General features: G+C 52.8%; 10 protein-coding genes across 26 annotated transcripts in view; 3 read left to right on the forward strand and 7 right to left on the reverse strand.

Moving 5' to 3' along the window:
• Positions 1-10,154: 10,154 nt before the first annotated feature.
• On the reverse strand, positions 10,155-69,667 carry CAPN15 (calpain 15). Of its 8 annotated transcripts, XM_032704254.1 has the most exons (18): positions 69,621-69,667; positions 63,759-64,169; positions 63,501-63,667; positions 60,735-60,775; positions 60,129-60,181; positions 58,966-59,111; positions 52,998-53,316; positions 23,221-24,709; positions 19,598-19,806; positions 19,189-19,372; positions 16,149-16,372; positions 15,153-15,278; positions 14,441-14,593; positions 14,080-14,241; positions 13,210-13,436; positions 12,867-13,027; positions 12,397-12,575; positions 10,155-12,068 (listed from the first exon to the last, which is right to left on the reverse strand). In XM_032704254.1, the coding sequence occupies exons 7-18, from the start codon at positions 53,171-53,173 to the stop codon at positions 11,891-11,893; spliced, it is 3,468 nt and encodes a 1,155-aa protein (XP_032560145.1). In that variant the 5' UTR covers positions 53,174-53,316; positions 58,966-59,111; positions 60,129-60,181; positions 60,735-60,775; positions 63,501-63,667; positions 63,759-64,169; positions 69,621-69,667; the 3' UTR covers positions 10,155-11,890. The 8 variants fall into 8 exon arrangements, with proteins under 8 accessions (XP_032560145.1, XP_032560146.1, XP_032560149.1 ...); XM_032704255.1 differs by lacking the exon at positions 58,966-59,111; XM_032704258.1 differs by lacking the exons at positions 58,966-59,111; positions 60,129-60,181.
• Positions 69,668-76,062: 6,395 nt separating this feature from the next.
• On the reverse strand, positions 76,063-78,788 carry NDUFB6 (NADH:ubiquinone oxidoreductase subunit B6). Of its 3 annotated transcripts, none has more exons than XM_032704462.1 (4): positions 78,524-78,788; positions 78,371-78,450; positions 77,372-77,416; positions 76,063-76,221 (listed from the first exon to the last, which is right to left on the reverse strand). In XM_032704462.1, the coding sequence occupies exons 1-4, from the start codon at positions 78,701-78,703 to the stop codon at positions 76,206-76,208; spliced, it is 321 nt and encodes a 106-aa protein (XP_032560353.1). In that variant the 5' UTR covers positions 78,704-78,788; the 3' UTR covers positions 76,063-76,205. The 3 variants fall into 3 exon arrangements, with proteins under 3 accessions (XP_032560353.1, XP_032560352.1, XP_032560354.1); XM_032704461.1 differs by having other exon boundaries at positions 76,067-76,221; positions 78,358-78,450; positions 78,524-78,770; XM_032704463.1 differs by lacking the exon at positions 78,371-78,450 and having other exon boundaries at positions 76,067-76,221; positions 78,524-78,762.
• Positions 78,789-79,789: 1,001 nt separating this feature from the next.
• Positions 79,790-91,505, forward strand: EEF2KMT (eukaryotic elongation factor 2 lysine methyltransferase). Of its 2 annotated transcripts, XR_004359932.1 has the most exons (9): positions 79,790-79,913; positions 79,998-80,060; positions 80,670-80,750; positions 80,925-81,026; positions 81,213-81,346; positions 82,564-82,859; positions 83,904-84,053; positions 84,704-84,988; positions 89,251-91,505. XR_004359932.1 is itself a non-coding variant. In XM_032704264.1 (8 exons), the coding sequence occupies exons 1-8, from the start codon at positions 79,830-79,832 to the stop codon at positions 84,802-84,804; spliced, it is 1,011 nt and encodes a 336-aa protein (XP_032560155.1). In that variant the 5' UTR covers positions 79,790-79,829; the 3' UTR covers positions 84,805-85,219. The 2 variants fall into 2 exon arrangements, 1 of the variants encoding a protein (XP_032560155.1); XM_032704264.1 differs by lacking the exon at positions 89,251-91,505 and having other exon boundaries at positions 84,704-85,219.
• ALG1 (ALG1 chitobiosyldiphosphodolichol beta-mannosyltransferase) lies at positions 87,208-97,152 on the reverse strand. Its single transcript, XM_032704263.1, has 14 exons — positions 97,089-97,152; positions 96,907-97,058; positions 96,714-96,791; positions 95,333-95,436; positions 94,717-94,865; positions 94,038-94,127; positions 93,301-93,411; positions 91,673-91,794; positions 90,747-90,785; positions 90,123-90,182; positions 89,557-89,667; positions 88,508-88,622; positions 87,727-87,802; positions 87,208-87,426 (listed from the first exon to the last, which is right to left on the reverse strand). Exons 1-14 carry the CDS (start codon positions 97,145-97,147, stop codon positions 87,292-87,294), a joined length of 1,401 nt encoding a protein of 466 aa, XP_032560154.1. The 5' UTR covers positions 97,148-97,152; the 3' UTR covers positions 87,208-87,291.
• Positions 97,153-104,679: 7,527 nt separating this feature from the next.
• NAGPA (N-acetylglucosamine-1-phosphodiester alpha-N-acetylglucosaminidase) lies at positions 104,680-114,532 on the forward strand. The gene is made up of 11 exons (XM_032704287.1): positions 104,680-104,795; positions 105,015-105,500; positions 108,154-108,293; positions 108,834-108,942; positions 109,181-109,309; positions 110,101-110,309; positions 111,062-111,109; positions 111,284-111,412; positions 112,322-112,453; positions 112,612-112,672; positions 113,202-114,532. The coding sequence occupies exons 1-11, from the start codon at positions 104,680-104,682 to the stop codon at positions 113,422-113,424; spliced, it is 1,782 nt and encodes a 593-aa protein (XP_032560178.1). The 3' UTR covers positions 113,425-114,532.
• A 312-nt stretch (positions 114,533-114,844) lies between these two features.
• On the reverse strand, positions 114,845-154,281 carry SEC14L5 (SEC14 like lipid binding 5). 3 transcript variants are annotated; one of them, XM_032703848.1, is made up of 17 exons: positions 154,214-154,281; positions 150,478-150,583; positions 148,570-148,645; positions 134,420-134,569; positions 134,165-134,296; positions 131,900-132,028; positions 131,087-131,282; positions 129,324-129,436; positions 124,786-124,975; positions 124,364-124,452; positions 123,883-123,953; positions 123,054-123,225; positions 122,253-122,387; positions 121,717-121,854; positions 120,800-121,042; positions 119,920-120,098; positions 114,845-118,871 (listed from the first exon to the last, which is right to left on the reverse strand). In XM_032703848.1, the coding sequence occupies exons 3-17, from the start codon at positions 148,630-148,632 to the stop codon at positions 118,766-118,768; spliced, it is 2,106 nt and encodes a 701-aa protein (XP_032559739.1). In that variant the 5' UTR covers positions 148,633-148,645; positions 150,478-150,583; positions 154,214-154,281; the 3' UTR covers positions 114,845-118,765. The 3 variants fall into 3 exon arrangements, with proteins under 3 accessions (XP_032559739.1, XP_032559740.1, XP_032559741.1); XM_032703849.1 differs by lacking the exon at positions 154,214-154,281 and adding an exon at positions 153,406-153,436; XM_032703850.1 differs by lacking the exons at positions 150,478-150,583; positions 154,214-154,281 and adding an exon at positions 149,768-150,007.
• A 5,704-nt stretch (positions 154,282-159,985) lies between these two features.
• Positions 159,986-198,820, reverse strand: LOC116794787 (syntaxin-binding protein 4-like). The gene is given in 23 exon segments (XM_032703847.1): positions 159,986-161,292; positions 162,054-162,111; positions 163,363-163,493; positions 164,343-164,392; positions 165,609-165,725; positions 166,175-166,363; positions 166,460-166,525; positions 167,057-167,149; positions 167,630-167,757; positions 169,731-169,827; positions 171,546-171,643; positions 174,614-174,686; positions 176,213-176,366; positions 177,142-177,248; positions 177,439-177,580; positions 180,221-180,341; positions 181,082-181,167; positions 189,380-189,454; positions 190,521-190,590; positions 191,426-191,521; positions 196,937-197,010; positions 198,620-198,760; positions 198,762-198,820. Coding segments are annotated over 23 exon segments (2,328 nt in total). The 3' UTR covers positions 159,986-161,189.
• Positions 198,821-215,286: 16,466 nt separating this feature from the next.
• On the forward strand, positions 215,287-243,888 carry PPL (periplakin). The gene is made up of 22 exons (XM_032704141.1): positions 215,287-215,386; positions 225,442-225,541; positions 226,199-226,353; positions 226,816-226,936; positions 227,438-227,563; positions 227,953-227,994; positions 228,123-228,284; positions 228,728-228,835; positions 229,316-229,411; positions 230,407-230,529; positions 231,441-231,587; positions 232,348-232,499; positions 232,958-233,055; positions 233,318-233,475; positions 234,343-234,521; positions 235,003-235,141; positions 236,459-236,652; positions 236,990-237,140; positions 237,432-237,515; positions 238,457-238,573; positions 239,193-239,285; positions 240,304-243,888. The coding sequence occupies exons 1-22, from the start codon at positions 215,325-215,327 to the stop codon at positions 242,986-242,988; spliced, it is 5,292 nt and encodes a 1,763-aa protein (XP_032560032.1). The 5' UTR covers positions 215,287-215,324; the 3' UTR covers positions 242,989-243,888.
• Positions 243,889-244,556: 668 nt separating this feature from the next.
• On the reverse strand, positions 244,557-271,656 carry UBN1 (ubinuclein 1). Of its 5 annotated transcripts, XM_032704152.1 has the most exons (18): positions 271,619-271,656; positions 270,810-271,232; positions 269,098-269,184; positions 268,127-268,222; positions 267,455-267,589; positions 266,900-267,003; positions 265,365-265,803; positions 261,905-261,975; positions 259,789-259,918; positions 259,444-259,562; positions 258,856-258,984; positions 257,862-258,005; positions 254,976-255,026; positions 253,868-253,910; positions 252,344-253,558; positions 250,284-250,536; positions 249,886-249,975; positions 244,557-246,916 (listed from the first exon to the last, which is right to left on the reverse strand). In XM_032704152.1, the coding sequence occupies exons 2-18, from the start codon at positions 271,047-271,049 to the stop codon at positions 246,864-246,866; spliced, it is 3,399 nt and encodes a 1,132-aa protein (XP_032560043.1). In that variant the 5' UTR covers positions 271,050-271,232; positions 271,619-271,656; the 3' UTR covers positions 244,557-246,863. The 5 variants fall into 5 exon arrangements, with proteins under 5 accessions (XP_032560043.1, XP_032560046.1, XP_032560045.1 ...); XM_032704155.1 differs by lacking the exon at positions 257,862-258,005; XM_032704154.1 differs by lacking the exon at positions 249,886-249,975.
• Positions 271,657-275,998: 4,342 nt separating this feature from the next.
• NME3 (NME/NM23 nucleoside diphosphate kinase 3) overlaps positions 275,999-278,771 on the reverse strand; it is a 2,853-nt gene continuing 80 nt past the window's right edge. The window contains exons 1-5 of the mRNA XM_032704219.1: positions 278,724-278,771; positions 278,084-278,214; positions 277,597-277,698; positions 277,018-277,130; positions 275,999-276,277 (exon numbers count right to left, since the gene is read on the reverse strand). The exon at positions 278,724-278,771 is cut by the window's right edge and continues 80 nt beyond it. Of these exons, the coding sequence (XP_032560110.1) occupies positions 276,160-276,277; positions 277,018-277,130; positions 277,597-277,698; positions 278,084-278,214; positions 278,724-278,769 (510 nt within the window). The 5' untranslated portion in view covers positions 278,770-278,771 and the 3' untranslated portion in view covers positions 275,999-276,159. The remainder of the gene's footprint in view (positions 276,278-277,017; positions 277,131-277,596; positions 277,699-278,083; positions 278,215-278,723) is intronic.

Consider the following 278,771-nt stretch of genomic DNA (forward strand, 5'->3'; position numbering starts at 1 on the left):
TTGGGTGATGGCGAAGGATTCCCCAGCCCCCCTCGGCCCCGAGCCCCCCAGCCCTGCCCGGGCGGGTGCCCCCCACGCCGGTGCTGCCCGAAGCCCCGGCCCCGCGCTCGGCGCTGTCCGTGGCCCGGGGGCCGCGCTCGGGAGGTGTGCGGGGGCTGTCACACCGCATCAGCTCCCAGCCCCGGCGCGGTGACTCGATTAAGGTCCTTCGCCGCAGAACCGGTTAAAGAGTCAGTGATTCATTCAACCGGCTGGGCAGAGCCAGGGGTGGCCGGGCACCGCCGGGCACGGGGACCTCCCAGGGACGGGGCGGAGGGAGGGAGGGAGACGGAGTTTGGGGTTTTTTCCATTTCAAAAGCGGAAGGGAAGCGAGATCCCTGCTCGGTGTGTGGGAAAGTTCGTCTTCCGTGTAACCTGTCGAGGTGGTGCAGAGCCTGCGGCGCCTCAGATCTCCTAAATTTTGCTTTACCGCGTGTATTCCCTGCAAAGCCGAGCCCTCGGGGCACTGGGAAAGGACGGCTCAGCCAGGGGCCAGATCCAGTCCACTCTCCATCACAGCCTCCGAGGGAATCCCCGGGAAGTTGCCAGAGTCTGGATTGTTTTTTTCAGCTGTTGCATCCCCCAGTGTTTCTCAGAATCACAGAATATGCTGAGTTGGAAGGGACCCACGAGGATCATCGAGTCCAACCCTTAGCTCTGCACAGGACCATCCCAAAGAGTCACAGCATGTGCCCCAGAGGATCATCCAAATGCTTCTTGAACTCTGTCAGCCTCGTGCAGCTGCAGTTGTCCTGCTCCTGTGGGATATTACGTCAGCCAGGGAAAGGGATCTGATGTGATGGGGAAACTGAGGCAGGGACCAAATGCCTGAGCACATGTGCTGTCCAAAGTCATGATGGGTGGGGTTTGGGACTGCTGTGATACTCTTTGCACCAGAGGAGCCACAGAAGAAGATGCTGCAGCAACGGGAAGCACAACCTGTGGCTGGGCACGTGCCGCTGTGACAGTCTGGAAGGACCACACCAGTTTGTGGCTCCATGGTCCATGGTGAGGAGCACGTCATGGAAGATGTGGAGAGTGTGACAAGGTCCTTCTCCCACCTTCTCTCACGAACAAGTCTCCCACCTGCAAGGCTTGGCTAGTGAAGACTGGGGAAAGAAGGGCTGATCTGGTGACAAACCCACATCTTCACCACCTACAGCCATCTGTACTGGGCTCGTGGCCCAGCTCTGCTATAAAGAGTCACTGAGGCAACATGGCCATTGGGATCATCCTTCCTTCTCTAAATGAAGGGACTGAAGCAGACTGTGTTCATGCCAGGTATAACCTGGGAAATGAAGATCCACTTGAACCCATGCCCAGGGAGGGCCCCAGTGGGACATCTCTAAAGGTAACAAGAACCTGTCATGCGTCAAGATTTCTGGACTGCACAGTCCTGGAGAACACTGCCATGGATGCTTGTAGAGGGGTATCACTTGTGTGGCACCAGGAGGCTTGAAGACACATTGGTGTGTTTTGGAGGGGACTGTAGGGTTGGATGGAGCAGAGCTCCATCCCATTTTGTTTGGATCTTTTGGTCCTGGGGCTGTCCAAGTACAGAGCTACCCCCCTGCCTGACCCCAGCCTGCTCCTGCCTCAGAGAAGTGTGTCCTGGAGAAGGGTGGGCACCCTGCAGAAGAATGGTGCCTCAGAGAAGGGTGCCCCGACTTGTGCCTGCATATGCCAGGGTGACTACATTATTTTCAGAGTATGATGCTCCCTCCTGCACAGCACCAGCCACATTCCTACAGAGCCCCAGCACACTTGGGACTGGAAGTACCTCTGGAGATGTTCTGGTCCAACCTCCTGCTCAGAGCCTGCTCAGGGAGGGGCTCTTCCCTGACCTCTGGGGTGCCCTGCAGAGCTTGTCTCCTCCTGTGCCCAAGCAGTAGCTGGCCCCAAAGATCTCCCGGCAGCCGGGAGTGGGATCGAGCACGGGATGCCCTGGTAGCATCCTGTGAAGAGGGACAGAGATGTTCACACCTGGCTACAAGAAGCTGGGGGTGATTGGTGAAGTGGCACTAACATCAAAGTCAACAGCGAGGTGACATGTGCCTCCCAGGAGACACTACCGAGAGAAGAGGGGCTGCATCTCGCTTCCCACCTCTGCTGCCTTCAGGCTGGTGCCCCCGGCGCCGGGAAGGACCCAGCCTGGGGACCAGGACCCCAAATGCCTCTGTCCCCACACGTGTGGCCGGGGCAGCCGTGCCGTGGCCCCGGCGCCGTGCCGAGCCCTCCCCGCGGAGTGCGGCAGGCTGTGTGACAAGCCAGACCAGCATGGTGGATGGCAGTAATTATCGTGCGCCCACAGCTGAAGGGGAGCATATGGTAAGGAAAGGGAAACTAACTTGTATTTTTCCGCACCCCCGGGCTCAGCCTTTCTGGGGCTGTCACAGTCGATTTGTGCTGCCTGAGCTGTTTCGCCCCGGCCGCCTCTGCATCCGGCAGCTCCCTCGCAGGCAGCGGCGGGGCTGGTGCTCGGCTCTCGCTGCTCCCGCAGCCCCTCGTGCCGGGGAAGCCGCTCGGCAGCTCCGCGGGCTGTGACCAGACACGGCCCCGCTCCCTGTCCCGGCCAGCGCGGGGCTGGGGCGCTGCGAGGGAGCTGGACCAGCGTGTGACGGGTGTGTTTGAAGGCGTGGGGGGTGACAGGACACCTTGGGATGCAGAGTCCTGAGGACCCTGGACAGAGCCGGACACCCACCCTGGCAGAGGGCTGGGTTTGGGGACCCCTCAGTGTCCATCAGCTCTGAGCTGTCTCCGCTTTCCAGCCACACCAGGCCCTCCTGCAGGTGGGTTATTCCCCACTGGAGCTTCCAGCCAGCCCCTAAAAGCCACCACAAGTCCTACAGAGCCACTTCCTGAACCACTGCCTGTGCCATGGGCAGCCATTCATAGATTCACAGAATGGTTTGGGTGGGAGGGGTTCTCAAAAATCATCTCATTCCACCCCCTGCGACAGGCAGGGACACCTTCCACTAGCCCAGAATGCTGCAAGCCCCATCCAACCTGGCCTTGGACACTTCCAAGGATGACACAACCACAGCTTCTCTGGGCAACCTGTGCCAGGGCCTCACCACCCTCACAGGGAAGAATTTGTCCCTAACATCCAATCTAACCCTGCCCTCAGGGTGTCTCCATGGCACTGACACCCTGTCATGATGTGGCACCTCAGGTGACCCCAAAGAGGCCGGGATGTGGCCAAGAGGGAAAGCTGCCACCTCAATCCAGAGCTCTCTCCCAGTCCTCTGTCCATATCCTCTTGCCGAAAGCAAGCTAGGAAATGGTAGATGCAACAGGCAGTTGGGAGCACAGTGGTTTTATGCCAGCTCATGGCCATTGGGGACTTCTCAGGTATGGGAAAAGTGGGATATCTCCCTGAAGCTGCCAACAGGCCTTGGGGTGGGTGGGATCCTGCTGACATTGGCCATGTCATGACAAGCAGGGTCTGATCCTGGAGCTGAGCTCCTTCAAGGGTGGTGATTCCCTCCGTGTCGTGGTGTGGGGTTGAGTGGGCACCACCTGGGCATCACCACAGAATGGTTGCATCTGCCAGCTGGGCACAGATTCATCTCCAGAAAGCAAACTTCCATTTTTCTTTGAGAAAGGGGAAGTGGGAATTCCTAGTTCCTTCCCAGACTCACTGCTGCTGTCAAGGAAGAGGCTGGTGCAAGCCACTGTTTCTGTGCAGTGGGATATAAAACTGGTTTTCTCACTATTGCTGGTGTCTCACTGGTACAGGGCAACATCTCAGGAGTCCAGTTCGGGAACAGAATGTTTGAACATGGAGCTGAACCTCAGGGGAAAGTCAGTCCGGCTGGTTAGAAACATCTCAGCTCAAAATTCTTCAGGGTGCTGCCTTGATGTGAAATACGAGATCTGGCCCCCGGGCACCCTGCCTGACCCATAAAGGGAGGATTTTCCAGGGGTCTGGTACACCCACGTGGCTGCTGGTCACAGGATGCAACCCCAACACCCAGAGGGAGGTTACTTCTGTAGGAGTAAAGTCGATGACCAGGACAGTTCAAATTCCCACAAAGCCCTCAGCAAACATCAGTAGAAAGGGGACATGAGGAAAACAGGGGACTGCAACGGTGTGCCCTGGAGTTGCCCTTCCCTCGGGGGTAGGGATCACCTTCCTGGGCTCATTTGCAGCCCCACACACAGCCAGGGCAGCAGGGCTGGGGAGAGCAGCCACCGACGGAGCTCCTTCCCCTATCCCTGGAGGTGCCTGGCTTCATCCAGCTCCATCCTGGGCCAACTCCCTGGATGCCAGAGGAGGGTGGCACAGGCAGAGGCTGGTGGTTTTAAGCACACAGTCATTCCTACTCGGCCCAAAGAGCCGCTGACCTCCCGGGCACGGCGCGAGGTCCATCTGTCGCGGGAGCCTCTAGCCCGGGGACAGCTTGCACGTCATGGTCCTGAGCATTGCTCAACGCCGGGGCCGTGTCCCACGGGCACAGCCAGCTCTGGATTCTCCCCTCCGTGACCATGATGCCCAGTCGGTGCCTGCAGCCCCCCGGCAGCGGTGTGCCCCCCTCCCCATCTGATTAACATCCCAGTTACACAGATGGAGAAATAAAATGGGGCTCTGCAGCCCCTTGGCTCATCGATAACCCGAGGTGGAGCGACGATGTGCACAGAGAACGGGAGCATCAGTTAGTTTCTCTCTAGTGGCAGGAGGAGGATGGGGGCTGTTGAGGGGGTGGGGGGCATCCTGAAATGCAGAGCTGAATTCCCAGGCTGGAGGAGGTGAAGAACGTCGCTGTGGTGTGGAGAACCACATCCATGTCTCCTCTTCATGCTGGATCCCTTGGATTTGCCTGCAGGACCCGAAAAGCGTAACCTCCCACCCTGGGCTCCCTACTCAGCACGGGAACCCTTTTGTGGGGAGAATTTTATCTGAGGAGAAAAAGCACCAAACCCAAGCTCAACTTCTTCAGCCAGGGCTGAGCGAATGGGAGCCGTGGGGTGGGCTGGGAAGGAGAAGACCCCCGGGAAGCCGCGGCTTGGTGCCTCCTCCCCCTGCGGGTCCCTGACCTCCCGTTTGCCTGTCAAGAGCGAGCTCCGCCACCGAAACACCCCCTGTCAAATTAGTGAGTCAGAAGACGTAAGAGAGACCACCGCTGCTAATTTGTACATTAACTGGTTCTGACAGAAATATTTCACAAGTGAAAAAACAGAAAATGTGCCTCAAGACAATGTGCAACTTCCGTACCAGCAAACTTCTGCTTAACTGTGCGGTGCCCGAGGAGGGGGGACCCTCTGCCCCGCCGCGCCCCCTGGGAGCACCGGGGTGGGTTTGGCCCCCGGAGATGCTCCTGGACTGCTGGATCAGGCCCTGAGCCGAGGGAGAGGGGCTGGTGGCCGCGGACTCCCCAAAATGGGAAGGGGGCGGGGGGGGGGGCGGTGGATCCTGGCACTGTTCCCCATCGGGAAAAGGGAAAGGGATTGTTGGGGTGGAAGGGCCTTGGTGACCGCCCCCTCCTCGCCCCAGGATAGAGGGGTGCTGTCCCTTTGCAGCACCCCTCTATCACCCACCCTGCTTCCAGCAGCTTCCTAGATCGGGGTCTGCTCCTTCTTGTCCCCACCCCAGGATACGACCTCAGGGGCTGTTCCCGTTTTCACCATGTCGTGGGCTATGGCCACCCTGCCAGGAAAATGCACCGGTGCAGCAGCTCCCTCTGTGCCCCGCGGGAGATCACCGGGCTGCGAACCCCCCCGAGCCACCCCAGCACTGCCACCTCCTTGTCACCACAAGCGGCGGTGGCCGAAGCTGGTGGCCGAGCCCCCCGGCCGAGCCCCCGGGCGGCAGGACCCCCCCGTCGGAGGAGCAGCAGGAGCCCCTCAGCGCGGCCTCCCGCCCTGCCCTGCCCCGGCCTCCCCCGGCCGCGCCGGTGCGTGTCGGGGCGCGGGTGGGAGCAGGTCCTCGGGCCAGCAGCGCCGAGCACATGATCTGTTGTGGCAGGTTCCCTGCAGCCTGGAGCCAGCCCCGAGCGAGCGCTGGTGATGGCTTTAATTGCTTTCAGATTCGATAGCCCAGCCCGTGACAGCGCGGCCGCCGCGGCTCCAGCTGGGCCGGCCCGGAGCCCGCGCAGCCCCTCGGATGGAGAGCCCGGGAGGACGAGGAGGAGGAGGAGGAGGAGGAGGAGAGGAGCCACCCTGGGATGGGACTTCCCTCTTCATCCCAGCAAAGTCTTCTCCACGCTTATGGTCCCACGAGGGTGAGTGTTTGCATCATCCCCTGAGCCTCGTCCCTGGGGAGACCCAGATGGGGGACAGCGTGACCCCCCCGGGATGCCCTTGCAGCCCTGCTGTGAAGCCACCCAGGCATGTGACACCCAGGTGTCACCGTGACACTCAGGTGAGGACCCCACAGGACCTCTCCCCTTAGGGTGCAGCTCTGCTATATCCCCATTTGGAGCGGGTGGGAATGTTGGAGGACTCCACTCCCCCATCAGAGCTGGGGATGTGTCTTTGATGCCACTGGGACACAGTCTGGCCCTCTCTCGTGGCTGCCCGTGTCCCCCCAGCCTGCATGGCCGTGTTTGGGGGCTGGGAATGGCTTCCCAGACAAATCTGGCCCAGACCTTGGGGGGTTTCTCCCCCATCTGAAGTGCCAACTGCCCCCCAAGCATCAGGTCCTCACCCTGCTGGGGTGATGGCTCTGGGGGAAACTGGGGGTCTCCTGGTGGGGGGGGAAAGGGCTGCTCAGCAACCACAGTGGCACCCGTGGGCTGGTCCTGACCCACTGGTGCCTGTACCTGCCTCCTCCTCCTCCTCCCCCTCTTCCCTGCTGCTTCGAGGGTCTGAAGAGCCTCCCCCAGCTCCAGCCAGCCCAGGTGGGTGCAGGCAGCTACTGGCACAATCCATAATGTTTCCCTGCCTGCCTGGCACTGGAACGTGCTCGAGGGGAGCGGGATGGGCACCACAGCACCCAGAGTTCACCCATGGACACTACCCTGCAGCAGGGCTGGGGGTCCCAGCCCGAGCCACCCTCCTGGCACACGGTGACAGTGATGGCCATTCCACGTGTCCTTCCTGAGGGGGCCCAGCCAGGAGCCCGGGTCGCAGCAGCAACCCCTCCCTGCGGGGTTACCGGGATGGGGATGGGGCTTCCTTACAGGCGACCCCCAACCCCCCCTCCTGGTGCCTGCAGTTTGGGCAGCAGCAGCGGCTGCTGTCTGTGGAGGTGAAGGCTCCTCGATCTCTCTCCAGCTCGTGGCAGAGCGCGGGACACAGCGCAGGATGAGGAGGGGCCCGCTCGCATCACGATCCATTATTGCGGGCAGCGCCGGCGGGCGCCCGGGGCAGGGGCTGCATTATTGACGAAGGGGAAGGCAGGCCGGGGCGCAGGCAGGGACCCTCCTGCAGGGCTCAGCCCCGGGCAAAGCACTTCGCCAGCGCCGCAGAGCCGCAGAGCTGCCGGGCCTGGCCCGGGGCAGCGGCCACAGCCGCCGCAGCCGCCGCCGCAGCCCGGTCGTGCGATCCAGAGCATCCCCCGCGCCCGGGATGGTGCCGGGCTCGGGGTTCCCCTCGGCGCACCCCGGGGAGGGTGGCACGGACGGGCAGCAATGCCCTCGTGAACCCCGCGCTGGCACCGGTGCTGCAGCTCTGCCCCCCTCCAGCCCGGCGCAGCGCTGGTGCTGCGCTTTTTTAAGCTTCCCTCTGTCTCTCGGCGGAGATTTGTGGCGTAAAATGCACAATATGTTCTATCTGCCCTGTGGGAGCCATAAAATATTCACCAGCAGCTCCCATTATAGTCACAGTGAATCACAGGGAGCGCTCGAGCCCTCGCTCCCCGACGTGCCCCCTCCCCCTGCAGCCCCGGTGCAGCCTCGGGGCCCCGACCGTGCCAGTGCCAGGGCCTGAGGAGCAGCCAGAGCCCGCCCAAATCCCGCAGCAAGGACCCACATTCCCACCTCCATTCCCAAGAGACATCCCCGGGATCGGCGGGTCGAGGGCTGGTGACTGCACTGATGGAATGGCAACTTACAGAATGGTTCGAGTTGGAAGGGACCATCTTGTTCCACCCCCTGCCATGGGCAGGGACACCTCACACTAACCAGGTTGCTCCAAGCCCCATCCAACCCGGCCTTGGACACTTCCAGGGATGGAGCATGGGCAGCATTTCTGGCTGCCTGTGCCAGGGCCTCACCACCCTTCACCTTCAGCTGCCCGAACACCCTCCTGGGTGCCCAGCGAGGAGCAGCACCAGCCCTGTGCATGAAGGGGACCAGGATGGTGGCTCACGTGCCCACAGCAGCCTGTCCTGGCTGCCCTGTTCCACCACACATGGGCTGGTATGTGAACATCCCCAGGGTGACGTGTGCTGTCACTTGGCTTTTTGCAGCCACAACCCCCTGAGGGAGGTGTCACAGCCCTACCAGGGTGGTGGGACAGCCCCTGCCTGCTCCTTGACTCTGCTGTCACACCTGTGTCTCACTGCTCTTCATATGGCTCAGTACCACAGCACTCCCCTGCTTCCACCTCCCCCCATGTCCTGCTGTCCAGCATTCCCTTCCATTCATCCTTCCCTTGACCCACTGCCCATCCCCACTGGTTCCCACTGCCCATCCCCACCTCCCCCTTCCGACCTCAGACTCAAGACTGACAGAGCCAAGGGATGACAAATTTCCTAATAAAATGACACCCTGCTCTGGAGCTGATATGCCAAACACAATTTTCTCTTTTGCCACACAATCATATGTAATTATAAAGCAGTTAATGCTGCCTCTGCCCTTGGGAATCAGGCCCAATTAGGGTTGGATTTCACCTCCACCCCTTCCATGGCCACACTGCAGCTCTCAGCCCAGTCCATGATATCTCCTCAGAGCTCCCTACAGTGTCCCATTGTCCCAGTGTCCCAGGCAGCATCATTGCCATCCACTGCCATCCCCGCACCTGCTCCTGGGACGTGTCCCCTCCCAGCACCAGCCCACACGAGTGTCCCTGGCTGCACCGGGCAGTGCCATGCCAAGCTCCTGGCACAGCAGGATTTGCCCCCGGTGTGTTGGGTGGCACAGGGCTCACCGGGACATGGCTCCAGAGAGCCGTGGGCAAGGCAGGACACAGTCACCCACCTGGGCTGGTCATCATGACAAGGGCCACCACCACCAGGTCACCGGGCCGAGATGTCCCAGCACGTCCTTGGCTCTGAGCAGGCTCAGTGTGGGATGGGGGGACCGCGGTCACACATGGGGTCACCCCGTGGTGGCCACACAACCCACCGGGATAGCCGGGAGGGAGCAGGGCCCAGGCAGCAGCTTCCCAGGGCGGCCGCGAGGGTTAAACCCGGCTCCTCTCCCTGAACAGACTGAGGGAGAGGAGGGAGCGTGGCAGTGCCCTCCCCGCCAAAATTAACTCTCCATCTGTTTCTCCCCGGCTGAGGCTGATGGCTTGTGACAGGGCCTCCTGAATGTAAAGATGTTTCGCCCGGAAAAATCTATTACAAGTTGCTGTAAGAAAGACTGAAATCCTCTCCTTCTGTCTCTCCCTACTGGTCTCAAGGTGCCCACCCGGGGCGAGCACGGGCTGGCACACAGCCGGCCGCCTCCGCTCAGCCGGAAAGCTCTGCCCGCGCCAGCCGGGTTCGCCGCCGGACAAACGGCACGGGAGGGAGCCGGGTGCTGCCCTGGTGCTGGGGAGGAGGGAGAGCTGCTCCTTCAGCCCCAGCCCGGCCCCGGTGCCGCCGAGGCAGCGGCCACGGCCACGGCACCATCGCAGCCCTCGGCCAGGCCGTGCTGCGGGTGGGGAAACTGAGGCAGGAGGCCGGGGAAGGGGAGCCCGGCCGGGCGGGCGGTGGGTGCCCTCTCCCGGTCGCAGCACAGCCCTGCTCGGCCCTGCGACAGGAAACCTGTCATTTGGTTTACCGAGAATTTCTGGAGTTTGCTTTATTTTCGTCTCTTTCCGTGTCTCCACACAGCCTTTCTCGGCCCCCCCGCCCCGAAGTGCAGCTAAAAAACCCAAAAATTCAAATTCCCACTTCTTTTTGGAGCTCAGCTCTCTCTCCAGCACACTGCCAGATGCTTCATGGAAATGCCTTCAAGACCTTTTGCTTTGACCCTAAAACCTCCCCCCTCATCCCCATTGTCTGTTCCACAACAGAATCAGGCAGCTTCAGTAAAAAACAAAACTTTATTTGGTCCATCAGAACCTGAGTTTGAAAACCACCCATGGATAATTTGTATCATACAGGGATTACTGATCTGATTTACAATTGATAAAATATCCTATGATTCTGAAGAGCTGGACAGTATTTACAGGGTTAAAAATATTCACAGCTCAGAAAGACAGAAAGAGAGAGGAGAAAAAAAAGTGAAGGACAAATCATCCCGAGGAGGAAGGAGTTGGAAAGAGAGAAAACAGATCGACAAACAAAAATACAGACAGAGCTTGGCTCAGCAGTCCCAGCTGGGGGGGCCAGGAGGGTGCCAGGGCAGCCCACCCCCCTGCCCACCCCCTGGGGGACACAGAGGGACAGGCTGGGCAGGGCCCCACACACACCCCTGCCCAGTCCAGCTGCTGGTGCAGGGTTTGGGGTGCAGGGTGCCCCCCAGCACAGTCCCTGCCAGAAGAGGGTCCAGCATTGCCCACCACCCCCCTCAGCTGCAGGTCCACACAGCTTGGGAAGGAGAGGGTACACAGGGGGACCCCCAAAACACACACACATGTACACACACACACACACACACACACACACACACACACACACACACACACACACACACACACGTGCCAAGTCAGAGAGCCACGATGCCCTGAAAGCATGGGAACAGCTCCCACCAGGATCAGCCCCTGCCCCGGAGCACCCATGGGACCAGCAGCACCCCGAGGCCCTCACAGCCTTCACCTTGTGCTCACTCGGCCTCTGAAGGAGGGGACTCTCCACTTCCCCCCCAAAATCAACCCCCTCCCCAGCACACGGCAACACCAGGGGCCTGCTCCCCACCCCCAGGTCTGTCCTGCTGCCCCTGCAGGGCAGTGCCCAGGGGGCTGAGCCCAGCTCGGGCCATGGCTTCTCTCCAGGCACTGCTTCCACCGGCTGCCTTTGCATAGTAACACTTGTGTGACAGTTGAGGGGGGTTCCCGCTGCCACAGCCCCCACGAGCATCACCCCATGGGCTGGTTTCCCATCCACAGTCACAGCAGAGGGGGCACCTCTGAGTTTCACCCCAATTACAGTGAAACCCCTCAGAGCAGCTTTCCAGAACAACCCCGTGCCCTTTCCTCCCCAGCCTGGCACCTGGGACAGGTGGGGTGGACGGGGAGTCTGGGCACCACAGTGGGTCCCTGGCATGGGCAGCACCATGGTAGGGTGACCCCGGCACCCCCCGGCCCATCCTTGGTGCCACGTTGGTCCTGGGAGTGGACATGAGGGAACAAGACAGCGGGAGGGCCCAGGGACACACAGAGGGTCACACAGACGGACAGACATCAGAGGTATATTCTTCTTTTTGCAGCACCAGCGTCCTGGTGCCACAGGAAGGGGCAGAGTCCTGAGCGTGGTGCCTGGGAAGGGCTTTGACAGCAACCTCCAGCCCCCCCTCTCCCACCGCCCCCCGGGGCAGGCAGAGGGCACCGGGCCCAGGTACGGGGCAGGGGGGATCCTGAGATGGCCCCGTGCCCCCAGCGCTCCTCGTGAAGTGCATGGGGGCCGGCGGGGCCGGGCGGGGGCAGCGGGCGGGGCTGGTCCTGGTGCTGAGAGCTCACCCGGCCCCGCGGGGGGGCCAAAGCGCTGGGAGCGACCTCCCGGCTCTGCCCCTGGCTCAGCGCTGCCGGCTCGGGGGAGCACCCGGGCCAGGGGCTCGGGGACAGTGACGGGGGAGCGGGGCAGGGAGGGGGAGGCGCTTCGTCATAGGGGCCGGGGGCCGTGCAGCCCTGCGACCTCGGGCGTGAGCAGCGGGTTGTGGGTGCCCTTGGTCAGCATCCAGTCATTGAGGAAGGCCTGGGTGGCTTTGCGGTGTGCCAGGCGGTGCGTGATGGAGAACCCGGCGTTACCCTCCAGCTGGGACAGAATCACCAGCACCTGCCTGTGGAGAGAGCAAAGGGTTCAGGGCAGTGGCCTCTGACCTGACAATTGTACCCTCTGCCCCAGGAATCCCACTCCTGCCCTGGGAATCCCACCTCTGCCCTGGCAATTCCACCCCTGCCCCAGCAATCCCATCCCTGCCCCAGCAATCCCATCCCTGCCCCAGTAATCCGATCCCTGCCCCAGCAATCCCACCTCTGCCCCGGGAATCCTACCCCTGCCCTGGCAGTTCCACCTCTGCCCACACCTCCCTCCCAGGCTCTGCCTCACTGCCAGCCCCCTGCCAGCCCCCGGGGCAGCCCCCTGACCCGCCCCTGCCTACCCCGGACCTGTGCAGGGGGGGGACGCTGTCCTGTGTCTTGAGGCTGCCGCGCGTGGACACCACGTTGAAGCTGTCGGTGCAGTCGCACTGGACGTGCAGGTAGGACTTGGGGTGCCGGTTCTCCACCACCACGATGAGCCCTGCCCAGCCATGTGTCAGGTAGTAGCAAGTCATCCCTTCACGGCCCTGGGGAGGACAGCAGGGGAAAGGGATGAAGCCTCCAGGCACCCCTGCCCCCGAATCGAAACCCCTGGATTGGCATCTTCCAGTCCAGCCAAGGGCTGCCCATCTGCTGGGCTGCCCCACGTTGCCCCAGGGGGCAAAGGGGGTGGGCACCCCTGGGGTGGCAACCAGAACTGGCACAATCGTGCCAGACTGAGGACACTGCAGAGCAGGGTCCAGGCTCCCACTGGTAGCATCACCCCACTCCCCACTGCAGCCACAGGGGCCCAGACCCCGCCCGTGCCCCCCACCCACCTCGTGGCGCTCGCCCTTGTTCTCAGTCAGCAGGATGATGGCATCTGCCAGCGTGGTGGGCTGTGCCTCCACCTGCTCCACCATCACCAGGCGGGAGCTGTAGATGGCCAGGATGTAGCTGGAATAATCAGTGGCTGGTCGGCTGCTGGTGGGACTGGAAGCTGTGGAGACACCCGGAGGAAGGGGCCATCAGGGAGATTGTCACCAAGCCCACAGTCCCTGGGAGCAGGGTGCTGCTGGGCTGCTGCACGTGCAGGCAACCTCCACCTCTAGCAAGGTCCCCACAGTGAGGATCAAGGGCTTTGCCACCTCTGCCTCCCCCAGCTGTCCTCCAGCCCCTCACCCTGGGTGGCAGGGCCGGCCAGGGCAGTGCTCCAGTGGTTGAAGGCACAGCACACCACGGCGTACTCGCCCGGCTCCAGCATCACGTCGCAGTTGACGAACTTCTTGACAGCTCGTTTGCTGTGGGCCATGAGCCGGCCCAGGCTCAGCTTGTTCCCGCTGGTGAAGGTGGCCCGGAAAACCATGATGCACAGATCCAGCAGGTGACTGTCCACCGTGTCTGACCGCCTGCACCGGAGGGAAGGGTCACATGTCACCCAGGACACAGTAGGTTGGCATGTCCAAGGGAAGAGCCATCCTCCCACTGCCCCAAAAATCCAGCCCCAGCAACCAGCTCATGTTCAGGGCTTGGGTTCCAGCTAAAACACGAGCAGTTCCAAAGAGCTGGATGAAGTGCACGGTGATGGAAGCCCATCTCTGGGCTCTGAGACCCTGCAGGATGCCATGTGGCAAGAGGGTGATGTGTTTGGGATTACCCAAGGGCCCAGAGAATCATGGAATCATTAAGGTTGGAAAAGCCCTTTGAGACCATTGAGTCCAACCACTCCCTTGGCGCTGCTAAGGCCACCACTAACCCATGTCCCCAAGTGCCACATCCACACGGCTTTTAAACCCCTCCAGGGGTGGGGACTCCACCATTGCCCTGGGCCACCTGTGTCAATGCCTGACCACCATTTCTGTGAAGAAATTTTCCCAATATCCATCTAAACCTCCCCCGGCACAACTCGAGGCTGTTTCCTCTTGTCCTGTCCCTTGTTCCCTGGGAGCAGAGCCCGACCCCCCCTGGTTCCTCCCTCCTGTCAGGGAATTGCAGAAAATGAAAAGGTCCCCCCAAGCCTCCTTTTCTCTGGGCTGAGCACCCCCAGCTCACCTGCTGCCCTCCTGGAAGAGGGCAAACTCCAGGGCTGCACGTTCCAACACTGTCAGCGATGTCACCGTCACTGGCCCGTTGGCCTTGTTGGGGAACATGCCCTGCACACGCACCTCGTGCCAGTCTGAATGGAGCTTGCAGATATCCACGGAGTCAAAATACCTGTGGGAAGCTGAGCTCAGCCCCAGGGGATACGTGGCTCTGTCCCCACATCCCTGGGGGTACACTGCTCTGTCCCCACACCCCAGTATGCTGCAGGTCCCCCGCATCCCTTGGGAATTCCCGTTCCTGCCTGACCCAGTTGGCCCTGTGTCCCATTTTCTGTCCCTGCCCAGCTGCCCGCCCCACAGCCTGTGCCTACTTGATGAAGTCGCTGTACTCCATCCAGAACACGCCCTCGCTGCTGCCATGGGGCATCAGGTCGTGGCGCAGGGGCGCCGGCCAGTGCGGCCACTCGTCCGACCAGCTGCCGTTCCAGGAGAAGCGGCCCCAGGGATTCCGGAGCCGCAGTAACCTGGGAAAAGGGGGAAAACGGTGTTAGACACCCAGGAGGAATGGGAGACCCAGTCAGCCCAACGCAGAGGGCAGCCCACCACGTCTGCCCCTGCCTCCCAAAGCCCTCACAGCAACCCAGACCTAACTTGTCACCCACACTGTTGCCCTAGATGTCCCTGTCCTGCTGTTCTCTCTGTCCTTCCCTGCCCAAAGGGGTCAGCCAGGTTCCGTGGGGATGGGGTTCTGCAGGGAAGTAGCTGCTGAAAATGGGGCTTCCTACAGCACCCCAGCTGTGGGGGCAGCTTCTGTTCCTATCCCTGTTCCCTCCAAAGGCGAGCAGGATGCTCTGACCACCTCGCTGAGCTGAGCACTCCACTCAACCCTCTGTGTCTTGTGAGACCAGGTGAACCATTCTACACCTGGATGTGGAGCCAGCACCAGACAAGGACAGCTCATATGACAACAGAATCTTGTGACACCCTGGAATGGGACACTGAAGAGCCCCCAAGGTCTTGTCCAGCATGCCCTGAGTGCCCAGGGTTTGTGCTGGGGCTGTGGGCAGGGGCAGCTGTGCTCACCTGAAGCCCTGGACGTCCCTCACGTCCAGGATGGAGTAGGCGTGCCGGGGCCGCAGCCCCATGCTCTCGTAGGCCACGTCATCCACCTTCATGTTGCCTCCGCCACAGGACGCGCCCATGAGGAACCTGCACGGGCACAGCAAACCCTCAGTGTCCTGCCAGGCCTGGCATGGGGGGAAGCTCGTCCTCACCGCTCCAGGCATGGGACAGTTTCCCCCCAGGAAGCTCTTGGATGCTCCCTCTTTGCAACAACACTGTAAACTCCCCAGGCAGTGCCCAGCCCCACTGGCCAGAGCTCCCTCCAGCTGCCCTGTGCACAATGAGCCTGGGCTGTGCTGAGCTGCTCTGCACAGCAGAGCTTTGCCCAAACCTCACCATGTTTCTGCCAGGCCCCAGGGTCGTGCCTGTCTCTGCTGCCTGACAGAAAGCCACAGAGGAAGGCAGGTGGTCTATCTGGTCAGGGGTGAGGACAGACTGTTTGGGGCAGGAGGTCTGCACCAGTCAGGTTTTGGGGGGACACCACATGCTGGGTGTTACCCACCTCCCATTTAGCCCCATACCTCGGCCTTGAACCAACCCAACTGCCCTCCTGCCAGAGTGATGAGCAGGAGCTCTCTGCTTTGGCTCTGTTCCCTCTAGACTGGCTCTGGCCATGCCCAGGTGTGTCCAGCAAAGATGGGTAGGAAACACATGCAGGGTCACGCACTTCACAACACATAAACACTCAAAGCAAAGCAAGCAGGTTCGGTGCCATTTCCAGACTCCTGCAGGAGAGGAGTGCATGGGGAAGTTCCCCAGGATCTTCATTTCATATGAGAATTACTCACAGGAGAGCTTAAAGGAGGAGCTCCACCAATGCTCCAGACGAGTGGTGGGCTCCACCCCAGGTAATGCAGTAGCCCCTCTCCTCTGAGCCCCTACAGACAAGAGCAGCCCCCCTCGCCCCCTCTCCGAGTGTCCGTGCTCCTGCCACAGCGCCCTCCTGCCTCTCCTTACCCAGCCTCCTTAGAACTCAGCATTTTGGCCCAGATGAGGTCAGTGTCAATGGGCTCCTCACGAGGGTTAGTGGAGCTGACCTGCAGCATCAGGCTCTCGCAGGGGGCCCCCGTGAGCGTGGCCAGGCCCTCGATGGCACGCCCAGCCTGGAGGGCGAAGTACGAACCGTGCAGCTTGGCCAGCGCCTTCTCAATGAGGGCGACCCACAGCTGCTTCCTCTGGGCCTGTGAGACAGGGAGGGACACATCACACACAAGGCAGGACCTAGGAAAGCCCCTCTCACCCATCTCTGCCCTGCCAGCCCTCCCACTGCCACAGAAGACAGAGAGGCAGGAGCAGCAAGGCCAAGCCACCAGGAGCTTGTCACCTTGGCCAACAGCGAGTCCGTTCACTCTCTGCTCGGTGTTTTGTTTGCACAGCTTAACTCCCCTTGGGAAAAAGTCCTGGAGTGCAGATCCAAGAGGCCTGGATGCTGACAGAGCTGCAGCCAGGGGTGGCCAGCAGTCAGGCTGGCAGGGTGGGTGCCCACGGTGCAGGCCCTCCCATCTGCCTCAACCTGGACTTAAAACAGTTTAATAATGGAAGAGGACACCAAGGCTGCCAGAGCTCCAGGAGTGTTTGGACAATGCTCTCAGGCACATGGTGGGACTGCTGGGGTGTCCTGTGCAGGGCCAGGAGTTGGACTCATAACATTTGTGGGTCCCTTCCAACTCAGGAGATTCTATGATTGGAGCACACCTGGAACAGCTGCAACTCTGCTGCAAACCAAAACCAACACCCCTTTGTCAAGGGAGATGGCCCAGAGCACACATGGCTGTGGGACTGATTAGATTTCACCCATGGAACAGGCACTGCTTCAAGGACAAGTTCCAAAAACTTGGAGTGGCAAAGTCCTCTTCTCCAGCACAGGGAGTAATTATAAGCCCTAATTACAAGATGCAAGTTTTTTCCCAGCAAATGGGGATTGGTATCTGGTGCTTGGGGGGCAGCAGGGAAAATCACTGGGACATTGTGACTGTGTGTGACTCACAGGTGGCAGCCAAGAGCTGGCAGAGGAAAGGAGGGCAGTGAAGATTTCTTTCCGATGGATAAAGAGAGCTTATAAGTGCTGGTTTTTGGGTCCCTCACTCAACAAAATCCATTTTGTTTATTTCTGCCTGAGCCGCAGCCAGGGAGCTCAGATAAGAGCCTGATTTTTGTTTTATTTTTAAAACTCTTGTTTTTCCTTTTTTAGCCCCCATGTCCAGCTCACACAGCTGAACACTCAGCAGAAAAATCTTGACACGATTCAGATGCCCCTGGAAACAGAGGTAAGGCAAGCCCAGCCCATGTGAAAACCTTCAATCTTTAAAAAAACCCCAAAGCAAACTTGAAATTCATAAGAGAGGAAAGATGGATGGAAAACAAAAGAACCCAAGACAGGTAAATCTTATGGTCAAATAAAGAAATGCATCTGGATCCTCTCTGTCTGGGAGAGGCAGAACGTAGACACAGATTCCTTCTTCCCCTCTCCAAAGTTTCAGGGTCCTCTCCTGACACAATCTACACATGACACAGTTTGGGGCTGCGTGTCAAAAACCAGAGGACTGGGATTTGCAGAACGAAATCCAACCCAACAGTCCCTGGTTCCTCCTGACAGTGGCACTTTGTTTTCTTTGGCAGATTTTGCCGCCTGAGTTTCAATAAAGACGTTCTCAGTCTCCTTCATGGACATGATCCCAGCAAGAGCCTCTGGGCCTGGCAGGCAGGGTGGGCACAGCGCGTGCTGACATCCTGAAGGGGCTGAGGGAGCTCCGTTCACCCGAGCAGATCCCACCCCGGTGTGCCCAGAGCAACCGGGCACTGGGTCGGAACAGGCTGCTCCATGTGCCATCCCCTCCCTCTCCACGGTCCCTCCCTGGCAAAGCCAAGCTGCCAGACGTCCCCGCAGAGGAAAGAAACAGCTTTCCCTCAGCCCCTCGCAGTGCAAAACACAGGGTAAAATGTTTTCCTTTCCTGTGAAGAATAAGGACAGATTTCCCTGCAAGTGGAAGTGGCTGTGGTGGAGAGAGGAGTGAGGGAAAAGCAACTGTGAATGAAACTTCTCCACTGCAGCCTGGAAAATGGCAGAACGGGTTTAAATAGATGTGTGTTATGGCCTCAAATAGTTCAGCTGTCTTGAGAGCACAGCAAAGAGCAGGGTCCTGAGCTGCAAATAGGGTGCAACCAGGCTCAGTACTGGGTCCTGCACTTAAGTCACACCAATCCCAGACAGCTCCAGGCTTGGGGCACAGTGGCTGGAAACTGCCCAGCAGGAAAGAACCTGGGGGTGCTGGTCAGCAGTGGCTGAACATGAGCTCAAGTGTGCCCAAGAGGACAAGAAGGCCAATGGCCCCTGGGCTGTACCAGCCATGGTGTGGGCACAGGACCAGGGCAGTGACCATCCCTGTGCTGGCACTGCTGAGGCACCTCCAGCCCTGGGGGCAGTTCTGGGCCCCTCAGACAAGGGACATTGAGGGTCTGGAGCGTGTCCAGGGAAGAGAACGGAGCTGGGGAAGGGGCTGGAGCAGCAGGAGCAGCTGAGGGAGCTGGGGGGGCTCAGCCTGGAGAAAAGGAGGCTCAGGGGGGACCTTCTGGCTCTGCAACCCCCTGACAGGAGGGGGGAGCCAGGTGGGGGTTGGTGCCTTCTCCCAGAAAACCGGCCATAGGACAAGGAGAAATGGCCTCAGGTTGTGCCAGGGGAAGTTTAGGTTGGATATTGGCAAAATCTCTTCACAGAAAGAGTGGTCAGGCCCTGGCACAGCTGCCCAGGGCAGTGGTGGAGTCCCCATCCCTGGAAGTGCTCAAAAAATGAGTCGTAGTGGTACTTTGTGATATGGCTTAGTGGGCATGGGAGGATTTGATCGAAGGTTGGACCTGACCATCTTGGATGGTCCCACACAGTGCAGAGCAGGGGCCTCACACGAACCACGGCAGTACTTCCATCCGTCCTCTCCTGGGAGAGCCTGGGATGAGCCTCCCACCCCCTCCCAGCACCCTGCTCCCCGTCGGTGCCACTGACCTGCGAGAAGAGCAGGTACCCGCACTCGTCGCAGGGCAGCATGTCATCCACCAGCACCGTGGTCCAGGTGCCGTCCTTGCACAGCCGCACCTGGTAGGCACCCTCGGAGCACAGAGTCCTGGTGATCATCACCCTCTCCACCAGCTCGGGCCGCTCGGCCAGCACGGCCAGGGCGCTCAGGAACCTGCCGGCGGGACGGGACGCGGGGTGGCCTCAGTGGGGCAGGGGCGGGCAGCGGGCACAGCCGCCCGGCCATGCAGCGCGCGGGAAGGGGTGAGGCAGAGCATGGGCTACGCGCCTGGGGGCATAAATGGGTTTGAGTAGGGCTGGGGGGGCCGAGCTGGAGCTGGAGGAAGGGGGGGAAAGGAGGAAGGGACGGGGGGTGTCAGCCCGGCTCGCTCCCCCTTACCAGCAGTTTCCCAGCAGGCCCTGCAGGATGTCCGAGGGCCTGGGTGTCCGGAACACCGACCACTTCACCGACCGGTCCTTGAAGATGCTGCAGTTGATTTCGTGGGGCCGCAGCCACTGCTTGACCCGCTGCTGCACACTGTCACCTTCCGGGAACCCCACGGACTTGGGCCCAGGGGGGAAACTGTCATCTACAAAATTCACTTTGTTCTGTGGGAGCAAAAGGCAAGGAGAGCATCAGCTGGGGCCTTTTGGGACTGGCTGGGCACAGGGAGCTCCCCAGTGCCCCCTCAAGAGTGAGAGCAGAACTCCCAGCCCTCCCACCCGGCCTGGACAGACCCTTCCCAGCACTGCAGGGCAGCAGGGCTGGGAGAGGTGTCTGCTGGCAGCAGCAGGGATGGTTTTTGTGCTTCAGGTCCAGTGTTCAGCCCTGCCAGGGCCAGCTGACCTCTCCAGCCCCAAGCTCCAGAATAGGACTCCAATGTGCCTTTTCCTGTTTCGCAGGAGCCTCCCTGGGCAGGGATTGTCTCACACCTTGTGCTGGTGCTAAAAGCTGGGCCGTGGGGGGCCTTGGCTGCCTCTAGAAGTGGCAAAGCCTGCAAACAGCAACCCTGCGAGGAGCCACCTGGCAAAGCAAACACTCCTCAAGCAGAGCCCTGTCCCTACTCTGGAGGGGACACGCTGGGCTTGGCAGTCCCGTGCCAACCCCCAGGTACATCCATGGGGGACGTGAGGGGCAGCTTTCGCAACTGGATTCAGCCAGACAAGCAATTCCAGAGGGAGGGTATCCCAGGTCGGAGCCCTCCTGCAATAGCTGTTGTGCAATAAATAAATAGGATGGATGGAAGGGCAGGTGATCCCCGAGGCATCACCCACATGGATGGTAACACAGAACACCAACTGGAGAAGGGCAGCTTTTTCAGACAGTCTAACAAGGGGTGAAATAAGAACAGGTGTTTCTTTGTTATTGTTAATTAAATTAAATTAAATTCTTTCAGCAAAAGCTGGCTCTCATTTAAATTAGCTTTATGCACACCAAACTAGTAGTTGTCCTCCTCTTTTGTGGCAATGCTATGTGAATGCTTCCTTTGTGGGGCCTCAATTAGCACCTCCAGCTTCTCTTTTGCAGAGGGGTGTTTTTCAACTCATAGCTGTCGTGTCCCAGGGTGTGCTGCTCTCTCAGGGGAACATCTGCTCCCTGCAGCTGAGGAGAAGCCACCTCTGCCAGCAGCCTCATCTCGTCACATCCTGGCCTCACACACGGCCCTCTGGGCTCCTACACAGCCCTCTGGGCTGCTCAGGAACCTGCTGTGCAGGGCCACATGGACACAAGGGAGGGGATTCTCCCCTCTACTCTGCCCTCCTGAGAACCCACCTAATACTGTGTCCAGCTCTCCAGAACTCAGCACAAGAAAGATGTGGAGCTTTTAGAGCAGGTCCAGAGGAGGCTACAAAGATGCTCCAAGGGCTGGAGCCCCTCTGCTCTGGAGACAGGCTGGCAGAGCTGGGGGTGCTCACCTGGAAAAGAGAAGGCTCCAGGGAGACCTCAGAGTCCCTTCCAGTACTTGAAGGGCGCTTATAAATAAGAGGGCAAGTAGTGATAAGACAAGGGAGAACAGTTTTAAACTAAGAGGAGAGATTTAGGTTAGCTATTAGGAGAAGATTCTTCCCTGTGAGGGTGGGGAGGCCCTGGCACAGGTTGCCCAGAGAAGCTGTGGCTGCCCCTGGATCCCTGGAAGTGTCCAAGGCCAGGTTGGACAGGGCTTGGAGCAACTTGGGCTAGTGGAAGGTGTCCCTGCCCATGGCAGGGGGTGGAACGAGATGGGCTTTAAGGTCACTTCAAACCCAAACCATTCTGTGATTCTGGTGGAAGAAGTCAGCTCTGCTCTCTCCCAAGACTGAAGAGAAAGGGTAAAGCTAATAAGGGGACCACACATTGAGAAGAGCTGGAACAGGCACCCCTGGAATAAAGGAGGAGGGAAAGCCCACTGCAGGAGCTCGACCAGAAATCCTGACAGGGAGCAGCATGGGCTGCTCCACGTGACATGGGGCAGGGGGACAACAGGTAAAGGAGAACTTGGACAGCCTGACACTCCTCCAGGGAAAGGATGAACAGCCTGGGAACTACTGGGACAGAAGGAAGCTTGGAAGCCGCCTCACACACTGGCCTCAACAGAAGCATTGGTGGGAGTCTGCAGGGACACTGGGAGCAGAGCAGGCACGAGGGTGGGAGCAGCACTGTCCCCCCACTGCTGCCAGGCCTCCCTTGGACTGCAGAGACTCCTCTAAACAGTGTCAGAGTACAGCAGAGATTCAGTTTCAGGGGGATTTTTGGGGGATAGCCCACGCTGATCTAACAGCACAAGGGGCTCAGCCAAGGCTCTGACCGAGCAGGATGGGGTAAGGCAGGCTCCCCTTCCTGGCAGTGCCAAGCTGCTAATTCAGCCTAGCCATCATCATGATTCATCCTTCAGGCCTGATTCCTGAAGTAACAGATGTTCCCTGCCTACAAAAGAGGTTATTCACTTGCTTAAAAGAAGGGGATAAGCAGAATCTGGGTCTCTCTGCTATAAAGACACCCACGCCTGTTAGCATGGACATGTAGCAATTTTAAAAGCCCAGAACCCCAAAACAGGGTCATTGTCAGACTTCCCCCCAAGCCAAATATCTCTTCTCCCTGGCCTGTGCAGTGGAGACACAGTCATGGACACGCTTCTCAGACCAGGCAGACAAATCCTTGTCTGCACGTCAAAATGGGACTGCAACTCCCTTTCCATCTGGTCCAGAAGAGCTGGAGGCTTCCCCCAGAAGGAGGCCAGAGAAAGCAGCATTCACAGGAGCATCTAATGCCACTCAGGGAAAAAATGGGGCCATCAGAGCTGTGTTTGAGGCTGAAACCCAACTGATTGAGCCAGACACTTCACAGTGGGAGGGGAGGTGCTGGCACATGCTCCCGAGACCCTCGACTGGAGCCAGGCTGCAGCCAAACCTCAGCCGGCCTGCCCAGAACAGGGGGGAGCCACTTGTGCTGCACCTGTGCATTCACAACACCCAAACCGAGAGCACCAAGGCCCAGCTTGTGGCTCTTAAACACCTGCAGTTGCTGGCAGTGGTACCAGTTCCTCTGCCTGCACCCCTGCCTGTGCCCTGAGTTCCTGCCTGCTGCACCCCAGACTTCTTGCATCCACAGGTCACAGCTGCTGCCCACAGACAGTGGTGCCACCAGCAAACCTGGGGACACTCTTCCCCAGCCTTCCCCACCCTTGGAACCGTATGACCACATCAAGGTGTCCCCTTCATCCCAGATGTTCTCTCTCATTGATTTAAAATATCATGAGGTTTCAGAGTTAACAGGTTAAGCACTAGGTTTTAGACTTCCTCACCCTTGGACCAGGAATGGACTGTATGGGTTGTCTTCACCCCAGAAATTATTCTGCACCAACATAAAATACGACATTTCAGTGTTAACAACCAGCACCCAGCTGTTGCAGGTGAATATCTCCTCTGGAACCCCAGACACAGAGGGTCCCTGTGCCAGGCAATGCTTCAGACCCACGGGGGAGGTACAAAGGGGTCCCCCCACCAAGTGAAAGCAGGAGCAAGGCTTGCTCAGCCAAGACTCACCTCCCGGCAGAAGGTCACGATGTTTTCCCACAGGGCTTTGGCCTCCCCCTCATCCGTCTGCCGCCTCTTCTCCACGTGCATGCTCTCCCTCCTCTTGAGGGGCTTGAGGCCCTTGCGCTGGGTGATGTACTGCTGGGGGGTGTGGCAGGCCCCGCAGTGCTTGGCCTTGCCCTCGTTGAGCAGGGTGCAGGCGGGACAGGCCCACTGGCCCGGCCTGTCCTGCCCGCCGGGCAGCGGGGACGGGAAGAGCCGGGCGACCTTGCGGGCGGACGGGGCCTTGGAGCCGCAGGAACAGCCGCCCCTGTCGCCGCAGTCGGGGCAGCGCGGGGCCGGCTCTCCCGGCGGGCCGTGCTCCTGGAAGCCGTGCAGCTTGGAGGAGCCACATACCTTGCACTTCTGCGCCTGGGTGGGGTTCTTGAGGGTGCACTTGGAGCAGGACCAGGTGGTGAAGTCGGGGCTGGAGGGGCTGCACGGGGTGAACCTCACTGAGTCGCCCACCACGTTGATGGTGTCGCTGCCCTTCTGGGTGCTGCAAACCTCGCACTTGCTGGCCCCGGTGGAGTTGAGCAAGGAGCAGGAGCTGCACTTCCAGTGGGACGGGCTGACCTCCATCTCCTCCTCCAGCACGCTCAGCCGCTTGTTGGACAGCAGCTCTGGGAAGCGGGCGGCGGGGGCGGCCCTGGCCTGGCTCTGGGGAGAGCCCTTCTGCCCCGCAGCGCTCGGGGCCGCAGGCTGGGGGGCTTCGGGGCCCGGCATCTGCAGCTGGGGGGGCACCTCCCGCCGGCTTCGGGGCACAGGGTTGTTCTGCAGCCCCGGGGAGAAAGGGCTGAAGGGTGGTATCTTCTGAGCCTCTTGTTCCATAGCCACGGGGCCCTGGGTGGCCACGGCATCACCATCGGAGATCTCTGCAGAGACTGAAGGCTGCGGGGTGGAGGGGACCATGTGGAACCCGGCCGGGGTGATGACTTCAGGGACGACCAGCGCCTCTGGGGGGATCTTGGGCAGGGAGAGCTTGCGTGGGCCCCCACAGGCGGAGCAGGAGTTGGCCATGGGCGTGTTGTGCAGGGTGCAGCGCTGGCAGGCCCAGCCGCTCTCCAGCTCCGCTTCATCGGGGCTCTTCCCCTCCGAGTCCTCACTGCTGCTTTCCGCCTTGGCAGCCTCCTCCTTGGACGTGCCCTTGGGCTCCACGAGCACAGTGGGCTTGGGCAAGATGCCGTTGATGACAGGCAAGGGGGAGCCACTGGGCCCTGGCTCGGGGGTGAAGCCACACACCTCACAGGTCTCCTTGCCCAGAAAGTTCCTGAAGGTGCAGCGGGCACAGGCCCATTTCTGTTCCTCCACGCTGAGCCGCAGGATGTGGTTGAGGTCGGGTTTCTGACGAGGGGCTTCGCAGATGGAGCACTGCCGCTGGCCCACGGGGTTCAGGAAGGTGCAGCGGGTGCAGGACCACTCACGGACGGCAGCCATGGAGCCGGGAGAGTGGGAGTGGCTGCAAGGAAGAAGATGACAGTGTGAGGCCAAGGCCATGGGCATGGTCAGGACCTTGCTTCCAGGAAGAGAACAACCAGCAGTACAGTCACTGTTCTCCAGGTACCTGTTCCTCTGGCATTGACAAATTCTCCAAGTGCCTGGCAATGCACCGGCTTTCACCCAAAACACTTGAGGGAGGGCACTCAAGCAGCCCACTGACCCTGCTCTCATGGTGGGGGTGTGCCCCAGTGAGCACACACACCATCTCTGTACTCAGCCTCAGCAACTTTGTGTGTCTGCAGATCATCTGTAACTCTCTGGAGTTAGAGTGACATCCTGCTTTGCCTTTTTGCTGTTCCCCACATCAATTCTTTCCTCCATCTCTACTCCAGCCCAACTCTGTCTCATTTTCTGTTCCTATCTCCCTCCTGTCCTTTCAGCTCCCCACCACAGGCATATCACTCATCCACACTGGAATAACCATGTTATCCCACACCAGACACCACCAAGCCAAGAAAGGCAGGTTGTGGTGTACAGAGGTGCTTCTACCTGGCTACAGGTTTCAGGGCCAGAAGCCTGGCCCAGCCAGCCCAGGAGCATCAGCTGAAGCTGGTCATGGTGCACCAGTGCCAGGACAGCTCATCAGCAGCTTCCCAGCTCAGCAAGGAGGGGCACCATGTCCCAGCTCCAGCTGCCTCCCCACTTACCTGGGAAGCACAGAGGCCACAGAGCCCTGCAGTCAACACCAGCCCTCAGTTTAAACCTCCAATGCTGCCTGGGAACGCCAGAAACCCTGACGGGAGAACAGGTCCAACATGCACCCGAGCCACCTCTTCCCAGGGCAGGAAGTCACAATTTCGTTTTCTGGGCAGCTTCAATTTTCAGAAAGTGAAGCACAGCAGCAGCACCAGCTCCAGGGGCCACAGCAACCTCTGGGTTGCAGGGAGCAGCCCTCCCAGTGCTGCCACATGTGCACACACTCAGAGAACCACAGAAGGAATCCCAGCCCTGCCTGGTGCCCTTTGTCCCTTGCTCGGGGTCATTTCCTGGAGCTTGGAGCAAAGGTGGGGCTGAAGCAGACCTTTCTGCTTCCTCCTCCTCCACACAAGGAACAGCTCTCCCTCAGGTAAACGTGCAGCACGAGCCCAGAGCCCTTCCTCTGTGCACTCCTGCTCCCAGACAATGTGGTTTAACCCAACCTCGAACCCAATCTTCAGGCCAGCTGTGCTTCTCTCCAGCAGAGCAGGTCCCTCTCCAACCCCTTCCACCCCGCTCTGCTTGCCTGAGGTCATGGACAGGGCCAAGTCTGCAGGAGAAGCCACCAAGTCCACCCCATGCCCTCAGCTCTTCCTGGGAACAGCAAATTCAGGCCTTCACAGACCAAGGAAAGAGCAGCCTAAACCATGGGAGCTGCACCTCATGGGCTCACCATGGGCTTCCTCTCCAGCATCCCTTCAACAACCCAGTTCAATCACCATGCTGGCTGGAACAAAGAAGGGAGGGAGAACATTAATGCCACAGAGGGCAGGTGCAGAAAGCTCCAAGATGCCTGTGGAAGGACCTGGATCCTGGCTGGTCTCCAGAATCCCCAGTAGCAGCACCTGCACATCCAGCTTCCCAAGGCACTGAGCAGACTGCAATGCAGCAGCAGGGTCTGGAGGGGACAGAGGATGCAGCCAGAACCCCCATGGGGAAGAGGATGGTGACTCTCCCTTTGGCTGCTAGATGAGAAACTCTCCTGGGAACACTCCAGCAGCAGCAGCAGCAATCCAACCACATTTTCAGACCACACTCTACAGCCACTGGAAGAGCAGCTCTGCCTCAGAGATGAGATATAACCTTCAACTCCCTTCTTAAATCAAACACTTCTCTAAATAAAACCTGGAATCAAGAAATCCATTTCATTGCAAGAGAGAGCTTGAAAATTCATTCTGGTTCATATACCGTGCCTGCATCGTTTGAACTTTGCAAGGTATTTATTTACTGGAGTTATTCCCAGCTAAGAGAAATACAAACATTGATTTTTCTGCCTCAAGTCCTACAGCTGAGAGCCACTGCACATCGCTCTCCTGTGTGGCAGCACCGTGCCCACAAGGACTGAAACGGAGATCATTCCTCAAGCAGAGAAGGAGAAGGAGCTCCGTGCCCGGCTCCAGCAGCAAACGGGGCCGTGAAGGGCACTGTGATCCTGTCACATCCATTTGTCTTACTGGGTGAGGTCCATCAAACCACAGGCATCAGCAAAAGGCAGGTGAAGCCTGTCAGAAATCTGCGCCATCCATGGCCATCCTCCTGCAGCATTCCATGCTGTTCCCCACTGTACACTGTGCTGCCTCCAAAAAACCCACCTCTAAATGCAGATGCCACAGTGCTTCCAGAGGGTCTGGACATCCAGCCACCAACCCTCCGGCTGCACACATCCCTTTCACACACTGGTCCTACCCAGCAGGCAAAGGCTCCTGGCAATGCCACCACAGGACCCTGGAAAGAATCACTTTATCCCTTCCCATAGAGAAGGGAAAACCCAGGATAACCTAAAAGGCAGAAGTACCACACGAGGGGACAGTGGGATGAGCTGCATCACCAGACTTGTTTGATGTGGTGTCAGGGATGAGCTGCAGGCTCAGGAAAGGCAGCATCGTTTCACTTGGCCAGGCAGGAGACTCAGGCTCAGCAGCAGGAAGGGAGGCAGGAGCCAGGACACTGCAGTGCTCTCCTCTAAGCTGTGACACTCCTGGGCTACACTGTCCCCCTCCTGGTCCCTCATCTCCCCCCATGCCACAGGAGTCAGCTCCTAACACTGCCCAACTGCTGCTGGCATTTCCACCTACTTGACTTTCTCAGGAAAACAAGCCTTCCAGAAAGGCCATCAACTCTTCCCTCCAAGGTCCTGCAGTGGCCAGGCCACCAGTGTGACAAGCTTTGGCAGGAGACTTCCCTGCCTGCTGTTGCACCATGTCGTGTTGCCCAGCAGCCACAGTTTTCCCTGAAAACTAGCAGGAAATGCATGGAATTGGGAGAGGACATGGGACATGAGTCTTCAGCTGTCCCCCACAAGACACCAGTCCCCCGGACTTGGTGACCAGCCCACAGCCTGCTGTCCCCAGACTCCTGCTAGGGCTCATGGACAGTTCCAGTCCCTGCCTGGAACACCAGGCTTAAAGGTCCAAAGATCCCAGAGGGACCTGTCTTTCCACGGTCCAACTCATATCACCACGTGGTGGATCATGGCAGCAGCCTCTGCCCCACAGCAACACCTTCCCCACAAACTCAACCAGCAGGAGAAACCCAACCACAGCCTGTCCACGCTCCATACTTCTCCCTAAAAAGCCTGGTTGGCTCCTTTCCCGGCAGGCAAGTGAGGAAACAGGGTTGTGTGCAGCACCTATTCCCCAGGCCCATCTGCTGTGTGCTAACACACACTTGCTCTCCAGCCCCAGCAAACACAACTGAGATAAACAGCGCCTGCCACCTTCCCGGTGCCTGTGGGAGAGGAGCTCCTCCAAAACCAGCCCTGCAGTCACCCACCCACGGGAGGGCTTTTCTGGGGGACATTTCACTGGGAGCACGATGACACGAGGTCTCCACAGCCTGGGAGCAGGGAGCTGCTGGAGGCTCTTCTGGGGTGCACACAGCAAGGAAAGGGCAACAGTGGTACAACCCCACACCTCCAGCAGCATGGATGGGGCTGGATCCACACCTCCAGCAGCATGGATGGGGCTGGATCCACACCTCCAGCAGCATGGATGGGGCTGGATTCGTGTGGCTGTGCTGCTCACCGCAGCAGCTCTCCCCAGCCAAGGCAGGAGACATCAGCTGGCAGGAGGCAGCACCGTGTTGGCAGGAGTGCCCCTACCCTGGCAATCACAGCAGTGTAATTATCATGCTTAAAAAATAATATAGAAGGTACTCAACCCAGCAGGCAGCTTTCAGCACGCTGAGCAGGTCCCAGGGAACCTCATTGCTCCAGGGATTAAGAGGGTTCCAGCTGGTCACCTTCCAAACCCACCTCAGGGCAGTGATATCCCCCTCCCAGGGCTCTGCTGAGAGATGAGTCTGCTGAGCTTGAGTGTCCTGTTGCTACAGAGCCCTGGCTCCTATGCAGCCATCAAACTGGCCAGGGGTGTCCACCACCTCTGGGTGCTACCTGAGACCAAAGATTTTTCTGAAGCAGGACAGAACAGGAAGGAACAGGGTAGGAAAGGAAACCAAGAAGTGCCCAAAAAGCTGCAGTTTGCGTTTTTCCTGCTGGCAAGGAGCTGGGGGTGTGCCAAGGCTGTGATGTGCAGCCGAGCTCCAGGGCAGGAGGTGGCTATCAGCCCTGGGCAGAAGCACCTTGGAACTGCCAGAGAACGGCTCGAGGTGACCTGGGCACCAGAGCGAGAGATCCCAAGGCTCTGCTGCAGAGCCCACATGGCAACAGGATTATAGGAGCCTGTGTCAATCACACAGCAACAGAATCAGGCTGTTTCTCTAAATAAAACTCCCTACCAGAGCAGCTAAAGCCTTAAAACTTACTGCTTCGGTTCTCCCCCGCAATAAATAAACAAATAAATAAAAAATCAATTGTTCCAGTCAGCAATCCCAACCCTGAGCTCTCTGACACAGAACACATCCCAGCAAAATCCTCATCTGACAAATGCAGGAAAAAGCACTACAGCTTTGTGAAGGACAAGAAAAATCACCAAAAAAATCTAAACAAAACCCTGCCCCAATTGAATCCCTTCCCCTCCTCCCCATCCAGCTGATCATTAATATCTCCAATTTAATTTTCTTTCAACAGCACTGCAAACCCTGACCTAAGAGAGGACTGCTGAGCCTTCTCCCGCACGGACCTACCACATCTCCAGAGCAGCAGACCCCCGTGCCCGTGCAGGGAGGGGTGCAGGAGGTCAGGAAGCACACGGCATCGCTCTGCCAGTTGGACTGTTAGGAGGACACGTGGGTTGGGCTCATGAAGCCGGGCAAGGAGATGCTGTTGGCTGAGCTGACTCACTCTTGCAGAGCCAGGCAAGGGCTGGGAGGCTGGACCAGGAAGGTTGCAGCAGATATACTGGCAGAGCAACACAGAAACACCAGGAACTGGGACTTTCCACTCGGTACAAGTTTCTGTAGGAGCATCAGCGGAGAAAAACAGTCTCTGATTCACACTTCAGAACCCCCAGGGCTATAAAGTAAGTGTGGCCAGCTTCATGCTGGCACCATCCAGACAGGGCAGGTTGCATAAGGACTTCCAAATCCTGCCTCCAAAGTGAAGCAAGAAAATAAAACAGCCTTTAACACCAGTGACCTTCACCCCATTCTTTCAGGACACTTCTGGGTTCCTTCCAACTCAGGATATTCTATACTGGAGAGACACAGACAAACATAAAGCACCAGAAGGGTCCTGTCCCTCTGCCCTCTTTTCCCTGAGCAAGGGGAGAGCCAGCAAAGAGAACCCCCCCTACACTCACCCATGCTCTCCTAGAGCTCCATCCCAAAGTGATCAAGTCAGGCAGTGCCAGATGGACCCACTGCAACAGCACAAATGTCCCAAAAAACAGGGGCTGCACCTCTCCACCTGTGGGCAAAGGCAGCATCCCACTTCCACTAGAGCAAGAGTGGAGGATCCCAGGACAACTCAGGTCAGAAGAAACCCCAGGGGGGTCTCCAGCCCAAACTCCTGCTCCAAGCTGCATCTCTTAAAGAGATCACAACAGGTTGTTCAGGTTTAGACAGTGTGGTCTTGGAGACCTCCAAGCACAGAGATTACACAACCCCTCTAGGCAGTGACCTCAACTGACTGACTGACTGTCCTTGGGCAAAAATGCTTCTCCTTATAGCCAGTCTGATCCCCTCCTGGTCCATCCTATGTTTGTTGTTTCCTGTCCTCCCATCCCACGCTGCTGTGAAGAGCCTGGCTCTGTCTTCCGGATGATGTCCCTGTAGGTATTGGTGGAACTTTTCCAAAACCTTCTCTGCTCCAGCCTGAATGAATCACAGACTGGTTTGGGTTGGAAGGTACCTTAAAGACCATCTCCTTCCACCCCCTGCCATGAGCAGGGACAGCTTCCGCTAGCCCAGGTTGCTCCAAGCCCTGTCCAGCCTGGCCTTGGACACTTCCAGGGATCCAGGGGCAGCCACAGCTTCTCTGGGCAACCTGTGCCAGGGCCTCCCCACCCTCACAGCCAACAATTCCTTCCCAATATCCCATCTAACCCTGGCAGTGGGAAGCCATTCCCCCTCAGCCTGTCCCTCCATCCCTTGTCCCCAGTCCCTCTCCAGCTCTCCTGGAGCCCCTTTAGGCCCTGCAAGGGGCTCTCAGCTCTCCCTGGAGCCTTCTCTTCTCCAGGTGAACACCCTCAGCTCTCCCAGCCTGGCTCCAGAGCACAGGGACTCCAGCCCTAAGTGATCAACTTAGTGGCCTCCTCTGGACTCGCTCCAGCAGGTCAGTGTCCTTCTTGTGCTGAGTTCTTGAATGATCTCAGCTCCCTCATCCTCTCCTCCAGCTCTTGACCATCCTAGAGCCCCTCCACTACTACTGGGAGCAGTGTCACACTACAACTCTCTGAATGACACTCCTACTCCCCTCACAGGGGACTGGGGAAGTCTTTGGTACCTTATGGGACCGAGCAGCCCCCCAGAATGGGGCTGGGGGCTCACACCTTCCCCAGGACACCTGCCAAAGCGCTGAGGGAGCCCCAGATGTAAAGCTGCTACAAAGCACAGCTTCATCCAAGCAGAACCCTGCCAACTCCAAAAGCACCACCAGATCAGCCTTCTGGTGACTATAGAGACAAAGCTGTTCTAAGAAACTCTTGCTAGAACAGCTTGGCTTTATCACCACGTCTGACACCTCACGTTGTTCCAGGCACCACCACCACAACCACAACCAGCGGCACTGCCCAGGACAGGGACCAGCATTGGCCCCTCAGCAGTTCTGTAACACCCAGGACATGCAGCCCCCTGTGTGAAGCAGCATTAGGATCTGATCATCACACTGAGGTCAGGGGAGGAATGAAAAAAACAACTCCAAAGAGGCCATCACCTTCTTCATGCAGCCTCTGACACCAGGCAGCTCCTTCAGCCAGGACTGGAGCTGGGACCTCGTCTGAGCTCCTTTTGTTCCTTCATCTGGTGGAAGGGAACCACAACAACTACAACTACACAAACTCCTCCTGTTGTTGAAGCACTTGCGGAAATAAAGACTTCTTGATTCTGAAATATTAATATTCGAGTGCTCTGGAGCTTTATCATATATTTATATCTGCTCTCACTCTTTAGCGTCGATTCAGGACAAATTGTCAGCAAGTTCCCAACAAACAGCTTAGATCAGGGAAGGTAAAACAGTTGAGGGACCAGCCCATTCTCCTTCCATGCCAAACTCTCCTCCGGCCAGGACACCTCTTCTTTCTGGAGGTTACCTCCTCCCGGCCCAATATCAGAGCTCCTGACCATTCACTGGGACAGGACAATCACATTTACGCAGAAAATGGCATTTTCCACTGGTAAGAAGCTGCAATGATTTGAAGCAAGACAACAGGCTTCGTTCTGTTTAATAAAGCACACAGACAAAAATCCTTCATCAAAGCAGAAGGGAGGGGAAAAAAGGTCTAATTCTGCAGCAGGAGACCATGCAAGGGTGAGCACTTGATGGTGAAGGGGGCATTTAAGACCCATCAACACTACACAACTCTCCCCAAAGGGTGCCAAGAGCCTCAGACAGACACTAAGAGTTTCCCAAGCTTATGACGCACTCCAGTTCCTGGGAATTTCTTGGTCCCCTTTCACCAAACCTCAGAGGGTTCCTGCACAGTTTCTATTTAGCTGCTTCTTTTCCTACAGTGGACACAGCTCAGGCAGCTCAGATGTGCTCCAGCAGCCAGGGAGAGAATAGGCTGGGAGCTTTAATGAGAAGTTCCCAGGGGAAAACTGAACTCTGTTAATGAGAGTTCTGAGAGAAAGAACACTGGCCCTGTCTGTATGAAGTGCACTCAGCAGTAGAGTTTTCTGGCAGCCAACAAAACCACAGAACATGCTCTCAAACTGCAGCTTTCCCTGCAATTTGTCATCACCTCCCCAAAAACAGGGCTTGCCTGTCTGAGGACAGATGTTAGGGGTGAGAGAGGACATCTTGCTGTGGGATAGGCAGGAAAGGATTTCATAGCATCACAGAATACCCTGAGTTTAAAGGGACACACAAAGATCATGGGGTTCAACTCATGGCCCTGCACAGGACACCCCAACAATCCCACCATGTGCCTGAGAGTGTTGGGCAATTCCAAGGTAATGCTCAATAAATGTAAGTGCTTGGAAAGGATGCAAGTGGGACAGAGAACACACTCCTCTATCCTTGCCAGCCAGGAAGAGACCCTCAAGGAATGTGTCAGAGTGTGGTGGGAAACAGGAGGAGAGCAGAGGCACAGAAAGCTCCTGTAACACACACCAAAGTCTGGTTTTGATGGTGGAAGGAAGTTGAGGAGACAGTCATTGCTTGGAGAGTCCTCTTCATGGCCAAAATCCCTGGGTTTGGCTCTGGAAAAAGGAGGGAAGGAGCAGAGTCTTTGAAGGGTCTGCCCATCTGGACTTCATAGAATCATAGAATCAACTGGGTTGGAAAAGATCTCTGAGATCATCAAGTCCAATCCTTGATCCAACCCCGCCGTGGTTCCCAGACCATGGCACTGATGCCACATCCAGTCTCATCTTAAACACCTCCAGGGATGGTGAAGTCACTGGAGTTGCAGAGCCAATGCTGCTGCAGGAATGCCAAGGGACACACCCCTGGAAGGAACACGGCTAACACTGCCTTCCCTCCGAGGCCACGGACACACGGGGAGCGTTATCCCAAACTGAGGCACAGGAGACATTGTTCTTCATATGGAATCAGCAAAGCAGAATCAGAATCTGGAAGGCTTGTCTTGTGAGAAAAACAGGCTGTGCATCATTAGCCTTTAATACACCTTAATTGCTCCCATGTTGTAAGAAAGGAGCTCTCAGAAGCAAACCAGTTTGGCTGGCAGAGCACAGGCACGCTGGGACAAGAGCATTCCCAAAGGCTCCTCAGCTAATGAGCAGGTTTCCCAAATCTCTGCCAGGACAACAAGAACCATCCCTGGGGATATGAATGGCAGAGGCAGACTGAGTATTTCAGAGGTCAGCAAAGTCAAAAGTTTTGCAAGCTCTGGATTCATGAACTTCTGATGAGGGACTGGGTGTCTCACCTCCTGCACCTGCCCAAGGTTCTTGGGATGCAGGGCCCAGACAAAAGCAACGTGGCCTCTTCAAAGCCCAGGATGGAGGCTCTCAGCAGCACGGGATCACCATGGGACAGGCTCTGCAGCCCTACAGCTGGCAGGGAACAGGCCCGGGAAGGTCCCCATGGAGCCCCAGCCTTGGGGACAGCCACCAGCACAGCCTCAGCTCCTCTCATGCTGCACTGTTTCTCATTAAGATCAATTCCAGCCTGTTGTTATAATTAATAACCTTGTCTTGCCTCCCTGCATGCAAGCAGGGGAAATTTCTGCAGCTGCAATCACACTTCACGTCAAAGAAACCAATTTAGCACAGCACTACTGCTGCCATCATTCCTGTGCTCAATGACTTTATTTACCTTCTCTGTACCTAATTTTCCCAGTCCTGAGTACCTGGGGAAATGAAAAGCAAAAAATATCAAGCTCCAATTGCACCCAAATATTACAGTAGGTGAGGGAAATTTGTGTCCTTAACTCAGGCCTGTATTTACTATGGATATGTTTAAACAGGTTCAATTTGACTCAAGGAGGTGATGAATTGAATGGCCTCCATCCATATCGTGCCTTGCTTTGACTACACAACACTGACTAAAATCCACATATAATGGCTATTTTAACCCACTTAAGAGCAAATACACAAAGGAAGTACAACAGTTTTATAGGGTCTTGTCACAGTGGCATGACATTGTTGTAACCTGAGTGTAGAAAGCACAAAGGATCTCTAGTTCTGCTAAAATATTTTGGAGTGCTTGGGTGCCAGCAGCTCCCACAAAAGCTGCTCTTTCATGGGGCAAAAGGTCCACAGTTCTCCAGCAAATGCAACATAAGAATTCAAGAATTTAATCTTTTTTGGTTAATAAAACAACAGACTAGACCTGGAAGACTGATGTTTCATTGGATACTTCAGCTTCTCGCACACTTGTAGCAAGAAAACCCTTTGAGAACAGTGGTTTTGTTCTTCAGAAAGCCTGGTATAAATTGGTTCAGCTACTTTGTGTGGTTTTTATAATTACATTCCATCTTTGGTCTGAGCAGAATGGTTCCCACGTAAAATAAAGTTGTCCAGTAAAATTCGTGAGCACCTGAAGTGGAGAAAGAGTCAGACTCCATGGAAATAATCCCATAGACCAGGAGGATACATCTTACAGAACTGCTGCTGAATAAAACAATTAAAATAAAATAAAAAGACGGCTTGGATAGAAAGGCTCAACCTCTCCCAGACTTCAGTCCCTGCCATCAAAGCAAGGCCTCCACAAAGAAAAACTGAAAGCCCTCGTGATCCACGACCCAAACAGGGTCTTGCCAATGTGTTGTGCACACACAAGGATTGTGGGAGCTGCTGTAACAGCTTTTGGACCTTCAGACTCATCTTTGAAGTGAAGCCAGGGAAAGTTTCTCTGGATGTAGCAGAAGGGAATTTGGGAATTTAATTGTCTCAAGACTGAAGTCGCACAGGGATCTCCAGCATCCAGTGCATGGCAGAGTCACAGACACCAAACCAACCTCCTGGATGCTTGATTCTCCATGCTGAGATGACAGGACAAAAATCTCTCCATGAGCCACCACGGAAGAGGGCTGATGCCACACCCTGGCAGTGGGAACACGACTCAAACACCAGCACCAGGGTGCTCCTTGCTGTGCACACACGTCAGCAGGTGCCCCAGAGCCCCACTCGGCCCCTCACTGATGTTGGGAACAGGTTCAGTACAAATGTGCACTGTGGTTTCACTTCAGCAGCCTCAGCAGGGAGGGAGCTTGAAATTATTCACACATGGAGAAGCCTGAACACTTCTGAGGAAAAGAATGAAAAATTTCAAACCCTGAAGAGATCCCCCTGGGTAGGAAGGAAGGCTTTGAAGGAAGGGCAGGGGCTCCAAAAAGCTATTTAATCATTCCCTGACTAGCCCATAAATACTTCCCTGCCTTGAGGCAGCTTGGGAAACTCCTCAAGAGTCTCTGAAGGGTCAATCCTGGAAGGACCTTCCCTGGTTGGTAACACAGATGGACTGAAACGGTGGCTCAGGGTGAGGGGGGGATCAGCTGCAGGGACCCAGACAGGCCACGGGCAAAGGCCAAACAAGTGAGATGTGGCAGAGAGGAGCGATGCTGCTCATCTGGGCCAGTGTTCAGCCTCAGCTCTCAGCCCACAAAACTCTGGCCCTCTGAATATATTTACAGAGCAAAGGCAGCCCTGACATCAGGACATCAGGGACTGATGGAATACCATGGAACCGACCACGCTCCCAGCAGGGACCAGCAAGACACCTCTGGGATGAGCTGTAACACAACCCCCCATGGAGCAATGCCCTTTAAACCTCAAGGTGTGCCAGAAGAGGGTGGGAGTTACCAGGAGCCCCAGAACAAACACACCTAGAGCAACATGAAGCCAAACCAGAGCCTGGATGCAGCTTCTCCTCTCACACTCACGAGGGCTCCCAGGTGGACTGGACAAACTGGGAGCAGTTTAGGAGTGAGCATGTGGGCAGGACATGTCACACAGGTGCCACTCCCAATTGCCAAGCCTCCTCTGAAGTTAGGCTTTCACAGGATGTATAGAAATCAGGGAACATCAAGAAAAACAGGGAGAGGATTTACAACCAATATACCAGCTCTAGGACTAGGGAGATGCTGGGCAGGAACAGCTGGGAGGATGATGTTCTTCAATACCACTGTTGCACTAATTCATTTCAAATCATGGCAGGTTTAATTTAAAAACCCAACAGAATCTATCATGCTTGGGTCAGGAAAAGTGGCAGGGATGGCCAGAAGAGCTCAGAGTGAGAGGATTTCAGGTGAAATTCAGGAGGGAATGGACTAGAGGACATCTGTTAGGACATCTCACATCTGGAGAGCAAGGCATGGGACAGGTTTGAGGAGCTGCAGGTGATGCGCTGCAAGACATCCCCACCTGACACTCACTGCCAGCACCACCAGCTCAGCTCCAAAACACCACCCTGCACTTTCAGAGAGTAAATTAAATCCCTTCTTCCCAGCATGAGATGGAAATTCAAAGCTATTTGCTGCCTTTGAGGCCTGAAAGGCAAAATATTGCTGTTGGGGGATGCCATGCAAGTGTGGAGAGGGTTGTCTGCCCCCTCACGTGGCCCTGCAGGGGCTGTGGGGTGGTGGGAGCTATTGCAGCACAGGCACAGGAAAGGAGGCGGGAGGATGCTGCTGAGCCCCTCTCTCCTTTTGTCCCCCCAGTTCCCAGCCCTGCCCATTACCAGCTGCATGGGGCAGGCTCCTATTTGCTTGAGAAACAACCATCTTTTTCCCTTAATTCCCCCAATAAAATAAATCAAGGCACGGCTCCAAGGTGCAATTAAGAGAAAAACAACAGGAATCAAGAGCTTGGTACCTTTTGGGATGGAGGGAGACAGAAAGACTCATGTTTCTGAGACTAAGGAGAGGGGGCTGCAGCCTGGCAGGAAGGAAGCAGAGCCCCCAGCCTCCTCCTCCTCTTCTCCTGGGGCTTTAATTTGGCCACATTCCCAGTTCCTGGCAGAGCTGCTGCTGGGAGCTCTTCCAGCACAGGAGGACAGTTCTCAGGCCAAGCTCTGCCCCAGTACTGTCCCACAGCAGAGCAGGCAGGGCCCTTCCCACAGCTGCCAGCCATGCTCAGGGCACCCTGGGCAGGACCTCCTGCATCCTGGGGAGCTGGAAGGCAGCAGGGCACTGTGGTCCATCGCCAGGGGCTGTCAAGCTCTCCTCAGGATGATTAACAGGCCTTAATGAGGAGCTAAGCCAGCCCTGTGCCTCAGGAAAGCAGCTCAAGCTTAATATCTCAGCCAACAAGCTTTGCACTGATCTGCAGAAAGAAAGAAAGATTGCCAAGGGACAGAGGAAGAGAGAGGAACTCTGGCAACTCCCGGCATCCCCAGAGTTCAGTCTGTGGTCAGATCAGGGCACGGCAATCGAGCCACCACAGCTACACTACAAACGTCACTGGGAGCGAGGGGAAAGGAGAGGATGGAGGCTCCTCCCGGAGCCTGCACCACCAACCAGCAAGCCCTGCCATCTCCTGGGTGACAGGAGGTCAGAAGGCAAAGGGAAAACCTGAACGCCCCCTCTTCTACACGAGGAACCACATCTGCACCCCTTCCAAAGAACACCGATCCCACAGGAGGATCCTGACGCAGAGCAGAGCCCAGGGCAACGTCCCAGATGAACTGGGTCCTGCAGTCTGCACACACATGCACACACTCACTGCCCACCAAGTCCCTGGCTCCACACACAACTTCCAAGTGCACTCACGCTCCCTGCCAGGTGCTGGAACACACACACAGGCCCGGGGCAGCTGCTGTGCTGTGCTGTACTGACCTGGGTGAAGCGGGGCCGAGGGCCTGGCCAGTGTGGATTGCTGAGCTTGGAACAGAGTAAACCCCACCAGCCTCACAGATGGCTCCAGCCCTTCCTGCTCCCAGATCATCCGCAGCTCCTCCAGCTCTGTTCCCCTTCCCAGGTTACGTCAGGTCAAGCAGATGAATGCAAGAGAACACACAATTTGTTGCTGCATCAGGCGTGCTTTGGGGAGCCTGTTGCCAACTGCAGCAGGCTCTGCTCTCCTCGCAGGCTTGGGAGGAGGAACAACAAGAAGGGGGGAGAAGCCGCCTCAGGTGCTGTTCAGACTCAGGGCAGACGAACCAGCATCTTCCCCATGCAGCGGGAGGAAGAAGCAATTTATTGTGACAACTGGAGAGAGCCTGCAGCGGGGTTGGCCCTCCCTGTCAGAGCTGGTGAACCACACTGAGGCTGCAGCCCAGAGGGGAGGGTCTGCCAGTCAAGTGGTGTATGCATCACTCCCAGGGGGAAAACCATCAGCAACTCAGAGAACCAGGCTGCAAGAGATCCCTGCTGCTCGTCCCTCACACCCAGGGCTGCCAGGGAGCAGCAGGGCCTCAACACGGCCCCTCTCAGCATCCCCCTCTCCACAGGGGTCGTGTCTTGACCCTTCAGCCTGAAAAGAGGTTGAATTTTTGGGTACAAGTATCTCTGGGATGACACGTAGGGTTAGGGAGCATCCACCAGTGTGGCACAGGTGGGATGTTCATATTTGCATCTTGAGCTCATAATTAAAGTTCATGTTGGCTGTGGAGAGTTCACCATCCAGGAAACAGAAGTTCTTAACTTTTAAAGGTCCTGTAACAAGAAGGATCTGGGATGCCAGGTGTCTGCATTAGTCAGGAGAGAACAGGCAGCAGCACAGAAGACCCCTTCTGAAGGAACATAATTCCAGTGTACATTTGGTCTCCAGTGAATACACAGACAAGGCTGTGTCCTCCTTAGCTTGCAACACCTGCCTGGCTGCCACATTCCCTTTTTCCACACAGTATCTGGTGAGGTTCCAGACAGAACTGGGACTGATTTTCCCACTACAACCTATGAATCACCATCAACACCTGAAAAAAATAAGGCTTCACACCTGCACACACTTGTACATATGTATCCGTGCAGCCCTGTGCCTGCAGGAGATGGTGGTGTTTTGGAGAACCTTGGATCCTCCTTCCATGGGGCCCAGACAGCACCCAAGGCACTGACAGACCACTGAGTCTACAAGTCCAGAAACTAAATGTGAATTCTCAAGTCCTGGCAACGCTCCTTCACCATCCTCTAAATTTCTCTTACTCAGTAACAGAACGATTTCCAAACCTTTGGGTCAATCCAGAGCTGCTCTTTCCAAGCTGCAGGAGCCACATGTGGGAGCACACACTTCCCTGCATCCCAAAAAAGAAAGCAGCTGGAGTCACATCCGAGCACTGCAACGGGAAGATGAAAGACTTTCAGACACTCCTCTTTTTCCGCTGACACTGCCTTTATGGGCCCTTCTCCTGCTCTCCACTACACACACAGCTCCTTGAGCTGCTGATTTGCCACAGGTGCTGAAGTTCCAGATGCTTTTCCATCTTTATTTATTCTATTTAAATAACAGGGGCATATGGTTTATTACAGCTATTAAATGGTTTGTGTAAGTATGTGGGGGAAACCTTAAGAGAACAAAATATGCATCTGATCCTGGGATTCAGAAGGTTCCTGGGACCTCTGAGCACCCAGACACTGGTGCCTGGCCACAGAGGAGCAGGGCCACCTCTGCCTGCTAACACCTCACCAAGGGCTGGAAATGAGTTTCTAGTTCATCTGCATCACCCCAGGTCCTTCAGTGCTAGCGAGGAGGTTTATACCAGCCCAGGAGAGTGTTAGGAATGCTGTTCCCTTTCTAGGACAGCTGCCACCCCTGAACAGGTCAAAGGTCCGAGCTCCAGGACAAGCCCAGTGCCAGGATCCAACCAGGAGCTTACGGAGAGGATCTCCATTATCCCAATTCACTAACACAGGCTCTGTGCATAAGTTGGGTTAGTGCAGCTGAAAAAAGATATCCCACAACACAAGAGCTCAGCTTCTCTTGGGAGAGGAAAGGATCCCGACAAGGAAAGCTGTCCCAGAAACCTGCTACCATGTCCCTCACCCCAGCTGCAGCCATGGTACCACTGGAGGAGCTCAGAGACCTGGGCATGGAGATCCTTCAAGAAGTTTCTATCAACTCTCTCCAGGTCCTCTTTGAAACAGCGTCTGGAGAAGAAGAGCACAGGCTTCTCTTCGAAGGAGGATCTAAGCATGGAGGCACAGAGATCCAGGACGCAGGATCTAAGCATGGAGGGCCTTCAGCTGAGAAAGTGGGAAGGAAATAAAGTACCAATGGGGCTGATTTCAACAGCTGTGTTCTACAGTACAGGCTTTACCTGCTCTCAGCAGGGAAGGGAGAGACAAGGAAAGGAGCAGGAAGCTGAACTCATTAAGCTGCTCTCTCATCTGAGGAGCTGGGACAGCTTCAGCAAGGAGGGTGGACTCGTGGGACCAAAGGACACTTGTTTCCATCCATTTAGCTACCCACACCTGAGGTATGTTTGAACAATCACTTCAAAAGCAACCCCTGAGGAAAGCGAGCTGGATGAAGAGGAACCTCTACTTGTTGTTTTCATTTCTCTGTCTTTATGCCAATTAAAGAATTTCTTTTTAGGTGAGGGTCTGTGTTCTGCCTCAAAGAGCCCGTGCTCCCTGGAGAACAGAGCGGGGTGAGGTGGTCATGTGGAGCCAGCACTGCAGGGACTGCTGGCCCTGTGCTTCTCTGCAAAAATCCCCCTGCTCCAAACCCCCAGAATCTCTCTGTTTTCTATCACTTCTGCAGCAGGTGCCTTTCCTCTTGGCACCTTGCTTTTCTCACCGGTACATTACACAAAAAGCAAGTTGTGTTGACATCAGGCAGAGTTATCCTTCTTTCTTTCAACACTTGCCCAGTGTTTGAAGAACCTAACATGGAAAACACCTTTGAAGCATCGCAGCCAGTCAACAAGCTGCCAAGACAAAGACATGGTCTGTACTTTAATTCTGGTCTCATAGGCACAGAATCCCAGAATGGTTTGGTTTGGAAGGGACCCCAAAGCTCATCTCCTTCCACCCCCTGCCATGGGCAGGGACACCTTCCACTAGCCCAGGTTGCTCCAAGCCCCGTCCAACCTGGCCTTGGACACTTCCAGGGATGGGGCAGCCACAGCTTCTGTGGGCAACCTGTGCCAGGGCCTCCCCACCCTCACAGGGTGGTCAAGCTCAAGCACAGTGGAAGGGGGCAACAACACAGGCAGAGCACTCACCAAAGGAGACAGGACTGGCAGCTGGGAAACGTGTTTGCTGGGAGATACAGCTCCTGGTGTGGGACTGTGCAGACAGACCCCTTGTATGGACTAAACGGCAAAAGTTTTGCCTTTCACACACCATCCAGGGCTATTTTCCACCATTCCCCCCAGCACAGCCCGTAGAAGATACACACACTGTGCATCAGCAAACAAAAGCACCTGCATGTGCAGGGTAGTTTGGAAGCACAGGTCCATTTGCCCAGATGAAAAGCACCTTCTGCCTTTAAGAACAGGGAACAACCTCAGATGTCACACACGTGAAAAACAGGACCTAGAACTTATGCTGCCATCCCTCCTATCCCTTGTTTGAGGCTGTTTCACACTACTTTCCAATGCACCAGGTGTGGGGTGGGAGAAGAATTTTCCTGTTTCCCGGGACGAGAGAGATGTGGGACTAAGGCTAAACTTGCTATGGGCCCATAGCTGGCAAGAGCCAGGAAAACCTGATGGGTCCATAAACTCAGGACCCACCCATATCCCCTTACTCCCACTGCAACTTCCCTCTCGTGGGGAGGCTAGAAGAGATTTACTGGTGACTGCTGACCTGAATTGCTGCTCAGCTAAAGATCTGTGCTGCAATTTGTAGTGCTGTTAAAATAGAATTGGAAGAGTGGTGGGGGAAGAGAAAGAGGGAACGAAAGAGAAGGGAGGGGAAATGGATCAGGAGTAACACCACTGCTCCAAAGCTGTCTGCTCCCATCTCTCACAGCCCCATTGAATCAATCACCCTGCACTTCCAGCTGTTGTGCTCCAGCCCTCAGATCCTGCAGTGCCAGTACCCTGGCTCACTTCACAGGGGGGCACACATAGGGTACAGGTAATAGAGATCAGTCCATCTCTGCAGCAGCTGAAGTGTCAGGCTCAAGAAGTAGAGCTGGCAGAGAAGGGCACAAAGGGCCAGGGCATCCACAGGCTGGTGGCTGCTCACAGGACTTCCACACTGCAGCCACCAAGGACAGGAGAAGGGACACCCCCATCCCAAATGTCACCCACTGCCTTCTCATTCTGGCACTGGTTAAACACCATTCCTACCTGCTGAGGTCATAGGTGAGCTAAATTATCCCCTGTACCTCCAAGTTTGCCAGCTCTGCACACTACAGCTGCAGGAATGTGGCTGCCAAGTCCTGGATCGATATCCCTGCACGTGCAAAGAGCCAGAGGATTCCCCCTCGAGCCTCCCCTGACCCCTCCTCTGAGGAGAAGCCAAGGCAGGGGCAGAGCGCCCTGCAGCTCTCGGGGAATCCTGGCTCTGCTCTGCAGGACTGGTGCTGACACACGGCTTTCAGAAAAAAGCAAAACCTCTTCAGTGAACGTCAACAGAACAGCTTCCTCCTGACGTCAGGAAACTCTCCCGCCCTGAGCCAGCCCTCTGTCCTCACTGCCCAAAACATGGAAATTCAGAACTACAGCCAAGGAGACTTTGGCCTTTCAGCACCTCAGCATCCCTGCTCTTTACTTCTGTAAATGAGGAGCTAAGGCAGTGTAGGCTCGAGGATTCATTCCTCATGACAGAAAACACCACAGGGCTGGCGGTTCCAGTTTAATGAGGCCAAACCCTCGATCCAACACTGAACCACCCAGGCACTGGGGAGCTCTCAAACCCTGCCACTGAAGGTGGCTCCTGAGGCAGGCTCCTTGTGGTGCTCCAGCCACAACCATTAAGGTTAGAAAAGACCTCCAAGATCATCAAGTCCAATCTTTAATCAAATATCCCCATGCCCACTAAACCATATCACAAAGTGCCACATCTACTCATTTTCTGAACACTACCATGGGTGGTGACCCCACCACTGCCCTGGACTGGCTGTTCCAATGCTAAATCACTCTTTTTATGAAGAAAGTTTTCTTAATATCCAACCTGAACAACTTGAGGTTGTTCCCCTTGTCCTATTGCTTGTTACCTGGGAGAAGAGGCTGACCCACTCCTCGCCACAACCTCCTTTCAGGTAGTTCCAGAAAGCATCTCCCACTTCTTTGTGCAAGGGAAATGGGAGAAGATGGGATCCTGAGCACAGGCTGAGTCCCACCAACAGCAATGGATCTGACTGTGTGTGTGCTCCTGATCCATAAAGGTCACTTCTCTCCCTCATGGGCCTGAACTTTAGAGGGGACAATGAACAACAGTTCCCAAGAAGGGATAAAACACACAGATCTTCCTGTGGTTTGGCCGGGAATGCTTCATCGTGCACAGCCCACGTGGCAGTTTTATTTCCTGATGACTTCTAAGACAGTCCTGGGCCCACCTTCAGGGCTAGTGTGCACAATAAGACACCCTTGCTGGGCAGAGTGGAGCCTGACCTGTGCACTCTGCAGCATGTGGGCTCCCTCAGCATGTTGTGACCCCCACCAGCCTAAAACCCTTCCCTGCACCTCCTGCCCCACCGGCACCAAGTCAGGTGTGGTGGCCAACAGTGCCCCAAGGCCACCCAGGCTGCTGCCATGTCACCCTGCAGGATGCCATGGGCAAACCACTGAGCTCCAGGAGGACACAAGAACATGTCACCACTCCAGAAGCCCACTGTGATCCCACCACCCCATCAAAGAAAGGTTCCACACAGGAACCCACACTTGGCCTCACATTCAGTTTGGCATCACTGTGCACTTTGAAAATGGGGTCTGTTTGGTTTCTCCAGCTTCTCAGAGACAGGGAGAAGGGCTGGGTGAGTTATGTGGAGCTGGAAGGGCCAGGAGCAGAGCAGAACAATGCTGTGCTGAGGCAGGCTGAACCACACAACCAGCCAGCACCCCAACCTGCTCCTTTTGCTCGTGCCCCAAGCTCTAGAGCTACTGCCACCTTAATACACATCTGGCTGACTCCTGGAGCAGTCAGGGAGGCTGGAATTACCAGGGAAGCCCCTACAAGTTATACTGTACCCTGGAGGCCCCAGACTGGGTAATTCAGACTGTAGCACTGTTTAGTGCCTCGTAAAGATGACACATGCTTAAGTTAGTGCTTTGACAGCTGGACTCTGGAGGATGCTCCTGATTTGAGCACATGCAATTAACTCTCACAAGTCCATGTGCCAGAGGGAACCACCCTGACATCACAGCAACCCTGCAGAAGCCATGCTGGGGCTGCTCTAACAGCTCGGCATCCCTTCCCTGCAGCAGGACACAGAGCTTCTTACCAGGGAGGGCAGCTCCTGCTCTTGGTTAAAGCTCCTGAACCTCTTCAAGTCACACACACCTCACAGACAGCTCCCGGGTAAGCTCAGCAAGGACGACGTGAAGGACGTCACTGTCAACCTCTGGACATGGGACAGAGAGGAGGGAGGAGAGCACATGCCCTGGGCACTGAAACACTCACAGCAGCTCAAACGCTGCACAAGACAGATGGGCCCTGTCAGCTGCTGTGCCCTCCCCACCAGCACTCCCTGAGCAAGCCAGGGCTGCAGGGCCCACACCGGTGTGCCCAGAAGACACAGAGCATCTAAACATTTGCTGTAGGAAAACATAACCCAAGGAAAACAGGTCATTAGGTCAAGCTTTGCTGGAGATTCTCTAGGGTGTGTGTAAAGTGATGATGTGCCCAGTGCATGTCACTGCTGGACAAGGCAGCAGCAGCATCACTGATCAGTCCACCCTGTGCCAAGGCATGCAGCCCTGCAGCTCCTGCAAAAAAACAAGTCTTATCACATTTCAGAAGCACCAAGTGTCTCCACATTTGTGTCTCCCCACAGACAGACACAGCAGCTCTGGGTAAGGCAGCAGGAGAAGCCTCAGCTCCTGGGCAGAGAAGGTACAGTTGGTGGCACAGGTGAGATGGGATGTCCCAGTGCTGCATGAGGCACGTGCCAGTCAACACCAGGGCACTGATGTTCTCTTTGGTGTCCCAAGAAATCAGTGGAAAAACACCCAGGTACATATATACACACACACATCTATCTACCTACCTACCTACTGCTTCACTTTTCCAAGGTACATAGCTTAAAATCAAGTTTTCAGGAAGACAAAGGATCCTGCCTGTGTCCACATTCTCCCCACTCCACAGCTGGGGAATGTTACTGAATGCCAAGGAGTATGGACAGCCTGTCCTCTCCCCACGAAAGTTGGCAAGATCCAGCCTCCCAACATCCCCTTTTGCTGTTGTGAATCTGCCACGCTCCGAATGCTGGGGCCCAGCTCTGTGCAACTCCAAGCCCCAGCGCTGGGAGCACTGGGAGCAGCAGGCCTGGAACCTGTGTCTGGAGACCAAGTCGAGCTCTGGGCAAGGGCACACAAGGCCCCTCCAGCTCCCAGCAAGCTGCTGACTTGGCAGCCTTTAAGCACCTGCAGCCCAAACTCTCCTCCTCACCCCCCTCACCCCCTTGGCCCTCCTGCTGCCGGTGCTGCCGCCGTCCAGAAGGGCTCCAGGCTGCCTTCACACTCCACTTCCAGCTTCCTTCTGGTCTGGATGTCCTGCTGCAGCCTCAGAAATGCCATCTGTAATGCAGGAGCAGCTCAGTTCTTCACACCTCCTCACAGTGACCTTCAGCACCTGTCCCTCGCAGGGGCTCGGCGGTGCCCGTGGGCACGGGGAGCGGCACCGGCTGGCACGGGCTGCCAGCTCTGCTCCTGGTGCCTCGCCAGGCACAGCGGGAGGGCTGGCAGGGTGACAGGCACGGGAAGGGGCCCAAGCCAAATAAAAGCCCAGGGCAGTTTGTGTAGGAGAGCAGCTGATAAGGCACAGCTACCTGGGTGGGTTGTGGATCCCCAGGCAGGAACAGAGAGCTGCAGCCCAGCCTGGCAAATGCAAACAGCACCCAACCAGCCCTCACCCTTCCTCTCTGTGTCTCTGAACAACTGCCCTTCTGTTGGGGTGTTTCATCCCAGGCAACAAAGGCCTGCAGAGGGTTCATTCAGCACAGCACCAGGCTCCAGCCGTGCTGGGATCAAGGCAGCCTTTCAGGGACATGGTCAGCTCGGGACCAGGCACTCGTGGAGGGGGAGGAGGGTGGAGGGAGATGGATGCAGCTCCGTGTGTCTTCCCCTCACCATTTCTGAGTCACACTGGTCAGAGACCCGGGCCCAGAGCCACCAGTGTCAAACTGGATTAAGCTACTCGTCAGAGAAATCCAGCTCATGCCTTTCACAGCAACCAGTACCTGGTGATTTTGGAGGAAAGCAGTGAGCTCTGGAATGAACCCAGGGAACACTGGGCACTCAGCAGCACTGAACAGCTCACAGAGAAGGAAGAGAAATCCCTGCCCAACCAGAGAGCAGGAGGATGTTCTTGCCTTTACCCCTCCTCTCACAAGCCCACAGTGCCAGGTTAATGCAGGCCCATCTCCCTCCAGGACAGGTGCTGCACACTGATGTGTTTGTGGTTCCCATCCTGGCCCTGGGAGAAGAAATAACCCCCCCAAACACACATTCTCCTGCATTTACTCCTTCCCTGCAGCAGCTCAGCCAGGCTCCTGAGTTTCCTGCTGTCATCACATCCGTCCATCAGCTCCTTCTGGAGGACTGAGACCATTCCATAGCTCCAGGCTACACGTGTGACACCTCTCAGGGGGACAAGTGATTTGCCATGAAACACAAGACCACACTCCTGCCTCTGCAGCCAAATACAGCCAAGGGAGCAATGCAGAAGGGTTACTCTGGAAGAACACCCCTGCTCTGGCTCCTCTTATTATTCCCTGCTCTTATAAAATAAAAACATCAGAAAATTCATCACCTACCAATTCCTCTCCCAGCCACCTACCAATTCCTCTCCCAGCCTACCCCAACATACCAGCACCTGGAAACACTTCTGCTCCAAACCAAGCTCAAAGGGCTCTACCAGGCCCTCTGACCACACATTCCTGCAGCGCAGAGTACAAGAGACCAGCTTCCCTCGCAGCAAAATTCCAGGATCTCTTCCCAAAAAGCAGGAAGAGGATGGGCCCACAGATCTATGCACAGCCAAAGCTGGATGCCAACCTTCTTCATGCAGTGCAGCACCCAAAGGAAAATTCCCCAACACCTGCACTTGGAGAAGGACCTGAACTTACTTCCCCGGAGCAAGAATGCTCAGCTACTGCAGGCAGGAGCATCCAAAAAACAGATAAAAGTGCTGGGTTTTCCCTCCTTCAGGCTGGTGCTGTCACAGGGACAGCTCTGCTGTGCCCTCCAACATCCAGGCAGGGGGTTCAGATGTTTCTGGTCAGATTTTAGCCAAACCCACTGCCAAAGACAAGGACATTCTCCAGCTGACTCGGCCCTGGCTTCTGCCCTCCCTTTGAAGAGGATGATCAGACAGGATGGCTTGTGTGGGTAATGGAGATGGGGAAGGCTGGGGGGCACACAGGGAGCAAAGGGAGAGTTTCTTTAGGTATCTATTGAGAACTTTGGTCTCTGCTGCTCTGCACCCTCCAAGTTATTCCTGGTTCCAGAGCTATAAATAGCCCCAATTTAAACAACTAATAGGCTTTGTGAGTGAATGGACTGCTGGAGCAGCCAGCATGGAAAGTGGATGGGCAGGGCTGGAAGCCTCAGGCAGATGAAACAGCATTCCATGCTGCCAACTCCTTGGCACTGCAACACCTTCTGGAGAAAGACAATTCCAGTGGGCTTTGGTGAGAACTGGAGAGCAAACAGTTACAAGCCCAATATTCCCAGCAAGCAGGTATCCACGACAACCTGAACACCACTACTCTAGCAAATCCCAGCTGAACTTGGATGCCACAACTTCCAGAGGGAGCACAAGCCACAGGGATGCATCCACTTCATGGCAGCACCTGGGGAACACAAGCTCCACTCCAGTGTGATGAGCAGCACGTCCTGAATATGTGAGCTGATATAAGTACCCTTGTGGTTTGGAAGAGTGATCCCCTTTTCCCCCCTCATCCCTTCTCTGTGCATATATAGTCAGAGCACATTTTGGTTATCCCTCTGTTCCACAGCCACACACATCTCTGTTCTTGGCAGAGCTTGGGAAGGGAGTTGGACCAGCTGGACCCCAGAGGTCCCTTCCAAGCTCTACCGGTCTGTGATTCCTGCAAGGTGCAAAATCAACTCACTGAACACACACAAATCCATGCACATTGCTGATAAAAAATGGAACTGTGCCTGTGCCATCCCAGCTCTGCCAGGTACCCGTACCCCAAAGAGCACAGACACTGCCCACTGAGGCTGCCAGACCTCCTGGGGCTGAGACTGAGATCCAATGACAGAAAACAGAAGCAGGGAAACCCTGCAGAGTCACCTGATCCTTTACCAGGAGCTTTTCTTCCCACTTCTCCTCTGGGCATTGGTTTCCCCAACAAGAAACACACAGAATCATAGAAGGATAGATTCATTAAGGTTGGGAAAGCCCTCTAAGATCACTGAGTCCAACCATTCCCCCAGCACTGCCAAGGCCACCAATGACCCATGTCCCCAGGTACCACAGCTACACCTTTTTTCAACACTTCCAGGGATGGGGACTCCACCCCTGCCCTGGGCAGCTGTGCCAAGGCCTGACCACCCTTTCCATGAAGAAATTTCCCCGTGTGCTGTTTCCCCTTATCCTGTCCCTTGTTCCCTGGGAGTAGAGCCCAAACCCCCCAGCTCCCCTCTCCTGTCAGGGAGTTGCAGAGCCAGAAGGTCCCCTCTGAGCCTCCTTTTCTCCAGATTAAACCCTCCTGCAGACACCAGTTCTGCTTGTGCTGCACTTGGAGCTCAAGTGCCACAACAGAGGAGGGTGGGAAGGAGCTGCACAGAGTCACATTCCCCCTCCACATGGCCCTGCCACCCCTCCATTTGCCAGAGTCCCGTTATTAACCAGCCTCAAGACAACTCAGAGCTCCGAAACAGGACTCTTGTGATGCTGCCCAGCAGTTCTGACTTGCTGCTGTTCATGCATTTAAACCACAGGGCTCACAAACACAGAGGATAAGGATGGTTTGCCTCGAGTTTCCCTCCAGAAATAAGTGGTGCTCCTGGGGAGCAGGGGGGTGGCACAGCAAGTGCCCTCCCAGCAGCTGCCAACAACAAAAGCAGGACGATTTATATATTTTTAGCATTTAAAAAGTAATACTAAAAGAGTGTGTTCCTCCTTCCACGGTCATTGTGACCCAGAGGTATTTCAATCTGCTAAGGCTTTTACAGAAAAATACAAAACCTTTGCAGAATGCCATGGGAAACCCCAGAAAACGAATATTCTCTGGAAGAGGGGGAGGCCAGAGAGCTTCAGCCAAACCAAGCAGGGGGCAGAGACACTTAGATTCAGCTGCACAGATCTTGCAGTACTTTCCCCAAAAAGCCTCTCCTGAATGGAGCAAAATTCAGCAGTTCCTAGTACCCAACAGGACCCTCTTTATGAATCCTGGGGAATGATGACTTGGTGAACAGAAATATTCCCTTAAATCTCATCAGGAGACAGTTCATTGCCCAAATTCCCTCCTAACCCCTCACAGATGTGGAAGGATGCACACTGGAGAGGTGCCACCACCACTTCCAGTGGCAGCAGGAGAAGCCACCCCAATCCCACAGCTCCCAAACCGTCCCACTGCGGCAGCCACAGCACCGGAGCAGTGTCCTGCTGCCAGCACTGACCTGGGCACTCACCTTCCTGCTCTCAGCCCCAGGAAGGGTTTGGCACATTGGGAAGCTTGGCCTTGATGAATCCACTGGCTCAGCTGAGCACTCCCACCCAACAAGAGCCCAGGCCAGTATCTTCAAGCATATGAGCAAGCCCAAGGGGACTTGTAACTGAGCCAGAATTTGTCTGGCTTCACACACCTACCAGGGATGTATTTAAAACCAGTATCTTTGCCCTAAGCAGAGATTTTTGCAATGAGATCCCTCTAACTAACATGCATGTAACACCTGGTACCTCTAGTCTTTAAGCAGCTGTGTCCTCCTGGCACACTGGGGAAGGCAGGGACAAGTTCCCCTCTAGAAGGTGCGACACAGAGACTGTCCAGCCCGGTCCAGAAGACACCAGGGGCTCAGATGTGGATGTCACAAGTCTACTGCCTTTACCACTAAGGCCCTTTTTCTACTCCCTCCTGTCTCCCTGTCTTCAGCAGCCAGGAAACTCCACACCACCAGCCTCACCCAGGCAATAGGAGACACCACAGCCTCCTCCCAGCTTCTAAAATCCTGAAAGCCAAATAGCACTGATTTCTCCCCCTGTTCCCACCCCACCACGAGGGAAGCCTCCCCTGATTCCCCCATCACATACAGACCAAAGTCACCCGTTAAGTACTTGTGTCCCTGTTTTCCTGCCAAGGAAGGCTTGTGTTCATCCCTGAGACAGCCCAGAGCAGCTTGGCTTTGTGCTGCTCCACAGCAGCCAAAGCATTATCAGCTCCAAAGGCGGCCACAGGCAGGGACAAAAAAGCAGCAGGAAAAGCAGAGTCTATCCCAGAACTCCTGCCCGGCCTCAGATTGACTCCCCAGTACTCCACTTCCTTCCTACACTCCACGACTCCGGGGACGAGGACACGCAGAGGCGGGTGACCTACCCTGCCTTGTTCTATTGACTTACTTAATTCTTTAAAGGAATATATTTATCTGTTCCTCCCTGGAAACCAACCATCCGTCGCTCCTCCGCCCCACTGTCCCCCGTCCCTCCCTGGGAACGGCACTGCTTTGATGCCCGGCGGATCCCAGCACGTCTTTTGAACCCACTTCCATAATCACTGCCTGAAGCGAGTTCTTCCCACGCAATTCGCTGCTCACTGAATCATGGCCAGCGATTTTCCTGTCTCCAGGAACCACGCAGCACTGCACTGGGATGGGTTCTATTCTCCCTTCAGCAGGGGAAACACATAATTATCAGAAAAGCCACTCCTGTCCTAACAGGACACCGGCGTTATCTGCGCCCAGACCGGCAGTTCCTGTTCTTGCCCCAACATCCCCTCCACCAACCAAGGCTGGCTGTTCAGGAAATTTATTTCCACATGTCAAGATTTCATTTAGTTTCTCAACCTCCTCCAAGCTACAGACTTCGAGCCATGAACTGGCACACACGAGGCTGCAGAGACATCACCTTTTTAGTGCCCAGGGCCAGCTGTGCATTGGAAGTTCCTAAATTCCAGTGCTGGCTGTGCATGGGCATACTGGGGTGCTCATCTGTGAGCCAAGACACCTTCCCCGACTCCTCAAGTCAAGAGAGGGAAAACCACCAGTCCAGAAGGGATAATTCTGCAGGAAGGACCAGCTCTGTTGACAGGATCCCTCTAAACTAGAGGGGACAAGCCCCAACAGCACAGATCACCGACCAGAACCATGGGCCAGACACACAGGTTGGCACACACAGCAACAGATTTTAGGAACTGCACAAAATACCCTTTTTAAAGGTTTCTTGGGCTTTGCCAGGAACTCAAGGCCGTGTTTGAGAGCAAAGACAACAGCTAATTGGTTCCACACTGTCCCAGCTCAACAAGAAGACCCAAGACAGGGCTAGAAAGGAGCAGAGGTGACGTTGCTGCCTCAGAGGCTCTTGGAGTTGTGCATCAGACCCTGTGCAGCACATTCCAGGAAGGCCAGCAAACAAGGACCCCACCACAGATACTACATGATCATCGCAGCAAACGTCTACAGTGGAAAGCCAGGACGCTTGGAAGCAAGCAGCTACTCCTAAATGACCAGCAGCTCCAAACAGACAGACTCAAGCAGGTACAAACACCCCATCAGGCTGGAATCTACACCAAGCAGGCATTAGGCAAAGGCTCAAAGGTTATTAGCACAAAACACGACAGCCTCTGTAGCCAAGCCTGCGGGTAGAGGGGTTTTAGATGTTTTGACACACCTGTCAGAGACTGAATGCAGGACACATGCCCCAGCATGAAGAGAAACTCCTCACTCTGAGTGGCTGGTGGGGAAGGGGCAGAGGCAATGGCTCGGAGACACATTTGAGGTGCAGATTTCATCAAGGAGGAATTGGAATTGAGGGTTGGAAACACTGAGCTCTTTTTCAAAGTAATTCTGGTCTGGTGTGTTTCATTCCCCTGGATCTGGTATTCAAAAGCATTTCACTGCTTTTGCACAAAAACAGCTTCTCCAGCTCTTCTGAGATCAGAAACTCTTGAGGCTTATCACCTCCCAACCTGGAGTCACAACCCTGTGATACTACAGTGTCGTTGGGAGCTCAGAAAGAAGAGGAGCCACGAGAACATGGCAAACAAGGAACTGAGATCCCATTCCCTGGCAGCCACCTTCACAACTTAAGTGAGTGAGGAAGAGCTGGGCTGAGTCCTGCAGTCCATTCTGCAGGAGCCTTCAGCCACCCTGTGTAAAGGACAGGGCTCGGCATCACTCAAATCGGTGGAAATTTGGCTGTAGCTTCCTGAGGAACTGAACTGAGCCTCTGAGTGAAGGGACACGACAACAAATAGGATGCAAAGCAACTTGTCTGCCAAAGGCAGCGGCGGGACTCAGGCTGAGAGGTGAGCAGTGAGCGGGTGAGCAGCGAGCAGGTCCTTCCCCTCCTCCTTACCTTCGCACCCGGTGCTGGAGGTGCTGCTGCTGCCGCGTTATAAGGGCACTTTCCCACACGGGGCCGCCGGGGCTGCTCCTATACCAGCCCACGGCCGGGTGCCCCGGGTAGGGCGCGCTACCGAAGCCATGGTCCGACTCCGTCTCTGCGGCCAGCGATGAGGCAGAGCTCCCCATGGTGCCCCCTGCCCAGCCCACGCTGAGACTGAGCCTAGGTTAGGTCCAGGCCAGCGGCATGAGCAGCTCGGGTGGGATGGGCGAGGCGCTGCGGCATGGGCTGCTGTAAAGATCCCAACACACCGGAGGAAGGGAGGTCGGTTCTGATCCGAGTGGGGAAAAGAAAAACAACAAACAAACAAAGAGAAAGGGGGGAAAAAAAAGGAAAGAAAAAGAGAGAAAGATAAGGTATGATTTCAGCAACAACCCTCCAGTTTTAAAGCCTATTAATGCATGCTCTGAGCAGGATCCCCATGCCAGTGCTCACTGGGATGGGAAGGGCTGTTTCATTGAATCCAGCTTTTGCTGCTGGAGATGAGGAGCACAGGGGCTCTAGAAGAACCTCCCCCAAGTTAAGCACCAGGAGTTTTCAGGCACAGGGAAGGAGCTCGACTAGGGGAGGGAAGCACAGAAGAGCCCAACACAAAGCCTTTCACACCAGGGGAAAGAAGCAGAAAATGGGACAAGCCAGTCCCACCTGGAGCCCAAACCAGCAACCCTTGGGGAGCACAAACCCCAGGTCAGTCTGAAAGCGCTGGGTTCCAACTGGCACATCAGGTGTTGAGTTACCTTCAGCTACAAGGACTGGATGGTTTGTTTGCTTGTATGTAAAATAAAACATTCCTCTTTTCCTGTTCCCCACTAACACCACAGCAAGGCTGAAACTGGACAGACTGGAAATCTGAAAAAGTATTTCTATGGCTATTTACTTTCAGCTCAAGCCAATTTTTAGCTGACACCGAGCATGCTCCTACCTACAAAAGCAGGTCTGGGGCTTTGACAGCTCCTCCTTTTCTCCCTCTCTCTTTGCTACTTCTTGGAATTTATTCTTGGAGCATCATCACAGTTAAACTACAGAAACGTTTCGTGTGCTCTGGTATTCGAAGAAGTTTAAACACACGCACGTGTCTCCTTAAAGGGAAAAGGCACAGCAATCTGGATGTGTATCAGGAGCAAAGGATCAAGGTAACATTTAACAGAGCAAAAAAGAAGAAACGAGGAAGACAAAAAAATTAGCACAGCTGAGCTTATTCAATTACCCACCAGGATTTAGGGAGATGAATGAACTGTAGAAAGACCTTTGCGAAGAAACTGCTTTGTGCCATAAAAAGGCTGAAATTAAGAGTCCTAAAATACAGGTTTTCAATTCCAGGATTGATCTAAGGGATCAAGAAAGGCCTTGATAGATAGCAGACTCTGCTAAGCAGCAACTCAAGGAGCAGGTGCGATTTTGCTACAAGCTTAATACCAGAATGTGCCTGCATTAGGTCATTAGCTGGAGAATGTTAACTGCTCTGTCACAGTCTCTCCTCTGTATTCTATAAAGCCTGAACTAACCAAATAAATGTGAAAAAAAGAAGCCCAAGAACACGATTTTCCCTACCACCTCCTTTTTTTTCAATTGATCTGCTTCACTGCTGTGCATCAGCCCCACGTCCCCATGCTTTGGCTCCCACCACCCAACAGCAAGGTTTCACTAATTTAGCAGATCCAGCCCAAGTGGATCCCTGGCACTTCCCCTCTCATTTCCTGCTATTCAAGCAGTTAATTTGTAACAAATCTGATTTTCTGGCTAAATGAAAGCCACACGATGTGAGAGGAAGAGCATTTCCAAGCATCATCAACTCAAGCCTAACTGGAGGCATCAGTCATCCCACACCTGCGGTGTCTCTGGCTCTTCCGCCCCATCCCGCGGGCTGCACGTGCTCCGGCAGCAAAGGCACAGGGGATGCAACTCTGGGACCTGCCAGAAGAACAAACTCTGTCTTTTACCTCAAGACTCGAGTTCTATCATGATAAAGTAAATAAATAAAGGCAAGATGGGTAGAAACAGCCCTGCCCAGCTCAGCAGGCTGAACGAAACAGGAGGATGCCCAGGCAGCCTTTTCCCACCTCGAGTAGGGTTAAACTGCCAAATAAAGCAATTCCACAGGCTGGTTCAAGACCACTTCCTCAGCTGACTCTCAAGCTGGAAAAGCAGAACTCTGCTTCCTCCTCCCCATGGAAACACCAGTTTTAGCTCACCACAAGAGGCCAGAGACATGTCTGCTGCCCACATCACACTGGCTCCAGTGTCCTGCTCTGTCCTCCTCCGCCAGGGAGTCGGAGCAGGCAGCTCAACTCCACAGGGAGAGGAGAGGCTGGGAGTCCTGCTTTAAAACCTGTGGTAAAACCCCATGGTGGGTGGAGCTGGGAGAGGAAGGGAGCTATAAATAGATGGAGGATAACCTGGCTAAGTCAGAGTGATCTCCGAGACTGTCTGGTCTAACTGGGCTGCTTGGCCACGAGCGCTGTGTGAAATCGGATTTCTCCAGGCAAAGCAGTAAATCCTTCTCTTCGGGGTCACCCTCATGCCAGGTGAGAGCAGCCAATGAACAACATCTAAGGGTTGACCCAAGGTGGGGAGAGGGTGAACCAGTTTGAGAACAGGAGTGGCAGCAGCATTACAACTCAATGCAAAGCACACATGTCACTCCCCAAGCTGTGACCCAAAACGCCTTTGGCCAACACCAGGCAAATGAGGAGCCTCCAAGAAGGAGAGGTGAGAATGGAAACTGCACTCCAGCAAGGGAAGGGGACAATTAAAGAAGAAGAAAGCCTCTCTGAAAGCACTCAGCCTTGTTTTTGAGGAACTTCTCCCACTGGGTACGGAGATGCCCCAGGATGACCTGCAGGCATGTGACCCGTGCTCAACAGGGGAGGCTTCAGCCACAGAGAGGGAACAAACTGCCAACAGTTCCTCTGCCTTGGCAGGAGAGAGCAGGATTTTTCTTGTAATTAATAAAGCACTACTTCCACCTATCTAATCTGGAGAGGAAGTAACAATGTGAGCAGATTGAAGTGTCTTGAGAGGGGTGGATCTCACTCATGGAAATTAACAGTTAAGCACCTTAGTAAGATGCTGAGTTTGGATTTTGGTTTTCTGCCCCTTGCAGCTGCAATAATTACCAGGTTTCAACAGATGCTGTTTAGCTGCTCCCAAAATACTGCTTCCAAAATAAAACCTCTCCCGAGCCACTCACACCAGCTTACCCTGATCGTGATGCAGACCCTTCCTTAAATTCCCCACCAGCACCGTGAGCAGCAGGCACATACAGCAAGTTCAGGACAGTAAAGCTTTCCCATGAAGGTTCTTCCTGCTGCTGGGATAGCAGAGCAGTCACCTGGACGCTTCCAGATAACCCTATTCCTCCACAGCAGCGAGCAGTGCTGACCCTTCGGGCCCCAGCTCTCCTGTCACAGTGGAGCAGGCAGGAAGGGTGGGGATCTGGGTCTGCCCAACCCCCTTTCCTTCCCTCCAGCTTCAAAGTAGGCTTTGGCTCTGAAAAGAGCAAAAAAGGAAGCAAAGGGAACTAGCCCATGTGTTTCAACGCATCTAGGAAGTTGCAGGATCAACTTTTCCTAGGATCAGCCCTGAGCTCTTCCCTTTGGCACACAGCAGGAAGGAGACAGGTCCCTGGAGCTGCTGCAGCCACTAAGGAAACCAGTGAGGAAGACTCACCCCAGCTGGTCCCACGTGCAGAAACTCCTCCCTGTGATGGGATACCCCACACACTTCTTTTCTTGGTAATTTACGAACCACGTGGCAGCTCAAGTACTGCCTGAGTTTTCCAGCCTCACTTGGTTCTCAACCTCCTAGACTCAGGGACAAGACTTTGTCACTTCATTCATTTTTCCACTCCCTCAACCTATAAATAAAGTCAACTCTGAGCTACTCCCTTGCTGCAGGGAAGATCCAGGAATGAAAGAAAACACAGCCATCCTCAACTCCAGACAGCTCTGAGGTGGTGGGCGAGCAGCTGGCCCAGGAGAAGCACACCATGTACCTGGGGCAAAGACGTCCCTCAAAGCTGTGCCAAGAGGAAGGACACTTTCTTCTAGAATTGAAGCTGCAAGAACCAGCCCTTCTCCTCTCTCTGCTGTGTAAGCTCCCCTGCCTGGGGGCTGACTAAGATCATAGATCCATAGAATGGCCTGAGCTGGGAGGGACTCACAGAGCCCAACTCCTGGCCCTGCACAGGACACCCCAACAATCCACCCTGGGCCTCAGAGCTTTGTCCAAAAGTTCCTTGAGCTCTGTCAGCATTGGGGTCGTGATCACTGCCCTGGGGAGCCAGATGTGCTGGGACCTGGTACCACCCTCAGCAGCAAAGGAGGAGCTCTGTGCCCTCATTCACATGCAACCTGCTGCTGGCAGGGAGAAACCAGGGCTCCTGGAGAGCTCTAAACGTCCAGTGCCCACACACAGCCCTGGCAGGAGCAGCCTCTTCTGCAGGGACTGCGGGATGCAACGCACCCTGAAACACAAATTAGCTCAGGGGCCAGTGGGTGCAGCTGGAGGAGCTGGGGCTGACTGGGGCATGGAGCTGGAGGAGGCCACTTCAGACATCATGAAGGCATGGCCAGCCCTTGGCCAGTCCTGCCTCCATGCACAGCAGATCTCCCTGCTTCTCACGGAAGGAGGCACATGCTCACAGGGTCCGGGGGAAGCAGAGAACGGTGTGCAGGGCTGGAAAGCTGCATAGCACCAGACAGGGCAGTGTCAGAAGGGTATAAAGTCACAGAGCACGGCAGGCATGGGATAACTAAGGATGCAGAGAGCAGTGTCTGATGACGTGCCATGCCAGCCAAGCAAAGGAAAGAAGCTCAAGCATTTGTGTGCCCAGCAAGTGACAGATCCAGCTCCCAGCCCCAGGCAGGGCGGCAGGACATGCAAAACCAGGTCCCAGCACCAAGCAGAGCATGGCTGGCACTCACCAGGCTGAGATGACTCTGCTAAAAGAAGTAACCCCAAGAGAGGAAGGGCAAACAACCCCTCTCCTTCCACAGGGCAGTGGGGGAAGAGCAGACAAGCAACAAGACACCCACCTCAGAGAGATGCAGCACAGGCTGAAATCCAAGATGCAAACACCGACCCACGAGAGCTCTATGGCTCAAGTGCAGCAAGAGCAAGTGAACTGAACACTCTGTGCTGAGCAGGTGTTGTGCACACAGCTGGGGACAAGAAATAAAGTTTTGCTGCTCATTCTCCCTGCCCTCACCTGCCAAGGCAGCCCAAGTGCTGCAGTCTTGGCAGGAAATTGAGGTGTCAGCAAGTTCCAATTCCTTGCAAAGGTTCTGGCAGGGAGGGGCAGGAAGGTACCTCCAAGGACAGACTGAGGCATAGGTATAACAGGAAGGATGGACCAGTGGTTGGCACATTCAGCTGGGGGGTGGAAGGCTTTTGCAGCCCTCGTGCTCTACCCTGTGTGACCTGGGCCATGGTCCTGTGACTCAGGAAGCTCTGTCAGACCTGCAAGGGCCAAGAAGTCTTCAGGTGCACAAGGCACAAGGATGACAGGCAGTGTGTGAGCAGCACAAATGGGAGGACATGGAAAAGGGAGTGAAGGGTGATAGTCACCCACCCAAATGTTTGTTATGGTGCAGAGGGCTGGAAAAGGAGAGGAGATCAGAGATTCTGGCCTTTGAGGAAATTGAGGGGACCGGAAGCTGCAAGTGAGCTGTTTTCCAGATCTCTGTGAGAAAAAAGACTGGTACACTACTTGCAGAGGTATCATTAGCTGAAGTGAGCTGTCTGGAAGCACATTTCCAGATGGGCTATTAATGAGGTAACAAGATAATTTAACCTGGAGTCCCAGACCAACACAGAACAGGACCTCACGTTTCATGCGACGCTTTAGCAAAGGCCAGAACAGCAGCACATGTCTCTGGCCGTGGAATTAACATGCAAGGGCAAGCTCCAGGGTCTTTACCTTCTTTCAGCTGCCTTGAAACTGGTTCTGGCCCAACTTTAACACAGAAGAAACTCATATACAGCAGCTGAGTTGGGCTGAGCTGCATTTAAAGCCCAGCACTGACTCTTCATAAGTATGCAGGCAGAGGAAGAGGTGTTCAAAGCCTGAAGTGAAAGATTGATAGGAAAAGTACATTTATTGCAGAGCCAGCTTAGCCACAGAGCAACGAGCAGCAAACTCTGAGCAAAGTTTCCTCTTCTCCCTTGCACTGGACACTGTAAACCAGTGACAGATAATCCAGGGAGCTACTGAAAATCTACCACGGTCACTTTGAGAGAGGGGATTATACAGATTTGAAAGGGCAATCAACATCTTAATCACAAGATGGAGGGAGGAAAAGAGGGAGAAGCAGGACAATTTTTTCAAAATAAGGGTTAACTTCAAACCCCATCTCCATTGACAACTGAAGAGCAGTTTCTGAACAAGCATGAAAATGGCAACAATGGCACTGCTGAAGAAGGGTCTGAATGTTTAAAAAAAGCCCACACAAGCCAATCCCTACAACCCCAGTGCTCTATTAAGTCAATTAACATTGCTCTAGTGAAGTGCAGCGAGCCACGTGTATCCTGCAGTTTCCCAGCCAATTGTGGGTGACTTTGGAGCTCAGTATTAACTCAGCCTGCGTGGGCTGGCACGGGCCCTCTCATTAGCAGCAGAGAGGTGATACCACAGAGAGACACACATGGGCAAGAAACAAAACAACACAAGCCCCAGCATCCAATCTTGGGAAGCTTTAAGCAGCAGATCTCATTTCCAGATCTCCTCCTCCCTGTATTTATAATCCTTGTAGCAGAGTTCTGTCATCCTACTCAGCTAACAGGCTGCCCCAGCTCCAAGAGATGTCAGGCTGAAAAATCACCCCGACAGATTGCCTGCTGAGACCAGTTGCATTATAAAAACAGGAAGCTCTTACTCTCCTGCTCCCAATATGCTATGGATTGAATGGGAAGGAGCAGACGCAGGGATGCTTTGCAGGAAGCTCACACACATGGGCCTCTTGCCAGGAAAAACGCATCTTGAGTAACACATGTGCTCTTAGTTTCCTCCTTTCTCAGAAAGGTTTAACTACACTCTGGGTTACCCAGCAGCAATAAACCATTTTTCCCCCCCTTCTCACTTACAGCAGAGTGTTGCTTGGTAAACAGCAGATCTTCCTGTCTGAGGCTGTGCCAGCCTGTGCAGAACAGAATTGTTGTTATTGCACATTCATAGCTAGAGATAAACATGAATAAGAGCCACAAGTAAGAGCCAGGCACTGGCTCTTCAATGCACTGCTTTATCAGGTTCACCTTGATTCAACTGTTTCTGACAACATCTCTCCCTCCTGAAGGGGCAAGATGGCACAAGTAGCAAGGACAAACACTAAAACACAAGACAGAAGTGACAGCAGCACAAAAAGTGCTCTTCTGTACTTGCTAACACTCACAAACTGTGCAGCTCACAGCTCCACCTGCACTTGAAACACTCAAAAGCACAACACAGAAACAAATGAGCCCAGCCAACCCAACCTTCCCAAATGGAAAAACAAAGCAGCCTTCAACATTTTCTCAGGACAAATCTCCATCGAGAGCCACAACTGCTGTAGGACATAAAGGTTACAGAGAGCCAGGGAAGGAACAAAAAGTGCAAGTCATCTCTCATCTGCAAGCTGACACTCTGCAATGGCACAGGTACAATCAACCAGCCCGGGAAAGCTGGACACTGGGAGTCAGAGGAGGGTTTCTGACCTTTCAAAGAGCAGATCTATTGACCAGCTGCTCCAGAAGCACTGGGGAAAGAAGCACAGAGTTAGTCCCGATGATTGTTCCTGGACAAGTTCATGACCTGCTCAAGAAGACTGTCTTCAGCAGCAGGGAACTGGGCTTGATGACCCATGGAGTTCCTTCCTCCCAGTCACTCAGCAACCTGAATTCATGGTGGGCCATAGGTGCCCAAACACAGCACAAACATGAGGTCATTCCCAAAAGGACAGCAGGGATTGTATCTCCAGATCATGCTAAGCTGACAGATAAGCAGATGAAGAGCTGGCCACTGCAGAAGGGAGGGGAAGAGAGTTGCAGCAAAAAACCGAAGTCTCATATCCAGTGAAAATCCAGGGCACAGACTTGGAAAGCAAAGTCTCAGAGACAGGAGGTGGAGGAGATGTCCCCTGAGCACACTGTCCCCAGACACCCCAACCACAGCTTTAATTCTAACACAGGTTAGACAGACAGTAAATATGTAATTTGCCCAAGCCTCATCCAGCTGCATCCCTTGCTAGACACAGCTCCCAGTCCTCACTGCCCTGCCCTGCCCAGAGCCAACAGGCAGCAGCACCTGGGTGTCTCTTTCTGCCATTTTTATGCAAGTTGGCCTTCCCTGGCCTTAATCTGGCACCACGTTCCAATTTCCAACCAACTGGCCTAGATTTAAACCACTGCATCTCTGGCTGTGCCTCAGGCAAGTGCAGAGGTAGGATAAGCCTGAGAGACAACTGTGGCATTTGGCATTTCCATCACAAACAATGGGAAGAGAAAAGCATAGGAATCACTGAGAACTGCACATGAGGCTCCTGCCTTCCCCAAGAACACAGGGAACCAGGAGAAACCAGGGAGGTGGGACAGACTTGGGGGCTGGAGAGAAAAATACTTCCTCTTCTAGAATCATAGAATCACACAATGGTTTGGGTGGGAAGGGACCTTAAAGCCCATCCCCCCCCCCCCGCCATGGGCAGGGACACCTTCCACTAGACCAGGTTGCTCCAAGCCCCATCCAACCTGGCCTTGGACACTTCCAGGGATGGGGCAGCCACAGCTTCTCTGAGCAACAGGGAAGCACAGCTCAGAGTGATAATTTAATGGAGAAGCACCACATTACTGCTCCCTCCCCTCCAGCTCCACATTGCACCTGTACTCTGTGCTGGGCCATCTTGAAAACCATGTGGACCCTTCTGCACACTGATGTGGCAGCCATGCCATGGCTTCTGTTAGGAGATTATACTGTAATTGAAATTATAGGTGTGGAATAACACCTGGGACAATGAAGTGCTACAGATAAACAGAGCCTGACACCACCACAATCCTCCCCTCTCCTCACGAGAGTAGCTTTACTGGCTCACTGTCTCCATCACAAGTGGCTCCTCTTCAGCTACACCAGTAGAGCTGGAAGTGCAGGACGTGTTCAATTACACAACACCTTAAACCATATTTTCCCAGGAGAACAGTCATTAGAACAAATACAATGGTCACACTGAGGAATGAGGATACAACGAGGAAAAGGCTGAGAGGGCTGAAACATAATGCAGACAGTTTGAGGAACCAGCTGCCTTTGTTAGAGCAAAGCCAGCCCCAGCAGGCCATCGGAGGTACCTCCAGCACAGGGAGGGAGTTCTTCACCAAGGGCAGTGGCTGCATCCTGAACCCACAATGCCCAAACAGCCAGATGGAGAGGAGGTCACATTACTGGAGTCACTCTCAAATGCCTTGCAAGACAAATCCAGCTGCCTGAGCCTGTGGTGCTACAGACCCCCAACCTTCCCTCCACCAGCCTCTGCTTCCTAAAACATGCAAGGTCAGGCAACAGGAACAATGGCAGTAGCATTTGTAAGACATTTCAAGGCTGAATCAAAACTGACCCAAGAGCAGGAATGTCACTTCATCCCTCCCACCACTGAGAACTAGCCATGGTACAGATCTGACCAACACCTCCCTGGGGACAGTCACTACTCAAAGGTAAGAGTGTTCACAGTCTGGCTTCCCTGACCCCCAGCTGTAAGAGATTCCTGCAGACCTTCTGCTGTGGCTGGACACCAAAGCCACATGGAGACTCCAGCTAGTCCATAGGCACCCAGGCAGACCAGACGGGCCAACACACAGCACACTGGTGTCCATTTGATCAATCCAAAACCCCAACATGGATCATTAGAACTCAAGGACAACACTATCACACATTGCAAGAGTACCCACCCTGAAGGTCCAAGCTCAGACTGGTTTCCCACCACCTCATCCTGCCTCCACAGCCCAGGCTCTCAATCCCCAGGCTGAAAGCAGCCCAGCCATTTAAGGCACAAGATAGCCACCTCTTTGTCCCAGTCCTGGCCTGGGAACTGCCACAGTGGTTACTGCAGGCAAAGCAATGCAGAGTTTTTAAGACCAGCTTATTCCCCTGCCCTGGCACTGCCTCAAACACACCTTGGGACAATCGTGCAGTTTCCATTGCTTAAGATTGTGAGGTCCTGGAAGACCCACAATTTCTCTTTCACTATTACAGTTTCCTCTTCACCATAAGAAAACCAGGGGACACCAGTATTCCTACCCACATGAATATGTGGCCTTCACACAGACAGCATGGAGAGGGAAACACTCAAAGGAGGAACCAAAACAAGGAAGAACAACAAGAATGAGATGCGTGGGAGACACAAAGCGGGGTAACTGTGCTTACACACCAGAGCAGAGAAGGTCTTCCTTTCAGCCCCTCCCAGCCCAGCCCAGAGCTGAGTCAGAAAAGCCTCTCACCCCACACGGTTCCTGCTCGGTGGGTCCGGTGCCAGGGGTGTGGGGTCAGCCTGGAGTCCCTGGAGCCGGGCGGGCACTGCTGGCACCCGCAGAGCAGCCTGGCAGGGGGACCATGCTAGGAGATGTCTGCAGGAACACTGGGAGCACACCAAGCCTGGCAGGAGCAGCTGGAGGACAGAGAGGGGAGAAAGGCATGTAAGAATAAATGGCTGCTGAGACTCCGGGCTGATCAGCATCACCCCAGCAAACACAACCAACCTCACATCACTCCGTCAGCATCCACTTGAACTCCAGCTGGCAGAAGGCTCTGTGCCTCCCAGGCAGAGCCTGGGAGCTTGGTCCTGTCTGGAGACACGACGGGACCCACTGCTTTTGGGTCAGCTCAGATTCTTCACTTGTGGTTTCAGAGCCTTTGGCTGTGACTTTATAGTTCTGTGCCCAGCATTGGCCTCACTCTCTCTGACAGTGGCTGCTGCTCAGCATTGTGCTGTGAGCTGGCATCAGAGCAGGAACAGCACCCCGGGAGCACGGCAGGATGGAGCAGGGCAGGAGGGAGCACGGCAGGATCGCATGGACAAGGACTCTGGACAGCTCTCGACAATTAGCAACAGGGTAGGAGCTCCCGAGGGGCCGGATGTGAGCGCAGCGGTGTCTGGCGGGGCACGCTGCCTGAATGTTCAAATACAGAAACAGATGTTAATTACTCTGCATAGCCAGGACATCATTAGCAGTTACATCTACTGGAAATTCTACAGTACTAATTCCTCCGATTATGCCAAATGTGCCCATCCCACCCCCAGAAGCCATGACGTTCAAGTAGTTGCCTCGGCAAACCTCCCTCCTCCGAGATATTTCCCCTTCCTCCTTCATATTCTCTGCTCTCAAAACAACCTGTTTTAGTGAAATCCATGCTTTAGGAAAGAGCTGTCTCCTTTGGGATGGGCTTTTAGCAGACGGAGGCAAAAAGAACCCATGTCCATAAGTGTCTGGCTCACCAGCACACTCTCACTTCCTCTGTTTGAGGTTGGGGAGGGAGCACAAAAATAAGGATTCAGCCAGAACAATGTGATCACTGAGTCTCTTTGGGAGCATGGCAGAAGCACCAAGAGCAACAGATCCTGTTCTGCTCCCTCACCTTGCCCACCGTCCCCACAGCCACACCATCAGTGCAGCACGATGGCCCTGGAGTAGGTCACAGTGAACTCACAAAGAGCGTTTCTCTTCCAGCACTCTCCACCACTGAGAATTCCAGGCAGTGGGGAAAAGACGTCTTGTGGTGAACACCTGGACATGGGCTGGTAATGGAACCAGACCAGGACAGGGAGGATGATACAGAGCGGGCAGCAGATGCCACTCAGGGACCAGTAAAAAGTAAATAAGGGACTGATTCAGGTTCAAAAGGACCTTTTAGCCCAAGGGTCTGTGCAGCACTGGCTACAAAGAGAATTCCAGCCCACAGCATCTCCAAGGCACTCAGTGGAAAGGCTGAAGGCTTAAAGCTAATGAGGGAGTGAGACCAACACCAGAGGACAGAGCACCCCACAAGTGCCACATCAGTGTGTGTGACACCACGTCATTTTCCTTGTAGGACACACGTTCACATAAGTATGGAGTAGGAAGGGAAAGCTCTGAGCACCCAGCAGCTTAACACAAAGCCTCTGGGCTGTGCTGGAATCCCAAGGACTGCCCCAGCTCTGCCTGCTGCCTGAGTCTGCAGGCAGGAGACCGAGAGAGGCAAGTTGGAGAGCAAGACCTTGACCACATCAGTGCTGCAGGCTCTGTGGAGAGCAGGGCTGCCACAGGGGAGGACACAGCCCGGCACAGGAGGACCCTCATGCCGTGCTTCCATTTCCAAGGACCAGCACAAACACAGGGGAGTTCCCTTGCTACCCCAACAAAGCTGTCCAGAGTTACCTTCTCTGCAAACCTTTTTGTTACAGGAGCAGGAGAACACAACCCAAGCTGGGAAGCTGCCCACGATATCCCCAGTAAACCAAAATCACCTGGGCCGGGACTGGGAACAAGATGCTGAAGAGGAAACATTGGTGCCATAGGAAGCACCACGTCAGAAATGCAGCTGGATGGCATCACAGAGAGGACAACAGCTTTTGTAAGGTCTCAGTCTCTATTTTACCAAAGTGGGTGTGCATTGATAACCCTTCAGCTTTGGCAAGGGCTGCCAATGCCAGGGCTGGGGCAGGACACCAGCGTCGTGCCCTGACATGGTGCCATTGTCACCCTCCCCTGACGCTGAGCCTGCTCAGGCCCACAGCACCCTCCTTGCTATAAAAGGGGCTGCACTGCAGGAACAGAGGAGTTCTTTCTTTTTTTATGAACACACATTAGAGTTTACACTGTTGGCAGAGCACGGAGGCACGACTTTGTGGGGGAACAGAGATATGGTTCCAACACTAGCTTTAATGTGCAAGCCTAAAGACTCGGCTTCAGTTTTTAGAAATCAAACTTGATCATCTCAAGCTGGCAAAAATAGCCCCATGTTCCCTCGAGTTATTTTCTTTTCAAACAGGCAGGGTACAGCACAATAGGAAATATCAGCAGTTATGTATTCAACCTCCAGAAACCCAACGGGCCAATTCCAGCAACCCACGGCAGCTTTCCAACCCTCCCTGATCTATTTGCTGGAGTTAGAGTGAAAAGCAGGCTGCCCCCGAGCCATTCAGCAAACTCCACATCCCGCTAATTACATCAATATAAATGTATTATCTTGGCTGTCAAACATGGGCTGCCTGAACAGGACAACGCTCTGCCATGGAAATGCAGGAAAACAATTGCTCTTTCTGCTGGTGACACATTTCTCTGGATCTTATTTCCTTGCCAGGGCTCCCCCTTCCCCCTTCTGTCCGGGCACCAGGGCAGCAGTATTTTTTTTTCCAGAGCAAGAGGAAATGGTACACAAAAATCATCCTCATCTTTTAAGTGACTGAAGACGAGCAGATTTTGGGAACAACACTGGCACTTCCCATCAGCCGTCCTGACACGGGGAAGCGAGCTGTGAGGGCAAGAGTTAAATGTTTCTCCTGAGCAAGCAGCAGCCCTTCTGCCTCTCTTGGCTTCCTCAGCTGCCATAGCTAAATGTGTCAACACTCCAAATAGCAAATGTGACAGAAATTCAGAGTAGCCTGTTCCTCCCTGCCCGGCTCTGGGACAGTGGCCTGGAGAGGGCTGTGCACTCAGGAAGGGTCCAACAGCTACCACCAAGGTTGAGGCAAACGCAGGCAGATCCAGGAGGCTCCCAGGGAGCAGGCAGGCAGCTCACCTCGCTCCCAAGAGTGGGATTATGACGGAAAATGACTCACCTGTCCCTCCCGCGTAAGCAGCTTTCCCAAGGAAGGCTGCACTGTGCCTGACCTTGCTTAGAGCCCCACGTTCCAAATGGGCTGCTCACAAGATTCCTCCCAATTCTGGGCACTTGGAGAGAACCACTGCAGCAGGACACAGGACTGACACACACTTTACAAATCCATCTCCTCTCCCCCTGCCCACGGCTCTGACCACAGGCAGTCACTGCCCCTCACTCCAGCCTCCCCCTGCTTCATGAAGACCCTCACTCAGAGAAATGCCACAGGGTCTGGTCCTTCCCAGACCCCTCTGCTCACAGGTAGGGTCAGAACGAAGCCAGAAACAAACAAGCCTGGATTCAGATGAGGCAGGAAGAGGAAAAAAGCATTTCTCCCACTTGCATCTCACCTGGGAGCAGATGATGTTCCCACCAGAGCAGATCAGCACAACCATAGCTGCACACGGGGAGGGGAGAAGTTGGGTCTCTCTCTAGATCTCATGTGCAACCACTGCAAATTTGGAAAGCTCCCACAAAACCTCTGGGACAGAGGAGATCACGTTTTCCATGAGATAAAGCCAATAGCACTCAGCTGGCTGAGGGAACACCAACAGCACTCAGCTTTGGCCACTTCCCTCTGCAAAGCCAGCGGTATTCCGAGCAAAGATAAGGGTGTCCCGTGGACAGCCCAGGAGAGCAGAGGGCAATCAGCCTCATGAGGGCATCCAGGCTCCTCCACGGGGTCACCCAGCCCTTCCGTTCCTCTGAGGCAGCTCCGAGTCTGAGCGTGACACCCAACCTTTTTAATGTGCAACTTTAGCAGTTTTGGTTTGTTTTTCAGGATATATTCCAATTCAGGAGACACTGTGCCTGGCCCACGCCTTGGGTTCCCTCATGCACCAAGTCACCAGGCTCCAGGAGGCTGCTCTCCCTCCTGCCAAAGCAATGGGGCTTAGTAAAGTCACATCCAACCTTCAAAGGCCTCTGCAGCCCTCCAGCCCCTCCCGAGGAAGGGAGCACTGTTGGGTCTTGCCTTCTGCCTTCAACTGTTAAAGCCTTGGACACAAACAGAAGCTGATGCAACTCAGAACGAGTTAATATCCCCACGTACATAAAATCGGGCTAATTTGAATCCTGCCTCTGACACGTTCCTCAGGCAGAGCTCAGTCCTGCTCTGGCTCAGTCAGGGGCACAAGCCAGACTGTTCGGCAGTGAGTCTCAAAAAATGGCCACACAAAAGCCACCAGGAGGCTCATAGTGTCACAGGAGGCTGAGATATCACCGTGGGTCTGCTCCAGTTAAGGGAGGAGCACAGCCCTGAAGCACAAGTCCCTGCGAGTCCCAGGTGAACACGTGCAAAGTGTGGCAAGATCTCTGCGTTCAGAGCCACAGGGGCCACAGTCTGGGATGTGCACCCCCTCCTCTGCATCTCAGCGCCTTCCAAACGCATTCCTAGTCTCCATCAGCTCCTGACCCACCCACAGCAGTGCAGTACATCCCACACCAGTGCCCCAGGCCACGGGTAGCGAGCACTTCCCAGATAACCTTCTGTCCGACCCTGAGAACCCACCCAGCCGTATCCCGGGCCTAGGGAGCACCGAGCACTGAGATTCCCATCTGAAGAAACACTTGGAGGAAACAGGATGACATTTCAAACACAACACTCACATTATTTTATCCCCCCTCACCAGATGACCACCTCAGCTGTTTCCTGATGCCTGGGGGAGATGTATCCCAGATGCAGGAGCAAGGAGGGAAGAGAGAAGCTCAGCAAACGGAGAGGTGGGCCAGCACAGAGCCTTTTCCATTCTCTGTGAGACTTCTACACCCAGGACCTGGAGGCTGACATGCTTCTCCTGCAGCTGAGCTTATGTGCATCAAAATCCAGGAGTCTTGATGAGGCACCAGGACCCCAACAGCCTCAGGATGTTCAAGACCCAAGTATAAGAGCAGCCAACTGATTCTAAAGGGCAAACTCGCAAAAGAAACTGCACAAAACCCTGCTCAGCCCCCAGCAGGGGGGTCAGACCGGGAGGTGAGAATGCAGACCTGAAGGACAGGCAGCCCTGAGTACTGGGGGCTCTGCTGTGGTCCTGCCCGGAGCGGGAACCCAGCAGTGCCCTAAACCGGCTCCCCTGCCCAGCAGAGCCCCAGGCCGGGCTCCCCTGCCCAGCAGAGCCCCAGGCCGGGCTCCCCTGCCCAGCAGAGCCCCAGGCCGGGCTCCCCTGCCCAGCAGAGCCCCAGGCCGGGCTCCCCTGCCCAGCAGAGCCCCAGGCCGGGCTCCCCTGCCCAGCAGAGCCCCAGGCCGGGCTCCCCTGCCCAGCAGAGCCCCAGGCCGGGCTCCCCTGCCCAGCAGAGCCCCAGGCCGGGCTCCCCTGCCCGAGGGTAGAACCGGGAGCTCAGCTCTCCCTGCCCCGAGTGCAGGGCGAGGGCAAGTCGGGCATCGCAGCCTAAACGCGAGGAATCACGAAGCCTCCCCCGTCCCCCCGCGGCCGCTGCGGGACCCTCGAACCCTGAGATGCCCCTCCGGGTGTGCGGCCGCGCTGGGGCGCGGGGGGGGCCCCGCAGCCCCCAGGTCACCCCAAACCCCCGTGGAAGGGGGTTCCTTCACCCCGACCCCGCCTGCCCCCCGCGGGCCGCCCCGACCTCCAGCCCCGGCTCGGGCCCACCGGCAACAGGTGTGGCAGGGCGGCCGGGCCCGGCCGACCCCCGCCGGGCGAGCCCCGGGGGACCCCGGCGCGGGCAGAGCCGCGGCCCGCGGGGCTGCGCCGGGAGGCCCCGGGCGGGCGGCCCGGCCCCGCTCCCCCCGCACCGCCGCTCACCTGGGGATGGAGGGGCCGCTCCGCGCCCCGGCCCGGCGCGTTCCCCGGGCGGAGCAGCCGCACGGCCCGGCCCGGCCCCCGCCCGCTCGCCCGCCCTACGCCGCCGCCGTGGCGCAGCGCCCCGGCCCGGCCGCGGGCGAGCGGCGCGGACACAGCGCAGAGACCGTCGTGAATAGCGCGGCGGGACTACGAGCCCCGAGGGGCGCCGCGCGCAGGAAGCGGAAGGCGGAGGCCGAGTGGGGCCCCCGGAGCGGCGGGTCGGGGCCGGGGGGGGCCCGGAGGGGGGTCCCGGGCGGGCGGGGGCGGCGGAAGGAGGGGGCGGGGGGGGGCGGCGGGAGCCGAGGAGCGGGCGAGGACTACAACTCCCAGAGTGCTCCGCGGCCGCGGGAGGGGAGAGCGCCGCCCCCCGGCCCGGAGGTCGCAGCGCAGGCGGCGCTGCCCTGAGGGGCGGCGGGACCGGCCGAGGGGCCCGGGGGCTGCGGGGGGACCGGGGGGTCCCGCAGCGTCCCGCGGCTCGGGTCGGGAAGGCAGCTACGCGGCCCCGAGCCCGCACACGGAGGGTCCGAACGTCCCGTAGGGTCCTCAAGTGCTGCCCCAGGAGGCGCCGCCGTGAGGGGAGGGAGGATCCCGGGATGCGGAGAGCGGAGCCCGGGGCTGAGTGAACCCGGGAGGAGCCGCCGCGCCCGGTAATTACAGCGCTTAATGACCTGGCGGCACATCAAGCGAGCCGGGAGCTGGCAGGAGCTGTCGGCGCTGCCGGCGATGGGCGGACGGGGCTCGGCGAGGAACAGCGGGGAGCCGGGAGCGGCGCTGGGAGGGCGGCTCGGAGCATCCCGTCCCTCCCAGGATCTTCCCCCCCGTGAGCCGCAACTCTCTGGCTACATCCATCCACAGACATCCCAACGCTGAGCTACATCCCCTCATAGACATCCCAACCCAGAGCTACATCCCCTCACAGACATCCCAACCCAGAGCTACACCCATCCCCCATGGACATCCCAACCCAGAGCTACATTCCCCCACGGAATGTAGCTGGCCCAAGGCCAGACTCGCTGTTTTAAGAAGTGCCTTCAAACCATCCTGCCCCACGGAGATGGGAACTGGGAGCAGCTCCTGCAGCACCTGCCAAGCTCAGGGTGCTCCTGTCCCAGAGTCACAGGTGGAAATTGGGAGGGGGTCCCAGATGTGACTCAGCCCAGCTGGCCCCAGCACACCCTGATGTGAAATAATTGGTCGTTGCTCCAGCAAAAGCAGCACCATTTATGCCACCAACCTTGGAGAGGGGATTAAAGGCTGCTAAGTAAAACAGGACAGCTCCTAAACAGGAGAAGTGTTCTCTTTAGGCTGTTGGAGCCTGTGTGGGCAGTTGAGGGGTGCTGAGATAGCCAATGTTCAGGAGACCTGTAGAGATGATGCAGGGACCAAAAGCCGAGTGGAGACCTTTGGCTTCCCTTCATCTCTCTGTAAAATGGAATTGCCAGTCATATCAACACGTTTATTTGCAGGCAGATCTTTTCCAGAGGCTGCAGAAGCATCTCTGCCTTTGTTCTCCGGGGTGGGCCAGGGCAGGGGCAGCCCCACACTGCCCTTGCTCACTGGAGGGATTCCTGGACTGGGGCAGCTGAGGGGCTTGATGCTCCTCCAGTGCCCAGCCTGTGCCTGAGGGAAGCACAGGACAGGTATCCCAGCCCTGCATGGACAGGTCAGCACCCCAAAACCATGGAATATCCCGAGCTGGAAGGGACTCACAAGGACCACAAGTCCAACTCCTGCACAGGACACCCCAACCATCCCACCATGGCTGGTGGGGCTCCTCTGCCTATTATGGTGTAAAACACGTTGGGATCCCCTGGGAAAAGGGGGAAGTTGGGCTTAACAGGATCCACTGGCTCCACCACAGTGGGTGTTTGAGTAAGACCTGTCACCAGCCACACCATGGAGTGTTATTGTGGGCACACGGTGACACCTCTGGACACCACGGTGTCCCTGCACTCTGGTGCCAGTGAGGTACCCCAGGGTGGCCACACAGCTCAGCCACAGAGACCTGCTGGGTGACTTCATCCCTGAGCTCTTCAGCCTCACTGAGCAGCAGTTGGATCCTCAGAGCACTCGAAATGCCTCTGTACACCTGTGTGTGGGCAGCTGAGTTCAGCCCTGTCCATCATGCACAGGATTATTGATGAGTGTGAGCAGTGGGACTGCACAGCCCTGAGGGGAAGGAGAAGGAGGAGGAGGAGGAGGAGGGGAGTCACTGCAGTTTGTGTGGGCTTTGACATCACATCTACAGGGCATGACACAAACAGCTTTGACATCACATCTACAGGGCATGACACAAACAGCTGCTGACACCCAGCTCTGCTGGCAGGATGGGGGAGATCCTGGCTGGAATTATATCACCAGCATGGCCTTGGGTATCTGGAGAATAAATGTAAAAGGTTAACTTTGCCCAGTTGGGAAGTGATTTGACGTAGTGGATGATGTCAGTGTGTCCTGTTAGGAATCACAGTCATGGAATGGTTTGGGTTATAAGGGATCTTAAAGCCTGTCATGCCAAGGGCAGGGACACCTTCCACTAGCCCAGGTTGCTCCAAGCCGAGTCCAACCTGGCCTTGGACACTTCCAGGGATGGGGCAGCCACAGCTTCTCTGGGCAACCTGTGCCAGGGCCTCACCACCCTCACAGACAACAATTCCTTCCCAATATCCCATCTAACTCTGCCCTCTGGCAGTGGGAAGCCATTCCCCCTTGTCCTGTCCCTCCATCCCTTGTCCCCAGTCCCTCTCCAGCTCTTCTGGAGCCCCTTTAGGCCCTGGAAGGGGCTCTCAGCTCTCCCTGGAGCCTTCTCTTCTCCAGGTGAACCCCCCCAGCTCTTCCAGCCAGTCAGAAAGTCATTCCTGGGAATGACTGAGTGCTGTAGAACTGAGAGCCTGGCTGAAGGTGAGGGGAATGTCACCCCCTGCTCTGCCCTGAGCAAACTTCATCACAGAAAACAATCATTTTCAGGCACTGTAACTCCACACTGAGTGTTTCCCTGCTCCTCCTCCCCCTGCCATGCCTCCTAAAAGGACTCATTCCGTGTTTTTTCCCGGAGCTGGCTGGTCTGTGGCTGCCTGGGCCATCCTGAGCCTTTTTTGATAATACAAACCTTGCTTTCCTCCAGCTGCAAAGATTCTCCACCCACCACGACTTTCCACCATAGAGAGGAGCATCAGCCACTTCTCCAGTGCCTCAGACTTGCAAAGCCAGGACCCAACAAGTAAGGCCATGTGGATCCTCATGGATTATGGATGTGAATCCTCATAGATTGTGGATGTGAATCCTCATGGACTGCACTATATGTCAGTGTAGACAGCTCTGTATCTCTGCAGTAAGTGAGCTTGCCTGGCCCTGACTGTGAGCTCTGTGCCATGGGACACCCTGTGGGGTGGGGGAGGCTGGGGGGAGGCTGGGAGGTGACCTGGAGCAGACCCAGCTGGCCAAGCACAGGGACACACACCCAAGGTCTGCAGGGACTGGAGGATGCACAAGGACACTTCCCATTGTGCTCTGGCAGCCAGTGCTGGAGCCAGCAGCTCCTGCCTGAGGCACCTCAGGTGAGAGGGAGGAGAGGTTGGTGTGTTCCACATCCCAAAGGTCTTCCAGTCCTCATTTCCCAAGACATGAAGCTTGAATGAATGCTTCCCTTCATCCTCATCTCTGCTCCAACTCCACCTTGCCATAGGACTGGCAAGTGGCTCCTTCCTGGTGCCTGCCCTCAACCCTCCTATTTTCAGCCTGAGGAACGAGGAGGTCCTGATGGCTCTCAAAGGGCAGGACAGAAAGTCATATGATCCATCACCTACTTGGGAGGAAGTCTTCCTCCATGAGTCCTTGAGCTGTTGCAATGGAAGGCTTTTTGCAGCAAGGCAGGTGCAAAGAAAGGTAACTCTTGACTAAATATATAATATATATGTATTACATAAGAGTGGTGAGGCCCTGGCACAGGTTGCCCAGAGAAGCCGTGGCTGCCCCTGGATCTTTGGAAGTGTCCAAGGCCAGGTTGGACAGGGCTTGGGGCAACCTGGGCTAGTGGAAGGTGTCCCTGGAGACGATCTTTAAGGTCTCTTCCAACCCAAACCAGTCTGTGACTCTGGGATTATCTATGTGTGTATCTAGAACTGAGCAGTGATATTTTTTTAGCCAGAAGGGACCTCAAAAGGAAGTTAAGTGGAAGATGTACTGCATATACCTGTGTGCAACAGAGGACATTTGAGGGAACAGTATCTACAAACCCAGAAGAGTTTTGCTTTCATTGTCAATATAGTGCATCGCCCACATTTAGCACAAGGGAAGTAAGACACAGAATTTGAGAGGAATAGTTTTGCATTGCAGGGGTCCAGCAGCTGTCACCAGCATGGGGTCTCACAACTCACTGACTGACACGTGCTGCCACCTTCAGTGGGACAGGTGAGGTGATGGACATGAATGATCCTGCTGTAACTGTGCCAAGACATGTTCCCTGTCCTCTATTTCCTTTATGGGGGGGTTGGGACACTCAAACCCCTCCCTGTTGGAGGGAGAGGTATCGATCCCCTCTCCTCAGGGAGGATTATCTGATCCAAAACACCAAAGTGATCCTTGGGACTGAGTCTGTGGCCTAGAATGATCACTTGGGCTCCACACTGCAGGGAAGTGGGGGATTGGAGTGGCTCTGGGGTGCTGGAGCTGTGGGGATGTCCATGGGCCTCTGGGGGTATTAGGAATTCCCTGGAGTCCTGGGGGAATTCTCACTAGAGCAGGAGAGTTGTCAGGGCTCCCTGAGAGGAATTTGGGAGCCCTGGGAGTAACAGGGTGTCCTTGGGGGAATTTGAGAGCCCTGGGGGGATCAGGCATCCCTGTGGGTGTGGTGTGTCCCCAGGAGGTGTCACAGCCCCCAGTTCCTCCTAAGCACTGCACAGGTGTGCAGGGGCACCTTGGAGCTCTGAGGCAGCCCAGCCAGTCTGTCATCAGTGTCAGGGGACCCCAGGGAGGGGAGGCACCCCCAGGGTCACTCACCGGGGGAGTGGGCTCGCTGATATCCTTGGGCACAGGATGCGTCACTAGGGGCCAGGGGCCACCTCCCTGTCCACGGTGCCACCAGGGTCAGCCAGGCTGAGCAGCAGCAGTTGGTGCAGAAGGGTCACTTCAGCCTGTGGCACTTTGGGGCAGGAGCACTTCTGGGTGGGGGGTGACAGGGACCCCCCAGTCACAGGGCCAGGACCCCCAAGGCCATGGGAAGGAAGGACAGGTCTCAGCCCCCTCCACCAACTCCACTGCCCCCCTATGGCCACTGATAACCCTCAAGGGCCCCCATCAACCCCAGTCCCTTCACTCTTTACCTTCCCAGTGACTCCCCAAGCCCTGCTGACTCTCCAGCTCCCCCAGTGACCCCCAACCTGCCCCAGTGACCCCTCCAGGGCCTCCCAGTGACGACCCACAGGATCCCACTGGTTCCTCACAGCCCATGACTGCCCTACCACTTTATTCCTCACTTGCTGTCCCACCCCAAGCTGATGCTGACCCAAGGAAAGAGATGGATGTGGGTTTGGCCAGGGCCTGGGGGCTGAGCCAGGTGCCTGACACAGGGTCTGTGCCTCCCTCCCTGATCTCTTCTGACTGCAGGACAGTTTTCCTCTGTGTTTGCCATGGCCCTGTTGGTCAAGTCCCTTCCAGAGCACTTATGAGGGGTCTGGCTGTCCCCAAACACAGCAGGGGGGCTCTGGCCTGTCCCTCCACAAACATGGGCTGTATGGGTCTCACATGGCTCAGGAGGGGTTTCTGTCCCAGACCCTCCCCTTACCTACCTGAGGGCTGGTTCAACCATTTCTATCCCCAAAGCAGCTACTAAAATACTTTGAATCATAGAATATCTTAGGTTGGAAGGGATCCATAGGGATCACTGACTAGCTCCCTGCTCCCAGTGGGCCACTCTTCCCAGTATGAAGTGCCCCAGGTACGTGGGGCCAGTGGGGGCTGGAAGAATCCCCCTCAGAAGGGGCTGAAGGCAGAGAAATGAGGGGTAAAAAGGAATTTTGGCAGCAGTGTCTCTTCTGCCACCCTTCCTAGTCAGAGAAGTGGGATGACATAGATGAAAACTTAATTTTCACTGGAAATCTGTCAGAACTGGTTGGTAGAAAAGAGTCTGGTAGAGTGGGAGAGGAGAGCTGTGTGTGTGAGAGGAGGTCAGTGTGACACCCCTCCTCGGGGCAGCCTGCTCCAAAATCCCTGGGACCCACAGGATGTCTCCTGTCCCTCCAAGGCCACATTGTCCTGCTGCCAGGTCTGTCAGGTCAGATTAAAGGTGAGGAAGGGGCTTGGAGATCATCAGGACCCAGCAATAACACTCACCAAAGGCCAAAGGAACTCCCACAGGAGGAGCACCTGACGTGGACTGAGGAGTAATCAGTAAATGAGAAAAGCTGAGGCAATGCAGAATAAAGACTCTTTTATAGAACAGAGAAAGCAGGTGCAGCTCCTGCCGTGTTTGCTGAAGGAGGAAATCAGCTCCCAGCCATCAGTGGTGCTTGTGGTGATCTTCTTTCAGGGGTGGCATGATTTCTCCAGTCTCTAAAATCCTGTCCCCCTGAGGGATGAGAGCATGGTGAGCATTCCCTCCTGCACCCAGCCCCTCCCTGCACAGCCCAGCCCTTCAGGGAACCTGCAACTTCCCCACTCCCAGACAAAAATCTCACTGCAACTCACTCGGAACACTCTCACTCACCCAACATTCCCAGGATACGGGAATAACATCACAGCCAAACTACCTGAACCTACACCTGCTTCACCACAGAACAGCAGCCAAACACTTTGAGACTGTCTTGTTTTAAAAATGTATATTGGACTCATAGCACTGCATAACCCCCTTCAGCACAGCACAGGGTTCAGTGAGTTCAAACCCAGGGCCTGGTGACTATGGAGAGACACATAATCCCTCAAAAATCAACCTGCTGCCCAAGTGCTGCCTGTTCCAGCTCCAGGCACTGTCCTGGCCCACTGGGCTGACCTAAATTGACTGAAAATCTAGGCTGAAGACAGAGGACAACAGCCTGACCTTCAGTATGTTGCTACGTGGTTGTTAGGGATGGAACTCGTTAGAACTGCCAAAAATGTGCAGCTGTCAGAAAGGGCAGAGTTGATTTTCTAGCAGAGTGTTTGCCCTCTGACTTGTTACACCAATCAGTAACAGCTCAGAGCAGCCTGAAAAGAGACCAAGCAATCTGACCCTCTCTGCTTCAAAAAACACTCCAAACTGAGGTGACACAACTCTTTGGGGACTCCTGAGCATGGGGGACCTGCAGGGACACCTGGGACCAAGCCAGAACCAACATTCCCAGTGCTGACAATGAGGACAAGCAGAACCACTCTGTCATTCCACGTGTTAATAACCACAGAGGCTTTAAACACCCATTTCCCAAAGGAAATGTTTGTGTTTTCCTCCCCATGGGCCATGTCAGCCAGGTACTGTCAGCCAGGTACTCCAAAGTCTGCAGCTAGAGAGGAGGTCACACTGAAACAGGGACTGTCTGCTCCGAGGACAAGATGAGAACTGCCCAAAACCACTGTTCCTGTGCTACTCCAGGACAGGACAGGCTGCCCACAAAAAAACCCCACATCCCTCCAGAGTCTCTACGAGGAATTTCTCAGCTGCTGCACAAACTTGCACTTCTCCCCATGGAACCCCTTCCCATCTGCCTGACAAAGCTGGAAGACAAAACAAGTGTTAACAGACTTACTGGGAATATCCGTGGATTTGCCATGACGATTCCATGAGGCTTTTTCTGGAAGTGGGGGGGAGAGAGGGGAAGGGGAAAGAAAAGAGAGTTACTTGGAGGGAGCACAAGTCTTTCCCATTCCCCACACCAGCAGCTGCCTTGGTTATTCCCATGGTCACCACTCCTCCAGGAAAGCAATAACTCAGGCACAGCTTTCCAGCTCACAGAAGGCAGCACAGGCAAAGCTGGGCACTGCCATAAATCACAGAATCATGGCATGATTTGGGTTGGAGGGGACCTTAAAGCCCATCTCCTTCCATCCCCTGCCATGGGCAAGGACACCTTCCACCAGCCCAGGTTGCTCCAAGCCCCGTTCAACCTGGCCTTGGACACTTCCAGGGATGGGGCAGCCACAGCTTCTCTGGGCAACCTGTGCCAGGGCCTCCCCACCCTCACAGCCAACAATTCCTTCCCAATATCCCATCTAACCCTGCCCTGTGTCAGTGGGAAGCCATTCTCCCCTGTCTGTCCCTCCAGTCCTTGTCCCCAGTCCCTCTCCAGCTCTCCTGGATCCTCTTTAGGCCCTGCAAGGGGCTCTCAGGTCTCCCTGGAGCCTTCTCTTCTCCAGGTGAACCCCCCCCAGCTCTCCCAGCCTGGCTCCAGAGCAGAGGGGCTCCAGCCCTTGGAGCATCTCCGTGGCCTCCTCTGGACTTGCTCCAACAGCTCCATGTCCTTTGTGCACTGGGAACCCCAAAGCTGGAGGCAGCACTGCAGGTGAGGTCTCACCAGAGCGATTTTTTATCATAAAATAGCACCAGAAATACATATTTGTGCCACCTAAGCAAGGAAACACGAGAGGTGGACAGGCCACGGGAGGTCACCTCAGCCTGCAGCCCAACGTAGGCAGCACGTTCACACCCCCCGTGTGGGATCAGCCCTCACCCCCCCCCACGGGCTTTACTGCGGGGCTCAACCCGCCCTCCCCCGCGCCCCCCGCGCCCCCGCACCATGACGTGGTACTTCACGTAGTAGGTGACGAGCCAGGCGGGGATCAGCACCCGCACCAGGAGGAACCCGCCGGTCTGGTAGGCCTTGTACACCTGCGGGGACAGCGGCGGGTCAGGCGGGGCCAGCGGGCCCTGGCCGGGACAGGCGGCCCCCCGTCCCCCTCACCTGCTGCCGCCAGAGCCCCCCGGGCCGCAGGAAGCGCTCCCAGAACGCGGCCACCGGGCCGAGCTTGCGCGGGGGCAGGACGGGCTCCCGCTCGCTCAGCTCCTGGTCCCGCAGCCACCGGCGCCGCAGGGCCCGGAGCTGCTGCAGCCGCAGCTTCTCATCCTCCGTGTAGCCGCTCATGGCCCGGCCCGGCCCGGCCCCGCTCGGCTCGGTGCAGCCCCGGCCCCGCTCGGTGCCCGCCCGGCCGCGGGCGCCCCGTCCTTGTCCGCGGCGCTCGCAGTGAGAGCGGCGGGCGCAGAGCGATGACGAGCGCGGAGGAGGCACCGAGCGGAGCGGCGGGAGGGACTGGGGAGGCTCCTGGGGGAAGGGCTGGGGGAGCTGCGGTTGTGCAGCCTGGGAAAGAGAAGCTTTGGGGTGACCTACGGGCCGCCTCCCTGCTGAGGGGAACTTACAGGAAAGATGGGGCAGGACTATGCACAAGAGCACGTAGTGCAGGACAAGGGGGAATGGGTCCAAAATGAAAGAGAATAGGTTTAGGTTAGATATTAGGAAGAAATTCTTCCCTGTGAGGGTGGGGAGGCCCTGGCACAGGTTTTCCAGAGAAGCTGTGGCTGCCCCACCCCTGGAAGTGTCCAAGGCCAGGTTGGACGGGGCTTGGAGCAACTTGGGCTAGTGGAAGGTGTCCCTGCCCATGGCAGGGGGTGGAACGAGATGGGCTTTATGGTCCTTCCAATCCAACCCATCCCCCGATCCCATTGATCCTACTGATTAATCTCACTGATCAATCCCATCGATCCCACTGATCAATCCCACCGATCCCATCGATCCCACTGATCAATCCCACTGATCGATCCCACTGATCCCATCGATCCCACTGATCGATCCCATCGATCCCACAAATCAATCCCATCGATCCCACTGATCAATCCCACTGATCAATCCCACTGATCTATTCCATCGATCCCACTGATCGATCCCACTGATCGATCCCAATGATCGATCCCATGATCCCACTGATCGATCCCATGATCCCACTGATCGATCCCGTCGATCCCAATGACCTCCCACAATGTCCCCGTGCCCGGGTCGGTCCCGGCGCGGGCGCGGCGGGGCCGTGGCGCCCCCTGCTGGCCGAGGCCGCTCAGCCGGGCAGTCCCGGGCAGTGACCGGAGGGTCGCGGGTTCGAGGCCCCGCTCGGGCCGTTCCGCTCCTCCCTCCGGCGGCTCCTCCCTCGGGCCCTCCCGCCACGCGAGCCCGGGGATGCGCGGCCCTGCCCGGCCCTGCCCGGCTCTGCGCCGCCGGGGCCATGGCCGGGCCCGAGCCGGGACTGCGGCTCCGCTTCCAGCGGCGGTTCCTGGCGGCGCGGCCGCTCCGCTCGCTGCCCTGGCCGGTACCGGGGAAGGACCGGGCGGGGGGCGGTGGGGACGAGGCAGCGCTGTTTTGTTGGTTTGTTTATTTATTTATCCCGGTTTAGGAGCTGGAACAAAACCTGCGGGCTGCGCCGGACTCGCCCCTGCTCCGGGATATCCTGCACCAGGTGGGGACACCCCCGGCAGCCACCGCGTGTGCCCCCAGAGCCGCCGGGGTCGCTCGTGAATGCAGCGGTCCGGGCCCGCAGCGCTTCGCTGGGCCCTGCAGAACTGCAGGTTTCCTTCCCTGCCGCTTATTTGGCTGTTCTTGGATCGAAATTGAGACCCGCGTGCCCGAGCGCTGATGTGGTGGATGGCACAGGCGAGTCTGCCCAGCTGGTCCTGGATGCTCCGGGATACAGGGAATGCTGGTGCCTAAACTGTCCCTGGGGATGGGAAAAAAGCAAATCAGGCAGCAAGCCGAAAAGGAAAGAGGGAAGAGAAAAGCAAAAGAAGGAGGGGAGCAAACTGGACTATTCCCATTCAGTTTTGCTCTTTACTCTGAAAAGGGAGATTTTTGCTGCCACAAAAGGTAAAAAATCTGCTGCCCCAGATCTTTAAACTCACAAACCAATCAGAAATCATCAAATTTCAATTTCTGGCTCAGCATCACTTGTACAGACTAAATCCCAATGCATTTCATGGCACCAAGAGCCAATTAATGGTCCTTCTCTGGCCCTCAGTGCCTTTCCTAACCCCTCCCTGGTAACTGGTTTCCGTGGCTGTTCCTGTTTCAGACCATCCTCCACCCTCTGTGTGTGAAATATCCCCCCTCAACCAAGTACAGGAGATGCTTTCTGACTGAGCTCATAAAAAAGGTACTGCTTGCTTTTCACCCTTCTTTTTTCCCTTGAAAATATCCCATGTAATAACAAACCACAACAGTCAGTGTAAATATTAGGGCCAACAATGTATTAAATGGGACTTAACATGCAAATGTTTTTTGTTTTCATGACAATGTGACCCCCAGAGGTGCCCTGTTCTTCCCACAGCACGAATCCACAGCAGCTGAACCCCTGGATGAACTGTATAATACACTGGCAGATGTTTTAAAAGAAGAAGAATCTACTCAGTGTTACAAAAACTACTTACTGGTAAGCATTGATGCTGCACTGTTCTGAATCACATTTAGTAATCTGAACTAAGCAATAATTGGCTTTAAAAATAACCCTTCAGAAGCCTGGAGTGCTTCCTGCCTTTTCCCAGGTGCCAATATTGATTGCGAAGTGTAAACCTGTTGTCTGTGCTGATCCATCTTTGCTTCCTTGTGTGTCCTCCAGCCCACAGGAGACTGTGTGACCCTTTGTGAGAGCACAGCCATGATCTCTGGGGGCACCACAGGGCTCGTCACGTGGGAGGCTGCTCTGCACCTCGCCGGGTGGGCAGGGGGCAACCCCGAGGTGTTCAGGGCCAGGTAATGGCACAGCTTGGGTGGAAAGGGGGAAAAATCCATACAGAATCATGGATGGTTTGGGGGGGAAAGGACCTTAAAGATGGTCTCGTTCTGTTCTTCTGCCTTGGGCAGGGACACCTTCCACTAGCCCAGGTTGCTCCAAACCCTGTCCAACCTGGCCTTGGACACTTCCAGGGATGGGGCAGCCACAGCTTCTCTGGGCAACCTGTGCCAGGGCCTCCCCACCCTCACAGCCAAGAATTCCTTCCCAATATCCCATCTATCCCTGCCCTCTGGCAGTGGGAAGCCATTCCCCCTTGTCCTGTCCCTCCATCCCTTGTCCCCAGTCCCTCTCCAGCTCTCCTGGAGCCCCTTCAGGCCCTGGAAGGGGCTCTCAGCTCTCCCTGGAGCCTTCTCTTCTCCAGGTGAACCCCCCCAGCTCTCCCAGCCTGGCTCCAGAGCAGAGGGGCTCCAGCCCTGTTACTGTGAGCTACAAAACTGTAGTTTTATAATAGACAGTATTTATAATAGTAATATTTAATAATAGGCAATATATACACCCAAAATAAGTGAAATCACACCCTTTTGCTGCTGGGTAACTGCTGCTCTTGTCTGTTCTGCAAGTCAAGCTGTAACTCCGGACCTTGTAATTCTGTCAGGATGGGGGTTAAGATCAAAACCCTGGCACTGTGCAGCCTGACTTGCTTTGAAGTTCAGCTGTTCAGTTTTCAGTAATTTAACTGATGCACTTCACCCCTTGCTGGGATCCATCTCACCAGCATTAGAGGATCCATGTGCAGGTCTGATCACATCATCTGGGCTTTATTTATAAACAGGCAAGGGGAACAAGCACTTTTGAGGAAAGATAATTTAAAATACTGACTCCCAGAGGAGCTGTGCTGCTCAGTGTCTCTTTCTCTGCCCTGACTATGAAAAGAGCCACTTCAGGGGGAGGCAGATGCAGATGGCTAAAGCCAGGTGGGAATGTCTCTCATCCCCATACTGGGAATGCTTTGTACCATATGCAAAAGAAGCATTTCAGGTAATTAATTTCTGCTGACCCTCAGCATTTCCCAGCTCTCCAGTTGTTTGAGATAAAGGTTAAGTTGTGAATAGTTTACTCAAAAATTACTGAAATTATCTGCAGCTCATTTTACCTTTAATTTTACTTGCAGTATTTTGATTTCCAACTTAATGTAGAGCCCTAATAGTACTTCTTTTACTCTGTTTTCCTTCAGGACAGTCTTGGAATTAGGAAGTGGGATTGGCTTCACTGGAATTGCCATCTGTAAGACCTGCCAACCCAAGACATACATATTTAGTGACTGCCACCCCTGTGTTCTCAGACAGCTGGGAGAGAACATCCGTCTCAATGGCTTCCAAGTGACCTGGTGTATCCAAACAGAGCCCCAAGGGCAGGAGGTGGAAGCAAAGAACTGCCAAACCCCAAAACTGATGGTTGCAGAACTTGACTGGGGCTCAGTGACAGAGGAACAGCTGGTGGGTCTCCAACCTGACGTGGTCATCGCAGCAGGTTCGTCACCCCCGCGCCGGGGGCGGGACCCTGCAGGAGGGAGCAGGGTGGAGGGACAGGGGTGCAGAACTCGGAGTCCTGGCAGGCTCTTGAGGGATGACATCATAAAAAAACCCCAAAAAAACAACTACAGCCCTTTTTGGACTTGCCCATATATAAATCTGGAGGGAGTTTATAGAAAATCTAATCTTGGAAAATCGAGTGATAGTAAATTGTCTCAGCTGTAGCTACAGGGTTCTAATCCCCGATTTGGAGCTTTGCAAAGCAAAAATTACCTGAGAATCCAGATGAGCAAATGACTCTGTCATCCAAGGTATCACAAGGTGTGAATGTGAATTCTGTAAGATGAAGCCACTGCATGTTACCCAATGCCAACCACACTGTTCAGTGCCCAAACCAGCCCAAGCTGGACTCTGAAGACAAGAACTAAAGGAGATTTAGATCTGTCTGTCTTTGCTGTTACTCATTACTGCAGGACGTGCCCTGATTATGTTGATCACAAGTAAGTGCTGGGTCTGTCAGAGGTACAGACACCTCAACACTTCCACACAGTAACCAGCCACCTCTGAGGATCAGCATTTTGTACCCCTTGGTGCTCACCCTCACCTCCCTTCACTATTTCTGCTCTCCAGGAAATGACTCTGGATTCAAATTGCTGCAAGTCCTCTGCCATCAGCCTCTAAAACACCCATTTTTAATAAGGCAGGTTTGTTTTGCCAAGGGCAGTGGCAACAGCACCAACACTCGGTGTTCCTGCTGTCTCCCTTAGGATGGGCCTAAATAAAATATCTGACAATCCATTTACAAAAAGGAGCATGGATTTTTAGTGATTTTGGAGTGATAGTAGAGATGAGGGCATAGCACATAAACCAGAGGCATTTCTGAAGATCTCTCCTTGGGAATTTTTAACCCATGAATAAAAAAAAAACATATTCTCCTGCACTGTGAATATTTTATATTTTTGTTTTGCAGTTCTCATTCTGCTTTTTGCTCAATCCTCAATAAATATTGTATGTTTCCCTCTTTTTTGTTTTTTTTTTTCAGATGTGGTGTATGATCCAGAGATAATTTTAGTCCTCATTGGGATGCTACAGAAACTCTCCACCTGCAGAGCAGACAGAAAAGCTCCCGAGGTCTTCATTGCCTTCACACTCCGTAACCCAGACACGTATCACCTGTTCCAGGCTGAACTGGGTAGGGGCCTCTTTCATCAAGTGTTCAATAGTTTTGCCTCTTTCCCCATCACTTATTCTGTGGTAGAGACGAACAGGAGCATTTTTTGGTGAGGAGCATTGTCCAATAGTGAGACTGTTATCCTAGAGGTGGATTGAAGAGCAGTAGCTTTTCCTCATGGATTTGATCAGGAGATTGGAACTTACCTTTAGGTACATCCTGGCTATCACAGCTCACATCTGTAAGGGATGAATTGCAAGTGGGGTGGGCTCAAAAGGGAGGAAACTAAACAGGGTTAAGCTTAAAGGAGGGAAACCATCTGTGCTGCTCTGTCACAGTGATAAATAACAGAGATGCAGCCTAAACCCTTCATCTTATCTTACCAGTTCTTTGAGGGTTAAAAACCAACTAGAGATTAAATAAAATGGGATTTTTCTTCACGTACTCTTCTAAAGCCTATCTTTTGCAGTCTGTCATCTGCTCAGCAACTGGTTAATTCACAAAATGATGCTGAGAGAGGCATTACTGGTATCTTTTAAAAACACTCAAAGCATTTGCCTGTAGCTTTCTTTCACAGCATGGTAAAGATCTTTTCCTACAGAACTTGTCATGCAACTTGTGCTCTTCATTTTAGTAAGCCTAAATATGATTCCCAGTGTTTCTCTTCACAGATAAAGTCGAGATCAGGTGGCAGATTATTCCAGCCCACGGCAACAGTAATTTTCTCTATGATGTGCAGCCAAATGTAACTATTCTCCAGCTATTTATATAGGCTTGGCAAATAAAATTAGAATTTTGAGACCAACAGGAGCTATGTCATCCTTGCAACAAGATTATCCTGAGTTCTGGAAGCACATACCAGAGGTGCTGGACTGTACACATGGGCTGTTGTCAATGTGAGTTGTTTCTTCCTGTAATTTCCAGCATTTCTGCAAAGAAGCTGCTGCTCCTGAAAAGTGAGTGAACCTCAAACAATACAAAAAAAATTAAGCCCTAATCATACTGCACTTTAATTCTGTAGAAGACAACAGAATTCAAGTGTATTTTTTTAACTGTGTTTTGATTTGTTAATGCTGGAGGCAAACCTGCAGGATCACAGGATGAGGATCTCCCACGGACAAGGGAGCAAGACAATGGTTCAGAGTAAAAAGTATTTTTAAATATTAAAATCAGCTGTAATTGTCTACTCTGGTTTTTTTATACTTGTTTGTATATACTGGCAGTCTGGTCAGTCTTAAAAATGAACCAGTAAATGAGCAGTGACTAATACCTCCAGAGCTGTGGGATGTCTCAGGCTCACACTGCTGTAAGAGCAGGGGACAGGCTCTGCTGGAAATCAGGGGCATCTTTACCCTGCAGTGATGACAAAAATCACAGCTGAGGTACATTCCTCTCACTTAAGAGCTGCCACTTTCACCACTGGCTGCTGGGACCTTCCTGTCAGGCTGGCCAGGAAATAAAAAAGGAATCATACTCCACAGCAATGCTCCAGGGATCCTGCAAGGAGGAAACACTGAGCTCACCTGCTCAGAAACTTTCCAGTGTCCATTCATCATTCTCCTCCTGGTCCTGAAGCACAAGATCAAATGCTGCTCATTCTCCTCTTTAGACTTTCTTTTTCTCTATCTTGTTTTAAAAGCTACTTACAGGAAAATGAACAAATACTTCAGCCTCCCCCTTCCGTAGCAATGGAGAGAAAATGGGTGGTAGGTAATTTGAAACCTGAAGAATCATCTTATTCTTCAAGCTGAAAGAGGCCACAACTGCTGGGATTAGGCAGAAGTTACCCCAGCCCAGGTTTTAGCTCCCTGTCCCCAAAAAGGAAGAACTCAAAGGTATTATTTCTAGAGGAAGTGCAAACTGGCAGCCCAAACAGGAGCTCCCTTACACAAAATTCAAGTCACTCAAAGGTTCTGTACAGATGGCTCATTTTACATCTAAAATTCTTATTATAGGAAGATGAAACCTCTCTAAAGCTTTTGGCATTACTGTTTAATTAGAGAAGTGCCTAATTTATCTCCACGTGCACAGGATTGGCTAAAGGGGAACGGCAAAACCCCCAGACGGGATTTTGACTGAAAACAGTAGGAAAGATACACTAAAATATTGGCAAATAAATCTTTATGAACCATTCTTCAGTCAAGAAGCTGGAGGTTTTGCCAAACTCCTGCAGTAAAGCAACTTGACTCTTTTTATTTTCACCTTTTTCCTTCTGAAAAAAGCAGATTTTCGATGATTACTCAGTCAGAGGGTTTAAAAATGCTGGTGCAGAACCCACTGTCACCACCTCCCACCCCTGAACTGGGAGCTTTGAGGAGCAGTAACCACATGATAAAACCAAGCACTTCTGTTCCTTAAATGACTGACATCTATTTTATAACCAAAAAGGTGATGAAAAAAACTTGGAAGCATCAGTCTGCATATACTGATCTTAACCATAAAAAGCTGAAGGGTGCACCTGAGTGAGCACTCACAAAGTGAAGTGCCTTTGATTACATTACACGTATATTTGGGGTTTATTTTTCACTGTTCTATTCATCTGTTCAAAAAGAGATAAATTTGATGTTCTTTCTCAAGGTGAATGGGCACATTCACTTCAGACTACAAGGGGAGCACTCACTGCAAGGTCTGTTTTCCTCTAAGTACCCAGTAAAGCTGTCACACCCCAGCAGCTGCACTTCCACATTCCTGCACACACTGTGAAAAGGAAAACAACTTTGAAACAAAACGGTTCTGTCTCAATAAAATCATACAAGAGGATATTCAGTGTGTGTCTAGGGAAGACTAGGCAATTTACTGGTTGAGTAAACAACCCCCCCCCATGTATCCTCAGTTAAATTTCAGAATAATTTTGATTGGAAAAGACCACGATCATTAAGTCCAAACTTTGACCAGTTGAAATTAAACAATTCAAATAAAAGGCATTTCCCACTTGCAAAAAACCCATACCCAAATCACCTACTAAGGTGCTGAGTGTACAGCAGGTGAAAGTGGTAATAGTTTCTATCTGTATTCAAGTATCTTCACCAAAAAGTGACCTTTGAGCAGCACAGGTGGACACGCAGCAAACAGCTCCAGCTGCACCTTCAGCTCTGCTCTTACACAGGAAGCTTGCACTGGAAAGGAAGAGGAGTGAGTGTGCAAACACATTGAAGTAGTTAAAAACTGCAACTGCAGACAATACAAAGTGTTTATTCACTGTTTATCAAATCTCTGCAGTCCAGGAATGTATCAGCTTTGCCACCCTCCTTCCCCACAGTCATTCCCTGTGCCCCAGCAAGGGCAGCACAGTCTGGTCCCAGCTCTCGTCCCAGCGCAGCTCCTTGGACGCCCTGAGGTTCTGTCTGAAGCTGTGGAGTTTGCCTTCCAGGGTCGGAAATTCCAAGAAAAGCATCTGTAATATAAAGGGCAAACCCACAAAAATATCATCATGTTCCATTTCAGGCTCACTGCAGCCTCCCCAGCATTAACCCTCAACTACAAAGCTGCAGTGAGACTGTTCTTGGGTCTGGCCCCAGAAACAGAACAATGACAACATTTTCAATGCTTTTGCCAGCTTCAGATTCACATTTAAACACAAGAGAGCCAAATAATGTTCACCAGGCCAAGCAGTGCCTTCTGAGAAAGCAAAATACACAGTTAGCTGTGAAAGGGCTGCCCTGGCTGGGGGGCAGAAATGAGTCAAAGCCTTTACCTTCAGTTGTTCTGCGAGTTCACTCGAGTCCCTGAATATCAGACCATTTTCATTGTGTTTCACGAGTTCATGTAAACTGTGAAAAGAAGTCACAGAAGGAAATAATGAGACAAAAAGCAGCAAGTGGGACATTTAAAATGTTGTACAGTGACAGCCAAAGGGGCCACCCCAGGATATCTGTAACACTATCACTGATATGAGCCCCACACCTGACATAATGGGATGGAGAAGGCAGTTTAAAATCTTCTAATTTAAACACTGTTTCTCCTTCCTATGTCAGACTAAATCTACCACAACTGTACCAAAGGGCCCTCACTCTGTGCCACTCAACTGGACATAACATGAAAAATCAGGGCAATAATCTACTTTAAAACTAATCCACAAGGAAAATTTTTCCATGATCCACCATGAAATCTTCACAGAGAAGTTATCTTCCTTTATAAAGCTACTGTTTTCCCACAGGACCATGAATTCCAAGAGTGCCTATGCATACACTCACCCCTTCACTGAATGGAAGGAAGCTTTTTTTAAAATTAAATATTTGGAAACAAAGGATAACAGGGATTTTTTAAGGCAAGTGGTTGCATGACATGCTCCGACCTTTGGAGAAACTAGTGTCATTCTTAAAAATTTATAACAACCTTGATTTCTAACTTATTGAATTTAAAAAAATGGCATAATACAGCAATCTCATTTGGCTCCTGCAGTAGCTGCTGAACTCTTGCTTTGTAAGAGTATTTTTTATGTGAATCACTTGATCTGTAACAGAACAAGGTCTTACCATTCAAAATATATTGCACACACAGGTAAACAGCAGCCAAACATATCCACCACCTTCATGGGTAAATCCAAACCACTGGATGATTTATGGAGACACACCCCCAGGTCTGCTGAGCCTGAAAAGCAAACAAAACTCTGAATTCTCTGAGAGCAGCTCTTCTGTCCTGCTGCAAACCTTCATTTCTGTGCTGCTTTGGGTGGTGCAGGGTAAACCTGAGCCCCCTCCAACCACCCAGACTGACTCTGTCTCAAGCACTCGGGGAAAAAAAAAAGAGCAATATATTTTGTGGTTAAAATTAGTCAAGTTTTAGAAACATAAGTGAGTGCATATTAAATTAGAGGGGATTTTAAAGTTAACAGCCTTTCTACCTCTTGATCTGCTAAGAATGGATAAGTGAAGGAAAACTCCAGCACAAACCAGACAGGATATGCTGCTTGGCTCACTGGTGACCTCTCCCAGTTCAAGTCATCTCAAAACAGAGAAATTACAGTGTGATTTTATAGCCATTATGTTCATTATTTGAAAAGGACCAAATAAACAGAGTGTTTTAAAGCCATATAAATTGTCAGGCTCTAATCCTGCAGAATGGAGATCAAGTTAAACACGTATTTTACTACTTTATTACTCCCACGTTATGCTGTTACAATGAACATGCTGAGGGAATAACATTCCAGGGACAAGTTAATTAAAAATTTCAGCTACTTTTGGTTGCTTAGTGAAAAGCTTTTTGATTTCATTTACAGGAGTGACCCTGAAAATAAGCTGGAACGTGCACAGGCAGCTGTATTTCAGCACAGAAGAGACAAAGAGTGCAAAGAACAGGCTAAAACAGCAACAGGTACTAAGCCAACTTTTTGGGATAACAGTGAATAGCCAGAGAAATTCAACATTTTTGCTGGAATGAGTCAAAGCCACGAGTCTCCTGTCACTAACCAAGCACTCATTGCTATATTCTACCAGGTTCTGTGCACAGTCTGTATCAGTTCTCTGCCCCTGTGCCAAGTTGTTTTTCACATGTTCTCCAGCCTGTTTCATCACCCACTATTTACCAAGCAAAAGAGGGTAATCCTCAGCTTCCAGCCACGGTGTACAGATCTGGATATGTTTAAAGTGCAGTTTCTGTATCAGTCCATTGTAGTAGTCTTTTAGAGGTCCTTTACCTGTTTAAAACAGAAAAGAAAAATATTTAGTAGTTTTTCATCAAGATGATTGAAAATAGTGTGGTCTGTGAATTTTACTGTACAGCTGCTGAGCTCCTGTTGTATCAGGTACGTCCAAAAGGACACCACACATGATCCTCCAAAAGACACATAAATATCCAAGTCCCTTCCACAGTGATGTGTACCTAGAGTTTAAACTGTTCTGAACATGGAGTAGTGCAGAACTGTAGTAGGGACAGTGAGCAGAGAGGGAGGCCAAGAGCTTCTCCTCTGAAAATGTGCCATGATTACATCGTGTGAGTTCAACTATAAATTCAACTATAAATTACCATTCTTATAACCAGACATAAAGACAATAGTCTCTTCTCACCATCAGAAGAGCCAGCACAGAACAAAAGTGAAAATGAATGTTCTGTATCAGCACTGAAAGAATTGCAACACAAACAGACCCTTACCTGTTATCACACACACCAGAGCTGGAAGCTTGGCTCCCTCATCAATAAACCTCTCATAGTCTGGAGGAGATAAAACACTGCTTGGAGGCCACAAATACACAGATGGTTGGTTTAACAGTGGTCACAGTGTATTAATTATTTAGCTTCCTACTACAAGTAATTTCTTTACAGGCATGTACTTAGTAAAACAGTAGTAAATTCAGCAATGTTAAAATTTACAAACTTGTACAGAAATAAATCATGCTCTGTTTATGCAGCAAGCATTTGTTCAACTGCCCCACAATCAGCTGCTTCAATAGATCAATTTACAATTGCCAGCTGCAAAGCCTACAAAATAAGACAAAGTATTCCCTTCCTTCCTATTAGCAGATGCCTATGGAGAGTATCTGTAATAGCTTAAGAAATAAAACTGCAATTTAGAAGCTAGTTAGAGATTTAATTCTCCCTGACAACTCCTCTAATTGAATCCAGATGTTGCCCTTCTGTATTTCAATTACTACTCTTAAACCAGTGCTACTTAATCAAATACAGCTGCATTTTCACCTGAATAGGGTTTAGCAAAACCCTTTTTAAGTGTCCAGAAAACAACCCTTGGAAAAATGAGATTAATTCCTTCATACCCACCTTCTAAAGCTTTTAAAAGGACAGAGAAGTCTTCATCCTCTGAAAGAGAAGGCTTTATTAGTGACATCCATATTTGTATCATTTATGATGAATTACTGTCTTTAAATAACAACAGTCAGACTCACCTCACCTCACCAACATTGATTTAGTACAGACCATGCTTTTCCTATTAAAATCTGCTGATTTGCTTTCATAAATAAAAGTCTATAACCACAGACACTGTTTATTTGCTTCCCTTGCTGGCAATATGGCAGACAAACCACTCACAACTGCTGCACATCTTCAAAGCTATCAAGTTACAATTTTCTAGTTTCTAAAACTAAAGAATTGAGTGCAAAAACTGCCCTGACAATTCAAAGATAAAGACAATTCTGCCAATTCTGCCCCTGGTTACTAGCAATGGAATTTTTTTGCCTCTGTGTGAAGAAGGGAACAGAAAATGGAAACAAGTGACATAATTATGTAACACACATTATCAGAAATCATGGAATCACAGACTGGTTTGGGTTGGAAGGGACCTTAAAACTCATCTTGTCCCAAGCCCTACCATGGGCAGGGACACCTTCCATTAGACCAGGGTGCTCAATAAGGAGTAAATATTTTAATTTCTTAAACTATTCTATGCCACCCTGCAAGATAGTATGTCTAGAATGAAAGCAAAAAAAGAAGTAGGAAATCTCTTCAACCATCCTTAAAGCTGAGCCTCTAGACTGTAGCTCTATAATTAAAACATAACTTTAAAAAATCATTGATTTTCAGCATTCTATATGTTACACCACATTTAGTTGTGTATGATACAACACTTAGTTGTATCATATACACCTTGTCTTCCATTTTTTCCTGGCAAATGAAGGAAAAACATAACTTCAGATGTGAGGAAGTATAAACAGCCTTAGTTTTAGATGAAAAATGCAGTGTTTCCCCACCTGTCCAGCTGGTGCTGCTGATGAGAAGAGCTGGCCGGCCCCTGGTCTCCACCACACGTCCATCGCTGCCATCCCTCTCTGTGAAGGCAGATCTCTCAGCTCTGGGATCCACAGGCTCTGCACTATGGACACACAGCTTCCTGAGGATGGGCTACACACACAGCCAACAGCAGCAGCAAACACTGCTGAAGTGGCAGGAATTTCCAAACATTTTGTTTTAGATTTGCTGCTCTGCGATGGATGAAAAGACAGAATGGGAGAGATATGTGGCCTGGAGAAGCATGAATGGAATCTGAATGGACTTTTTACTCACTAGATAATCCACCCAGCAGACTGGCAGTTTTTCCCCAGTTTACTGTTGTGTGTTTATGAATCCTTGTGCACCCCGGTTTACTGTCAAAATTTATGAATCCTGCTGTACCTCCATATTGTCCCTATTTCTCCCTCAGGCTCCCCCTTTGAAAGTTATCTGTCTCTTCTTCTCCCCTGTTTTCCCGTGCCTCTGTTACTGATTAGCTGTAGCTATCACAGTGCAGAGAGAGCTACCATTAGCCAGCTCCCTCAGATACCCGGGAGTCCCACCCATCTTTCCCCTGTCCCCCTACCACATCTTTCCCTGAGCTGTCAATCTCTTGCACTTCCCCGGTTTGGAATCCGCCCCTCAAACCGCGGGTTTTTAAACCCTTGTTTCCCTTGAATAAACGGGCATTGCAGCACGAGACCTCAGCTGCGTGCGAACCCTAACTGCAGTGCCCGGTTCCATTCCCCCTATCCCTGCGGACCGTGGCACTGCTCAACCTCTCTAGAAACACAGGCATCCTACAGAGCTACGGAGAAATACCAGACCAGGAGAGGCCATTTTTCCGGCTTCCTACTGCTACAGACACAATTCCATCTTCCAGCAGAGTGTTTTCCTTAACAAGCTGAGCAAACAGCCACCCTCCCTTTCCAGCTCTGTCTCCCAGTGTAGAGCATGGAGGCCAACAGCACATTTATTCCATTCAACTCAGACCCTACACATTCTGAGGTGGGCATTTCAAAAATACCCTCTACACACTATGGATTTCACTTCTTTTTCAAGCATTAGTTTGGTAAAGTAACTCCCTGGTCAATCTGCTACAGGTGACACCCTGCACACAGGCAGAGGGGAACATGCAACACTCAAACCAAGATCCTGAAGGCTCTCACGGTAAGTAAGGAAGAGGTGCTATTAAGGAAGCATCCAACCACTGTCATTCCACCCTAGAGATACTCTGTCACAGACTGCCTCAGTGCTTGTGCCAACTTCTTTAAAAACAAAACACTTCTACTTCACACACCAAGTCTTGTGTCAGCACAGTTCAGTGATTTCATGTCTGGCCTCTCCCTGTGATCCTGAGCCAACCTGCACAGCCCCAGCTGCTCCGAGCACTGGGCCCACTGTGCCTCTGGGGCTCAGAGCCTGGGCCCCCACACAAGTGCCTGTGGTCACCAAGTGCCCCAGCTCCCTGGCACTGCGGGAGGGACTGGCAGCACAGCTGCACTCACAGCTCACAGCTGCACTCACAGCTCACAGCTGCACTCACAGCTCACAGCTGCACTCACAGCTCACAGCTGCACTCACAGCTCACAGCTGCACTCACACCCACCGTGCTCGGAAGGGCTCGTAGTCCTGGGCAAGTTTCATGTACAGACGGTGCCGGAGGTCCAACGGTGTTTCCTTAAAGTAAGAAGCTGGTTTGTCATAGAGAGTTACTGCCCTGTGGGGAAACACGGGAACAGCTCAAATAGGACACAGACGTAGCAACATGTACCTGGCTCAGTGACAGGCTGAACATGGAATGCAGAAAGTAATTGAGTAAATCAATACTGCAAAGTAATTCTGGTTTTGACTCTTACATCTGTCTGTATGCCTGAAGTTTGCTGGAATACACCAGGGTGGACACAATAATCCTGTAACAAAGAGCCCCTTTCATGGTGCCTACTCTAGGGGTGAAATGCACCTGTACAAACTGCAGACATCACTGTCTTGATTTTTCAAACTTACTCTGTAACTGCCCCTGAGCAACCCTGATCTTAAAGCCCCCTGACTGCAAAAGAAAAGCTGTCAGGGCAGACTAATTGTTAAAAATCCCAGTGATTATTCCCACTCTATTGGCAGCCTGGCAGCAAACCTCCCTGACACCTGGACTGTCACCTCCCAGTCAACTGGGTGTTAATTAAGAAGGGTAATGAAGACTCCTGAATGCCCACACTCCACTGGCTCATTACAAAACAGAGCTAATAAGTTTCAGTGGAGTTGCTTTTGTAGGATGCCCCTGAATCCTGAATCCTCAGGGATCTGTTTTCATTTCACTTTGCGCACACAGAGTAATTTGTGACTTACTTTATGTTGCAATTCATCCAGAGATCTTCTTTCATTGCATCAGTGACACACAAGTTATAGTCAGACAAGCGCCCAAAAAGCTTCTCATACCTGACAAAAGTTAAAAGTCAGTTACAAACCACAGGCAGGCAATTGCTTTAAATGCCCCCAGTGCCCATGACAAGTGAAAACCAAACAAACCCAAAAGAAACTCAACTGCCCCCAAAACTGAAATTGAATTACCAATTATTCCCAGTTATTGATGGACTCCTGGTGCTGAAGCAGTATCAGTTTATGAGAAGGGCTACAGCAGGACTCCAACACCTACACTAGAAAGCCTTTAAAGCTTTTAACTGCACACAACCAACTAGATTCAGCAAGAAGCAGCTTTTTAAGGGAGAGCTGGAGTGTAAAGCAGCATTAGAGAATAAAAAACTCAGTACCTATAGAGAAATTCTAATAACAAGATCAAAGTTTGCATATGCACATAAAAGCAACCCGCCTACTTCAAACCACCCCCTACGTGTCCAACAAAGGCAATTTCAAAACATGTTTTCTGAAATAGAAACCAGTTCAGCACAGCAAACCCCAGAAATCCCTCTCACAAACAGCCCTTTGCCAATTATATTCTCCCCACTGGTTTCCATTCTGAATCCCACCCAGGTATGTAATTTGAAGGAGGAGAAGTGACTGTACAAACCACTTTGCAATCTGCACTAGCGGGTGGTTCCTCCCGTGACTCAGGCTCATTATGGTGTATCCATAGTTGTGCCAATCAATTATCAGTTTGCTTCTCCAGAACAGACCTGCCACCCAGGCAACAGCTATACTGGGTAAGCCCGGGGGATTCTGCTCAAAAATAAACCAGAAACAGCACAAGAGCGTGGTCAAGTGACAAACACAAAGCAACTACCAGAAAAAAATCCAATTATTGAAATTACATCGCTTTATAGGAGCTTAATGACCAGAGACTATTTGTATTCACCTATTAAGATTGGTAGGCACTTCAAATTTCACCCTGGATCAGGATCAAAACCCCCCTCCAATAAACACAGCAGCATTTCTAGTGAGATTTATTCTTTACTACTGCCCATGCCAATGAAGTTTAAAAGCCAACAATTAACGGGAAGAGCAAACCTGAGTTGCTAACAGGAAAATCAAGGTTTAGAGGCAAAAAAATTCTTTGATATAGGTTTACACCATTGATGAGGCCAGTTCAGCTCGCAAATAACTAGAACAATGTCTGAGACTTCTAAAAATGCCTTGTGAAGTAGCACTATTTGTTTTTATTAAAATTAGTCCCCCACAAAACATACCTGAAGAAGAATATAGGAGGGCTGATCTATCCTCAGCAGTGTATACAGTAACTGCAGTGACTGCACAAGGACCTTTATGACATACTGGAAAAGCTTTGGACCCACTGCAAAATGACAGGAAAACTGGTAAGAATATTACAGCTCTCCCCACAGAAATGTGTACATCATAACAGCCAGCCAGCTCTGCAGAGACAGGGTTAAAATAAAGGTATCCTGTAAAAATGGAAATATGTTTTAATATCTTTATCCATGAACTGCATAAGTGATTGAGCACCCCCTCAGCAAGTTTGGAGATGGCATAAAGTTGAGCGAGTGTATTGATCTGCTTGATGGTTGGAAAGCTCTGCTGAGGGATCTGGGCAGGATGGACTATGTGTGGGGGCCCAGTCTCAGAGCCTGGGCCCCCACACAACTGCCTGTGGTCACCAAGTGCCATGAGAGGAAAGACTTTGAGGGGCTGGAGCGTGTCCAGGGAAGGGAACGGAGCTGGGGAAGGGGCTGGAGCAGCAGGAGCAGCTGAGGGAGCTGGGGGGGCTCAGCCTGGAGAAAAGGAGGCTCAGGGGGGACCTTCTGGCTCTGCAACCCCCTGACAGGAGGGGGGAGCTGGGGGGGGTCGGGCTCTGCTCCCAGGGAACAAGGGACAGGATGAGAGGAAACGGCCTCCAGCTGCGCCAGGAGAGGTTTATATTAGATATTAGAGAAATTTCTTCACGGAAAGGGTGGTCAGGCACAGCTGCCCAGGGCAGTGGTGGAGTCATTGGCCCTGGAAAGATTTAAAAGCCGTGTAGATGTGGCACTTGGGGACATGAGTTAGTGGTGGCTTTGGGAGTGCTGGGGGAACAGTTGGACTCAATGATCTTAGAGGGTTTTTCCAACCTAAAGGGTTTTTTGATTCTGTTCTACGATTGTTACAAAGCTAAGTAAATACCTCATGGTCCCTATAAATTCCCATTTGTATTTTGTATAGAAAGAAGTCATAGAATCCCAGAATGGGATCTTAAAGCCCATCCACTGCTACCCTCTGCCACGGGCAGGGACACCTTCCACTAGCCCAGGTGAATCCAAGCCCTGTCCAACCTGGCCTTGGACACTTCCAGGGATGGGGCAACCACAGCTTCTCTGGGCAACAGTGATAAATACACAAGCTGGGAGGGGAAAAGGGAAAACAAAAAGCATTTCCACATTTAGCTCTGCATCCGAACGGCACCAAGTGCCCCGCTACCGCTGTTTAATTCTAGGAGGGAGATCAGGGTGTGCAGCTCTGAGGGCGGCGGGGCTGGACCCGCACACGCTCCGGCCGCTCCGGGGGCTTTATTGTTCCACCCAAAGCTCGTTCCCCGCTCGCTCCGCTCCCCCCGCACACCCTCGGCCCCTCACGCACCTCGCAGCCCGCGCAGCTCGGCCACGGGCACCAGGCGGATGTGGGCGCTCCGCAGCACGTCCCGGTGCGGCCGGCTCTCTGCGGGGGGACAGCGCGGTCAGCAGCGCGGCCCCCGGCCGGCTCTCTGCGGGGGGACAGCGCGGACAGCGGCGCGGCCCCCCCGGCCCGCCCGGCCCCGCCGCCCCCCACTCACGGAGATAGCCCAGCAGAGAGACCTCGCGCCCGTGCCGGGCCAGCGCCAGCGCGTGGTACTGCATCCGCGGGCTGCGGCCCACGTCTCCCAGCACCGCCACGCACACCCGGCCCGCGCCGCCCGCCCGCCGCCGCCACAGCAGCGGCAGCAGCGGCAGCAGCAGCAGCAGCAGCAGCAGCAGCAGCAGAGCCGCCGCCGTGCCCGTCACCCCCGGCCACAGCCACGGGCCCAGCGCCGCCATCTTGGGCACCGGCACCCGCGGGGAGGGCGGGAATGGCGCGGGGAGGGCGCCCCCTGGCGGCGCGGAGGCGCCGCGCTCTGAGGGGTCCGCGCTAGGGCGGCGGGAGCCACGGGCGGGTTAATTACAGAGTTACAGGCAGAGGGTTAACTCATTACAGCGAGGTCTAATTAATTACAGCCAGGTCTAATTAATTACAGCCATACCGCACAGTCCTCCACAGCGTGGGGTTTCCCAGCAAATTTCAGATCATCCCGCAGCCAGGTGTGATTTCAGCACAGCCCCATCACTATTCAAAGTGTGTGTTTTCTGTAGCTCAAATGCAGCTAAATCCTAGAGAGATCTTCACTGGATCTGAGTTACTTCCCTCAATTTGTTGTCTCAAGCCCTGATCCTACCAGTAAAGTAGTGCCAGTACCTACCAGGTACTAAATCCCTGCATCCCACTGGGTTTTCATACGTGTAGGTAATAAGCATTTTCCAGCTGTTTTCAGTTTGCTGATCCCTGTCTTCTGGTGGAAATACAGATCCCAAGAGAGAACAGAAGCCTCCTGACAGAAACATTTGCTCCATTATCTTGCCAAGGCCCCGTGGAAGTGACTGAACCCCACGGTGAAAAATCATTAAGTTGTGCATGAGTTTATTTTCAAGGCCTCATAGAAACCTTTGTGATCACCTGTATCTGCGCATAATTGAGTTTTTTCAGCTAGATCGATCCACCAATTGTTCTGGATGTCACGGAGTTTCTGCTGAAGCCTGCTGCATGCGCGACGAAAGGCTGTTTTTCTTGCGTGACAGGATGGCAGTGCAAGGTGTGCTTGGTGGGCAGTTCTCTTCATCCTCAACAGGTCTTGGATTTCTTGGTTGTTTTCGTCAAACCAGTCCTTGTTCTTCTTGAGGGAGAACCCTAAGGATTCTTCAGAGGATTGCAGGATGCTGTTTTTAATATGGTGCCAGATTGTTTCAGGAGAGGAATCTGCAGAAGCTGTGGGAATGTTTTCGAGCCTGGTTTGAAGGTTTGCCTGGAAACTGTCTCTTACTGTGGCTGATTGGAGATTGTTAACTTGGAGTCTTCTCCTTGGGATGCTGCCCCTTTTTGGTTTGAATTTGAGCTTGACATTGAGTTTACAGCGCACAAGCCGATGGTCTGTTTGGCATTCTGCGCTGGGCATCACGCGGGTATGGAGGACATCGCGGGCATCTCTCTGTCGCATCAAGACATAATCAATGAGGTGCCAATGCTTAGAACGGGGGTGCATCCAGGTTGTCTTCAGACTATCTTTCTGCTGAAAGATAGTATACGGGCCTACATACCAGGTCCAAAGCCCTCTACTCAGCGCTGATGGTCAAACCCTTCTAACAGATAAAACCTCCATTCTGAATCGATGGTCTGAACACTTTCAGACTCTTTTCAGTACCAACCGTGTAGTCCAAGATTCAGCAATTCAGTCCATCACACAACAACCAGTAAAGTATGAATTGGATACTGCCCCCACTTTAGGAGAAACCCTCAAGGCCATACAGCAGGTAAAAATTGGCAAGGCAGCTGGGGTTGATGGAATTCCACCTGAAGTCTGGAAACACGGGGGCCTTGCACTCCACACCAAATTTCACGAGTTTGTGGTGCGCTGTTGGGAGCTCGGTGAACTACCTTCAGACCTTCGTGATGCTGTCATCATCACCCTGTATAAGAAGAAAGGTATTAAATCTGACTGCTCAAACTACCGTGGTATTACTCTGCTCTCCATCGCTGGCAAAATCCTGGCAAGAATACTCTTGAACAGACTAATACCCACTATAGCAGAAGGAATTCTACCTGAAAGTCAGTGTGGTTTCAGAGCCAACAGGAGCACCACAGACATGGTATTTGTCCTCAGACAACTGCAAGAGAAGTGTAGGGAACAGAACAAAGGTCTCTATGTAACCTTTGTTGACCTCACCAAGGCTTTTGATACCGTGAGCAGAAAAGGTCTGTGGCAGATTTTGGAACGTTTAGGTTGCCCCCCCAAGTTCCTTAAAATGATCATCTCACTCCATGAGGATCAGCACGGCCAAGTCAGATATGGCAACACACTTTCTGAGCCCTTTTTAATTAAGAATGGTGTGAAACAAGGTTGTGTTCTCGCTCCTACCCTATTCACCGTCTTCTTTAGCATGATGCTCCAAAGGGCCACAGCAGACCTCGATGATCAGGACGGCATCTACATTCGATACCGTACTGATGGAAGCCTGTTCAATCTAAGGCGACTGAAGGCTCACATCAAGACCTTAAACCATCTTGTCCGGGAGCTGCTTTATGCTGATGACGCCGCCCTTGTTGCCCACACAGAAGCAGCTCTGCAGCGTTTAACATCCTGCTTTGCAGATGCTGCTGAGCTCTTTGGGCTGGAAGTCAGCTTAAAGAAGACAGAGGTCCTCCATCAACCTGCACCTCAGGAAGTCCCCCATCATCCCCACATCACCATTGGCCAATCAGAGCTCAAATCAGTCCAGCAGTTTAACTACCTTGGTAGCCTCATCTCCTCAGATGGTAAGATCGACGGAGATAGACAACAGGTTAGCTAAGGCATATAGTGCCTTTGGAAAACTCCACAAAAGAGTATGGCGTACTAAACACTTGAAGAAAAGCACCAAGATCGGTGTTTACAAAGCCATAGTGTTGTCTACTCTCCTATATGGTTCCGAATCATGGGTCATCTACCGGCACCACCTGCGTCTCCTAGAACGCTTCCATCAGCGCTGCCTCCGTACAATCCTTAACATCCGCTGGTCAGATTATGTGACCAATACATCTGTACTAGAGCAAGCAGCTGTCACTAGTATTGAGGCCATGTTACTGAGAACGCAGCTGCGATGGGCAGGGCACGTCTCAAGGATGAAGGACCAACCACCGCCTCCCTAAGATCCTGCTCTATGGTGAACTTGCCACTGGCTGCCACATGAGAGGAGCCCCGAAGAAAAGATACAAGGACTCCCTGAAACAACATCTCAGCCTTGGCCATATTGATCACCATAACTGGTCTACTCTGGCCTCAAATCGGGAGGCCTGGAGACACACCATCTACAATGCAGCTGTCTCCTTCGAGAACACACGCAGGATCACTCTCGAGGAAAAAAGGCAACGCAGAAAGAACCGTATCTTGCAAAATACACCATCTAAGGAGTCTTTCTGCTGCGCCTTTTGCAATCGGATATGTCTGTCACGTATTGGCCTCATAAGCCACCAGCGTGCCTGTAGCAAAAGTGGATAGTGCCTTCCCAAATCTTCGTTCGCGAAGCCCAGCCATGATGACAGCATGAGTTTAAAACGAAGTTACTTGTAGTAGCCAGGGATCCAACACAATGTGTCACACAAGGCAGAGAACAAGTGGTATTTGTTGATTACAAATAAAGACACAAATGAAGGATGCTGGTGACCAGTGACAGGACCCAGGGAACAGCTGGAGCTGTGCCAGGGCAGGGTCAGGCTGGATCTCAGGAAAAGGTTCTTCCCCCAGAGGGTGGTTGGGCACTGACCAGGCTCCCCAGGGCAGTGGGCACAGCCCCAAGGCTGCCAGAGCTCCAGGAGGGTTTGGACAATGCTTTCAGGCACATGGTGGGATTGTTGGGGTGTCCTGTGCAGGGTCAGGAGTTGGACTGGATGATCCCTGTGGGTCCCTTCAAGCTCAGCATCTTCTATGATTCTGTGACTCTCGCTGCCTTCCCTCATGGCCACCCATCTGAATGGCATCCTGCTATTCCAGTTATGCTTCTTTGACCCCATGACAAAACCAGCTGTTCGATGTTACATTTCCACTGTAACTCCCCCTAAACGTCAACCAGCAAGTACATGGTAACAATGAAACCTCTGTTCCCTCTTAAAGCAAGAACTAATCACAAGTGTGGGCAGACTGGTTCCACAAGATAGTAAAGACTGGAATATTTGCTCGAGGATCCTGTTCAGAATGCATCTTTTTCTAACTGAGAAAGCATAGGATCGTAGACTCTCCTGAGCTGGAAGGGACCCACAAGGATCATCCAGTCCAACTCCTGGCCCTGGTCAGACACCCCAACAATCCCACCCCATCCCTGAGAGCGTTGACCAAACACTCCTTGAGCTCTGGCAGGTTTGGGGCTGTGAAAAAGCCTCACTGTCCCATGCTGTCTCACATTTTAATACCATTTTAATGCAAAATGCAAATTGCTTTTCTCTTTACTTCCTTGAATAAAGTACAAATATCCTGTCCTGCGATGGAATGAGGGACTGGATTCCTGCAGGCTCTCAGGCACAACAGCCCCAATTCCACACAGCCCTATTTCCTGGCAGGTTATCAAACTACTTAAAATCACAAATGTATGAGCTTTCATACAGTGACTTGAGGTTACGAAGGTAGAGTACAATAAAAGTCCCTTTGACCTATCTAATCTTCAGAGCACTTAGCTGGAGAAAGATAAATATTTTGAGTGCAGTCATCTCTTCTGGCTGAGGCTCTGAAAACAAGAATGCACTTATGAGAAAGACATTTTGAGAGAGAACTGATTTCTGCCTGTTAAATTTTTCCTATTTGTTGAATAACAGTTGTGTTTTTCAAAAGAATTTCCTGTCTTTTCTTCCTGTAACATTTCAGAAGGTTTTGCAGTCTACCTTAGAAATAGTCTATTTAACCTCCATTCCCAGTCCTCCACTTGATGGATTGCTGTGAGCGCAATAAACACAGACAAAGCAGCCAAAATCCCTCTGACTGGTGGAACTTCACTCATTCCAGGAGTCTCCAACTCAAATGTCTTAAAGCAAACCTCACAAAAACCTGCTGCTCCTTTGCTACTTCTATTGACACGTAATATACGTGGTACGAACCCTTTTAAAAATTGCGTTTTCTGAATTTGCACTGAAAAGATTAACACGGAATATCTCAGTAACAAATATTTGCACCAATCACACCTGCACTGTGAGAGCATGGACTAGCTGTGCTCACAAAGACAACCAGGGTTCAGAGCACAGAAGCTGTGCTATATCATCATGAGATAAATTATTGCCATTTTTAACAGCAAGGTAATTTACTTCTTGTGTTTGTTCTCCTGTTTTCTCAATTTCTAAAGTGCAACTCCTGCTACAACAGAGATGAAAGGAGCTTGTTGCAGAATAACCTCGATTTGGAAGCAGTTGTAGGTGGCCTGAAATGCCACTGCAGGTCGCCCAGTGCTGAGCCCACAGCCTGTTTTGGTGCTGCCGAGACTCTCCTGGGCCTTGTTCACTGCCCTGAAGATGAAAAGCCTGTGGTGTTTCACAGGTAGGACTGGCCCTGATGTTCCTCTAACGACCACCATGCTCCAAAATATGAAATTCATTTTATTCTCTTCAGTACCTGCTGGTATTAGTATCAGGTGATGGCTTTAGAGCCTGACTTAGACTAAGACCTACATTAGATTTAGGGCTGTGTTTTCATACCAAAGCTCAGGACAGCTCAGCTGCTGAGATTCTTTCAGCCCAGTGTGGTCACAAGGTGTTTGTGCAGCACCTGCACATACTTGTACTTTAGACCCTGTATTTTGGGGAGGTGAATGTGTTTGTGCTCTGCTTGAAATGGAGACTTGTTATTTTTAACGACAGGTAGTTATTTCCATCAGTGACGAAATCATGTGTCACCTCAAACAAACTCTGAAATTCTGGCAATGCCACCCCTCCCTCTTCAAAAAGCTCTGCAAAAACAAGTCACTTATACTCCACTTACACTTAATATTAGTGAGGTGGAAGGGGCTGCTTTAGAGAGGAAATTAACTGCAAAGTAAATTCACTCTATGGAGAGGAAAGACTATTGAGTTTTCAAATACTGCTTTGTTTTCATTCTACTTTGCAAGAAGTTTCTGTTCCCTGTGGATTCCAAAGGCAGCTTTTGGCCTGTGGGTTCTACACCCCATGTTGTTATCCCGGCCTCTCCTGAAAGCTGTAGAAAAGACAGGGTGAGTTTGGGAATGGGGTGAAGCCTCCTGCTGGAACCCTTAGTTCCCTGAGAAAAGTTGAAGACCAAGCATGATCCTGAGTGAACTCCTGCAGTAATCTACTCATGCTTTACACAGAGCTGAGTTTAGACCATGGAAACCACATGTAGTCCACGCTGGAGTTCCATGGGACAGCTCATTTGCAGCTGGAAACACGAGCAGGACACCTGCAGCTCTCCACAGCTGAATGAAAGTGGAGGTGTAGTAACCCATTTGCTAAGATATCAATTCAGTGGCTTGTGCTATGGGAGTTTTGTGATTAATTTGTGAAATAAAAGTATATTTTTCCACCTGCAAGGTACCTGAGACAGCAGCAAGCTTACCTGGTACAGTTACCCTGGGAGAGCTGAGGCATTATCCCCCTTTTGGCACTGGCCATGGAAACATTAGCTTCTCCACCTGGAATACAGCCTTGGGCTTGTGGCTCCACTGCCCTGCTCCCCCAGACACAGGGGTGATACCTGCCTTTGGAGCACAACATTTACAGAATCAAGTGCCTGAAGAAAGTTGGAGAGGGAATTTTGATGAGGTAACAGGCCAAGGGGGAATGGCTTCCCACTGCCAGAGGGCAGAGATAGATGGGATATCGTGAAGAAATGCTTGGCTGTGAGGGTGGTGAGGCCCTGGCACAGGTTGCCCAGAGAAGCTGTGGCTGCCCCATCCCTGGCAGTGTCCAAGGCCAGGCTGGACGGGGCTTGGATTCACCTGGGCTAGTGGAAGATGTCCCCGCCCATGGCAGGGGGTGGAACGAGGTAGGCTTTAAGGTTCCTTCCAACCCAAACCATTCCATGATTCTAAGATTTGCTTTTTTTAATCACGTATTTGACTCAGATATTGAAAGAGAAAAATCCCAGGTTTGTAAACTACCGCTCATTTTCATCCTAACTCTGCCAATGTCTATCACAGGACCCAGCCACTGAAGTTACAGTAGGAAAACCCATATCTACCCAAATCATCCCCTTGGTGTAGTTGTTTTTCCCCTCTGGAAAATAGACAGTATCCTAATCCTCTGAACGAGGACAATGGAACTGCAGTGGCTGTAAGGGCTGTGTGTGCTGTGTTGTGTGTGAGACACGGGAGTGTCAGAGGTGGTGGGGACAAAGAGCCGGATCCTTGGAGTGCTGTCGCGGTCCGTGTCCCTCGGGGGTCTCTGTCCCGGTCCATGTCCCTCAGGGATCTCTGTCCCGATCCATGTCCCTCAGGGATCTCTGTCCCGGTCCATGTCCCTCAGGGATCTCTGTCCCGGTCCGTCTCTCTCAGGGGTCTCTGTCCCGGTCCGTCTCTCTCAGGGGTCTCTGTCCCGGTCCGTGCCCCTCAGAGATCTCTGTCCCGGTCCGTGCCCCTCAGAGATCTCTGTCCCGGTCCGTGTCCCTCAGAGATCTCTGTCCCGGTCCGTGTCCCTCAGAGATCTCTGTCCCGGTCTATGTCCCTCAGGGGTCTCTCTGTTCCGGACCATCTCCCTCAGGGATCAATGGCCCGACCCCGCACCGACCTCCGCCCGTTCCCGCCGCCCGCCAGGGGGCGCTGCCGGCGCCGCCCGCCGAGCGCCCGCCAAGATGGCGGCGTGTGGGGCGATGGGGCCCGCGGGCGGGGGGTCCGGGCGGGCGGCGGGGGTCGGTGCGGTCCTGGCGCTGGCGGTGCTCGGCTGGCTGCAGGTGGCCCGCGGCGCCGGGTGAGTGTCCGGGCGCCGCCTGCCCCGGGGCGGGGCCTTCCCCGGCTCCCGAGGCCGGGCTGGTGGTGCGGTGCTGAGCGGGACAGACCCCCCGAACCGCGGCGATCACCCCGGCGACACGGGGGAAGCACGGCCGGGGTGTCAGCGGGGCCGTGCCCCCTCGGAGCCGCTCCCGTCCCTCCCGCTCGCAGCCTTGGCAGCCGCGTGTTCTCGTTGCAGGAGCCCCCCTGGTGACCCCGCGCTCCAGCCCTACTCCCCGGGCCGGCACGGCCCCCGGCACGGCCACCGGCACGTCCGGGACTGCCAGCCCCGCAGGTACGGCAATGTCACACACGAGGCGTGGCCCGGCGACAACAGCACGGCCGGCCCGGTGGCCGCCACCAGGACGTTCGTCTCGTACCTCCCCCCCGAGGGCAGCGGCCGCAAGGTGCTCTACGGGCACTTCACGTTCGTGAGGAACCCCCTGCGCACCCTCTCGGTGCTGGAGCCGGGCGGCGCCGGCGGCTGCCGGGAGCAGCGCAGAGCCACCGTGCAGGAGACAGCCCAGCTCGGGAACTGTCTGGTGGCCCAGAACGGCGGGTACTTCAACATGGAAACCGGAGAGTGCCTGGGGAACGTTGTGAGCGATGGGAAGCTGGTGAGGAATTCTGGAGGGCTACAGAACGCTCAGTTTGGCATCCGGAAGGATGGCACCATGGTGTTCGGGTAAGAGCTGGGGCTGTGTGGAGAGCACTTTCCACGCTGAAGGCTTTTGGGCATCACTGGGGCAGGAAGCTCATCCCAGGCACTGCCTCCTTGGCCTCTCCCAGCTGCAGTAGAAGGACATTTTGAATGCTGAAGATAGGGATGTTCTACTTGTACCCCATGCAGCTATCTCTCCTAGGATGAAAGGAAGCTGGATAAGTTACTGTGATGATCTCTAGCTGGTTAGGTTCCAGTGTCTCCTCTCCCAACATACAGCAAGGACACTTGATAGTGGTTGAAGTGGGGGAGAGATCTGTCCTCCCCAAGAGAAGAGACAGAGTGGACTCTGAGTCTGCTCTGACTGCAGCACAGAAAGGCTGGGCTTGGAAAGAACCTCAGGAGGAGCCTCATCCAGCACAGGTTGGCTGGAGGAGGCTGCTCAGGCCATGTCCAGTTGAACATCTCCAAGAATGGAGACTCCACATCCTCTCTGGGCAAACCTGTTTTCTGAACACTTCAGGGATGGTGACTCCACCACTGCCCTGGGCAGCTGTGCCAGGGCCTGACCACCCTTTTCATGAAGTTTTCCCAGTATCCATCTAAACCTCCTCTGGCACAACTTGAGGCCGTTTCCTCTCATCCTGTCCCTTGTTCCCTGGGAGCAGAGTCTGCCCCCCCCCCCCCCGGCTCCCCCCTCCTGTCAGGGGGTTGCAGAGCCAGAAGGTCCCCCCTGAGCCTCCTTTGCTCCAGGCTGAGCCCCCCCAGCTCCCTCAGCTGCTCCTGCTGCTCCAGCCCCTTCCCAGCTCCATTCCCTTCCCTGGACACGCCCCAGCCCCTCAGTGTCTCTTGTCTGAGGGGCCCAGAACTGCCCCCAGGGCTGGAGGTGCCCCAGCAGTGCCAGCACAGGGATGGGCACTGCCCTGGGCTTGCTGGTCCAGCCACACTGTGGCTGGTACAAAGTAGGTGCCAGTGGCTTTATTGCCCACCTTGGTGTGTGACACTCCCCAAGCATCTGGAGACAGAACCCTCAGATGAGGAATAGCTGGCAAAGGAACTGTAGTGCTCCCTGGAATGAAAGGCCCCAGGAGCTGCAGCAAGCCTGAAGGGCCCAGAAGGGCTCCCAGGGTCCTTCTGATGGTCTCAGAAGATGGAGCAGCAGCCTGGAAGCTGCTGCAGCTGCTGGCTGCATTCCCCACCCTTCTGGTAGCTCCCACCCAGGCCTTAGCGAGGGTCCCTGCAAAGCCAAACTGATTGTGCCAAGCCAGGGCTTTATCCTGCAGCTGTTCTCTGAGAGCCCTGAGCACCAAGGCCTTCACTTCTGTGGCACAGGGGCTGCCTGAGGTGGTGACATGTCTTTAGTGAGGGGGCCTCTGCTGAGGGGACCAACAGCAACTGCAAGGTCGCTGTTGGTCCTTAACCTCAGCTCTGCCCTGCTCTCTCCTGCTCTGGCAGAGTGTCCCTGTTGGTGGTGCTCAGTGGCTTTGTGGCTCCCAAACCATGACCCTAGAAATAGTTTGAGTGTAAATAATTTGGGCTGTCAGGGCAGTGGGGAAAGTAATTCACCCTTCAGTCTTTCACTGCACCATGACCAGCAGGGCGGAGCACAGGGCACACTGTTACCCCCACCCTGCAGAGCTGCTGCCCCTTTCTGGGCTGATAATGGGGGGTTTCAGGCTTTAAAATGCCCAAGCTGTTGTGTGGTTTGATCCATTTTCAGCCGTGTTGTCTTTGTGTTCCCTTCCCATGGGGAGAGGGAGTTCTTTTTGCATGTTTTTCATTCAGGTATTTGCAGTTACACTTTTTTACAAAGCAAAAAGCTTTGTTTTCCCACAGTCATGGATACTAAACAATTAAAAGTTGAGCATCCAGTTCCCACAGGACATCAAAAGAGTCAGTTTTAAACCCAAAAGCACAGGCAGAGCTTACAGCCAGAGCTCAGCTGTCCAGCCACAGCCCCTTCTCCTGTCTCTCCTGTTACAAACATCACCCAGCACCAGGCTCTGGTGAGGCAGGTGTTACTCATCACCCTGATCCTTGAGAGAGGAATATCCCTTGGGAAGCACCCCATGGTGACACACAACACCCGAGCGTGGAAGTGGCAGCTGGACAGTGCTTTTACTGCCTGGCTGGTCGGTGACAGGGTTTGCTGTCTGGAGGAGCAGAGGGAGCTCTTCCCAGATGGAGGGGAGCAGGTAGCACCCAGCTGAGTCTTCTCCTCCGTGCAGCTGCAGGAGGCTGGATGCTGTAGCTCCAAATCCTCTCCAAAGCTGTTTGGTGTCGCAGTTGTGGAGGATGGAAGCTGACAGGCAGCAAGATGTTACAGCTGCTTCCACAGATCCCTGAGTCTTTGGCAGTGGCTCTGGCCTTGTGTTCTGCCAGATGCTTTCTGCCCTTGTTATCCTGGCTCAGGTCCATTGGCCACATTGCTGGCGGGAGTTGTTTCAGGCACAGTGGCCTGGGACCGTCATGAACTGTGGGTTTGTGCAGAAGAGCAGAGAACAGAGGCCACTCTGGATGCTAAAGTGATGTTTCACACTTCTTGGCCTCTGGTTTTGGATGTAACTACCCTTCATTCCAACACCTTCTCCCCCTCTCCCTGCTGCTGGCAGCAGGAGAGGCTTTTACATGACACTGCTGTGACCGTGGGTAACCCTTCCTGCTCTCTCTTTCCTAGTTACCTGTCTGAGGAGGATGTCTTGGATCAAACAAACCCTTTTGTGCAGCTTGTGAGTGGGGTGGTTTGGCTCCTCAGAGATGGAGAAGTTTACATCAATGAGAGCCGGGACGCCGAGTGCGGGAACACTCAAACCACAGGTAAACCCTGGGGAGCCTGGCCATGGACTGTCCTTCCCACGGGGCTCTTGGAAGGAGGGGCACTTTCATGGAAACATGGAATGGTTTGGGTTGGAAGAGACCTTAGAGACCATCTTGTTCCAACCTCCCTTCCAATATCCCGGGATTCTCCAAGCCCCGTCCAACATGGCCTTGGACACTTCCAGGGATCCAGGGGCAGCCACAGCTTCTCTGGGCAACCTGTGCCAGGGCCTCCCCACCCTCACAGGGAAGAATTTCTTCCTAATATCCAATCTAACCTGTGAAGAGAAACTCAGAGAAGTTGCCTCTTACAGGAGTTTAAAACTGAGGGCTGGTGAATCCCTTGCTTTGTCTCTGTGCCGGACAAAAACTTAATCAAGAGCACTTTTCTGGGGCTTGGATGAACAGGAGGAGCCCAGGCTGTGCTCTCACTGGTTCGGTTCAGATGAGCCCCTTGCTGGGAGCTGTTTTGCAGACAGAGGTGTGTGACCAGCCCGTTCTGGCCCAGCTGGGGTGTGAATTGTTCCATCTCCTGCACAGGCACCTTCGACAAGTTCATCAACGTGATCTCGGCCAGGACTGCGGTGGGACACGACCGCCAGGGCCGGCTGGTCCTGGTCCACGTGGATGGACAGACAGAATCCAGGGGGTAAGGGCTTGGGGAAGGTCTGAAATGCCTGAACTGGAGCGACTCTGCAGCTGCCAGGGATATGTTTTAGGGTAGAGACTCACAGAGCTCAAGGGAGCCAGGGAGGGCTCACACAGCCCCCAGACAGCGAGTCAGGGTGGCCGGGATGGGAGAGCTGCTCCTTCCACCAAGGAGAGGGACAGACTTCTACCACAGCAGCTTCACTGAAGTCAATCAATGAATCACCTTTGCTTTGCAGGGTCAACCTGTGGGAAATGGCAGAATTCCTGAAGCAGCAGGGAGTCATCAATGCCATCAACCTGGATGGTGGAGGCTCTGCCACGCTGGTCTTGAACGGAACCCTTGCCAACTACCCCTCTGAGCACTGGTAGGTGCTGGTGGCTCGTGCCAGGGCTGCACAGGTGGCCCTGCAGCTCCTGTTGGGATGCAGAGCCCAGTCCTGCCCCCAGCTCAACCAGGAGGGCACAGCAAAAGCAGGTGACAGGATCTGGGGGAGAGAGTGGCTCTGAAGTTTTAAGCAATTGAATGACTCCATATTTTTTCCACTCAGTCATCCAGGATTAAAGCTGAGCTGGTTTCAGACAGGCAGCAAAGCTGTGACTGAGTGGCCTGATGTGGGAATCGGATAAGGCAGCAGCTCTTAGACTGGGAGATCCAGAGCTGCACTTTCATGGGAGATCTGTCAGCAGCTTGTGGAAGAGAACCACTACCTTGGAGACCCTGCCCTGCCTCAGGGCAGAACCTAAAGAACATTTTACTTTAAATTCAGCTTTTTAGTCATCTCTGACTGTAAACTTGGAGGGATTTAACACTCAGTTACCATAACTGCAAGGATACAATTTATATCAAAGCAAATAACGTTCAGGGAAAGGCATGTTGGATGCCAAAACCGGGGAAGCTGAGACTGCTTAAAGGGAGATTTTGTTTGTTGCTTCTGTAATTCCATGTTTGAAATTACTCCTATCCAATGGGGTTTTAATGGTTAGTTAAAACACCGGCTCAAATCTAGTTTTGTGTTTGTATTTTCCTGTTATTAACATCCTTGTTGGCCAGTGTGAACGGGGGGGACAGTCTGTGGGTTATATCCGCTGGCTCCGGGTGGGGCTGGGGCAGCGCAGTGTCTGCACAGCTCACGTGTCCCCTCCCGTGTCCCCTCAGCTCCTTCGACAGCACGTGGCGCTGCCCCCGGCGCGTCTCCACCGTGGTGTGTGTGCACGAGCCACGCTGCCACCCCCCCGACTGCAGCGGGCACGGGCTGTGCCAGGCCGGGCGCTGCCGCTGCTCCGGGGCCTTCTGGACAGGCCCTGCCTGCGACAGCCTGGACTGTGGCCCTGCCAACTGCAGCCTGCACGGCCTCTGCACCCCCTGTGAGTCGGGGACAGGGTGGGTGCTGCATCCCTGGGAACGTCCTGGGCCTGGCTGGGGGTTGGGGCTGCCCTCCCCCTGCCCTGCAGCGGCTGCAGCAGCAGTGGGGATAAGCAGAACATGTTGCCTTCAGGAGCCAGCAGGGCTGGGCTGGGCTCGGGCCTGGGAACTGGGCCTGAAATAAGCCTTGATGTCAAGCTCTGGGCCTCAGTTTCCCTTCCTGCCCCGGGGTTGCTTCAGGTTTAAGGCAGGGCAGTGTATTATGGTGTGTGGCAGCAGCTGGTTCTGCCCTGTCCCTTTACTGTTCCTCCTTTACTTGTCTCTCCCACTTCATGATTTTTATCGCTGTGCCATTGCCACTTCCTCATAAATTCATTTCAAAGCCAGGGACTGCTGGAATGTCCACCCCCAGCTTCTGCCCCTCTGTGCTGCTCAGTCCCGTTCTCCTCTTCCTGTGCTCTGGTTCAGCTCTCATTCAGGTGTGCACCAGTGCAGTGCAGAGCTTGGTGGGTGCAGGGGTGCAGCAGCTGACCTAGAGTTGATCCCAGGGAATCCCCTCAGCAGGGATTCTGCTGCCTTTGGCAGCTGCAGTGGGTGAACCCACCATGGGTGTGAGTGCAGGGTTCCTCTTCTGGGTGTTTCCTGGCAGGGGTAAGGGGGCATCTCAAGAGGCAGAGGCTCCTAATTTTGGGTCCCTGCTGTTTCCAAGTGGTTTTTTTGTTGTCATTAATGGCTGTTCCATGTGTTTGCACAGCTGGATGCCTGTGTGATGCCGGCTGGACTGGCAGCAACTGCACGGAAGGTAAACACTCACTGCTACTGCACTCTGCTTCTCCCAGCCAGGGAGAGGGGACTGGGACCACTTCCCAAGAGGGAGCAGGGAAGGGAGAGGCCAAACACATCCCAGGCTGTGGCTGTGCTGGGGTGTGTCACTGTGTAGTGAGGGCCCTGATGACGTCCCTGCTTGTCTCTGCAGCCTGTGCTCCTGGTTTCTATGGGGAATCCTGCAGCCAGAAGTGCCAGTGCCAGCACGGTGGCTCCTGTGACCCTGTACATGGAGCCTGTTCCTGCCCCCCTGGGTTCTATGGCACCAGCTGTGAGCACGGTAAGGGCTGCTCTGAAGGGCCACCTGGGCTGGGAGAGGGTTTTGTGTCACCTCTGAGCCACCTCTTGCACGCAAAGCAAGAGGGAGATGCCAGGGGGGCTCAGGCCTGAATGTCACAGCTGGAGTGTCACCAGCTGGCTCCCAGCTCTTCCTGTCCTACCCAAGTGGGCTAAAAAGGAAAGTAAGGAGCAGAGAGGAAGGAGGAGTTTCCTTCATCAACAGAAAATTGTGGATTTCTGTTTAGTCTCAGCCCCAAAGCTCCCGAGTGTAGAACAGGATCATCCACTGCTCCAGGGTGTTGCAGCAGACCCTGCCTGTAGCCCAGGCTTCAGGTGATCCAGGTCAGTACCTGTGGAGTGCTCCAGAGGCCATCCCACCTTCCCAGTGTGGCTGTCCCTGTGCCAGTGCTGACGAGGCTGGTGCTGTTCTCCCTTGTGTCACCACTCGCTTCTCTGAGGCACTTGGGGCCCTGTGGATCCCAGCAAACAAGTTAATTACAGCAGGGTGTAAACTCCACATGTGCCTCATTCCATTAGGGATGGTGTTCCAGCCTGGGAATGCTCAGGCAGCTCCATCCCAGAGGAGTTGCCCAGAGAAGCTGTGGCTGCCCCATCCCTGGGAGTGTCCAAGGCCAGGTTGGACGGGGCTTGGAGCAACCTGGGCTAGTGGAAGGTGTCCCTGCCCATGGCAGGGGGTGGGACTGGATGAGCTTTAAGGTCTCTCCCAGCCCAGCCCATTCTGGGATTCTGTGTCCCCCTGACACACAAAGGGGCAGCAGAGAACTCCCAGTGTGGTGCTCCCAGGCTGCTGCAGGCTCAGCTGAGCTGGAGGAGCTGGAGCCACAGCCTGGGTGGTTCCAGAGCAGGTGGAGCTTTGGCAATGACCAACCTCTTCGTGTCAACTCCCCAGAGTGTCCCCTGGGCTGGTTTGGGCCCAACTGCCAGAGCCAGTGTGTGTGTGAGCACTCGTGTCCCTGCGACCCCCAGACCGGCAGCTGCAACACCACCCACGACAGGGCACTGCAGGAGGAGCTGCTCAGAGGTACCTGCAGGGCCTGGGGGTTGTAAAAAACAGTTGAAAGAACAGCCTTGGTGCATAATGTTGGTCTAGTCACCAGCTCTGCTTAAGCTTGCTCTTTTTTCAGTGGAATTTTACACCCTCCTCCCCAACACTGCCTTTCTTCCCTCTTTGTTTTCCAGCTGGACAGTGTGTGGCTTCCCAGAATAAGGAAAGGAGCAAAGAAAGATTCTCTCTGTCAGAGTAAGTGGGTGGTACACACTGTGTGCCTCAGAGGCTGTCACAGAGCACACGGGGAGGGGCTCAGCCTGGAGAAAAGGAGGCTCAGGGGGGACCTTCTCGTTCTCTGCAACTCCCTGACAGGAGGGAGGAGCTGGGGGGGGGTCGGGCTCTGCTCCCAGGGAACAAGGGACAGGACAAGAGGAAACAGCCTCAAGTTGTGCCAGTGGAGATTTAGATATTGGGGAAATTTCTTCATGGAAAGGGTGGTGACAGCTGCCCAGGGCAGTCACCATCTCTGGAGAGGGATTTAGAAGCCTGCGGCTGTAACACTTGGGAACATGGGTTAGTGGTGGCCTTGGCAGCACCGGGGACTTGATTATCTTAGAGGGCTTTTCCAACCTAAAGGATTCCCTGATTCTCTCCTGCCTGAGAGCAGGACCACAAACGGGAAGGCAGAGGAGGGAGGACAGTCCTTGACAAATCATTTGCACCCTGGGAACACGAGACACAGGCCGAGATGTTGGCTATGTGGGTTTTTCTTGTCCCCCAGGAGCACGTGGCTGTCCCTGAGCTGTGGCCTGGCCCTGCTGCTGGTGCTCAGTGCCCTGGGGAACGTGGGGCTGGTGCTGAGGGCGCGGTCGGAGCGGCAGCGCGGGGACTATCGGTACCACCCCCTGAGGGACATCAACGGGGAGGCCACACACCCCCCCAGTGCTGCTGCCTGGGAGCCAGAGGACACTCGGGAGCCAGAGGACACTCAGGACTCACTTTAGAGTCCCGGCTGGGAAGAGAGGAGGTGTTTCACTGTGCCCCCTGCACAGCCCCTCAGCACTGAGTGGGACAGAGTCACCGTGCCCGAGGTGACCCAGCCCAGGAACTGCCCTTGCTCAGCCACAGCTCCCTCTCCTCTGCTGCTCCAGCCCCAGCCCCCAGGGCTGCATCCCCAGTGGCCGTGATGGGATGCAGGGCACTGGGTAAGGGAATCCCACAGCGGCAGCAGGAAAGGAAAGGGGCTGGTTCCTTCCTAACCCTGAGGGACTTGGGTGAGCAGTGCCAGCCACAGGCACCTCAGGAAGGTCCCTGCCCACCGGGGCAGTGCTGAGTGTTTTTAAGACTCAGCAAGGTAAACTGCCTCTAGCACAAAGCTGGGTTAGGGAAGCTGGTGCCTAAGGGTGTTAGAGTCTATGTCTGCCCTTCCCTGGTGAGCTCAGATTTTAATCAGAAAAGTGACAAAACGTTTTAAAATGCTGAAGCAGGTGCAGCACCCAGTGAAACCAGAGCCCTCCTCCTGGCCCAGAGGCGTGTGATGGGCACTGCATCTTGGGGAGGCTCTTGCAGCTCAGCAACAGGAAAAGCCTTGTCAGGTCACAAGTTCCATTGGTGCATCTCTTGTAGCCCCAGCAGCTGACGGGCTCTGGGGGCTCAGGGACTGTCACCAGCCAGGGAAGGGGACAGACAGGGACAGCCTGGCATGGCTGGCAGGACACGGCCTGGGCTGCCCTGCCCCAGCTGGACTCTCCTCAGAGGGACCACAACCAGTGAGCTCTTCAAGCCCTCCCAGATCCCAAACACCTCGTCTGGAAATCCAGAACCCCTCCTTGCACAATTAAACTGAAACAGTGTTAAGAGTTTGCTTCCACTGAGGGAAAGCCAGCCTTTAACGTGCCCCTTGGATGCTGCAGAGGGGTTAGAGCCTGTCTGAGCCCCAACACTCACAGTTTTATGCACTCACTCCCTTTTTACCTTTCCATGTAAAGGATGTGTAATTTCTGTGCCACTGTTGGCATCGGATCAGCCTGTAACCAGAAGACTCTATTTTTCTATGATTTACAGAAGATTATTTGAAATTGAATAAAGTCTATTAGTGCTACCTGCCTGAAACTCAGATTCCTGATGCCCAGCTGCAGAAGGATACGTGATCCTTTCCCAGTTAACCTCAGCCTCCCATTGGAACCCAGGGACCTTTTATTTTAAATAACAGTCACACTGCAGGATGTGCTGTCCCAACCCACTCTGGGCTAGGAAACTAAACAAAAATGCTGGTTCTGCAGGGAAAAAGTGACCATTTTAGTTCAAGAGCAGGAATAAGTGACCACAAGCCAGCCTTACCTCTGCTTCTGGGGGAAAGAGCAGCACCCAGGCTTAAATTTCCAGTTTCCCCTAGTCTGAACAATTGCATCAAACAATTCCACGTGTTCTTAGAGATGCTGTTTTATTTCCAACATACCCAAAGGTACAGCTCTACTGGGACCCACAGACAGTCACTGAAGTACATTTGTTGTCAGGGAACACGTTACAGGGCCCTGCAGTTTGCAGAGGGCTCTTAAAGGAGGTTTGGCTGAGAAAAATGAGGATTTCAGTAAATAAAGCCAAAGCCAGCTGCAAGGGAGAGAAAGTAAGTAAAATAATTAATGCCCATTTAACTTACACATGTCACTAAGAACCTGGAAGTGGGTGTTGGTGTCACTAAAAGCCTGTGCATGTGACACAATTCCAATTTTGCCTTCCAAGAGAGAAATAATCAGGTGTGAGGATCGTGACAAAGGTGTTGGAGGAATATTAAAGCTGAATCCATGCAGGAATCTTTGAGAAGTGCTGTCAGTTAAGAGTCTAATAGCTGCTCCTTGCATTAATTGCTCACAGTATAAACATCTGGGATATGAAGCAGTGTGTGCCTTTTGAAAGGAGGGATTCCCTGCCTGGAGCACAGCTGGCCTGGCCCTCAGCACTTCCCACCCCAGCAGGGTGGACAGCCGGGCTCAGCACTTCCCACCGGGAATTCCAAGCTCAGGAAGTGATACAGATTGGGACGAGCGGGATATGACTTTTTTCAAACCAAACTGGGATTAGAAATTCTTATTCCAAGTTGGTTTTTCCCTATTCCTGAAAGGGAACTGGTTGGACGCGGCAGCAAACGCTCCCAGCGTCGCTCCGGGCTCCCTCACCTGGGCACAGCTGGGAATTCTCTTTCCCAAGAGCAGTGAGTGAGTCCAGGAGCTGAGGAACTACTGAGAGGAGCTCTGGTGCCTCCCTGCTGACGAGAGCCCTCGGTGCCGGGTCACAGCTCTCCCGTGCCCCGGGAAGCGCTGGAGCTGCGGCACCAAGGCTGGAGCCGCCCCTGGAGCCCCGGAGGCTCCTCTGCTGCAGCGGGAAAAAGCCCTTTTCACACCTGAGAGGCAGCGAAGGTTCAGTCAGAATGGCCCAGGACTGCAGTCCAGCCGTGCCCTGAACGATCCAACATCCATCCTCGTGCTCCATGTCTGCCTTCCCCAGTCGTGCTGGGACAGACACCAGGAAAAGGGGCAAACCTGGAGGAATCACTGAGAACAAAAGGTTTCATCTCTGGCCATATTTAACTGTAAACTATGGCCCAGCCCTCTGCACCCCAGCACAGGAAACACGGCAACAGCTCTGAGGTAGGTGTTGTGTTTGCATATGGAATATCTGAAACAGGGAGGCCCCAGTTTACTGGGGGCTGTTTTTTAATTACCTGAACACGGCCCGAGCTCACTGGCTTTGCTGCTGGGGAGGGAGCAGGGAGGGCCTTGCTGCATCTCCAGTCAGCACCCAAAACAGGCCATTTCCCAAGGTTTTGCCTTAGGAGAGGATCCAGAGGATCCAGAGCTCCTCCCAGCCTCAACTCACAGGAAGCTGCTTGAAGAAAACGGTGATTTTCTAAAGCACACTGATGTCATTTGAGGGGAAAAAGGTGATGTAGAAGAATTCCATCTCTGGCATTGGCAGTTCACAAAGTCAGGTTTAAAAAGCACAGCACAGCACCAGCCACAACATCCAGGCTGTTGCTCCCTTTCTCTTGTTAACATTCAGGAAAAATAGGGAAAAAATATTGGATTATTCAAATTGGTTTCAAAGTAAATGGGTAGGTGGGATAACCCAGGCAGCTTTGCCAAGGGAGAGGTCACAAGCTGCTTCCCAAACACACCTGTGCCGTGATCTCATGGGCAGAGAAGCAGCACTGACAAGGAACATGAAGAAAAACTAGGATTGGGATGTCCCTGGAGCCAGGAAGACTCCGTGGGACCAGCCCTTCAGGACTCCCTGGCTCCTTTTAGAGACCTGCCAGAGGTGCCAAGTTCCAGGTGCCTCACTGATGAGAGTTAAACACCCAAAACTTTTAGTGTGGGCACAAAACAGCACATCCCACATTTCAAAATAAAATTTAAAAATATCCCAGTGCAAAGGAAGAGATTCTTAACCAGAGGAAACCACAGGAAACAGGAACGTTGCCACCATGGGACGTGAGCAACCATGTCACTGAGCCCCAAGAAGGTGAAATCCTGAACCAGCACAGGGAGGATGGGCTGGGTTTGCTCCTGGGGCTTTGGGAATTGGTTGAAACTCTATTTCTAGCATCAGAATGAATTATGGATAAAGGATTTTCCATGAGGGATACACACATGCACTTCTACTGTCAAAACTCCTGATTTCCCAGAGGAAAGGTGATACTTGTCCCACTCTCTCAGACTCCATTTATGCTGAAATGTTGGAGACAGAAGTTTCACTTGTGTGCGACAAATGCTAAAAGTCCATGGAACAACTGGGGAATCCTCGGAAATCAGAACTTCCCTGAGCCCTGCACGGTGGGAGAGTGATTCCCTTGGCTCCAATCCTTTAAAAAAAAAATCACCAAACAACTCAGAAACACATCAAGTTCTCATCTCCCATTGTTCGGAATATTTGGGCTCCTTTGGCAGCACCTGGTGCTTCCAACCCAGGAATTAAACCAGCAGGGTGGGAAGGAAGGACTGCCCAGATTCCATCAGTGTGAACAAGAACTTGGGGAGTTGCCTTTTCTCATCTTGTTGCTACTTGGACAAGAACAGGGATATCTTCGCTCCCCAGCCCGACCACACGAACCACCAGTGGAGACGAGGGACAAACACGGGATTTTTGGTGTGCAGGAAGACAGTGACAACTCCTGAACTCAATCCTGGCTTCTTAATCCTAAGAAACAGTCCAAAAAGCACTGGACTCTCCCTTTCCCTTGCAGGGAAGGTGACACAGCCCTTACCCCAGTGCTCTGCACGGTGCAGCCCTTTTTGCAAGAACATCCAGTGATCACAAAGATTGGGATTTAAGTAGAAAAACTTCTTGGGATTGAAGACAACCAGTTATTCCTTTCTAAAATCAAAGTTCATCCCGTTAAAAAAGGTGGCTGGATTTAATAAATAGTCATTTCTGACATTGTAAATAAGTTAAAAATTAATTTAAAATAAGCTAGCATTGAATAAATAGGCTTCAGTAAGTGCTTACATACACACAGGCCTCTTTGAAAGGTTTCAAGTGAACTCATGTTTTAAAGAAGCAAGTTCTGCAGGAACTGTAAGCAAGTTACTGCCAGAAAATCTTGTGCCTTCAGGAAATCAAATATTGCTTTGCTTAGCCCTTTAGAATTGGATTCAGTTCCCATCCACTCAGGGATGGGACAGACCTACTCATTATTGCTGTAAACCTGAGGAGAAAGAACAATAGTTTACCTTTAGGAAGATGCCACTTGCTGGAGGCAGATTCCCTGCCTGGACTTTCCAGAAAACTGTTTTGACTTTGTCTCAGCAGGGTTACAAAAATCCACCACATTTCCCAGTAACATCCTGCCAGACCAGGAGAGGTTTTTGGTTTGACCTGGAAGTGATTTCTGAACTCTCCTACCTGTACCAAGGTGTCCTTCCAAGGCCTGGCCCCTGGAATGCCCAACTCGAGTGTCCAGTGGAGCCCTGTGGGCACCCAGGAAACTCCAGGAGTTTTGCTACCCAGGAATAACCAAAAGGTCCAACAAGTAAGGCAACATCAGCCTCCTCTGCCACACACGGGAAGGACCGATGGGAGAAGCCCTTTGGAGCGATCCCTGCCAACTGACATCCAGCCAAAATCCATCCAAGAGACCACTGAGGAGCAGCAGCTGCTCCAGAACTCCAAACCTGCCATTGGAATTCCAGGTCTTGTGGTTTAAGCAGCTCCCAGAGGCCTCTCTGTGTCCAAATGGCTGCGACACAACTGCCCCAAGGCTCAGCCCTGGAGCTCTTTGGTTTGGGGCTGGGAGCAGCTCCGGGGGCAGGAAGGCCCAGGAGGTCTTTCCCTGCAGCCTTGGCTCTGCTATCTGGAAAGGTGGGAGCTGCTCTGGGACTGGCTGGAAGATGTCGTGACTCCACTCAGCTGGGAAAAGCCACTGTTGCAAGATTCCAGGCTCGACATGGATCCCCTGGGATGGGACAAAGCAGATGGGCTGTTAGGAAGGCAGCAATTAATGGAACTATTCCCCTGACAGATCAGCTTACCCTCTATAGTGCTTGCACAAGTGCTTTTTGTCCCATCATTTTCCACTTGCTCTCTAAGAATCTCCATGTCATCATGAAAAATTCATTAGAGATATTTTTTCCCAGTTACAGATATTATTCCTTGTCCCTGGCTGATGTTCTGGGGAAGGGGACAGAGCTGGAGCCTCTGCAGGGCTGTTTTTGCTGCCCCTGAGCAGAAAGGAAAACTCCAGTGCATCCCAAATGCAGCAGCCACTGTGAGCCCAAGGACTGCAGGCTGCTGAACACCAGAGTCCCAACTCCAGAGTGCCCAGCCACTGTTTCCAGCTCCTGCCAAAAGCAGGCTGGGCTCAGTTAATGCAGGAAGAGCACCAAGGAACATGTTTGCATGACTGCAGGGAGGTGTTTGCTGCTGCTCTGACTCCACAGGATCTGGCCAGGTCACCACCTGCAAGTCTGTTCTGCCCAACACTTCCTCCAGCTCCATGGAAAGGTCAAGGACTTGCAAAGAATTCAGATTAACAGGTGATTGGGAAGTGCTTTCAGCACTAGAGGAGGCCAGGCACACTGTCCCAAGGCTGACTGTTCACCTGCTCAGAAGTGCTCTCCAAGTCACTGCAGACATCCTTCTCTGCCAGACAGAATATCTGGGAAACAGCCCAGCTGATATTTGAGTTACTCCAAAAGTAACTTCTCAAAATCTTCCCAACTAAGATAAACCTCCTGAGACAAAAACCTCCTGCTCTTCTGGCAGCTGCAAGCAAGACCTGAAGCACAAATTCCTCAGGTGGACACACAGCCAAGGGGGCCCTTAATACCTACAGCACTAAAAGAGATTGTTTGTGCAAAATGCCACCAAGTTTGTGTCAAACTTATCCCCAATGACACACACCCAGCGGAGGTCACTGGGATCCAGATGTTTAACTCACACTCAGCCCTCTCATTTGGCTTCTCTAGTGCAACTCATGTAGTAAATGCCCCTAAATGTCCCACCTGAAGTCCTTGGAGGCCAACACCTCGTAGTAGTAGATGAGTTTGCACTTGTGGCTGGAGCCCTGCAGGGAGGCCAGCACATCGTCCACGCGGGGCAGGCTGGAGCTGGAGCAGGGAGGGGCCCCGTGCATCTTCCACTGCAGGATGTAAAACCCTGGCCAGCGCGTCACGTGGGACCCCTGGAGAGAGGGAGGGACACCAGTGACCACGGGGAGTCCTGGGAAGTGGCTGAATGACCCAGTGAAGTCAAAAAAACCTGACGGAGCTGATGGCTCTGGGCACAGGTGTCACCACTTTTACCTGCCTGAGACACTCCCCTGCAGTGCCAGTAAAAAGAGTTCTTTTCCATTAGGTTTTTATCATGGAGTCTCTTTCCAATGGCTCACTCTAAAGCAGCCCTGGGACAGCAGCCACTTTCACAGGGAACCCAGAGAATGATCACAGAATCATGGAATGGTTTGGGCTGAAAGGACCTTAAAGCTCATCCAGTGCCAGCCTCTGCCATGGGCAGGGACACCTTCCACTTGACCAGGTTGCTCCAAGCCCTGTCCAACCTGGCCTTGGACACTTCCAGGGATGGGGCAGCCACAGCTTCTCTGGGCAACCTGTGTCAGGGCCTCACAGCCAAGAATTTCTTCCCAATATCCCATCTAACCCTGCCCTCTGGCAGTGGGAAGCGATTCTCCCTTGTTCTGTCCTTCCAGGCCCTTGTCCAAAGTCTCTCTCCAGCTCTCCTGGAGCCCCTTTAGGCCCTGGAAAGGGCTCTCAGGTCATCAATTCCTTCCCCACCAGCAGCTCATTTTGGAGTTTGCAGGACTATGAGATCCTTGCCAGCCCCCAGACCCCTCTGACCTGGATGCTCTCCCCAGACCCCTCTGACCTGGATGCTCTCCCCTTCCCGGCAGACCAGCGGTGACTCCACACGGCTGAAATCCACGCCCAGCACCCAGGTCCTGTCGATGAGCTGCACGTTGTCCCCAGCACAGGGACCTGGTAACGTGGATTCTTTGTGACTTGGCTCAGGAGCCCGTTTGGAGTGGAAGAGGCTGAACACCACATCCCCCTTCAGGATGTCAAAGTCCCAGGTGATGACGGATTCCCCTTCCAGAATCTCCACGACTATCTAAAGCAGGGAGCAGAACAAGCCCATTGCAGAGTCAGGTGGCAGCCAGTGTGCTCCTCCCCACCCCATGGAGCACACACAGTCCTTCAGCTGGCTGATGGCCCTGATTCCCAAGGAAGATACAGACCATTCCCTCTCTTCCCATATTAGAGTTCCTTGTAAATCAGTTACTAGTTCTAGGAAAACCTCTGTGGAAAAGAGGCATAGGACACAGCAAAGAGCCAAATCAGACTCACTGCCCATCAGTGAGAACAGAGGCCCAATTTGACACTCAGGTGGCTCCTTTTTGGGACATTCTGTTCCCTGCTGACTCTCATCAGGCTGTTCCCAGTGCACACCTTCTTATATCGCCCCCATTGCCCTCCCAGCCACACTGCTGAGAGCTGAACTGCCACAAGGGAAATGGAGGGACCTTTAATTCCCCCAGGAGGAGGAGAAGGAGGAGGAAAAGAGTGTATCTTACAGAAGATCAAGCCATAGCAGAGACAAGTGACACTGCTTCTCAAAGTGCTGTTCTTAACTCCCACACTTCCAGCTAACGCCCCTAACATCATCCTTCCAGGAACAGCACTGCTGCTCAGCCACCTCCTGCTCACCCTGGGGGAGCCCTTTCCTGCTCCAGTCAGCCTCACAAAAGGAACCCCCTCCCTGAGCCCAGGAGTTGGGGTCTGTACCTCGTGTGGAGCTCCTCTGAGGACACTTGCAGAATGGTAGATGGTTTCTGTCCACAGCCGGATGTGATCAGAGTTCTCTGGCTCGTCCTCGGTTTGATACAGTGACTTGGGGACAAGGCCACCTTCTGGGACAGTGCACTGGGCAGAGGACACACAGACAGGAGGGTTCATGGTATTCCAGTTGGAAAGTACAAGTCACCTGTCCCAGGAACACTTGCCATGTGTCAGACACAGAATAACACCCTCAGCCGGGCTGGGACTGCACAGGGGGACTGAGTTTACTGGAACTATCCAGGTTTATCTGAGCTCAATTTAGAGCTGACCTCTAATCCCCTTCTCCAGGACAGCATGCCCAGGGCAGCACCACCGCTTCAGGGTGGTCTCCCGGGCCCAAATTACCTGCCCTGTGCCCAGAGCAGGGGTATCCCAGCCAGCACAGAGGTTTAACCCCTTCCAGAAGGCAGTGGAAGGCCAGGGTGGTGAGGAAGAGGGAATCAACTCCAGATTTCACCTGCACAGCAGCAAAGAACACTCACCATGCAGTCTCCTCCCAGGAAGTCTGGGATCACCTCTTTATCCACATAGTCCACCAGCCCTCCTGAGCCCTGGTAGTTATTCCCACTGTAAATGAGGAACTTCTGCCGGGTGTTCTCATTGATAAAGGGACTGACCTGAAAGAAAAAGGGGACAGAAGACATCACTGTCTCTGAGGAAAGTCAGAGAGAACATTTGCACCATCTCATAGGGATGCTTTAGGCTCTAGACGGGAAGGTCTGAGCAGCAGGAATGCAGTCCAACAGGAGCTTTGAAATGCTGAAGTACTTCCCTAAAGAAAGGGGTACCAAATGGAAAGTGAGCTCTAACTGGGATGTACTGGGATATATTGTCATCTCACAACATTTTCTACTTCATGTAAAATAAGTTTGCTGTCACTGCCTCACACACAAACCTCACAAGGAATTTAATGACCATGTTCTCACACTACAGCAGGCACCAGGCAGAACCATATTTATTATTTATTGCTTATTACTCTTCAGTGTCCTCCAGCATGAGATAAAAAAACATCCATCTTCCTACCCATATGAAAACCCCCCAGGTCTGAGCTCCCACTGCATGAAGGGTTGCAGTTTAGGTCTGACACCCTGTCCTGACAGATGACAATCACTGGGACCAAGTGAGCTCCAGGCACACCACGGCTGGGCTCTGCAGCAACACTGTGGCCTCTTCAGGAGTTCAGCCTGGAGTTACCTGGAGGGTTTTCCCTCCCTGACTCTGGCTGGTTTAGCTGTTTGTACATGTACAGCTGTTTATGACCCTGCAGCCCAGCTTTCACCCACCAGGGTCCAGAGCACGGGGAACACCCGGGGGGCCCTCACGATGAGGAGCCTCCCCAGGGTTTCGGGGTAATTGTCCTCCACCACCTCGATGATCCGGAGCAGGGCCTTCACCCCAGGCCGCCAGAGGTGCCGCATGTTGAGCCCTTCCAAGTCCACCAGGCATGTCCAGGATCTAAAACAAACCCACAGACAAAGGCCTGTCAGAACTGCAGCCAACAGTGGCTGCTCAGTTGAGGATCCACAGAACACCAGTAACACCACAGCCCGTGCAGGATCCAGGGAAGCCCACAGGGGAGACCAGCAGTTCCAATAAAAAGCAGATCAACACTCAGGCAGGAGACACCTGAATCCAGGTGAGCTTCAGGTAAAACAGACACCCAGACTTCAGTGCAAGGACATACAATGTCACTCTAGAAGGGGTGAAAGTGTGCAGGCCTATTGCTAAAAATAATTTAAAAATGCATCTTAAATGGAAGTGAAATATGGCAGACAAGTTCCCATATAGAAAAAACACTATAATTACAAAGACATGGATTAAAATCACCAAGACAGGAAGATTAAATTAATCTGAAATGGGATATAAAAAGATATAAGGAAGGACTAATACTTGCTTTCATATGAAACTGTAGAATTTGTCTGCATTTAGGCATATAAATATATATATACACACACAGTGTTCCCCAAAGAGCCTGTAACAGACACACTCACTGTGTGTGTCTGCACTTTAACCTTAAGGACATCAATCCCAGTCATCCCAAACCTCCACACAACATTCTGCACCATGTCAATGAACCTCTGTAAGGGATTCAGGAAAACCACCAATACTGACGTGATGGGGCGGCCAAAGATATTGGTATTTTCCTCACATCTCTTTTGCCCTTCCTCGTTAATGGACAGAACCTGAAATCAAGGACAGCACAGACAAGGATTAGCCCAAGTATGGAACCAGGATAGCCTGGAGATCTTATTTTAAAAAACACAGAACCCAGAAGTACAGCAGAGGACAGGGTTAGATTGGATGTCTGGGAGGAAATTCCTCCCTGTGAGGGTGGGGAGGCCCTGGCACAGTTGCCCAGAGAAGCTGTGGCTGCCCTTGGATCCCTGGAAGTGTCCAAGGCCACGTTGGACAGGGCTTGGATTCACCTGGGCTAGTGGAAGGTGTCCCTGCCCAGGGCAGGGGGTGGAATGAGATGGGCTTTGATGTCCCTTCCAACCCAAACCATTCCATGATTGCTGCTCCACTATGACAGGACTTTTAACACCCCGAGGGACACAGAGCTCCTCAGCTGAGACATGAAGGCACAACTCACATGTCTCAGCAGTGACTCCTCTCCCAGAGCTTTCACCAAACCCTTCGTGTCCATCTGGCCGAGCCGAAGGATGTAGAGTGGCCGCCCATCTTCAAAACAAACAGGAGGGTTTCAAGAGGGAAGCACCCCAGTCTCCAGGCTATCTATCACTCTAGAACCTTTTATAAAAGCCCCTTTGAATATTTTAGAAGGATAAAAAATCAAATTCAAGGCAGCTTTATCAAAGAGATGCTGCTTTGCACTGACCAGTCTGCCTGAACTGAGCAGAGAAAATAAAATTACAGCAAACCAGAGTGGCTGTTTACAGGCACTGAGCTGCTCTGGTAACTAATAAAGTGTCAACACAACTTCCTCTAAACTCCCAGGTTACTGGTGAGGTCCCATCCCCAGACTGTGCTGCAGTATCGGTGTCAGCTCCTCACCTTTGTCCTGGTAGTGCCACCCCCCCGTGTAGTACTCCTGCAGGAGGGCAGGGGGCCTCCAGGACTGCAGGATATAATCCACCTGGTACTGCTTGCGCCAGGACAGCGACTGGCACAGCATCTCCCGGGCCTTGTCGATGTTGAAGTCCCGAGCCCGCAGGAAGCGCAGGATGTGCTCATCCTTGGGGATCTGGGAGAGGAGAAAGGCCCAGGGTCAGGACTGGTGTGTTCCACGTGCCCTGCAGAGGAGGCTGCAGAGTGCACACCACTTCTTAATCTCTTAAAACTAAGGCATTAAAGCAAACACACCTACATTCCTTCTCCCTCCTAAACGAACCCAGCTGGGAGCAGCAGAGGTGCCAGGAGCACAAAGGAAGGGACCGACTCCCTGCCTGTGGGAAGCCTTTCCCTGATCCAATTCCCAGAAGCCCCAGCAAACCCCAGGCTGGCTGATGTTTCCCTCGGCTGTTTTTCCACAAGGACAACCACAATACCATGTGAAAGTCAGGGAGCTGCACTTCACCTGCCCAGGGCAAACCAGCACAGGATGGTGACAGTCACAGGCAACACACTGACCACGCCAAGCACGGGCTGTTTGGAGGGGGATCAGACTGTGCAGTCTGAATGATCCCACCAGCACCAATTCCAGCTCTTGTGCAGGCCCTGCTGCTGATGTTTGAACTGGAAAGCTGCCAAATGCTTCCCAAGGCTTCCCTGCCTCACCACACTAGCTCTTGCTCCAAATCAACCAAACTACAATACCCCCTCTCTTTATCACTCATCCCAACAGTATCAGTAATTGTGGCATCACAGGCACAAAAGCTTTCCCAAAGCAAGCCTCTAGAATGGCTTATTCCAACCTCTTCCCAGATCTCCCATGTTCCCTTTAGCTGAAAAATCAAGGAAAACTTGCCAGTAAAGCCAAGCAGCAGGAATTACAGTGACCCTGATGGATTCCACAGAAGCACCAGATCTCACTAACAGCCTGTCAGCTGCAAACCCAACTGGATTAGAGCTCCATGTGCTGCTGGATTCTCAGTCGTTCACCCAGCTCCCCCAAAAGTTTCCATTAAAAATTCAAGCTGTGGAGCAGGGACTGTCTCCTCCAGAGCACCCACACTGCTTAACACAACACAAGCACTCCAAGCCCTGCTGTAACACAACACAGCATGTTCAGGAGTCAAAGCTCCTTTGTTTGTCCACTGCCATGCTCAGGAAAACAGAAATCAGGACAGAAGGAAGGCTGGCAGCAGTGTCAGGCAGGAGCAATCCTGGTTTCACAAGCTAAGAACTGACTCACCCAAAGAACGGGGCAGAGTTCAGGCAGCCTAAACTAAACCCAAAGCACCTGAGGAGCAGATGGGAGATTAACACTGTTCAGCAGGTTCTAACACTGCATCTGTTTGGCATGGAAAGGGAAGGGCAGCCTTCCCAAACAGGATCTCAGGAGTATTTAGAGGAATGCCCCCAACATTTTTTCTGCATCGCAGCAAGATTAAAGACAGCAGAGTTTTCATCAGATGATTTATGTCTGTGTTCCTGCTGCTCAGAGGCACCTGTTACTCAGCACACATCAGCCCAAACACCCACAACAGCCCCTGCATCTCCTGCAGGGCCCAGGAGAGGGGATGGCTGGGGGAAGGTTTGTCACTTTTTATGTTTCAAACCTCCTCTGTTTGTTCACAGCTTCAGGCAGGAGGCAAATCCAGTGCTTCTGTTTGGACCAAAGGCAGGAAGCTCCGAGGGGACTTATTCCACAGTGGAATTAGTCTTTTATCCTTGTCCAAGCAAAGCAGTAACTCCCACATGCCAGAAAATGAAGTTTTAATTTCAGCCTGGCGTGAAACTATGTGCACTCTTCTACATGGTGCAAAGCCAGGATTAGGAGCTCTAAGGAGCTGCAATTTTAACACCATTGCAGTTTGTTCCTTCAGCTCCTCAGATTTTTAAAGCAATAATAAATCTGATTCTAAAGGTAATGCCTGCTTTGGAAGGAGCAGGGAAGGGAGAGTGAAATAGGACAGAAAGGACAAAAATAAGAAGGGCCATTTTCCAAGAAACAGGAGATCTACTTTTTGATATTTTTTGACAGAGGAATAAGGACATCCCTGCTCTGAATTAAAGGAACAGATTGTCACAGCAAGGTAACAGCCTCTCCAGGGAAAACCCAAGGCTTGGAAAACCAAGCTCCTGGTTTTGTACTGTTCTGCCAGGGAACCAGGGGAAGCAAACAGGGGAGCAGTGTGAGGGGGTTCAGGATGAATCTTCAATAGCCAGCACCTTCCTTCCTACATGTTCAAGCTTGCCTGGGGACAGAGCTCCCAAAGCCCACCCGAGGGTATGAGAGCTCAGCAATCAGCTGTACCTGGCCCAGGCTCCCTGCACAGCACATCCCACCCAGCTCCAAGCACCCCAAGGGGCAGCTGTTCCACATTTTCCTCATGTGCCCTCACTTTTTGCTTTTCCAGCTTCCACTCCCCAGCCTTTGACACAGAGGGGAAAAAACAACCCAGAGAACAAAACAGGCCCATGTTTGGATGGTGCCTGTTCCAGCTGAAAGCAGGATCCTTGCAGATCCCAGGGATGGATAAAGCCTCCCTGTCTTGCTCCCATCTAGGGTTCGTTTTCAGTGGACACCCAGTGGGTGAGATATCTCCTACCACACCACAGCCCACACTGTTTTACTGGACAGGTCTCCATGGACCTGAAAAGCCTCATGTCCTGTATTTCAGAGCACAGTTATACCCAGGGACTGATCCCTGCCTGCCCCTTGTTTTGTGTCCACTTGTCAAGCACCTTTTATCTGTCAAGAGGATGAATCAGGGGAGACACAGATCACAACTAATATTCAGCAGAGGCCCTTTTATTAGTGAAGCTGTTATTGTGTTTACTCCCAGGCAGAGCATCACACTACCACGACAGCAGCTTGCAGGGAGGTGTTACAGTGCTTCAAGGGGCCCTTTGCTCCATCAGGTGTGTGTCTATATATACATACATATAAATATGTATGTAGTCTCTACCTGCACCCAGCAGCACCATGCTCTTGGACATGATCCCCCTTATACAACATGTTATTGATGTTCCTGCACATCAGTGGCCTTGGAGAGCTTTGGAAGATGTTTTGTGTTGTGAACTTGTCAGCTTTTACAGATTCAACAGTGTTGTTGATGTCTGGACCTTATCAGCTGCTGGGAGACTCTCACACTGCCTCAACACTGACTGTTCTCTCCACCCTGAGGTTTTCTGGTAGATGTTTCTCCATCCACCATTCCATGCACACTCACATACAAGGGAACTTCCTCATGAGTTAAACAGCAACAGAACTGCAGAACCAAGTCTTTGTTACTTTTTAGTTCTACATGGGTGATACACGTTAATTTTTCCAAGAAGAAACAGGGCTTTATAACTGATGTTCAAACTCCCTGTACTCACTGAGACGCGTTCTCTCTCAGCTCTGAGACAGATACAGTACATCATGCAGAAAGGACTGGTAAAGCTCCTCCAGCTGGACTCTGCTTTCCAGGGGGATGTTCCAACCATCTTTCTCCTGTTTTCTCTTCTTCCTAAGCACCATTTATCTACTCATCCCACCCAATTACTCTCCCTGTTGCCACCCTTTGTTCTTCCCTTCCAATCTCTCTCCCTCAGGAAATCTGGGGTTAGATTCCTCTTGAAGCATTCAAGCTGCCCCAGATCTTCTCTTTTCTCAGCCACACACCAGTTACCCTCTCAGCCTGAGATGGAGAGACTCTCCTTCAACCAGGAGGAGCCCAGGCAGCTTCTGAACATCCCAGCAGAGCACAGACACCTATCCCACAGTGTCTGTGCTGCTTTCCAGGAAAAAATCATGAGCTGGAAGGGACCCAGAGGAATCGTAAGTCCAACTCCTGGCCCTGCACAGGACACCCCAACAATCCCACCATGTGCCCGAGAGCATTGTCCAAATGCTCCTTGAGCTCTGGCAGCCTTGGGGCTGTGACCCCAGGGAGCCTGTTCAGTGCCCAACCAGCCTCTGGGGGAAGAACCTTTTCCTGACATCCAACCTGACCCTGCCCTGACACAGCTCCAGCTGTTCCCTGGGTCCTGTCACTGCTCACAGGGAGCAGAGCTCAGAGCTGTCCCTCATGGGGAAGCTGCAGACCCCAATGAGGTCTGTGCTCCATCTCCTCTTCAGCTGAACAAGCCAAGTGTTCTCAGCTGCTCCTCATGTGGCCCCTCCAGACCTCTCCCCATCCTCGTGTTCCTCCTTTGGACACTCTCCAACAGCTTTAAATCCTTCTGATACTGTGGTGCCCAAACTGCCCCCAGGGCTGGACGTGAGACAACACCAGAGCAGGACAATCCCCTCCCTGGATGCCCCCCAGGACACGGTGACCCTTTGGGCTGCCAGAGCACTGCTGACTCGTGTTCAACTTGCCATCCACCAGGGCCCCCAGATCCCTCTCCAGGGTGCTGCTCTCCAGCCTCTCATTCCCCAGGGTGTGTTGCCCCATCCCAGGTGCAGAACCAAGGGGTGCCCCTGGGTGCCCCCGACCCACCTTGCCCTTGTGTGTCTCCTGCAGCCACTGGCGCAGGCGGATCAGGCAGCTCTCCTGCAGCGGCGTCAGCTGGCCCAGGTAGCGCTCGATGTACTCGGCGTCCAGTTTGTCAGCTGGGGGAAAAGGGAACAGTTCAGAGGAGCCTTGGCACAGCCAGAGGGAGATGGGCAGTTATTCCTACACAGAGGGTTCCTCAGGATTTACACGGGCATTGCTCAGAGGCCTCCTTTCATCTGCCTGGGGGAGGGAGGGAAGGTGTCACAGTGACCGGAGCGTGAGGCCACGGACGGCACAGACCGGATCCACACTGGACCACTCCACCTGTCCCTTACAACACCAATATTCCATCCAGCCTGAACTGCTCCAGCAGGAGCTTTAGAAGATATGTCATGAGCTCTAGCACTCAGCTCACTAACTCCAAGACCTGGGCACTTCAGTCCCCAGTGTCCTAAAGTCTCATGCACAATTCCAATAACAAGAAGCTAAAAAGCAGTTCACTGGAAAAACAAACTGTTACTCTGCTCAGGGACAGCAGAGGGAAGGGGAAAATAACACCATATTTCAGACAGCAAGGGGGGGTTTAGCAGGGGGAGAAGTCCTGTGCACACCAGCAGCTCAGAGACAAAGGACAAGGGGTTGGTGACTGCCAGCACTGAGGGCCAGATGTGCCACCCAGGGCTGGAGTGTGCAGTGCCAGTGAGGGGAATGGGGCACCAGGGGAGCAGCTGTGCTGGGGCACACACAGGGCAGGGCTGGGGGACACCTCAGAGCTGCTCTTCGTCAGGCACAAGGGCTTGCACCAGATGCCAGTGCCTACAAACAAGGCCTGGACATCCTCAGGATAGGCAGGATAATACAGAAAACATATCTGGAAGTGCTACACATGGAATCCATGAGCTGGGGAGCAGGCCCAGAGAAGCTAATCCCTTCCTAAACAGGAATACAGGCAGAAAAACAAGAGCTACTCTCCTCTTCTGATAGATGGGATCCACCACTCTGAAGTTAACTTTCATATCAAATATTTCTCATAGCCAGCTCCTCTGTGGATCTCCATCTTTTTCCAAATGGATTCCAGGACAGAAAAGCTACCAGAGAAGGTCAGGTGAGAGCAGAACCGTTCACATTTCCAAATTCCAAGCTTTTTCCCTAGTTACACTCAGCAAAACAAGTGCTGCCTTTCCTTCTGAGGAATGACAACAACTGTTTCTAATACCATAACTCTAAATTCAAAAGTCCCTCCTATTTCTTTTTGTCAGAGAAGCATTTTATTTAGTCTACAAGACATCAGACCAACACAAGGCACGATAAAGTTTGATTCAGGTATTTTCTGGGAGAAATGCATTAGGCAACATTTTGCAAGTTTGTCTTGGCCTGATATAGGGGCAAAAGCCATCCAAACTGGTCCCAAGAATATTAATTTTGAAACAGTCAAAATATTTCATTATAATTCAATTCTAGCATACTCAAGACACCTTTAAGCTTCTTCAGTTTAAAGCAGAAAATACCTTAAAGGGCAGATCAATTTGTTTTCTAAGCTCAAAAACATCCTGCTTGTGCAGCTTTTCTTAGCCTATCAGTTTTAGGGAAAAAAAAAAAGAAAAAGGTCCATTGTTTGTTTTTCTTGAAAAAAAAGAAAATAACTTTCCTTCCTCCTCGCCCACAATCCAGAAGAAAAACCTGATGCCAAAAGAAATAAAAATAAACTCCTTAGTCAGTGCTACTCGAGGCTCGTGAGCAGCTGCTGCTGCTTGGGCACTACATACCATCGGGGCTGGCAGCCTCTGCAGAGGGGCAGGGGGAGCCAGGAGCCCCAGGATCCAGTGGGATGTCACCAGGCTCGTGTGCCACAGCCGGGCTTGGCTCATCCCGCCCGCTCCCGGCCAGAGGGGTCCAGCGCGGGATGAAGGTGATCCCCTGGGAGATCAGCTCCTTCAGGTAGTGCTCAATCACCTCCTTGCCCTGCAGGGGAAAACTCCCGTTAGGAAAAGCATCCTCCAGAGCCAGCAAGGTGTAGGATTTTCCTCGGGGCAGATGACTAACACTGCTAGAGATGAACAGCAGGGAAATGTCTCCTTCCCTCGGCATCGCCCTGCTGAAAACCCTCCTGTAGGAAAGGCCCATATCAATGGGGAATTACAGCACTGGCCAGCCAAATTCCAGTGCTGTGGATGCAGCTGCCCTTGAAACACTTATCTCCTTCTGCTCCCAAACCATCAATCAGCTGCCCTGTTCCTCTGCAGCCACTGAAAGGAAGTGGCTCTGCCCAAGAGACACAGGGTGCTGGTTTTCACCCCGAACTTTCCCTTCCTGCACGAGAACAGTGTCCCCACTGTCCGAGGAGCCTGGCACCCACAGCATCCACTGCAACCCTCCTCTGGCACAGCCTGCTCCATCCCTGAACAGCCACATTCCAGCCAGCAGATTGTTTTCTGCTCGTTGCACACTGGCTTTTTTCTTCCTTTGCCCAGCAGAGGGATTTCAGAGCCATAGCGAAGGGTGTAAAACCACATTTCCAGGAAGGATAATTGGGGCACACAGAGCAGGTGTGGGATTTGGGCTCATGGCACCCATCTTACCCGTTTGATGTTGGAGGTGTACTGCTTCATGGCAATTTTCTCCACTGTGCTCTCGAAGCCAAAGAATGACTTGATGTCGAGAGACGCCGACTGCTCAAAGCACGTCCACTCCTCGTTCTCGGGGTGAACCTACAGCCAAAGGACACATGGGGTTGGCACATCCTCATGGAATGACAGGGCCCTTGTCCCTGGCACCACACTGATGAATCTCCAGAGCTACTGAGTGAGGGGGCAGAGGAAGCACTGACTGTACTTAACAGGTTAATTGTCCCAGAGTAACGGAAACTCATCGCAAACTGGGCATAGGGTTGTTTTTTAACCTAACACTCTTCACACACACGAGGAAGTGAAGGTTAAACCCCACCTCTGCCCCAGCAGACCTGAAAGGTAACAGTAGTAGCAAAAGTTGCACTTAAAATAGGAGTGAAACTACCCACTTGAAACCATCATGTCAAGAGCTCCTTATAGAAAGACAAGGGATGGCCTTGTGGGACATGTAATTAAAACTTCTACAGCTGCAATGAAGAAAAATGCAAAACAGGTTTTTTTTTTTTCTAGTTTTGGATAAGAAATTCAGCCACTAATGTCAGCCTTCCCCCTAAAACACTGGAGACGTGGCAGAGCAGGGAATTTTCCTACTCAGTTCAAAACACACCTTTCCTTTCTAGTCATTTCCCCTCAGTTAGTCTATATATGGTAAAAACATATATAATCTTTTCCTCTTTTAAACTTAACCCTTTCCTGAGAAGGTTCTGCCTTCTCTCTGTGGGTGCTGCTGTTCACAAACTGACATGAAGGAACAACAGTTCCAGCCCCCACAGAGAGATACAATAATGGACAGATTCCTCAGGGACACATTTAATAACTGCAGGAGCAGGATCATATTTCTCCAAGTTGCCTCAGAGAACCCTGCAAGAAAGGAAAGATGAGAATAAACCTGCTTCCGGTGCACTCTGGCAGGGAAAAGGGAACTGGTAAAAATAGAGCAGGGAACCATCTTGAGGATGCAGCCAGGAGCTCCCACCCTGTTCCCCTCAAAGCCCAGATGCTGACGTTTCCTTCCGAAGGACACGGGACACAGCCAAAATCAGCAAGTGTAACAATGTCTGAGAGGTCCCAGGGATGACCTGGGAGCATTTCAGACCCATCAGCGCCTTTGACAATGATGGAAGTTTGATTTCCTGCAGTTTTTAGGAAACCTCATGCAGCCACCAAGTGATCTCTGGCTCAGGAACCCCCTCACCATCCAAAATGTTGACAGCTTTTCAGCTCCTCCGCCTGCCTGGAGCTGCTCACAGCTTGCTGACTCCCAAGAAGCTGAGCTGTTGTCCAGTTGCCAAAAGGGCAGGTAGGTAACAGGATCTGGACTTTTGTTTAAGGAACAAAAAGCAGTATCTGATTGCTTCCAGAAACAGCTGAAGCTATTAAACGGTGACCGAGCCCTAAGAGCACAATTACAGTGAAATGGCACCCTGTGCTGAAGATGCAGCACAAACTGAGACAGCCCAGGCCACAAATAAGGCTCAAGACCTTTCTCCAAATCTTCAGAGCATGAAGATCATGACAAGGTGCTAAAACTTTGACTCAGTTGTGGGCAAAATTAACTGCCAGACTTCCCTCAGGCTCTCATCATAACAAATATTAAGGGTTCCATTCTAAACATCCAGATACATACTCAAGATCCAGATGCTTTTATTAACTTGAATTTCAACCAAAAAGAAACTCAGGGAATACCAGCAGCTCTGGAGCACCATCTCTGTTTTCTACTCTCACCCTAATCAGAGAATCCCAATCAACCCAAAGAAGTTTCTCAAGCCCTACAAAATCACAGAATCCCAGACTGGTTTGGGTTGGAAGGGACCTTAAAGACCATCTAGTTCTACCCACCCCTGCCATGGGCAGGGACACCTTCCACTAGCCCAGGTTGCTCCAAGCCCCGTCCAACCTGGCCTTGGACACTTCCAGGGATCCAGGGACAGCCACAGCTTCTCTGGGCAACCTGTGCCAGGGCCTCCCCACCCTCACAGCCAAGAATTCCTTCCCAATATCCCATCTAACCCTGTCCTCTGGCAGTGGGAAGCCATTCCCTGTGCCCTCCAGGCCCTTGTCCAAAGTCCCTCTCCAAAGCAAAAGTACTCTATCTGATCACAGAACGCTGCTGTCCAGTGCTGCAGAAGTGCCCAAATCCCTCCAAGCACCTTCCCCCTGTAATTAGTGCACAATTCCCGTCGCTGCCGTGGCTGCCCAATAAACCAGAGCACTCACGGAGTAGCTGCAGGTCTCCCGGACCACGACGCGGTTGGCGAAGGTCTCGTTGTGGGCCTCGATGCGCAGGGTGCGCTCCTTCCAGTTCACAGTGTTCCTCTGGATGAAGAACACATACTCCACCCCTGCAATCTGAGGGAGGTGGAGAACCAAAAGGAGAGGGGAAAAAGAGACAGAGAAAGAAAGAGCAACTTCAGGACCCTTTCTGAGGAGCCAACAAAGCCCAGGTCTCTCTGTGCCCCAGGTTCCACCTGCCTTCTTCAGCAGCCTGGGAGCGTCCACGTTCAGTTTGCAGCTCCGCTCGATGACATGGACAGCCCCGTCCTCACTCCTGGATTCGTGCAGGATTTCACTCCCCAGAAACACTGGGATCTCTGGACAGGTAGGAAAGCGCTTCTCGTACGCCTGGAAGTGTAAACAAAGCAAGTTCAGCTTCTGGGTAGATCAGCTTTAACTCTTCCTGAATTAATTAGCTCCCTTACAGTAAAACTCCAATAAAACAGAGGCCCCTCAACCCTTGTGTTGGCTCCACTTCTCTCAGAGGTGAAGTTAAAGCAAAATAGTTACAAGCAGAGACAGGACCGAGTTGGTCATCAGCCAAACATGTCTTAACATAATTTTTCTTTCACACATGAAGCAGAAACAACATCCTGTTGTTAAAGAGTACTAGGAAGGGACTCATCATCAGGAACCTCATGGCAAAAGCAAGCACAGCTCTGCTGATTTCTGCTGGCTAAAGACTTGAATTTCATTATCTTTGGGTCAAGTCAATATTGTCTGTATGAAGAAGCTATTAAAAATATTTAACACTCCTGTACCTTAAAATGTGATGTGTCAAACAGTTTTAGTGGCCCTAAACTATCAAGGGTAAGACCACAAATTATTGGCTACTCACTTTGCCTTGCTTTATCCATTTCTGAAACAATTCTGTCCTGGTTCTGAAATCTTCCTTGTTTTAATTAGCACATCTCTCTGAAAAGCCCTTTATCAGCAATCCAGAAATCCAGTTTTCTATGGCACTTGCAGCAAATTAACTTGTATAAACCATACCTAGTGTTGCTCCTCTTTTCCTAAGAGGAGCATCTCTTATTATATGCCCTTCTCCATCTCTTACTATATTCTGAGATGTTTGCAGGATAGAATGTTTTCCTTGGATTTCTGACAAATGTCTTGCATGTTGTGATTCTGTTGTGGATATGTGACTGCTGCACAAGCTGCCCAGAATTCCACTCGAGCTGTTCCAGGAGAATCTGTGCTCTCCTTCCATTCTACTCTTCAGAGCTCCACATTTCGGCTTTAAGATATTTTTGCCACCACTCCAAGGCCAACCCTAACCTCTAGGAAGTGCTGCTATCTTCCCATCTTCCATAAGACACAATCATTTTATCTAATGCATAAAAACATAGCTACTCAGGAGATAAGTCTCCACCATAAAGGAAACATTAATGGGATAACTCTCGAGCTCAGCTGGGCTCTCAGTGTGCCCAGAGCAGCCACATTCCCTCTTCCCACAGCAAGGCAAAGGCTGGTTGCCCCTGCATGGATTCATGGTCCCTGCTCCTAAAATAGCCCAGGCACTTAAGGACACATTCCAGATCTCCTGCTCCTGGAGCTCTGGACGGGAAAGGAGTTATTTCAGATTATCGTGTTGCTCAGTATCAGGAGGGAAGTGCAGGAAGTGCCAGCTGGAATTCTGGACATAACAGAGCACACAGGGCTTTAAATCCTGCTCTCCAAGGCACTGAGCAGTGTCCTGCTTGCTCTGCCACATTTCTGGGAGAACCTCTACCTATGCTTTTCAGTCTCATCCCAGGGAAAACTAAACCAGTGCAGATAAATACAAAGTTTCCCACAGTAAGTGACCGTGTCCAACACCGATCCACGTGGCTCCAGCCAGCAAAAGCACATGCACTGCTTTAAGAAGCTTAATTTGTTGTGATGGGAATTCATGGATAGATGTCAGGTATTGTCACAGGACACTTGCAGGGGGACACCCCTCCAGACTCCAACTATCATCCAGTGCTATCCCAAGGCCAAAGCCTTTCCCTTGCTGCTCTCCCCTGTTCCAGCACATACCAGCCAGTGCCTCCAGGCCACCCACTCTCAGTTACTGGAGTCCCAGCAGTCAGACAGTGAAAGCTGAGAACACCTTTGTAGGCCACTGGGATAACAGAATATTTAGCAACTATTTTTCAGCTGTTTGCCCCGTGTCACTCCTTCTATGTGCCCTTAACACACCTGGAAAAAGTGTCACTGAAAACCCTACCCTGAGAGAAGGCTGCCCCAGCCGACACCACAACAAGGGTGAACAGTTTGATAGGAGAGAGGGGAGTGGTCTTTAAAAGAAGAGAGATTTAGATGGGATATTGGGAAAAAATTCTTCCCTGTGAAGGTAGTGAGGCCCTGGCACAGGTTGCCCAGAGAAGCTGTGGCTGCCCCATCCCTGGAAGTGTCCAAGGCCAGGTTGGATGGGACTTGGAGCAACCTGGGCTGGTGGAAGGTGTCCCTGCCCATGGCAGGGGGTGGAATGAGGTGGGCTTTAAGGTCCCCTCCAACCCAAACCAGTCTGTGATTCTACTCCTTCAGGGGTGCAGCTGTGCCAGGAACATTTGAGGGAGTTTGCAGAGGAACAAGAGCTGCTCTGCTGGGACCAGGACCCTCCAAAGGCCTCAGTGAACACCTTCACCAGGAGCACTGAGCTCTAAGTGCCCCCTCACCACTGAAAGGCCACAATGGCCAGTGTGAACCTGCCCACATCACCACTGGATCCAGGTGCTTCTGGCTCCCACTTGAAGACAAAGCCCCTGGATCTCAACACACCACTCACTCCTTCCCCACTAAGGATGCACTCGACCCAGCTGCAGACAGGCTCCCTAATAAACTGGCATTAAATCCTGCAAAACCAAGATCAGACTAAGGGAATGCAGCCACTACTTCAGACAGCTAAACCACATCTGGACAACCAGGAAAGGCCAGGGAGAGGCACATGTCAACGCACAGCCCTGGTGATAGAGCTACGACAGTGCCCAAACCCATCACCTAAAGAGGGAGAACATTGCCATATTTGAGAAAGAATCCATATCCACACCGATATTAAGTCCTTTGCTAATCTTCTTTGCACAACAGCTCTAAAAATACAGCAGGGAAGATGCCTGAGATCACATGAAGGACAGCTGAGGCCCCACGCTGCAGGCACAACAAAGCTGCTCCCTGAGCCCCCAGCCCTCCATCCCTGCAGACACAGCTGAGTGGGAGAGCAGCCCATCTTTGCACCCTCTTATCAAAATCAGGATCCATATACAACAGCCTATTTCTGCTCCAACACTGAGGGGAGTTATAAAGCCAGAGAAATGTTTAATTTTTTTTCAAACCCTTGCCAGCCTAGCTGGGATTTCTGCTCATCTGTGACTCTGCAGAGCACAAGGTGAGCCACAGAGTACCCCAGACAAATGAAAGGCACAGAGTATCTAGTGTTAGCTTGTCTTAATGCTCTGGCTGCCTGCACTTGCTCTTTCAGCTCCCTGCTGCAGGAACTCTGAACTGGCTAATATATAGGAGCTATGATTTGCCTCTGCCTTCTCTGCCCTCATCCCATAAGGAATAACAGCAGTTATTGTGCCACTACTGTGGGTTAAACAATACTGTGGGTCAGACAAGCACCTTGATGATTGGAATTTTCAACAGATTAAATATATATATAATGGATGGCTCCATGAAGCCACTCCCTCTCTTTCTCTAAACCCCACTGGGATTAACGTGGACTGGCAGAACCAGCTCACACTTGAGCACTTTACAACAACTATTTTCTTAAAGGTTCAGATTAACGTGCTCTCTTCATACCCAAACCAACCACTTCACAAGAACTGGTGGCCCAGACCCACTAGTGTCCTTCCCTACATCAACCTGGTTCCCCCTAGATTTCTTACACAAAAGAATTGTTGCAAAAATCAAAATTTTTTGTCGTGACCAACAGTCCAAAGTGTCATTTAAATCTTTGCAGTCCTGAAACTAAAATTACACATTACATTTCACAGGAGGGCTGAGTGAAGACAGAGGGATTTGGGATCTGTTTGTATTCTTCGAGATAGTTTGCTTAGAACTAAAACTAATTATTTTTGGGTGCCTCCAAATGTAAAGAACAAATAATAATTTGAATGCAGCTGGCAGCCTGTTGGAATGAAAAAATTCAACAACAAAGAAATTAAATGAAAAAAAATTACAAGTGAAACAATTTCTAGCTAAAAAAAGTTAAAATTCACAGGAAAGTTGAAGATCTCAAGGTCTCAGTGGTGTCAGATCTTCCTTTCACACTGCAGAGAACCCAAACTAGGACAAGGATATTTCCAGCTTACAGTGATCTCTGCATCCCAGCAAAGACCCCTCAGTGCCACTGGGGCTGACAAATGATTAATCACACCGAGCAACAATTAATTAATAGTGAGATGTCAGTAGAGTGCTCTGACCAAGGTTTTGCTCTCTGATCTCCTGGGAAACGTGTCCCAGTGGTTGTACCTGTGCTGGCCAAACTATGGGACCAACACTGAGAGATGAACATCAGGTTGTGAGAAGAGAGTTTGAGAACAACAGAAGAAGCCACGCTTGAAAGTGTCCTCAGCTGCTGGCCAAACACACAGTAACCCCACAGCCGTGGGAAGAGATCACCCTGAGGATCAGCCAGATGCCAAACAGAGCAAATTATACAAAAACACGTGTGTCAAAACGAAACAGTGACATTCTAAAGCCTCACAGCCACAGAGAAAGGGGGAAATTGGCCTCCTCTACAACCTCCTACTTCACCTGCTTAACCCCTTCTGCTCCAGAGCAGAGGCTCCTGTCCAGCCCTGCACCTTCCCAGTCCCAAGGTGACAGTGCAGGTGTGTTCCTGCCCCTCCTGTCTAACAGCTGTGCCACTGCTCTTCCCACAGGATCCACAGGACACGGCCACTGGGCAGGATCCTTTCTGACACCTCCTCCTGTTTCTCCTCCGTGGGTTTCAACATCCTTTTCTTGCAAGTGACCTCGAGAGCAATTACACAACAGAGGCCTCAGGAATCCAAAACAACAGGGATGTGAAACCACTGAATTACTGCCTGAAACAAAACACCTCACCAACCAAACCCCCTGCACACCTCCAGGCAGCTTCTTCCAGCCCAGGCTCTGCTGGGCCCAGAGTGGTTCTCATGTGCTTCAAGGGGCAGCCTTTGGTTGATGATTTACTGTCGTACCTTAATATGAGTTATTAATTAATACCTTAATAAAAAAGAGGGAAAAACTACGCACTGACTCCTGTATGATGGTGAGACAAACTTGAGAGGGACCTTCAGGAGTGCAAATGGGGAGAAATTATATTGTGTAGAGCACAAAGGAACTAAACTGTGATCCACCTGATGCAGACGGAACCTTGTAGTCAATATTATACAAATATGTTGCAAGGATAAGTGTTTCATCCTTGTGGCTAAAACACTTCAAACTTTCATGATCAACCACAGTTTAAATCTGTATTAATTAACAACATTCCTTGAGGTCATGTTACAGCCACGTGCAGATTGCCAGGAAAAAAGAACATCTGTGCTCAGAGGAACGGGAAATAAGGAGGAGATCCGACCCCAGGTTTTGAGCTAAAGATGCCCAGACCACCATTCCTTTGAAAAGAGATGATGAGAAGCAAGATAAAGACCCCTCATCACTTTGAAGAAGGAAGTGGATGCATTTGGATCAGCTTTTGAGCAGCTCTAATGACACAGAAATATTCCTCTGCAGATTCAGGTGTTTTCCGATGATGACCTTCCAGGAAAAAGGAATTTCACCTTGCAGTTCTTCCCACTGCTTGGTGTTGAAGGGAACCAATCTGCACCCACATTCACCAGACACAACAATCCACATGCTTTGAACAGAACAGAGACCAAATTCTCACTGACCAGAGCAGTGCAAAATAAAATACACAGGGAACAATGTGGGAGGGATCAAATGGATATCTGGGGTACAGAAATGCTCCCGAGTCAGGGAAAAGGGAACTTCATTTTAAGGAGGTGCAGGGCATCCACAGTAAAACTCTTTGGGGCCTGAGGGGAAAAAAAGAAACTTTTGCTGGCAAGAGGAAAATGATTTTCCAGTGAGAAGTCCACTGGACAACAGCACCCAGGCTACAAACATTGACCCACTGTTATCTCTGCCTGGACTACAGCCAAGGATTTGCCTCATTTCTTCAGCTTTTGGTGAAAGAAACAATTCAGGGAGCAGCAGTTCCTATCACAACACAGGCACGTCTGAGGGCCACAGAAGCCTCCTGAAAGGAGCCCTGCGGCTGCACAAAGCTATCCCAGGAAACCAGCACCCTGCTTGCCCTCCTGTCTGAGCAGGAACAACAACAAAGCCTTTACAGAAAGCTATGGAAGGGACATCTTATCCCTGAAGCACTGCTCCTGAGTGGACAGGTTTGCCACAGCCCAGTGTGGAAAGAGAGAGAACCAAAACTGGAAGGCAGGGAGGGAATCAGACATCTCGGGTAACACCTGACAGCAAAACACAGCAAGCCAGTGTCCAGCACACACTTCGTGTTCTAAGTGACTCCAGAGTCAAAAAGTGGCTCACAAAGCTTACAAATGGCTCCCTGGAAGGACAATCTGCCATTGCCAGAGGCTGCTGTGAGAATTTATACAGACTGGCCATGATTCAGGGTCAGACTTGGGCTTAGTAGCTAAAACAAATCCATCCTGGCTGAGATGTAACAATTGGTGATGATTCTAAATTTTATCACCACTTTTAGTCCCTGCTGAAGTGTTTATTATTTGTCTTCTGCACCTACACATTCAGTGGACAAGAGAAGAGTCTTTTAATCATTGCTGGAACACAAAATAATGGTGATACCTCCAGCTGTGTTGTGTCTCCTTGTGCTGGGCTGCTGTGCCATTGAACCGGAGCTCACTTCAGAGCTCATCTATCCCTCTACTGATCAGATTAAGCTTGAGACACAATTTATCCTTCAAGGAAATAAGCCTGGTTTTAGCTGGAGAAGGGACTATCCTGCACAGACTCTTTGAATTAGTGTAAATCTCTTCCAAGCCACACATGGTGCCAGCACCATCCTCTCCTAAACCACTCTTGCCCAGAAAATGGGCTCTTAGCAGTGTGAAAACAAAGCTCTTGGAGTCTTGTGTGATCCCCACAGACAGGCCAGGTGTGCAGATGTTGCCAGCAGTTCTCCAGAACTCTGAATGAATAAGCAGTTCCTCCATCAGCTTCTTCCCAACAGCAGTCCTTACACCATCCAGCAGCCGTGACAAACAGCACTCACCAAACACTCTCCACCCCAAAACCTCCCACCCCAAAAATCTCAGGGGCACTGTCAGCTCTGCTCAGCCTGACTCCTGCTCACCCTGAACGTGCTGGGTGCCAGGGGGAGGTGGTGGCAGGCCCAGGGCTGCACACACAGAGCAGCTGTGCAGAGCCAGCCCAGCTGACACACAGAGCAGCACTCTCAGAGCTCTGGTGCTTCTCAGCAGTGAGCTGATGGGATATTTATAGTGTATCTTGACAGCAAGGTTTCAAGCCATCAAGTCACGCTGGAGCATCATGTCTTGAGTCAACACTAGATTCTCTCTAAGTTCATAAAATGTTAACCCAATAGCTTCTGACAGTCACAGCAAACTCACCTTCAAAACATGGCAAAAAGAAGGGAAAGGGAAGGTGCCTTCTTTAAAGGCACAGAACATGGCTGCAGACAGACCATCTGCATCCAGAGAGGACTTGTCAGGAGGCAAGTTCTACACACCTAACAGTCTATGACATCCATAACAAATCTGTAACATCCACATCTAAAATCTATTACAACTGGTAACAGAGAGAGCAGATCCTGTTTGGCAGGGAAGTATCTATTTCTTAACTATTGCTTAGATTGTTATCAGGACATTCTATGTCACAGAATCCTTAAGCTTGGAAAAGACCTCCAGGATCACTGAGTGCTGTTAACCCAGCACTGCCATGTGCCAGGTTAATCCATGACGTGGACAGAACACCAAGAATAACTGTTTTGAAGCGTTTTCCCCCCTTGCACATTGATTCTCTCCCAATCTCCAGGGCACTGCTACCCAGCAATACCACTGCAGACAGCATCTAAAGGCCATTATCCACATCACAGCAGCTCCAGAGGAGCTTCCAACCACTGGGCACACTGGAGACACACTGCAAAGCTCTACCCTGTGTCATCTGCAGCTACCCAGGGACACAGAGGCCACTGCAGGAATCCCTCCCCCCACACTCCTGCAGCTGCTGCACTGAAAGCTCCACTCCAAGCTCCTCGGCTGCTCCACGCAGCCCTCTGTGCCATCACTGCTGCTTCTAAGGGATTCCAGCTGCCAGCAACTCATCCATTCCCCTGCAGCAAGTGCTCTCTTGGTTCCAGAGCTCACACTTGACAGCAGAGGCTGTGAGCCAGCATCAAATATTTTAAGCTAACATTCTGCTTTTCTTTACTTAAAACCAGCCTGTGATGATACCAGAATAGTAGCAACAACTTGGAGCTCCAGATGGGGATATCCCAGTCTGGAATTACAATTCAGGGAGCTCCCAGTTATCCTGTGGTGCATCTGTGCTGTGGGCACTGCAGCCGACCCAGACACCCAATCTGCACAATTTATGCAGACAGAGCAGCCTTGGAGACATGGCTGGGCTGTGAACACACACATTGAACTGTCACTCTAAACAAACCCACGGCACTGACTGATCCTAGACATCGGTGTGTTTGTACCTTGTCCTGCTCTCACACCCCATTTATCTGTTACCAATGTGTGCTGCAAGCTTTTTGAGCACATGGGGGTGTTAAATAGCAAAGGGGACTCACAGGTTCTGTTGCAAAAGCATCACCACATCAGCCAGTGAAACATCAAGCTCTGTAAGACACAGCATTAGGGAGGAGGGCACACCCAACTTATCAGGATTTAAGTAGTCTCTTCATACACTCAATCTGCTAAAGGCAACAGGAAGAAGTGATTAAATAAAGCTACTTCAAATCTAACCTCTTTAACACAAGGCATGTTGATGCTGAAATGGCACAAATATGAAAATAAATCTGAAAAAAGTGTGTGGAAAGCAATTCTGGCTGTCAGCACCTGAACTCCAGCATCCAGAGTTTCTTCTCCTGCAGCTAAACCAGCAAGGAGCTGTTTTCAATTAGTCTGCATCTACAAGCCTCCTAACACTGGTGACACAAAAGAATGTCGGGATGATTGGGAAATCAGCAATGCATTTTGATTTTAGCTGTACTGGATGGTGACTCCTGTGTGTAACCCTGGGCCAGATCCTCAGCTGCTGTAAGGGAGCAAAACTCCAGTGTCTGCAAAGCAGCTTTGCCAGTGTGCAAACAGCCAGGGTAGTCAAGGCTGATTATTCAGGGGCAGGAGTCAAAAGCCAGTTTGTCCACTGCCAGATCCAGTGACAATCATCAGCACTGCTTCAGCAGGGGCAGGCACGAGAGAAAGACATCTCACATCAGGATCATGGATGTTTGCTTTTGATGGGCTATGACCCTGTGTACAGGATGAGAGAGTAAAGATGATGGAAAAGGAGTGTTTCTGCTGCTTGCTCCATGAGAAATAATTTCTGATTCTAAATAAACCTGCAATGGTTGTAGTCTGAATTAAATTTGCCATTCAGCTTGTTAAAATCCCCAACATTCAAATTGTACTGAGGCAAAACAGATGTAGACACCATTAATTTCCTGTCAAATAAAGAACTCCAGATCAACTAAATGTAAAGAACACTGGAGGCTTACAGGAGAGCTGGAGAGGGACTTTGGACAAAGGATGGAGGGACAGGACAGGGGAATGGCTTCCCACTGCCAGAGAGAAGGGTTAGATGGGATATTGGGAAGGAATTCTTGGCTGTGAGGGTGGGAAGGCCCTGGCACAGGTTGCCCAGAGAAGCTGTGGCTGCCCCATCCCTGGAAGTGTCCAAGGCCAGGTTGGACAGGGCTTGGAGCAACCTGGGCTAGTGGAAGGTGTCCCTGCCTATGGCAGGGGGTGGCACTGGATGGTCTCTAAGGTCCCTTCCAAACCAGACTATTCTGGGATTCTGTGAACACTGAATTGCCACTAAAACCAGAAAAAGAGTCATGGAGCTGCTTGGAAGTGCAGGCAGGGGTCAGGACCTCAGATGACCAAACTTTCACTTGCAGACCCAGGCAGGGAAATCGTGGGCTGCCACAGATGTATTAGGGAGCCTGAGAGCCCCCCAGAACAGCCACCCCCACCCCAACCAACGCTGCAGCAGCAGGACCCCCCTGGCCCGAGGGGCACCACTCCCCCAGCACAGCAAACACTCCCCAGCCCTGTTCATGTGTGTGCTCAGGACACCCAGCTCCCAGTGCTCAGATATGTGTCAGCACATGCCGTGGGCAGCCAAGAAAGGAGGTCAAGCAGAAAGCAGCACTGACTCACAGCAGGCACATGTGGGGCTCCACAGCAGCTCGCTCTGAGCACGACTGCACACACAGCAGGAGCTGCGGCTCCTGCTAACTCCCAAACGCCTCATCTGGGCTCTGGCTTCTCAAAACCATGACATGTTTTTAGGTAACAGTGCAGAAAGGCCCTTCTCTTGCATCACAAACCATGAACTGCTCTTAGCAGCAGTTAGAGCTGAACATGAAGTGCCCTGTAAACGTGGCAAGAGGAGCAAACCATTGCCAAGCGCTGGGAGGGATTTCTCATTTACACCACCAGTGCAGCCATTCAAATTATCCATCACGTACAGAAGACCCTGTAAGGTCCCTGGGGGGTTATTCCAGACCTGTAGCTTCCATCCTAAGCAATTTTAGTGAATCCTATAAAGTGTGTGAAAATGGCAGATGTCAACTGTAAGCTTGAAGGGCTGAGGCACTCCTAAAAAATAACAGGAACACAACTCCCTACTACTTTCAAAGCTAAAACCCTCCAGCTAAAGCTCTCTCATCTAGCCTAATAATTCACTGCAAATAACATTAAATATGCAATCTCTCTCTGAGCTCTGTTTCCTACACAACTGTGCATGTAGGACTCGCTCCCCCAAACCAAATTCTCATCCCCACACATCAGAGAAGGCTCACAAATATTTACATCAGAGGAAGTTTTCACTCATGAGTTATGTGGCAGAGGTACCTCTACTTCTGGATTTTCCCCCCCTCACTGTAACGTTTTAGTATAAAAAATCCTTTCAGCTTTCTAACTACAACTGCTACACAAAGAAAATTATAAGTAAGTTTATACTTGGGGATTTTCTGGCTCTAAGATAAAATCAGAAGACAATGTCAAAAATGTCAAACCTGCTGATCTAACTGAAGGGAAGACAAGATCAGGCCCAGAGAGGCATGGACAATCCATTGGAAGGAACAGCTCCATTTAAAAGGAGACACATAAAAAAAAGAGATAAAATGGAAAGAAGAACATGACAGGATAACAAAGCATAACAGAAGTCAAGTTTCTTTTCAAGTATAAAGGATAAAGGTGTCAGGCACTGGTTCTAATTTGAAGACCATAGTATTTTTGATCCTTTAATGTGAGTCCAAGTTAGGAACAAAGCAGATGAAAAGTGACTACTATGAACTTGGACAGGTGTGGGAAAATCACTCTTTATTTAAATCTTTTTTGGAAGGGAGGACAAGAAAAAAGAAAAAAATTCAGAACTCCCAAGTGACCAGAAAAAACCTGCTACGCTGATTCCTCTGTACTGCCTCAGATGCACAGGACTGGCAAAGGCAGCAAGAAGGGGAATGTCCTTCCAAGGACTTGGAACTCACCTCCAATCTCCTGCCTGCAAACACCCAAACAAAACTGCAGGAGCATCAGTGAAGAGCAGAGTGTAAATCCAGAGACAATCACCGTGACACACAGTAACAAAGGTAAAGGCAGGGGCTCATCTGTGGAGCACAAGCCCGAGCTGTGCAGAGGATGAGCTCACACACATCCCTCTGCACAAGCCCAAGGAGGATAAACCACGTCCCTGATTCCAGGGTGCAACAAAGGGCATGAGAAACACCGTGTGTGTGAGCCAGGCCAGGAAGCAGGGAATTGTTTGCCTCATTTGGCTGTGACAACCCTATTTCTCAGACTCAAATGTAAGCAAAGCTCATATGTGTGCAAAGCACACACACTGTTTTCTATAGTATGGTCCAAACATTTGAAGTTCTGAGGGAAAAATATTTTTCCTAACTTACTTCCTGTGGTCTGTTCAGGCTGGCATGAGGTATGGCCCTCCCCATTATACACAGGAGGAATTAAGCAAATGTGTCAGGCTGAAGGGTGCCTAGAGATCTGTAAAACTAGGGGTGTCTTGAGGTCACCCTGTGACCTCTGCTTTCCTACCACAGCCTGAGACCTCAGCACTCCAAAGGTTCCCACAAAGCACTTGAGGGGAAAAGATGAAAGCAGCTGAATATCAGGTTCCCAGTGCTGAGGAAGCTGCTGTCAGATTTATGGTGAAGCAGATTAACAGCAATGCCACGTGCTGAGGAGCAAAACAGCTTCCCTACACACGCCCACTCTCCCTGCAAAACTTCCAGCAACTGCCAGCTGGTACCTGACAGCTCTGCCAGATCCTCGCTGCCTCCACACGAGCGGGAGCTCCTTCTGAACACACCAACTGTGGGAGCAAAGCCTGCACCCAGCTCAGCCTGCACAGACCACCACCAGACTGAAATGCTGCTTTCCAATACCAGGGCCTGCTGTGAACACATGATTTTCACAGGACATCAGGGTGGGACTAAGGGGTCTATATTCACCTCACTACTCCACTGCACAGTCCTCTGGGTGACCCTGGACACGGAACTTCTTCATAAGGAAGAGGACTACCAACTTTGCTAAGGTTTGCTGAACAACTAAAGGATGGCATTCACAAACCCAGCCCTGAAATCCCAGGGAATTTTATCCTGTTATGTTGAAAAACTGAAAGCAAATAAAACTAACCCACTTGAAAACTAAACCCACGAGCCCCTGGCCTTCAGGTATTTGCTAACAAGCTTACAGAGGATTTGTCTCGAGGCAGCCCTCCTATATTAGCAGCCAATCAATTGAGGAGCATCTGGTGGTTGGTTTATCCTGCTAATAGAGACAACAGGAATGTGGGGAGGTGTGCATGGAGCAAAGGCTACCAGTTCCTTCATCACAAGTACTGTGTCTTATTCTCACACAGGGTGCACTGGGAGAGCAAAGAACACAGCCAGGAAAGCTTCACCACCACAAACACCAGCCCCAGACTGGTCAGGGCACTTCATGGCATGTTACTGTTAAACAGATGTGGCAAATCCTAGTAAGACTGGGGGAAAAAATGGAGATGGGGGTGTGGATTTGGGAGGGACTGTCACCAAAAGAAGTGTTCATTGGGATGAGCAGAGCGTGCAGGAACCACTCAGTTCTGATCCCTTTGGGGTCTGTTATTCACACTGAGGAACAAACAATGTCTCCCCCAGCTTTAACTATTGAAATAGAAGACTGGAGGCTCTTCTGGATAAAACAAATCCTATGGCATGTATTTCCCAGGAAACTAGAAGAGGAAACACTGTCAAGATGAACACAATATAGGCTCTCCCTTCCATTCATGGGAATTTCAGCTGCCTGCAATGGCTGTAGTTTTCCATCTTCATTCTTGGGCCCTAATAGGCTAAAGAAATCAAGTCTCAGGGACTGAAATGCCCAACAGATTACAGAGCAAAGCCTTGCAAGACTCCATAAGCATCTCTGGGCAACACCCAAATGCTCAGGGCTGCCCTTGAAATGCAAGCAACAAACCTTTCAGAAGGGTATTTGACTCACATCCAGTTGTGACCAAGTTCAGAAAATCACTTAAGGCATCTGCCATGGTCACAACTGTCTGCATCACCACTGAATGACCTTCAATGACAGCTCTGAAGCCCCTTGTGGAAATCACAAACTTGGAGAGAGATCTCCCAACAGTTCAGCCATGGAGTGGATAGGGAAGAAAAATACAGAAGAATTTTTTCAAAAGATTTCCAGCTTTTAACCAAATCCAAAAGCTCCAAAGAATCCAGTTCTAGATACATCCATCCTGCAATGCTGATTGGGATCACATCTGGAGAGATTCTGAACCAAGGGGCATTTGGTGAGAAGGCAGACACGGTGTCTGGCCACAAACTGACCCTTCCTAACTGAATGTCACAATCTTTTTCCTTCCTTGTCAAAGAATAATTACAGAAGGTTTTGTTGTATTTTTTTTTCCCTTCTAACGGCTAAGCTGCCTCTCTTAAAATACTGAGATATTGATTCTTATTTTTTGTGGAAAATGGAAGGAGAGCTGAGCCTCTGCATGGTACCCACAGGGCTGTCACAGAGATCCAGCCACAGCCACAGTCCCCCACCTCCCACTGGCCCGAGGCCGCACCCTCAGCAGCTGGAGCAGGAGATGTGCTGAGTGTTACTCACTGCCATGACGAGCTCAAAGGGATATTTGTAGACTCGAACTGGGGACTGGTATTTCTGCACCATTTTTACCACACACCTGGAACAGACAGAAATTGGAAAATTTTAGATCCAAACAGCGCAATACATTCTAAGCAATTTTGACAGACTTTACTAGAAGCCTTAACTCTTTTTACAAATAGAGAGGAGATAGATAGAATATCTTGTTTAGTAAGTGGCAGAGACAGAAGAGGCAAGTCTCTGCAGTCCCAGTCCAGGGCTGTGTCCAGCACACAGCAGCACCCTGTGCAGCTTCCCAACAACTTAGAGCTCCAACAACTCACAACAATTAAAGCACAAAACAGAGATGTAAAGCCAGAATCAATCATACTCTGGAGAAGAAGCCCGACTTAGGAGCCTTACAAAACTTACATGGTGATTCTTCCCTGTACCTCCCTTTCCTATGTTACATTTGTAATCATTAGGCAAAGTCCTCCCCGTTAAAAGCTTCCACAGCTTCCCGAATCTTGGTGTTAAAATGCTTTTGTGCACAAAGTAGCCTTGAGTTGTTTTAGCCCACTGAAAGCAAGGAAGAGGAAACAGCCTGCTGAAAGAACATGCCTGATGCTAAGCTGGCAATCACATCCCACTGCCTGGATGCCCACTGTTCCAGCTGAACTGAGGCAAGAGCTGCAGGCAAGGGGAACAATTCAGCCCTCAGCATTTCGCTGCTCCCAACCACCTCTCACTGTTCTCATCAGGATTCCTCCCTCACACTCTCTTGCCAGGGTTTTAACCCTCAAATATGCATCAGTAACCAGCATCTCAAGGAAGCACATGAACCATTAAAAAAAAGGTTATTAGGCTGCTTTCTGCAATTCCTTTAGGAATTCCTTTGTATTGCTCCCTCTAACACCATCTGTGAACATCAGGAGCACAAAAGGCTGGATGGCTGGTTGGAGACTGTGCTGATTCCACCCCACTCAAATTCCACTGCTAAGCAGACACAGCCCTCGGCAACATGACACAGTGTAGCCCTGAACTCAAACGTCAGAGCAGTAAGACAACTTATCCCTGACATTTTAAGCCCAAAACCTGAGCTGAAACATGAATTAAAATGCAAACAGCAATAGATTCTCCCTCAAAGACTGCTGCAAAATGCCATTACACAGAGCAATCTAAGCAAGGGAGAGGGGAAAAGGACTTGAAAAAGTTTGAGTACCTGAGAACCGGGAATGTCTGTAGAAATAGGGTCGCACAATCAGACAGTTCCTCTGCAGAGGATCACGTTATCCAAGGAGCAAAGCCCAGGACTCCCTGGATCTCTGAGTCTGACTGGTACTAAAAGCCAGTGCAGTGGTGCTGAGCCAGCCAGTGCAGAGAGAACTCAAGAGCAGAGCATCCAGCCCCGAGTGCAGCGAGCAGGGCAGGGCCCAGCACACCCCTGGCAGCGATCAGGTATCGGACACTCGAGCCAGGGGGCACTGGGCACCTTGGAGGGCAACGCTGTAACATGATTAGGGCAGCAGGAACCTTCCCACAGAGCACGAGGAGCTGGGGAACGTATTTAGCTGGGATGGTGCTCCCTGTTCTGATCTCACTGTTACACCAGGAGTTCCTGCACCTCTGCGGGAGAGGGTCAGGGACCTCCACAGCAGGAAGTCTCAGGACAGAGCAGTCGGTCTGGAATCACCCACAGCCCAGAAAGGAAGTCACAGAACAACAGGACAGCACAAGCAGTGGCTCAGCAGCCTTCCTGGTGCTGCTTGGACAGATCCCCCGCTCCCTGGCAGCAGCTGGCACAGGTTTATTGCCCTCTACTTCTCCAGCTGAGGGAAGGTTGAGAAAAAGAGCCACTGACTATTATATCCACAGGGAGCTGTGGAAAAAAGACAACTGATAACTCACACCTGCCCTAGAAACCTTTCATACCTCGGGAGAGTGCAGTGGCAGCAGACCTTCTATGCCCTCTCCTCAAAACAGAGCTGCGAGACAGTCATCCTGCTTCTCAAAGCACGAGGGACTCCTGCCGTAATTCCTGGAAAAAAAGGAAAACAAGTCAGGAAAGGCAGTGAAAGGTGGGTACTCTGCACACCAAGCTACAGGTGATGACCAGCACTGATAAGGACAAAGACTGCCAGGTGTTACCACTGGGCAGCTGAGCTGTATTAGCTCAAGACCTGCATCCTCCCAGGGCTTTTACACCAAAGAGACGTGTTTTTAAAGTCATCTCATGTGTTCCACTCAAATTATAAACAGATATGTTCAACTCTCTTGTAAAACCAGAAAGAAATGACACAACCACAGAGTGTGTCTGTTCCTTAAATATCCATCCAACTCCAGCTCCGCAGCGGCTCAGGCTTCCTGCTCGACTTCCTATTTGCATCTGGCTAAAAAACAATATTAGGAAACAGAGCTCAAGTGAAGAGCAGTGACCCACTAAACTGCAGCACGACCACTTAGAAACCCCAACCCACAGCTGGAGGCACAGCTGGAGCATCCACAGGGTAACACCAGGGAAGAGCTCGATTCCAGCTGGGCAAGCCCAGAGTAGTTGGTAAAAATTCAGAGAGGTTGGAGTTGTCAATACGTTGAAGCAACAGATCTAGCTAATAATAACCACTGCAGTAATGACAATCTTAACCATCCCAACAGATATTAAAAATATTTCCATTCTTGCAGCCCTGAACACAGGAAGCAGCAGCCGCCGCATTTCAGGCAGCAGTGCCACACTGACAGCAGTGCCAACAGCAGAGCCCCAGCAGCCTCGGCTCCCCACGGCCCCTTGTGCTACAGCCCACACATAACTCCCCCACGAACCAAGAGATTATAGATTAAATACATATAAAGCCCCAAATCAAAGCCCTCCACCCCTGCTTCTCATTCCAGGCATAGAACTCAGCTCATTCCACACTGGAGCTGCCTGTAGGATGGGGGAGCTGGGCAGCAAGTGACTTCAGGAACTTCTCCCACCTGTGGTGGCCGCTTTTCAGCCGGAGGAGAAGAACTGAGCAGGTTTTTGCGGGGTTTTTTGGTTTGTTTTTGACAAAGAACTGCTGAAAATAGCAGAATTCCAGACTTCCTCAAATAAACACGTGAAAGCCAGCTGTGGCACCCAGCTAAGCTGAAATTTCCACTTAGAAAAGAGAGACTCCACAGGGTTGTAGTCCTTCCTCCCCCCTTCTGGAGAAAGGTGGAGAGAAAACTGTGTGACATTTCCTCTGCCTGAAATGCCTTTCACTTAGTGACTGATGATTCAGAAATTGATGCTTTATACACATAATAATGAGATGGTACCAAGCTGTGGGATATTTATTAGGGCTTTTTCACCTAAGAACTTAAGAACAAATCTTTTGAAGCTTGATACAAGGAAGCCTCAAGGTGGAAGGGTGCCAGAATAAGCCTTTACCATCTTTTAGAAGCAGATATCTGTTCAGGCAGGACTTGATCTCACCCCCGAGAAACACCTCTGGTGCAGGGGTGAGCAGTGGGGCCTGGGCACTGCTCTGTACACCTGGCAGAGGTGCCTGGAGTCCTGCTGTGGGTCATAATCAACAACAAGCAACAGGAACATTCAAACAACAACATCCACACACTCTTTACCACACAATAAGGTCTTTCTGGCTGAGGGGAAGAAGAAATCAGAACAGTGTCCAGCACTCTGCCCTCAAAGCCTGGGAGAGCTGTTTCTCTTCCATGGATGTTTCAAAACAAGCTCCATGCCTAATACTGCCACACCTTCATCTCTTAATTTCTTCATCTCTTCACCAAAGAATCACCACAGAACTTTTATGCACAGCAACACATTAAATCCCTGACATCTGCCAGCCCTCAGCAGGAGATAAGCATTCCTGAAGGAAAGCCACTCATTCCTCACCTCGCTATTCCATAGGAAGCCACACCACACCATTTTATCCATCCACACTGTAGGCAATAGTTCAATACTCAAATACAAATTAAGAATGGAGACAAAGAATCACAGTCTGGGTTGGGTTGGAGGGACCTTAAAGCTCATCCTGTTCCACCCCCTGCCATGGGCAGGGACACCTTCCACTAGCCCAGGTTGCTCCAAGCCCCATCCAACCTGCCCTTGGACACTTCCAGGGATCCAGGGACAGCCACAGCTTCTCTGGGCAACCTGTGCCAGGGCCTCCCCACCCTCACAGGGAGAAATTCCTTCCCAATATCCCATCTAACCCTGCCCTCTGGCAGTGGGAAGCCATTCCCCCTTGGCCTGTCCCTCCATCCCTTGTCCCAAGTCCCTCTCCAGCTCTCCTGGAGCCCCTTTAGGCCCTGCAAGGGGCTCTCAGGTCTCCCTGGAGCCTTCTCTTCTCCAGGTGAACCCCCCCAGCTCTCCCAGCCTGGCTCCAGAGCAGAGGGGCTCCAGCCCTTGGAGCATCTCCGTGAGCTCCTCTGGACTCTCCCCAGCAGGTTCACATCTTTCCTATGCTGAGGACCCCATGCTTCTGTTTAACACATAAAACAAGAGTAGATCCAGGCAGGAGGTCACTTGACAGTGCAGCAAAGCACCAGCATCAAACTGTTTCAGCCTGCCTTGACTGAAGTTCACAGCTGTATTTTCTTTGAACACAGGCTCTCATTATCCCAACCAGATCAGTAGAGCCATCAACACAAACCCCTTCTCACAATCTACAAGCCGATTTTACTGCTTGGAGGAATTAAGCCAAATGACCCAGAGAACATATCTGGTTTACCTGGAAGCTGACCTGAAAACATACAGTCACAGACTGGTTTGGAAGGGATCTTAAAGTTCATCCCGTTCCACCCCCTGCCATGGGCAGGGACATCTTCCACTAGCCCAGGTTGCTCCAAACCCTGCTCCAAACAGGTTGGTCCAACCTGGCCTTGGACACTTCCAGGGATGGGGCAGCCACAGCTTCTCTGGGCAATCTGTTAGATCTGTCACTGCATTTAAAAGCCATTTACCAGGATCACCCTTTGAGTTCACAAATACTTCAGGGCTAGTTTTTGGGTAGATTTTTCGAGCCCCAGGCCCTGTGGGGAGCTCAGCAGGTGCCGGTCCCGGCTTTCCAGAGCTATGCCGGGTCCCACTCACAGCCCCCTCCCCGGCTCAGCCCGCCCCGAGCCAGCGTCCATCCAACCCCCTCCAAGCAGGACACGAACCTGACAACTTTCAAAGTGGGGCATCTTTCCAGCAGACCCGAAGAGACCCCCCGGCAGCCCGAGCCCACCGCCCGGCTCTTCACCGGCTCCCTCCCTGATCCCAAAGGATTATGGCTAAAATTTCCCTGTCAGCCTCCCGTATCTGAGGGACAGCGGCTCCCGGCACCCCCTCCCCCAGCGCCCCACGGGGGTCCGGGCACACGGGCCGGGACGAGCCTCAGCCCCCTCCGCCCTCCCTCCGCCGGGACCCCGCACGGCGGCCACGGGGGACCCCCGCGGGACACTGTCCACCGGGGCCGCCTCCCATACCCCACATGCTATATCCCATACCCCGTATCCCACATCCCACACCCTATATCCCATACTCCACACCCTATATCCCATACCCGATATCCCACATCCTATATCCCACACCTCACATCCCACACCTCACATCCCACACCCCACATCCCACACCCCACATCCCACACCCCGTATCCATTCCCACCTCCCATACCCCATATCCATGCCCCACATCCCGTACCTCCCTCCTCGCCCGGTCCCGCTCCCTCACGCCGGTGCCGCCCCAGCCCGGTCCCGCTCCCGCGGCTCCGCGGCCCCGCCCGCCCGGCCCCGCCCCCCACAGGCCCCGCCCCGGCCCCGCCCCCGCCGGGCGCTGTCCATTGTGCTGTGGGGGGGCGCGGGGAGGCCCCGCCCCCGCGCACGTGCGTGCCCCTCCCCCGCCCCCCCGCCTCGCCCGTGAGGCGCGGGCGGGTCCGGCCGTGAGGGGGGAGCGGGGACCCTGTGCCAGGGGAGAATTCCTTCCCAATATCCCATCTAACCCTGCCCTCTGGCAGTGGGAAGCCATTCCCCCTTGGCCTGTCCCTCCATCCCTTGTCCCAAGTCCCTCTCCAGCTCTCCTGGATCCTCTTTAGGCCCTGCAAGGGGCTCTCAGGTCTCCCTGGAGCCTTCTCTTCTCCAGGTGAACCCCCCCAGCTCTCCCAGCCTGGCTCCAGAGCAGAGGGGCTCCAGCCCTTGGAGCATCTCCGTGAGCTCCTCTGGACTTGCTCCAGCATCTGCATATCCTCCCAGTGCTGAGGACTCCAGACCTGGACATGTCTCCAAGTGGGGTCTTGTGAGAGCAGAGAGGAAGAATAACGAGGGGGGGGTGTGATGAGCTCACCCCATCCTGCAGAGTGGTCAAGGCCCCAAGGCTGCCAGAGCTCACGGAGAATTTGGACAGTGCTTTCAGGGACAGGGTGGGATTGTTGGAGTGTCCTGGGCAGGCCCAGGGTTGGACTCAATGATCCTTGTGGTCCCTTCCAACTCGGCATATTCCGTGATTCTGTGGTTCTTCCCAAACTGGCACCTGCCCTTGAGGAACCTGCTCAGGTCAGGGCTGGAGGAGGCAGAGCCACAGCTCCCAAACAGGACCTAATCCCACTCATCACAATCAGCCCTTCATGAACAAAGATGCTGCTCACCTCAGCCCTTAATGCCATCAGTGCAGTGTATTGTTTGATTTATTGCGTGACTATAAACTCACACTTTGTGCAAAGATTTCCATAACTGAAATCTCCAACGAGGAACAAGGGGGAGGGATGTAGAGAAGGACACTGGGATGCATCCTCACCTCTCAGCCTCCTCCTCTCCCACCATCTCTGAAAATCTGTACGTTGGCTCATGAGCCTTGGGGACATTGTCCTTGCCCTCTGCTTGGGGGCACATGGTGAGTGGGCCCTGTTTGTCAAGGCATGTGCTGGGGAAAGAGGCTGTGGAGAGAGTTGTCACCATCCAGGGATGGCCCTTGAGGACGTGGCTCTGTGGAGGAAACGACGCCCAGGTGGGAGAACTTTGGGGTGGCAGAGAGAGCTGCTGGGCAGGCACAGGAGGGGCATGTGGCACTAAGAGTGGGGAAGGAGAGGGAGACCAGCTTGGGAGTGTTTTGTACCTTCAAAGCCTCCTTTCAGGATCTCCCTAGGAACCAGGTGCTACTTTGCCTGATTTTATTGAAGTAAATGACATTTACTGCTGCTTTGTCTTTTCCTATCTCCTTATCACTTCCAACTGTAGAGCATCCCCTTATCTGGGGGCATTTCAGGAAGCTGCGGTCCTATTTCTGATCAGCAGCATTTCCTGAAATGTTCTGCTATCTCAGACCGAGGAGCCTAGCTCTGACACTGCTCTGAAAACAATGAACTCACAGACCATCAAATGTCAAAGCTCCCGAAGCTGCAGCCTGTGGAGTCAGAGCACTTTTCCTAAAGGCCTTTGCACAACAGCTGGGCATTAAAAACCACAAAGTTACCCCAGACCTGCAACATCTACGTTTACTTCATACATAAATATTCTGAATATATAAATATATTTATTGATAAATATTCTGAATTTCCCATTCAGAATGGAACTTTTTTTTTCAAAGATGATATATTTCTCTCCCGTTTCTTATTCACTGTAAATTTTCTCAGAGAAAATAGGAGGAAACGCCCCCATTATTTCCATCCTCTTGCTCCAAAACTTAACACCAACCCATAAACACTTTGTGCCTTAATTGTGGTAGTTTTCCTTTTGTTCTAGTCATAAAAATTAGATGAGATTTCAGTGAGTCCCATCCTGTCCTTTTCTCTGCTGGGCAGGCCTGACTGTAATTCCCATTTTCCAACATTTATTTCCTCCTGCTGCCAAAAGGTCACCTTGGCATCTTCCAGTGTCAGTCACCTTTTTCCCTGATGCAAAGCCAACTTTCCACAGCATTCCCAAGGGCCTTGAAGTCTCTGGCCGTCCTTCCCCCTACCAGGACTGGGTTCTTGCCTCAAGGGCTGGCACTGACCCTCAGTATTTCTCGTGGGAGCTGCTCAGAAAGAAGTTCTCACCCCACAGCAGCCCAGCCCAGGAACTGCTGCCAGTCCTGCAGTTAGAAAGGAGAAGGTCTTCCAGGAAGGACATCTGGTCTGGAGATATCATTCAGTCTTCACTTCCCCCATTACCAAGGGCTTTTCACCGCAAACTCTCTTTGTCTAAGCATTTATACCTCATCTGTTGGCATAAATTAAAAAAATTCAAGCAAATCGGTACATCACATGCAGAGAAAACTTGTAGGGATTGTTCATGGTGTTGTAATTCCTAATTACATTATTATGAAAACCCTGGAAGAAGCTGCAAAGGAGGTTTGGGGCAACACTGCAGTCAGTGAGGCCAGAAAACTGTGTGGTCTGTCATGGAGGTGCTGGGGCAGACTCAGCCCTGAGCAGGAGAAAGAGGCCCCGACCCCTGAGGAAAAGCAGAAGAGGAAAGGCAGTATCACACCACCAGCCCGGCCCTTCCTGCATCATCACACTGAGGAGGTGCTTTCCAGCCCCCTTTCACACGTGTTCAACAACCCTGAGAAAATCAGCACTGTTAAATCATTAAAGAGCCTCTTTAAAAATTCAGCAGCTGAGTTCACCTGCTTTTTAGAGCCATCTTTAAAGCAGCGTGGAAGTGGATTCCCACTCTCTAAACCTGGGCTTCAGTCCAGGTGTCACTGAATGGAGCTGGGAGAAAGAGGGGACTAGAGCTCCAGCGTTGGGGGTACACACACCAGCCCACTCCACTGCAGTGTTCAGGGATGGATTTCACCTTCACACCTCTGTAGAGAAACCTTTAGCACTTAACCTTGCTCTGTTTCACCAAAGCTAAGCAAAAGTTGGATCCGTTGTTTTGAGAGCCAGCAAAAGTTGAAATATTGAGGCTTTCTTCACTTTCTTCTCTGAAAACACAGATCAGCAGTACCTGATCCCACACCACTCACAGGTCCTCCTGTGCCTGTTGTCCCCTCACATCCTATGGGTCCCCAGGGCTTTGTCTTCCCCTGATACTCTCAGTCCCATTTATTTTCTGGTGCAAAACAGGGCTGAAGGGAACTGCCCAAGGTCACACAGTAAGATGGCAGAGATCACTGTCAGGGACGAAACTGGAGACCTAACGAGCTCAAGCCCAGCACATTTAGAGCAGATTGGGTTACCTTGCCCACGGGACTGCAGATAAACAGTGTGTTAATGGCCCTCTGCTACATTCACCTTTCAACACGATGCTGAGGTGACTCCCTGCTCCTCCTTCACTGCTTTTGCAGCTGTTAAAACAGATACTCGAATCTTGTTTTGGTTTATTTGTGAGGAACAGAGGTCCCCCAACCTGCAACCCACCAATAGTTAAGAACTGAATTTCTCTTTGCATAAGAAAAATACAAAATAAACCCATCACATCACTGATGGTTAACCCCCAAGTCTTCCAGCTCAACACCTGACCCTGCTGATGCTCTTTAAATGAATCTTTATGAGTTTATCACATGGGATGTGTTGAACATGCTTGGTTATTTCTGTTTACAGGGACTCTGCATTTTCTCACATGGATCATAAAATATTTGCCATTTTCCATCTTATCATAGAATCCTAGAATTGTTTGTGTTGGAAGGGACCTTAAAGATCATCTAGTTCCACCCTCTGCCATGGGCAGGAACACCTTCCACTAGACCAAGTTGCTCCAAGCCCTGTCCAACCTGGCCTTGGACACTTCCAGGGATGGGGCAGCCACAGCTTCTCTGGGCAACCAGTGCCAGGGCCTCACCACCCTCACAGGGAAGAATTCCTTCCCAATATTCCATCTAACCCTTCTCTCTTTCAGTTTTAATCCATTCCCCCTTGTCCTGTCACTACATACTCTTGTGAAAAATCCCTCTGCATGTTTCCTGTAGGCTCCCTTCAGGTACTGGGAGGCCACTCAGGATGATCTGATACCATGCAGGACTCGTTTGTATCCCAAATACTCCTCCTCATTTCTGTGCAGTCACGCCGGGACCCTCTGAGACAGATACTCTGAGACAAACACAGCACATTGTGACAGCAGCACATCTCCACAGCCTTACAAGCAAGCTAAAATATTGCAAATGAATTCAGAATTCAGGTCCCTTGCAGTGCTAGACAGGCCCTGCGTAAATAAAACACATCCTGTTCAATGACGTGTTCTGTGACTTCTCGCGTGCTGTTTGTTCCTTTAGCGTTTCCCCTTTTGCCTCTCGGTAGCTCTGTGAGGAGATGTCAGCCTTGAGTTCTGCCTAATTCCACTTGCCTGCGAGTAAAGCATGACACAGGTTTGTTATTCTGGGTCACTGGAATCAGCATCACCTCCAGGAGCAGAGCGCTCAGCAGAGCTTAGCTCTGAGCATTGCTCTGCGAAGGTGGTGGTTGGTAACAACGCTATTAATAGAGAGCAGAAAGTTTTCTGTGCTCGAAGCAAAGGCAAAAGGAACATGATAAATTCAAAGAAAATATTGGAAACCAGATAAGAAATATGAAAGCTTTGGAAAGCACACAGTGCTTGATCCTCACTCCACAAGAGGGTCTCCAGTGGCTGATGGGAACATGGAGGATTTGTTTTCCAGAGAGCACAGAACTGTCAGGGCTTTTGAAAAGGTTAATTTCTTCCCGGCTCCTTTGCTGACAGGCAGCTCAGGAGACCCCAAAGCCAGCGGCCCTGGGGCAGCATCCTGTTGTTTTCACCCCTTGCTAGATGCCAGCACCACCTGCATGGTGCTTGTCTCATCCAAGCCCTCACCCACTGGGATGCTTTAATACAAAATCTTCTTTCTTGGGATGTTCAAATGCAGATCACTTGACTATGGAAGCAGCATCAAGGATATTCTCTTTTGGACCATGTAACTGGTCCCTGCTGGGACAGGACTGGGCTGTGCCTTTCCAGCACTCAGGGAGGTGGAGTTCAATACTTGTATTTTGAGAAAATTCCATGATTCTCACAGTTAGTATTAAAACTTCTGTTCATTTCCGCAAGATTAAAGTTCAGCCTGAACAGTTCTGTTTCCCTCATGACTCCTCCCTTTTCTGCCAAGTGTCTCAAGTGCCATTGGGTGGACGGAATGACACAGCACAGCCCTGCTACTTCCCAAAATCTTGTTGGTGCTGTTCCCTGCGAGGGCGAGCAGTGGCCAGAGACATCTCCCAGGATGCAGCTCCCGGCCAAATGCTTTTGAAGACACACTGCCAGGACCACATTGGGGTCTGCCCCAGGGGAACTCAAGGTGTTTTTCCAGAGTCAGGGTACACCAAACTGGTGAGACTAGATTTTGCTCTGTGCACCTCTTACCTGTCTGTATAACACAGGGGGTGAGAACAAAGCCATAGGGCCAAACCTACAGGTAACACCAGTATTTACTATCATTCCATCGAAGCAGAGAGCACTGAGGAATGAGTTATTAAACATAAGCTATCCCAAGATGAATATTTTTTGAAAGTATCTTCTCCCTGGGAATATTCCTTGTGAGTGGTCCAAAGAATTATGTGTCCTTTTGAAAGAAGTCCTTTAAATTATATCCCAAGGCATGGATTCACAAGATTTATTTGCTTTAAGCTATGAAATTAAGTTTAAGCAATACTTCAGACTGGTTATTTATGGGATATATTCCATCACACACTTACTGGTTTAGCAGTGCAGTGATATCCCCAAGTGCAGTAGATACTGGTGAGGGTCATGATTTTTCCTAAGCCTTTAATTTAGGCTATAAAGGATCCGCATGCTTTGAACCCCCACAAAGGAGATTTGAAGTAATCTTAACAAATTATTTGTAAAAGCCAGATTACACCCCATTTCCCTGCAGCTTCTCAATGCATCTCACTAGGAGCTGCCAAAATCAGAGGGAGGAAAAATGGACTCAGGCTGTGTCTTTGTCTCAGAGACTCTGAACACAACCACTGCAATCACAGCCCAGAGAGCAAACACCTTTGAGAAGTGTTTCCATTTTATTTTCCAGACCTTCTTTTCATCTCAGATCTGTGCCCCATTAACTGCCCTCTCACAGTACAGTCTTGCATCATGTGTATCTCATTTCTCAGTGACACCGTGGACCTTTACTGAGCTATGTTCACTATGTCCACTATGTCCCCTCTCACATTCCGGGGACGGTGTCCGTTGTCGCTGGACCGTCCCGCTGGATATCTCTGCACTCTTGGTCCAACAACTGGCTGAGATGGTGCTTTCCTCTTCAAGCATTGCAGCTGGGATAAGCTATACAAAAAGAATAAAAAGAGCAGTACCTATCCCAAGACAGCTAGGACGCTACAGATTAAGCCGCTTTGATTACAGTCACTAAATAGACTTTGGTTTTCCATCTGAAATACCAAAAGGAGTCTGTTAGAGACCCCTGAGTCCCTCAGGGGAGTTCATGCTCCTCTTACTACCCAGAATACAAGCTCTAAAAGGCTGCCACTGAAATCCAGGCCCCTGGAGCCTCTTGAGAATACTTTTCCTATAAAGCTGCAGAACCGTGAGCAAATAGCCTTGTATGATAACTCGGAGGTAGACGCGCAGGGGAGGTCGCTGAAAAAGTCTTGGAGAGTGAGGAAAAGTTAGTCTCGTGTCAGGAAGCTTGTTCTCAGTCTGCTTTGCCTGGAGAGGTGCCCATGGGGTGTCCTTCCCATCTCCCAGCACAGCAGCACCTGTGGTGTGAGCACGACCAAGCCGTGGGACATTTATGTCGGCTTCTTCGGCAGCTCCGCTGGACTCGGTGGCTGTGGTTCATCACTCTTGGTCTGGCTCGCAGGAGGGGGCCACGTGGTCTTCTGATGGAGGTGGCTGAAGAGGAGAAATAGGGGTTAGGTGGGCTGGGAGGAGGACACAGAGGACAACGTGAAGGCAGCACTGGTTACTTGGGAAAGAAGAGGAGGCCACGGATCTAGCCTGGCTAGTGGTCTGTGCTGGCCATCTGTCTTGTTTGAAAATGCTTCTTATAACCTTGAAATCGTGGTTTTCAAATGTCTATTTTGTACCTAACTGAAGAACTGTGCTGGCAAGTCTTCAGTTTGAGCTAAGGTGATCAGCTCAGACAGTAGCAGGAGACATTTAGGTCTTAAAGTGCCCTTTCAGCAGATAACTTTAGGATACAACTCTGTTAAATATAAGCCGTTTAAGAGGTTTTAGGGAAATTTAAGGTTCAGACAAAACCATGTCATCCTGCTCTCCTTGGCCAGGGCTTGACAGCATTCTGGTACCACAGCATAAAAGATGAACACATTCAGTGATGATTTTTCTCCTATGCATTATAAAAATGCCAGCTAGACAAGCCACAGAGCCACAAATCCCAATCTGGCCTGAAGGAATAACAACATTTTAGAAAACAAAAGAGAGATCCAGGAATTCACAGCATCCTTCACTGTACAGGGCAGGAAGTTTCTTGCTGTCTAGAAAGGGATGTATTTCTCTGACATGGCATCTGCAGGCCTCTATCTGATTAAAAGTTGTCAAGCAACAGTTTTGATTAAAAAAACCCAACAAACAAAACAGGAATTTTTAGTATGTGCGTTGTCAAAATTACAGACCAGGGTTCTGACACCTACTCCTTGTAATTTGGGATTCCTTCAGCAGGCAGGCACTGGTCCCTGTCCCATGGCAGAGCTGCAAATGGAAGCACACAGCCAAGTGTAAGTGAAGGGTTAGAAAACATGCCCAATGTGCTGCTACATTATGATAATTCCCCTTTAAATGAGGCAGGAACTTGGAAAATGCTGACACACTCATATATCAGAGGTGCTCCTGAAAGGCTACAATTATTTCACTGAGACAAATCCAGTGCTGGGCCATGGCCATGGTGAGTTGGTGAAGAGCATCAAAGACTGGGCACCTGTTTGGGGCTGTTTGCTCACCTGGTCATGACACGGAGGAGATCAGAAACTCATTTGGTGTGGAAGGAGACAAGTGGGGCCAAATAACTGCTGCCAAGAATTGTTTATGGCTCATGGAGTCCCAGCTCAGAGTCCCAGTCTAGGGAAGTTAATCCAGACTCCCATGGAGCTGGATGCCTTCTCTCTGATTTTCTCATCAGTGTGGCTGGTTTGTACACCAAGGAAACGGGGAGCTGACTGTTCCCTCTGCTCAGCATCGCTGCAGCCAGACCTGGATGGCACAAGGAAGGGTTGGATCCCTAGTTCAGAGCTGTTGGAAAACTGGATGGGGTCCAGCAGTGGGAGCCCCAGGGCTCATAACCTGCAAGGAGAGGCTGGGGAGGGCTGAGGGAGCTGGGTGTGTCTAACCTGGCAAGAGGAGGCCGAGAGGCCACAGCACTGCCTCTGCAGGGGCAGTGAGAAGGATGCTGGAGCCAAGCTGTTCTTGGCAGTGCAGACACTGTAACTTGGGGCAGTGGCCACATCCTGCCCTGGGGCAGTTCAGGCTGGGTGCTGGGAAAACCTTCCTCAGTGAAGGAACACATCATCCTGGAAGGCTGTGGATCAATATCCTGGGAGGCTGAACTAAAGCTGGCTAAAGCCACTGCAGATCCCATCTAGTGGGGTGCTCCTACCTGGGGCAGAAGATTTGACTCCTGATCTCCAGCAGTCCCTTTCAACCAGCATTTCTATGATTCTGTGAAACCACCCTCCTTCCTGATTTTTTTTTTTTTTTCACTTTCCTGTGGGCTTGAGCACAAGTGGCACCTTTGACTCCTTACCCTGCAAGTCTGCATTTCGGATTCCAAGATGAGTCACATGGATACAGGGAGGGCAATTCCATCTCTGTTTGCATGAGACAATCAGGTACATGTATGGGAGGTATGGCAAAAGTTGTGGAAGGTGGTGCAAACTGTCCCTGACACTGACAGACATCCCTGAGACCTGCTTGGATTCAGGTCCCTCCAGTGAATTTAGTGCTTACCGTCCTTGCTGGAGAGGATTGGTGCTAACAGTTCTTTAGCTTCTGACAGCAAGAGGTCAACAAGATCTGAAGATGGAAGAGATGTGTCTGAGACTGCGTCTGTTTTATCCTCTTCTGTTGCATTGTTGACGCTTATAAATATGGAAAGTGCCATCAATACTTCTGTCATGGAAGGGTCATTGAAAATCCTGGTCAGCCTCTCGTGAGGGATGTGCTACATAAATTCTGGGTGTTCAGGGGGGATTGCATCTCAAACCCTCAGCAGCATGGGAGACTCTCTGTTAGACAGACTTGCATTGTTTTGTTACAGACAGATTTCAAAGTATTCTTTAGAATTTCTCTAAAGTATTTTCCCCTCATTACATTAGAAATAACCATCCTGGACACTTAAAAACTGTTTTCCATCCTTTTTAAAACATGTTTTTTTTAAAGGGGCTGGTCATTATCCATGGGACAGTGAGCTTTCAATGATTTAATCAGTTAAAAACACACAGAGAGTTGTGATACATTTATTCCCACATGGTAGGACATAGGTTCAGGCTGGGGGGGAGTCCAGGAGCCTGAGCTCTATTTCTGCAGCCATTCATGCAGTTGAGAGCCATGTGAAGCTCTTTGCTTACACTCATCTACTGTAACTGCTGATAAATAAGGATATATGCTCCTGGAGCCAAAACCTGGTTTATGTGTGGAAAAGCAGGTGGGTCAAAATTCTGAAACAACCTTCTTAAGGTCTCTGCTAACAGAGCAACTTAACCAGAGCAGTGTTTCAGCAACTCACTCCCCAAAAAAGCCTGAACAGAGGCCAACGCCCCCCAGCAACAACCCACCAGCAGCCCCCAGATCATCTTTCTCCCACAGTTTCACTTCCAAAGCATGTTTAGAAACTCTGGGTAGGTTATGTGTGAAGCACCTTCCCCTGAGAAAGGTCAGAAAAGGACATTTCATGTTGCTGTTCACCACTCCCAGGAGCCATCTCCTACCTTTTCTCATCTGGTAAATGACTGGGTGTGCTCAGGACCTTGTGAACGTTCTGCCATGCAACAAAAAAAAAAAAAGAAAAAAAAGAAAAAAAAAGAGATTTCAAACTTGTAGGACTGAATAATTCCTGAGAACAAACCCCATGGGTTTTTCCTGATGATCAGATTTAATATGACAGTAATCAGCTTCTGCTTATTCATTGCCCTTGAAGGGAATATCTCAAGGCCTTTTGCAGCTCAGGCAACATTCACAGCCTATGCAAATCCACAGACACATCTGAATTCTGCATTTTAATGCCAGCGCTAAAATACATGAAATGCAACACAAAAATCCTCTTCCAAAGAACATTTTTGCAGGCTATATTTCAGCAAGCCTTGATCACTGCTGCCAGCAATCCCTGGATTCTGGGTTGTACCTGCACGTGTAAGCTCTCATTACATACATGAGTGTCTGGGTCATGACTTCCCAGACACTACTGAGAGGTGGATGAAAAAGGAAGATATTTTGGTCCAGTGCTCAAAATCCTGTGATGTTTGACCCTGGGGTCAAGTTAAATACATTTCCAAAGTCTGACCCCAAACTGCACAGGCTCCAGCACGTAGTGCTGCCGGTCTGGAGGCATTTTAATTCTTCCTTCTCTGGAGCAGAGGACACAGCATCTACACTTCCTTTTGCTCCACTGTTTCCTCTTGATTTGAAGAGCTCTTGGGACAGGCCACTAGAAGCCACAGCAGATACACTGAGTATTAGAGCCTCTCATACTGGCCAGTTTACTGATTACACACACTGGTATTCCCAATACAGTGAGTGAAATGGAAGAACAGCCAATTAAAAGACTAAACCAATTGTGTGTGGGATTTTTCAGGAAATCTGGGGTTGGGGGGGAAGCACTGGAAGAACAAAACCACTCTTCAAGTTTGTAGAGAAGCAACCAGCAGCTCTGCCCAGGGAAGGTTTGCAGGGATGATTTCAACAGCAGAGCTCCTGGAACAGCCTCAACCAGAACATCCCGGTGGGGCTGGTGAGCCAGGGAGAGCAGAGCCACCAGCAAAACCTGCCCCACAGAGCTGACATCGCTCTTAGGGATGTGAAGATATATGAGTTCATCCCCTGGTTCCTCCCAGCCAACAGACAGTGTCTTTTTAGGGTGAGGTAGGGAAAAAAAAACCCTCTTGCTTATGGAGCAGGAAGTTCATTGGACTTGCAAAGTCCCCCTTAAGGTGGGAGGCTGCAGGATGGCACAGCACCGAGGTGGCTCCACACCTCACCTGCACAAACAGGAGCAGTTTCCTATTGCAGATCTCCAGGCGCTTCCGTGAGACTTCTGATTTCCGTAACTGGCCATCAGCCAGGGACAGCTGCCTCTTCAGCTCCAGGATGTCCTCCTGGCACAGGGACACAGAAGGAAGAGAGAGGTGGTGGTGATGCTACAGCCTTGGCTTTTGGAAGCACCAATTTATGACATTTGCTACACACAAAAGCAGTGTCCTTTGGGAAGGGACAGTGGGAATGATGCAAATTATAACACGGACCCAGAGAGCACGTTGGCCCTGGGGTCACACACAACAAATGATCTATGTGCTATTTCATTTTCTCCTGTACAAAAAGAAGGAGGGGAACCTTAGTTGTGGCTGCCCCGTCACTGGAAGTGTTCAAGGCGAGGTCGGATGGGGGTCTGAGCAACCTGGTCTTGTGGAAGGTGTCCCTGCCCACGGCAGGGTGGAATGACATGAGCTTCAAGGCCCCTTCCAGCCCAAACTATTCCATGATTCTCTGAACCCACAGAAGGGTCTGTAAGGTTGCGGGGCTTTCTCAGGCTGGGGGGTTGCATTACCTCTATTTCAGAGACGTGTTTTGCTTTCTTCCCAGCCAGCTGCATCTTCAGTTCTGCAATTTCAGCTTCCAGCAAGTGGATCACTTCCTCGTAGTCCTGCTCGGCGCTGTGAGCCTGTCTCTGCACCACCTCGGCCATCTGCAGCTTGTTGTGCAGCGTCCGGTTCTCGGAGAGGAACCCCAGAGCTTTCTGGAAGCAGTGAGAAGTTCTGGTGAACTCACCACATCCACCTCAGCTGACAGCCACCAAACTCATCCTAAGGGCTCCAGAAACCCCTTCACTAACCTGGTTCAGCCTCTGAAGCTCATCTTCCATTGACTTCTTGCTGTTCTCCACCTCTTTCAGGAGAGACTACAGCAAATATTTTCACTGGGTTAGGAGCAACAAGTGACAGGATGTTCTCTAGAAAATGCCCTGGTCTTGTAGCCCCTACCCACCAGAATAATATTTTACAGAGGGAGTTCTGTGCACTCTCCCCCCACAGGGAAAGCTTTTTTGGGCTGTGAGCTGCAGGTCTGCAGAAACCCCCTTGGACACAACCATGGTGCCGGCAGCCTCACTGGGGATCTGCAGCCAAGAGAGGGTGGAAGCCCAGGTGGTTCCTTCTGTTTATCATGGACTTGAATGACTCATGAGGCACTCTTTGGTATTTTTAAAAATATTAACTCTTCTAAGAAGGGACTGCAGACTTTGAGTACAAATAAGTTTTTGTTTGAAGTTGAGAGTGAGAAAGAGGCAATTAAGGAGAGCGGAGGGTGAGAGGCTCCTTTGTGACAAGGAATGCACAGAATGCAAACTGGTGACTCCTCAAGAGGAACAGGCCACACCATTACCCCCGTGGACAACCTCAACAGAAGGCCCCAGCCAGGAACTCTGCTCCACCTTTAGCCGTCGGACTTCGTGCCGCAGATCCGTCATCTCCAGCTGCAGCTGCTCCAGGTCCTCGTTGCCATTGCAGTTGAGAGAGTCAAAGGTCTGCAAGGAGAGGGACAGACTCATCACACATCCAATCCAAACCACTTAAAGAAGGAGTCAGCATTTTTATGCAAAAGATAAAAGTGCATATTAAATAATTCAACACCGAGGTTTTTTTTCACCCCACAGGATTTCACTCTCTGATCCCTGTCATTGTTCAGTAGCTGTCTTACAGTGAATTTTCATTTTGGAAACCAAATGAAATTAGCTAATATTGATTAATTATGGCTATTTTTCCTTCTGCATCACTGCCAGGCTGCTTCCTCATATTATCCCATAGATGTTATTATTTCCTTATTAAAAATGAGTAGTTTGAGATCTTTTATAGAATTTCCTATAATCAAAATGATTAATGCATAGTTCTACCCTCTCTTTATAACTCTAGGACAATCAGAAAATGGCAAATTAGCTTTTCCCATCTCAGAATTCCATGGATTTCACAAAGAACACTCCACGTAGAAGAGCTTTGGACTGACTGACCGGGGAGTGAAAAGCTGATGTATCCAGCAAATTGGCCACTTCGTGCTGTGTGAAGAGCATGGAGTTGGAATCCAGGCCAGCCTCATCCAGCTCCTCCTGCATCAGATCCCTGAGTGCTTGGAGAACATCTGTGAGAAACAAGCAGTTTTTACCAGGCTAAAAGAGAAAAGTGTTTTGTTTTAGGAGAAAATGCTGCTGATTTTGGGGCACCACTCATGCCAATCAGAGAGGGTTTGGAGATGCCAAACAGTCCTCTCTAATACTCCTCAGCAATCCCATCAAGCTTAAATGAGTTGTTGGCAATCTTGTTTCTTATCCAATTGAAAAAACCTACTTTTAAAACCCCAAACCCCCAGATATTTTCAGAGGGGAATTTTCATGACTGTGGTTCTGGGAGTTTTAAAACTTTAAGCCAAACCTACATTTCCCTGACCTGCACCTGCCTCCTGCTACCAGTTCTCATGTTGCTGATTTAAACAAAAAGTCAACTCAGTGAGTTCAGCACTTGGAAAAGGTGTTAAATTGACAAGTCTGAAAATTCAGATTCATTTTGCTTTCAGACGTGAAAGAAAGCACAACAAGAGGGGCTGTGTGGGACAGATGGGAGCCATCAGGGAGGTGGCACCTGGATCCCAGAGCCTCCAGTCACAGAATCACAGAATCATGGAATGGCTTGGGCTGGAAGGGACCTTAAAGATCATCCCATTCCACCCCCTGCCATGGGCAGGGACACCTTCCACCAGCCCAGGTTGCTCCAAGCCCTGTCCAACCTGGCCTTGGACACTTCCAGGGATGGGGCAGCCACAGCTTCTCTGGGCAACCTGTGCCAGGGCCTCCCCACCCTCACAGGGAAGAATTTCTCCCCAGTATCCCACCTAACCCTGCCCTCTGGCAGTGGGAAGCCATTCCCCCTTGGCCTGTCCCTCCAGGCCCTTGTCCCCAGTCCCTCTCCAGCTCTCCTGGAGCCCCTTTAGGCCCTGCAAGGGGCCCTCAGGTCTCCCTGGAGCTTATTCCTTCTCCAGGTGAACACCTCCAGCTCTCCCAGCCTGGCTCCAGAGCAGAGGGGCTCCAGCCCTGGGAGCATCTCCGTGGCCTCCTCTGGACTCTCTCCAACAGCTCCACATCCTTGTGCTGTTGGTTCCCCCATATCCTGAGGCAGCTCTGCAGGTGAGGTCTCACCTGAGGGGACAGAGGGGCAGAATCCCCCCATCCCTGCTGCCCACGCTGTGAGATCAGCCCAGGGCACGGGGGGTTTCTGGGTCCCAGCACACACAGCCAGGGCATGTCCAGCCCCTCACCCACCAGCACCTCTAGATCCTTCTCCCAGGACTGCTCTCAATCCATTCTCTGCCCAGCCTGGATCCATGCTCTGGATTGCCCTGACCCAGGTGCAGGACCTTGCACTTGGCCTTGTTGAACCTCACGAGGTTTGCACAGGCCTCACGTGGTTCTGTGTCCCAGCCCTCGCTCTGCACAAAAACATTGCTCCAAGTTGCCTTGTGTCTGTTCTGTCTGGTGGGGACAATGCTGATGGCTTTGGATTTTTACTAAGAACCTTCTGGGGAGCAGACTTTGTGGGTCAGACAAGCAGAGCTGGCTTTTATTTTCTGTGTGTCCTCTGGTCAGCTCCTGCTCGGAAAGCTGGGATTTTAAGTGAGCCCTTGGAGCAACTTTTATTTTAGTCTGATTTTACATCTGATAGGACAAGGGAAATGGCTTTAAACTGACAGAGAGTAAGTTTAGACTAGATGTTAAGAAGAAATTCTTCCCTGTGGGGGTGGTGAGGCCCTGGCACAGGTTGCTCAGAGAAGCTGTGGATGCCCCATCCCTGGAAGTGTCCAAGGCCAGGGTGGACGGGGCTTGGAGCAACCTGGCTGGTGGAAGGTGTCCCTGCCCATGGCAGGGGGTGGAATGAGATGAGCTTTGAGGTCTCTTCCAACCCAAACCATTCTGTGATTCTACCAAATGCCTTTTCTTGTGTTTGTGACTTTTCTTAACTGTTTTGAGGCTCCATCAGTGCCCAGGCAGGGTCTCACCTGCCGCCTCTCTCCTTTCTTATCTGCCAGCAAAGCTCCCCAAGCCCAGCCCAGGTCCCGCTCACCTCCGTAGGCCACCGTCCCCTGCGAGTCCGTGGTCAGGCTCTGCCGCAACTGCCTCTTCTTCTCCTCAGTCACATCCAGGCCAAGATACCGCAGAACCTTGAGCAGAAACAAAGAGCCTTTAAAAAGAAAAATACTGGAAAAGCAACTCTTTGGAGTAAGCACTGGGAAGACACTTGGTGCCGGGTTTCTCCTGGAAGTGGTTCTCCAGGAAGCATCTCCCAAAGAAGCAGGCTTTGGTTGGGTTTCCAGTCTCTCCTTTCCTACATGTGTACAGAAATGTCTGTTCCTGAAGACAGGGACATGTTCACGTCCTTCCAAGAACATTTTCTACAGACTGCACTCAGATTTGCAGCTCTGATGAGCTGTCAGGGCTTTTATTCATAGCCAGTGGAGTTTAGCAAGGCTCATCTGGCCTCTCCTCTCTCTTACTGCCTGGGAATTGTGTTTAGGACCAGGAAGATAAAAGCTGTTCTCAGAATATTTCCCATGGTGAGAGGAGACATTCAAACATTTTGCTTTTCCGCTTCATCTTTTGCTCTCTCATTACTCCTGATGCCCTGACTTCTACTGATACTTATCAGTTGAACCCCAGGGCACCACAGAGAGCAGATAAACCTGTGCAAGCCCCACTTCACTGCAGGCGGCAGCGACTAAAAGCTTTTAAAGGACGAAGTGGAGCTTGGCAGACTGGGAAAGAGCCCGAATGAAACCCTGGCCTGTCCCAGGCTGCACACACAGCTCCTGCTCCCAGCTCGTGGGGCCCCTGGGAAGGGGTGAGCGATGAATCCTTGCTCAGGTTTCCATCACAAGCGGGTCCCTGGGACCCGTCTGGTCTCTCACCCCTGCTCCTCTGCCCCCTGTGCAAGGCAGTGCTGCAGGCTCCCAGACCGCCTACCACACTTTGGGGTGCTGGGTGGCTTGACCACCCCAAAACCACCTCAGGCTGTGCCTGTCGGTGTCACACCCCGGCCCTGTCACCGCTGCAGTGCCCGTGTGTAACACGGGCTTTCAAAAGGGGAAACCCGGCGTCCCACTGCTCCTACCCAGAGGAGCTGCTTTGTACTCATGACGGGCAGAGGTCGCTGCAAAATGCGGGCCTAAGTCCCGCTCTAGGAGAATTAGGCAGGCTTAGAGGAGTTCTGCCGTCCCGGGAGGTGGGAGCAGCCGAGGGCGAGCTCTCGGCCGCCGTCAGGTGGCAGCAGATGTTCGTCACATCGGGGCCACCGCGGTGTCCCCTGGCCCTGCACAAGGGACCTGCACGAGGGACCTGCACAAGGGACCTGCATGAGGGACCCTGCTCCTGCTGTCCCCCTCAAACGCCAGCAGAACCCAGGGGGACATGCACCCCAAACCAGACAGGGACATGGGCCCCCAGGGCACTCTGCCCTGCACCAGGTCTTGATGTGCAAATGGGTAGCTCTGCTCTCTGCCCATAAAGCAGGTTTTCCATAAAATGCTGAAGGAATTAGCAGTTCTAGCTGGATCCTCGGTGACATGTCTCCTATCTCTCTCCTCGCGCCCACCAGGCTGCCCGTGGTCACCCCAGCAGCAACAGCAGCACCAAATATTTGTAGTCCAAGGGAGGTGTGAATGCCAGAAGACTTCTGGAGCCCCCCAGAGCACTGAGAAATAGCCAAGAGGAGACAAGGTGTGTCCAAATTCCCCTTTGGACATAGTCAGGATATTCCACTACTCGTACTCCCTTTTTACCTTCAGAGGCTGGACTCAACCTCCAGCACTCTCAGCTGCAGAGAGGAAGGGCTATTTCCTGCATAGCTCACCTTGCTTTGGGAAGAGGGACCCATTCTACTTACCAGTTCCAGTTTCCCATCCTTGAGCCGGATATGGGGATCCAGTGCTACTTTTGGTTTGGTGCCTGAAGCTGCTTTGTGATTAGATGCTGAAGCAGGTGCTGAAAAATCAAAAATAAATTTTAATGGGGGAGCATTTGGTAGAAGAAAGAGGTTTCTGCAAAGCAAACTTAGAACTCTGATTATATGAAATATTATGTGTGTGCAGCAGGACAAAAATCAAAGTTCAGGATTTATTAAATCCGGTTCTGAAAGGCTGAACTAGGCCACTCTTGGAAAGATAGGATATTGGGGCAAACCCTTCTGAAACTGGGCTTCTGCATGGTTTAAAATGGGATGTTTCATCCAAGGACCTTGGTCTGCAAAAATAGCACTTTGGAAACTTCCAGTCACAGTGTTTTGTGGAGTCTTGGGGCCTGCAGTTGTGGTGAGCTGTGAAAAAAAAAGAATTAAACAAAATCTGCCTGGTTCTCATCTGCTCTAACTGATTAAGCAAAACTGAAGCAATTCATGACACCCATGGGAATGGACAGATTAAAAGCAATGTGGAAAAACACCACTGCAAGATTTTTTCCCTCTTCAAGACTGCAAAAATCCTTTAGCCCTTTTCCCCTCTGTTGGGCAGGCAGAGTTTTTTGGGTAGAAGGAGCCACATGCATGGTGAGGTGGCCACAAAGGGAGAAAGAGGCAGAAAGAGCAGCTGCTGTGCTGGGGAAAAGCTGTTGTGAGCTGGAAGATCCAGCTGGCTCAGCACTGCCAGCACTGCTGCACAGCTGAAAGGGTCCAGAGCGAAGCCCTGCCCCTCCACCCCTGGAGGGATCCTCACCTTTTCCATTATGATTAGCCCTTGTCTGTAAGGAACCAGGATATTCCCTGGGAAAGCACTGCAGAAGGCATTGCCTGCTGGGGACAACCCGCCAGAGTCCAGAAAGGTGCAGGGTTGCTGTGCCTGCCCCTGCCCACCCTCAAACCCTCAACCCAGGTGATAAAACTCCTTCTCATGCCAGTGGCCCGAGATTTGCCCAGGAAGCAATTCCTTTTGTCTGCCTGGGATCTGATTAACACCATGGGAAGCCCCTCTTTGCCGAGTAACTCCACTCCTCGGGAATCTCTGGAGCACTTCTCCCCACACCCTCCTGACCATCAGGGCAGGGCCCAGTGCAAGGGGAAGGAGCAGCAGAGGTGCTGCACAAATGTAATCCTCCTGTTCCAGAGATCCATCTACTCTGCCAGAGCTGGGAGCAGTAAGAGGTAACAACTGGGTTTGCTGGACTGGCCACCAACACTTCCCTCTCCAAGTTCAAGGGTGGAGCCATCACCCTTCTCAGCTTGGCTAATCAGGATTAGCTCTGGGTGGCTTTGCTGTCAGCCCTGAACACGGAGATATCCAGGGCATCCACCAGACACCCAGAGACAGGCAGGCACTGGCCCAGGCTCCAAGCCTGGCTGCTGCTCTTTCAAAACCAGTTGTCTGTTTTCATGGGTGGCAACACTGACACGAAGCCTCCTCAGCATTTCACAGTAAAACCTGGTGGGATCAATCTCCCAGCTAAGTCAGGCAGTGATTAGGTCACTGCTATTGCTGGATTGCTCTGTCCCCACCCCTGGCAGTGCTGGCTCTCCGTGGTGGCCACCTGAGAGCCCACCTGACACCTGCAGGACCCTCAGAGCAAGGAGGACAGAGCAAATCCCTGTCCCAGGGCCTCTCCAGAGGAGCATGGAAGACAGAGCTGGAGCCATGAGTTGCCCGAGGTGGCACAGGCACCCCTGGAAGCAGAGCTGGCACACACCCAGCCCAGCACCGGCTGCTCGCCACCAATCCCAGGTATGGACTAAACACCATTCACCTCCAGTGCTTGCTCTCAGCCTTCCAGATGGGAATTACAACAAGGCACAGGGATTTGTAAGCACAGGCACTGCCCTGGCAGCACGTGGGGAAGGATTTGAGGCTGCAAGAAGGATGGGCAGCACTTGCTGGAGCCTCATTGGGAAAGCCTGTCTTTGCCTCGGGGCAGGACAACATTCCTGTCACAGAGATGTGGGGTGTCTTGGTGGAGATTGTCTCCCTGGGCTCTGGGTCACAGAGGTTATGGAGGTTTCCTGCCATTCCTAAGGGATCTGGGAAGCTGCAGGGTGATTCGAGTTCACCTCCACTGCTGCCACCCTGTTGGGTGAAGAGTCGGTCTCTCCACAAAAGGTAAGAGCTCAGTAGACCCAGAGCAGGGAGAAAAAACACAGCATGGAAAATAAGCAAAAAGTGAAGTTTGGGTGTAGAGAGGAGTCTGATTTAGTCACATCTAGAAGCCATTTCCCAGTTTGGCCGACGGAGGGCATCCTTACTGCCTGTTCGGCGCCAGGGTTGGTGTGTATGTCACCACTGTCACTGACTGCCTGGTGTTACACTGTGTGTCCGAGGACCCCCCATTCCCGTCAGAGGGAATGTGGCCTGTGATGGGACCTGCTGAATGTCTGACATGGGCAAAGGCACTACCGCAAATGAACCAAAGGCTGAGAGGAGAAGAATTTGTGTCCTGTGAATACCTCAGTCCTTGAATGCCTTAGTAAAGAGTTTTGCTACTTTGGGCAAACATGGACATAGCTACTACTCGTTGAGTAAGCCAAGCTGCTGCCTTCCCTCTCTCTGAGCAGGCTGAGTCTCGTTATCACCCCATTAAATTCCACTACAGCAGTATAAACACTGATAAAAAAATGTAGTGATAGGACAAGGGGGAATGGCTTCCCACTGCCAGAGGGCAGGGATAGATGGGATATTGGGAAGGAATTTTTCCCTGTGAGGGTGGTGAGGCCCTGGCACAGGTTGCCCAGAGAAGCTGTGGCTGCCCCTGGATCCCTGGAAGTGTCCAAGGCCAGGTTGGACGGGGCTTGGAGCAACCTGGGCTAGTGGAAGGTGTCCCTGCCCATGGCAGGGGGTGGGACTGGATGAGCTTTAAGTTCCCTTCCAACCCAAACTAGTCTGAGATTCTGTGATTTTATAATTTCATCATCCTGAGCTTGAGGAGCCACAGCTCTTTGTCCCCCACACAAGGAGAGTGGTTGAGCAGGACTCTTACCTGAGACCGTAAGCTCTGGTGGGCAAATGTCCGGTGACAAAGAAGGCACAGGAAAAGGATTTTCACGTCTATTCTAGAAAAACAAGACAAAATAGCACAGACAGTCGCTAAGAAGAATCTGCTGGTGTTAATAAAGAGCAGAAGATTGAGGTGTTCAAGAGAGAGCCACCCAGCTGGCCCATGAAGGCACCACATGTGCAGATGGGCCAAAAGAGACTCTGGGGGTTTCTCTGGGAGCATCTGGTACAGGAATGTTCCTGGGCCATCCCAAGACTTCTGGTCACGCCCTTAATGTAACTGTGATTGAGAGCTGATGCTGAATTTGGCCTCGTGTGGTTTCTGCACAGAGGTTCTCCCTGAAGCTCTGTGTCCAACCCACCAGTGAGGTCCTGAGTAGTCTGACCACAGCAGGTGTAATATTTACCCCAAACACAAAACTACCACAGTGAGGTGTGGGTAAAGGATCCAACCATACCATTTAGCTACAGCTCTAGGGCCTGCTGCTGCTTTTCATAAGCACTTCCCAGCCTGGTGCACCCAAAAGAAACACGCAGATGACACTTGTGCAAGTCTGTGTCTCCACAGGGCTGGAAAGAGATGTTTTGTGAATGATCTTGTATGAAAGGAACATCCATCTGGCCTCTTCATTTTGCCAAAAAAACCCACTCTTTCCTCACTGTTTGCCTGCTTTTGCATTCAGACTGTACTTGTGAGTAAGAATTGTGTCTCAGATCTATCAAGGCTACAATAAAATGAAATAAAATTGGACTTTCCAAAGGAAATGTGTGGTTGCCACTTATGTCCACAGGTAGAAAATATTCTGGATGGCTGGAAAACAGGGGATTAAGGAGTTTGGTCTCAGAACTTTAAACATTTTTCTTTAAAGGGGTTTTGTTATTTTGCTCACAGCCAAACAGACCTGAGGGAAAGGAACTTCTAAAGGAAGCTTCTGAGGGAGAGGGTACACCCAGCACAGTACCAGCCCAGGAGAGGAGCAACAAGTGCACAGAATCCAGACAGAGACCTAAAGAATTGTGAGGAATGTGTGTCCAAGCACACACAGCTGGAGCACTTGTCTCTGCCAACCCAACATGGAGCTCAACCTCCCAGGAGGAATGAGCCTGGCTTATCATTAGAGCAGTCAGGAGCAGCAATGGGCTGCGTAGGAACGCTCTGGATCCATCCTTATCAGAGGGCTCGAAGAATAAAGGGTTGTTCCTGCCTTTGGGTAGGAGCCAGCCTAGATCAAACTGACTCCAGAGATCCCTTCCAGCTCTATGACTGGAGTGGAATGAGATGCAGGTTACTATCCACAGAAGGGTTTTGTTTTTGAAAACCTGAGACTCCTGGAACAGGTCTGAATGCAGGCCCTGGAGATGAAATTCCTCTCATTACCTCCACAGATCCTTCTCTGTCTCAAATCCAAGAGAGAAGAAATGATTTCAGATTTAAAATACCTGCCTGTAAAACAGGGCCACGTGTATCAGTATTACAGACTTTCCACTGTCCCAAAATATTGCCAGGGAGTCCCTAAAGATGAGTTTTCTGATCAAAGAAAGGTCACAGGATCTGTGCTGTGAGAGATGAACTTCAACCTACCTCTGGGGACCTCACGTGGACCTTGAGCCTGCAGGAGCTCAGGCCATTTCCCACAGCCTTCGGAGGTGGTGATGGGATGTTGTTGTGCACTGACAGTCCAGGATGTAACCGTCCCCTTCCAGGAATAAAGGCCACTTCTGTGCTTCCCTCGTGTCTTAAACAAACAGCAAATACAGGACATCTTATTAACAAAACAAAAGGTACAAAGCTGCAGAACTTCCATGCTCTGGTTCTGTCTCCAGGGTGATCTCACTTAAGCCCAAGCAGCCTCCACCAGTGCAGCTGGATCTGCACCAGCTGTGTTCCATAGATTCATAGAATCATAGAATCATTAAGGTTGGAAAACACCTCGTTGAGTCCAACCCTTAACCCAGCACTGCCAAGGCCACCACTAAACCATGTCCCCATGTGCCACATTTACATGTTTTTTGAACACTGACAGGGATGGTGATTCCACTACTGCCCTGGGCAGCCCGTGCCAGGGCTTTACAACCCTTTCCATGAAGAAATTTTTCCTCATATCCAGTCTAAACCTCCCCTGGCACAACTTCAGGCCTTTGTGTCTTGTTCCATCAGCTGTTACTTGGGAGAAGACATCGACACCCACCTGGTCCCACCCTCCTTTACAGATCAATAAGGTCTCTCCTGAGCCTCCTTTTGTATGGTTCTTTGAACTTCAGTTCTGTTGCAGAACTCTGCTGGGCAGTGATAGGAGATATTCACGAGGTCCAGAACATTGGGAAGGTCTGGATTACACTTCAGGATGACCCATGCCTTCAAGATTTCCTTATGTGACCACCTATCAGAACCATCTCAAAGCATCATTTAAGACTAATGATGCTCTTGAAGACAAATGTGACATAAAGGGTTTCTGCCTAAGACTCAACAGCACCCTGATGATGACAACAGGAAATATGTTCTATGCTTACCTGAATTTGGCTTTTTCAATTATTTTTCTGGCCTCTTCGTGTGTGCTGCCCACCAAAGAATCTCTGTTGATGGCGATTAGTTGGTCACCAGGTCGGAGCCGACCATCCTAAACAAACAGAGAGAAAGACACAGCGTTGGGAAGGAAATGTCTCTGCCCAGAGCCTTCTCCTGCAACACAAATCCTCATTAGCCTGTGCAGTGCATTGTCCATTTACTCTTAGAAAAACTGTTTCAGAACAGCTCCAGCCTCCAGGAGAAGTCCCCAGAGGCCACCAAGGGTCTCCACGCTGACTTACCTTGTAACAGTCACCATCTGGCAAAAGCTCTTGGACATAAATCATGGGCCCATCAGGCCTGTTAGATCCACCACTGATTGTCAGCCCCAGGCCGGAGGAGTTTGCTATGGAAATGCTCTGGATTCCTGAGTCAATGGAGCAGCTGCAAGGGAGAGACGTTCGCAGGTGACTCGAGGTGAGCCGGGTTATTTTCCCATGTCACTGAACAAACTCTGCCTGGATTTCTTCCCGTGCATGATCCTTCTACCTTCTCCCAACCTTTTCCCTGCATCCTTTCTTCCACCCAGCCTTGGAGGGAGGAGATGAGTTGGAAAGAGGCTCTTGTTCCTTGGCAGACACTGTTCAGCGTTATGAAGGGGACTGGCTCACATAATCCCAAATACCAGGGAATACTCACAGAACCACGGAATATTCTGAGTTGGAAGGAACCCACAAGGATCATCAAGTCCAACTCTTAAATGAATGGCCCATACAGGGATCAAACCCACGACCTTGGTGTTATCAGCACCATGTTCTGACCAACTGAGCTCATCTCAGGGTTAAAATAGAGAAGAAACTAAAGGTTTAACTAGAATAGATTTGGCATTCCTGGTTTTTATAGCTAAAAGCACACAAAGGATCAACATGGTTATTGCTTGAATCCAGCTAAATCACCAGACAGCAATTTACAGATCGGTCAAGTATTAAGCAGCTCTTAGGAAACATCCAAGGGAAGCTTGGGATACACAGCTGAGTGTGTCTAAACTGAGGTTTGGAACTCAAAATCTTGGAAGATTCCCTAAGAAATGGTCATCCTTTGCAGCAACACCCACTACACTGTGAGTGCTGCTGTGACAGGGGGAGAGATGGCTCTCCCAGTGAAGGATGGAAATGGAGCAGCAACCAGGTGGGACCTTTCCCTCCAAGAGTGACCAGACAGGATCCAACAGGCCACCAAGACACTGCCACAGCAGGTCAGGGTTTGGGGGAGCAGAGATTTCACTGACCTCTGATGGGCTGGTGGGCACCACTGCAGCAGGGAGGTTTGGGGAAGGATTTGGTGGGGTCTAAGAGTCAGCAAACAGTTTTCTCCAAATGAGATGGGTGCAGCTGGTTTTTCACCTTTTCCATTTATTTCCATAGCAGCCAATCCCCAAACAATCTGAACTTTCTGGTCCTGCTGATGTTGTCTCATAACTTAAGACACAATGACAGCTGTGCATCCTGTGCCCCACAGTGACACCAGCGTGTCACCACCCCATGCTCCCCAGTGATGCCACTCCTGGAGGTCAGACACTGCACTGAAAGGGGTGCATGTGCCTTGTTCTTATGAAAAAGTGCTTTAAGGTAAATGATTTTACGAAAATGATGTCATGAAATAACAGCCTTAAAACCTCCACTCACATCAAAATATCAGACACCCTCTGTGGTGACTCTGAACTGTATCTGAGTCCTGCTGCTCAATGGGGTGGCAGGGCCTCAGGTGACAGCACTGGGCAGCCACGTGCATGAAAAGACCCATGGACCAAATTACACCTCTCAGCTGACCACCAACACTCAGCTGCAATCAGTGGTCTGTGATTCCAGAAGACCACTGGGGCCTGGCACTGGCATGGAGACAAGCAGAACAAGGCACAGCAGGGCAGTGCTGAGTGAGGAGGCCACCAAAGCAGGCCCTCTCTAGCCTATGTGCCCATTTCCCTGCTCATTGCAGGGTGGTTGGAATGAGATGATCTTTAAGGTGCCTTCCAGTCCAAGCCATTCTGGACTTCTGTATTTCAGCCTGGGGTGGGTTCACAGCACAGGAAGGATGGTTTGTCCAAACCAACTGCCAAGTAGATAATCTGGCCTCTCCTCTGTGTGGGTCTCTCACTCCATGCAAGCAGCTTAAACCTCTGGTGCCAAATATTTGTCCTCTACAAATCCCTAATAAGCTGGTATTTAGCAAGAGGATTTACTGGTTCTGCAGTGAGGGCTGATTCTCTTTACCAGCAACTTGGCTTGTTTACGCTGGCAGAGGGAGGGAAGCTGCAAGCCCTGGGCACAAGTGGTCCCCATTCCACGACTATGAACACCCTGTGAGCTGTCCCTCTGGAGAAGGACAACCCTGAGTGCCCCGGAGATGAGACTCTGCAGAAAGACAAGCTCTGCCTGTCCAAACCTCTGAGCTGTGGAATGTGAAAGGGGCAGATGACCACATGAAAACACACGCTCCAGGAGATGCTCTAGAGACCAAAGGAGGTGGTGACTCTTGGCAACCACTGTTGACCCCAAAGCAAACGGCGTCGGGAATATTTGCCTGGAGAGGTGCTTGTGTTCTTGGTACATGGGGTCAGCATGCCAGAAGCAGGGCAATAGGAAACAAGATCCCAAAACACCTCCTGAAAGCACCACTGGCCTTGCAGGAACACTCTGCTCATGGCATGTTTTGTAAAGGTGATGTGCAGGGTCCTCTCAGCTGGCTGTAAACCAGCACCTTTCCCTGGGATCTGGAGGGGATGAAGAGGAGCTGTTGCATAGTTAACCATAGTGCAGATATATTGACTGCCTCAACTGGGAAGCTTTTCACCTCTTGAGCACAAACTTCCCAGGAACAGCCAAGATGCCACCACGCCATCTAGAAGATGCTGTGATCTCCCAGCCATTGGTGATAAATCAGTGGAGAGGACATAAGGAGGAACAAAGCTGTTCCCCAAGCACTGGAATTACTTTCTGGCTCTAAGGCAGTGTCAGACACTCAGTGGTGTCTCCATGGCCCACCAGGGCCGGGCTGTGTGGGGCCAGCCCCGGGACAGGTACGTACTGTGCGTGAGGGGCGTGCGCCGCGTTCCCGAGGCAGGGCCCGTGGGAGTTGGCAGGACTCAGCAGCAGCGGGCTCTGGGAGCGCGAGGAGGAGCCCGAGGATGTGCTTTCCAGGTATCGACCTGAACAGCAAAGTCCAAGTCAGTCCAGGGCACACAAACCCAGCATCACCCTCCTCCCCTGCTCTGCCTCTGAGAGCTCTCACTGTATTCCTGTCTTTTTTAGGAAAATCACATGTTTGTTGAAATCATCAGGATATGGCTTATGGGAGAGGAAACATTCAGCCCCCTCGGCACAGTTCCAGAATGTCACCCCTCTGGCAGCCCTACATACCCCTGCCATAGGGGAAGGGTTGGCAGCTGGCTGGTGGGATGCCAAGTCAGAGGGACAGCTTCCTTCCCCATGCACACATGGATTTGTGTGCTGGCACCTCGCTTACATCAACCCTTTTCCACCTCATTAAACATTTCCCATTTGCAAATAAAAAATAGTGATGGTTGAATGAATTATTGCTGAGATGCTTTGAAATCCAGAGCAAAAAGCTAAAGCTGCCCCTGCAGAGATGGGTACTGATGGAGTCACCTGCACGACACATCAGTTAAGCAGAGTCTGGGGATCTGGGGAGTGATCACAATCCCAACTCAAGTATCCCTTGTTCCCTCCGAGGAGGTGGCTCGTTGCCTCGCTTCATGCTTGCCCTGTGTTGGCCACCCTGCTCTGCACCTGGGCTTGGAATAAGGATGAGCTTCCTTCAAACCTCCACCCAAACACCTGCCCAAATCCAGTCCCAACTCCTTCAGAATTACACTGGGACAAAGGAAACTCTCTTTGGATCCCCCCAAGGACACCCTGAGTTACTCACTGCCGCCGTGCAGGACCGGCGAGCTCCGCGCCGAGCCCGTGTTGCTCTGGGAGCCAAACTTCTCCAGCAGCTCAGAGAACTCCCTCCTGGAAACAACAACATGGTGAAGTCAGCTGCTGCTCAAGATTATCCCCCACCCGATTACCTGGCAATGGTGCCTCTGGTGGCAGTGACTTAGTACCAAGTCTGCAGGGCCGTGCCCTCCAGCAGTGGGGAGCAGACAGGGCTGCCTTGTGCACAAGGGGAACACCCTGGTTTCAGGAGCTTGTGCAAGGCTTCAGGTCTGTAATCAATCTCATGGCAGAGCAGCTTTCCTGCAATGGGCTGGAGCTTCAGTGTGATCCTTCCCTGCCCTGGAATGTGTTCAGGGTGAACTTGGGCAAGAGGAGCTGGGAAGGGATTTATTCTTAAAGGTCTTTTCCAACCAGAATGATTCTGTGATCCTACGGACAGGCTCTGGTGTTGAGGACTGTCATTCCTGAGAGAGGGCAGATGGACATTGGAGCCCAGCCTTGCATCCCACTTGGCACCCCTGCCTTGCACCCAACCTCATGGAGCCTCCCAGGAATCAGGCGAAATATTTTCGCCCCCAACTATCGGGCTCAAAATTTTGGAATCACACACCACACAAATTAAACAGACTGTCAGAAGGAGCTGTAACTGTGCAAACATAGAACAAAAAGGCTTGGCTTGTTTGTGACTCTTTCTAGAACAGTTACATAAAGATTATTCTCTGGTTTTTACTCCTCCTTCCAGGACAGAAGGCAGATCCTTCTAGCTCTTGCTGGAGTGAAGATAGGATGTGGCTTTCTGGAGCACGTGCAGAAGCAGCTGCCAACTCTCTGAATCCATCCATGGTGATGCCCTCTATGAACATCTCCGATGAAGCTCTTGGAGCATAACACCTTAACAAAGACCTGCACACAATCTTATCCAGAAAACCCCCTGGAGAGCTGGCTCCATGCTCAGGCACCTCCCTTAGTGCTCTGTTCCTGGTGGAGTTTGACCACCATGTAACTATGCAAGCCCCTGATGAGCTGTAACAACCTGTACACCACAGGTGAATTGCTTTGTGGCCTTCCCTTTGCCACGTGTGACATCTGGGGTTTGTAAACCCCACTGAGAACCACCATTATCCATGTTTACCAGCTCCTGCCTCATTTCTGAGACCTTTCTTTGAGCTGCCTTTTGGATGAGGAGACATGGAGAGGGATGACACCATCATGTTGATCTTCAGCAGCCTCCTGATCCATCCCAGCCACGTTGGTTCTTTGCTCCCAGGAACATCTGTCCCTCTGCAACAGGGGGGTCCCCTCCTTTCATAACCCAACCTTTATAACCCCACCCTACCTGATCAATCCGACCTTTGGCAGAGAGCAGAGCCTCAAGGATGACTAATTTCTTACACATGCCAATAAATAAGCAGCCAGGCAGTGGGAGAGACCCTGAAAGTGTTGTTTCTGTGGCCACAGCAGCACCATTAGATGTCCTCTTTGAAGGCATGAGGGAATCCCCATGGGAAGGTGCCTTCCTGATGCTATAGCCCCAGGAAAAGCCTGGGTATGAGTGGCTCGCTCTCAGGCTTGACAGTCAGACAAGCTCAAGACATAAACCTGTAGGAAAGCAGCCACAGCAAAGTTCCCTGAGCAAGGAGACAGCTCTCACACACACGCAGACGCTGTGTCATCTGCGTTCCTCACCGGGACACAGGTTATATATTATTGGCTAGATTAGAGTCAACAATATTAAATGATGAATGAATCATCAGCTCCTCGGATTCCTGCTGGAAATGCTCTCAGTAATTTACATCTTCCCAGTAACAACCAGCTCATTAACAAACTTCAAAGACCAGTACATGCCTTATCTAATATTGCCATCAAATTTATGCCTTATTCATTCCATCTAATGCTAATTTAAAACCCAAGTGTCACACAATACTCAGTGACATGCCTTGGTGAATCCCAATATTTGCATTGACACTATTGTCTTTATCAATTAAACCCATGACCTTAAAAAAAGACAATTACTTTGTTCAGAAACCCCACCTCCCACAAAGCTGTTTTAGTTTTCACCTCTTGGGCACAAACTTCCTGGGAACAGTCAAGATGCCACCACAGCATCTTCGAGGCACTGTGGTCTCCAGCCATTGTTGTGATAGAACAGTATGAAGGATATAAGGATGATCAAAGCCCTTCTCTAAGCACTGTAATTATTTATTGGATCTACCCCCCAGAAAGTGTTAGACATGTGATGATGTTTTCATGACCCAACCCATGTGTTGGGCCAGCCCTGTGTGACCTGTACATACTGTGCTTGAGGGGTGTCAAGTTTCATGAAGTTGGACACCAAAATATGTATAAAATATTAGGAAAAAATTCTTCACTGCAAGGATGTCAGGCACTGGAACAGCCCAAGGAAGTGGTGGAGTCACCATCCCTGGAAATGTTCAAAAAACGTGTGGATGTGGCACTTGGGGATGTGGTTTAGTGGTGGCCTTGGCAGTGCTGGGAGAATGGTTGGTCTGGAAGATCTCAGAGAGCTTTTCCAACCTGAATGATTCCACAAGCACTGGGAAAGTGGAAGGACAACTCAGCTCCTACAGCAGTAGGACAGTGGTTGCTGTTCTGTGATTCCCTGGGCTGAGCCTTGGGTGGATCTTACCTTAGCAGAATTTTTCCACTTTCCAGCAAAACTGCTGTGTTTCTACAGGTGATTCACCCCAGTTTCACTGGTCACTCACTCAGCCATGGCTTTACCCCTCTCTGACCCAGTGCAGGGGCAGGTCAAACACCTGCTGTATTATTTCCAGTGGTTCCCAAGCCTTCAGCAGCTGAGTTGTGTTTTGGGCTGGGTATTTCTGTGGTCACCTATTGTTACATTTTCCTCAGATAATAATCCATCAGAGCACAGAACAGGTTATGAACCTAAAACAATGGCTAAAATAGTCTTAGTCAATGCAAATGCGACTCGTTCAGCAGCTCTTGTGTTGCTCCAGCCCTGCGAGCCCGGTCAGGGATCCGAGGTGTCCAGCGCTGCTCTGAGCGAGGACACACACGGCCTGAGCACCCTTTGTTGTTGTTTATTCTGTGCTGTTCAGTTCCTCCACAAAGGAGTATTTAGCATTGTTTGCTCAGGAGCCTGAACAATGAGCTGGGAGCCCAGGGCTGCCCCTTGAGCCCGGGTCCAGCCCAGCACGATGTGACTAAATGCTACGTCACGCGCCACCGTCCCAGCCCTGGCTTTGTTGGTCACTGCTGCAAGTCTCAGTTCCAGCAGGGACATAAACACATGACTAACTCGAGGCACACACTTATCCCAGCAGGAAGCAATACACTTTCTGGTGTCAATCTCCTGGGAATTAATTTTGTGCTCAGTGCTGTGTTTGGAGGAGTTTGCAAACAGGCAGACGGTGCCCAAACATTGCCGAGTGATGAACACGCACACTGAGGGAATGCCAGCTTTGTGTTTTCAGACACCAAGACACTTCAGAAGATGTCTTTAATATTTAAAATTTGACCCTTGCTAAAACATTGTGAATTGTCAGGTGCCTGCAGGACTAAAATGCCCAGCTTTATTAAAAAACAACAACCATGGTGTTCTATTAGGTGGAAAGTTCATTTTAACAAGCCTTCTCCAGCTTTTTTTCATTAGGATGCAAACATTAGAGGTCTGGAGGATGCCTGTAGCAGAGCTCTGTCCCACACAGCCTTCAGGATGCTGGGGGGTCTGCCAGCACAGCCAGCTGGAGGGTGACTTTGCTACAGATTAAGCAGCAGGGGGTCAGTCTTTCCTCAGAAGATATTGTTGTTTTATCTCATAATGCCTCTTTGTCCTGCCCTTTTGTTCTTGGGAGAACAAAGGGTGAATCCTACATCAAAGGTTATGAGCACATAGCGTCTGGAAACCTCAGCTGGGAGAGAAAGTGGAGCCTGTGACATCAGAAATTAATAGTTTGCCTCAAAAAAACCAAACCTGCAGGTGAGTGGGAGCCATGAACCCAAAGCACTGCAAAAGTGTCACAAAAGCAGATTTTCTCACATGCAGATCACAGTAACAGTGGGATCAAGGGCACCCTCAGCCAGTTTGGAGCTGACAGAGCTGTGTGGTGAGGTCACACACTGCAGGGAAGGGATGGGGCATCCAGAGGGACCTGGACAGGCTGGAGAGGTGGGACTGTGTGAACCTTATGTAGATCCACAAGGCCAAGAGCAAGATCCTGCACTTGGGTCAGGGCAATGCCAAGCACAAATCGAGACTGGGCAGAGAATGGATTGAGAGCAGTCCTGGGAGAAGGATCTGGGGGTGCTGGTGGGTGAGGGGCTGGACATGCCCTGGCTGTGTGTGCTGGGACCCAGAAACCCCCCGTGCCCTGGGCTGATCCCACAGTGTGGGCAGCAGGGGAGGGGGGATTCTGCCCCTCTGCCCCCTCAGGTGAGACCCCTCTGCAGAGCTGCCTCAGGATATGGGGGAACCAACAGCACAAGGACGTGGAGCTGTTGGAGAGAGTCCAGAGGAGGCCATGGAAATGTTCCAAGGGCTGGAGCCCCTCTGCTCTGGAACTAGGCTGGGAGAGCTGGGGGGGTTCACCTGGAGAAGAGAAGGCTCCAGGGAGACCTGAGAGCCCCTTGCAGGGCCTAAAGGGGCTCCAGGAGAGCTGGAGAGGGACTGGGGACAAGGGATGGAGGGACAGGACAAGGGGGAATGGCTTCCCACTGCCAGAGGGCAGGATTAGATGGGATATTGGGAAGAAATTGTTCCCTGTGAGGGTGGGGAGGGCCTGGCACAGGTTGCCCAGAGAAGCTGTGGCTGCTCCATCCCTGGAAGTGTCCAAGGCCAGGTTGGATGGGGCTTGGAGCAACCTGGGCTAGTGGAAGGTGTCCCTGCCCATGGCAGGGGGTTGGAATGGAGTGGTCTTGAAGATCCCTTCCCACCCAAAGCATTCCATCATTTCCACCACTGGCAGGGTGGGATGGAAGCAGTGACATGCACAGGTGCATCTCAGCTGCTGTGTAAAAGGATGTGTGTTTTTCCCAAAGCACAGCCAATGTCCCCGGCACTCCCAGCCTTGCTGGAGTCAGTCCCAGCCCTCGCTGCCAGTTTAGCACCAAGTGGTCAGACCAACAACCCAAAGGCCACACCTCAAGTCTTGTATCCAGTTCTGGGCCCCTCACAACGAGAGAGACACTGAGGGGCTGGAGCGTGTCCAGAGGAGGGAACGGAGCTGGGAAGGAGTTGGAGCAGCAGGAGCAGCTGAGGGAGCTGGGGGAACTCAGCCTGGAGCAAAGGAGGCTCAGGGGGGACCTTCTGGCTCTGCAACTCTCTGACAGGAGGGGGGAGCTGGGGGGGTTTGGGCTCTGCTCCCAGGGAACGGGGGACAGGAGGAGAGGGAACGGCCTCAAGCTGTGCCAGGGGAGGGTCAGGTTGGACATCAGGAGGAATTTCTTGACTGAAAGGGTGGCCAAGCATTGGAATGGGCTTCCCAGGGAGGTGGTGGAGTCAAGAAATGACTGGATATGGCACTCAGTGCTCTGGTCTGGTTGACAAGAGGGAGATAGTCAAAGGTTGGATTTGATGAGCTCAGAGGTCTTTTCCAACCTTAATGATTCTGTGATTCTGTTCCTGCCTGTTGCTTAGGCACTTGCAGAGAAGTTGCCACTTTCCTTGCTGCTCCTTGTGGGAGCCCTGTTAATCCCCAGCCCCTGTTCCCAGAGATGACACTGCAGAGACATGACATATTTAGCACTTTATCATGCAAGGACAAGGAGGTGCAGCTCAAACTGTCTTTCTCACAGTGATAAACCTGAAAGACCAGGATGATATCTGTGCAGTGCAGAGAAACAGGGACCTATTGTAACTCCCAGGCTGAGAATGAATAAACAATAATTATGTGTATGCAATAAAATTTTCCTCATTAGCTGAAGGTGAGCACAGGCAAAAATTGGAGCTAACCATCCCCCAAACCCAGCATGTCCAGCTCCAAATCTGAATGTTCTGCTTTAAGCCCTGGCATTGCTGCCCCTCTGTGCAGCAGGGCTGATGCGACAGGCTGAAAACATGCATCTGATACATGCCAGGCCTGAGTTCCATGAAAAGCACAGGTAATTTGGGCCTATAATTAACTCCAGGGACAAATAATAGCATTTATGAGTCAAATTCACCTGAGGGCAACCACAACAAAATGCTACTCAGCTGAGTCATGGGGAAAATTGGCAGGCAGGTTGGATCGTCATCCAAACCCAGAGCCATGACGTTCCCTCCTCTGTGCTCTCTGGGTTTCTGAAGGATCTGAAAATACACTGATTTATGGTCCTCCCTGTGTCCTTCTCAGCTTTCAGGTCTCGTGAGCTGCTTTGTTGGGCAGTGGGAAGGTTTAAGGTTGCCCACAACTCATGACGTGGCACCTCCGGGGGCATCACCTCCAGAGCTGAGCCCATTTCAACCCAGCTGTCTGCTCACCCACGCTCAAGGATAGACTTAAAAGATAACAGGGCATCAATAAAAGACAAAACTAAGGGGGGAAAAAAAAAGCAGAGAGCAGAAAAATCCTTCCCCCTGTTCCCACAGCCCTTAATCCTGGAGATATGTATTCGTGTATTAAACAGTTTGCGAGATGATTATGTAAGTGAAATCTCTGCAAATCTTTAAAAAAAAATAAATAAACTGATTACTTTTCCCCCTCTCCCTCTGGCTAACCTTTTGCAGATTTAACAGATAACCAACAGCAAACGGAGGCCAAATAAATTGCTTAAAGTTTCCTTGCCCTGCCGGCCTCCCCCGGCTCCGGGCAGGGCGACTGGGGACTGCGGCAGCTGCAGGGGGAGCCGGAGCCGGCGGCAAAGCCACGCGTGCGTGTGCTCCGAGAACATCTGCTGCAGTTTAGGGTATTAGCAGCCACAGCGAGATGCCCGGACAGCTCGGAACAGAGCAGGGTGAAGGCAGAAAACCTGCTCGGGGGCCTCTGGCTGAGAAATGAAGTATTTGCTGGAGCAAGTGCTGCTGCTGAGGGATGGATGCTCCTGCTGGGAGGGGTGGGATCCTGTCTCCCAGAGGCGCCCACTGTCACTTCCCAGGGGAAGTGCTGTGGTACAGAACTGCATCCTGAGCATCCTTACTCAGGCCAAAAGTGACCTGCTTGCTTCACCCAGCACTTCCTCAGCAGCTGCTGAAGGACTTGCACTTAATAGAATAATTGGAGATGTTATTTCCAGTGGAAGAGGGTGGGTAAAAAGCAGCCCGTCATTAATAGCAAATAATTCTTCCACCAGTGTATTGCTGTGTCAGAATTAGTCTCACCTCTGTCATTACAGCACTCTCACTCTCCTGTCAAGGCAGGAACTCTCCACAGTAACTGATGGATAAGGAATGAATCCATCACCTCCACCCTAATGGGATGTGGGTACATTGAGCAGGTGCCTCTGTAACCTCCAGCCACCCACAGATGGTGCAAAGCCCTGGTCCAGCAGCCTGTGGGCCCACGGCCATGCTCTGCTGAAACCCACCCTCGTTTCCATGGCTCCTGGTGCACCTCAGCTTTCCAGACCTGTGTTTCTATTCCAGGGAGAGGATGTGCCACCACATTGTGCCAGATCTTCCAGGCAATGCAAGGAAAGACCCTGCTGATCCTATATGTTGGTTCCCATAGCCCTGCCCTCTCTCTTGGGACCATCATTGTCCCACACAGCTTAAATCCAGTCAAGACAAGACTGAACTCTTTCCTTCTCCTTTTGAATCCTCCAAGCCTCTCCAGAAAAAGTAAGGTTTTCCAGGGAGCGACAAGGGGAGAAATTTCAGGGAGAGGAATCCTCTGGACAAGGAAGACCTTAATGTGTCCAACTGGAAAGGAAAAGGAAGATCCTGCTGCCCCTATATATCTTTATCCAAAGCTCTGAAGGACATGATAAACCACAGGCAGCTCATCACCACACAGCAGAGCCGGGGGAGCTGTGCCACCCTACAGCCAAGGCTGGAGCTGCCCTGGTCCTCCCCAGAAAAAGGCCTGTGGAAATCTGCTCAGCTGTGGAATGTCCCACAGACCCAGCACGGTCAGGGCTGGAGCTGGGAGCTTCCCTTCCAGTTACAGCTCCATTGTGTTCCCACCAGCAGAGTTACCAAAGACCCTGGGCCATCTCAGTGGCCACCTCAGCCACCACTCCAGGGCACTCTGGCTGTGGTGCCAGCGAGTGCCACGATGCCCCCGCCCGGTGTGACAGGACCCCCTCACCACCCCCTCACCACCCCCTCACCACGCCCTCACCACCCCCTCACCACGCCCTCACCACCCCCTCACCACCCCCTCACCTGGCGTCGTCGTCGCGGGCGATGAGAAGGCGCATGTGGCTGGTGGCCGACGCCGTCCTCAGGATGTCCACGGCCCTGGAAAACACAGACACAGCACGTGGCTGGCTCACAGCGCTTCCCCTCCAGCCACACAGCAGAGCTCATGTAAACTGGGCAGAGACCCGTGGCCTGGGCAAGCCCTGTCAGCAGCTGAGTGACCAATTCCAGCTGGGTGCCCGTGGAACAGACACATTCCCTGTTCTGGCTGTGGGGCCGGAGAGCAGCCAGCTCACATCCCAATTTTCCCACTTCTGCAATAAAAGAGAAGTCCCTGATAACAAAACTCAGGGGATGCCTGTGGTGCTGAGCAAATACCTCCCAGCACACCCATGGTAGGGGCTTGGAACAAGATGGTCTTTAAGGTCCCTCCCAACTCAAACCATTCCATGATTCTATAATCCCCTCCCTGTGGAAGTTTCCTTCTCAGGGATGGCCCCTTTCTGGTTCAAAATACAGGTATTTCCATGGGAGCCAGAGCAGTGTGCCAGGGCCAGGCACAGCCTCCCACAGCCACAGAGGTGTCCTCAGGGACTTCCACCATCAAACCCAGCTGCTCTGGGGCTTTGGGAGCAGGACAAGCTCCTTATGCTGCTTCCCAAGCATCTGTCCAGCACACCCTGCAGGCATTTAAGGCAGACAGTGGCCTAGCCCCATGTTCAGTGGGAAAGGGGAGCCCCAAGAGTGTTGTTGTTCCTCTGGAGCCATTAATTATTTTCTTGATGAGGAGCTGAGGGGCTGGATTGTGGCTCCACAGGGGATCCCCCACACAGAACAGCGCTGTCAGGCTTAGGCTCCAGCTAATCTCCTGTGCTGGGAGCTGCAGGGCTGGCTGGGAAGCTGGAGCAGATGGAATGGGGGTGCCAGGAGCTATGTAAAACCCCAGTATTTGGGGGAACTGTCTGAATATCTCACAAATACTGTTTGGGTACACCGGTCTGTTTTTATATCAAATCTTTTTGGTCCGAGAATTCGCAACTGGGCTCTTGGGAACAGCACAGACAGAGTGATTCCCTGGTGTCCTCCATGCAACCCGCAGCCTAAGCCACTTCCTAGAATTACACAAAAGCAACAGGAATGCCAAATTTCCATTTGGATATGGTACCTCTCACTTGTAACCCCAATTAGGGAATCTCCATTGACCTCCAGGATCTGGTCTCCTGGCTGCAGGCGCCCTAGAAAAGAAAACTAATGGATAGAAACTCCAGAAAGTACAGCTTGGAGGGACTGGGAGAGGCTGGGCAGTTCCTGCCTTTGCCCAGAGACAGGATGAAAAATGCATTGGTCCTTCTGGAGATGCTCGTCCAACCTGTTTTTCAGGATGTCCGGAGATGAAGTTTCTGCAACCTCCCGGAGCAACCTGTGCCAATGGCCCAGCACTTCCTCTGCTCCAGGAAGTTACAAAAGTAAATACCAAAAAATGCAATGAAGCTTTTGCTTAATTCAGTTTGAGGTCACATAGTTCAGTTGGAGGTCAGGTAGAAAACCATGACTGGCACTTCCACCTGTTCTGGATTTATTTTCCTTTATTGGATGGAAAAATGATGTAACATTTGGAAAAAAAAAAAATCTTTTTGGCTTAAGTTCTAACAGGTGAACTCTGCAGACCCCTAATACCTACTTATTTGAACATATTCAGAATTAAATCAGTGACCCAGAGCAGAGCTGAATTTGCAAAAGGATCTCGGGTCATTTTGGGGCTACAGGCAGTGACTGGCAGGTGGGGAAGGACAGGCAGCCAAGTGAAGTTCTGGTGTGGCAGAGATGGGAATAGCTTTAGAGACACAAAGTAATTGTACATGTGCTCAGAAGCCAATCCAAGGCTGCCACTGAATGTCAGAAAAACTGCCACGCTAGAAAAATACCCCCACCACTGGAAAATCTCTGAGGAAGCACCTGAAATGTCCCACATTTCCCACTGAAATATCTAATATGGCAATGTACAAAATAAATACACTGGATTGGGGTTATTTCCAGACTCTGTGGTGCTCTGCACTGTGTTCAACTCACCATCTGCATAAGCAACACCCCCTGGAAGGATCCTCTTGACATAAACTCCATATTCCTCTCCAGTGAGTTCCTTGATGCCACCAATGACCTTAATACCTGGAGGGAAAGCAGAGCCCATGACACAAAGGGAGGAGAATCAGTTTCCACGGGCAGTCTCAAAGGGATGCAGCCCCAACCCGAAGTTCACGGAATCATGGAATGGTTTGGGTTGGAAGGGACCTTAAAGCTTATCCAGTCCCACCCCCTGCCATGGGCAGGGACACCTTCCACTATCCCAGGTTGCTCCAAGCCCTGTCCAGCCTGGCCTTGGACACTTCCAGGGATGGGGCAGCCACAGTTTCTCTGGGCAACCTGTGCCAGGCCCTCCCCACCCTCACAGCCAACAATTTCTTCCCAATATCCCATCTAACCCTGCCCTCTGGCAGTGGGAAGCCATTTCCCCTTGTCCTGTCCCTCCAGTCCTTGTCCCAAGTCCCTCTCCAGCTCTCCTGGAGCCCCTTCAGGCCCTGCAAGGGGCTCTCAGGTCTCCCTGGAGCCTTCTCTTCTCCAGGTGAACCCCCCCAGCTCTCCCAGCCTGGTTCCAGAGCAGAGGGGCTCCAGCCCTTGGAGCATCTCCATGGCCTCCTCTGGACTCACTCCAGAAGCTCCAAATCCACCAGTGACAGGAAAGGATCTGCTTCTGCCGTGGATGCCTCAGCCTGTGCTCATTTCTCTGATAAGAACTGTCATACAAAACATTCCTGGTGACAAGGAGTTTCTGCAGGAGACCCACTTCCAGGTGGAACATCTGGACAAGCGTCAGGTTCACTGGGGTGGTGGGGACACTGCCCACCCTCCTGCCAGGCCCCAGCAGCATCTCCAACACAGCCTTTGATGCTGCCACCGATAGCAGAGCTGAACATCAGGAGCAGACACTTTTATCAGTGTTTGGACCCAGAAGGAGCACCAGAGGCAGGAACCCGGGCACAGAGATGACCCTGTTGCTGCTCTGAACCCTCTCATTGCAGCAGCACAGCTCAGGTGCCCTGTGGCACTTTGGCAAAGGGCTCCTGCTCCACACGGCCACCCCTCCAGCCATGGGACCTTTCCCTGCTGGAGAGCATAAGCTGGCTGGCAGGAAAAGGTCCAAGAGACTTATTTATCCAGGGCTCATTAAGTCCTACTTCGAAGATCCAGGCTGTGGACAGAAGGATTAAAAAGCCTGGCTTTAATTAACAAATCTCCCCTGAGAGCCGCCGGTCAGGCACTTTGCTGCTCTGGCCAGGAGGGCAGGCTGGGGACAGGCTGTGCCATGGAGAGAGGCACTGCCAGTGCCAGCCCAGCCTCACCCTCCAGCTGCTACCCGGGCTGATGGGCTGCCCCGAGCCTTGGTGAGGTCCTGGGTGCACAGAGTGACCCCATGCAAGAAACTCCTGCCCCCGGGGAGCAGAGCAGAGGTGCTTCCCCAGACACGAGACCCCCTTCGGAAACAGGTAGGAGGGAAGAGGAGCAGACCCTGAATCGGGACTGCTCAGGACACAGAACTATTTCCATCCCTGTTTCCTTTCCTTTCTTAACCCAAGCTCTGCTCTAGCGCCCCTCACAGTTTCCATCTGTCTCTAAGGAAAGATCTAGTCTCTTAAATCACCTTTATATTAGAATTAGATTATCACAATTTTCCAGTTCCTTCCTATGTGCACCAATTGCTGCTTTTCCCAGGCTCAAAATCCCAGCTCTGTCTGAGTGCTGAGTTTATTCTCTGGGCTTAATGCATTAACCAGGCACCTGTGAGGAGCTGTTTTACTGATGGAACAGGGAACTCACAGCAGAACACCTCAAGGATAGGCACTAATTTTGTTCTCCACTGGATTTTAAAAGAAATTCACTCAAATTGGAAATATTGCCCAAAAGAAGTATCTCCAAGCAACACAAGCCTCCCCAAGGCAGGGGGAGCAGGTCAGACACCTGTAAACCAAAACAGAGAGGAGATGCTGCAGTCCCAAAGCCCAGGGACAGAAGGTAAAACCTGCTTATTGCCCAGGATGCTCAGCTGGAAAACTTCTCCCCTCCCAATGGGACCAGAGTGGCTGCTGCTGGGCTTTGCAGAGACACCCTGGCAGCAGAGTCACACTTGGAATGGGTTTGGGAAACCCCTGGCATCGGGGGTCCTGCAGAGGCAAAGTCCCATCAGTTTCCCTGGATGGAGAGAACACTGGAAGTCCAGCCTAAGGTGATGACTCAAGAAGTCATTCCACATCTTTCTTCACATCAGAACATGAAGTATTTGTGAATGATGAGGCACACTGGACAAACTGTGTAAAAATCTGCGTCTGTGGAGGTTCAGCCTCAGCATCTCCCAGCAGCCCACGGGACCTGCGTGTGAGCGGCACCTCTGCCGAGGCATCAGATCAATAATGACTCATTTTCCTTTTGTGTCTGCAAATCAATTGTAATAATGCCTTAATATAGCTGAAGTATCTACAAATCCTCTTTTATCCCCAACGATGTCATGAGAAAATCCGATCTTGTTATTAAAATCGGCGATTACTCACAGTATTGCTCCAGACACACTCAAACTTTGATGGGGGGAGGGAAAAATTCCTGGTTTTTAACTCTTTTGTTGGGAAAGCAGTTGGGTGCTGCCAAGCTCTGCCCACGCTGCCCTCCCGCCCATCACCTCGCCAAGGAGGTGCTGTGGGTGCCAGTCCTGCCCCCTAAAATGCAGTGAAGGGTCCCCACCGGGGCAGGAGGTCTCACCCCTTCCAGAGTTCAGACCAAGCCATGGGACAGCCCAGGACTGATGGCAGCAAACCCAAATCATCAAGGATTTGGGTGGCAGCACCCTGGGAGTATATTTTCTTATCCATTTTATTAACACTTACTTCAATCAAAATTTCTGTTTGGGACCCAGTGTAGGTAAATAACGGCTCTCTAATTGTCACAGCATCAAAGTCCTGGTATAATGCTTATTAAGTCATACTTAGGGCCAGATAATCTAGCCTATTTTGGATCCCTCTATTTAATCTTTCCTTTCTGGCAAAGGTCCTGGAGTTGTTGCCCATGTCCCCAGTATTTTCTCTTTTGCAAAATAAAGTTTGACAGGAAAACTCCAGATGAACTTACTGACCGAGGTGATGTTTTCTTTAGACTCTGAACGATCCTATAAGTTTCTTAAAGACCCTCAAGCTTCTCTGGTGCCTCTAATCCCGCTCCCACTAATGCCATAGTCGCAGTTCTCAGGCTATAATCTCACCTGCTCCCAGCTCCCTATTCCACAGGTCAGGGGGTGTCCTGGCTAATCTGGTTGTTTAGCCCAACTGGGATCATCTCTGGAGCATCCTGACCCCACCGGCTGCTGCATGGAGAGGCCGCTCTGTGCCTAAGCCAGCAATGTTCAATTACATTTCCCTTAATCCCTCTGTTGATCTTGTGGCCCTAGCCAGCTTTTTCTGTCTGGAGGAAGGGACAGATTGGAGGTGAATCACTCACTGCCCTGTCCTAAGAAGATGAAGGTCAAGATAATGGGATCTCAGTGTTTCTGAGAAATGCTTCTTAATCAGCACTTCCCTTTGATGGCTATTCCGTAATTCGAGGTGCAGGTTTTAGGAGCTGCCAGTAACCCCTTTGAACTTCTGCTGAAGTTCACATGTGGGTTTCTACCTAAAGCCACAGAGCAACAGACCCGGGGCCAAACGCTGACCTGCCACGCCAGCACCGAGTGGGTGATGCTGCTCTAGAGGAACTCTGCTGGAACAACACCTACATCTAACCAGGAAACTCATGAATGAGCTTTTCTCCCAAAAAAACCCCATACTCTGAGCAGCTACACCTACAGCAGACACGGGGATCCTGCAAGCACCACTTGGTCCTCAGCAGAGAGTGATGGTTAAGCTGCCAGAGGACAGGGTTAGTTGGGATACTGGGGAGAAGTTCTTTGCTCAGAGGGTGGTGAGGCCCTGGCACAGGTTGCCCAGAGAAGCTGTGGTTGCCCCATCCCTGGAAGTGTCCAAGACCAGACTGGACGGGGCTTGAAGCAACCTGGGCTAGTGGAAGGTGTCCCTGCCCATGGCAGGGGGGTGGAACAAGATGAGCTTTGGGGTCCCTTCCAACCAAACCAGTCTGTGATTTCTGGGGGATGATCCCTTGTCTTGGGTGTTTCAAGCCTCACAGAAGAGGATGAAATCAGGTGATGATGGCATTAAGAAATCCACATTGTTACACCTTCCTGCAGCGCCTCAAGAGATGCTGTAGAGGGTCTGCAAGAGCTTGCAAAGACCCTCTGGCCACAAACTGAGGAAAAGGAGAGCAGTTGGAGCATGTGAAGTGGCTCACAGTGGCTGCCACATCTGTGCACCCCTTCCAGAGGTCAGGCTTTCCTGGGTCTCCTCCTTCAACAAGCTAATCTAACCCAGCAGCTAAAATCTCATCAACTCAACCAAATCCACCTCTGGAGATTAAAATATCATATTCACCGAGAAAAGACATTTTTCTGAGCTCCTGTGAACCTCATGAACCTCATGAGCAAGGGAAGAATCAGCAAAGCTGTTTCTCCATGGCAGAAAGTCCCGTTAGCCCAGAGCTGGAAACAGCCAATAATTAATGTATCATTAATCTCAGGGCTCAGGAAACCTGAACTTGTTTCTCTGGTGAGTCTGGCTTCTCAGGAAGGGTCCCCAGATGGTCACAGAGACCTCACGGAGGGACCAGCAGCTGCTCTGCAGGAAGATGGGCTACACTCACAATTGAGTTATGGGGGAGACTGCAAGGTGGACCCCAAGAAACCCTGATGAAGGATAACAGATTTTTATAAAGCCCATGGCAAAGCACCAGTATTTATGCTGCTGGATATATAGAAGTCAGATGAGATGCTTTGTTGGATCCCTTTGGGCTGAGTGGCATGTACCTGGGACTTTCTCATGTTCTGCTGGATAGAACCTTCTCTTTTCCCTTCTCTTGCATGCTTTGATGTTCAGAGCACTGTGGAAGGACATCTGACTCACTGAGTGCTCATACCCTTAACCTGTGGGCCAAACTTTCCCAAAACAACTCATACAGCCCAGTCCCCAGGAGAGCTCCAGCACCTTGCATTGTCCATTGGGGTAATTTCTGGTGGGGGAAAATCTGCAGCAGGACGGGGGCAGGTGACTGGGAAGTGCTGGAGATTCTATTTATTTATTTATTCATTTGTTTATTTATTTAATATAATTTTAATTTATTTAATTCAGGAAATCCTGTAAAGTCTTTCCCCCCCCATCCTGCTCAAGGACAGGGCTCTGGCCCTGGGCTCCTGCACAGCTCTCAGCACTTTGGCTGCTCATCATTAACATGGGATTAATTGGGATTTTGATGTGACTTTAACATCCCAGCTGCAGAACATGCTATCAGGTGCTTGGCACAGGCAGGCACAGGAACCATAACTTTGGTGAGATATCAGACTGCCACACGGGGAGGCACATCACGACACAGGGACCAAGGAGAGGCTGGAGCTGCCCCAGCCCACCCCAATGTCCCTGCTGGAGGGTCTGCACTCACCCAGCCCGTTTGCACAGTCGTAGAAGTCAAAGCAGTGCACGGTTCGATCCATCCCGTATGGTCCCATGAGCGTCCTGGGAGAGAGAAGAGGAGCATCTTTCTGTCACAGGCTAAAATAAGCAGATGCACAAGCACCCAACCAACACACACAAGCACATCCTCCCCACCACCCTGGACCTGGCCTAACACCACTGCAGACACGCAGGGTGAGGGCCACGGCCCCACATGTTACACCCACACTGTGGCAAAAATCAACCCCCTCCCAGCCCCCCCGGAGTTCACACAGATAAATGAGAGAATATGTGCAGGGCTGGACATCATCCTCCCCACCCTGCAAATCTGATAGACCTGTCTGTGATTCATTACCTCAGATTATCGGGGCTGGACAGCTGTCCAGCTCCCGGGAAATGAGATCAGAGCTCGGACCAATGTTCTGGGAATAAACCAGTTTCACAAATACAGGCAGCCTGGAATGAAGACAGCCAGGCACAATCTGCTCCTGAGGTTTTTTAATGTGGGCAGGGGGTCTGGAAAAGGGGGATGCAAGATCTGCTGAGCCGCTTCAAGTCCCTGCCTGGCCGAGTGCAGGGTGGGAGCTTCTCATCACAAGCCAGAGATCGTACACCTGAGATTCCCCTGAGCCAAGAAATTGTCTCAAACACTCCACAGTCTCCCCCTAAACACCATCAGGCAAGGGGGCTGTCCCAAATGAATGACCCCAAAAACAACCAGTCCCACTCTGCCCCAACTGAGGATGTCAGACTCCAAACCCAGGACTGCTGGTGCTTCTCCTCCTTGGGTGGCCCGTGGTGGTCACCCCCATGAGGATGGTGAGCCTTGACCTGAGAAACCCAGAGCCAGACAAGCCAAGTGGAAAACCAGGACTGAGTGGCTCCCAGAACACTCCCCAGGATTTAAGTTGCAAGAGAAAAGGTGGTTCCAAATGAATATCAGGTCCCCGGTCTGAACACAGATGAGGAGGAACAACGCCATGGGAAACAACAGGTTCCTCTGAGTCCAGTGGGACGCAGGATAAGAACTGTGAGGACTTTTCTTCTCAGGAATCCAAAATAAATCCCAAAATATCAAGCTATTCTGCAAAGCCAGTAACACCCACCTCTAAGATTCAGACTGGAAGCTTTTTCTCCCTGTTAAAAAAATGCCCCTCCTTGATATTCTTGGACTGTTTCATGTATTCAAGACCAAACAAACCACTGGCCACATCTGGCTGTCAGAAAATGGAGCTTGAAGACATCCCGGGAAGCCAGAGCAGCCCCGGGCCCAGGCTGGTTCAAGTAACCACCCAGGATTTTCAGAGTACTTTGAGTAAATCACTGAGGAAATTCCACCAGGAGTGAACAGAAATAGCTCAAACGGGGCTGGGACGCGACATACAGACAGCAGTTCGGCGGAGCAGATGCCTCCTTGATACGATCAACTCTTATCCCCGAAGGGTGTGGGGACAGGGAGCAGCAGCAGCAGCTTTGCTAATGCCAGAGACGCACAGACCCAACCCCAGGGGCTGGGGACGGTGTCCTTGGCTCCTTCTGCTGCGCACACGCCACCCCTGCCACCCCACCCTGCTCCCGGAGAGCCACAGCAGAGGAACCTGGGCTAGAGGTGGCCACAGGCCCCCCAGGGCTGCCACTCCCTCCCCATTCCTGCCCCGGCTGGGGGGATTACCTGCTGATGATGATGGCTCCCTTGTAAAGGACAGAGACCGCGGGCATCTTGCTGGCGGCGGCAGCCCGGCCCTGCCAGGCACCAGCCGCTCGGATTTGGCAGGAATCCGTTAAAGTGATGTGAAAAAAAAATGGGAAAAAAAGGGGGAGGTCGGAGGGGGTCACGTGGTCTCCCCGTATGCATGTTAATTCCACCCAACATTAACACAGATCAGCTAAAAACATCCCCAACTTTAGATTAAAGCTTATGCAAGCCAAAGCCAATGCGGCCCATCGTGAGCGCCTTCCCACAGCGGGGCAGGAGCTCGGCCGCCCCCCCAGCAGGGCTGGCCCCTTCCTCGTTAGCACAATGGGCTAATTATTGGGGTGCGTTGGATGGAACACAACCCCCCAGGGATGGAGGGCAGCGTTCAGTGCACGACATGTGTGCTCAGCATCCCTAAAGGATTAAAATCCGTAGCAAAGCTTTGGAAGTAATAACAGAATGTAGCACTTAGGGGGTTAGGATTGTTGTTGATTTTTTTTTTCCTTTTAGCATCTTTTCCAGCCCAAAGCATTTCCTTCTTACTGCAAAGCAAGTTCAGCTGTTCCACTGTCTACTGGGAGGTCAGAATCATGATTTGCCTTTGAACAGCCTCTTCTACCTCGATCCTGATGCACATCATCCAGGTGGAGAAGCAGAACACCCACTTTGAGGGATGTGGGGATGGAGGGATGAAAAAAGACTATCCAAGGTTGGCCAGTGAGCAAGGACGGACCTACAACAATCCACCTCAGGGCTTGGCAGGAGCAGGGCTGTGATCCTGGTGGAAAAGATCTGATGATCTTTTCTGAGAAGAGAAATCATCTGGAAACATGCTCCCCTGGAGCTGCAGGAGGACACGGATCCTGCATCCCAACCAGCTCTGGGGGACATCTAAGGTCACAGGAAAGCTCTCGGCCCTGACTCCATCAACAGTGTCCTCCTTGTGCTGTTCCCACACCCTCTCCGCAGGCTCCTGGCCAGGCCCCATTAGTGGCACTTGACCTCGTTAGCTGAGCTTCATCAGATGTGGACGTGCTTGCTTGGGACTGCAGACCCTTTGCCAAATAATTCCTTGAGTCTGATGCTGTTGGATGGTACTTTTCCCATGTGTGAACAACCAATTTTATCAGCAGGAGCCACCCCATGGCCGCATGAAGCCTCACAAGTGCAAGGTGCTTTAAAAGAGTGATAAATGGGAAAAGTTCTCCTCCACTTTAATTACTTTTTTTGTAAATGGCTTCCATTGAAGGCATTCAGATGAAATATTAAAAATCTGAGCAGACTAAACCTTTAGATGACTGAAACTTACCTAAAAAATTATGCCAACTAGACATCAAACATAGACATGTCTGGCAATACATTACACGCCACCACAGCAAGACATGACCACACCTAGTCCATGTCCACCTCAAGGCTTTGGCCAAACCAGGCTAAGCACGAGGGTTGTATGTGGGGCCATGTCCCAGACTGTTGGTTCAGCCTTCACTGCACCAAGAGCCTCAAAACCTGCTCGTCCTCACAGTGACCCAAGGTCAGGGAGATGCTCTTTCTCCTGCCATCCTGTAGACAATGAACGGGGCATGGAGAGCCAAAAATTAAGGCAGGAGAGTCCAACACCTACTGACCTCCAGTTCTGGAGAAAGTGACTCGTTCAAGGCTCACCAGGAGGTTTTGAGGCAGAACACAGACACGAATTCAACCCTGGGGTGTGGTGACCTTCCATCCGTGCCTGTTCTGCGGGGAGCTGCTCCACACCAGGGCACAGCTCCTCAAGGGGCAGGAGTGTCCTGGCACCACACCCAACTTGGGGTGACTTTTTGGGCAGCTAAGCTGTGAATGGATGCCCAAGCAGCCCTCACCCACCAGCCTCCAGCCACTTACACTAATGATCACACTCCAGGTCCTCTAATGCACCAATAACCATCCTGGTCACAGTAAGAAACAATTTCCGTCCCACCACCAAAATACAACGTACAGCCTTCTGAGGTCCTTTGAGGCTCTCCTGATGCATGGTCACATAATTATGCCTTTGATTCATGGGCCAGAGCCTTGGCTGGAATAAATCAGGGCTGCTGAAGGAAGGGATAACACAAGCCCTGGCACAGGTTGCCCAGAGAAGCTGTGGCTGCTCCATCCCTGGAAGTGTCCAAGGCCAGGTTGGATGGGGCTTGGAGCAACCTGGGCTAGTGGCCCGTGGCAGGGGGTGGAACTGGTTGGGCTTTAAGGTCCCTCCCAACCAAACCATTCTGTGATAAGGTGACCTCTTTGCCCAGCCTCAGAGGGACTGCAGGAGAGCTGACTGGAGCCAGGCCAGCCCAACCCAAAACATGCAGGAAAATGGGAAAATTTCCCTGCCTGGCAATTCAGTAATTCACCCACCATGGTTTCTGCATCTCAGGGAACAATTTCCACACTCAGCATCAAGCAGATGTGTCTGACCGGGGTTTGAGTGCTCAGCACCTTCCACATCAAGTCCCTCAGCAGACCAACCACGGGCTTCCTCATCCTTCCCACGTGCCAGTGCTTCACATCATCCGGGTGGGATGTTCCAATAAACCACAGGTTTGACCATGAGGTGGTAAAGTAAATGAAAATGGAATCCAAGAGGCCCTTAGGGAAGAGGAGCAGTGCTCAGCATCCAAGTTTATCTCCAAACACACAGATCCTCAATTGCTTCCTCCAAAACACAGTCTGACCCCAAAAGCATCAGACGTTGATGCTGCTCCTGCTGATTAATGTCTGTCTTACTAGAGAAAGTTTCAGCAAAAACGTTTCAGAAGATTTTCAGAGTTTTTAAACCCAGAATCACATTCAGAAAGGTTTTATAACCTGCCCAAGGGTCCCAGTCCTGCTCTGTATAACCAGTATTGAAGGTAAACGTCCCTCTGGCAAAGGGGATGTGTCACCTGCTCAAGCTCTTTACGGAGCTGGGACCCAGCTGAGTAACTCAGGAAATCCAGGATTCATACTCAGGAAACCACCAGTGTGAGACTTTACATTTTTGAATAAATGAGAGAATGGAAGGACTATGAATTAAGTACAAACTAACCCTATGGGGCTGGACAGCAAATAAACACTCTATTGTGTGTCCACTTTTTCACTGACTGATAGAAAAATTAGGAAAACTCATTGAACCCATTGAAAAATGGATTTTTTTCCCAATGGAAAAGTTATTTTTGCTAGAAAAATATATTTTTAATAGACAAAGTTGAGAGAAACTGTGTCAGTCAGCTTTACTTAACACTACCACGTATAAGCAGAGCTGGGAAACTGTAAGTGGAATCAAAACAAGGCTTAGAGCAGAAGCAGAGTTAAAAAATGCTGACAACAGAACGTAGCACAAGTCAGGTGCATTTCCAGTACGTTTTTCTGAGAGATAATAAAGGGGAAAGTGTGGGAGAGTGAAACTGGGAGCACTGGGGAGAGGCACAGGAACCACTGCCAAGAGGAAGTTGGTGGAGAAGGTGATGGTGGTGCATTTGGCTTCCAGAGAGAAAAGAGGTGAAGAGGATGGCTGAAATGAGCACAACCAATAGTAAAGTTGTTTCTTCTCATAATTCAAGTCTCCCTTTGTCCTTCCTGCACAGATGACAAGCAAACAGTGCTGGGAACAGCTGGACAGTGAGGGGAGGTGATGGGTTTAAAGTCATTGGGAGTGTTGGCATCATGAGATCAACACGTGCAGCAGAAAATGCAGAATTACGTGGGAAGATGTCACTCAAGGCTCATCTCTTGTGAAACACACTTCCATTTGAAATTCAGGGGTTCCCTGAGTCCTCTCCCCAGCCAAACAGCCCTTTGCATCCTGTCTGCTCGGGTCACCTCCAGGTCATGTTAAGGTCATACAAGCAATGAACAGAGCCATGAGTCTCCTCAGTTATTCCAGCCCCAACATCCAGGCTAAAACCCAGGAACCAGGTGTGGGGAGCAGCCGAGCCCAGGTATGGCCAGACCCCGTGGGGATGCCCGGCCTGGCCAGGTCCCACAGGGAGCACCCCTGAGTGAACCAGGTGATTAGGCCAGGACCAAATCACCCCAAACAGAGGGTGGGTCCCGGGCAGGATCCTGAGCTCGGTGAAGCAGCAGCACAAGGGTGCCAGGACGGGGTGGGAAGGATGTGCTGACAGCAGCATCACCGAGCCCACAGGGAGCCTCAGAGCACGGCTGAGCAGGGGAACAGGGTCCAAGTAGGTTTGCGTGGGAGGGCATTAGAGGTGGAAAGACATCCTGCAGTGGCAGCGAGGTCTGTCTGAGGGCTTTCGGCTCTGCAAAGCGGCATTAAGAAGGTTGGGGGTGGCAGGGTTCACCTCGGCAGGGCACTGTGTCACAGTCACTGCCCACGTCCCACCAGGAGCTACAGTGGGAGCCAAGGGCTGCCCAGGCAGTGTCGGGAACATTGGATCGTTATTAAGTAGGTTCATTTTGTGACAAAACAAAATTAGCGTAGGCTGCAGAGGCATTTCCACACGATTAGAAGAGAGAAAAATGCAACTGTGCTGCTTGCAAGATCAGCTACAGAGCATTGGGAATAAATCAAAAAATAAATCAGCTGCTCTGGAGCTGGAAAGGAGTCAGAGTCACAGTGCACCCACACAGTGTTTCCATAATTCTACCCGTGGAGTCACTTCAGATGAGCTCTTGAGATCAGAGATGTTCACAAACAAGTCTGAACAGAAGAGAGAACAAACAATAAGGTTGAAAGGAACCTCAGGGAGCATCTGGTCCAACCTTTCTTGTCAAAAGCATGTCTAGATAAGACAGCCCAGCACCCTGCTCAGCTAAATCTTGAAAGTATCCAACGTTGGGGGATCCACCACTTCCCTGGGAAGATGATTCCAATGGCTTATTGTTTGCATTGTGACAAGTTTGCCTCTTGCATCCAACTGGAATCTCCCCAGGAATCACCTGTACCCAAACAAAACCATGCTGCTGAAATTCCTGGTGAAGGCAGCAGGCGGGTCCTGTGGGGAGCACCCAAGGATAGGCAGCTCCATGCTCCCGTGCCTGCCCTCAGCATCAGCTGAGGTGGGCAGAGGGGTGGCAGCAAGTGAAGTGATGCTGCCAGCCCTGGGTGGGCAACACTGCTCCTCCAAGCCTGGGGTCTTTCCTCAGGAAACCTCGTGGGGTGAAACCTCAGCCCCAGGAGCAGGGCTGCCAACAGTCACACCTCCACGTCCACACACCCGACGGGCACCTTCCTCCTCCCATCCAGACCCTGGTTCTCCTTCAATCCCTTCCTCTGAGCCCCCTCCAGCTGCAGAGGTCAGAGAGTGGCTTCTGGAAGCATTTTTCCCTCCCCATTCCTTCTGGTGGTGGATCACCCCTCACTCCCACCTGAGCCAAGCTAATTAGTTTGAAGTTGGAGAGATGAGGAGTTTTTAATGCCGAGGCAGTTTTCTAGTGCTCACTCCCTCCTCCTGCTGAAGGAAGACGTCTCCACCTGAGGCTGGATGTATCTCCTCACTCCTCAGAGAGGAAGGCCCCTTCTCCCAGGACATCTGCCCCGTGAACCAGCACCACCAGGCCACCAAGACCATGGGTAGGTGGAGATGCCATCTCTCACTGCTGGCCAGGCTTTTTCATTCTTTCACCCCTTTTATCATCCTCCTCTAAACTTTATCCCCAATATCCTTCTCAGGCAGTGGATTTATTCAGCATGAGGGATTCGTCCCAATGAACCTTCGCTGTCTGAAAGTCAGGTCTTTGCTGCCTATCACCTACACCCTGGTGGGGACAGGGGTTCATCCCACCTGAAAGTTATGCATCAAGTTAACAGAGGTGAAGCACTTTCTGGAGGTGCCTCTTGCCCAGGATGAAGACAATCAATCCGTGAGCACCTGCCTGGCAGAGGAGCTCTCCAAGACTTCTGGGGCTTGGAGAGGTTAAAGCACAACAAGGGGTTACAGGTATTTTCCCATGGATGTCCACATGCAGCTCTTCCTATGCTGCTCCAAAAGGTTGAGGAAAAGGCAAAAAGGACCCCTTCAATTAGCCTGTCTCACAGTAATTAGGAAGAGAGGCTGTTTCAAGTGGAAGAGAGGTCAGGCTTGGTCTGCCAGAGGTTTTTGGTGTTTATTCCAGAGGCCCGTATGTAGCCAAGATAAGTGTCCCCCATCCAGCCCAGCCCTTCAGATGGGGATTAACACAATTTAAATACAATCACGTGAGAAAGCTCACACAGGGTCCTTCATTTTCACCCCAGGAAGAACAAGGTGTGGTCACATCTCTCGCACAAGGAAACCTTCCTCCCTCCTCCTCCTCCTCCTCCTCCTCCTCCTCCTCCTCCCCCCCCTCCCATGAGGCAGCCAATCTGCTGCTCTGCTTGGGGCTGGTGCTGTGGCTCCAGTTTAGGTGTCAACTGCAGTGAAGGGTTAACAGGATTATAAACCTCCCTGCGTTCCTAAATCCCCTGGGCTGTGGGATTGGACTGGTTATAAACTTATTAACAGGGGATGGTGGCTGGTGGGGGCTGTGGAACCTGCTCTGCCAGGTGGGCCACTGGTCTGTCCTCCCCGGATTAATTGGGGAAAACATGAGAATGATGGTAGGAAAGTCATCCAAGCAAATTCATAAAAATAAAGATGGAAACAAAGAGGTAGGGGAAATGGCTGGGTACAGAAAGATGGGAAAACAACATAATTTGGGGAAAGATTTCAGAACATTCTGCTGAGGTGGGAGTACAGCTCTTAAGAAGAGCTTTGACCCGTCTTTGAGCTGCAAACATCCCCGTGCTAAAATCCAGGCCCTGGCACAAGCCATAAACATGCAGCAATAACAATGCCAAGAGCACTGGGGGAAGTGCCAGGCCAGTCTTGCACTCAGCCACGCCTGGTGAGGGGCTGGCACCAGATCCACACCCACCTGGGTCACACACAGCGTGGTGCAGCCATGAGACCTGCCCAGCAGCCATGGGCACCTTTGGGGTTGTTTTACTTCCTTCTGGGTCTGGCACAGCTCCTGCATGAAAGCCACCACTACAAAACTTGCTTAGAGCCTCCAGCTCCTCCTCTCTGAAGGAGAGAAGCTGCACAGGAAAGCCCTGTGGGGACACACCGGCATCACCACTGGAGAAAACTGGGGATGAGGGATGAGCTGCTGGTCCAGCCGTGTGCTGATGCTGCCGGGTGAGGTCCTGTTGATGGCTCATGTTTATTTATTAAATTCCTATTTCAAACTCCAAAATTAATCTTTTAATCAGCGGCAGAGTGGGGTTGTGCTTATCAGAGTGCTGGGAGGTGTTATCTCCCCTCCATCTGCTCACCACCCTGCGCCGTGTCCCGACGGAGCCGGCAGACGGACAGACACCGGCCAGTGCATCTGGCAGCCACCACATGTGGGGGCTGGTCCTCCGGCACAAAGCTGACTATCCCCCTCCACCCTCACAAAGCACATCCCAGCAGACAAAGCTGAGGGAGGGTTCAAGCCAAAACTCCAGTGTATGAGCAGATTTTTGAGGTAGGAAACAGGTTTTTAGCATTTTTACCTTGTAAGGGCAGGGCGGTGGAGTTTAGCAGCCCCGTGGAGCCAGGGATGCCCAGGGGACCCCAATGAGGTGACAGTGCTGCCGGGCAGGGGTGTAGCTCTCTCTGCTCCCATACACACACCACAGCCCCATAACACCAGCACCCACGTGGCAGCACTCCCCAAAACACAGCCCACGAGGTCACGCCTGTCCTGCACTACCTCCTTCTGACCAGCAACACATTCTGCCTTTTCTGCACCCAAAAGCAGCAGGGAAGCATCAACACGGCAGCTCAAACCACCCTCTCTGTGAAGGCAGGTGTCACCCCGGGGTGCTGCCCTCACCAGTCTTCCTGCACCCCCGTGGGGTGCAGCCGCCCCGCAGCCCCCCCTGCCCTCGCTCCATTGACCTACTTCAGCCTGAGACGGATCATGCCCCAGCAGCGTTCACGGTCCCTGGTGTCCGGACGGTGCTCTGGCTTCTTGGTCTCCGCTGAGGAGAAGCCCAGGCTCGCCAGCCCAAGAGAGCCTCCGCCAAACCTCAGGGTGGTCCCCAAATCCCGCGGGGGCCCACGCCCGATCCGGATCCGGCCCACTGACCCCCAGTTAATCGGCTAAAGCCGCACGCTCTGAACCCTGGCCCGGGCACGGCCGTGCTCCCGCCGCTCTCCCTGCCCTACATAGACATCTGCAGCCGCCCAGCACCCGCCGTCACCTCCCGTCCCCTCCGCCGTGCCCGCCGCCCTCCCCGCACCCACCGGGGCCCTGCTCCGCACCCACCCGCTCCCCGGCGCTGCCGTGGGGTGGACACGGTCCCTCGGGGGAGGTTTGATCAAATGGGAGAGTCCAGCACTAGGGCTGCAGCAGGAGCACCCACAACTGCTCCCAGAGGCTTTGGGTACTTCCCCAGCCGTTGCCTGCAAAATAAACCCCCTTCCCCACCCCTGGCTGGTGCCGGCCTCACCCACGCGCTGCCCTTCCCGGGGGTATGAAGATGCTGTGGGACCCCCATCAGACCGTGCCCTCCGGAGAAGGGCCATCAAAATAAACTGAAATAACCACCCCCCACCCACGAAAGCCACTGAATGCATCCTCCCTAACACCCTTCCTGAAGACTGGATCCAAGACCCGAGCGATGTCCATTCCCGGTGCAGCAGCGTCCTGCCCCGCTTACCAGTAAATGAGGGACAGCCCATCGAAGCGCTCCAGGGGGCGGCCAGGGGGCTGGAGGTAGGACATCATCCGGGGGCAGCGGGCCCGGCCGAGCCCCCAGGGCCGGCTCCTGCTGCCCGGGGCCGCGGGCTCGGAGTGCCGGCGGCTGGCAGGGCTCGCCGGCACGGCTCCCTGGCACGGCTCCCCGCAGCAGCCGGCTACACCTAATCCCAGGCGGGCAAGCATGTGATCGCCCCTCTGCCGGCTCCCCCCAGCTAAGCCCTGCCGGTGTCTCCGGTTCCGCGCGGACGGCGGGCCCGGGATGCTCCGGTGTGGCAAATTCCAGCCACCAGGTCTGAGTCCCGTCTGGGATCGGAGCCAGGGCGAGAGCCTTCACCGCGGGACCCCCACGGCACCGAGTCCCGTCCCCCATGTGCCACCCTCAGTGGGGCACATCCCACCTCTCCATCCACCACATCCCCTGGTTTGATAAACTGAGCAGTTAATTTGGCACGATGACCCCTTCACCCCCCTAGCAGTGAGCCCCCCTCACCCTGCGTTTGCAGTGGCTGTTAATGATGGTTACAATCATTAACGATGGTTATAATCCATGGTTAACCTGCCACCACAAACTATTTAAAGCCAATTGTAGGCGTTCTCTGACCTGCACTAAACCCAGGCTGCAGTGCCACACACAGTTCCCTTCCTCTCTGGCCACTGCCAGGATAAGATTGCATATTTATACAATATATATTATTACTAGAATAGGTATAAAAATACATTATTTATTAAATTGGAAGCACAATTCTTGCATTTGGGTATTTTCCCCCCCATTGAAGGTTGTCTGGTCATACCCCAGCATCCAAATGATCCTTTATATATATATATATACTAGGAAGGCCCCGGGAGTGAGCACTGGTGGGCAGATGGAAACTGTTTGGAGTATTATCCCAAAATGTGAATTATCCCAGAGCAGTGAGGTCACAGCTGGCCCTGTCATACTTGTCCACATCCAGCTGTGGGTAGGATGGACAGACAGCAGGACAGACAGATGGGTCCCTGATCCAGGGCAATGGAAAAGTCACAAATGAGCACCAACTCACTGCATGATGAGTGTTTTATTTCTGCCTCTCCCCATCACGCACAATCCCAGGGCAGCAGCCTGGGGTGGCCGGGACCTGGGGATTAGGTGAGTCCTGGGGATTATGAAATGCATCTGTCTGTCTCTGCCCTGCATGGCCTGGGAAAGTCTCTGGCCCCACCAAAGCCAAGTTCTGTGCTCAAAGCTCCAGATAATGCTGGGACATAGGATCATGGAATATCCTGAGTGGGAAGGAACCCACAAAGATCACGAGTCCAACTCCTGGCTCTGCACAGGACACCCCAACAAACCCACCCTGTCCCTCAGAGCATTGTCCAAACACTCCTGGAGCTCTGGCAGCCTTGGTGCTGTGCCCACTGCCCTGGGGAGCCTGGTCAGTGCCCAACCACCCTCTGGGGGAAGAACCTTTTCCTGAGATCCAACCTGACCCTGCCCTGAGACAGTTTGCTCAGGATGGGACACTTGGGGACTAGCTGAGGAAAACACGGAGTGGCAGAGATGGTGGCAATCTGTCTGCCCAACCACTGCTCCCCAGCCCCGAGCTGAGGCCTCCCATGGGTGTTGGGCATGGCAGGGCTTTAGGGACTCGGTGGTGGCTGGTGACACCTCCAGCCAGGGCATGAGCGCCCACGGGACATGAATCGGGACACCTCGATGTCTGGAGTGAGTGCATCCCCGGCCCGTGCCACCCACGCTGTGACGAGGAGGAGGAGGGAGGGCCCGGGGCAGGCGGGCGGGGAGCCCCGCGGCACCGGCAGCCGCCGAGGAGGATGTGCCTGTGCCCGGGGTGACAGACCGCGGGCGCTCCTGCGGGAGAAGGGGGTGAATTAAGGCTGATCCCGCTCGGCATCCTTTCCGAGTGACTCTGCAGGATGTGCCGGTGCCAAAATCCTTTCCGCCTGTCGCCTCCCAGACCGGTGACACGTCCCCTGACACAGTCCTCCACCCAGGACAGTCACTACCTTGTCCCTACCCCCCTTCAGGGGTGCAGCTCTGCTTTATACCCTGCCCCCGAGCCAGTCCCGTGCAGTGCATCCCTGGCCAGGAGCCCCCTCCACCGGAGCATCCCGTGGGGCGTTGGGGGTGCACGAACACCCACCCCAGTGACCCCCTGCCGAGGGGGGCTGGTGGGGGACAGCCTCCAGCTCCCGGGACTGTCGCAACCCGGGCCGGGCGGTGCTGGGTGTGAGCCCCGGGACCGGTTTGTGCCGCCGGGGGAGGACGGGCAGCTGGGTTTGCCGAAACCGCCGGGAGCGGGCGGGCGCGGGGTGCCGGTGCCGCGGCCGGAGCAGGGCTGGGCCGGCCTCTCCCAGTCTCACCGGTCGGGATTGTCAAAGGCAGTGTCACCCCGCTCCGGGGCAGGACAGCACCCAGCAGCCACGGGGATGGCGAAGCCACCCTGAGCCTGCCCTGGTGCCAGCGGTACAGCTCTGCCGAAGCACCACGTGCACCGGGGCATCATTTCCAGCGCCCTCCTTACATCTGCCGGGAGCCTGCAGAACACCCCATGGGTGTGTGTCCCCCTTGTCCACAGCCCCGGGGGTCACAGCATCCCCCGAGGCGGCTCGGGGGGTGAATCACGGCGACGTGCTGCGGAGCCAGGCCCTGCCTTGCCCTTTCCCCCGAGAGTTCCGTGCTGGCGGAAGCAGGGCATTATCTCCCTCGCCCATCGGAGGCAGCTGCCCCTGGGTGCGCTCCAGTTGCATATTTATGCCGATGCAAACATTACACCCCGGAAATTCTCAATCTTTACATCACGGGCCAAAGTTTGCACTGAAGCCCTGACATTTTTCTCCCTCTCGATGTGTTCTGGGGAGCCTGTGACAGTGGTCCTGGCCATGGGACAGCCCAGCCAGGATCAGGGTTCCTGCATGGGTGCCCAGGGCTGCAGCACTGTGCCACTGTGGAGGCAGAGGGGTCACCAGAGAAGCTGTGGACATCCCTGGAAGTGTTCAAGGCCAGGCTGGACAGGGCTTGGAGCAACCTGGTCTAGTGGAAGGTGTCCCTGCCTATGGTGGGGGGAGGTACTAGATGAGCTTTAAGTCCTTTCCAACCCAAACCACTCTACGATGATTTGATGATGATGATGATGATGATGACATCCCCACTGGGGATCCAGGACCCCCCCACACCTTCCCCATCCCTTCATAAGACAGGGGAATTAAGGACCAGGAGTAGCTGCTGCTGCCTCAGATGCAGAGAACACAGTGGGATCTTAAAATCCTGACACCACCAGCACCAGCTCAGTGCCTTTCCAAAAGCCATGGCTGGGGACACAGGACAGGGACCTTCTGTCTGTACCCTCCCCACTGTGGTTCCCCCATCCCTCCTCGATGCCTGCTGCGTGCACCAGCTCCCCAAAGCCATCACAGCACCGGTGACAAGAGGGCCCTTCTGCTCCATATTGTGCCCAGAGGATGAGGAAGAGCCAAAGTTAATTTATTCCATGCTGCATTTTCATGCCAAGTGAGTCAGAGCACCGGCCTCTCTCAGCCTTTGTTTTGCTTGGCTGCCTGCACCCGCTTTCGCTTGGTGTTTGTTCAATATTTAACTCTCTTGATGGCACTTGGGCTCAAACCAGCAAGTGCAGCAGAAAAAGCCACTTCCCTGCTGGGACAGGAGCCCTCCCATCCTTCAGCTCCACTTGAGAGTGATGCACTTGTTTTATTCTATTTATTTCTCACAGCTTGAGGAACCTTGAGCATGGTCTTTCAAGCCACCACATCCCACAAGACCCATCTAAAGCCAGCGGGGCTCTGGGGGACCGCGGGATGGGGCCAGAGCAGCCAGGCTGGCTGCTGATTTCAGAGCACAACCGGCCCTAAACGGAGCTGAGGGAGGTTTCGCCCGGCACAGGAGCAGCCAGGAACGAGCAGGGCCACATTCCTGCGCACGGGGGAGCCGCGAGGAGGAAGCGGCAGCGCGGAGGTGTTTCGGTGCCCTGCTTTCCTGCACCGCCTGGAAGCGGGAACTCCCTTCCACCCCAAACCCCTGCCACGGGGATGAGCAGCTCAGCTGGGCCCTCCAAGGGCTGTCAAAAAGTCCCACCCAGAAAATAAATGAGGTTTTGGCTAATCTACTGTTGTTTGTGTTCCACTGAGCTCTTGGAAGAAATTTCCAAACTGTTTTGCCTCTACACCCCCACCCCCCCACACACACCAAAGCTAAATCCAAAATTTCTTCATTGAGAAACACCTCTGAATAGCCATCGGGACTGGGCATCCCCATGCCTGGCTTCTCTGCTGTGATGGGTCCCCAAAGCCCCTCAGCACTGCCATGGTGCCTTTTGGGACATGCAGGGAGGGGGATGCCCCTGCTTCGCCCACCAAGCCTTGATCCATCCCGAATTAGGATGGGCTGTGTGGGGTGGGACAGTGGGATGCAGTGGGATGGCCAAGCCCATGGCACAGGAGCAAGACCCCAGCAGCTGGTGCCCATCCTGCCCCCTCAGCAGTGGGGTTGGCCTCGGCCAGGATGGTGGGGCCGGTGCAGGGTGGAGCAGGGTGTGGGATACCAGAGAAGGGCTTGCCAGGAAAATGTCATCTCATTGCACAAAACGTGCTCCTCTCCCGTTCCCCTCCTGCAGCAGCAGCTCAAGAGCTTCTTACTCAGGTTAAGTCAATATTGCCCCATCTGTTGAGGTGCTCAGCCCCATGCAAGGAGCTTGATGGGTGTTTTAAGGGCTGGAAAGGAGCCAAGGGAACACACCTGGGGTCCCTGTGGGCTGCAGCACCCTGGGGTGCAGCATCCTCCCACGAGCCCCCGCTGCCCCACAGTGGGGTCCAGCCCTGCCGGCAGCTCCCTGGGCACAACGGGACCAAAGCCCTCCCCAGCACGGGCTCCTGGCTGGCAGGACATCCCTACTTCTCCATGCTCAAGAGCCTTCAGAGGAGCTGGTGGCACCAGGTCTGGATACCAGCACGAGGTGTGCCAGGCCCGGCAGCAGCAGGAGCTGGGGGGGCACAGAGCACAGGAGGGACTGACTGCACCAGTAAAGCCACCAAAAGGTGCATTTGCAAAATAAATACTGCAAAAACAGCCCCTGCAGACCCCAACCGAGGAGAAAACCTCAGCATGGGGTGTGTGGTGCTCTGGGCAGGCACTGGAGCTCATACAAGAGCTGCCAGTACCCCTAAACCACAGGCCCCCAGGTCCCCAAAAGCACCCTGTGTACAGTGGCTTTGCAGGGTGCCTCTGATCCCAAGCCAAAGCAAAGGTGAAATACCTGGGCAGTTTACATAAGACATAGTTTTCCACTACGCTGGAGTTTCTCTCTGCCTGCTGTTTCACCCAGCAGCTGCAATTTTGCTGCTCTCAAGGGCATTTGCACACAAAAATGAGCCACGCCAGAGATGTGGGGAGATTAGGAGGATTAAGGCTGCAGAGCTGGCGCAGGAGGAGATGTAACAGAAACCCCTCCGGTAGGCAAAGGCATCTCATCCCTAAACCTCTGCTCACCTCCACACAGAGCTTGAGAAGGAGGGGGGCTCTGGGATGTGTACAGGGGTTCCAGAAGCTGGAAAAGGGGCAACTGGTCCTCTGTGCATCCAGAAAGTGTTGCTGCTAGAGATGGCGGTGTACAAAAGCACGAAAACCAAGAAGTGTTTCTAGAGAACACTCAGAACTTCATGCAGTGAAATAAAAGTAGTTGGGCTGGGTTTCTCCCTCCTCACCTGCCCTTGTGTCGGGATTGGAGCCAGGTGTGGGGAGGATGGGGGATGCAGGTGCTGCCCCGGCAGGTTGCATGGGGATGCTCACAGCCTCTGAACAAACCACAGCAACCCCATAAATCCTCCTCCCCAAAAAAATAGGGGAAGCCTTGTCTGCTCCTCGGCATGGGCATGGATACATGGCCGTGGCAGGGAGTGTGCCAGCCTCATGATAGTGCCAGCCCACAGGGATCAATGGGTACTGGGGGTCAGATTAATAGTTCCTACCTAGGCAATTCTCACAATCTACTTGGAAGCAAACATGGAAGCTGGGTGCCCTGAAGACAAATCTGTAACCTCAGTTATAATTAAACAGAGTTGCTACGGCCAGTAACTGATAGAGCCCAGAAACTCAGCCCCAGCCAGTGCAGGGTCAGGCCCCAGCCCCAATTCCAGCTGTCTGGGGGCTGTGTGGAAGTGCTGTCACCGTCAGGCTGCTCCAGCCTCACCCCCTGGCAGCAAGTCTCCTTGCAGTTACATCCCATGGGACTTGCTATCCTGGCAGGACCCCACCACCCCCACCAGCACCAGATCCACCTTCGGCACAGCCTCGGGCTCCTGAGAGTGTTGAATGTGTCTCTGCTCACCAAAGGCTCAGAGGTGCTTGGCTGGATGAGGCTGGATGAGGCCATGGACACCCAGAGTGCTGTTCCTTTGGGCGAGCCTGGCCCTGAGCGGGCTCACGGCTCCATCAGCTGTGGATTTCAGCCACATAACTGAGCTTGTTCCCGATCACTAATTCACCATGAGAGGGGAATGGCAAAGCTGTGCAGCGTGGCTGGACCACCCCAGTGCCACAGAGCCTTCAGCATGCCCAAAAGTAGCCCAGAGGACAACCCACACAAAACTGGGATGGAGGAGACTCCCCTGTGAACACACATGAACACACAGACACGGACACAGACACAGACACGGACACAGATACGGACACAGACACAGACACACACTTGCCTTGTGCTGTCGCTGCCAAGACCTGCAGCCTCCCAGCAGCCCGGGCAGGAGCAGCCGGAGCCAGGCGGGAATGTCCGGCTGGCCGGAGGGCTCTGCCCTCTTTAAGGGCTCCCCGGAACAGAGAGATCTGACACACGCAGGGGATCGGGATCAATAGGTCACAGCGTGCACTGACTTGCCCCCAGAATGAAAATCAGCAGAGGATTTGGGGCTGGTGGGGAAGCTACAATCAGGGCTTTAATCTCACATGGGCACAAAATCCCAGGATAAAAAGGCCAGGGCTGGTCCTAATTGCTGACTGCTGTGTGCATGTGTGAGCAAAACCTCTTAGGCTGCGGGGGGTCTGGGGGAGGCACCTCATTGCCTTATGGAGTCATTTAGCTTAGAACAGACATCTAAGATCATCAAATCCAACTTTTAACCCGGCACTGCCAAGGCCGTCACTAAACTATGTCCCCAAGTGCCACGTCCACACTTCAGGGATGGTGACTCCATCCTCGGCCCTGGGCAGCCTGTGCCAATGCCTGACCATCCTTTCAGTGAAGAAATTTTCCCAATATCCATCTAAACCTTTCCTGGCACAACTTGAGGCTGTTTCCTCTTGTCCTGTCCCTTGTCCCCTGGGAGCAGAGCCCGACCGCCCCCCCCCCCCCCCGGCTCCCCCCCTTGTCAGGGGGTTGCAGAGCCAGAAGGTCCCCCCTGAGCCTCCTTTGCTCCAGGCTGAGCCCCCCCAGCTCCCTCAGCCCCTCCTGGTGCTCCAGCCCCTTCCCCAGCTCCGTTCCCTTCCCTGGACACGCTCCAGCCCCTCGATGTCTTTCTTGCCATGAGGGGCCCCGCACTGCCCGCAGGATCGGAGCTGCCCCAGCAGCGCCGATGCCCCTGGAAGGATGCTCGGGGCACTGGTCATTCCTAACGACAGAGACCACCCGGGAGGAGCCGCAGCCTCGCCCGTGCCTGCCCCTCTGTGCCTATCATCCCTCAAGGTGCTCCCCAGCTACGCCCTGACTCGGGGGGTGTCAGGTTGACTTTGCACATCTGGGGGGGTCCAACCCTGCCGGGACCCCTTTGGGGCAGGGCTGGAACTGGGAGCCAGCGCTCCACCAAAGCAGGGGGAGGAGGATGCTGCGGGGCGGGGGGGCCGCGGCAGGCAGGAGGAGGCAGGAGGCAGGAGGAGGAGGCAGGAGGAGGCAGAGGCGGTGCAGCCCCGTCCCGCCTCCCGCGGGGCCCGGCCCGGTGGCGGCGCAGAGGCTTCGGGCGGCGGCGGGGACGGGCAGGCGGAGCGCGGCGGGCGCCGTGCGGGGACGCGATGCACTCGCTCTTCAGGAAACGCAACAAAGGGAAATACAGCCCCTCCGTGCAGAAGAAAAGGTGAGTGACCCGGCTCCGGGTAGCCCCGCGCACCCCGAGACGAGCTTCGCCGAAATCCCCGGGGATTCCGCGCCGGGACTTGGCGGAGCCGGGCCCCCTTCGATGTGGGAACCCTCAGGTGAGGGTACCCACAGGTGTGGGAACCCTCCCGAGGTGTGGGAAACCCTCAAGTGTGGGAACCCGTCGAGGTGTGGAACCCCGAAGTGTCGGCACCCCCGAGCTATGGGCAACCTCGGAGGTGTGGACTCGCCTAAGGACTGGAAACCCTGGGGTGTGGGAACCCTCCTGAGGTGAGGACACCCGCGAATGAGGGCACCCTCCGAGGTGTGGGAACCCCCCGAGGAGTGGGCATTCTCGAGGTGTGGGAACCCCAATGTTTGCCCTCCTCCTGAAGTGTCAGCTCCTCTCCAAGACGGGTCCATACCTCCTGTGCCAGGTGGGGGCACAGAGATGGTTTCCCCCCGTTCCCTTCCCACAGCAGAACAGCAGCTCCAGGGAACAGGTTCCTTTGCTTCCCAGATGTGTGCTGGGTCTTAGGGAAAAGTAGTCTGGTTATCCTGCGCCTTCATCCTCCTGTTCCCTCGGGACCAAGTATTCAGTCCATCGGTCCATCGTTGTTTCCTTGCTCTCTCTGATGGGGTGGGGGTGCATTTCGGTTGTACTGGGTGTAAAAAAACAGGAGTAGTTTGTTGAATGTGCCCTGTGAAAAGTTGCTGATAAAAGGGAAAAGGTGTCAAAATCCCTCCCAGGGAAGGCTCGACCCCACTCTGGGCTGGATGGTGGGCAGTCCCTGGCCCCTGCCTGCACCAGGGACGTTTTTCCAAAGAGGTGGATGTTGGGATTAATTCAGAAGCTTGTCCTGTGTTTCCCAGAGGAGCTGCAGGGGCTCTGGAGCATGTGGAGCGTTCCAGGATTGTGAACGATTCAAGGATTCATGATTCAAGGCCGTGGCTTGTTCACCCCTTTCCATCCCTGTCCATCGGCACCTGTCCTGGATGGTGGGCTCGGAACAGCCGCCCTGTTCCCAAAAATCCTCCTTTGGGAAGGAAACTGGTGAAATGGTACAGGAGCTGAGGTGCCTTCAAGGATCCAGACAGGGACCAGTCAGCCCAGAAGGCGCCGACATCTTCCAAGCTGGGGAGCCCCTGGCTGCTCCCTGCCCACGGGAGTGGGGCTGTGGCGCGTAGGAGGGTGTTCCCCGCGAGGGGAGGGTGCTGCCCTGCACAGAGGATTTGCTGAGCTGCCTCTGGTCGGGCTGAGGCTCCGGCTCCAGCCCCGGGGACGGGCTCCCCCGGCAGCCCGGCTGGCTCAGCAGGGCCGCCCAGGCTCCGGCTCCCAAAGCCCGGGGCACACTCTGCTGCCAGATCTGCCCTGGGGAGCGCAGGCAGGAGGAGACGGGGGTGGCACAGAGCCCTCGGAGCCCTGATGGTCTCGGCGTTCCCATGAGTGAAGGGTGGCGTAAATACCCAGTCGCATTTCTGGTCTTCAGGGGCTTTAGTGGGTGGCTGGAAAATGAGACACCCCCACCTGGGCTTGGCACCTCGGCAGCTCAGCACTTCGAGAGCATCAGGATGCTGCGAGGCTGGAGGGGACAGACCTGCTCTGTGCTGGTTGATTACTCAGCACAGCACTGGGACTGGGGACAGGGTCCCTACGCTGCACTCTGAGCCCTGCCAGTGCTGGGTACCCCGTGCTTCCATCATCAGGCCCTGAGGTGCCCACCCTGGGGCTGGGGCTGGGGTCCCCATGCTGTGCTCTGAGCCCTGTCAGCACTGGGTACCCCGTGCTCACCTCACCCGCAGATGGATGGGCTCAGGAAGGAAGACAATCTCTCCACCGCCCTGCCTGGAGCCCAGCAGCCCTGGGCAGGTGCCAAAGCACCTCTGAAGTCTGCGGGCCAGGCTGAAATCTCTGCTTTTCTGGCTGGTGGTGGCTCAGGAAGCAGCGCAGGGCTGTGGCCCGGGGCCACCACCCCTCCCCGCGCCCCGGCTGTCCCCGCACACCTCGGGGAGGGCTGTGCTTATTAGCCCCAATTTGTTAATTCCTGCCTCGGAGTTTACAAACATCTGGGAATCCAGGGAACACTCCCACCGTGTGGAAACAGCCCCACCATCAAGATGGGGAAGCCGGTGCCTGACCGGTTAAACAACTCGCTGAAGGAGGATTGCGAAGAAGTGAGGAGCTGCTGCGCCCCGGCCCCTGCTCCAGGCACTGCCAGGTCCCGGCCGGCTCCCGCCCAGCTCTGCGCCAGAAAAACACAGCAACGCTCCTAAAATCGACCGACCGCCCCCGCCGTCAACAGGGACCGAGATTTCGACACCGCCTAAGCCCGGCCTCATCCTGCGCCTGCCGGGACACGGGGGCTGCTCCTCGGGCAGGGCTCGGTGCCAAGGGGCTGCCGGTGACAGAGCTGTCACAGCACAGTGACAGGGCACTAACCCAGCGCTGGTTTGGCGAGTGTCCTGCCAGCACAGGGAGCCGGGACTACGAGCACAGCTCAGTTAGGCAGGGGCTGCCCGGGAAACGTCGTCCTGCAGTGGGTCAGAGCCTGATGAGGAGCCATGGGAGTCTCGGTGGCTTCTTTAGCCTTGGGTGAGCCCTTCCCGTGCTGGGAACATCTTGATGAGCAGCACTGGCAAGTCAAGATCCCCGTGAGTCTGTGCAGCCCAAGGCAGGCACTGCAATCTCTCTGTGAACAACACTCTTTGTCCTCCTGGATGTGACAGCCACCCTGCCCCAACCCCAAACTGGCCCTCAGCCTCCCATCCAGCAGGACCTGGGTCCAAGTCTCTCCTTAGCATATCTGCTGCAGCTCTGGCCTGGGTGTGTGGTCTTCGGACTCAGTCAGTGGCCATCCCCATCCAGCCCTGAGCATGTGTGAGCATCTCCCTGCCTTGGCTGGGGAACCCCAATGATGGTGACATTTCCTGGTGGCTTTATGCCCTTCTTGCTTCCCCTATCCCAGTATCATAAGGCCCTGGGGATTCAGCTGGGACTGGCCACGACCACTGTATTGTTGCACAGATGTGTGTCCCTGGAAGGGAAGTCAGAGGCCTTGGATAGGGATGTAGTGTGGGGGAAATTCATCAGCCTCTTTCCACGTTATCTTCCCCAAACTCTTGCCATGCTTAGAAAACAGGACATTGGCTTCTCTCTTGGAAAGGCCAGGCTTGGGCGGAAGAAAACAGTGAGGGTGGTGAGGCCCTGGCACAGGTTGCCCAGAGAAGCTGTGGCTGCCCCATCCCTGGAAGTGTCCAAGGCCAGGTTGGACAGGGCTTGGAGCAACCTGGGCTAGTGGAAGGTGTCCCTGCCCATGGCAGGGGTTGGGATGACATAGTCTTTAAGGTCCCTTCCAACCCAAACTGTTCCATGATTCTGTGATCCTGGTGGAAGAGGTCAGCTCTGCTCTGCTCCCATATGGAAGAGAAAGGGTGTTTAAAGGTCCTTTCTAACTGAAACCATTTGATAATTTTATGATAAGAAACAGTTCAGCCTTCAGAGTTGGTGCTGAAACTCTCCCTCCTGCAACAGGAAAGATGTTCATCCAGGGGTCCCCTGGTGAAAGCATCCACCCAGGAGGGCTCCCAGCTCTGGAGCCCCCTGACAGTGTCAGGAGACCCACTCCCCATCTAAGAGGGGGTGCAGGCAGCTGGGACAGCTCTGCCTGCAGGGCTGGCACCCATTTCCAGAGGCTGTTTGGAAGGGCTGGAGTGAGCACAGAGCCCAGACAGCAGGTGAGTCAGGAGCTGCTCTGTACTTAGGGCAGAGTGAGCCCTGCCATCGCCCGCCCTATTCCTGCTCTCATTTCCATGCACATTACAATAATATATCACCATTCCTACGAGGGAAGATAAATGTAATTGAAGCAAGCTGGGCTAAGCACAGCAGCCCTGCTGTCCAGCTACGCCCTGCCGTGGGCAGCCTGACAGACAGCACATTGCTCCCGAGTTTTCAGCCAGATCTTAATCTCTCCCAAACCTGAATTACTGTAGCCAGAGCCCAGCCCTCGTGTCCTCTGTTCTGCCACAGTTTCACTCCAGTGAAACTGTCCTTAGAAGCAGCACAAGGGAATTCTGTGCAGTGGGAGCTGTGGCTCCAGGAGCTTTAAGGACATTTACAGCCGTGTGCTGTGGCCTTCTGGAGTTTTAGTCCTTCCTAAAGTCTGGCCTCCAGCAGCAGTGCTGATATGGGTGTGGTTTTTTATGAAATCTGGATAAACGGACATTAAAGGGGGATTGAATTGAGAGCAGCAGTGGGTGGTCACTGCCTGCTGCACCAACTCTCCATCCCAGTGGCGGGATGCAGGAAGCAGGACCAGGATCTGTGCTCAGACCCCAAGCTCAACCAACTCACCTGTCCCTGGCCGAGCTGTCCCAGCAGGAGAAGCTTCTGTGGTGGGAAGGTTTCCCAACAGGAGGACAGGGGCATGATCAGCATCACTGAGCAGGACAGAGCCCTTCCCATTAACCCTCCCAGATTCATGGGACAAGCTCCCAGCAGGAGCATTCCCATCTAGATTGGTCAAAACTCCAGGAATATCTATTTGAACATCCTCCCTTGATGAGGATTAGGGAAATAAACTCCTTGTTTGGAAAAAATGGAAACTGAGTAATCAAAGGGATTTTCTACCACCAGCCAGCAAGCACAAAACCTTTGGACACCCTGGAGATACTGATAGTAGGGAGGTTTGCTCCAAAAAGTGCTCTTGTCAGTGAGGGTGCAACCTAGTGAGAAATTCATCAGCCTCTTTCCACAAAAAAACAGAAAAAAGCAGGAATAGAGGAAAAAAAGTCCAGATTTTAGCAGCAAAGTTTCTATATCACAATAATTATCATCATATTTGTCTGTTGAGAACCTCTCTTAATAAAAAACAAACCCAACAAATCATAACTAAAACACTAAGAAAAACACCAAAACCCTAAGAAAACCCCCCAAAACACCCCACTTAACTCTAAGAAAACCCTCTAAACCCTCAGAAATACCCAAGCCCCTCTAAAACAGAGCATCACCTGAGGTCAGAATTGGGGTACATGGATGGAATAGTATCTGCCATGGAGCAGCTGCCTCCTCCTGGCCCCCCAGCTGGGAGAAATCCAAAAAACCCCTCCCATTCCTCATGGGAATGACCTGAGATCCTTCACCCCAGTCAGGCAATGCACCAGTTGCTCAAGGCAGCATTGACAAGAAACTCTTCTGCCAAGCACAGCTTTCAATGAGAGAGATCATTTTTTCCTTTTAAAGTTTTCCAGAAATGGCAAAGCCAGTTTTTCCAGGCCTTTTTTTTTTTTCTTTCCCTGTTTTCATCTCTCAAACAAAGCCTTATCTATTTCAGCAGAGCAGCTTTGCATTTCCCTTCCCTCTGCCTCAGCCTCGCAGGGGCCATGCCCTGGGCACCTTTGATCCTGGCTCTGCTCAGTCCCCCGTGTGCTGCCCTTCCCAGCTGGGCTGGGGCCAAATCCTGCCCTTCTCCCTCCCCAGCTCTGCTCCATGCTCTGACCAGCCCCTCCTGCCTGTTTTTTGGCCCTGGCTTCCCTTTGCCTTACCCTGCCAGCAGTTCTGCTCCAAAGCCTGGATGCATCCCCTGCTCTTCCAGCAGCTTCCCAAAAGAGCCACGTCCTGCAAATCCCATCCATACACCTGTCCCAGGATGGCCGAGGCTTCCTGACTGGTTTGCCCATCACTTTGTGCTTCTCCTGCATGGAATTCTGGAATGGCTTAGTTTGGAAGGGACCTTAAAGATCATCTCATTCCACCCCCTTCCACTAGCCCAGGTTGCTCCAAGCCCCATCCAACCTTGGACACTTCCAGGGATGGGGCAGCCACAGCTTCTCTGGCCAACCTGTGCCAGGGCCTCACCACCCTCACAGCCAAAAATTCCTTCCTAATATCCCATCTAACCCTTCCCTCTGGCAGTGGGAAGCCATTCCCCCTTGTCCTGGCACTCCAGCATCTTTCCCCCTCACAGTAGAGGAAGGGCATAGGCAAGCCAACCCCTTCCATCCCCTGGCATGGAGATTTCAGCCAGGCTTCAGCTTTCCCAGCCCCTGCTTGGCATCCAGATGGATGCAGGGATCACACTCACCCTTGTGATTTATCAACATAGTCCCAGCTGTGGAGGGCACAGGAGGTGATTAATAGGGCTGATGTTCTCACGTCAGCAATATCTAAGTTGGGTGATGAAGTGGCACAGAAGTGATAACTATGGAGAAATAAACACAGAAATAAGAGAGATTTTACAAGAGAGGTTCCCATTCTCTCCTATTTCTATATTTGTTCCTGCACGCTTGTTATTCCTGCATTTCCAGCAGCAGTGGGATGAGTGGGAGCTCACACCCACCTCCCTGCTCAGGGCTCTGTGCTGTGCTCAGCACAGGCTGGGGGGCAGAGGAGCAACTCCCCGATGCTGCAGTTTGAGATCCAGCTGCCATGGGAGGTTTTATGAGAGTTCCCTGTCCCACAGCCTCAGCTGGTGACTCTCACATAAATCTCAGAGGTGGAGGGAGCAAACAGCTCTTCTGTTGTGCGTCAGGAGAGCTGAGCCGTGCCCACAGCCGAGCATGTCCTTGCTTGCTCCAGGTGAGCTCTGCTTTTTCTTTTCCCTGGTCACACAGGTGCTGCCCATGGGAGCAGCAGTTTCTGGATTACCAAGCAAACCATCCCCTCCCTCACAGGGAATGCCATCCTCTGTCCCCCCTCTGCCCCCAGCCCCGACACCCGCTCCCATTCCCTGCAGGGGTGGAGAAGGGATGTTGCCCACCCCGGGTGCCGTGGGGCCGGAGCGTGGCTCTGCCCTGGCACAGTTCCCTGAGCCAAGGGGAGGGTGGGAGGGATGTCCAGGGGCAGCACCCCCAGGTTGGGAAGCAGCTGGCGGGGCACAGACAGCCCCAGGGGTGAGTAACGGGGGTGAGGAGAACTCATGGCTCAGACCCAGGGGAAGAGCAGAGACAAGGGGATGGGGGGCACATCCCTGCCTGGACACGTCATCCCCATCCCAGACCGGCCTGGCAAAGCCAGACCTGAGTAAGAGGGTCAGGGCCTGGGTGCTGCACTTGCTGGTTCCCGGCACCTGGGATCAGTTTTGCTGATGGAAAGCGAGCACAAAGGCCAGGCCAAGGCTCCAGACTCAGTTTTGCCAGACCAGATCAGCAGCAGCAGCTTGGGAAGCCCTGGCTGAACCACACCATTGCCACGGATCCCAGAAAATCCCTGGCTTAGTGTTATTTCCTCCCTACAATTTAGAAGCTTCAGTCAAAGCCAGAACTAGAAAAGTCCCAGACCTCTTCTGATTTTCGGGATGGTTTTTCCATCCATACTGTAGATAAACTGATACCCTGAAGATCCATCCTTGAGCTTGCCAGAAGCACAGAGACTAAGGCAGGGAATGTGGAGAGGAGCTGGCAAGTGCTTCCAGCTCTTCCCCAGCCCCACTCAGTGCTGCTCCAGCTCCTGGCTCTCAGAGCAAAGTATCCCAAGCTCCCAGCTGGATAATGAGCCTCTGCCAGTGCCAGTCCAGCTCCTGGCTCTTGCAGTGAAGCATCCCAAGCTCCCACCTGGATAACGAGCCTCTCCCACCCTCAAAGCTCAGGTGGCCTCCGGTTCATCAATGGGAGATGAGGAAGGTTCCCTGGTGGCTTCAAGCTTTGAGCTCTCCTGGGATGCAGGAGGTGCCAGGTCTGAGCAACCATCACCTGAAGACACCCAAACACGTGCAGCACGTTTCAGTCGCCCACTTCAAACCACTTTCTCTCCACTGATTTCATCTGGTGTTTTTCCTGGTTTATGTGGGATGATGAGGGTTGGAAGAAACCCCAAAATGGGTTTTGAGGAGCTGCTTCTACCACTGCAGCAGGATCCAGACACTCACATCCTGGTGCAGCCCTGCAACCCTCCAGCTGGGATTGTTGAACAGAGAATGAGAATCACCCTTGGAATCGTTGCAACCACAACTTCCAACGACCCCTTCCTTGGCTCTTTTGCTCAGGAATGCCCACAGGGTTCAGTGCTGATGCAAGGCAATCCCTTGGCTCATCAGGAGGTGCCAGGCAGGAGCAGCCACAGTGACAGGCACAAACCTCTGAGTACCATCCTGATGATGCAGCTTCTATAAAAAGAAAAAATCAGTGTAAACCCTGCCCACACCAGAACTTCCCAGGGAAATGTGAACTTTCCTGGAGCTGTCAGATGCTACGAGGCTCCTGCAGTCTGGGCAGGCTTTGAGGTGGGGAGGAACAAGCCCAGAGCTGGGTTTTGGTTTGTTCTGCTCAACTGAAGCACCAGCACACAGGGCAGGTGGGAATGTGCCCTGGAGCTCAGCACCAGAGTCTGAGTCCCTTGGGAGGTACCTCCGGTCCAGGAAAGACTTTGAGGGGCTGGAGCGTGTCCAGGGAAGGGAACAGAGCTGGGGAAGAGGCTGGAGCAGCAGGAGCAGCTGAGGGAGCTGGGGGGGCTCAGCCTGGAGCAAAGGAGGCTCAGGGGGGACCTTCTGGCTCTGCAACCCCCTGACAGGAGGGGGGAGCTGGGGGGGTTTGGGCTCTGCTCCCAGGGAACAAGGGACAGGACAAGAGGAAACGGCCTCAAGTTGTGCCAGGGGAGGTTTACATGGATATTGGAGAAATTTCTTCATGGAAAGGGTTGTCCAGCCCTGGCACAGCTGCCCAGGGCAGTGGTGGAGTCCCCATCCCTGGAGGGATTTAAAAGCCACATGGATGTGGCACTTGGGGACATGGGTTAGTGGTGGCCTTGACACTGCTGGGGGAATGGTTGGATTTGATAATCTTCCAGGGCATTTCCAAACTAAATAACTCCGTGATTGTACCTGGGGACGCAGGAGCCTTCCATGCCATGATCCAGCTGAGCTGGGATGCTGGTGCTCCACCAGCCAGCCCTGCTCTCCCCAGCCTGCCCCACTGCCCTCAGCTCCTGTAACAGCAGTTAACACTCCCAAGGTCCATATAACATTAATTCTGCCACCACATAACGAGGTCATTAAGACTCATTATCTCCACTCTGTAGGTGGTTGGGATTGGACTGAGCCAAGCCTTGGCTTAAGCCCACATGGCAAAACAGCACAGCTGGGACACAAGTGCCAGCCTTGCCACCAGTCTCAGCTCTGTGCACTCTCCAGCTGCAGGGATTTGGGGAGCATGCCCTGCTCTCTGCTTGCTCTGTGGGCAGTGCCTGGCACACGGTCCCTGGAGCTGGCCCTGCTGTGCTGCAGCCTCTCCTCGCAGCCAAAGCAACAGCAAGGAGATGAGATGTTTAAAATAACCCCAGCAATGCAAAAGCTGCGTCACGGGTTGTTCTGCCTCTGCTCCAGCTCAGCCCTCCCTGCTCTCGGATGGGAATATTTGGGCTGGCCCTGCTCTCTGCCAGCCTGGCTGTGAACAGAGAGGCTCAGGCCAGGGTCACTCTGGGAGAAAAAACAGTGCCCAGCAAGGGAGAAAGCACTGAAAGAGGTGCAGGGTGTGTGATCCCACCTCTTTATCTGGTTTAGATTGTGAGTAATTCCCCGCAGAGGAGGAAGCCTTGAGCGTGGCAGGGAGGGGCACAGCAGGGCTGTGGGCAGGGGTGCCCAGGGGATGGGCATCAGCCTCAAAAGAGCCACCTCACCTGTCTGCATGGGGACCCAGGGCCTCCTACTGCTCAGGCTCTGTCATCTCCTTCTCACATGGTGGGATGGTTGGGGTGTCTGTGCAGGGCCAGGAGATGGACTGAATGATCCTGTGGGTCCCTTCCAACTGAGGATATTCTATGATTCTCTCCCTGTCCCCTGCAAACAGCTTTTCTCTTTCTTGCTTCAAAGCTGAGGGAGGCTCAGGCTCACCTACAGCATCGCTCCCATTCCCACATCCCCCACCCACCCCCCTCCCGGCACAGCAGGAGTATTTTGGAAAGTGTTGGAGAGGCAGCAGTGAGTCACTCACAGCTGCAGGGGCTGGCAGGCTGGGCTGGCCCCCGGCCACCCCCGGGGTCACAGCACGCTGTGGGCACCCCCGGGAGCAGCTCAGGGCTGGGGCCGGGTCTGTGGGGTGACAGGACCCCCTTTTTCTCCCCAGCATCTCCAGCAAAGAGCTGACCGAGCTCATAGAGCGCCTGCAGAAAAATGCTGACCAAGTGGAGAAAAACATCGTGGAGACCGACTCCCGAATGCAAAATGTAAGCCAGCCATGGTCCCACACGCAGGGCCTCCTCTGAGCAGCCCCCTCTGCCCTCCCCCTCCTGCCCCAGTCCCTCCCAGATCCTGGGGTTTCATCTCCTCTCCTATGGCACATGTGGGTGGCTCCCCATCCCCGCAGCAGCTACCCGGGTGGGATGGTCTGTAACTGAGGGGTGCTTGGGGCTTATGGAAAGAGAGTGGAAGGGTGTAACAGGCAACTGGGCCCCAAAATTCCCTCCTCCCCATGGCTGGGTAGCACTGTGCAGAGTGGGGATGTGCAACCCTGGATGTGCATCCCAGCAGGCAGGATGGAGGCGGAGGGGCCTGAACCATCCTCCTCTTCCAAAGGGTGTGATGCATCTGCAGGTGATGCAGCCCCCAGCCCTTCCTCAGGAGGCCACGTTGGATGGGGCTTGGAGCAACCTGGTCTAGTGGAAGGTGTCCCTGCCCATGGCAGGGGGTGGACACCGGATGATCTTTAATATCACTTCCAATCCAAACCATCCCATGACTCTGTGATAGGTGAGGGGAAAGCAAAACACATCACGGGAGGATGGGAGACAGCAGAGGCCCCGCCCACCTCCACTGCCCAGGGTGGGATGACCTCTTGGATACCACTTGTTTGCCCCTGGTGACCCTTCCTGTGCCCTCCCCAGGACCTGCACAAGATCAAGGCGGGGCAGCTGGCGCAGTACAAGGACCTGACAGCGCAGAGGCTCTCGGAGTCCGACAAGCTGCTCTACGTGCTGGATGGGGACGCGGCCATCGCCCGGCACATGAAACATCCCCAGGGGGACATGATCACAGAGGAGTGAGTACACCAGGGACAGCTGTCCCCAGAGCCCTTCAGGGGGCACACACTTCTCCAGGGGCTCTGTTCTGCCCCTGCCAGCAGCAGTGGGGTCACTACAGGTTCCTCTGCATCCCAGTTCCCATTAAAGTGTGTATCCCACAGCCATCCTTGGGCACATGTAAAGTGAGGAGGCTGCCCCTGCTGATGGTGGAGTGATACCTCTCCACTGTGCCCCACACTGCCCCCCAGGCCCAGCCTGCCCTGAGCCCACACCATGTGAGCAGAGGATGGGAACACAGGAATCTCTGCCCTCTCCCTCCCCAGCCATTGCACAGCGTGGCTGTTGCCAGCCTGCCTGGGCTCTCTGGGGTTCCCTAAGGAGAGCTCCCCCTCCATGGAGGCCTGGGAGAGGATGCACCAATGCTAATGCCAGCCCATGCCCACATCCTGCATCCCACCCTCATCTTTCCCTTCCCGCAGCATCCGGCAGCTGAAGGAACGAGTGACAAACCTGCGTGCAAAGCATGAGCAAATCTACAACTTCCCCCTGCAGCACATTGAGCCCCAGGTCAACTGGTCAACAGTGATTGAGGAGAAACAGGTACCAACGGGACCACCAGGGCCACTGCTCGGCCAGTAGCACCAGCTGGGCAGGACCTGGTGCAGCTCCCCATGGAGAAACAGGCTCTTGGAAAACTTCTGGGCAGCTTTTATGCTGGGAGCAGCAAACAGCATGAGAAGGAGGCAGGGGAGGGGCAGAGGTGATGGGACAAGGCCAGGTGCTGTGGCACCAGGAATCAGTGCTCGAGGTGGCCTTGCCTCAGTGTCCCCAGTCACCACCTGTTTTGGGCTCTACCTCTCATCCCTTATTTATCATTTTATCCCACTCCCCACATCTTTCCAGCCAGAACAGGGTTAAACTCTCAAACTGGCTTTCCCACGGCTGCCCTCCGGCACAGCCATTTCACCCATGTGCTCCTGGGCACCTGCCCTGGAGCCCATCCAAGCCCAGCTCCGTGGCCACCTCCAAGAGGAGTTCCCCTCTTGGTGAGGGCCCCCTCACCCCATCCCCATGGCTGACCCCAACTCCTCTGTGCCACAGGACGTGTTAAGCAGCAAAGGCTTCGGGACCGACCTGCCGCTGGTCAACAGCCAAGTGGAAGAGCACAACATCTTCCACAACGAGGTCATGGCCATCGGGCCACACATGGCCAAGGATGGCAGCAAGGTCAGCTCTCCTGCCCCTTCCCTGCTGCCCCACAGGGTTGTGGATGAAGGGGGGGCATCCCACCATCTGAGCTGCCTCAGCCCGGAGCAGGTCGGGTGGGTGCCCAGATCCAACCCAACCTCAGAACCCACCACTGGACAGCTTTACAATGAGACAAACCCCATAAACTCACATCCTGCTCCATCATAAAACCACATTCCCCTCCACCCTCGAGCCCCCGCCAGACCACCGCTCTCCAGAGACCGCTCCTAACCCTTGCCTAACTCCTAACCCTTGCCTAACTCCTAACCCTTGCCTAACTCCTAACCCTTGCCTAACTCCTAAACCTTGCCTAACTCCTAAACCTTGCCTAACTCCTAAACCTTGCCTTGCTTCTCCTCTGTTACCAGGAATACCTGAATGATTTCCAAGCCAAATACCAGAAGTTGCTGGTAAGAGACTCTGAGATCTTGGGGGCAGAACCCTCTTGCAGGGGGTCCCTTGCTGGGGTGTCCAGGCAGCCCTGGGGGACCCACGGAGAGGAGCTTTGTGCTGAGCTCTCCCCTCTGCCCTCTCCCAGGCTGGCTCCCAGCAGCGGCAGCAGGATCTGACCTCACTGCAGGATTACATGCAGCGCTGCACCAACAAGCTCTACTGGCTGGATCAGCAGGCCAAGGACAGGACCCACTACGACTGGAGTGACCACAACCTGGACTATCCCAGCCGGCGCCGCCAGTACGAGGTCCGTGCACTGGATGGGTGGGGACCGGCTGGGGGCTGTGAGCAAGGGGAGTGGGCACAGCACCAGGGGACAGGGCAGACTTGGATGGGGGCAGGAAATGTCCCTTCCCCCGTGCCTCAGTTTCCCCCAGTGCATCATGAAGCACTGAGATGTCCGGCTGATAGCATGTGGATGGTAAGGTTAATCCTCACCTCTGCCAAAGGTAACACGATGAGGAAGCGTAGCAGCTTCCTCGTCCTCCTCTGCCTTATCTCAGCATTGGCTTGGCAAGAGTCACATCTTCAGCAACATCTGCAAGGGAGGGAAAAGTAAGAGCTGCAGTGGGGGAACATCACACTTTGCTTTGTGAAGCTGTTTGAGCCCTTTCAGAATCGCTCAGTCCCAGGACATAGCCAGGGTCTCCTCTTTGCACAGAGATCAATATTTCACTTCTCCCCATCCAGAACTTCATCCACCGGAAGCTGGAGGAGAAGGAGGAGGCCATCAACAAGCTGCATGCAGATGGAGATCAGCTGCTCGCCCAGAATCACCCCGGGAAGAATGCCATCGAGGTGAGCACCAGGGAGGGGGCACAGCTCCCACCCAGCCCAGACTCACTCAGCCCTTCTCCAGAGTGGAACTTGCTGCCAATGAGACTTTAGTTCCTGAGATGCCAAGTGGGAAAAAGCCTCCTTCACCTGCGAGTGTGTAAACAGCATTGGAGGAGCAAAGATAAACCTAAGGAGCTCTTCCCATCTTCCTCATTCCTGGGGCAATTACCCTGTACCCACCCACAAAAGATAAATTATTCTTTATTTGATGGGAAGATGGACACAAGGATTTGCCTCCTTCCCCCCAGCCCCACATTTCCATTGGAGCATCCCAGCTTTGGGTACTCCCATCCTAGCTTTGACCTGAGAGCATCTAGGTGGCTCCAGAGGCTGCCAAGGAGTTGTTCACTCAGGATGGCAACTGGTACTTTCAGGTGGGCAGCTGAGGCTCTCCCCTGCCATGGGGGTCCCACTAACATCCCCTCCCACCCCGTGTTGCAGGCTCACATCGAGGCCGTGCACGCCGACTGGAAGGAGTACCTCAACCTGCTGATCTGCGAGGAGAGCCACCTGAAGTTCATGGAGGACTTCCACAAGGTAGCAGCTCCCTGGGGGCAGCGAGTTGTTGGAGCCTGGAGAGCAAGTGCTGGGTTGCGGGAGATCACAGAAAACAAAAACTCCTGCTATTCTGGAAACATAGTAGAAGAGCCAGAGTCCTCTAAAAACAGGGCTTTTAAGGCCAGGAGAGTACCTTGAGCTGATAGAAGACAAGTCACAATTGCTCAGGCACCACAGGTCAGTGATTTCTTGGCCAAAGCATGACTTGCAGAAAGTTTCCACTCCCAACACTGAGGTTCATGAGCCACAGTCTGGTGTTGGCATCTTTGTCTGCAGAACAGCTGAGGTACCTCACCCCCAAGGTCTCAGCATGGCGAGACCTTGCATGCTCTACTCGGAAGCAGAACAGGCCCATGTGAGGAAATGACACCTGCCAAAGGCAGAGCTGCCCCCAGGGAGCCCGGCACAAGGGCTGAGCACCCCGGCTGAGCTGGGCAGACAGATGTCTGCTGGATAAATGGCATCTGACAGCCAGGGAGGCTCTGCAGGGGAGCAGGTCAGGCTGGATTCCTCTCCCACAGCCTGGGCGTGTTCATGACGTGAGGAGTCTCTTGCCAAAGCTGAACCCTGGTGCCCAGCCCAGGCAGTGCCTTTCATGGGTATCTGCCAGAATAACTGCCCCAGGGGGTGGTTTGTGTGTGGAAAGGCTTGGCTCTGCCTTCTCCTGCGCTGGCAGTGGAGACACCACACACCGTTGTGATGCTGTCCCAGTGAGACAAACAGAGGGCAGGCAAAGGTGGGACTTAACAACTCTGCCAGACAGGACCCTGGAATAAACTACTCCTTGTTGTCTTTTCCCTCACTCTGATGTCCTGAGCGTGGGAAACAGTGATTCCTTGCCTTTCTCTGCGTATTCCAGGTGTCCAGGTGCCCAGCAGAGCTCCTGGTGTCTGTGTGAGGACCATGGTGCTGGGGTGGGTCTGCTCCATGTTCCAGCAGGACCCTCCCTCACAAGACACTTTCCCTTTGTGCAGTTTCAGAAGGACAGTAAGGATGCCCAGGAGCTCTTGAAGAAGGTGGACACAGACCTGGACCAAAAATTCAACCCGGAGTTCAAGGACAGATACCAGCTGGAGTCCCTGCTGCGGGAGCTGGATGTGAGTGTTGGTGCAGGCAGGACTGCAGGGGAGGCAGGAGCAGGAGCCAGTGTCCCCATGGCACCGGGGGAGGGACATCCCTGCCCGTGTGGGCACCTGGCCCAGCTTTCTCCATGGACCTGCTGCTGCTCCCTCTTCCCGGCCTTCCCCCGGCTCTTCCTTCCCCTCTGGCTAGAGATTGCCTCTCCCCTGGCAACGTAATTGCTCACTGGGCTGGTTTTTATTTGTTCTTTCATGGAGTTACTGCTCGTTAAGAGCAGGAGCATAATTAGACCTGCTGCCAGAGGAGGTTGTGGAACTTGCTGTGCTGCCGGGAGCAGGGCTGGAGATCCGCCCACTCGGGAAGGGCTGTGCTGAGCCCAAGCCCAAGCCCAAGCCCAAGCCCAAACCCAAGCCCAAGCCCAAGCCCAAACCCAAGCCCAAGCCCAAACCCAAGCCCAAGCATGCTGCAGCAGGCCCAGCTGATGCACGTGTCCTGGCCCAGCTGATAGCTGTTCCGCGAGAGCTGTCCCTCTCCTCCTGTGTGCTCCGTCCCGCTCAACATTTTGGGATACATCCACAGCTAGAAACAGAGCAACCACTGGAGAGCCTTGTCCCAGGGCTGTGATCAGGGCTGGGAACGGGGCTATCCACCAACACACAGCCATACAGACATGGGCCATGCTCCAGGGAACCCTGTCACCGCCTGCTGGGTAGTGCCCAGGCGTGGCAACTCATGGGCACAGTCCCAGTCCTCAGCCTGGCTGCAGGAGGCAGGAGCGTGCAGGAGCACTCGGGGCAGGAACACGCGGCAGGACCTGAAGCTGCAGTCTCTGTCCTGAGTGCATTGGTCTGAGCCCCTCCCCGGCCGGGAGAGCCCAGGAGTTCGTTCCCATGTTTCCTCACTGGTTTTGGTTGTTGCCCTGTGCCAGGACCAGGAGAAGGCCTTGGAGAAGTACGAGGCCGTGGTGAAGTCCCTGCAGGAGCGCAGCCAGCAGGTCCTGCCCCTGCGGTACCGCCGTGAGACGCCGCCCCAGCCCGTCCCCGTGGAGGCTCTGTGCGAGTACGAAGGCGAGCAGGTAACACCGCCCTCACCCCCCGGGCGGGGCAGAGGGGCTGCTGGGGACCAGCTCGCCAGGGGGCACTGGGGATGGAAGAGGCACAGGGAAGGAAGCAGTGATGTCTCCCACAGTGGGAACAAGGCAAAGGTCGTGCTCACCCCAGTGGGAGAGCAGGTTTTGCAGCTGAGGAGCAGGGCAGGAGGGGTCTGGGGAAAACGAAACCTCTGTGCCTATCACACACGCTGAAGAGGTTGCGACAGCCCAGCTCTGCCACATTCCCACGCTCCTCGTGCTGGGACAGTGCAGATGTCCCGGCATGTTTCTGATCAAAGAAACACCCCCCACCACCAGCCATTCCCTGTCCACATCCCCTCAACCCACCATCACGGAGTAGTTGGCCAAAGGGATGGGACAGTGGAGCCAGCAGACACTACAGGAGTGGCAGGGGCTGGGACAGGAGCCAGCAGCTCCAGCTGACTCAGCTCCCGGCCTCTCGGAAAAGGAAAGCCGGAGCACTGCCATGGAAACGCCTCCTCATCTCTGCCCGAGTGGGAATTTGCTCTCCGTGGCTGTTGCAAGAGCCACGGCCTCGCGCCTGAAGGCTCCGGGGAGGGAGGAGAAGACACATGAGCTTCTGGCAAGCGGCAGACTCTGGGAGAAGTCGGGAGAAGGGGTTGGGGTTTGTGCCGGTCCTGCCTCCCAGCGAGCGCTGCCGGCGTGGGGCAGAGCGGGGGTGGCATTTCCTGACGTGCCGCTGTGACCGGTTCCTGTCCCCCAGGGCCAGATCAGCCGAGGAGCCCAGTACACCCTGCACAGGAACAGCGGAGACGTTTGGGAAGTGGCAGACAGCACCGGAGACAGGATCAGCGCCCCGGGGGTCTGCTTCATGATCCCCCCGCCCGACCCCGAGGCAATAGCACTGGCAGACGAGTACGTGCCCCCCAGCCTGTGTGCTGGACCCCCCAGCCTTTACCCTTGCCTTCACCAGCCCCAGGCCATGCCACGAACGCTGCACCCCCCGTCTGGCACCCCCAGGGGCTCTGCCCCAATTCCCACAGCGAAGCTGTGCCGTCTAAAAGCCTCAGGTTTCCTCCAGGAGGGAACAACCTTCCTGCTTGTTCACAAGATCCCACCTGGCAAAGCAGGACCAGCTGAGAGCCATCCAGGTCCCCCCGTCCCCTGGGGGCCATTATGGCAAGGGGGGCTGCCCACCCCTCCCTCAGCAGGCAGGTACCTGCCTTTGCTGCCTCTCCCCTGCTCTACACTTTGCCAACATGGGGTGAAGGTGCCTCTTCCCCACTTGCTCCTTCCTGGAGCAGCACTGGGATGGGTGGTGGGTGATGGAAGGGCTGAGGGCCTGTCTGACCTCCTGCTGCCCCGCTTTGCAGAATTGGTAAGCACTACGTGGCCGTGAAGGAGAAGACAAACAACTGCAAGAACATCCTCCAGCAGCGCTACGAGGGGCTGAAGGCAGACAGCATCGGAGGTGTGGATCAGGGGAGCAGCTTGGGGCTTGCTCCTTCTGGGCACTGAAAGGCTGGGGGAACATCTTAGGGGCATGTTCCCGTCTCCTAAGTGTCCTGGGAACAGGAGTGCTGGGATGGGTGCAGGGGCAGAGCAGGAGGCTGTGGGCACAGCAGCCCGTGCTCAGGGAGGGCAGTGAGATGTGGGTTTGGCACTCAAGGGTGGGACTGAGCCCAGAACCAGCTTCCAAGCCAGCTCTAACCTGGTCTCCCCTCATGATCCAGATGCTGCTTCGGTTCGGGGCCGCCAGCTCCTGGCAGGGCTGGAGAAAGTCAACAGTGACCTGGACAAGCAGGAGAAAGCAATAACAGCAAACCTCCGCCCGCCGCTGGAGCAGAGCCGGGCGGTGCAGGACAGCACCGAGCGCTCCAAGGACCTGAAGGTAGGGGGTGTGGAGGCAGAGGGATGGTGCCACACAGGGACTGTGCTCCAAAGGGTTTTCAGAGTCGTCTTCAGTATGCTGGGTGCTGAAAGCTCTCCCTGAACCCAGGAGTAGGGATGGAGTGATGCTCACAGCTGGCTGCTTCCTCCAGTGGAGATGGGGAGCAGCCCTTTGAGGAGCCTCAGAAGCCAAAAACCTTTGCCTTGCTCCTGGTCCAGCTCAGCTGAATGGGAAAAAGGTGATGGGTGTGAGGCAGAAGGGAGCCCTCAGGCTTTGCCACCATTACCAGCTCAGAAAGGAGCAGGAAAACACCTCTGGTCCAGGGCACTGTTTCTCCTTGTGGACCTGCTCCTCTAGGCCCCGGTGCCATAGCATCCGGCTTCTTTCCTTTCCTCCAGACCCCTAATTAAGCCAGGCTCTGTGCCACAAACCTCCCTTGGTTTAGGAGGAAGTTCAAGTCCTGGTTACATCATCTGCCAAGGGCTGTGGCAAAATCCAGGTGCCACCGCAAGTGAAAGCAAATTGCTCCAAGTGCCTGCAGCACTTCACTGTCCAGGCAAGGATTCATCCATCAGAAACCAGCAGTCCAGGCAGATCCAGCATGTCGCTGTCAGAGCTGGAGCTGTTGGGAGCCACTCCCCAGCTGGAGTTTCCTTGCTAAGGCAGTTTCCTTGCCCCAGGAGACACAAGTCAACAAAAAGTCACCGAAAAATATCCTTCTGTGCCTTGCAGGGCTGAAAGGCACCCTCCATCTAACACAAGCCCTCAGCCCTGACCTTCCTCTTCACCCTGGACAGCCAAGGGCCAGCTCCTTTGTAGCCATCAGGTCCTAGTTCAGCTGCTCTAAAGGCTTTGTTCCTCCTGCAGAACATCACCAATGAGGTCCGGCGCATTGAACCTGAGAAAACGAGGAAGATCCAGGAGTGTGAGGCCTTCATCGAGTCCGTGCCCAACACGGGCAGCGCTACCCTGGTCAAGAACAAGGTGGAAAACACCAACAAGAAGTATGACCGCGTGGTGCAGCTGCTCAGCGCTGCCCAGGAGAAGTAAGTGATGGCTTAAATCGTGGCTTGAGCCAGGGATAATGGAGGATCCTGCAGGAGACCTCATTGTGATCTTCAACATCCTCATGAGGGGAAGCAGAGAGGCAGCTCTGATCTCTTCATTCTTGTGACTCAAGTGACAGGACCCCAGGGAAGGGCTGGAGCTGTGTCGGGGGGGGGGGGGGTTGGGCTGGATCTTGGGAAAAGGTTCTTCCCCCAGAGGGTGGTTGGGCACTGAACAGGCTCCCCAGGGTGGTTGGGCACTGACCAGGCTCCCCAGGGCAGTGGGCACAGCCCCAAGGCTGCCAGAGCTCAAGGAGCGTTTGGAAAACGCTCTCAGGACAGAGTGGGATTGTTGGGGTGTCTGGGCAGGGCCAGGAGTTGGACTGGATGATCCTTGTCAGTCCCTTCCAGCTCAGCATATTCTGTGATTCTATGAGACAGCTACAGATGTGCTTAAACCCTTCCTCTCGTGTCTGCACAGAGTTGAGGTGGCCACAAACCTCGAGAGGAGCCTCCAACAAGGCCGAGACCTGCTGTCCACCTACGAGAACAGGCTGGTCACGGATGACACGGTGCCGGAGGACTTGCGGGTGGTGGACCGGAAGAAAGAAGAGCTGCTGGTGAGTGTTCTGCCCTATTGACATGCTCCCCATACAGAACCAATTCCCAAAATCTGGGGAAATTGCTGCTCAGCTTGAATCAGTTGGTAAAAGTGTGGCCTCCCCCAGTGGGGGTGAGAGCTCACCTCGACTGCAGGGATCCCAATTCCTTCAAATGCAAACCCTTCCCATCCCCAAATCAAATCAAATGCCAGTGGAATTCTTGTGATTTGACAAAAGGACTAATGGAGAGTAATTCCCTCTCTACTCTGCCCTCATGAGACCCCACCCACAGTGCTGTGTCCAGCTCTGGGGTCCTCAGCACAAGAAAGGCTGGGACCTGTTTGAGCTGGTCCAGAGGAGGCTGTGAATATGCTCCAAGGGCTGGAGCCCCTCTGCTCTAGAGCCAGGCTGAGAGAGCTGGGAATGTTCAGCCTGGACAAGAGATGGCTCCTGGGAGACCTGAGAGCCCCTTCCAGTGCCTAAAGGGGAGTTTAAAAAAGAGAAAGAGAGACTTTTTACACAGGCAGAGAGTGATAGGACAACAGGAATGGTTTTAAACTAAGAAAGAAGAGATTTAGATTAGATATTGGGAAGAAATTCTTGGCTGTGAGGGTGGTGAGGCCCTGGCACAGGTTGCCCAGAGAAGCTGTGGCTGCCCCATCTCTGGAAGTGTCCAAGGCCAGGTTGGACAGGGCTTGGAGCAACCTGGGCTAGTGGAAGGTGTCCCTGCCCATGGCAGGGGTTGGAACGAGATGGGCTTGAAGGTCCCTTCCAACCTTCTGTGATTCTTTGAGAAGTGAAAGATAAAATGGTCTGGGAAAAGCAATGCAGTGGCCTGATACTGGAAAGAGATGGACCTGGCAAGGCTTTGAGGACACTTATTGCCAGGAAAAGCTACCAACCCAAACTGGAATTTCCTTCTGCTATAGAAAGGCCAAGAATTGGCTAGGCCAGAACTTTCTCTACTCCTTCAGCTTTTCCATCAATTCTCCGAGTTCAGACTAGTGTGCAAAAGCTGTCACAGCTCCTGCTGAGTTGCTGCACTGGCAGGAGCAGTGTTTAATCCTTGCTTGAGGAGCACCAGACATTTTGCACATAGTGTGGCTGATTTTGAAGGTTAGCAGGCAGAGAAGAGAGCAGGAGGTAGCTTTCTCCCCTCAGATTTACAAGATAATTCTGGTTACCTTGCAAGCCTTGAACTTGCTTCTGTCCACACCTGGACAGCTCAGTCATTCCTCATCCTCTGCAGAGGATGTTCCAGTAGAAGTGGAACAGTGACAAAAGCCTGGCATTTGTGCAACCCAAGAGAATCCCTCTCTCCTGCTTTTTCCACAGGCCATGGGCAACGAGCTCCAGTCCAAAAAGTTCCTGCTCAACGAAGCCGAGCAGAACCTGCAGAGGACCAAGACGTGCTCCAACACCCTGGCCAGCAAGTTCCAGGAGCACTGCCCCGACATCGAGCGGCAGGAGGCCGAGCTCTACAAACTCAACCAGCGCTTCAACAACCTCAGCAAGCAGATCGACCACAGGTGAGACTCCAGGGCCGACCTGGAGAGCCGGGAGAGTTACTGCTGGAACCACCCTGAACCTGGAAGAGCCACACCACCATCCTGGGAATGAGGAGTTGCAGAAGGGCTTCCAGGGAGGTCTAAGGAGGAAGAGGGAGTGGTTGCACCTGTGCACTGGCTGGGTAGTTCTGGGAAAACTCTAGGATTAAGTGCTCTCGCAACAGAGATGGGGACTTTGCCAAGAGAACAACTCTGGCTCAAATCCATGTCTTCAGGGAGCAGGGAAGTGGTTAAGAGGTGTTTGCAGAAGACACAGGAGATGTGACAGGGCTGAAGCTGAGCTGTTTTCCCCCCCCAGGACGCAGACCCTGCAGAAAGCAAAGAGTGCCTATTCCAACTACCGCACCAACTACGACAAGGTGAACCAGTTCCTGTCCAACATCCCCAACTATGAGCCACAGGAGACCGACAACATCCAGCAAGTGGAAATGAAGCTGAAGAACCAAGCGGTAATTCCGAGAGCAGCCTGGGCTCCACAGGGAGAGGAGAGGGAACAATATTAAAACAACAGAACTTAGATAATTCCTGAACATAAAATAGAAAAACATAAATATTAGCTTTATTTTTATAAAATTCTATGCATTTTTATAAAGCTCTAAGCTCCCACTGTCCTCCTGTGCCTTGTTTACATAGAGTAGCTTGAGTAGGTTGTGATTCTCAGTGTTGTGATTTTAATGACAGCCCTCAAAAAGGCTGAATGATGAATTTGTGTCTGCTTTGTGTGTCTCTGTTCCTGCCAGGCTCTCCTCAGTGACATTGCCAGCAAGGAACAGGAGGTGCAGAAGGTCTCTGCCACAGCTCAGCAGTACCAGCAGGCAGTGAAGGTAAGGACTGCAGTTCTGCCTGTGGGAGAACTGAGAAACAGAGCAGTTTGGGTTAGAAGGGACCTTATAGACCTCCTCATTCCACCCTCCTGCCATGGGCAGGGACACCTTCCACCAGCCCAGGTTACTCCAAGCCCCATCCAACCTGGCCTTGGACACTTCCAGGGATGGGGTAGCCACAGCTTCTCTGGGCAACCTGTGCCAGGGCCTCCCCACCCTCCCAGGGAAGAATTCCTTCCCAATATCCCATCTAACCCTGCCCTATGGTAGTGGAAAGCCCTTCTCTCTTGTCCTGTCCCTTCAGGCCCTCATCCCAAGTCCCTCTCCAGCTCTCTTGGAGCCCCTTTAGGCCCTGGAAGGGGCTCTAAGATCTCCCCAGAGCCTTCTCCAGGATGAACACCCCCAGGTCTCCCAGCCTGGCTCCAGAGCAGAAGCTGGGGTTTTGTGGCATCCTCTGGACTAGTTCCAACAGGTCCCAGTCTTTCTTGTACCGAGGACCCCAGAGCTGGGTGCAGTACCCCAGCTGGGGTCTCACCAGAATGTCATAGAGGGGCAGAACCAACTACATCCTACAAGGAGCCACCTAAAGGAAGCCAGTGCCCTTTGCTCAGTCAACTGATGAGCTTAAACCATGTTGTATCTACCCCAATATTGACATCATGTGGCCGTGAGCCTGGCAACTGGCTTTACTGCCTGTGAGAGGAGAGTTTCCACCCCAAACCCAGCAGGACACGTCAGGACACATCTGCAGCTGGGCTGTTGCAGTGACCCAGCTCAGAACCTGCCGGCAGCTCCTGCCAACAGCTCTGGTCCCACCAACCTCAGCTACTCCCCAAAAAATGACTCAAGGGAAGCAGCTGTTAAAGCCGGGGCTTAGGAGGAGCCTGTGCATGAAGGGGACCCAGTAATCTCACATTCTTCCTGGGCATGTCTTCCCCCAGGACTATGAGTTGGAAGCTGAGAAGCTGCGGTCCATCCTGGACCTGGAGAACAGCCGGAACGGGTACATGAGCAAGAAGCCCAGGCTGCAGTCTCCAGCTGCCAAAGTGAAGGAGGAGGTAAGGGGCAGCCAACAGAGAGCTAGAGCAGCTCATGGGACCTGTGGGGGTTTGCAAATACTTATATTTACTGTCAGGGACCTTAGTCCCAGAGAGGACTGGAAAGAAGGGCAGGGAATCAGGAGGAAGGGATTCCTCATTATTCTTAGCCCATCAAATTTTGGGGCTGGTCTGGCCAGTATTAGAGAGGCGAAATGCTGGATTTAACACTTCTTGAAAGAGGGGAAGAAAAGCCAGAAACCTGAATGCTTTTCCCCTCTCCAGACTTTCAAACAGGAAGTGAGATTTCACCACCAAAGATAGAAATACTTGGAGCGAGATCAGGCCACAAGCTACTTATTTATGCAGAATATGTTTGCTACCTGCCTCAAACTCCTCCTGCCTGTGGAGGCAGCCAGAAGTGTCCACCTGGTTCTTCCTTCTTCCTCAGCTGCACCTCTCTTTGCTTACTGGGAAACTCACAGTATGACCATGACCATGAGTGTGCAGGAGAATCGCTCTTCCTGCCCCCAAGCTTGGCAGGTCACTGCTGGTTTTCAGAGGAGCACCAGGGTTACCTCATTAGGCCTGTTATTTTTAGTCTTTTCAACCTCTTCAACCTCTGTTTTTTGTTCTGTAGGAAGCTGTTCTGGCAGCCAAATACACCGAAGTAAACGCTGTGAACAAGCAGAGGCTGCAGAACCTGGAGTTTGCTCAGAGCCTCCTGCGGCAGGTAAGGGCTCACCTGGAGCAACGGGACACTGAAGTGTGAGTGACACACACGTGGGGCTCTGCTATCACAAGCTGAACTGGGAACAAGCCTGGCTGGTGTTTTGTCCCCCTAAATCATTAATCAGCAGATACTTATGACAGACAGACCATCCCTCTGTGTGTCCCAGTCCCATTTCCCACTCACCCTGGGAAGCTCCGCATCATTTTTAACACTTTTTGCCACTCCATGCCAGAATTAGTGTCCCTTGTGGGCAAAAGCTTTGTTCTGACAGCAGCAGACATTGCAGAAAGCATTTCTCAGGTTGAGAACCCACAGGGAAGTCTGTTTGCAAATACTCCCTGCTCAGAGTTTGCCAGAGCTCAACACCCTCCTGTTGCTTTGTCACAGGAGGCACCAATATCTGTGGCAGCAGGAGCAGGGCAGTGATTGCCCCCCTGTACTTGGCACTGCTGAGGCACCTCAGATGCTGTGTCCAGCTCTGGGCCCCTCGTGACAAGAAGGACATGGAGGGGCTGGAGCGTGTCCAGAGAAGGGAAGGGAGCTGGGAAGGGGCTGGAGCACCAGGAGCAGCTGAGGGAGCTGGGGGGGCTCAGCCCGGAGAAAAGGAGGCTCAGGGGGGACCTTCTGGCTCTGCAACTCCCTGACAGGAAGGGGGTGCCGGGGGGGGTCAGGCTCTGCTCCCAGGGAACAAGGGACAGGATGAGAGGAAACGGCCTCAAGTTGTGCCAGGAAAGGTTTAGATGGATATTGGGAAAATTTCTTCACTGAAAGGGTGGTCAGGCATTGGAAGGGGCTGCCCAGGGCAGTGGTGGAGTCCCCATCCTTGGAGGTGCCCAAGGAATGACTGGACATGGCAGTCGGTGCTCTGGGCTGGGTGACAAGGTGGGGATTGGGCACAGGTTGGACTTGATGATCTTGGAGGTCTGTTCCAGCCTAAATGGTTCTGTGATTGTATGGTAAGCACCAAAAGTATGATTAATTGGGGATTTTTAACTACACATTCTTTTTCCACCAGCAGCAACCAGAGGTTCAGGTGACACAAGACTTTGCCCAGACCAAATCATCCGTGAGGCCCGTGGAAGAAGTCTGGAAGCTGAAGAAAGAGCTCGAGGATGAGACTCAGCGTCGGCAACAGCTCGAAGCAGAGATCCAAGCCATTCAGAACAACATTGTCCACCTGCAAAACCAGAAGCCTCAAGAAACTGTGCTTAAGAAAGAACTGGTGAAGAAGGTGCCTGACCCTCAGCTGGAGGAGAGTTTCCACAGGCTGCAGCAAAACCTGGCAGAGGAGCAGCGCAAGAACCAGGTGCTTCAGGATGAGCTGGAGGCTCTTAAAATCCGGCTGCGTGTTCTGGAGCATGAGAAGAGGGAGGGAGGGCAGGAGTACATAGTGAAAGAGGTGCTGAGGATTGAACAAGATAAGGCTCAAGCTGATGAAATCCTGAAGCTCAAAGAAGAATTGGAAGAGCTCAGGAGGCAGGAAGGGACCAGAGAGAATGAAGTCATCCTCTTACGCCAACAAATTGCTGTGCTGTCCAGTGAGAAGAACAAACAGCAGGAGAAGGTAACGGAGAAGGAGGTGCTGAAGCTGCAGAACGACCCCCAGCTGGAGATGGAATTCCGGATGTTGCAAGAGAACAAGGAGAGGGAGAGCGCCCTTCGGCAGAAGCACGAGGAAGAGCTCAGCTTCCTCCAGGACAAGCTCAAACGTCTTGAGAAGGAACGGGCCATCGCCGAGGGCAAAATCACCGTCAAGGAGGTGCTGAAGGTAGAGAAGGATTTGGCCATTGAGAGGGAGGTGAATGAGCTCCGGCGCCAGTACGAAGATGAGAAATCTAAGGGTCGTTCCAACGAGCGGGAAAAGGCTGAGCTGCTCAGGAAGATCCAGCTGCTGGAGGAAGAGAACTCCAAGGTGGTTGTTCAGGAGAAAGTGCGTGAGATTGTGCGCCCAGATCCCAAGGCTGAAAATGAAGTTGCCAACCTTCGCTTGGAGCTGGTGGAGCAGGAGAGGAGATACCGTGGTGGTGATGAACAGCTGAAGAGCTGCCAGAATGAGCTGGCTGCTCTGAAGAACAGAGGGCCACTGGTAGAAGTCAAAGAAGTCATTAAGGAGGTCATTAAGTACAAAAATGATCCAGAAACCGAAAAGGAGCTACAGCGGCTCCGTGAGGAAATCATAGAGAGGACTGGAGCTATCGAAAGAGCTGACCTGGAGATCTACCAGCTGAAACAAGAGATACAAGCTTTGAAAGATACCAAACCTCAAGTGCAAATGAAGGAAGTTGTTCAAGAAATTCTGCAGTTTCGAGAAGACCCCAAGACCAGAGAGGAGGTGGAGTCACTGAGAGTGCAGCTGGCAGATGAACAGATGAAACATATCGACCTGGAGAGGGAGCGGCTTCTCCAAGAAGAAAAAGTGAGACAGAAGGAGGAAGAGCTTTCCCAGGTGAAGGAGAAAGTGGTCCAGCAGGAAGTAGTGAAGTATGAGCAAGATCCTGCCTTGAAAGCTGAAGTCAACTCCTTCTCCCAGAGCATTGAGAGTGAGCTGAAGCAGATCGACGGCCTCCGCGAGGAGCTGCGCAAGCTGCAGAGGAGACGCTCCGAGCTGGAGCGGCAGCTCGAGGAGCTGGAGAAGGAGAGACAGGCCCGCAGGGAGGCCGAGCTGGAGGTGCAGAGGCTGAGGATCCGCTTGAACGAGCTGGAAGAACAGGAGAGGGAGACGACAGAGCGAGTGACTGTGAAGCAGAAAGTGATCCTTCAGCAAGATCCCCAGCAGGAGAAGGAGCACTCCCTCCTCAAGCTGGAGTTAGAAGAAGAGAAGCACCGGAGACAAGTCTTGCAAACAGAACTAGAAGCCCTGCGAAAGAAGCTCCTTTCTTTGGAAAAGATGGAGGTCAAAGAGAAAGTGGTCTTTTCAGAGAGTGTCCAAGTGGACAAAGGAGACACGGAGTACGAGATTCAAAAGCTGAAGAACAATCTGGAGGAAGAAAGTAGGCGCAAGAGGGAGCTGGATGCAGATATCAACCGCCTGGAAACCAGGCTGTCCGAGGTAGAATTCAACAACTCCAAGTCATCAAAGGAACTAGACTTATTACGGGAGGAAAACCACAAACTACACCTTGAGAAACAGAACCTGCTGATGGAAACAAGGAGACTGCAGTCAGAGATTGAACTCACAGCTACAGAAGCTCAGGATTTAAGAAACATGACCCACGTGGACAGTGGAATAAACCTGGACTCCAGGTTCCAAGCTTTGGAAAGAGAGTTAGAGGACCTGAAACAGTTGTCCAGAGAAAAAGATGCAGAGATCGAGCAACTCCAGAATCGCCTCAAGACAGTGGCTATCAAGAGGGAGCAAAGGGAGAACCACCTGAGGCGCTCCATCGTGGTCATTGACCCTGACACGGGGAAAGAGATGTCTCCAGAGGAAGCTCATGTGTTTGGCCTCATTGAATGGAGCCTGTTTGTCAAACTGAAGAGTCAGGAATGTGACTGGGAGGAGATCTCAATAAAGGGTCCCAACGGGGAGTCGTCCGTGATCCTGGACAGGAAGTCTGGTCGGGAGTTCTCGATTGAGGATGCCCTGAAGAGCGGGAGGCTCACCATGGCCCAGTACGACAGTTACCTCAACAAGGAGATGTCCATCCAGGAGCTGGCAGTCCTGGTGTCCGGAACTAACTACACAGCGCTCCCTCCACTTTAGAAACTTTACTTAAGAGCAGCAAGTCAGAGCTGCAGCACTTGTTAGACAACCAGATCACTGCAAATCCTTGCCCTCCTTCGCCTCTTCCAAAATGCTTCCAAAATGCCTCTGCCCCAGCCATGCTGCGAAGCCACACTGCTTGCTGTCAAACATCGCAGAAAAGCACCACCAGCAGTGGAAAACACGTCTGTCAGGACTACAGCAAAACCTTCTTCCCCTCTTCAGCCCTGCCCAACAGAAAACAAGACAGAAAGCCTTAGGACAGTGAAGTGCCTGAAGTCCAGAACTCAGTAGAACCTGCAGTTTCCTCAGCATATCCTCACGTAGTCGCTCCTGAAACTGCGTCCGGCTGTCAGGAGAGAGACTGAAGGTCCAGGTGACTCTGAGGTGACCAGCAGGAGCTGGTTACATCAGCTGCATGTTGATAAGCCAGGCAGTTCCACCGTGGACAACTGATCAATGATGGGCTCGTCCTGTGAGAAAACCAGCTCTGTAAAGACCAAGGTGTGCTGCACATCTCAGTCCAGAATCACCACGTGGATACCCAACACCATCATTTGCTCACCTACGTGCCTGTGCTCCTGGAGAAGAGTGGAGATGTGCTTTGATGGCTCCAGCCATCGATCCAGGAGGAGCATTCATATACCAGAGGTCAAGGAAAGGATGTGAAGAGATGGCAGAATGGGCCAACACCAGGGGCAGTGCTCAGCATGCAACGGAACCCACCGCAGAGTGCCTTCCACACACAGCTCCCTTACCTCGTGGGTACAAGCTGGTAGGGCTGGTGTTTTCCTGGATGGAGTTACATGCAGCTACATGTTTCATTTACCTGTGTAAGGGAATGGGAAATAGAGGGGAATTCTATTTATAGTACAAAATAAAAACGCAGTGGTTCCAATCAGAGGGTGGTTGGTCTTTATTAATTCCGGAAGCCTCTTGATCTTTGGCTTTACAAGAAGCTGCCATTTGAGAGTCAGAATTAAGGCACTAAGATTATTAAATTTAGCTGTTGACTCTTTTCCAAGGCGGAAATTGCTGGAGCAGCATTAAAGCCGGGACTATTAACAGCATTAGATGGGAGTGAAGTGCACTAACGAATGGCACTGCAGCTGCAGGAAAACACTAGATTACACTGGGATGGGATCAGGGCCTTCCACATCTGGAGCCCAGTCGCTTCCTTCTTCCCAAATTTCAGGTAATACCTGAACCCCAGTAAACTCTTATGTCAATGCAATAACCATTCACTCCTGGCTTTGGACACCACTATTTTACCTTTGGGAATGAAAGGATCAGGCAGGATCACATCATTGCTCCAGGGTCTGACCTCCACATGTCCTTTCCAGCAGACATCCACTTCAGGCACATGGAATCAGATGCACTTCTACACCCAAAACAGCTACAACAGAGCTGCAACTCACTCACCACATAGGAGAGCTTAGTTCAAACAGTCAGTAATTCATTACTCACTCAACAAACAAATAATGATCCAAGCTGCAACACAAACTCTTGGAAACAAAGTCAGGAAACTAGAGGTAAGGAGATGGAAAAAAAAAAAAAAAGGCATTTTGGAAAGTTTGAAACAATTTATTCAGTTGTTCTGTACAAGATTAACAGTTTTCATACCACCCCCACCATCTTCAGCAAGACAGTCCCAACTCACACAAAAAAAAATAGAATAGTAAACCACAGCTCTTACACCCAAAAGGAACTGCCATTCCCAGTAAGTGCCATGGGAGCCTTTCCTCCCCATCCCGTCACGGAAGCGCTGCAAGGCCTCGCCCAGGCAGAGATGCCAGACTGGCTCCCCCTCAGCTGCAGGGTCTCTGCGTGGTCCTGCCTTGCTGCAGCTCTGCTCCACACCATTCACTCATTCATTATAGCACGTAAAGAAAAATATCCGGCAGAATTCCCACCAAATAAACATTTCCCTGAGGCAAGAGGCTTTGCTAAATTCCTAGAAGGAGGGCGTTCTGCTCCGGCCACACTTCCCAGCAGGAGCGTTCAAGTGAAAGCAAAGAGAGGGAGGAGAACCAGTACCTCGAGTCACTCACTGAGACCCCCAGTCCTGCAGGTGCCCCAACGCTCCTTCAGCTCCCAGGGGAAGCTGAAGGTGCAAACTACCTCTCAGGATCGGGCCTTCAATGGGAACCATGTGACATCCACTGCTCAGAGTCCACCAACAACTGCTGGGCTTCGTTCCAACAACACAAGTTCTGTCTTTGGCTCTTTTGCTACAACCCAGGTATTTGCTGTAAACAGACTGGAAATCTGAGCTGAAGTATTTTTTTAAATACAATTCATTGATCTTGGGAAATTGGGTATCAGCTCAAACTGAAAACAGTCTCTCTTGGATCTTCATAAAACAGGGAAAACTAAAGTAGAGATTTGCTGGTATACTCGGGGTCAGCATCCTTCCCCAAAGCTCAAGGAGGAAGCTGAAAGCTTTTGCCTGAAATACCAGTAAATTCTACACGGATCAGCACGATTCCAGTGTGGCTGTGGGGGCCTGAGAGAAGGCAGAGCAGGGGAGAGCAGGAAATCAAACCTCAGGAAGCTCAGGTGGAACCACAACCTGCATGGTCTGAAAGGGGGGGCTCAGGGGAAGTATTTAGGTCTAAAAGTTAAAAATATAACAAGAAAAGATACCCCCCAGTTGTAGCTGGTCCCTGTTCCTGCAGCTGTGCTGGGCACATGATCCTAGTGCAGAAATCATGGAGGAGAGCAATCTTTTCCTCTGGAATTCCTTTGATTAGTAGTGACCTTGGTTCATCTCCATCATTCCCTCTGCCCACCAAAGAGATCCCAACCCACGACCCTAGGAAAGAATGGCTTTAGGGGAGGGTCTGGAACCCGCCTGCACATACTGGGATGAGAACTGGTGCTCTTGCTGGATGTGGGACTGTGCTCAGTCACCAGGACACCACTGAAGTCCAGACAGTGCAGCTTTTTTTCTTTTTTTGATGTGCAACCATAAAAAGCTCTATTAAATAAACCAGAATACATTTTAAATACAGAATGATTAAAAAAGGGTTGAGGAGCACACGAAATAGGGCTGAAATGTGTGTCACTAGTCCATTCTTGCTCCACCATAAAAGGCACTGGAATTATGTCTTCCGATCCATGTGACATGCCGAGAAGTGTCCCATCCGATCCAATGCATTCGATGGTAATGAGGATAAAACTGAGCAGGAAAAAAGCATCCCTTCAGATGGAAAAAAATCCAGAAACTCAAAAGAAGTAGAATTCTCAAAGTCCATGACAGCATCTGAAAATGTCTCTCTAAATCCTCGAGGGGAACATCAGGTGGTTCCTTGGATTCACCACACAGGAAAATGTTAAGTCCTCCAATTAACTGTAGCACAGTTTTATAGTACAATTGGGAAGTTCCTCAAATGTCTTCGGGAAAGCACTGGCAGTGCTATAATTACCCAAGTAAATCCAAAGCAGAAGAAAGAAGCACCTTTCATACCCTCCACGGGGAGACCAAGGAGGTAACTGGACTTGGAGGTACTTGGCAGCTGCAGACACAGGCGGGTGGGAATCACGGGAAACACCCGAGTGTCCCTGTGAGTTCCAGCTCCTGCCAGTGCCAGGGAATGCATGAAGGGCAGCAGCAATAAAACAGTGCTACAAAATGCTTCTCTCATCAGGGCATGGCTCAAGGTGGCCCCTCGTGTGGGGCTCAGCTCTGGAAGCCTCCAAGCAGACGCACCAACGAGCTCCTCATCGCAGTTCAGTCTCTCCAGTTGTCGTACGAAAAAAAGAAACAGAAGACCAAAGAAAAGAAATGAAAAGACACAGCTGGTATCCAAAGTCCATGACCTGTCCCTCTTGGTTTTATCCCATGGGTGCTCTCGCTCCCCTCCTGGCAGGCGTCACAACTTGCGCTGCTGTGCATTGGACCCTTTGCCATGAAGCTGAGAAGCGTCTGAAAGAAAGTAAAACCACGTGGGAAGAGGGTTCGGCATCACCCCCACGGAGCTGGGACAGCCAACCTCTCTGCAAAGAGAGAAACCTACTCTGCCCTTCCAGCACCAAGGAGTGAGAGGGAAGAGGATGTGCTTGGAGACATCTCTCGACTGGGAGCAGCCCAGGCTCTGAGTGAGGGACATGGGAAGCACTCAGGGTCTCCTGTGGCCTCCCCCAAAAAGCACCACGGCCCAGATCCCAATTGCTGGGGCACTTGTCAGCCTATGTCCTTCTCTAAAGCCACCCTGGCACATCTCCCCATCCAGGAAACCAGAAATATGTGGCAGGGCTGCCTTGCACCTAAAGGTGGTTGGAAGTAACCCATTAGTGCATCTTTGCTGTTGGAATCACAGAACCATTAAGGTGGGCAAAGACCTCCAAGATCATCAAGTCCAACCCGATCCCCACCTTGTCACCCAGCCCACAGCACTGAATGCCATGTCCTGTGATTTCCTGAACACTTCTAGGGATGGGGACTCCATCACCTCCCTGGGGAGCCCCTTCAATGCCTGACCACCCTTTCCTTGAAGAAATTCCTCCTGATGTCCAACCTGAACCTCCCCTGGCACAGCTTGAGACCATTTCCTCTTGTCCTGTTACCTTGGAGAGGAGATCAACCCCCACCTTGCTACAACCTCCTGTCAGGGTGGGCTTTAGGCTCTTTATTAGTGAATTAATTATTTAATTGGGTGCTTTTTTAATGAAGGCTTTAGGTGCCCACTGATAGCAACAGGAACCACAGGAATGTAACCACTGATGGAACAGAAGGGAGGGGGTGCGGAGGGAAAAGAGTAAAAACATTGAAGATAGAAAAAGGAAGGAACTTCAGGAAGCAGAAGTTTTTCAGGAGCAATTAAAACTCCAATCAGACCAGGATGAATGAATGGCAGTACTGAGATGTGCAGTTAAGCAGCAGAGGCACTGAGCAGCACAGCAACAGCCCCTTCTCCAGGACAAGGAGAAGCTCATTCCATGCAAGAGCTCAGCCCAGCACGTCCCGTTTCTGCAGCGAGAGGCAGAACCAGCACCAGCCCCAGAACAGCACAAAGGCACCTCCACGAGCAACAGCAGCACTGACAGCACACAAGCAAGCACTGGATGCTCCTTGCTCAGAGGTTTGTGGATGAACACTGGTATAAAAGCACTTTCATTAAGACATCAGCACTTGCAGCAAACTCGCCCACACCAGAGTCCTCTCAGCTTTCACACACAGCAATACAGCTGTGGCCAGCTGTTCATACAGCCAACCACAGCTTGTGCCACAGCACACATTAATTCATTGTAAGGTTATGGGGGTCACTTAAATATCTACTGTGTTCTACAGAACACCAAGGTTGGGAATATTCTCAGAGATGGCAGCACTAGGTTCAGCCTCTAATCTTTATGTGAAAACACCAAGTGAGAAAACAAGTCCTTGCTGAAGTTGTATCCGTGGTCAGTTTCCCTTCGCTTATTCCCAGTGACCTTTTGTCTGCTCACAGCTCCTGGCACTGCATCCTGCTGAAGAGTCCATCAAAAATTCTTATTATAAGCCCTATAAGCAACAGTGAAGGAACCACTCTAAATTCCCTCAACTAATGGGGCAAAGAACTCTTCCTCAGTGACACAGAACACATTCCACAACCCACACTCAAATCACAAACACTCATCTCACTCTCAGTAATGTGAATTTACAAACAGGAAGGAAGGGCTGTCACACCAGTGATCACCACTAGAACCTTCTTCAGCTCCAGCACATTGGAGTGGCACAACAACCCACCTCAAATTCAGGAAAAGAAGCAAAGACAACCAATTCTTTGCATTTTCGGTGCACAACACACTCTTCTTTCTTCAGCAAACAAACACCACTCTCAGCAGTCAAGGGCATTTTATTCCATGACTGCTCCAGGAGGCCACAGGTGGCCTGACAGCCATAGGATTAGGCAAACACCCACTCCTAAATCAGGCTCAGTTGCTCAGGAAGACAATCCCAGCAGAAGCAGGTAGTAAGAGACTGAACTGCACTGAAGTGCTAAAGAACATGACTGGGAAGGCAGAAATAGCAATTACCAGTGGGATAAGCAATTCCCTGAAGCAGGTAAGCCCGACCTGCTGGCCCTGACTTTCAATTTTCCTTACTTCTCTCCTTTGGAAAACTCTTGTTTTATGCATCACTTCTGCAGGCATCAGCTGGGGCAGGAACAGGCTCAACTGCCAGATCATCATGTTGTCACCAGCAAGTCTCTGCATTTACACTACAAACTTGTCGTGAAGGAGATGCCAATTAGCTCAGAGCACAGACACAAGACATTCTGGTCTGACACATCTTATGTAGGTCACCAGGAACAAAACTCCACAAAGCTGGAATATTCATTCCAGGGCAGTCCTGGCAGGCTGTGCACAAACAGGCACAGCTTTTATCCTAGCAGGATAATTCTGAGTATCTACAGGAACCAACATTTGCTATAAACACTAAGGGCTCATCATTCCAGAAATCACAGAATCATGGAATGGTTTGGGGTGGAAGGGACTATAAAGCTCATTTTGTTCCACCCTGGGCAGGGACACCTTCCTCTATCCCAGGCTGCTCCAAGCCCCATCCAACCTGGCCTTGGACACTTCCAGGAATGGGGCATCCACAGCTTCTCTGGCCAACCTCTGCCAGGGCTTCACCACCCTCAAAGGGAAGAATTTCTCCCTAAACACAGAGTCATGGAATGGTTTGGGTTGCAAGGGACATTAAAGATCATCTAGTCCAACCCCCTGCCATGGGCAGGAACACCTTCCACCAGACCTCTCTGGTCTGAGCCCCTCTGTGCCTCAGGGAGGCTGAGGGCTTTAGCAACAACCCCACCAGCTGGAAAACACAGACAAGCTTGAGCCCTAAAGGAAGGACCTGCTGAGATAGAGGACGACTCACGAGGCAGAAGACAAACACTGACAAGTTACCTGGCAAACTCTGTGGTAAATGAGTGGACAGGGCAGAGTGTGGGAGTGGCGCTGCATGGTGGGGGCTGGAGTGCAAACCAGCCAGAAGACCTAGAGAGAAAAACAAAGAAAGGAGAGGGAAAAAGGAACAAATACACATCGAAGGCAGAAACAAGCAGAGGAGCTGCAGCAATTAGCTCAGAGCTCAGTTTCCAGCTATTGGGACTCTGGGGCTAGCTCTAGGGATGTGCTCAAGGTTCTCCAAATGCAACTGCTGGGGATGTAAAAGCAGGGACTACAGCACGAAGCAACAGCCAGAGAGATGGGTCGGTCTGCAGCGGGTCAGCAGAGCAGAGCACGGCAGTTGTGATCTGCCAGCACAGGCACGGGGAACACGAGAGTGCCCAGGGGATACTCACTGTGCCCAAGGCCGTGGTGGAACGTCCCTGGAGCAGGTCCCGTGACTATGGCATCCTTTGACACTCCTGCTTTTGGGGAGGAGTCGGAGCTGAAGGAGATGACATGGAGAGGGAAGGAATGAATAGGAGAGATAATACCTAACGGGGTGGAGCTCAGGGCAGCCGGCAGCTTTGGGTTGCTCGACTTGTAGGATGGAGCCAGTACACTTAAGGAGGAAGAACTGGTTAGCAGCACAGCTCCACTAGTTCCTTTCTGAAAAGCAATGGAAAAGGTCAGTCAGGAGTGGGAAAACCAAGGCAGAGCATCATTCATACTTATAAATCTACAAAAAATGGAGTGCTCAAGAATCCCTCCTCGCAAGGAGTGCCCTCCCAGTCAGGGCCCAAGAGCTGCCAACATCTGAGGCCATCAGGACGTGCCCAGGACACTGGCAATCCAGCTCTTCTAAGTGTGGCCACGCTGGATTTGCCTCCATTACTCCCTTGCTCTGGAACTGTGCAGAGAAAAAGCTTCCACACTGCCTGTGAGTTCCAGGGGGGATGCTTCCTACTCCATTTTGGCAGCACATCACTCCTGACAACTCAAGGCACCAAGGACTGGCACCCAAGGCACCCTGGAGTGTTATTTGGGATCTCTCCCATGGAGACAGGTGCCACTGGGAATGCTTCCCAGTAACAGAAAACACACAGGGGCTGAGCAGGACATGGTTTCCAGGCCCATTTAAATACACTTATTGAATTGTCCAGCTCTTCCCACGTGCCCAAAGGAAGGCAGGGATGAGCAGCCAACTACAAATGAATACAACAGCATTAGGAACTATTAGGTTTCTGCTACAGATAAAAATTAAGGGCCTTGTACTATTAAGTAATACAATATTATAATAATTAAAGTCTGCATAGGTAACCTGGGAGTCCTTTATGAGATACTGTATCCCAACAAACTCAGACCCTGAATTCCACAGTGTGCCACTGAGTTCCATTCCAAAAACATCACTTCAGCAGCTTATAGAAATAACTGGGAAGGAACAGAAAGTGGGCAGAGACAAGCACCAAAGCAGGTGAGGAGGCATTTGGAGCTTAGAGCTCAGAATCAGAGCCCACTGTAAGACAGATACTGAGGGGCTGGAGTGTGTCCAGGGAAGGGAACGGAGCTGAGGAAGAGTCTGAAGCACCAGGAGGGGCTGAGGGAGCTGGGGGGGCTCAGCCTGGAGAAAAGGAGGCTCAGGGGGGACCTTCTGGCTCTGCAACCCCCTGACAGGAGGGGGGAGCCAGGGGGGTTTGGGCTCTGCTCCCAGGGAACAAGGGACAGGAGGAGAGGGAACGGCCTCCAGCTGTGCCAGGGGAGGTTTAAATGGATATTGAAGAAATTCCTTCATGGAAAGGATGGTCAGGCATTGGCACAGCTGCCCAGGGCATGGTGGAGTCCCCATCCCTGGAGGGACTTAAAAGCCACGTGGATGTGGCACTTGGGGACATGGTCTAGTGGTTGGCAGTGCTGGGGGATGGTTGGACTCGATCTTGGAGGGCTTTTCCAACCTTAATGACTCCAGGATCCTATCACCACAGGTTATGTATGATGAGCCAGTTGTTAAAAAAGTGGCAATAATACTAAAATGACTTGCAATAACTTAAGGGAGGCCAAGTTTGTAGATCTAACTAATAACAAATTGATGATTATACTTTTAGTTCATGCAATGACTTTTAGCTCTTGTGTTAAACTACTTTACTGCACTTTCTCTTAATCCAAATGGGAGCCCTACTGTCCCCGTAACTCCCAAATCCAAGGCAGGAACATGACACAGCCTGTGCAAAAACTGCAGTTTGGAAGGTACCAAAGAATTCTGCTTAGTTGTTCTTTTAAGCTGAAAATGAAAGCTTGAACTGGGGAGTGCAAGCCCCTGGCAAAGGCCACAACTTCCAAGCTAAGCAACTGAAATCCAGACAGTCACCCAAGAACTTCAGGAAATGCTTTGGAAATCTCCCCTATGGCAGGTCTGAACACAGCAGGAGCTGGCCAGCCCCAGGCCACGTTTTCTCCTGGGCTGGCACAGCCCCCTTACCGGCACAGAGGTAGAGGCTGCGGTGCTGCTGACCACCGCTGGCTTTAGGGACGAGGTCAGCAGCTTGGCCACCCCCTGGGTGCCCCCGCTGGAATCTCCGTTGGAGCCCCCGGGAGGTGCCACCAGGGTGAGCTTCTGGGACACAGGAGGTTTCTTCAGCGAGGAGCTGGAGGCCGGGCGGGCGGACACGCCCGGGGCAGGGGCTGGGCCGGGCAGCAGCGCCCCGGAGGAGCTGCCCTGGTTTGCAGAAGCTCCAGAGGAGGAGCTGCTGGAAGAAGCCCCGTGCTTGGAGAGGGACCCAGCAACAAAAGGCGATTTGTAGGATTGTCCTGAAGAGCTGGAGCCGCTCGAGTGCTTCCCGCTGTAGTTGAGAGATGCTGAGGATGAGCCCTGGCTCTTGTGGGAGCCGCTGGGGTTTGGAGCACTGCCTGGTGACGCAGAGGAATGGAAGCTCTGAGCTTTGGTTGATGACTTGACCTGCTGGAGAAGGGAGCGCTGGGGCAGGGGCGAAGAGGACTTGGGGTTCTGCAGTTTGACAAAGGGAGCTGGGGAGGTGAAGGTTTTCTGGAGCTGAGTGCTGGGGTGAAACACCTTCACCTGGGAGCTGGGCACCGGCGCGGGGGCCTGGGGGCCGTGGGGCCGCACCAGGCTGTGGTGCTTCTGCTTAGCCTGATGGGCATCAGCAAGGATTTTGCTGGGGGAGGCTTGGCAGGAATGCTCTTTGTAACTAGAGTTCTCTGTCTTCTTGTCTTGAGAAGACTGGCCCAACGCCAGGGCCTGCTCAGCCAGGAAATTTAGAGGAGACTGGAGGGAACCAGAGGAAGATGCAGGGGAAGGGTTGGACTTTGGAAATGTCCTCTTCTCCTCTGAGGATGCAAGAGTTGGGATCTTCTCTGGTGGAGCTTTTGGAGGTGCAGGAAGAGTAAAGTCAGGGCTCCCTCCCGCTCTGCTGTTCAGCACAGCCAGTTCCTTAGAGACTGCTTCCAGGGAGGAGGTGGGATTGTGAATTAGGTCCTCATCCAAGGAGTCATCCTTGAAGGTAGCAGGAGTGCCACTGCTGGCTGCCTGGGCTGTCCCAAGGGACAAGAGTTCTCTGGTTTGGGCACTGATGCCCAGAGCTCCTCCCTGGGGCTCTGAAGACATGGCTGAGGTGCTGCTCGAGTGCACTGAAGGAACAGACACCGACAGCTTTTTATCTGCCTTGCAGGAAGATTCCTGGAACAAAATCACAAGAGAAGGCACAGTCAGAACAGAGACAGGGTTTACTGCTGAAAAGGGAAGGGAAGGTTCCTACTTCGGGGATAAAAGGCAGAATACACATTCTGTGCCTGTTGACCTCCCTCCCAGCTGCCACTGCCATCAGTTTTAGCTGCTGTTCTACTTGTTTGTTGAAACCCCATACTGAGTAAAGGCATTTCACAGTACCTAGTGTACAGACACGAGGCTCAAACATAGGATTTGAGATGGCAGTCATTTGACTCTTGGCATATGCCAACCATGAGAACCAGAAAACACAGAACTCACCTTCACTTTCACCTTAGTAGGAGCCATAACTTTCTTCTTCGCCCTGTTTTGAGAGAGACAAAAGAAACACAACTCACTGAATGCCCATAGGGAAGGATCCAAGGAGGGAGAACACCTGGGCCCTGTTAGTGATGATCCACTGAGCCTTTTGCCAAGACCCAAGGGAACAGAGGCAGCATCTCGGGTTGCTAGGATTCAAAACCACATGACATCTGGTTGCTGCTCTGGGAAGCCCCAACTCCAACACAGGGGATGAATTAGGGAGCGGAGCAGAGTCTTGGAGTGGCAACAGAGCAGTGAAACACTCACAGGCACGTCCTGCACCACCACTGCTGCCCTCACTACAGCAACACCCTGAGAGAGACTGGCACAGACACTGTTGTGGAGAAGGTACACAGTTATTTTAGGTTCCCAGAAGAAGTCAAGGATGCAAAAGCATCTGCCAGATCCACAGAGAATAGACCATTTGGCCTGGTCAGATGCAATCTCTGATACAAGACATCCCTGAGCTGCTGGAATGGTTGGCTGAGGGAAGGATGACTCTACACTCCATTTCATACTCTTCCTCACACTTCCCCTCGCTCATCCAATGCCAAGAACAGGATTGTGTGTCAAAAAGACATGAGCCTAAATCTGTGGCATCATCTATTATCCACTGCCAACAAGATCCATGAGACCCTTTGGCATTAAAGCCCCTGCCCAACTGGATATTTGGGTTTTGCCACCCACCTTCACTGGTTTGAGCTCCTTTAACCAGGCAACAAGAAAGAGGGAATCCAGACTGCAGGAAGGACCAACTGAACAGGCAGCAACAATCCCAGTGCTACTGGGACTCCGTGACTCCGTGTCACCTCCATCTGCCTCCCAGGGCCTGGCACAGAGGCTGCTGAACAAGGCCAGGAGGCAGCCTGGCTTCAAAGGCTAAAGCACCTCAGGAAGGTGGAGCTGGGAGATGTCACACACAAACTGCTCTCCCTAGACCTCCCCAAATGAAGCAGCGCTAAACTATCTGTGGGGAGCCAAGCTCAGGTGCTCCTGCATGATCCACCCAGGCCCCAGGGAACGGACTGCACCAGTTCTCACTCCAAAGGAATGCTGGGATACTCACAGGACTGATGTGAGGTGTCCGTGTACACGCCTGCTCTCCTTAAACAGTGTCCTAAGAAGGGAAGAGAGCAATGAGAAGTGATATCCAGCAAGACCCAGTAGAGCAGCTGGGATCACTGGAGACAGAGCTGCTCAGTACAGCAGGGGACTTAGTGATTACATCACAGAGAGCAAATATATTCATTCCTTTTCAGGAAGATCTTCCTGAACTCCCAGCACAATTCCCTCTCGGGGGAGTTATGCTTGTAGGTGCTGGAAAGGCCATTAAGGCAGTTGTTGGACAGTAACTAAGGAAAAAGCTCTGCCAGCTTAAAAATCCAACTGGAGAGGCAGAACCACCACTCAAGTGGGTTGTTACTGCTCACAGATCATCCAAGAGCTCTTCACCAACTTCCAGAGAGAAAGGTTCCCTTCCCCTGCCTCACACAGCAAGAAGGGTGAGAAGCCTTCACTTTGTGTCTGTGTTGCCAGCAAAGAGCTGAGGGGAGTTCTTACATCAGCACAGAGCTCCCTGAACAACTGACTGAGTGCAACTGAGATGAGCTTCATCCCAACCCTGCACTACTGAGGCTCAGGAAACCAGAATCTCACGTGAGTCCTATTTCACCCAAACCAGCTGCCCTCAGCTGCATTCTCACGTTATAAGTTATAAACACGCCTTCAGTACTGGAATAGAATATAATTCCTGTCTGATATTAACAGATTTTTGTCATCCTTTTTCTTTAAAAAGCAAGCTTATTTTAACCTCATATTCCATTAATCCTCTCTGAGTGTTAACAGAGGAAACAGACTCATGGCAGGGCCTCCCTAAAATCTTACACAAAATTGCTACTCTGTCCACCTTCAAGTTCCTCTTAAAGATGAGCTTCTGTGATCATGAAGATAGTGAATCAAGCTGACTTATTCATAAAACTGTTACAGTTCTAGAGTCACCAACTGCCCCCTTCTGTGTGGCTGTAGCTCCATCCTGTCTTTAAACCACAAAGTCATAGAATATCTCAAGTTGAAAGGGACCCAGAGAGATCATCAAGTCCAACTCCAAGTCCCAGCAGGAGAAACCACTGTCCTTGAGCCATTGGAAAGCAACCAGAAAATCCACTTTTACTGAGTTATTCTGTAGTTAACTCCACTGAAGAACCTCCTACACCGAGTCTTAGGTGAACACCTGAATGCCTGACAACAGTTTCACTGACAAACAAGGGGTGAAAGATTTTACTTTCCTTTTATTCAATGAAAAGAGATTTTAAAACTTGGAAAACTAAGACCTGATGATATCCTCATTAACTAAGTAGGAATCTTCACCCACCTCCTAATGCCTTGTTTCAGCTCCTGTACCACCACACTACAACCATGCACAGTCCTGTGCTTCATGTGCACAATCAACTGCAATAAACAGCCATGGACTTTTCCAAGTGGATCTGTGCTGTGCTACTCATACTTACTGCTCTTAAGAGCTGGTACCTACTTACTTTATCCCCCAGGAAACCCAAAACGCAAATGCAGCAGAGAGAAGACAGCACTGCCCAGCTCGTTAAATGCAGAGAGTCAGAGACCATGGAATGGCTTGGGTTGGGAGGAACCTTAAAGATTTCAGCAGTAAAACTGTTCAGCTGTCCTTTCTTTAAAAGCATTGAGCAAAACAAAGCAGGCCAGGAGATGATGACAGTGCCAGAAAATGACTCTCTGCCATTTGTGTGGCTCTCTGCCACTGCCAGCTCAATGGCAGGGATGGTGGAGGGTGGCAAAGAGCAGGAAACAGCAGTGAGGACCCCAGAGAGGGTAAAGAAACCACACCAAGTTCCTACTTACACTGCTGACTCTGATAAGCCCCTAAAACTTTCTGCTTTGCCTTCTTTTGGGAATACTCCAGAGAAGACTTCCCAAAATGCCTGAAAAACGTATCCTTTGTGATTACAAAGTGATCCTTTGGAATACAGAGTCAAGAAACCACAGCCAGGCCAGTCAGCCTCATCTCAGTGCCAGCTCTACCTGCCAGTGGCATCCATCAGAGGTCAAAACAAGGCCAAAGCTACTCAGTGTTGTAACTTACAACCTGACCTGCACTCTCAGCAAGTTTGGGGGTGGATGTGAAAAGGGAGGAGGGGGGAGAATATGCTGGAGGGCAGGGCTGCCGTTCACAGGGCCTTTCCCAGGCTGGACAAAGGGGCCAACACAAACCTAGTGAAGGTCAAGGAAGACCAGCACAAAGTCCTGCAGCTGAGATGGGACAGCTCCAGGCAGCACCATGGGGTACCCAGGAAAGGGTCTGGGGGTCCTGGTGGGCAAGTTGAGCCACTGCTGCAAAGGTGTCCTGGCAAACTGTACCCTGTGGGTGTGAGCACCCCCCTTGTTTAGCACCTGTGAGGGCACACCTGGACACAGCATCCTGTTTCAGGGTCCCCACAGTACAAGAGAGATGTTAATAAACTGGAGCCATCCCAAGGAACATGTGACAGCCAAAGAGAGGTGGAGGGAACTGGGTTGGCTCAGCTTGGAAAAGGAGAAGCCCAAGGAGGAATCTAACAGCACTTTTCCATTGCCTAAAGAGTGGTAGGGACAGGGAGACATGGAGAAGACAGAGCCAGACCTTTCTCAAAGGTGCACAGTAAAGAGCTAAGAGGGAGTATTCAGTTCAGTGCAAAAAGGGGAATTCTGATTGGAAATAAGGAGAAAAGATTTCATGAAGAGTGATTAAGTACTGGAACAGGAGCCCAGAGATGCTGTGGTGATCTGCATCCTTGGAGATCCCCAAAACTCCACAGGCCAAGGCCCTGAGCACTCTGACCTAACTCTGAATCCAGCCATTCCTGAGCAGGGGTACAACTAATGACCTTCCCAGGTCCCTTAGGACAAGAAATCCCTGCGGCACAACTTGATTCTTGCTCACCTGGCCTGCATCCAGCCTTTTGGCCAAAGGGGCTTCACCTCTCCTTCTAGGAAGGTCTTCACATAATCCTCTAGAGACTGAGCTTTATTCTTGTCAAGGTCATAACCATCCAACTTAATCTTCACCAAGTGGCAAAGCAGCTCCCTGAAGAACAGGAAGATTTCAAATACAGTTACGCAGATTAACTTTTCCCACTTGGAACTCGTTCTCTTTATCCAGGGCTGGATAAATACACCAAGAAACACCTGGCCCTGCACAACACCTTCCTAAAACAACTGATCCTGCACTGCCTTCCCAAGAAAGGGGAAAGGAAAGGCTCCTTGCTCTGTCTATGCACACACATTGATCCACCAGGGAGAAAAGTCTTGTTCCCCCTTCTCGTTTTATTCTCCTGAAACAGCTGAGGCAGCAAATCAGTGCCAGAATCACTGGCACCATTAACAACCACAGAACTGAACCTCCCAGCAAGGAGAAGGCAGGAAGAGAGTTGGCTTTGCCCTAAACCAATCAGCACCTCAATTTGTTCCAGAGTAAGATGAAAAAGACAGCAGGATTGATTCTCCTTTTACTCTTTGTCATGTCCCCTCCTCCAAACACTCCCTTCTCTGTCAGACCCTGGTGCCAGGCAGCAATCCCCTACAGCTTTAACTGCTTCCACAACCACAACCTGGTTGCACCAAGAGTCTTGGCTGCAGGATTTCAGCAATTCAGCTGAGTTCCTTCTGTTCCCAAAGATCCCTCACTCTCTTTTGGACTCTGCACAGTCTTAGCACTTCTCTCAGAGTTGGCCTGTGCCTGGAATCAGCTTCAGGGTGACATTTATTAAATGCAATAGTGGCTTCCATAAATAGCACCGTGTGCCACAAACCTCCAGGCTGATTGTTCCTACAGGTGATCAGCTCTGAAAACAAGACACAGATGACAAAACGCTTCACTTCCAACTGCAAAGAGTAAGACAAGTCAAGGGTTTGCTTAATATCTAAACTATTCAAACCTGATTTCATCATTCCATTGGAATTTCTTCCGCGGCCCCGCGACGCGCTTCCCTCCCTTCTCCTCATCCTCCTCATCGTCAGAACAAACTCGATCTCGCTGCTCCTTGTCCTTTTCCTCCTCCAGCATCCTAAAATGGAGACAGAAAATGTGGAAGTCAAGAGGCTCAAGGAGAGGATAAAATATGTCTGACCAGCACTGGTCAGAGGTCCCAGCAGTCAATGATCTCTGGCTTAGGGTGCAAGCTGAGCCTAGGGCTCAAGGTTAGGAAATCTCTCAATATTTTGTAATAGAGACCATGGGACTAATCCAGCCTGGCTGTTCCCAGGCTGCCACGTTCTCAAAGACACGCCTGCACATGTGGAACACTTCTGTCAAGCTCTGGTCCCATCAGTGCTGCTGTAGCTGGCACTGCCACAGACAGCACAGAGAACATACACAGCTTAATTAGGCCAACCAATGCCCATCAGCAATTTTTCCCTACAGAACAAAAAGAGGTGGTAAATAAACCTCAGGAGAGCAGCCTCCAGGCCACAGGGAGCCTGCTGGAAAAAGCTACAGGTGCAGAAGGAGCAAACAAGGAGCTTACTTGGCAAACTTGGCCTGAGTGTGGGCTTGGCATTCCTCCTGGTACTTGGCAACCTGCTCTGGCATGGCCCTGCCAATGGCTTCCTTGAGCTTCTGCAGGGGCTCCCTCAACCGGCCGCCCTAGAACAAGCACAGAACACACTGAGGCTCCTCTGGGGTGTTCCAGCCACGACCCCCAAACCTGGCAGGGTGAGCCCTGGCCAGGCCTGAACACACCCCAGTGCCTGAGCCGTGCTCAGGGCAGGACACCACCAGGTCAGGGGGCAGCAGCTGAGCCCTGGAGCTCAGGGATAACACACACAGACACACACACACAGGAGACAGGGCTGTGCAGCCCATCCCTCACCTGCTCATAGAGATAAAGCTTCCGGGCCCTCTTGACCAGGGTGTCCTTGCTGCAGGGGAAGAAGGCAGCCAGGTGTGCATACACCCCTGACCTCACCTGGCTGCTCAGCTCCCGGGTCTGCAGCTCTATGCTGAGGGAAAAAACAAACACAGTGTTCACCAGGAATCTGGCAGGGATTCCCTAAGCAACATCCATAACACTCTGAGGCAACCCAGGGAGCTGGGAGAGAGGGACACGGGATAAGCCAAACTGCATGGAGGCTCTTTACGTTCTAGAATCAACAGACTCAGGCATTTTATCCCAAGCTGTACCTTTCACTCTGGTCTCAGAGCAGCTGGAAAAGGAACAACAGGATGTCAGCGTTCTCACTCGTCCTGCAGCTCTCCCTGGCAGTTGAAGTGCAGGAGTGTCAGGCAATGTGCAGAACTACACACTGGTTATGTCAGGTGCTATGGCAGTTTAATTCAGGACAATATGGAATCAAATCCCATCCCTTGGGTTTCAATTTACTTCCCAGAGAGTAGATTAGAGAGGTCAGTGTGGGCCAAACCCATCAACAGTTACACATAACTTGAGAGACTGGCTTTTTAAGACACTTCTCAGTGTCAATAATAAATGTAAAAAAACCCCAGCTGATTCATCATCCCCATCATCATCATCACAGGATGGTTTGGGTTGGAACCACCTCATCCCATCCCCTGCCATGGGCAGGGACACCTTCCACCAGCCCCGGTTGCTCCAAGCCCTGTCCAACCTGGCCTTGGACACTTCCAGGGATGGGGCAGCCACAGTTTCTCTGGGCAACCTGTGCCAGGGCCTCCCCACCCTGACAGGGAAGAATTTCTAATATAAATCTCTCCCCTTTTAGTTTATAACCATTTCCCCTTGTCCTATCACTATCTGCCTGTGTAAAAAGTCACTCTGCCTCTCTTTTAAGCTCCCTTTAATTGAAAGGCCAGAAGTTCTCCCCAGAGCTCCTCTCCAGATGAACACCCTCAGCTCTCCCAGCCTGGCTCCAGAGCAGAGGGGCTCCAGCCCTTGGAACATTTCCATGGCCTCCTCTGGACTCTCTCCAACAGCTCCACATCCTTGTGCTGTTGGTTCCCCCACATCCTGAGGCAGCTCTGCAGGTGAGGTCTCACCTGAGGGGCAGAGGGGCAGAATCCCCCCTCCCCTGCTGCCCACGCTGTGGGATCAGCCCAGGGCACGGGGGGTTTCTGGGTCCCAGCACACACAGCCAGGGCATGTCCAGCCCCTCACCCACCAGCACCCCCAGATCCTTCTCCCAGGACTGCTCTCAATGAGTTCTCTCAGCTTATATTCATGTCTGGGATTGTCCTGACCCCAATTCTACAGCAAAGTCATACAAACCCATCTAAACCTCCTCTGACTGTGGCTGAAGTGATCAGTTTGACGTCAGACCAGGACTGTGTGCAGCCAGCACTGGAATGCTGGAAGGTGGGAATCGCCCCCCGAAATGAGAGGGCAACACAGTCCCAAACCTCCCTCCAGCAGTTCACTGCAAGTGCCTTGATAAAGCTTAATGAAATTAAAGCCTGTGTGTCAGTATTATTACACTGATCACAAAGCCCTGTGCACTCAGCAGCCTTCTCCAGGCACCTGCAGAAGAATGAAGCCATTATCTATTTACCAGCAGCTGCCTGAGCAACACTGGCATTCTGTAATTTGGGGCCTCAAAAACACAGAGCAGGAATGGAGCTCCTCCAGTCTGCCCAGAGAGCCAGAACACAGAAGCCTTATCCCAGTTATAAAATATTCCATATTGCATATAACTTACAAAGCAAAGAACATGTCTGATACTTCTGACAGGGAAAAATTTGCTGTTCTTGCATCCAGCTACACTCATAAGTCAAGTGACCAAATTTAGGCACACAAATATCAAGCATCATCTCGAGAACAGGAAGCCTGGATATATCCCCTCCAACATTCTCCTACCTCAGCATATTTCAGCCGAAAGCCATTTCCAAGCGATTTTCCTGTCTTCCTAGGCATGTTCTGCCTGGAAGACCTGTACAAGGACAAGATCTCCTGCTAAACCTGCTCCTGAATTTACCAAAATTCTCCTTTCCCACCCTTCCATGCTGGCAGCACTTACTCCAGTATGATGTTGTTGATATCCTGAGTGAAGAATCTCTGTTTGCCTTCTCCCTCGGCAGCCCTGGCAGCCTGGAAGTTGGTAAATAACACAAGTCAGCAGCAGTTCACAGATGGCACAAGCAACTGAGTGTTTTCTAAACCACCACAGAAACAATGCAAAACAAAGCACAGTTTTATTCCATACACTCTGCACCACCCAAAAGCTGCCACAACTGACAGAAGAAGGGAGATCATGCCCTGTCCTCTTACAACTCCCCAGTTCAAGTCCAACCCTGACCTGGTAACACCAGGTCCTACCACAGACCTTCCCACTCTGGATTCTCCCCTCAAGATGCACTGGATTTACTGCTCTGGAGTGAAGAGTCCTCCTTTTAATGGGACAAAGGAGATGGCTTGGGAGCAACTGGCTTCTTCAGCAAACTTCCCATGGGAAGAACAACAGTTTCAGGGCATGGCTTTAACTTCACAGCAGAGCTGTTGGATTGAGCAATGTGAGCTCAGAGCTTGTCCCTGGAACAGGAAAAATCATCCTAAGCACATTTAATGAGGGTTGACGGGACTCATCACCAGGTTTTCTAGATCAATCTGGAAACTAAGCCAAGAAACCAACAGAAAGAGTCACAGCCACAGGGGATGTGTTATTCCCAGTTAACACCATGGAAACAACAAGAAAAAGTCCTGGTCAGGAAGCTTCCTGAGCTATGACTGCAGCTCATACAGTGCTGCCCAAAAAAATCACACCCATGAAAAATATGTCCAGCAGGAAAATAATTCCAAGAGATGAAGGAGATAGTAGCAAACTGCCGAGAGATTTCAGTCTCTTCTGAGTGGGGATATAAACAAAACTGGGATTCATCACGAGGCACCACATCCAGAAAGTGAAAAGGAGACCAGGAGAGGGCATGATTTTGAAATCCCCTGATTTGCCATTCCAAGGTTGGCAAACAATTAATTTATGCCCAGAAGGTGCACATTCCTCTCTGCCAGCAGCAGGTCACAGACAGCTGGTGATACCAAAGGAAAAGGCTCAATGCTAAGGAGAATCCTCAACAGGAAAACTATCTCAGGAAGAGAAGAGAGAGTTAAAGTGGAATCAGTTCAAATAGAAGAGGAAATGCCTGGAAGCTCCATTTAACTCAGGAGATGCTCCCACCTGCTGGGAAGAGACTTGACTCTCAGACAGAGGTACAGCACCTCTTCATTCCCACCTGCAACACAGTCCATGTCCCAAAATCCCAACTGACACAGAGATTGTTAAATCTTATCTCTTCCTAGGTTTCTTTTCCTAACATACACAGTCCAGCAACAAAAACTCTAAGCAGGAAAATGTGGCTAATCTGCTATTATACTGTCTTGAAACACAATAACAATTAACCTGATATCACGGGAGCCTACAAAATATTCTCCTTTAACTCAGATATATTTAGAAACAGCTGTTTTGGCGCTTTCTGAAATAGAAACATCCACGAAGAGCCTGTTCTTGTTATCAGCTGTGGCAATACTTTCTTCAATTCCTCCTTCCCCTCTATCTACTCACCCCACTGTATAATTTCTCAGCAGAACAGTTCTCTAACAGCAGCTTATCTTCAGTAACAGGAGTTATTCAATATCTCTTAGTAAGAGGTGCCCTAAACTGATGTGCCCCAGAGGGCAAAACACACACCACCACAGAGGTCCAAGAGCAAGTTTATGACTTAAAATCAATGTTCAAAAACACACCAGCAGCAGGAGCACTTGTTGACAGGCTGGTGGTGTCAGGCCTCACACCAGAGAAGCCCCACAAATCTGAAAGCACACTCTTGACACTCCAGGAGAGGGATCCCTGACCAGCACCCAATGTTTTCCTTCTCCAAAACAGACTGGGGCACCTCAAAGCACAGCACATTTGGGAGAAGATGAGTCCCACAGGAGTCCAGCTGCAGGAGAAACTACTGGTGAAAAGACAGAGGATCACCTTTCTAGAAATTAATACATTCCACTCCCCAAACGGTACCTCAACCCCGAGATGTTAAGGTGGGTAAAGGACTGCAATTGCCAGTGGAGCAGCTCCACTGTGGGAGATGTCAAATGGTGCCCTGTGAAGGCATCTGCCTGTGTGTGACATGGGAAACAGCTTCAGCAAACCCTCAAGCCCCATCTACAGGGCTTTCCAGGCCTTCTCACGCTGTAGAACTGGTGATGCTTTCCAGCTGCATCCTCTTATTTTACCTACAGAGCACTGTGCACCACTTTGCTGTCCTGAGCAGCACAGCACATTAAAGATATTATGGTGGAGTTTGTCCTTGTCATGGTTTAACCCCAGGCTGCAACTCAGCCCCACAGAGCCACTCACTTCCCTTTCAAGGGATGGGGGAAAGAACCAGAAGGGTAAAAGTGAGAAAACTCACAGGTTTATCTAAAGAGTTTATAGGGAAAGCAAAAGTCACATAAGTAAAGCAAAACAAGGAATTCATTCCCCCTTGCCCTCAGCAGGCAGGTTTTCAGCCATCCCCATGAGAGCAGGGCTAGATCACATGTAACAGTGACCTGGGAAAACAAACATTCCTCCTCTTCCTTCTCTTTCCCCCAGCTCTGTACACTGAGCATGACCCCATGTTTCTGGGATACCCCTGTGCTCAGTTGGGATCAGCTGTCCTGGCTGTGTCCCCTCTCAGCTCCTTGGACACCCCCAGCCCCCTCACTGGCAGTGTGGGGTGAGGAGCAGCACTGTGTAAGCACTCACAGCTTAGCAATAATAAAAACATCCCTGGGTTTTCAACACTATTTTCAGCAAAAATCCAAACCAGCCCCATACAGAATCACAAATGTGCTGAGTTGGAAGGGACCCACAAGGACCATCAAGGATGTTCCTGCTTAGGACCATTCCCAAGAGTCACACCATGTGCCTAAGAGGATCATCCAAATGCTCCTTGAGCTCTGGCAGCCTTGGTGCTGTGTCCACTGCCCTGGGGAGCCTGGTCAGTGCCCGACCACTCTGTAGAGGAAGAACCCTTTTCTAATATCCAGCCTAAAGCTCCCCCACCACAGTTCAGGCCATTCCCTCAAGTCCTGTCACTGGTTCCCACAGAAAAGAGATCAGTGCCCACCAGCTACCATGGAGAAAATTAACTCCACCTCAGCCCAAAACAGTCCTCCAGCCCCACTAGTGCACATTTAGGGTCATTAATGTTAAACTGACTTTGGAAATTAACTCTTGCATCAGGTCCATACTTTGCCAAGAGAGATAAAGAAGGAATCCTGACAGGTGTGGTACATTCAGTAGACAACAAAGCCCAGACTTTGACACTCCCTGACATCTGGGCCTTCAAGGAAGTGCCTTAGAGTGTGACACAAAGGGGTGTCCCCAGTGGCACTGCAAAACTGCCCCAGTGGAATGTTCTCTGTCCCTGCCACACAAACCCAGCAGAGCTGTCCCCTCTCCAGTGACCAGCAGTGCCAGTGTCCCCTCCCTGCCATACCTGAGCCAGCTCTTTGATGCGTTTCTCCAGCGGGGCTGGGAGGCCTTCAGGGAGGGACGGCGGCTGCTTGAAATCCTGCTCCAAGCCCGTGCCACCAGGATCGCTCCCATCCTCCACATCAGGGAAGGGGCTGCCCTCTGGGGACTCGCTGAGGAGCCTCTCCAGGTCCAGGTCACTCAGGGAGTCCATGGCTGTGGCTGCCTGGAGCAGGTCGGTGTCACTGGCGTGGCCGAAGAGCGAGAGCAGAGGGTCCGGCATCGCCTCTGCCTCCCTCGGGCCCGCAGGGTCTGCTGGGGAAGGAGCCACCACTTTCTGCTCTTCATCTTTTTTCTTCTGAGCATCCTTCTCCTTCTGAAACTTCTTCAGCATCTCCTTGACACTGAGAGCTCCAGAGTATTTTTTCTTCTTCTTCTCCTTACTTGCATTTAATGCTGTGAAGCTGCAAACAAAGTATGGAGGAGGAAAGGGAACTGAACACAAGACCAAGGAGCAGAACGATACCTTCACTCCATTTCACCAATTCCCTGGAAAGTCTTAGCCCCTTAACCAATTACACCAGGATGTGTTCTACAGCCTCTTAAGGTCATGCTGCCTGTTCAGCTCTAAGAAGGGAAGGCTGTCCTGCCTCACCACAGAGAGGTGCTGGGGCTTAAACCACCTCCACCAAGCCATACTTTTATTAAGTACATTATTCCAGCAGGGAAGATTGAGAAATGCACAAGCCACTAGTGCAGAGGAAACTGAAGCAAGAGAGAATTTCATGAAGCTTTTTGCCTATTAAAACCAGGAGAGCAAATTCCTTTTCCTTGCTCGCTACGAAGGAATCGCACCCTGGTACCATGTCACACATGGTTTGGTGTTCCCCAAAAGCAGATCCATGCAGGGAAAAAGAAATCACAAAGAATAGTTACAGGAAGAAGGAAAAGAAACAGGAGGAAAATGTAGGAAAATAGTCAAAAGCAACAGATACAATGAAACAGGAAGGCTAGGCAGACAAAAGCAAGGACAGAGCAACAGCACAAGATGACTTAGAACAAAATGAAAACTCACTCATTTTACAGCCCAAAAGCTGCACAAAAGCTGAGCACTCATCCAAGAAATACTTTGGGCAGGAGTACAAATGCCTAGCAAGAGCAGCAACACAGCCTTCTAACCTCTCCCTCTCTGCCAGCCTGGCACTTGTATGGCCCCGAGTCCAAGCCCTTCCCACCTGCTTTTCCTCTCACAACTTTTTCCCAACAGTTGTTGTCTTTCTCTCCACTCTCAGTATCTGTTCCCACCCTCAGTATCTAAACAGACTCCATCAAACATCAACACTGCAGCCAGCTGTGCCTGTCTGTGCTCGGATACTCCTGCTGTGGAGCTGTGCTCCTTCCCTGAGCATCACCTGCCTTTCCCACTTTGGAAGCAATGGGAGTTTTCCTGCCAGAGTTTGTGCAAAGTGCATTCAGGCTACCCCACACTGCAACAGGTCCTACTGAGCCACCCTGAAGCAAGGTGTCAAGCAGCAAGAATTCCCTCCTCCACCTCCTTACCCAGCTTTTGGAAACTTGGACTTTTTGGATTTCTTTTCCTTGTCGTAAGAATCATCTTTTTTCTTCTTCTTCATTTTTTCACCTCCGTCTTTCAACTTCCGCTTCTGCAGAGGGTTAAAGCCAAGTCACAATCAGAGTCTCCCACAACACTACCAGCACTCCCAGACACACTTTGGGACCTTTCCCAGGAATTTCAAAACACTGGACACATTAACCCAGCACCTCTACATCTATCACCATGGTTCTGGCACACATTGCCCTTTGGCAGCACACCCAGCTTCTACTCTTCACCACCACCACGCCAAGTGACTCCCAGGGTGACAGGGAGCTGCTGCCACCTCTGCTCTAGGAACCAGGCAACTTCACCAGAGTTTCATCCACGCCACACCAGACATGCTTCATTTTACTATGAAATATAGGGACACAATGGGATTTCAAGTGCTCATCTCTATTTTGCACACACCAAGTCACAAATCTCTCCCAGTCTGAATGTCAACACACTTTCATGCAGCAAGCTCTAACAGAGGAAATAATTGAGAAAGCTGCCCTGCTGACCTTGGGACACTTCTTCTTCTTCTCTTTGACATAGTCATCTTCAGACTCAGACGCCTGACGGAACTGCAGCGTCCCTGAGTTGATGTAAAACCCTCCATACTTTGTAGTAAGAGAAGCAGGAACAAGCTCATCATACTGGAAACAACAGAGAACAGTTTATTGGCACTGTAAGTTTTGTTACTTTATCCCATAGCTGTTTGGAAAATGGAGTGGGATTCATAGAATCACAGAATATCCTGAGTTGGAACGGACCCACAGGGATCATCCATCCAACTCCTGGCTCTGCCCAGGACATCCCAACAATCCCACCCTGTCCCTCAGAGCATTGTCCAAGCCCTCCTGGAGCTCTGGCAGCCTTGGGGCTGTGCCCACTGCCCTGGGAGCCTGTTCAGAGCCCAACCACTCTTTGGGGGAAGAACCTTTTCCTGAGATCCAGCCTGACCCTCCCCTGACTCAGCTTCATGCCATTCCCTCGAGTACTGTCACTGCTCATGAGAGTGAAGAGATGGTGCTCCCCCAAGACCTGACAAGGCTGTGGAATGCTCACCAGCATCCTCCTGCCCCAGAATCTCTCATTCCTCAGTGCTGGCACACTCCTGGCTGACCCTGAGGTGCCAGCTCAGCCCCCAGGCTGTCCCTTTTACCCACCCTCACACCCACCCCAGCACTCACGGCTTCAGAGTTATCGATGAAGGAGTCGGACTCGTCGTAGCCGTACCCCATATCGATCAGGTCCTGAATCCGGTCCTTCCTGCGTCTCTTCCCCCCCTAAACAAGCAAAGACTGACATTGTGACCATCTCCCTTTTGCAGCTACCACAGGGACAGCCCCAATACAGGACACAGACCCTGGCTCCAGGGCAGGAAAGAGAATGAGCTGCAGCAGAACCAAACCAGGGTTAACACATCCCACTGGACTTTCAGGATGTGGTAAATCCAGTTTTAGGCTTTTCCATACAGAATCAAAACAGTGCAGCCAAATTAAACAAATCACTGCCTGCCAAGCTGACTTAGTGCCAGCAGGCTTCATGTGAACTGGGTCTGCACCCCTTCAACATTCCTGCCAGGGCTCTTCCCTATGGATTGCTCTTCCATAACTGCTACAGAGTGAGTACAGACTGGGTACTGCAGGCACCACACACACACAGACTGTGTTAGGGTGACCTATGGGTCAAACCTGGATCACGAGACAACGTACAACTCGCTACTCAAAAGTGCCAGTTGTAAAACATAATGTGGTTTTATTGCAAAAGCGAGAGGAAGAACAGAAAGAAACAGGTAAGACAGCACTGCCCTGAGGGCAGTGGATTCACCACAGCCCTGTGCTCACAGACCTGGCAGATTCCAACCTGCCACAGCAACAAGGCCTAGAAATGAATTTTTGCTCAAGGAAATTAAATTTTATCAATTACAGTAAGTGATTTGCCACTCACTTTAATTCATGTCATTCACTTTAATCAGGCACATCTGACTTAAAAACGAATCTGAACTATTTTTGCAGCCCTGAGACAGAAAAGGAACATAAAAACCAGCACGTGCCAGCCAGGATAAAGGACTGGGGAAGAAAAGGAACCTGAGAGCCAGGAGCATTAACCAGCACTGCCCACCCCCAGGAATAACAGCAGAGAAAGAACAAACACCTACATATTTTTCTTCAAACTTCCTTGCAAGAGCCTCCACTTTATGTCTTTCCTTTTCCTCATCATTAAAAGGATCAGTTGGATCTTTCTTCTATAAAAATAAAACACACAAAACCATCAGAGTCAGTGCTGCTACCAAAACACCATGAATTAAACCCATCCCGACTGGAGCACCAGCCAAATCAGCCTTTGGGACAGGCTTTGGTACAGTGCTGTCCCATGTCTTCCTCAGGGACATGGACAGGGGGATCACAGCCCTCAGTGTGTTTGGAGATGGCACCAAGCTGTGTGCAGTGGTTGACTCACCTGAAGGGTGGGATGGGACATCCAGAGGGACCTGGACAGGCTGGAGAAGTGGGACCATGGGAACCTCATGAGTCCTGGGAGAAGGATCTAGAGGTGCTGGTGGGTGAGGGGCTGGACATGCCCTGGCTGTGTGTGCTGGGACCCAGAAACCCCCCGTGCCCTGGGCTGATCCCACAGTGTGGGCAGCAGGGATGGGGGGATTCTGCCCCTCAGGTGAGACCTCACCTGCAGAGCTGCCTCAGGATATGGGGGAACCAACAGCACAAGGATGTGGAGCTGATGGAGAGAGTCCAGAGGAGACCATGGAGATGCTCCAAGGGCTGGAGCCCCTCTGCTCTGGAGCCAGGCTGGGAGAGCTGGGGGGGTTCACCTGGAGAAGAGAAGGCTCCAGGGAGACCTGAGAGCCCCTTGCAGGGCCTAAAGGGGCTCCAGGAGAGCTGGAGAGGGACTGGGGACAAGGGCCTGGAGTGACAGAACAATGCGGAATGGCTTCCCACTGCCAGGGTTAGATGGATATTGGAAGGAATTGTTGGCTGTGAGGGTGAGGAGGCCCTGGCACAGGTTGCCCATGGAAGCTGTGGCTGCTCCACCCCTGGAAGTGTCCAAGGCCAGGTTGGACAGGGCTTGGAGCAACCTGGGCTAGTGGAAGGTGTCCCTGCCCGTGGCAGGGGGTGGGATGAGATGGGTTTGAAGGTCCAACACAAAACACTCTGTAATTCTGAGAGTGTCTCCGTTTTGGGTGCTCTCTCAACTAGTTCTGTACCTGTCTCTGTTTCTCCCAACTCCCAAAAAACCTCTAAAAATAAGCAGCATTAAACCCTACCTGACTGCAATCAGTTCTGAAGAGCAACAGTAAAAATTAGTAGAATCCAGTAAGTTTCTTTCCACAGAAAACAACTCATAAAACAAAGTTTAGATTCTGCAGGAGTGTGCATGTCATTGTTTCCTGAGAAATGGCTTTTGACAGCAAAGAGAACTGCCAGGTAACACCTGAAAGCACCACATCCCCCACACATAAGGAGATATCAAGGACTGAAGTGGGAATATTGATGTGCAGCAGAGCACAGTCCTCAAAAAGATACAGCCACATACTCCAGAAACACCCTCCTCTGGTCTTCTTTGGAGAAGAGCAGGCCAGGTACCAAACCCCACTTCAGATCAGTCCTTTCTAAACTAAACAGGCTTTAAATCCCAGAGCCTGCTAGCAACACACCACCTTTCCAACACAAAATTCCAGCCAAGGCAAAGGAGTGACACAGCGTGGCCTGACAAGGAATCCTGTCTGGACGTCAGTTCTCCTGCCTGTGGGATGCTCAAGTACCCTCCTCCCCCCCTCACAGAACCAGCTCCCAAAGCAGCAACGCTGAGACAGGCACGGCACACGTTCCCAGAGGCCAGGAGGGCACTCACCTTGTCACCTGAGGAGCTCCCTTTGACCTTCCCCCGGCAGCTCTTGAGCAGGTCTGGGTAGAAGAACTCGGGGCAGCGCTTGTGGTCGGGCTCGAAGAGGGTCAGTGTGATCCGCACGGCCGTGGCCGTCGGCTCGGGCTCCGGGGGCTGCTCCCCGTCCTCCCTGCGGGACCTCTTGAGGAAGCTGCTGCTCAGGGGGCCGTGCAGGGTGGTGAACGACACCCTGTGGGGCTCTGTCATGGCTCTGGCCAGGGCTCACCAGCCCTCACGGCATCGTTCCCTCTGCATCGGGGAAGGGCTGTCCGGCTGCACGGAGGGATCGCACCGCTGGCTGAGGATGACGGGGGGTGTTGGCAGCAGGACAAGTCCTTTGGTTTGGGAGTTTTCCTGGGAAATGACAGAGGGCTGTGCTGCCAGCGCCTGCTGCAATTGCTAGAGAGAAAGAAAGAGTAAGTCAGTCCTTGCACCAGAATTCCCTCCCGCGCTGGCAGCCTCCCATTGCCCCTCCTGTCCATCCACAGGTCTCCCTCCTCACACCACGCCGCTCCATGTGTAAGGGCTGAAGGAAATCCAGCTGCCAGGAAACCAAAACGTCCCCGCCAGACGGTCTGTGACAGGGCCCAGCACCCCCGGGCACAAACACCGGCCTGGGGCTGCACCTCCCGGGGCCGGGGCTGCGCTCGGGCCGCCTGTTCTCCCGCTGCACGGAGGGCCGGACACCGCCGTGAGCGGGCCCGGGGCTGAGCGGGCCGCGGGTTGGCGGTGCCGGTGCCAGGTCGGGTCGGTGCCCCCGCCCCCCCCTCACTCACCCGCCGCTCGCGGCCGCCCCGGCCCCGCTCCAGCCCCGCGCCCGCGTCACGTGGGCGGTGCTGCCCTCGCGCTGGGGCCGCGCGCGCCGCGGCCAATCAGCGGCCGCCGCTGCGGCCACGCCTCGCGCGAAGGGGCCGCCCCGGGTCACGTGACCAGGGAGGGCCAATCCCCGCCGCCGGCACCGCCCCGTCCCGGCAGCCCCCGCCCGGCCTGGGAGGGGGCTGGCAACATGGCGGCCATGGCGGCCCGGGGGCCCTCAGGGAGCGGCGGAGGCACCGCCGGAGCTGAGCGGGGCCAGACCCGCTGGGCACCCGCGCCCGGCGCTGCGGGGCTGAATCGGGAGGGGTGTGAGGCGGCGGCAGCAGCGGCTGTTCAGGGCTCTCGGAGCCGCTGCCCGCGTCCCCGTCGCTCACCGAGCAGCGCTCGCTGCAGCCCAATAGAAGTCATTGGCGTGAAGCCTCTAGGAAGCCGCGTTCGTCCTCAGAGCCCCTCATGTCCCAGGAGCACTTAAACAAGCTCAGGGTTATTCCGCAGGAGGAAATACAACTTAGGGAATGTGTAATTCTAAGGGGAAACAGTTATACAATACATCCAAAGAGGGGATGTTGTGGACAAGGCTGGAGGCACTGGGATCCCCGGAGTGCTGTGCTGGAAGACCCCGACTGCGGGATGACAAACTCCCAGCGGACCCTGAACCAGTTTGGGACTGGCTGCTCCAGCTGGGTGTGCTGGGACACGATGGGATCCATGCCAGGGTACTGATGGAGCTGCTGATGCCATCGTGGGACTGCTCTGGTATTTTGCAGTGGTTTGGGGAATCTGGAGAGATCTCTGTTGACTGGAAGCTGGCAAATGTCCCAGTTTTCAAGCAGGAAAGAAGGAAGACCCTGGAACCTCCAGGTCTGTCAGTCTCCCTTCATTGCCTGGTAAAATTATGGAGACGGTTATTCAGGGACTTACTGAAAAACACTTGAAAGACAAGGCAGTCATCAGTCACAGCCAGGGTGGGTCAGGCTGGAAGGGACCACAGTGGGTCATCTGGTCCCAACTCCCTGCTCCAGTAGGGTCATCCCACGGCACATGGCACCGGATCGTGTCCAGGAGGTTCTGGAATATCCCCAGTGAGAAGCACTTCACCCCTCCCTCTGGGCAGGCTGTTCAGTGCACAGCAGTGATGTCCAGGTGGAACTTCCTGGGCACTTCCTCCAGCTTTGTGTCAAAGCCATCGAGGGCAGACAGCAGATGTGGTGGTTTGGGGTTTTAGTAAAGCTTTTGATACCATTTCTCCCCATCTCCTGGATAAACTGGCCCCCACAGCTCCACAAGTGCCCGGGTGAGCAGCTGGCTGAGCTCAAAGGGTCACAGGAAATGGGGTCACATCAGGACAGTCACCAGTGGGGCTCCCCAGGGCTCGGTTTGAGGGCTGCTGCCACTGAGTGTTTTATAAATCATCCAGATGCAGGAATTTAATGTACATTAAGTAGGTTTGACAATACTAAACTGGAAGGAGCTGTGGGGTCCCTCAGGGTAGAGGGCCCTTACAGAGACCTGGGCAGTCACCCCCTGTGTGGTGTTTAACAGGAGCAAGTGCTGGGTTCCACACCTGGGACAGGTCACACACAGTTTGGGGGAGGAGAGGCTGGAGAACAGCCCAGCAAACAGACCTGGGGGGTTGGGTCAGTTGAATCAGTCAGCAGTGGCAGCCAAAAGGGCCAAGTGTATCCTGGGGTTCAGTTGGTCAAGGGGGGGGATTGTCCTGCTCCACACTGCAGCTGGAGCTTTGTGTTCTATCAATCCACTAACAGTGCTGGGAGGAAACCATGGAGAGAACAGGTTAAAAGCCATTTCCCATCCCATAATTTAGACACTCTTCCACTTTCCAATACCCTGTATTGCTTGGCTGATGGCACCAGCTCAGGCCCAAATCCTCAGCAAACGCACTGCTCAAAATCCAGGGCAAAGCCCCAGGAGCAGAAGCCAGGGGCTGATCACAAGACCTGCAGGGGCTGGCAGGGGGTTGGCATCCAGTCAAGAGGCTGGTACACGACTTTATTTGATGGTGCCCAGTGACAGGATGAAGAGCAACAGCCAGAAACTAAACCACAAGAAATTCCATCTCAACATGAGGCAGAACTTCTTTCCATGGAGGTGGCAGAGCTCTGGAACAGCTGCCCAGGGAGGGGGTGGAGTCTCCCTCTCTAGGGACATTCCAAACCCACCTGGACATGTTCCTGTGTCACTTGCTCCAGGTGACCCTGCCTTGGCAGGGGGTTTGGACTGGGTGATCTCCAGAGGTCCCTTCCAACCCCAACTATTCTGTGATTCCCCGAGTCCTGCAGAAGCACAGAGCCCTCTGGCTCTGCTGCCACGAGCGCACGGTGCTCAGTCTGGCTCCACTGGGGATCATCCCAGCCATGCTGCTGGTTCAGGGGGAAGCACTGGAGCCCTGCACAGGGCAGAGACAAGGGGATCACTGCCTTCACCTCCTCCAGCTCTGACACAACTGGTGCACCCAAAACCTTCCTCCAGCTGTTGGCTGGGCTGGCCTGGCTATTTTTGCCAAGCACCTGCAGGCTCCTGCCTTCAAGAGCCCTGAGAGGATCCACAGACAGTTTCTACTTTTATTGTTACAGTTTAACAGAGTCTCAGACAGAGGAGAAGCAGCAGGAACCAACATGCAAAGCAATTAAAGTCACAGGGGCTGGAGGAACCCCCAGCCCAGCCCTGTCCCCACTCACACAGCGGCGTCTCTGGGGCCCTTTCCCTGCACTGGGGCTGCTCCATCGGGCCAGAGAGGGACGAGTTCATGGCAGACACCAAACTACACATGGGGAGGAGGAGAGGGCTGGCCTTGACTGTGCCTTGAGGAGTCAGGGCTGTTATATGACTGGAATCCAGTGTGCTTTGAAACTGGGAGGGCACCTTAAATCTCATCTGTGCCAACAGAAGAGGGATCCCTCGGGAAAAGGCAATGGCAAGAGATGATGCTCAGGGATTTGGCCACAGTTTACCTGTGTCACAGAACTGGCACCTCTTGGAGCCAACAGCTTTTTTCAATACATCTATTAAACAACAAATGAAATATTCCTCCTGCTCTCTTCACACCTCAGTCTTTACTTTGCTAGTGTCTCCTGCAACCAGACTCTGGGCTCAACCAAATGGAGGAGTTCCAGGAAGAAATGGGATCTGTCAGGTATTTAGAGCTGTAAGGAGGCTCCTGGAAAAGGCCAAGGCAGGAGCAGCCAGGCTGAGGCAGTCGGGCAGCTGAGGGAAGGGAAGGGAGGCCCCACTGGAGGGAGACCCCTAGCCCAGAGTGGGAGTGGAGTGAGTTCTCTCTGCCCCCAGAAGCTACAGAGCTGGGGAGCCAGAGACAGAGCGGGACAGGCCCTGAAGGCACAGGTAAAACCCTACACACAGGAAAGCCCCAGGGGATCTCGTTCCCTGGGTTTAACCATATCCCTGTTCGATGGCAGGATGCCATGTCACTGTCCCTGTCCTTACACTCCAGACCCAGCACAGCTCTGAGGAGCTGGGTGGCCCACTGAGAGCTCACAGGGGGTGTCCAGCCCATTACAAACTTGGTCCCCAGATACCCTTCCAGCAGGGAAGCTCCACCATCAGACAAAGAAGACCTCAGGATCTCCCAGAGCTCAGTGCCAGGACTCCACAGCCTGCACTGTGCACAAGAGAGGACTAAATAATCCTCCTAGTCCTTCCTGAGCCCCAAACCCACAAATCCTTCCCTGCCTCACTCTCCCCCTTCTATTCCTTGGCTGCCCCAGTGCTGCAGCTTCACCAGCCTGTGTCAGTCCCCAGGCAGGGACAGTGTGGGACCGAGGGTGCGGGGTCAGGCCAAGGCTGTGCAGCCCCAGAGAACCAGAGCACGGCTGGAGAAGCTGCTTCCCTGCTCCCAGTCCAGGAACTGGAGCCAGAGTTAAACTGTGCGTTTAACAGCCTTTGGAGAAACTTTTCCATGGACTCACTGATCGTGTCTGAAGCCGGGTGGGGTTGTGCCAACCCCAGCACATGAAGCTCCCACCAAGGGAGAGGGATTGTTCCATCCTTCATTCCTTGTTTTGGAATGCACTCTTAACCCAAGGGAGAATTTTCCCCCACACCCCAGAGCAGCCTAGTTCTTTAAAAGCCTTTGGTGAAAAGCCTTCTAGAAATGCAGGTAAATTCTATCAATCCCATCACCTTGTCGTGACCAGCACCTCTCCCAGCAGCAAGGAACACATATTCTCCTGCACCAGGCAGGGCTGGGAACACTCAGGGACGGGCCCAGAGTCCAGTACATACTTCAGTAAATCAGCTTGAGCTACTTGGGATTTAAGATACTGCAGCAAACAGAGCAACAATGCTACTTACTAGAGCAGAGAGAAAAAAAGAAACAGTTACTCTTGGCAGGAGCTGAAGCACATTGTTCCAGACACAGCCCAGCTCCCAGGACCCCACAGGCAGAACAGGAATCCCATAGCAGGATCCACAGCCATGCAATGGATGGAAATGTCCTGTGTCCCCTCAGGAAGGTGTCCTTCCCTCACTCGTAGATCCAGTGCTGGGCTGTGTCCTCCCAGCATGTGAGCTCCTCCGGGTGGAACCACAGGGAGATCTCCTGCTGGGCACTCTCCACTGAGTCACTGCCATGGATCACATTCCTGGGGGGAGGAGACAGGGATCAGCTGGCACTCAGCATTGGAAGGTGGAAGAGGATGCTGGAAAATTTCCCCTTGACCAATTTAATTAAAGCAATGGAGCCAGTCCTATCCCACAATATTCTTTCCTACCAACCCCCCCCTTCTTCCAGCTCAGGGTGTGGGACATGGATGTGCAGGAGCTGCCCATTCCCAGAACTCCCTCCTCCTATGATGAGGAGCCATTTGTTTGCTCCAGGAGGAGCTGCAAGTGGTTTGCTTGTTTTTATGTCAGTAGTTCCAGCTGTGCCTCCAGATTTCCCCCCTCCCTTCTGTCAAAGGCGGTTTGGTATCGGACACCCAGGAACAGAAACCTCAGCCAGCAGGGTTCAATGTGAGCCATGTCTACCACAAGCCAGGTTGTGGCCACCCAAGGTCACCACCCAAAGACCTTCACCTATTCCCAGGAAAAGGCTGAGAGGGCTCCTCCCTTCCTCTTCACAGCCTGATTCCCAGAGGAAAACACAGGCAAACCCCATCTGCTTTCAACAAAGGCCTCAGGGAGAGGGAAGCACACAAACCCAGGCTCCTCCTCTTGCCAAAGCCAAGCCTGGGAGGCAGAGCTCAGCTCTGCTGTGAGTACAGAAGGGAGCAGCTCTGCTCGGGTGTGCAGGCTCACATGGCTCAGGCAGGCCTGGCACATGAGTGTGTGGACAAGATGCCCTGAAACACTGAGGGAAGAAAGAAGAAGCCAAAGCTCTCACTTGCTGACTTCAACACAGAAGTCCCCTCGGATGGTGCCAGGCCTGGACTCGGCCGGGTTCGTCTCCCCGATCATCGTGCGAACCGTCCTCACCACGTCCAGGCCCTGCCACACCTACAGGAGAACAGAACCAGGATCAGCCCCCACAGTGCCCCAGCACATCACATCTGTCCTCTGAATCCCTCTGATCCACCTGGGTGAGAGACAGGAAAGGGTCTCTCCAAATAGCCTTCAAAAGTTGATTTTGGAAAATAATCAGAATAGTCTGTGGATTTCTCCATATCTCTAGAAGTGCTCAAGGCCAGACTGGACAGGCCTTGGAGAAATTTAAGATAGTAGAAGGTGTCCCTGCCCATGGCAGGGGATGGAATGAGATGGGCTTTAAGGTCCCTTCCAACCCAAACCAGTCAGTGATGCTACAATTTAATTTACCACAGAAAACATCCCTACAGGTCAGTACAGCTTCAAGAGACCCTCTGAGGAAAGAAGCTACCTTGTTTCCATCATGCCAACAGCCAGTGCTGCTTAAACCTTGTCCTTCCTCCCTGTCCCCTGGTGCAGAGGACATGGCCACACTCACCATGGCCACCACCGGCCCGGAGCTCATGTACTTCACCAGGCGGCCGTAGAAGGGCCGGTCCCGCAGGGCCACGTAGTGCTCCCTCAGCAGCTCCTCTGAGGCCTGCAGAGAGCACAGAGCTTAGCTTAGCTACCTGAGGGATGCAGGGAAACCCGGATGCTGTGTGTTACAGTCCAGCTCCTGCACAGGTGCTCAGTTCCAGGAGGGAACCAGCAGCAGCCTGACACAGAGAGAAGTTTCCACGTGCCAGCTCAGTGCCAGCCCTGGAGCACGGACACAGCCAGGGACAGCCATGCTCCCCACAGCTGGCATCACCCTTGAGAGGCAGTTCAGGCACCTGGGTGCCAACACCCCTGTGCCCTGGGAGGGTTTGGTGCTGGTGCTGTGCAAGCTGGGTGACAGTAGAACCCCTGCAGTTACCAGCACAGCCGGGGCCTGGGGGTGCTCCTTGGCTCCAGGGACCCCCCGGGCAGGCCCGGCCACTCACCTGCAAGAGCTTCATCCCCACAAGCTGCAGCCCCTTCCTCTCGAAGCGCCGGATGATCTCCCCCACCAGGTGCCGCTGGACCCCGTCGGGTTTGATGGCCACGAAGGTGCGTTCATTGACCCCGCCGAGGGCTGCGGGGACAGGGCACAGCGGTGAGGGGGAGAAGGGGACCCCCCGGGCCTGCAGCCAAGGGGGCACAGGGAGGTCCCAGGATCCCAATGCTGGGGCACGCGGGCAGGGGGAGCCAGGCCCCGGGCACGGGGACAGGGGGAGGTCCTGGGGTCTCAGGTGCGGGGGCACAAGGGCAGGGAGTGTCCCAGGACCCCGGGGGGGAAAGGAAAGGGTCCTCGGGCGCGGGGGGCACAGGGTCAGGAGGGGGGTCCCAGGGACAAAGGGGCACAGGGCGGGTCCCAGGATTTCGGACGCTGAAGGACATGGACAGGGGGCCCCTGGCCCGCGGGTGCGGGGGCACAGGGGCAGGGGTGGGGGTCCTGGTCCCTGAGTCGCGGGGGCAGAGGACAAGGAAGGTCCCGGGCCCTCAGGCAAGCGGGCAGAGGGGATCCCGGGCCCGCGGGGTCGGGGGGGGTCCCAGCCGACGGGGGCACAGGGTCGGGGGGTCCCGGTGCCGCCCGTCCCGCACCGCTGTGGAAGAGGCCGGCGAAGAGCCCCAGCACCAGGCAGATCATGG

This window comes from Chiroxiphia lanceolata, chromosome 16 (genome assembly GCF_009829145.1).
Source record: "Chiroxiphia lanceolata isolate bChiLan1 chromosome 16, bChiLan1.pri, whole genome shotgun sequence".
In the NCBI taxonomy this organism is placed as follows: domain Eukaryota; kingdom Metazoa; phylum Chordata; class Aves; order Passeriformes; family Pipridae; genus Chiroxiphia; species Chiroxiphia lanceolata.

Bases quoted from the DNA above. Each gene is read 5' to 3' on its own strand.
- CAPN15 (XM_032704256.1), bottom strand. From the start codon at position 53,173: ATGGGGAGCTCTGCCTCATCGCTGGCCGCAGAGACGGAGTCGGACCAT. The intron at 24,710-52,997 runs GTAAGGAGGAGG...TCTTCCTTGCAG, and splicing joins CTCCAGCACCGGGTGCGAAG to CCACTCCCACTCTCCCGGCT. The intron at 19,373-19,597 runs GTAAGGGGGAGC...TCCCGCCGGCAG, and splicing joins GGCCTGCTGGGAAACTGCTG to GTTCCTGAGCGCCCTGGCCG.
- NDUFB6 (XM_032704461.1), bottom strand. From the start codon at position 78,703: ATGAGCGGCTACACGGAGGATGAGAAGCTGCGGCTGCAGCAGCTCCGG. The intron at 77,417-78,357 runs GTGCGGGGGCGC...CCCCACTTCCAG, and splicing joins ACGTGAAGTACCACGTCATG to AAAAAGCCTCATGGAATCGT. The intron at 76,222-77,371 runs GTAAGTCTGTTA...CTCATCCCTCAG, and splicing joins CAAATCCACGGATATTCCCA to GGGGACAGGATTTTAGAGAC.
- EEF2KMT (XM_032704264.1), top strand. From the start codon at position 79,830: ATGGCCGGGCCCGAGCCGGGACTGCGGCTCCGCTTCCAGCGGCGGTTC. The intron at 80,061-80,669 runs GTGGGGACACCC...TTCCTGTTTCAG, and splicing joins TCCGGGATATCCTGCACCAG to ACCATCCTCCACCCTCTGTG. The intron at 80,751-80,924 runs GTACTGCTTGCT...TTCTTCCCACAG, and splicing joins TGACTGAGCTCATAAAAAAG to CACGAATCCACAGCAGCTGA.
- ALG1 (XM_032704263.1), bottom strand. From the start codon at position 97,147: ATGGCGGCGCTGGGCCCGTGGCTGTGGCCGGGGGTGACGGGCACGGCG. The intron at 95,437-96,713 runs GTGCGTGAGGGG...GTCATTTTGCAG, and splicing joins CGAGCTGCGCGGGCTGCGAG to TGGGTCCAAAGCTTTTCCAG. The intron at 89,668-90,122 runs GTAAGGGTCTGT...TGTTTTAAACAG, and splicing joins TCTGGTGTGTGTGATAACAG to GTAAAGGACCTCTAAAAGAC.
- NAGPA (XM_032704287.1), top strand. From the start codon at position 104,680: ATGGCGGCGTGTGGGGCGATGGGGCCCGCGGGCGGGGGGTCCGGGCGG. The intron at 109,310-110,100 runs GTAGGTGCTGGT...GTGTCCCCTCAG, and splicing joins AACTACCCCTCTGAGCACTG to CTCCTTCGACAGCACGTGGC. The intron at 112,454-112,611 runs GTACCTGCAGGG...TTTGTTTTCCAG, and splicing joins GCAGGAGGAGCTGCTCAGAG to CTGGACAGTGTGTGGCTTCC.
- SEC14L5 (XM_032703848.1), bottom strand. From the start codon at position 148,632: ATGGTGCAGAAATACCAGTCCCCAGTTCGAGTCTACAAATATCCCTTT. The intron at 131,283-131,899 runs GTAAGATGGGTG...TTTCCCCTGCAG, and splicing joins ACACCTCCAACATCAAACGG to GGCAAGGAGGTGATTGAGCA. The intron at 121,043-121,716 runs GTACAGACCCCA...TCCCTGCTTTAG, and splicing joins TCAGAGGAGCTCCACACGAG to ATAGTCGTGGAGATTCTGGA.
- PPL (XM_032704141.1), top strand. From the start codon at position 215,325: ATGCACTCGCTCTTCAGGAAACGCAACAAAGGGAAATACAGCCCCTCC. The intron at 215,387-225,441 runs GTGAGTGACCCG...TTTTCTCCCCAG, and splicing joins CCCTCCGTGCAGAAGAAAAG to CATCTCCAGCAAAGAGCTGA. The intron at 233,056-233,317 runs GTGTGGATCAGG...CTCATGATCCAG, and splicing joins GAAGGCAGACAGCATCGGAG to ATGCTGCTTCGGTTCGGGGC.
- UBN1 (XM_032704152.1), bottom strand. From the start codon at position 271,049: ATGACAGAGCCCCACAGGGTGTCGTTCACCACCCTGCACGGCCCCCTG. The intron at 249,976-250,283 runs GTGAGTATCCCC...TTTTCTCTCTAG, and splicing joins CCACCACGGCCTTGGGCACA to GTCTTCTGGCTGGTTTGCAC. The intron at 246,917-249,885 runs GTAACTTGTCAG...ACTTTCTTTCAG, and splicing joins TTTACCACAGAGTTTGCCAG to ACGCTTCTCAGCTTCATGGC.